The sequence below is a fragment of the Drosophila innubila genome (genome assembly GCF_004354385.1).
Source record: "Drosophila innubila isolate TH190305 chromosome 2R unlocalized genomic scaffold, UK_Dinn_1.0 1_C_2R, whole genome shotgun sequence".
NCBI lineage: Eukaryota > Metazoa > Arthropoda > Insecta > Diptera > Drosophilidae > Drosophila > Drosophila innubila.
In genome coordinates this window covers 2249535-2451814 of record NW_022995374.1, presented here as the reverse complement: position 1 = coordinate 2451814, position 202280 = coordinate 2249535, and the positions used below count along the sequence as shown (strand labels likewise).

General features: G+C 33.0%; 38 protein-coding genes across 41 annotated transcripts; 15 read left to right on the top strand and 23 right to left on the bottom strand.

Annotated features, from left to right (window-relative positions):
* Positions 1-14219: 14219 nt before the first annotated feature.
* LOC117784549 (RING1 and YY1-binding protein A) lies at positions 14220-17971 on the bottom strand. Its single transcript, XM_034622305.1, has 2 exons — positions 17562-17971; positions 14220-15152 (listed from the first exon to the last, which is right to left on the bottom strand). Exons 1-2 carry the CDS (start codon positions 17698-17700, stop codon positions 14839-14841), a joined length of 453 nt encoding a protein of 150 aa, XP_034478196.1. The 5' UTR covers positions 17701-17971; the 3' UTR covers positions 14220-14838.
* A 718-nt stretch (positions 17972-18689) lies between these two features.
* On the bottom strand, positions 18690-20289 carry LOC117785212 (transcription initiation factor TFIID subunit 7). Its single transcript, XM_034623126.1, has 2 exons — positions 20100-20289; positions 18690-20028 (listed from the first exon to the last, which is right to left on the bottom strand). Exons 1-2 carry the CDS (start codon positions 20184-20186, stop codon positions 18763-18765), a joined length of 1353 nt encoding a protein of 450 aa, XP_034479017.1. The 5' UTR covers positions 20187-20289; the 3' UTR covers positions 18690-18762.
* Positions 20290-20714: 425 nt separating this feature from the next.
* Positions 20715-22247, bottom strand: LOC117784963 (lipopolysaccharide-induced tumor necrosis factor-alpha factor). Its single transcript, XM_034622825.1, has 3 exons — positions 21744-22247; positions 21549-21678; positions 20715-21005 (listed from the first exon to the last, which is right to left on the bottom strand). Exons 1-3 carry the CDS (start codon positions 22018-22020, stop codon positions 20888-20890), a joined length of 525 nt encoding a protein of 174 aa, XP_034478716.1. The 5' UTR covers positions 22021-22247; the 3' UTR covers positions 20715-20887.
* A 648-nt stretch (positions 22248-22895) lies between these two features.
* LOC117784964 (lipopolysaccharide-induced tumor necrosis factor-alpha factor homolog) lies at positions 22896-24078 on the bottom strand. The gene is made up of 2 exons (XM_034622826.1): positions 23624-24078; positions 22896-23219 (listed from the first exon to the last, which is right to left on the bottom strand). Exons 1-2 carry the CDS (start codon positions 23974-23976, stop codon positions 23114-23116), a joined length of 459 nt encoding a protein of 152 aa, XP_034478717.1. The 5' UTR covers positions 23977-24078; the 3' UTR covers positions 22896-23113.
* A 1784-nt stretch (positions 24079-25862) lies between these two features.
* Positions 25863-26718, bottom strand: LOC117784965 (lipopolysaccharide-induced tumor necrosis factor-alpha factor homolog). Its single transcript, XM_034622827.1, has 3 exons — positions 26463-26718; positions 26194-26329; positions 25863-26097 (listed from the first exon to the last, which is right to left on the bottom strand). The coding sequence occupies exons 1-3, from the start codon at positions 26656-26658 to the stop codon at positions 25992-25994; spliced, it is 438 nt and encodes a 145-aa protein (XP_034478718.1). The 5' UTR covers positions 26659-26718; the 3' UTR covers positions 25863-25991.
* Positions 26719-30672: 3954 nt separating this feature from the next.
* LOC117783179 (lipopolysaccharide-induced tumor necrosis factor-alpha factor homolog) lies at positions 30673-39119 on the bottom strand. Of its 3 annotated transcripts, none has more exons than XM_034620444.1 (3): positions 38873-39119; positions 38655-38793; positions 30673-30790 (listed from the first exon to the last, which is right to left on the bottom strand). In XM_034620444.1, the coding sequence occupies exons 1-3, from the start codon at positions 39015-39017 to the stop codon at positions 30688-30690; spliced, it is 387 nt and encodes a 128-aa protein (XP_034476335.1). In that variant the 5' UTR covers positions 39018-39119; the 3' UTR covers positions 30673-30687. The 3 variants fall into 3 exon arrangements, with proteins under 3 accessions (XP_034476335.1, XP_034476334.1, XP_034476336.1); XM_034620443.1 differs by lacking the exon at positions 30673-30790 and adding an exon at positions 38284-38577 and having other exon boundaries at positions 38873-39110; XM_034620445.1 differs by lacking the exon at positions 30673-30790 and adding an exon at positions 38284-38577 and having other exon boundaries at positions 39002-39084.
* LOC117783180 lies at positions 32345-33098 on the bottom strand. Its single transcript, XM_034620446.1, has 4 exons — positions 33017-33098; positions 32814-32952; positions 32668-32757; positions 32345-32594 (listed from the first exon to the last, which is right to left on the bottom strand). Exons 1-4 carry the CDS (start codon positions 33048-33050, stop codon positions 32492-32494), a joined length of 366 nt encoding a protein of 121 aa, XP_034476337.1. The 5' UTR covers positions 33051-33098; the 3' UTR covers positions 32345-32491.
* Positions 33760-34143, bottom strand: LOC117783183 (lipopolysaccharide-induced tumor necrosis factor-alpha factor-like). The gene is made up of 2 exons (XM_034620450.1): positions 33983-34143; positions 33760-33921 (listed from the first exon to the last, which is right to left on the bottom strand). Exons 1-2 carry the CDS (start codon positions 34111-34113, stop codon positions 33819-33821), a joined length of 234 nt encoding a protein of 77 aa, XP_034476341.1. The 5' UTR covers positions 34114-34143; the 3' UTR covers positions 33760-33818.
* LOC117783178 lies at positions 35349-36039 on the bottom strand. Its single transcript, XM_034620442.1, has 4 exons — positions 35968-36039; positions 35775-35913; positions 35628-35717; positions 35349-35559 (listed from the first exon to the last, which is right to left on the bottom strand). Exons 1-4 carry the CDS (start codon positions 36029-36031, stop codon positions 35460-35462), a joined length of 393 nt encoding a protein of 130 aa, XP_034476333.1. The 5' UTR covers positions 36032-36039; the 3' UTR covers positions 35349-35459.
* A 2112-nt stretch (positions 39120-41231) lies between the features above and the next one.
* On the bottom strand, positions 41232-44441 carry LOC117783182 (lipopolysaccharide-induced tumor necrosis factor-alpha factor homolog). Its single transcript, XM_034620448.1, has 3 exons — positions 44354-44441; positions 42523-42658; positions 41232-41577 (listed from the first exon to the last, which is right to left on the bottom strand). The coding sequence occupies exons 2-3, from the start codon at positions 42651-42653 to the stop codon at positions 41475-41477; spliced, it is 234 nt and encodes a 77-aa protein (XP_034476339.1). The 5' UTR covers positions 42654-42658; positions 44354-44441; the 3' UTR covers positions 41232-41474.
* Positions 44442-45086: 645 nt separating this feature from the next.
* On the bottom strand, positions 45087-46790 carry LOC117783177 (lipopolysaccharide-induced tumor necrosis factor-alpha factor homolog). Its single transcript, XM_034620440.1, has 3 exons — positions 46634-46790; positions 45966-46272; positions 45087-45472 (listed from the first exon to the last, which is right to left on the bottom strand). Exons 2-3 carry the CDS (start codon positions 46268-46270, stop codon positions 45376-45378), a joined length of 402 nt encoding a protein of 133 aa, XP_034476331.1. The 5' UTR covers positions 46271-46272; positions 46634-46790; the 3' UTR covers positions 45087-45375.
* A 645-nt stretch (positions 46791-47435) lies between these two features.
* LOC117783176 (lipopolysaccharide-induced tumor necrosis factor-alpha factor homolog) lies at positions 47436-49100 on the bottom strand. Its single transcript, XM_034620439.1, has 2 exons — positions 48671-49100; positions 47436-47721 (listed from the first exon to the last, which is right to left on the bottom strand). Exons 1-2 carry the CDS (start codon positions 49006-49008, stop codon positions 47619-47621), a joined length of 441 nt encoding a protein of 146 aa, XP_034476330.1. The 5' UTR covers positions 49009-49100; the 3' UTR covers positions 47436-47618.
* Positions 49101-49993: 893 nt separating this feature from the next.
* Positions 49994-50658, bottom strand: LOC117783181 (lipopolysaccharide-induced tumor necrosis factor-alpha factor homolog). Its single transcript, XM_034620447.1, has 2 exons — positions 50378-50658; positions 49994-50205 (listed from the first exon to the last, which is right to left on the bottom strand). The coding sequence occupies exons 1-2, from the start codon at positions 50590-50592 to the stop codon at positions 50103-50105; spliced, it is 318 nt and encodes a 105-aa protein (XP_034476338.1). The 5' UTR covers positions 50593-50658; the 3' UTR covers positions 49994-50102.
* Positions 50659-52628: 1970 nt separating this feature from the next.
* On the bottom strand, positions 52629-53660 carry LOC117785373 (lipopolysaccharide-induced tumor necrosis factor-alpha factor homolog). Its single transcript, XM_034623339.1, has 2 exons — positions 53259-53660; positions 52629-52874 (listed from the first exon to the last, which is right to left on the bottom strand). The coding sequence occupies exons 1-2, from the start codon at positions 53588-53590 to the stop codon at positions 52775-52777; spliced, it is 432 nt and encodes a 143-aa protein (XP_034479230.1). The 5' UTR covers positions 53591-53660; the 3' UTR covers positions 52629-52774.
* Positions 53661-55782: 2122 nt separating this feature from the next.
* Positions 55783-57151, top strand: LOC117784565. Its single transcript, XM_034622325.1, has 2 exons — positions 55783-56350; positions 56925-57151. Exons 1-2 carry the CDS (start codon positions 55950-55952, stop codon positions 57034-57036), a joined length of 513 nt encoding a protein of 170 aa, XP_034478216.1. The 5' UTR covers positions 55783-55949; the 3' UTR covers positions 57037-57151.
* A 193-nt stretch (positions 57152-57344) lies between these two features.
* Positions 57345-58120, top strand: LOC117784425. The gene is made up of 2 exons (XM_034622161.1): positions 57345-57579; positions 57899-58120. Exons 1-2 carry the CDS (start codon positions 57350-57352, stop codon positions 58017-58019), a joined length of 351 nt encoding a protein of 116 aa, XP_034478052.1. The 5' UTR covers positions 57345-57349; the 3' UTR covers positions 58020-58120.
* A 169-nt stretch (positions 58121-58289) lies between these two features.
* LOC117784460 lies at positions 58290-60374 on the top strand. Its single transcript, XM_034622201.1, has 2 exons — positions 58290-58513; positions 60060-60374. The coding sequence occupies exons 1-2, from the start codon at positions 58311-58313 to the stop codon at positions 60286-60288; spliced, it is 432 nt and encodes a 143-aa protein (XP_034478092.1). The 5' UTR covers positions 58290-58310; the 3' UTR covers positions 60289-60374.
* An 871-nt stretch (positions 60375-61245) lies between these two features.
* LOC117784984 (probable cytochrome P450 6d2) lies at positions 61246-63680 on the top strand. Its single transcript, XM_034622851.1, has 4 exons — positions 61246-62004; positions 62537-62982; positions 63035-63283; positions 63454-63680. The coding sequence occupies exons 1-4, from the start codon at positions 61319-61321 to the stop codon at positions 63621-63623; spliced, it is 1551 nt and encodes a 516-aa protein (XP_034478742.1). The 5' UTR covers positions 61246-61318; the 3' UTR covers positions 63624-63680.
* An 831-nt stretch (positions 63681-64511) lies between these two features.
* LOC117784606 lies at positions 64512-65783 on the top strand. The gene is made up of 2 exons (XM_034622396.1): positions 64512-64852; positions 65563-65783. Exons 1-2 carry the CDS (start codon positions 64527-64529, stop codon positions 65687-65689), a joined length of 453 nt encoding a protein of 150 aa, XP_034478287.1. The 5' UTR covers positions 64512-64526; the 3' UTR covers positions 65690-65783.
* A 312-nt stretch (positions 65784-66095) lies between these two features.
* LOC117784423 lies at positions 66096-66648 on the top strand. Its single transcript, XM_034622159.1, has 2 exons — positions 66096-66357; positions 66421-66648. The coding sequence occupies exons 1-2, from the start codon at positions 66122-66124 to the stop codon at positions 66551-66553; spliced, it is 369 nt and encodes a 122-aa protein (XP_034478050.1). The 5' UTR covers positions 66096-66121; the 3' UTR covers positions 66554-66648.
* Positions 66649-67678: 1030 nt separating this feature from the next.
* LOC117784542 lies at positions 67679-68043 on the top strand. The gene has a single exon (XM_034622298.1). It carries the CDS (start codon positions 67765-67767, stop codon positions 67954-67956), a length of 192 nt encoding a protein of 63 aa, XP_034478189.1. The 5' UTR covers positions 67679-67764; the 3' UTR covers positions 67957-68043.
* A 1011-nt stretch (positions 68044-69054) lies between these two features.
* LOC117784898 lies at positions 69055-69308 on the top strand. The gene has a single exon (XM_034622751.1). It carries the CDS (start codon positions 69121-69123, stop codon positions 69304-69306), a length of 186 nt encoding a protein of 61 aa, XP_034478642.1. The 5' UTR covers positions 69055-69120; the 3' UTR covers positions 69307-69308.
* Positions 69309-70179: 871 nt separating this feature from the next.
* On the bottom strand, positions 70180-71007 carry LOC117784393. Its single transcript, XM_034622118.1, has 2 exons — positions 70674-71007; positions 70180-70612 (listed from the first exon to the last, which is right to left on the bottom strand). The coding sequence occupies exons 1-2, from the start codon at positions 70930-70932 to the stop codon at positions 70203-70205; spliced, it is 669 nt and encodes a 222-aa protein (XP_034478009.1). The 5' UTR covers positions 70933-71007; the 3' UTR covers positions 70180-70202.
* Positions 71008-72529: 1522 nt separating this feature from the next.
* On the top strand, positions 72530-73493 carry LOC117784766 (serine protease 3-like). The gene is made up of 2 exons (XM_034622578.1): positions 72530-72752; positions 72823-73493. The coding sequence occupies exons 1-2, from the start codon at positions 72586-72588 to the stop codon at positions 73316-73318; spliced, it is 663 nt and encodes a 220-aa protein (XP_034478469.1). The 5' UTR covers positions 72530-72585; the 3' UTR covers positions 73319-73493.
* A 1240-nt stretch (positions 73494-74733) lies between these two features.
* On the bottom strand, positions 74734-103846 carry LOC117783897 (cyclic nucleotide-gated cation channel subunit A). The gene is made up of 9 exons (XM_034621463.1): positions 103357-103846; positions 97720-97946; positions 95814-96327; positions 85232-85480; positions 84414-84576; positions 81542-82081; positions 78279-78944; positions 76705-76855; positions 74734-75987 (listed from the first exon to the last, which is right to left on the bottom strand). Exons 2-9 carry the CDS (start codon positions 97818-97820, stop codon positions 75831-75833), a joined length of 2541 nt encoding a protein of 846 aa, XP_034477354.1. The 5' UTR covers positions 97821-97946; positions 103357-103846; the 3' UTR covers positions 74734-75830.
* Positions 103847-108932: 5086 nt separating this feature from the next.
* LOC117784054 (proton-coupled folate transporter) lies at positions 108933-114743 on the top strand. The gene is made up of 8 exons (XM_034621652.1): positions 108933-109280; positions 109351-109611; positions 112316-112505; positions 112572-112879; positions 112932-113077; positions 113766-113955; positions 114014-114170; positions 114245-114743. Exons 1-8 carry the CDS (start codon positions 108941-108943, stop codon positions 114300-114302), a joined length of 1650 nt encoding a protein of 549 aa, XP_034477543.1. The 5' UTR covers positions 108933-108940; the 3' UTR covers positions 114303-114743.
* A 993-nt stretch (positions 114744-115736) lies between these two features.
* On the top strand, positions 115737-119827 carry LOC117784146. Its single transcript, XM_034621802.1, has 10 exons — positions 115737-116519; positions 116580-116689; positions 116753-116903; positions 117402-117585; positions 117645-118258; positions 118678-118814; positions 118870-119059; positions 119337-119384; positions 119457-119565; positions 119627-119827. The coding sequence occupies exons 1-10, from the start codon at positions 116393-116395 to the stop codon at positions 119682-119684; spliced, it is 1728 nt and encodes a 575-aa protein (XP_034477693.1). The 5' UTR covers positions 115737-116392; the 3' UTR covers positions 119685-119827.
* A 49-nt stretch (positions 119828-119876) lies between these two features.
* On the bottom strand, positions 119877-124472 carry LOC117784147 (proton-coupled folate transporter). Of its 2 annotated transcripts, XM_034621803.1 has the most exons (7): positions 123978-124472; positions 123804-123916; positions 122753-122903; positions 121901-122084; positions 121187-121836; positions 120323-120479; positions 119877-120253 (listed from the first exon to the last, which is right to left on the bottom strand). In XM_034621803.1, the coding sequence occupies exons 1-7, from the start codon at positions 124180-124182 to the stop codon at positions 120190-120192; spliced, it is 1524 nt and encodes a 507-aa protein (XP_034477694.1). In that variant the 5' UTR covers positions 124183-124472; the 3' UTR covers positions 119877-120189. The 2 variants fall into 2 exon arrangements, with proteins under 2 accessions (XP_034477694.1, XP_034477695.1); XM_034621804.1 differs by lacking the exon at positions 123978-124472 and having other exon boundaries at positions 120111-120253; positions 123800-123916.
* A 784-nt stretch (positions 124473-125256) lies between these two features.
* On the bottom strand, positions 125257-126365 carry LOC117783362 (pre-mRNA-splicing factor 38). Its single transcript, XM_034620740.1, has one exon. The coding sequence runs from the start codon at positions 126321-126323 to the stop codon at positions 125259-125261; it is 1065 nt and encodes a 354-aa protein (XP_034476631.1). The 5' UTR covers positions 126324-126365; the 3' UTR covers positions 125257-125258.
* Positions 126366-127200: 835 nt separating this feature from the next.
* LOC117783350 (charged multivesicular body protein 4b) lies at positions 127201-129888 on the top strand. Its single transcript, XM_034620727.1, has 4 exons — positions 127201-127530; positions 128996-129173; positions 129230-129519; positions 129586-129888. Exons 1-4 carry the CDS (start codon positions 127353-127355, stop codon positions 129624-129626), a joined length of 687 nt encoding a protein of 228 aa, XP_034476618.1. The 5' UTR covers positions 127201-127352; the 3' UTR covers positions 129627-129888.
* A 1829-nt stretch (positions 129889-131717) lies between these two features.
* LOC117783351 lies at positions 131718-133023 on the top strand. The gene is made up of 2 exons (XM_034620728.1): positions 131718-132178; positions 132542-133023. Exons 1-2 carry the CDS (start codon positions 132143-132145, stop codon positions 132926-132928), a joined length of 423 nt encoding a protein of 140 aa, XP_034476619.1. The 5' UTR covers positions 131718-132142; the 3' UTR covers positions 132929-133023.
* Positions 132947-133581, bottom strand: LOC117783352 (U6 snRNA-associated Sm-like protein LSm6). The gene is made up of 2 exons (XM_034620729.1): positions 133401-133581; positions 132947-133137 (listed from the first exon to the last, which is right to left on the bottom strand). Exons 1-2 carry the CDS (start codon positions 133489-133491, stop codon positions 132989-132991), a joined length of 240 nt encoding a protein of 79 aa, XP_034476620.1. The 5' UTR covers positions 133492-133581; the 3' UTR covers positions 132947-132988.
* A 94-nt stretch (positions 133582-133675) lies between these two features.
* On the bottom strand, positions 133676-135187 carry LOC117783353. Its single transcript, XM_034620730.1, has 3 exons — positions 135013-135187; positions 134068-134150; positions 133676-134000 (listed from the first exon to the last, which is right to left on the bottom strand). Exons 1-3 carry the CDS (start codon positions 135040-135042, stop codon positions 133883-133885), a joined length of 231 nt encoding a protein of 76 aa, XP_034476621.1. The 5' UTR covers positions 135043-135187; the 3' UTR covers positions 133676-133882.
* A 1514-nt stretch (positions 135188-136701) lies between these two features.
* On the top strand, positions 136702-138099 carry LOC117784635. The gene is made up of 4 exons (XM_034622430.1): positions 136702-136732; positions 136852-136995; positions 137618-137782; positions 137880-138099. Exons 2-4 carry the CDS (start codon positions 136963-136965, stop codon positions 138018-138020), a joined length of 339 nt encoding a protein of 112 aa, XP_034478321.1. The 5' UTR covers positions 136702-136732; positions 136852-136962; the 3' UTR covers positions 138021-138099.
* Positions 138100-147987: 9888 nt separating this feature from the next.
* LOC117784677 (protein toll-like) lies at positions 147988-148860 on the bottom strand. The gene is made up of 2 exons (XM_034622479.1): positions 148147-148860; positions 147988-148081 (listed from the first exon to the last, which is right to left on the bottom strand). The coding sequence occupies exon 1, from the start codon at positions 148853-148855 to the stop codon at positions 148160-148162; it is 696 nt and encodes a 231-aa protein (XP_034478370.1). The 5' UTR covers positions 148856-148860; the 3' UTR covers positions 147988-148081; positions 148147-148159.
* A 5854-nt stretch (positions 148861-154714) lies between these two features.
* Positions 154715-155605, bottom strand: LOC117784566 (protein toll-like). Its single transcript, XM_034622326.1, has 2 exons — positions 154906-155605; positions 154715-154840 (listed from the first exon to the last, which is right to left on the bottom strand). The coding sequence occupies exon 1, from the start codon at positions 155579-155581 to the stop codon at positions 154919-154921; it is 663 nt and encodes a 220-aa protein (XP_034478217.1). The 5' UTR covers positions 155582-155605; the 3' UTR covers positions 154715-154840; positions 154906-154918.
* An 18441-nt stretch (positions 155606-174046) lies between these two features.
* LOC117784422 (retinal homeobox protein Rx2) lies at positions 174047-183403 on the top strand. The gene is made up of 5 exons (XM_034622158.1): positions 174047-174530; positions 178078-178372; positions 178483-178612; positions 181657-181744; positions 182728-183403. The coding sequence occupies exons 1-5, from the start codon at positions 174377-174379 to the stop codon at positions 183273-183275; spliced, it is 1215 nt and encodes a 404-aa protein (XP_034478049.1). The 5' UTR covers positions 174047-174376; the 3' UTR covers positions 183276-183403.
* Positions 183404-193956: 10553 nt separating this feature from the next.
* Positions 193957-195030, bottom strand: LOC117784102. Its single transcript, XM_034621722.1, has 2 exons — positions 194887-195030; positions 193957-194276 (listed from the first exon to the last, which is right to left on the bottom strand). The coding sequence occupies exons 1-2, from the start codon at positions 194951-194953 to the stop codon at positions 194152-194154; spliced, it is 192 nt and encodes a 63-aa protein (XP_034477613.1). The 5' UTR covers positions 194954-195030; the 3' UTR covers positions 193957-194151.
* Between the last annotated feature and the right edge of the window lie 7250 nt (positions 195031-202280).

The following is a 202280-nucleotide window of genomic DNA, read 5'->3' as shown; positions in this document are numbered from 1 at the left end:
AGAAAAAGACAGGAAAAGGGGGAAAGGAGAGACGATCCCAGGTTGCCCCTTTTCAGTACATTAGCCAGAGTCAGAAAAGCGAATGCGAGCGCAAAGCAAACTGAAAGAATGCACAAAGAGCAGACGACGATCAGCCAAAAGCTGAGGAGCCAACAACAACAACAACAGCAACCATAGTAGCCACAACAACAACACACATTCCACGTTTGGTGGAATATGAGAACTTGCCATCCACAGCAGCAACAACAACAACAACAACATCTCTCAATGCTTATTGAAACAATATAGCAACTTGCCATCCACACCAGCATAAAGTCCATGCTTTGTGGAACATGATAACTTGACGTCCAAAACGGCCACAGCAAAAACAACTATTTTTACATTCCATGCTGTTTGGAATATATGAAATTGGCATCCACAACAGTAGCAACAACAACAACAACGACAGCATACAGTCTACGCTTGATGCAATATGAGAACTTGACATCCACAATAGTTAGCATAGAGTCCATTCACAACAACAAGAAACCTTACATTCAACTCTCGTTTAAGTTTGAGACCTTGACATCCACAATAAAAAACTTAACATTCTACTCTCGTTTAAGTTTGAGAATTTGTGGAATAAAATAATAAATTAAAATTTTTCATAATATTTACAATTTTACTATATATAACTTAATTTTAAAAACTCCCAGCTCTGTTGCCTTCATATAGAGAATCCACATTCCACAAGCCCAACCATAGATAAGGGTCAGACATCTAGCTGAGTGTGTGTGTGTGTGTGTGTGCGTTTGTGTGTGTGTGTGAGCAGTGTGTGCTTTTAAGCTTCGTCTATTGTCAGTTTCCTTGGAGTCGATGTCTGGCTTTTGAATTCTACACATTTGGATTGACGACCTCTCTGCGGGGGGCAACAACAACAACAACAACTCAACACTCACGGGGTCTCGACATGTGACATTGTTGTTGTTGTTGCTGCTGCTGCTTCTGCTGACGTTGGCAGCGAACGTGCGCTGCTTGATTAGAACTTCAATTTTTACTTTTAGTTTTCTTTTTATACCCTGAGCCCATTGAAAATGGGCAAAAAAGGGCGTGGCAGACCCCCAAAGTATATACTCTTGATCAGGATCAACAGCCGAGTCGATTGAGCCATGTCCGTCTGTCTGTCCGTTTGTCCGTCTTTCTGTCCGTCTGTCTGTTCGTCTGTTTGAACGTCGATCTCAGAAACCATAAAAGCTTGAGACTTCAAAATTGGTATGTTGGTTCCTGGATACCATAGGCAGATCAAGTGTGTTTTTATTTTTGGATCGGACCACTATATCATATAGCTGACATAGGAACGATACATCGAAAATGAAGTTTTAGTATGAACAAGTTTTTTGTCTGTTGAGATATCTTAACAAAACTGATAGTATATGTATCTGCGCTGGTATTATACATCCTGACCAAATTTGGTTAAAGTCGGTCCTCTATATCATATAGCTGCAATCTAGACGCTCAATCGAAAATTAAGTCTTAGTATGAAAAAGTTTTTTGTTTTTTGAGATTTCTTAACCAAACTTATAGAATAAGCATTTGACTTGATTTTGCTTATCCTGACTGAAGTTGGTTAAAATCGGTCCACTATATCATATAGCTGTCATAGGACCGTTTGGTCAAAAATCAACTTTTAGTGTGAAAAAGCTTTTTGTTTTTTGAGATATCTTAACCAAACTGATAGAATATGCATTTATGTAGGTCTTATACATCCTAAACAAATTTAGTTCAAATCGGTCTACTATATCATAAAGCTACCATAGGACCGATCAGTCGAAAATCAAGTTTTAGTATGAAAAACTTTTTTGTTTTATTAGATATCTTAACCAAACTTTTAGAATATGCATTTAAGCTGGTGTTGTACATACTGACCAAATTTGGTTTAATTCGGATCCATATATCATATAGCTCCCATAGAGTACCTGGGCACAGGGTATGCTACTGTCGAGCGCGCTCGACTGTAACCGCCCACTTGTTTGTATTGTGTTGGAATTTTATTTTTGAAAAATCGAAAGTTTTGCTTGGACATCCTTTTGTGCAAAAAGGTGGAAGTGGAAGTAGAAGCGGAAGTGCTTATTGTCGCCATTTGATGTGACAACGACTTCCGCTTTGGTCCTTGAAGCTGCACAGCTGCTGTCGCTGTCACAGTGCCTCAAAAGTGTGTTGGCCCATGCATATTAGCATTAGCATTAACATTAGCTTGAAAGCGGTTCAAGATGAGCAACAGCAGCAACAACAACATCAAAAGCAACAATAACAACAACAACTACAACAACACTATCGATTGCTTTTGAGCCATTGCGTGTTTGCTAAGCATATGTTGGTCTATAGCGGGTGGTTTTGTTGTTGTTATTGTAATTGTTGTTGTTGCTACTTTGTTGTTGTTGCTGCTGTTGTTGTTGTTGCTGCTGCTGCTGTTGCAAGTGCGGCAAGCACTGCTCATCAAAGGCTTCGTGAAAAGTTCTCTTGCATTTTGGCGGGTTCCCAGCAGTGTTGTCATTTTAGCATGTTTATAGCTAGACATAGTTATGCATTTTTTATTTTTTTATTTAAAAATTAAATAAGCTACAAATCAAACTTGTTTATAAAAATTATGTGTCTATTTTTTAGATTGCCTCTAAAATACTTAAAAAAAATTAGATATAAATATTATTATTATTATTATTATATTAATTTAGTGATGTAAAGGCACATCGAACTATAAGCCCAAATTTCAACTGCTTCAAATCTATACTAACCTTTTTTAATACTTTTCCCCTTTAGCGATATATCCAAAACTTCGAACCATCATAACTTTATCAAAAATAAACCGATTTTCAAGCGGAATATCATTTTGATCATGATTTGACCTCCAATTTGATTCTGCATTCAAATTTTTATCATCTAGAAAGTTTGATATTTTTTCGATTCCAAGTCATTTATCATCCACTTTTCCATACTTACCCCTTGACATTTTTTCAAAAACTTTGATCTCTCATAACTTTATCAAAAATAAACCGATTTTCAAGCGGAATGTCATTTTGATCATGATTTGGCCTCTAAATTGATTCTGCATTTAAGTTTTTATCATCTAGAAAATTTGATATTTTTTCGATTCCAAGTCATTTATCATCCAATTTTCCATACTTACCCCTTGACATTTTTTCAAAAACTTTGATCTCTCATAACTTTATCAAAAATAAACCGATTTTCAAGCGGAATGTCATTTTGATCATGATTTGGCCTCTAAATTGATTCTGCTTTTAAGTTTTTATCATCTAGAAAATTTGATATTTTTTCGATTCCAAGTCATTTATCATCCAATTTTCCATACTTACCCCTTGACATTTTTTCAAAAACTTTGATCTCTCATAACTTTATCAAAAATAAACCGATTTTCAAGCGGAATGCCATTTTGATCATGATTTGGCCTCTAAATTGATTCTGCATTTAAGTTTTTATCATCTAGAAAATTTGATATTTTTTCGATTCCAAGTCATTTATCATCCAATTTTCCATACTTACCCCTTGACATTTTTTCAAAAACTTTGATCTCTCATAACTTTATCAAAAATAAACCGATTTTCAAGCGGAATGTCATTTTATTCATGACTTGGCACCCAAATTAATTATACATTCAAATCTTATACATTTTTAAAATTTCATATTTTCTGACTATCAGACTATCATAGCTTATCATCAAAAACTTTGATCACTCATAACTTTATTAAAATTTAACAATTTAGCTAATTTGGCTCTTAAAAATGCTGGCAACACTGTTTTCCCGTCAAAGCGAAGGTCTCAAAGGCAAATTATTTGTTAGCCACAACAACAGCAACAACAATAACAATACAAAAGAGCTGGGAAAGACCTTTGCATATGCATGTCAAGTGCCACATTTTGTTGCACATTGTTGTTGCTGTTGCTGTTGCTGCCACAGTGTTGCCTGTTGCTGTTGCTGTTGCACTGTTGGCTTCTCGTCTGGTTTTCTGTGTCAGCTTCAACCGTCAGCCAAATCGTCAGCCACCTGCCCCGATCAACAAAAATGGCCTTAGGATCTCATGTCTCTTGTCTCAGACTCGTTTTTTTTGTCAGTATTTTTTCAACGTTTGCAAATACAAAGTTTGTTTTTTTTTTAAGCACAGGTTGCAATTGCACAGCAACAACCTAATTGCAATGCAGCATACGCCCCGCCCCTCCTTTTAAACTGCCCTCTCCTCCCTCCCTCTTTCACACCACTGAAAACTGCATATTATTCGCATTTTACAAAATTTGCGCAATAAATGCGAAAAATGCATAAATAAATAAATAACTTATATAAAATGCTCTCAACCGCAGCAACATGGCCTGCACTTCCGTTTGCCCACAAAATGGCGTCGCATTATAATGATAAACACAAAGGGATAACTAATAAATTAACTAAATCCGACAGATCAACTACTCTAAGTAAGCAAATCTGTACAGTTTCGGAAAATCTATAAAAAAAACTAAAAATCTTAAGAAATTAGCAAAATCAAGTTTTTCTCGAATATAATTTATCTTGTATTTTGAAAATATCACAAAATATCAAAGACCAAATAGTTAAGAAATCAAATTTTCGAATATTTTTATTTCAGGAACCGCAAATAAGTTATTTTTTTATTAAAAGAACATCCACTTAATATTACGATTCCTGGTTTATTTATAAACAGCTCTATGGCAATAAATATTGTTAAAATTTAGTGTAAATTTTCTAGGAATTTAATAAATATTTTAATATTGACATTATAAATATAATTTGACACAAGTTGATTTCTTGCGTTTATTAAACAGGTACAACCATTGTAAAGGGTATTTAAATGAAAAAAATATATAAAAAAAAACACTGGCAACAAAATCGAAAATAATCACAAAAATTATGTGCGTGCTGCAAAACTGCAGAATCATGTCATATATATTGTAGATTTTACATATATTGGGAGGCCAAATGGGAAATATATTATTGTATATGCTTAATGGTGGGTGGTGCGTGAAATGGGGGAGGGGATGTGGATTGTGGGTTGTGGGATGCGGGTTGCCGGACAGGAAGCTTGATAAGTTGGCAGCACAAAGGAAATGCATGAAATGTGCAACATGAAAAGCGGCGTGACAGCGGGGAAAGGGGAGGGTGGGGCAAATGAGTGTATTTATATGATAAATTGCATACGCATAGATAATTGCGACATTTGATAAACGCAGCAGCTTTAAGCGCTTTAAAGTAGGCAATACTATTTTTAGCTTATCAGCACAACAAATTTAAATGCGTGTGTGTGTGTGTGAGTGTGTTTTTAAATGTTGTTGCTTTTTTTATTTATTTGTAATTGTTGCTGCAGTTGGCATAACTTGCATTCCAATTGCAAATTAGCTGCAGCAGCAAAAGTCCGTTGTATTTGAAATGCGCACATTCAGCGCTCAATTTAATTCAGCGCGCTCTCACACACACACACACAAACGAACAAGAGAGCAACAGCCCACTGAGAGCGAGAGTGAGAGAGCGCGCGCTGCCTGCGTTGCCGACGCCACACCGCTGCCAACGCCAACGTCTCTACCCACCACTGGCAAGCGACGACGACGACGACGACGACAACGACGGCGACTGCGACGCGACGCACGGGGGTTGGGGACACTGCCAGCGTCGCGCCATCAAGTCGCAAGTTGCTCAGCACGCAGCGCTGCCAATCGTTAAACTTGATAACTGCTTGCACGCTGCGTGCCAGCAAGTTGTGAGTTTCTTTGCATTGTTTGAAATGCCAGCAACAACTTGAAACATTTTGGTGGCGTACGCGCCATAAAGTACTCGATTCTTTTATCTTGTTTTCAGCCGTACGATTTCTGTAGACTTGCTGGTGCGACGCGCCAGCAAGTATCGAGAAATGTCAAACGCTGTGCGCTGTGTTAACAAATGCGCTACTTGCTGGCTCCCTCAAATGGGCGCTGCCAGCGTCGCAGCCCCCGCGCTGCCCCTCAAGTTGCCCGTGCTGCTCCAGCTCGTCGTCGTCGTCGTCGTTGCCGTCGACGTCGTCGTAGCCATTGCTGTAGTTGTAGCTGGAGCTGGAGATGGAGAGTTGGAGCTGGAGAACTGGCTGCCTGGTCGCCTTGCCTTTGCCTTCTGCCTTCTGCCTCTGCCGCTGCCGCTGCCTCTGTCGCTGCCTTGCCTGTGCTGCCAGGGCTGCGTCATGGCAACTGGAAACTCACAATTGGCGACAGCTTAGAATAAATCGCGTCTGGGATTGCATTCCATATGCTATAGCTATTTCTTTTGCGGTTTTCTCTAGAAATAGGTAATACCTACAAGACTACTACTACATTATCTTAGCAACTACACTCAGAGAAATTAGTTGCAACTCAGTTGATAAATCAATTCTTTAGCAAAAATTTTATAAATAACTTATTAAAGTTACAAAAAGTGTAAGCTTATAAATTTGAATTGCTACTACAACTAAATAGCTTTCTAAACTTAAAAAAGTCTAAGCTTATAAAATTTAATTGTTTTTATTTGCAATTAGCTCAATTATTCCAAAATTGACGATCTACATAATTCTTAGAATTAATCTAGGAAAAATCATAATTATATACTTTATAACATTATTTAATCTTTTTAATTAGCTCATTTTATTAATTCTTCATGATTGATATGATCTCAAAATAAATTTCAATATTTTAACCTGTTTCTAAGGAGCTCTACTTTTATTTGCAGTGTACTGACAATGCTTATCAGCTTGTCAGCTGTACAAACTAAAAAATATCACTTAAGTTTTGTTTCTTGATAAGTAAGTTGACGTATTTCTTTTTAGCGGAATTTGAAACTGTGCCATCGTCTCAAAAGTCCAGCTAATTTTAGAAACAACTCGATAACTGTCCCATATCTGATCTAATAATAATTCATTAAACAACTCGAAACTCAAAACGCAACAAGTATACGCTAGATTTGAATCTTTAGTTGTTTTTGGCGGTGACTAAAAATACTTAAATATATGACATAATAATAATTAGTTATTATATTATTAAGCTTACATTCTTTTTATAACTATTTAAACATAAACATATTTTATTTCTTATTGATTTTTTAATAAAAGTTAACATTTAAAAATCAAAATAAATGCTTTTCAGTAACTAATGTAAAAATATAAATGTTGCTCTTATGTTATATTGTATTTTTAAGCTTTAGACAGCTTTTGAGCGACCTTTGTGTGTGCAGCCCTGGTCTTTGGGCTATGTTGTCGCATGGCAAGTATTTTTCTTTCTTGGACTTGGACATATAGCGTTCGTCCGTGAATTTTCCCGTATACAGGGCGTTACATTTGTACAGTTCTAGATAGGCAGCAGAATTCTACATTTCTTTATAGGCAAGAGAATTCTTCGGTGCTACGCTTAAGCTGAGTATTCTTGCAAGAGCTTTTTTCACTCTTTTAAGTATGAGAAACGACAGCAACAACAAGATTTTCTAAAAACAACTGAGACCCTGTATTCAAAAATTCATTGTGTGTGTGTGTGTGTGTGCAACTTTGTGTCGTTGTCTGTCTGTGTGAGTGAGTGTAAGTGTGTGAGTGAGTGTAAGTGTGTGTGTGTGTGTGTGTGTGTGTGAGTGAGTAAGTGTGCGAGAGTTTAAGCTTAAAGCTATTGTACACTTGGTGTCGTGTCTGTCCCTTCGCCTTGCTTCCTCTCTTCCGCTCGCCCCTCTCTGACTCCCCTCTCTCGCTCTCGTCCTTAAAGGCAGCAACAAAAGTGACGTTGCTTTTGCTGTCGTCGTCGACGCCAGCTGCCGTAGCCGCTGCTCCACTCAGTGTTGCCAACTCTTCAGTTTCTAAGAAAGCTATATCAACATTTAAAAATAGCTAGAAAAAGCTAGGAAATAAGCAAGAGATAAAATACTATGAAAGTTTCAATAATGATTTTATACCCTGCATTCATTGAATATAGAGTACTGGCGTATAATGGCTTTGTGTGAATATATGTAACAGGCATATAAAGGAAGCTTTGATCCAATTAAGCATATATTTGTCCTTCTTATTTTTATAAATAGTAAAGTTCGATAAAAACTACTTTGTCTTCTCTTAAAATTGTTCTAAGAAACTCAGACAAGAATAATTGAATAAAAGTCCATAAAAAGTATTTAATTTATGCAAGAAAAATTGAGTAAATTTTTGTTTGATTTTGTCAAAACACTTTCTTGAATTTTTGTATATTCTAGATTAATTTTTTTTAAGTCGATTCAATTTATAACTGACAAAAATCTTAGAGACTCTAAAAATTCAAAAATTTACTAAGTCATTCTCTTTTAAACTAATATTATTTTTATAAAATGAAAAATATAAAAAACATTTTTTACAACAATAGTAATTTATAAATAAATTTTTAGGAATATTTCCAGTAGTTTTTTTAAGCTTTCAAAATATTTTTTAAATTGTTTCCGCTTTTGACATTTCAAAACTCCATTTCTAGCGGAAAAACAGCTGAGTTGGCAACACTGGCTCCACTCTCTTCTCTCCCCACTCTTCCCTTTCTACACTCTCTTAACTCTCCCCACTCTGCCCTCTCTTGTCTTCTGCTCAGCCGCTTTGCCAACGCATTTTGTTTTGTTTAGAGCGCAAGTTGTGTCTCTCTGTGTGTGTGTGTTTGTGTGTGTGTGTGTGGGCGTCCAGGCAGCATGCCTCATGCGGCATGTGCCTTGTTCCTTGTGCCTTGTATCTTCTTGGTACCTGTATTTTTGGAGTGCAACCTCTTTAAAGGTGGCAAGTTTGCAGCTTGCTTTAAGGCTTCGCTGACATTACAGACATTACCTGGGACCTCATGTCAGCGACAACGACAACGACAACAACAACGACAAAGACAAGGACAGCACGCCGGAAGCAGCCTTGCAACCCCCACTGTAACACACACACACACACACGCACCTTAACACATTTTTCCACTTCCTTTTCATTTTCAGGCCAAATGAAAAATTGCACACGCGGGAATTTGATTTTAACATGAGAAATAAATACAATGACGTTGGCAGCGACGTCGACAGCGCAGCTCAAGAAGTTCGGCAAGAGCGGGCAAGGGGGAGGGAAGGGAAGGGGCTTGGAGCATTGATTGGCAACATTGCTGCGCTTTGAGGCAGCTTTCAAGGGAGGCATTAGACATAGTTTTGAATATTGCTCGTTTCGATAATGATTTAATTATGAAAAATTACAATCAACCTCCCCCCCCACCCCCCAATTCCACTGACACACCTGCATTCTGAACAAAAAGCCTAAGTAAAAATAAATAAGTCAAATTTTAAATATTAAATGCGTTTAAATAAAATAGAGAAAACTTCGGGTTTATTAAAAAGTAGCTTCAATGACAAATTTAATATGAATATAGTAAAACCAGACAAAAAAAAATTGGAATTGAAATTGCCATATCTAAATAACTAACTTGTATTCAAATTCAATATTTTTCATATTATTTTTTTAATATAAAACATATTTATATTCGATAAAAAATAATTGAGAACAAATTTCTTTAAATTATAGACTAGTTAAATATGTTTCATATTCTTTTTCTATTCAACACTTTTGTAAATCATTTAAATATTCAGTTTAAATACTTTAGTCCAATATTTTATTTATTTAAATTAAAATGATCAATCTGTTCTAGATTGCCTGCAATAATGAGCAGTTTCAAAAAACAAAAAAATCGAAAGACACTTGACAGGATCATTTCCTTTGTTATTTCAAGAAGATTTTATACTAGAATTTGGATTAAAGTCGATGAAGAAAAATTTAAAAATTATTTACCTAAATAGTTTTTGAATTCATTAATTTTAAATTTATTGAAGTCAACTATAATAATTTTTAATTTATAAATAAAGTTCACATTGTTTAGAGTAGCTCATTTAAAATCTTGAACGCAACATTATAAGATAACATAGTTAGTTAAATAAATGTTTAAATATTAAAATTTAATTTTACTACTACTCAATCCCTTAACAGTTGCCTGACACAGATAATTGATTTATGGTGCTGAATGATTGCAAATTTGTTGCTCATTTGTTGCAGCAACGCGCGACGTGCAACATTAGATAAGCGTGGCAGCTTCTCAAATTCTCAACCCTTTTTGGCTATACGACTAAGAGTACGAGTACGTTGCCCAACCCCTAATTTTGTAGTGCTCTCGCATTCCTAGCCCTAATGCCGGAATTTCAATTTAAAGCCTTAAACACTAAACTTGATTACACGCGATTCACTGAGCAGCAAAACTCAGTCTGCAAATGGGGGGATACAAAAAGGTGAAGGGTAGCTACCCCAACTCCCCTCGATTCCCGTTATCTACATTCTCCAATTTTCTCTCTTCTTGATGTCCTGTCTCCCATTGTCTTGCCGTATTCTCGCATGAACAGCAAAAGTTACTTGTGTCTCTGTAAACTGGGATCAAAGTGACATAAGTTCAGTCGGCATTCGGCTTCAATTTATTTAATGCCAAAAACTTTTAATGTAATTAAAACGGATAATGCCGAAAACGCGCTTAACTTTAAAACTCCAGCTTAAAGTGAGCGAGAGAGCAAAAGAATGCAAAAGAAAGAGAGAGAGAGAGCGCTGCAGAACACAACAATTTTCATAAGGTATAATTTAGATTTTTGTAAAAAAATTAAAATTTGCAATCATTCAATTGAAAGGTGAAATAATATTTTTGTCTCTTTTATTGCATATTATTTAAATTATATTTATTTTAAATACTGAATTGTAAGTTTGTTGACTGTTATTATTGGACATTAAGTTTTATTTTAACTTATTATATTATTCAAATTTTTAAATTGCAAAACTTTCATCATTTCCATTAAAATATAATTGACATAATTTTTTTTTAAAACTTAACTTTATTTAAAACTTTTCTTTATTTAAAATATTATATTTAAATTTGATTTTAAATTGAACATCTTTTTTTGGAGACTGTTTTTAGTTGACGTTAATTAATTTAAAAGTGTACATTATTTTAATTATAATTTAATATTTTAAGTAAAATAATAAGGTTCATTTCTTATGACATAAATAAAATTGATATTATAATAAAATATAAATTCAAAACGCCTTTTTAATCTAATCTTTAGTTTGATTTGAAACGAAAATAATTCTTTATTTACTCTTATATATTGAAAATATTTAACTATTAATAAAAAATGTCAATTTTACTTTGTAAATTAAATTTTAAATAACATCTTTAAAGTTTATTTTTAATGTTAAATGCATTTCTTTGTCGACTGCTTTTAGTTGACGTTAAATATAAAAATAAAGTTGCTGGCGGTAATTAAAAATGCCCCTTATTCCCCTCTCCAACTTTTACACACTATAAAGAATGAAAAATTAACTAAAGGCAATGTCCAGTGTGCAGATTTGACGATCGCATTGGGTTTTTGTTGCAAATGAGCAATGGACAGGCGGGCAATGCGGCGTATGCGTAATGTAAAACTTTAAAGCAGTCCAGCTGGCAAAAGGCGACTCTCTAGCATTTTCCAAATGCTGCACATTTTTGTTGCTGACTACGACACAAATACACACACACACACACTTAGGCATGTGTGTAGAGGGAGCGGCAAGTGTAACAAAAGCAACAAAAGGAGGAGACTGAAGATAAAAGGGAGAAAGGGAGTCAGTTTTTGGGGTGGAGCAGGATGTGCGGACGGTCGCACAGACGAGTCGGAAGCACGGACAAACAAACGGATAAGATGGCAGCAAATAGGGGAAGGACGAAGGACGAAGGACGCACAAATGAACGAAACGAAACGAAAGGAAAGGAAAGCAACGAATAGAACGTACAACGTACATGAAAAAGATAAGCGCACAGAGTGTCGCTGATAACGCAAGTTGTGCTAGCCGGCAACAGGAGTTGCCACCGCCTCCCCTCCCCCCTCTCTCCCCTCCCTTACACACACACACACATATATATATATATATACATGCCACCCTGAGGCAAGTCAGCAATAGACAGACAGACAGACAAACAGACACAACGCCATGGAGAACTTGTGAATTTTAACATTTTAGAGAAAAGCGAACGAAAATTTTCGAATGTCAGCGTCGACTGAAACGAATTGTTGGGGCAAGCAGCTGTAGAATGCGGGGTTGTTACAAGGGGGGGTGAGAGGTGGCAGCAACACAGTTTGTAAGCAGCAGGGATGCCCTTAGAAGCACGACAAGTCTACCAGAAAAACTCTGAAAAAAGTATAACATTTATCTTAAAATATATATATAGATTCTATATTAGAGAATATGGTATTTTTTTAAGTGTTGCCTTTTGAAAGACGTGAAATAAATTGATTGTAAGATAAGTCGTCGTTTTGAAAAATTCGAACGGCAAGTGCGTTGAATTCGAGTTTAAGGATCACATTTACATTTGCATTTTAACATATAAAACAGCTTTGATAACAGAAAACGAACTTAACATAAAAATTTAACAGAAGCTCAAATAGAAATTGTCTTCTTATTTTAGTTAAATTTTTAAAATATAAAAAATTAAATTGATATATAATTTGAATTTAAAATCAAGCTCAGGATAAGATTAAAAAAGCTCAAATATTATCAAAATTTTAGTTATGGCTTGAAATTTTGCTTAGCCTATAAATATTTTTAATCGGTTTTCATTAATTTTAAAATTTTAAAAATGAATAGATTTCCAGCATCGTTTGACAATTTTTAAGGATGAGGCAGTTTTAAAAAGCTCAGATTCCAACCGAAAAAAGGCTAAATCGACAACACTGGTTAGAAGTAGCGATGTTGCTGGAACGAAACAATTTGTAATTTATTTGCGAAGCGTGCGAAAGTTGAGGCAGCTGCCAAAGGCGTAGCTATGTGGAGATGTAGAGATGCAGAGATGGAGCTGGCGATGTGGCACAACTGTGCCAGGCCATGCCACATGCCACACGCGTAAGCAGCAGCAGCAGCAGGAGCAGATACACAAGAGAGGCAACAACAAAATGGGAGGCAAAGAAGATACCGACTACGATAGCAATTGTTTTTTTTATTTTCTTACTTTAAAGACACTTTTTTCTAAAGTTGAATTTTGGTAATTTTATTTAAAACTTTATGCTTTACACAATTTCAAATTATTAGTTTAAATTTGTTATTTTATTTTTATAATTTTTTGTGTGTGTGCTTTTAATTAATTTTGTTTTGTTACTATAATTGATTTGTTCACTTTGTATATTGTTTTTGCTAAGTATATAATCTATGAACTTTAAATACTTATTTCAAAAATTGTAAGCTGCCATTTTCTGTTCATTTTTGTTTTTATTTTTAGTTTATTTGGAAGTTGTTGTTGATGTTTTTTGACTATGTTACTCAGTCCGGCAGTTTTGAATGAGCTTTTGTGTGTGTGTGTGTGTGTGTGTGCGAAAGCTTTTAGCAACTTAAGGACTGACTAAAAGAAATCTTTTTTAAATATTACATGCATATCTAATTCATTTATCTCTGCACTACAAAAAGTATTTCAAAATCTTTTGATTCATCTAAATACACACACAGATTTATGTATGAGTGTGTGTGTGTGGGTAAGTCAAAGCTTTAAAGCTTTGCTAAGTATAAAATTGTAACTATTGTTGGGCCTGACTTTGTTATTGTTTATTTATCGGGGCAAAACGGATATAGTATGTCTTAACAATTGTTTTGACAAAGTATAAAATTAGAATATTCGTTTTTTTAATTTTTTAAAATATTTAAAAACAATATAACTCTTAATATACTTATTTAATTTGTTCTTGAAAACCGTAATCAACTAAAAAAAAGTTTGTCTAAATAAAAATCTGTAATTTTTTTCTTTGTCAAAACAATTACTTGACATGCTGTGTATTGTTTAAAAATCGTCTATCGGCTCTGCTTTTGTTGTGGTATTTGCTTAATCAGTCTTTGTATACAAAATTAATAAAATTAGCAAATTTATTATGTTTTATTATTCACATGCGTGCGCTTTAATTCGTTGTCATGCAGCAATTAACTAGTCAAAAATCAAATAAACCAAGTTAGTTCATTAATAATATATCAATTAACAATTATAGAAAAAAAGGAAACACAAACCATTTAATGGGGGGAGTTGGGAAAACACACTTGAACTTGGTTATCTGATCGAATCGAATCGTATTGGATCTGTTGCATAAACATATACATAAACAGCGCCGTCAATAAGTCTGCCCATTGAATGAGCTGGATGTGAGCATTGAACATTGAACATTTGCTTGCAATTTTACAAATTATACTTTAATTTGACACTTATAAACAATAGACGTGCATAACATGTAAGTTTACAATTGCGCTTACAATTCAATAAATTAGGAATCAAATATTACAATACGAGACAGTAATTATTTCTTTTTGTTTTTCTTTTTTTTGAAAATATAATATATACAATGTAATCGATTTCACATTCGAAATTGTTTGTTATTTTTGCAGATCCACAGCGTCTTTTAAATGCAGTTAAATCAGCTACAAAAGCGTGCAATCTTCTGGAAGAATTCTTCTGTTAAATTGAAAATCAACTCATTAATGCTGTGGAACGCGGGCGAGGAACGTGAAGATCGCTTAATACTTGCTAAACTTAAGAACAGGCTATTTAGATTTACAATTGTACTTAGGCCTAATATTAGAATTTACAATTTTTAGTTGTACACTTAGACGACATTGGATTTGGAGGGGGGGCGGGAAGGAATTATTATTTTAGGACTTGGGCTTTGCTGAGAATAAGTAATATCTATATATGTATCCATATACATATATATAAAAATAAGAGATGACATTGAGAACACAAATTGCCCGCTTAATGTATATGTATATGTATATACAGTTAATATTAGACCTAACTCCGACTATCATTGCTCTCGCTGAAGCTCTGTTCGCTGGACTCGCGTCGGCTGCTCACCGGCTTCGCCTTGTATTCTGTGATGAAAACTGTGACCGAGTTCACGGTCACTTCACGTGTCTGCGCCGTCGAGCGATCCACGTTCTTCAAACGCGCCGGATAACGTTTGTGCCGCTGTCTGTCGTGTCCGCTCCCATGTCGCGAACTGGACGCCGGCTTCCCGTTCGGCATGTTGCCACTGGCGCCGGGCAGCGTCGCCGCCTGCTGAGCGACTAGCGCCGAGTTCAGGCGCGGCTTGCGCGTCGATGTACCTGACGAATCCAGAGAGAAAGGGAGAGAGAGAGTATGTAAGAAAGCGACAATAAATCAATAAAAATAATCTAAATATCTACTACTGTGTCCAAAAAATAAGGTGACATTTGATTTTAAACTGCGCGCTTTGAAGGATTAGGAGAATTCTTTTTGTTTTTAGGTTGGTAGTACTGTGAGTGACATCTATGTCAAATTTCATGAAAATATTCATCTGTTGTCAAATTTCATGAAAATATTCATTACTGTTTGAGATACGCGTCGTTTTGTGAGCTGCTAAAGTGAGTTTCTCGTTTTTTGCAATGTCGAAATTTGTTGAGCAAAGAATTTGCATTAAATTTTGTTTGCGGAATCAATTTTCTGCTGCGGATACGTTGAGGATGGTGCAGAAAGCCTTTGGTGATGAGGCTATGTCTAAAAAAAATGTTTACAAGTGGTATAGTGAGTTCAAAGCCGGTCGTGAACGTGTCGAAGACGAAGAGCGTCCTGGGCGACCATCAACCTCAACTGACGAAGCTCACGTCCAACAAATCAAAGATTTGGTGTTGAAAACCGTCGATTAACGATTAGAGACCTTGCTGATGATGTTGGCATATCAAAGGCTCAGTCAATACCATTTTGAAGGATGTTTTGGGCCTCAAGCGCGTCAAATCTCGACTGGTACCGAAAACATTGAATTTTTTGGAAAAAGGGCGTCGCGTTGAAGTGTGTGAAACGATGCTTTCCGACTACCAGGATGTCATGAAACGGATTATAACTGGCGATGAGACTTGGATCTATGCTTACGACCCCGAAACAACCGATCAATCGAGCGAATATCGTGCCAAAGGAGAGCCGAGACCAAAAAAATCGCGCCAAAGTCGCTCCAAAATCAAGGTCATGTTGACTGTTTTCTTCGATTATCGTGGTGTTGTGCATTATGAGTTCCTTCCACCGGGTCAAACAGTCAACAAGGAATATTATCTGAGCGTTATGTGTCGTTTGCGTAACAGTATCTGTCAAAAGGCCAGATTTGTGGAGAGACAACTCTTGGTTTCTGCACCACGATAATGCACCATCCCATACTGCACTCGTAATTCGTGATCATTTCATCAAAAACTCAACCCATATCGTTCCGCAACCACCGTATTCACCTGATCTGGCACCGTGCGACTTCTGGCTGTTCAGCAGGCTCAAAAGACCGCTCCGGGGACACCGTTTTGACACGATAGAGGAGATTCAAGCCGCAACGAAGACGGAACTAAAGGCCATCCCGGAAAGTGACTACAACCAGTGTTTCGAAAATTGGAAAAAACGTTGGCAGAAGTGCATTGTGTCGGGAGGGGATTACTTTGAAGGGGATGAAATTGATTTGGAAGAATAAATAAAGAATTTTCAAAATAAATACAATGTCACCTTATTTTTTGGACACAGTAGTATAACTGTTTGTCCTGACTGACTGACTGACTGATATTCGTGGAGCCCAAACGGTAAGGCCGAGGAGGATGAAATTTGGGCACAACATATCTAAGAAAATCTTATCGCGGGATCAAATTTCGTGGTTAAATGTCACACACCCACACAGTCACAATCAAATGGATAGATTTTATCAGGTGTGTTCCACAAATCTCTAAAACCAAGTGTTTATACTATAAATAAATCAATTTCACCTGTTTCTTACCATTTTATATTACATTGTATTAGGCATTTTGTTTAATTCAACAATTTAAAAATGTTTTTTAATTTTTGCCACAAATTTCTAGAGATTTTTATGACAATTTAAAAGTCAAATTTTATTTTTCGGACTTATTTATTTTAATAAAACCTTTTTTGGCCTATTTTATACTATAAAAAATTCCTTTAAACTGTTACTTTCTTTTTATAACAATTTTAGTATTAATTTTACTTAGTTCAATAAATTTTAAATTTTTTGATATCTTTCCACAAATGTTCAGGAATGTTCCACAAATTTTCAGAGATTCTTATGACAATTCAGATGTGATATTTCATTCCCGCACTTATTTTCGAAGTTGAAAAATTGGCTGTTCTAAATGTATTTTGATTGATACAAAATTACTTATAATAATAAATAAATGCATCTAATTTCATTTTATAAACCTTATCAAATGTGTCAACAAATATTTCAGAATTTGATAACAAAGTCGCTTTCAGCAACACCGACAATTGTTTTTGCATTGCGCTTTGGTTCGTTAGAGTATTGTGTACACAAGGTTGTGTGTGTGTGTGTGAGTGACTAAATTAAATGAGTAATTGAGTACTCAGTGTCGATCCATTTGCGTTTGTCCTTCAACGCAATTCATATGTGACGCTGACGTCGCAGTCCCTGTCACAGTCGCCGTATCAGTCGCAGTCTCCGTCTCTGTCTGCGTCTCAGTCACAATCAAATGGAAATCAAAATCGAGGTCACTCACCTTTTCTCACGTCACACATGCGACACTTGAACGCCTCCGCCGAGTTCCTGTACGTGCAGACACTGCAGTCCCAGAAGTTCTCCTCAATTACTTTCGCTTGGCGCTTTTGTCGTCGCACGGGCGATGATTTCTTGTCCATAATATTATTAAACGCCTCAGCAAAAAAAATTAGATGTAAAATGCAGCTGGCCGAAATTTTTTTGCAATTGTTTTTGTTGCTGCTGCTGCTGCGCTGCTGCTGCTATTGTTGTTGTGGCTGCTCTGCCTCGCAACGCTCTCTGCAGCGTCCTGGCTTAAAATTTGTTAACACTTTTACGTTTATCACTCCATTAATGTTCAATTTGGCAATATATAATAGCGTATTTCTTGTGAAAACCCTCTGCAATTTCTTTAGGCTATAGAAAATTGTTGCGGAGTTGCCGTACACTGTTGCCAACTTAGCTATTTAATAGCGAGATCTGGCTATTTTCAGAATTTGTTTGCTTGGAAATTTTAAAATTGGTATTAGCTGGAAATCTGGCTTTTTTAAATATATATTCAACAAATGTTGCTATTAATATTTTTCGTAACACTGTGCAAAAGTTCCACAATAACAAATTTAATAAAATTTAACAGAAACAGCTAAAAGCCCCAAAACTTGCCAGCACTTGTGAGGAAGAGTGCCACCCGGTCCAAAGGGTGCCACCCTGCAGAATTTACCGATCTGGCAAATTTTACCACTTAAATCAAATTTATTAATTTAATATAATTTCGAACTTTAAATTTCGACAAACTATTAATTTATTTCAAAGTTATTGCAAATTGAATTTTAGATTCACCTACAATTAAATTTTTCAGTGTGGCCGCACGCGACCAATAACGCGTTCTAATTAATACTGATTCAGTATTTTTTGATTACCAGTTTATAAATCAGAACAGTTAGTTTTGAATTTAATATTTTTAGTTTTCTTAATATTATAAATTATAATAATAATGTAAATATAATAATAGGCAACAGCCTGTTTAAATTTAAATATAAGTATAAGTGTGAATTTAGTAGCAAACCAAAGCGAAACGGAAAACGATACTAATTGGTTAATATCGGTTAAAGGTTACGGGTTCGATAAGGGTTTTAGTTCCAGATATTTAGTTTATGATTTTTTTTACACATGTATGAATTCTAGACTTATTTAAGGCTTATTTATATTTTTTTGTTAATCCTTTACTGCTCAAGCATGTTTTCGAAATCCTTAAGCTCCAATTCCCGTTCGATAACCTGAGTGTAGAGATTATCAAGTGTTTCCTGCATTCGCTGTTTGAGTGTGGCATTCTGAATAGAGGCAATTTCGGTGGATTTCTGAGATTGCTGAGCCTTCAGTTCGCCAATTTGCCGTGTCAGTTGGCTGATCTTCTCGTGAATCTGCTGCTGTGTGTACTGTGGTTGTGGTTCATCCATAAACTCTAAGTTCTCAAACTCCTCACGCTTCGTCAGCATTGCGTTGTCATAGAATCCGCTGGGAGCAGCCAGATTTGAGCTGGAACCGGCTGCACTGAGCTTGGGACTGCTGGTCTCTCGCTGTTCCCGTCCAAACATGGATTTGCTGAACTCATTGTGCTCCATCTTGATGCCACTACCACTGGGATTGACTCCACCACTGCTGCTGGCGCCAAAGAAGTCTGACATGCGTGAATCATCGGCGGACAGGCGTGAGGATTCCTCCAGCTCGTGACGCTGCTGTCGTGATTGATTTCCCGCCATGGCGGGCTCATCCTCGTCATCCGTTGTGGACACTTCTTCGCCGAATATATCGTGGGCAGCCACGCCCATATTGGGGGCACGATGTGTCTCAAAGTTGCTCGTCTCATCGTCATCGGACTCCACATTAATCTCACGCTGTGAGGCGCTCTCATTGTTAATCTTATCACTTGGATGCATGGTATCATCCTGCAAATCGTCATCGGCTTCGTTATATGGCTTTATATCTGATTGATCCAGCTCATCATGGGGCTTATCCTCCTCGTTGATGATCTCGTACTCCACGCGCACCGCTTCGTTGTCAATGCGCAGCAGATGCTTCACTTCCTTCTCAATTTCCGGCGTCTCCACATTCTTTTTTTTCAGTGTCTTGCGAAATCTTCGCTTGCGTACATTTTTACAGGGTGGAGTGATGCCATGTGGCCACAAATACTTCTTGTCCACCTTGTTGGGATCCTTTTTCTTGTTCTTGTTGGGTGACTCCTTCTCCGTCTCATCCTCCGGCTCCTCCTTGCATATTAAGATCTGGCAAATATCCGCCGATTTGTAGAAACTCTTGTTATCGATGGTTTTATAACTTTCCACCACTGTCGGCAAGTCAACAATTTTCGCATAGAGCAACTGATCATCCAAACGCACTTCTCCATAACGCAAATCCTGATCCAATTGTATATTTAATCTATCCTTTATATTCCCAGCTTGTATGGATTCATGCACCACAGTGGCAAGGTGCTAAAATAGATAAGGGGAAAATAAATTAATGACTCTTTTCTCCAAGTGTAAACAAACGCGTCAAAGCCTACTTTGGGAAAACGCATTATGAATTGATTCTCCAGTTCAACGCCATCATCCCGGGGCTTGTGCTCAGCCTGCTTCTTCTTTTCAAACATTTCGCACTTGTTTATTTAATTATTTTATTGCAAAACTTAATAAATATTATCAACAAATTGCTGCGCAGCTTTGCCGGACCTGTTGTAGAAATATTGTGGCGGTCGGGCGATTATTAGTTTCGATATATTATATATGCAAAGCAGTGCTGTAAAGCGACATGTTTGCAGATCTGGCAACGCTGAACAACAGAACTGTTAAAAAGTGAAAATTTTGATGCTTTTTGAAATTTTATCACATTCTGAAAATAAGCTTAAGTCCGCGAATCAAGCCTGCCCGTTTGTTGATGCGACATGCCTATGAAAACAAGTTGGCAGCACTGCTTCTACAGTAGTAAATCAGCTGTGCAAAGAGCGCGCTTTTAAGTGCAGTGATTAAGTTTATTTTTTGTTTTGTGTCTACTCATTATCTTACTTCTGGCTTGAATGCTTTTGGCTTATAACCCATCACTCTAGGTGCCGCATTGTGCCTACGCAATAAGCCAAAATGGAGCGCAAAGGCCGCCAAGAGAATAACTTGTTTGCTTCTTTATATGTATGTTTGCATGTGTGTTATTATTTAGTTATTTATAATAGGCAGACTTAAACAAATACGTACATAATTAAAACAATAAACAGCTGTTGCGATCTGCAGTTGCTTATGTCAACAGTTTAAATTTAGCTTATCTTATCTTAGTTTAATCTCGTGCGCATCTGTACGTATCTCATTTAATACCCTGTGGATTGTAAACACCCAGGAAGGTGTTGCACTTGCGACAGTAATGATTTCCAGTGCGGCAACTGTTCATGCAGTACGGCACAAAACAGGCACAGAAACACCACCTGAAAAGAGTCATAATGTTAATTCACTTTTAAATGATTTATATCTTTATACACATAAAAAATACTCTTTGTCTTTACTAACTAACTGACTGACCTATCATTATATAAATTTAATTTTAATTTAAATTTAAATTTATTTTTAATATTTTAATATATTCGAATATTTAACATTTTCCTAATTGATATTTTCTAGTTTTGTGTTACAAAACTGTTGTTTCCCAAACTTTGGTATTCATTGCTTTGTTTTTTTAAATTTTTATAGCAACATGATATCAATTAATTTTTTTTTTATTTCGAATTTGCTAATATTTGACTTTTTCATAGTTTCTTTTTGATTCCGGATTACGTAAAATTCCTAAAATTTTACTTTTTCTTAAGTTTTAAAATTCGATTCATTATAATTACTTATTATTTTGATATTTTTACTATTATAATTTTTATTTTATATGATTCTCACGTTACAAGTATCTAGTTTTTTGTTTTCATGGAATATTTAGTATTTTTTTGTGTGAATTGTATTATAGAATCGATATTTAGACATACCCCACTAGGCAGATGAGGGCTGCAGCGAGGTGAGTCCGTGCATTTGGCGTGTGCGTCATTCGCGTCGTTTTCTGGACGCCACAAGCCGGACACAGCACGCGGCAGGGATTGGGGCCCAAATTGGATGGAGCTGCATTAAAAGTTTTAGCCAAGAATTTGGCAATTGCTATGTAGACAAAATCAACAACACTTTACCTGCTGACACAATTGTCGGCTCGAGTTGTTGTTGATGTTGTTGTTGTGGTTGGTGTATTGGTAACGGTTGTGCATTCACAATGATCACTGGAGCGGGGGGAGAAGCATCAGGTGTGGCATGATGGTGAGCTGCGATTGCCACATCATATGATGGCGGTGCTTCAATAGGTCCAGTTATTCCGGTTGCAGGTTCTTCTCCGATTAACGGTGTCGGCAGTGGAGCGCTCGGCATTTGTAAATCCACTGGGGGATAAAGCATGGCACGCTTTTGATCCATGGCTCCAAAGTACGTAGTTCAGTATGAATCAGGGTCTATATACAAATTAAAAACAAAAAGAAAAAGCTTTGTTTGCTTGGCTAATTCGCAAGTTGCTTTAAGCTGCTACAGTGGCTCAACTATCTCGCTCTCCCTCTCCCACTCAATAGATATATATATATATATATATCTCTCTTTTTTTACTATCTCCGTCGCCGTCTGTCACGTTTCACTTTCAACACGCGACTGAAGGCGAGTTCTACACCGAATAACCAAATGAGTTGTCAGTTTTGAGAGAGAGTCTGAAAGAGAGAGAGAGCTTAAAAGCTTGCTTGAAAACTTTGGCAATCTTTTGCGGTAATTGCAAAACTTGCAAGAAACACGAAATTTTGATATTTACTAAGTACAATGTATTTGAACAATTTATCTAAGGTATACAAACGCTTAAACTCTACATGAAGCAAGTACAGTTGAACTAGGCTATAGTGAGCTCTTGCATAGATCTTGATAATAAAAACATTGATAAAATGTTGTATTTATTGTATTATCTGTTTTGGTATCCTATTTTATGTGAGGAAAATTTTACTATTTTTTAAGAAACATTTTAACAACTATCTTTTTTTAACGCCAATAAAAAATTGACTAAATAAATATTTAACACTTTAATTTAGTCGTCAGTGAATAAAAAAAATATTAGAAAATCAAAATCTTTAAAATAGCATTATCTATTTGATTTTTAATTACCAATTAAAAAAATTGTATTGTTTGCATATTGAATTATAAACTTTTTTAATTTAAAATATAATATAATACAGTTTTTAGTTGACTTTAAAATAATAATGATAAATAAGTAAACGAATTGTTTATATTAATTAAATAAATTGTCAGCAAATTTGTGTAAAAAAATTTCCATAAAGTATTTTGATTTTTTGATGCAAACGTATTTACCATAGCCAGGTTTCACTGTATTTGTCATAAGCAGCATTTTTGTATATCTATCTACAATTATTTTGTATTTCTTTCTCGTTCGAATTTTAGTTAAAGCTCCGTCAGATAAACGTACTTCCTTTGGTAGCCTCGATATGTGACTTTTAATGCAGAGTTATCTGCGACTTTATCTGCGGGCATATGTGCCCAGGTAGCGATCACACATGCCACAGTAATGATTGGTGTTCATGCAACTGGAAATGCAGTAGGGCAGACAGACACAGCAGTAGAGTCTAAAAAATTGTTTACGATATCAGTATTATTATTTTCACTATCAGTAATAGATTGATAAACAGTGTTGTCAGTTTAGCTAGATCTAAAAGGTTTTAAAGTTTTTTTAAATTTAAAAAAAAAAATTGTGAAATATCAAGAACTTTTTTATATTGGTTGTATATTAGATTAAGCTTATTTTGTGATAGTTAATTTTAATAAAATAAAATTAAAATAATAATGTATTATTTTTTGTATTATCAATTTCTTGAAATCTAGATTAAATTAAAAAATACCTATAAATTCACAAATTTTTTTATTTACATTTAAGCAAACGTTATTTCTTTAATTTTTAAATTAATTTTTTTCAAACCTAACTTTTTTTTTGTAAGTGTAAATCATGCTGACAACACTGTTGATTACTCACTGGAAAAGGCAGAGCAGCAGTGCAATTAGATGTGTCCGTGAATTGGGTTTATACATGACACGAGTGCGTGCATAATTATGACAATATGGACACTGTATATCCTGGGGTTCAGGACCGTAGGGAGTGCCCGGCACAATAATCACCGTGTGTTGTGCTGTACCCGTTCCGGGTCCCGTTGTCACAGCGGGAATTGCCGTTGCTCCCGGTCCCGTTGTCTGTGCGGGAATTGAGGTTGCCTGATCATAACTGGGCGGTGCTGGTGTTGCATGCAACAAGTGCTGTTGCTCCGGCAACTCGTGCACCTGTCCGGCCAACTCAATGGGCTGTTCTGTTTTTGGGTATACGGGTTCCATTATCTGATTATGACTGTGTGCTATGACGAGTTCTGCACTTGGAATGGCCAAGAAAAGCACGAAAAGCGAACAAATACAACGAACAAGAGAACGCACCCAATTCTTTCTTATCAATAAAAGCCGTTTACGCAGTAAGCTTTGTGGTAGGTTTCTGCTTCTTCTTCCTACCTCCCACACCCTCCTTCTGCTGCCGATAGCTGAAAGCTTTTCAGCTGATTGTGCGATTATTTGTTTACCTTATGGTCAATACATTTCTATGTCTAACAAGTAATAACCTCTTTCCACTACAACGTTTATTTGCATATTATTTTTATTTTTTTATAACAGTGTTGTCAACTTTTTAAACGAAAAAAGCAGCTTTCATTGGTGAAAATATTGAAAAAATGCTACATTTTCCAGTAAAAAATAAAAATCTGATAGGCCAATAAACTAATTCCCTGAAGATCTCGATTTCGGCTTACTTTTAACCAACTCCTTATATCGTAATTAGTATAAAACACCGCCCCCAAATTGATTCATTCAAAGTTTATACACTTAAAAAATTTCATATTTTTCGACTGTAAACCAAATATCATCCAAATTTTCCTTACCAACCCCTTGCCATTTTTTCAAAAACTTTGCTGACTGATAACTTTATCAAAACCCAACCGATTTTCAAGCGGAATGTCATTTTGTTTATGATTTGGCCCCCAAATTGATTCTGCATTCAAAGTTTTTACACTTAAAAAATTTAATTTTTTTCGACGATAAACCAAATATTATCCAAATTTTCTTACCCACCCCTTGACATTTTTTCAAAAACTTTGATCACTCATAACTTTATCAAAACTCAACCGATTTTCAAGCGGAATGACATTTTGTTCATGATTTGGCCCCCAAATTGATTCTGCATTCAAAGTTTATACACTTAAAAAATTTCATATTTTTCGAGTATAAGCCAGCTCTTATCAAAATTTCCTTACCAACCCCTTGACATTTTTTCAAAAACTTTGATGACTCATAACTTTATCAAAACTCAACCGATTTTCAAGCGGAATGTCACTTTGTTCATGATTTGGCCCCTAAATTGATTCTGCATTCAAAGTTTATACACTTAAAAAATTTCATATTTTTCGACTGTAAACCATATATCATCCAAATTTTCCTTACCAACCCCTTGACATATTTTCAAAAACTTTGATCACTCATAACTTTATCAAAACTCAACCGATTTTCAAGCGGAATGACATTTTGTTCATGATTTGGCCCCCAAATTGATTCTGCATTCAAAGTTTATACACTTAAAAAATTTCATATTTTCAGTATAAACCAGCTCTTATCAAAATTTCCTTACCAACCCTTGACATTTTTCAAAAAACTTTGATGACTCATAACTTTATCAAAACTCAACCGATTTTCAAGCGGAATGTCATTTTGTTCATAATTTGGCCCCTAAATTTATTCTGCATTCAAAGTTTATACACTTAAAAAATTTCATATTTTTCGAGTATAAACCAGCTATTATCAAATTTTCCTTACCAACCCCTTGCCATTTTTTCAAAAACTTTGATGACTCATAACTTTATCAAAACTCAACCGATTTTCAAGCGGAATGTCATTTTGTTTATGATTTGGCCCCCAAATTGATTCTGCATTCAAAGTTTATACTCTTAAAAAATTTCATATTTTTCGACTGTAAACCAAATATCATCCAATTTTCCCTACCAACCCCTTGACATTTTTTCAAAAACTTTGATGACTCATAACTTTATCAAAACTTAACCGATTTTCATGCGGAATGTCATTTTGTTCATAATTTGGCCCTTAAATTGATTCTGCATTCAAAGTTTATACACTTAAAAAATTTCATATTTTTCGACTATAAACCAAATATCATAAAAATTTCCTTTGTATCTTGGCTTCGATTTTATTCTTTTATTTTTTTAATAACAAAGTATTTATATCACTGTGTCTTTAAACAGCTTGGAAGATTGCAGATAATTTTGGTAAATTGTCTATGTTTATTTATCTGAGCATTAATCGCTGCTATAAGCACCCACAAATTTGTTGCAATTGCCACAGAAATGATTCGCAGTCATGCAGCTTGTGGCACAGTAGGGCAAACAGGCGAAACACCATAACCTTTTTAGCCCAGTTTGCAGCATCAATGGAAAGATAAGATATCAGTTGTGAGATTAGAGTTGAACTGATAACAGATAACAGATACACAGATCTTACCCCACAATGCATAACAAGGCGGCCATACAGTGTGTTCTCGTACTGGGCGCATATTCAACACGCGTCAACTTTTGCACCTGACAGTGGGGGCAACTGATGAGGCAAGGATCTGGACCAACTGCGGGTAGAGGTTGCTCTGAAAATTTATTTTTAAATTTAATTATTAAAAATATTATTCAAAATGTATAGTAAAATTAGAAAAATAAATAAAAAAAGCTTTAAATATGTATAAATTTAAGTTTAAAAATCTGTTATATTTTGATACTTACGTTGTATGACAATTACTTGTGTTGCCGGCGGTATTGTGTGCACATGTGTTGCAACATTTGTTGCCTGCTCATAACTCGGCGGCTCTGACAACATCGGTATCTGCCTCATTTCAAATATCCCAGTTTGTGGATCTTCCTGGCACTGCCGTGTTGAATGCATGCCAGGTTGATTGTTTATGTCCAACGTCTTTTCCATGTTGAATTTATCCGCTCACAGGTCTGTTGATAACTAGCTTTAACTTCGTACTCACACTCTGTTCGCTGTGTGTGCAAGCAACAATGTTTTTAACAGCCATGTTGCAGCAGCATTTTTGTTAAAGCTCTCCCAATGTTGCCAACGCTCAAAAATTCACTAGATGCAAAAAATGTTGCCAACTGTCATTTCTGAAAAAGATCTGTGATTCAATGTGAATACTCTTAACGTACGAAATTAAATAGTAATGCTTTTTTAATTTATCCGTTTCTAATTCTGTTGATAAAGTTTTTAATCATTTTTTTTAATTTATTCACTTATAAGCCAGTTATTTTAGCCTGTTTTCTTTTTGCACAAGCAACATTGCTGACATGTTGCAGCAGCATTTCTAAATGTAGCCAACTTTTGCAGTTTCGTTATTTTTGTTCGCTGTATTTATTTGTAATGTGTTGTAACAGTCATGTGAATGCTGTTAATCAGATTTATCACGTTCCAAATAATTAATATTATTATAATTACTTATAGTACATAAATGAATGACTTTTTTTTATCAGATTTATATAAGCAAAGAGTTATAGTTCGAATTTTAATGACTTTTAACAAATTATTTAGAACAGAAAAAAAGAATTAAATCTTTGGATCGTTAAGTTTACTATTTCGTTCTTACCTGCCCAATTCTTGTTTATCAATATTTTTTAAGTTCTTTGTTCTAGACCAAAGTTATTGTATCTTATAGCTATTAGTTTATTATGAAGTTGCCTTTATGATTTGATTTGTTTTCAATTAAAAGAAGTGGGAAAGGCTTGAGTCGAGAACCCGACCATAGGATAGTCGTTACTTATTTCAGTATGTATAAAAGTACTTTAAAGAAATTACTACCTAATAAAAACTACTGCATACTTTTAGGCAATTGTATTGAAATAATAACTTTATTAATTACTTTGGTTAGCTATTTCTACCGTTCTACTTGTCCGATCTTGCTGCAGTTAAGTGAGATTACACAATATACCCTTTTACTTATTTTTTAAGTAGCGGGTATAATTATTGATTATGTCACAATTAATTTTTTGATTTGTTTATCTGTCTATTTTGTAGATGCCGATGAAGAAGTTGCAAGCGGAGCAGGTATGTGTGAATTGTTCACTGGAGTCCACTTGGTAGGGAATACAACAGCAGCAGATGCCACTGCAACGAAAGAAGAGGAGAGGAGAATAGAAAAGAGACTCTATATATAGACAGCTGAAATTACTTAACAATTTACCGCGTCTTGTTGCTGGGCTCATGAGTCACGTTGGTCAGGCGACGTCTGTGGCATGAGGGGCAAGTGGCCCTGACTGACATTGGACCCAAAATATTTTTGGGAACTGCCGCTATTAAAATGCACACATATTTGTACTTTTGTTAACTTGTTGCATAGTATATAAACTAACGTTGCACTAAGATTCTATCTTCTTGATCGTTATATAGGCGTGAATAAGTCCCCGTTCGCTTTCTTGAATGTCGCGGAGGCGCCTCCTCTCTAGGTGGATACAAATTTGATTCCGATTTCATTGTTTACACTCAACTCTTGCTTTTTTCCAACTTCCACATTGAGTTCTTCTCCATTCGCAGGTCGACACCAAACTGTAAGTTTTTTAGTTAATCCCGCTTAAGCGGTCCTATCGTCTTATACTTGAATATTCACAAATGCTGATAAACATTTATGTGTATGAAAATATGGGTGTTAATATGGTGGCTGTTTTTTATCGACTTGATATTTGAGAGTACAACACAAGAAAAAGTATTTTAAAACCCCTTAAAATATTATAATATAAATAAATCATAAATAATATAAATCACAAAAGAATAGTATGTTGGTAAATGTGTTCAAAAATAATTATTTAAATTTACTAAATGCAACTTTTTCAATTTATTTTTAATAATGTTATATGTATTTATTTTAACAGCTTGAATGCTTAGATTCAAGGAAGAACACATTTATCTTATGGTTTAAGTAGTTTTAAGATCGACTAGCAAGGAATCTCATAAAAGAATGCTTTGCTTGGAAATAGTCAGAATTACTTGACTGGTTTTTAACTCATATTATTTGGTTTGCTCAGTTCTCAGTTCTTAAAGGTGCCGATGAAGGCATGGCAGGCAGGGCAGGAATGTATGACACTTTCACTGGAGTTTAAAAAGTACGGAATGCAACCAGAGATGCCACTGCAACAAGAGAAGAGAAGATTCTAATTATTTAGTTAAATTTTTTGATTTGTTAACTCACCCCACGAGGGAAATGATCAATGCCAACAAATAAGTTTTGGTGCTGGGCTCACGAATCACAAAGTAGGGAATGCAACCACTTACGATGCTACTGTGACCAGAGAAAAGAATAGAGAATATTCTTCAATTTTCCGAGTAGTTAACTCACCCAAATAGAGAAGTTCCCAAGGCCATTAAGTGAGTCTTTTTGCTGTGTTTATATTTCACTTTGGTCTGATGACGTGTGTCGCATGAGCGACAAGTGGCCATGACCGACTTAGGACCCAGGATGTTATTTTCAACTCGATCTGTGAATATATATTGCAATATTGGGAATATAATTAATTGATGTAGAAGAAAAGTGTACACTGATGGAAAAAGCGAATAAAACTATATACAGCTGTAATTGATTTTTTTATGCTAGCTTTACGTTGTGGTTTCCAGAAACTTACTACGCCAAAGGACTCCTTCTCCGCCACCAGCGTCTCTTCCTCCTCCTCCTCCTCCCCCTCCTCCTCCTCCTCCTCCTCCTCTACTGAATGGGCTGTTGTCTAAAATGGGACGTGCATATAAGCGATTCCTAGTCTGCCCAAATACCAATCGTGATGCCATTGCTGCTGGTAAATGGTTGCTGTTGTTGTGATTGTTGTTGCCACTTGGCTATTGAATGGAGGTCTTTCCTATTTGCTGGAAATAAACAACAAATAAATACAGCCAACTTTTTGATATCATTTTATAGTACGGTCTACTGTCAGCCTCAAAATATGTTACTTTTTTGGACATTTCTTCATCTTTGGTGGTAAGGTTTATGTCTTTGGACACGACAAGAATTAGTAGCTGGTGAGTACAGAGATTAGGAAGCACTTTTACTTATCAGCTTACCAATTGTCAATATTTTATATTGGTAGCACCCTGTTTAAGAAACGATACGAACATTTCAGCCGGTCTGTTTTTACTTAATGTATTTTTTGTTTTTTAGGTCGCTCAAGTGCTTGTGCGCCTCCTTGGCGCCACTTTCCAGCCAAATTTTGTACAGCTAATTTAGCACATTTTAATAACTTGTCACAATTTATTTATTAACCTTATCGCTTGCCATGCACTTTGTTCATGATTAAGTAAACAAAAAGAAGTTGATCACTGAAGTGATCAAGTGAACTTGTTTCTTCCAAGTTGTTCATTCTTAATCAGCTGTTCCGTCTTGCTTAATTTTGCGCTTTTTGCTCGAGATTCGTTAGAGCATCTTGCGTTTTTGCTCATCTTTGCGTTTGTTTTATTTGAAAATAAACGGTTCTTAAAAACTAAATATTCCTAACACTCGAATATTCAGCATGTTGCTTATTAGAAATATAGCGAAAATAATTTGTAATGCATTAAACTTTAATGATTAAAGAAGACTTGTTAGATCCCATCAAGTAAATATATTCTTTATTAATAGGTATATATTTTTTTAATTTATATTTATATATATGTATATATTTTTTATATTTATATTTATATATATATAAATATTCTTTATTAATAGGTATATATTAATATTTTTACTTTTAGTCATCTCTTTAAAAGTTGAAAAAATGAACAATTATCTTACTCATGTTTATTTATATATTTTATTATAATTTAAATATTTTTTTCGTAATAATTTTTAGGTGCTTAAATGATTCAATTCGGTACAAAAAATATATTTTTGTGGTTGTTAGATTGTTTCAAGTTTGTATAAAAATTAAAATTTAAAATAAAGTTGCCATAACAACTTTGATTATGTGACGATTAATTCCCTGGTTTGTTCAATTCTTAGTTTTTAAAGATGCCGACAATTTCGCCACAGAGACGACAGGTGTGTATGACATTTTGACAGGAGCCACGATAGTAGGGAATGCACCAGCAACAGATGCCACTGAAAAAGTAGAGAACTTTTTTATAGGCAGTTAAAATTAACAGAGTTGTCAACTTACCCCAAGAGGCAAATGAGCAATGCCAACAAATGTGTCCTTATGCTGTGCTGATGTTGCACGATGGTCTGATGACGTATGTGGCATGAGGGGCAAGTGGCCATGCAAGGCGTAGGACCCAAAATATTATGCATATTTAACTGCCCTGTAAACATATGTAGATATATATAAACTTTATTGTTGTTAACCACTTAATAGATGTCTGTAACTAACGTGGCACATTGATTCTTTGCCTTATATTATGTTGGTCGTTGACATCGGTTTCTTGTGAATATATATTTGATTTTGAATCCATTGCTCTTCTTGTCACTTAGTTTCCCCTTTTTCAAACGGAGCTCTTCTCTTTTTGCAACCCAAAACGAAACTGAGAATCGATCCTGTCCTTATACATAAATATACACAAGTAAATATATATAGTTGCTGATAAATATATCTGGAAATACGAATATGGGTGTCACTATGGTGGTCATTTTGTGACTCGAATTCATTTTTGAAATAAAGGAATTTATAGGAATATTATGATTAGTATTATTGGTTATTGATTTGTTTCACAAAAATAACATGCGTGCAAGATCCCACATTTTATATATGTTATATGTTACGTAATGTTTTTTTATATTTTTATAATTAAGCGTCACAATGGATTTAAAAAATTAAATAAAAACTAAGTTAATTACAATTAAAATAAATAAAGCCATTTTATTTCATTTTCTATAACTTTTTTAAGAGAAAAAATATTTATTTTACGGTTATAAGCAGGGACAGTAACGATTATTTTGCTCTAAAAATAATTCACTTCTACTAATTGTAAAAAATCGTGAAATATACCAAAATTTTTCTTTAAGGGTAATGCAATTTCACAATGATCTTAAGATTTATGATTTGTATTATTTTACTCATGAAATAATCATCAAAACTTATTCAATACTCATTATTTTTGAGCAAAAAAAAATAAAACTCATAGAATAATGATTATTTCTTGAGTTTTATTTTTGATTCAAAAAAATAAAACTTAAGGTGTTATTTTGACTTTTCTATAAGGAATATATGGACAAAAGTTATATACCATATATTCCAGTGAAACATTTTTAAATTTAAAAATAAAATCAAACAAAATTTTAAAATTCTATTTTCAAAAATGTAATTATTTTATTTAAATTTTTGTTTTTTATAATAACACCTTGTGCTTAATTTTTTATTCAAAAAAAATAAAACTCAAATAATAATCATTATTCTAGGTGTTATATTGACTTTTTTATAGGGAATATATAGACAATATTTATATACCAAATATTCCAGTGAACCATTTTTAAATTTAAAAATAAAACTTCCAAAAATATAATAATTTTATTTAAATTTTGGTTTTTTTTAACAACAAAATTAACCTCAAGAAATAATCATTTTTATTTTTTTTTGCTCAAAAATAATGATTACTCCTGCGTTTTATTTTTTGCTCAAAAGTAATCATAAATAAAATAATAAAGCTTATAGAATCATAATTATTTTTTGAGATTTTTAATAAAACTTATAATTATAACAGTCCCTGGCTATAAGATTTCTTTAAGATTGTCTGTTAAAAAAATTGGCATTACGAATTGACTTGTATAAAACTTAAGAAGTTAATTAATTCTTGGTTTGTTTAATTTTCAGTTTATATAGGTGCCGATGAAGGCGCCACAAGCAGGACAGTAATGTGTGACACTTTCACTGGAGTTCAAATAGTAGGGAATGCAACAGCTACAGAAGGCACTGCAATTTGAGAAGAGAAGAAAAGAGAAGAGAAAAGAAGAGAATCTTCCAATTTGCTCAGCTGTTAACTTACCCTATGATGTAAATGATCAATGCCAACAAATGAGTTATGGTTCCTGCCTCAAGATTCAGATAGTATGGAATTGAAAAGCTAAAGATGCCACTGCAACAAGAGAAAAGGAGTGAGAAAAGAAAAAAAGAGATGTGTTGTTAACTTACCTCAATAGACAAATTCCCAATGCCATTAAATGCGTCTTTTTAGTGTGTTTATATTTCACTTTGGTCTGATGACGCGTGATACATGAGCGACAAGTGGCCATGACCGACTTAGGACCCAAGATGTTACTATCTCTCTGGCCTGTGAATATACATATACTTGTACCTTCGTTAAGTTTAATTATCAGTGGATGCCGCAAACTAACGTTGCCAAAGGAGAGGTGACATCGTCGGTTCCATTTCCACTGCATCTGTCACTACAGGGTATTTTAGCTTTCGGATACGTTTTATCCATTTTATCGATTCCATTGCTGACTCCATTCAACTGTTGCTTTCCTTTTATTGATGGAGGTCTTCTCTATTTGCAACACAACACGAAACTGAGCAGCAAATAACTCTCAACCGATCCTGTCGTTATATATACATACATACATAAACTTGTTTATAGATGCTGATAAGCACTTCTGAATATACACATATGAGTGTTAATATGCTGGTCATTATGTGGCTTGAATTTATATTTGAGCATTAAGAAAATAAAAATTACTTTCATTCAAACGTAAGAAATAAGTACACTTAAACAGTTCTTGTAATAAAAATACCAAACAAATTCAAAACGTTTTTAACAATCAAAAAAGAAAAATCTAGCCAAGTTTCCGCTTAAAAAAGTCAGTTTATAGTATGGAATGTAGTTTTATTTAATTATTTAATAATTATTTAATGTAAGTGCAATTAATTAGAATATGTCCCAGCTTAGCAGGAGCTGTTAACTTCTGAAAAATCGTGCTTAACACAAATTTTTCTTTAAATATAAATAAAGATTTATAAAAAAAATTGATTCCTTATTTGGAGACAACACTCTTTATTTTAAAACTTTATTAAGAACACTTATTGTTGTACTTTTCTATAAAAATCTGCCATTTATAAATATAATAAAAATGTAGACGAATAATGTTGATGTTAGAGAACATTTATTTTGAACAGTGCACGCGAGATCGAGTTAATAAATTATCGCTCATAGGTGCCAATATAGTTGTGGCACTCGGGGCAAGTGTGCTCGACATTCCGTGCACAATCCGTGCAGTATAAAAATGGTACACATGGCCAACAACTGCAACAGTTAACACACAATTAATACTCTTTCATATAAATTTAAATCGAGTATTATTTACGCTAAGGCACAGAGAAGCAACGCTATCAGATGTGTCCTCGTTGATGACTTTCCCTCCGTGCTGGACATCACCTCCAGGTTGCAAGTGGGACAGATCACTCGACTCGACTCGGGACCGACGACTACCGACATGTTGCAGCTATATTGCGACTATTCCCCGAACTGAACTCAGCTTTAACTTAACTCGACTCTTTATATAACATATTTATAACATTTATATAACCTTGAGTGCCCGCACTTAAGATCTAAATGCTGTGGTTAATTTCTTAAAATAAAATAATCAATATATAACTATAACTATACACGTCATTTTAACTACTACTAATAAAATACAATTTCTTAAAAAAAAATAATCAATATATAACTATAACTATACACGTCATTTTAACTACTATTAATTAAATACAATTTCTTAAAATAAAATAACCAATATATAACTATAACTATACACGTCATTTTAACTACTACTAATAAAATACATAATTAAAGAGTATATATATATATATATATAAAAACTCACATCTTGCGAAATTTTCTTCTAGAAACATTTTCAAGTTATTTATTTAAACAATTTACACATGAATTAATTCACTTGGATCAATATATCGTCAGCATCTTTGACTTAATTCAGCTTTTCTATATTTTTGACAGAATTCATAAAAAAATTATGTGTTATAACGAATATTTAATGAAAATTTGGGGAATATTTTTGTTTTCTATCTTTTTTTTATTCACTATAAAATCTTTAAGAACTGTAAATTAAATTTTTTTTAAAATTCAATACGTAAATAAAACTACAGGGTATCTTGATCAGCTGATCGTGTTAACCTTCTTGCGGTTTGCATTATTAACATAATGTGGGTCATTTGCACAATTAAAAATGCCTGCATACTGTGTTGAGGTGAAAAGGTTCACAGCAGTCAAAATATAAAAAATTTATCAAAACCTCACATCTTGCGAAATATTCTTCTAGAAACATTTGCCGGTTATTTACCGGTTGAACATACCGGCAACATTTTTAAATAAATTAAGTTTTTCAATATTTTTGTTCGTTTTCTCTAAAAAATATGGTGTTTATTCGAATACTAAAGTTCTGGCAATAGCTTAAAAATATGAATTTATTGGGCATGGTTTTTATCAATTACAAAAAGGCAGTGGGACCAAAGCAATAAATAAATAATTAATCAGTAGAAATAATAAAGTAATACAATTTTTGTTAAGCAAAAACATCAGTAGGCAGAAAATTTAAATTATTGCGATTCAAAGTTATTTTAGTTTGGGTTTTTTATTAACAATCGATTACTTAATAAAATGCAAATAAAAGTCTAGAGACGAAAGTCTTTCCATGCCTAAAAATTTCTAATTATTAAAAAAAATTGGCAGGATCTTTTTGCGCAATGCCAATCATTTTTTGTTGTTGCAAGAAATCATATTAAAATATAACTTTTATGAACAATAATTTTTCAGTTTGCTCAGCTCTAAGTTCGATAGGTGCCGATAAAAGTGCCGCAGGCGGGGCAGGAATGTGTGACACTTTCACTGGAGCTGAAAAAGTAGGGAATGCAACCAGAGATGCCACTGCAACAAGGGAAGAGAAGAGAAGATTCTAATTATTTTGTTTAATTATATTAAAATGTTTAGCTTACCCCGCGAGGGAAATGATCAATGCCAAGAAATAAGTTTTGGTGCTGGGCTCACGAATCACAAAGTAGGGAATGCAACCACTTATGATGCCACTGCAACCAGAGAAAAGAATAGACAATATTCTTCAATTTTCAGAGTTGTTAACTCACCCAAATATAGAAGTTCCCAAGGCCATTAAATGTGTCTTTTTACTGTGTTTATGTTTCACTTTGGTCTGATGACGCGTGTCACATGAGCGACAAGTGGCCATGACCGACCTAGGACCCAGGATGTTATTTTCAATTCGATCTGGGAATATACATTTGTTCATTTTAGCTTTAACCATTTGCTGTGCTCACTCACTTCGCCAAGGAATAGAACTTGCACTCCCCTCAAATTCGAGTATGGGATGCGCACGTTTAATCATCACTGTTTCGAATTCATTTTGCACTTGGTCCGATTCCGAATCCGTTGTCTCTTCTGCTGATTCCGATTCCATTATGACACTCAATTGTTGTTTTTACTAAACTGTTCCTGGTCTTGTTAATTTGTTTCCGTCTTACTGATCGAGATCTTCTCCATTTGCAGTCAGAGTCAAAACTGACTGCGTTCCAGAAATGCCGGCTTAATGAAACCTGTCGACAGCAAAACATATTTTCTCAGTTAAAAAAAAAAATTGCTTTCTGAACCGGCCTAATCGTTAACTATATCATAAAGTTAGCTGCCAGGGAAACGATCGAATGAAAATCAATTCTTGCTATGATAAACATTGTTGTTTCTTATGACCTCTCAGCCAAACTGACAAATTCTTTATTCTGTGTTGTTTTATACATACAGATACATTTTTTTTTAAATAGTTCTATTTATATAGTTCACATAGCAGCGAGCAGACGAAAATCATATGTACAAAAGTGTATGAAATATTCGACATGCCGAAGATAACCTTTTTTTTAACTGATTCTGGATTCTTTTTTTTTAATTTTACAATCACATCAATATGGTTCAAGCGAACAGCTGATAAAAAACGGGGTTTGGCAAAAAAAATAACAAATTCAATTTGAATAAAATTTTCGATTTTTTGTACAACAGCTGATCAATATTTATTTATTTAGCATGATTCTTATCATTGTAAAACAGCGATGGGCACGAAATTTGATTCATCAATAAGAAAAAAACCCGAATTGAGAGTCATAGGTCAAAGCAAATATGCGATAAATAAATAATATTAAATAATACAAATTTTGAATTGGAAAAATATAAATATTAAAGTATTAAAACTGAAAGTGATGAAAAGTCTTATCGAACGAAAGTAAAAACTAACAAAAATAAAACATATGCAATAGAAATCAATCTGAAGAATTGCCAACAATGCCATAATAAAATTGCGAAGTAAATATTTTGCTTTGCAAAAATATCAGTCTTATGAAAATTCAATACAATTTTTGTTAAAAAATCGAATTGAATTTATTTCTTAAAATCTTAGTCTTACGTAGCCAACATGCTTGAAAAACCATTTGCTGAAAAACCATTTGCGTTTAATTTATTTATTTAAGATTGCTGAGCACTCAGTGTTCATTGAAAAATAAAATCGAAAAAAGCAGAGGTGGCAGTTATATTAAATAGAACTCAATATATTGACTTGGAAAATGAATATTATTCCACAGCTTAATTAACTTACCTGCGATTGTTTTCCATTTTGCACAAGTAAATATGATTAAAAACTATTTTTTTTTATTTGGCTATTAATTGAAATAGAATTCCCTGTTTGAGCTTATAAATATCATAACACTCGGGCATGTAATGAATTAAGTAAATAAAAAAAATAATTTCGTAGATAAGCTTCTATTTTAAAGATTCTATATTTTTAATTTTGTCAACAAATTTTTATTTGAACACAAAAATAATGTGTTCTCAGTCGTTTGTTGAAATGCTTTCAAGAGCTTATCAATAATAGTTCAAATGCCATGGTCCTTATCAATTTAGAGCAGGTTCACGACATATTTATTTCCTAGCATCTAAGCACCATCTAAAAAAAAACCCTAAGTAAAAATTATGAGTCAATTCAAATGTGCTGACGTCTCTAGAAAAAACATAACAAAAAGAGCTCTGGGAGACAAAATGAGTCGCTACTTGCCCATTTCCTTTAAATTATTTAATATTTCTACATTTAAATCAATATTTTCAAAAGTTGGCGCACAGCAAAAATTTCTAATACTGAAAATTAACACACGAAAAAAGCAAATAAATAATTAAAATTTTTCAATTCAAATCAATCAAATGTAGAACTAAAAATATACAAACAAAACTTGCAGAAGCACAATTGTGTTTTTAAAAAACATCTGGTCAGCTATCTCAATTAAATTTCGAGTACATTTAAATGAGCAGAAATTGTGCCTGTCAAATAAAATATATAAAATTTTTAAATTATCTATTGTTATTTGCACTTGCTTAAAACGTATTTGGATTTCTTTATGTATTAATGTTTTAAGTGACATCAGTTCAAGTTTTTATAAACAAATTATTACTTATATATTTATGTAAAATATGGAATAAAAAAATGCATATAATTTTTGTTTCGTTTATTGTTTAATTCGCGCTTTATTTTATTGAATAAAAGGTAAATGTGCAAATTTGAACATGTTTTACATAGACATTATTTTGAATTTATTTCAGTTTTTTTTTTTTTGGTTTAATTTGGGAGTTTAAATATTTATTTATTTATATATTGTGTTTATTAAATTGTTTCAATGTCTCTTGGCAAGAAATCGAATTAAAAGAGCACTTTAATAAGAATTTGCCACAACGACACGTTTTGAACTTTAACATTTGATAATTAGACGATTAAATTGTTGGTTTTTTTTTCATTTAACTCAGTTTTGATAGGTGCCGACAAAGGCGCCACAGGCGGGGCAAGTGTGTGTGGCACTTTGACAGGAGTCCACGCAGTAGGGAATGCAGCAGCAACAGATGCCACTGCAACCAGAGAAAAAGAGAGAGAGAGAGGGAAAGATAAGAGATAATATTTTTTATATTGACAGTTGAAAACTTACCCCACGAGGCAAATAAGTAAAGCAAGCAAATGTGTCTTGGTGCTGGGCTCGTGATTCACGTTCGTCCGCTGACGTGTGTGGCACGAGGGGCAAGTGACCGTTACCGGCATACGCCCCAAATTATTATTTTGAATTGGTGCTGCGAATAAACACATAAATATAAATATATAAAATATATTTTGTAAATTTGTTAACTTTGAACACTTGTTGAAACTAACGTTGCACATAGACATTTGGTTGTTGCACGGTTATAACGGATGGTTGAGGCGCAGTCTCTGCTGGAATCATCGCTGGGGCATTATAGTCGCCATATTGTGGCGGTGCATCATGGACATGGGGATACATGTTTGATTTCGAATCCATTGCTGACACTCAACTGTTGCTATCACTAAACACTTGTTGTTGTTGCTGTTGCTGTCTTCCGGACAGAGGTCTTTTCCGTTTGCGAGCCGAAACGATACTGAAAGCGTCTAAAAAATTACGCCTAGTCGATGCTCGTCGTCATATGTATTTGTATATATATATATATATATATATATATATGTAAGTGACTGCTGATATACATTTCTGTATCCGTTGTGTGTGTGTGTGTGTGTGTGTGTGTGTATTGGCTGATGTACGGGTGTTGAAATGGTCGCCATTTTGTGACTCCAATTAATGTTTGAGCGTGAGAAGCATACAAATCACTCACAATTTTTTCCTATTGGAAAAATTAGGTATAGACAACAAGCGAAAATTTCAAAATGATTTTTATTTTCGAAAAAAAAAGTTTTCCCATACTTTACAAATTATATTTCTTAATAAAACACTTTTTAGGGTAATTTTTATTCATAATTAAGAAAAATAATAACTTTTCTAACTATTATGGCGATATATAAACAAAGACGAATTTCTGAAACGAGGGCAATATTATTTTCTAAGTGTAGATAAGTAGATAATTTATTTTACACACTTGTATACAAAAGAAAGAACTAAATTAAAACGATTATTTTACAGTACAAGGGAAAACGCATACACATATTCAAGAAAACTCATCTTGAGTAGTTTCCATATTTTTTAATCTACCAAAAACTAAGTAGTATACTAAAGCACGGCTTGTAGAAATTCTACAAATGAATTATTTCCTAGATAAGCCCGGAAATGAACTGTTTTAATCTGTTTATTTCAAAAATCCCCAAAGCATCTAAATTAAATATAATTCATTCAGTACAAGCATTCAAATAAAAATCATGATAACAAAAAATAATAAGTTATTTCTTTTGTACAGAGTATTAATTTAATTTTATATGTATATAAAATAAATAGTTTACTAAAGTATTCAACAAGCTACACATTGAAAGTGATTCATTTTTCTTTTGCACATTTTTTATGTGTTCAATCGTTTATTTTTAAACAATGAAATGTTATTTATTGTTTACAGTGTAAATAGATTTTGCAATATAGGGAACATTAGTGTTGCTTAAGAATTCGAACAAATTCTCAAACCAAACAAAAAAAAATGAGTACATTTTCAGATAAGCCCATTTGAACGATTATTAAAAACAAATATGCAAGAGTTGCTTTATCTAATATCAATAAAATGAATCACGTGAATATATTCAAGAATTATTGACTTTTCTCTTGGAATAATTATGCGGAGTGTTGCTATTTATGTGAACAGCGCTGTAAGGAAACGTGCTCAAATACTGTTAACAATTCGCACATAATTTAAATAGTTTTCTTCTTGTTCTTGTAATTTATTCCTGAATATTCTACTAAAAATTAACTTAGAGATAATCCAAATATTTTAGTGAAATCAAATAGCTAACAATCTTGCTGATTTAATTTAAAACAGCTTTTGTGGCAACACGAGAGTGGGAAGCAACAAATTAGGCTGTAAAATAAAGGTAAATGAGGCAAGGCTGTGGAATGGAATGGAAGTGTGATTCCAATAGTTTAATTGGCTGTCACAAAAAAAAATTTTTTTGGTAAATTTTACCCATAAAAGTAACTACAAGTATTTACAAAATTTACCCATAAAAGTAACTACAAGTATTTACAAAATTTACCAGGAGATAAAGTGAAACTTGCCAAAAAAAATATTTAAATGTTAAAATTAAAGTTGAGAACATACAATACTTTTTTAATTATCGTTTTCGTTGATGGTTACATTTTAATATTTAATGTCTTTAAAAATGCATTTTAATTTTTGATTTTTCATAACAATTCACATGTCGTTTTCATATCGAAATATTACATCACTTGGTATCGTTTGAGTTGAAGAAGTCTGGGAAGAAACTGGAGAATGAGAAACTTAGATAGGAATAATATAAAAATAGTTACGCTGCTTAAGATCTGTGTCCATATTGAAAATAAACAAAGTCAGTCAAGTGCGAATAGAAATTGTATAAACACGACTATATTGCGTAAATGCAGTTATTAAAATTAAGTATACGCACATTAAAACTAATGTTGCTTACGCATTTTTGTTCCTATAACTCTCGGAAGCTAAAGTTTAATAGTGTGTTATAACTATGAGGCAATGTACAGTGGACCGCAGCTATAAATATACCATTTATTGTTTATAAACATAGAAACTTTTAGAATATCTCACAGTTGAGCACACTCAACTGTAGCTTTTTTATTTGTATTTTCATTATTGAAATGCATTACAATTTCTTTAGCAACATTAAAGTAATTACATGCGGTTAACAATAATGGCATAATCGAATAGCAATTAATTGTAGTGAGGTATATAAGATACGAAGTGTACAACGAGAGAAGGCAGTGAGGTGCAGTGAAGCCTCCGGGTGTGTGAACCCAAAGCAAAAGTTGTACTTCTTAACGCTCATAGCTGCCCACAAAGGCGTTGCAGGAGGGACAATAGTGCTCGGTGTTTCGTGCACAGTCCGTGCAGTACATGGCACAAGCGCAGGGCCAGCAGCTGCGAGAAAAAAAGAGAAAGAGAGAGTTTGCAGAGAGCAGGTAAAAGATAAAGGTTAATCATTAAGAAATACTCGAATACGTGAAAAAAATGTCAGATATACAATTTTTAAATGTGGTTACATGGAAACAGAATATGCCTTAAATATACAGTGGTCGGCATATATATTTTAACAAAACCCATTTTTGAATGGGATGATCTCAGAAAAATTTTGTATGAAAAGGAAGAAAAAGTGGCTAAAATAGACATTTTCAAAAAATCATAAAAAATATAATCAAAGAGATTTTGGAAACTGAAGAAACTTTTTGCATTAAAACATTTTTTGTTTAAGCCCGAGAAAAAAAGTTTTAAAATTTGACTCAATTCTACGTCGACATAAATTCAAAATTTTCAATGGGTACTTAATGGGTTAGGGAAAATTTTGTATCATTCAAACAGGATTTAAATTACCTTTTCATTGATGCTCAAATCTTCATAAAGTTAGTTAGAATTATGAGTAGATTTAACTATACATTTTGTCAAAATAAATATGCCGACCACTGTACATTAGTTTTATAGAAATTAATTTCGACTTTTATGAAATAGTTCTAAAATACTAATTATTAAATTCTTATATTTTAATTTATTGTCGTGAAATTTGTTATTAAAAGTTATTTTTCCAAATCGATAGTAAAAACTAAAATTAAATTTGCATACCAATGTTATAAAACAAAATATTGAAAATACAGTAATATATATCTAATAATTTGTAATATTTTTTCATTAATTTTTGTTAATAAGTTTAAACATAAAAATTACTTTGTTTAATTAAATTCCAAAATGTTTAACATAAATTTGATAATAAATAATAATTATAATAAATATGAATTTTCTTATAGAAATCCAGAAAGTCAATTGTTAATTTAATTTTTGAAATTTTAAATGTATAATCGTTGAGTTGCTTACCCAAACAAGCACAAGATTAGGGCTAAAAGATGCGTTTTGGTTGATGCCTTTGGCTCCGTGTTGGTTGTCACCTGTTGCCGGCATTGGGGACAGACCACAGAGACGGGAGCGGGGCCTACGGGTGTGGACATTTTACCTGTGATACGTAATGGAGAAATTGTGCTATGGTTAGAGTTATCGATTGACCTTGGAATATGAAGTTTGCATGTCGATTAGGCATCTTATCAGTGCAATGTCATCTTAAAATGCAGTGTTATTATTATTTTTTCAGTTTAAATTCAACCCTTTTGCATGTCACAATTGCTAATTGCATTGCTGATAAGCACACATTGACATTAAGGGTGCAGATACTGAGTGGAGTGTGTCGTTAATTGCTTGGCATGTGGCACGTAAATTAAATTCAATAATTTCAGTAGCTCTGTCAATTTTCAAGCAACTCTGACATCATCCATCCAAATGTTCTCAACATTTCGGAAGCTCCCGTCTGTCTGTCTGTCTGTCAGTCTGTTAGTCGATTGTAGTGGTGAGTTAAAGTGTTTATCATTTGCCACATGCCACATGCCGCATTCCTGCTGCCAGCGATGATGTCATTAATTTCAGTTTTGCCCACAAATGTCCATCCAAAATCTTTACGCACCCCAGCAATACTTACTATATAAACAAACAAACATGATAACTACTTGGAACTATACATAGTTCTGTTTCTACGCAGGGAGTGTCTATGAAAATCTAGGCGCCACTCTTGCTCCCTTCCCACCTTTTCCCCCCTTTCGGACACTGTTGCGCCCAAATTACGAACTTATTGTCGGCTTTTGGGCGTTGTCTTTATTCAAATACGTGTGTCTAGATGATTAACGTTACTTCGCTTAATTGGGTAAGTTATTGGCGACAACTGACCTAAATTTGAATATGAATAGAAATACAGTAGTCCCTAGATATGTGGTCTACTGTTAATTTGAAATGAAAAACTTAAAACCCTGACAGTAACTATATTTGTTTTTTTTTCCCCTTTGGAGCTTAAAACTATAAATTCCATGTATTTTAATATTATTTATATTTAAATAACAATTTTCTATTGATCCACGTAAAATAAATAAATATTCGTTAAAATAAACAATTATTGAAAGACCAACAAATAATATTATTATTGATATTTTCTTATATACTCGTAAATGTTCCGGTTTGCTCTTAATATTTGATAACATATAAAAAGTGTAAATTTTTACGTTCAATTCAGTCTACAAATTTAAAGTTAATTGTTTTTTTTACCAAGTTAAACAACTTAAATAAAATCAATACGCAAAATTTTGCCAAAACGAAATTAGAACGGGTTGTTCATTGGCCAAAAGTAAATAACCTGAACACTCCTGAATATTAAAATATGTACAGAATTTTTTATTAATAACTATCTATAAAAAGAATCTATACATTAATTTGAAATCACTTTTATTAAATATAGCACTTTCGAGTATAACAGTTTACCGAGTTTATTGTAGAAAGTCTTATGCGTATTCAACAATTTATTCTACAATATTACAAACAATAGAAATAATAAGAAAAATAAACAATTTCCCGCCACTTTCTGAAACCTAGTCAACGAAATTACTATTATAATTTTTTGGTATTGCTTTAATAATTTCTTTGAAATTAACTATCTATAAAAGGGCGGATATTCTAAACTTGAAATAAATTTTTTTTTGTTTAGTTAAATTGTAGTTTGTTTAGTTTTTCAATGCCAAGATTTCATCGCTATCAATGTTCACCACACTTTTTTAAATAATATTATATATGTATGTAGCTATAAATAAGAGAATATTTGTAATCAACTCACGCGGAGAATTCTAATTCTTATATCCAAAGAAAGCGACACGACTTGTTGCTCGTTGTGCTGACGAATGTGTTGTGAATTTCGTTTCAGCCAAACCATGAAGACAAACACTGCCAACATACACGAGTTTACATACTTTGATGCTAGGCACGCACATTGGTTCCATGTCTTATTGAAATCTTATTTTTATGTCATGTAAATAATTTAGAATGTATTTAAAGCTTTTACAGAAAATACATTTTTAAATTAGTTGCACAAGCAAGAAACAAGGATTCTTGTATTAAACATCAAAAAAAGTTACAATTTAAGCAATAAGATTCAGATTCTAATTAAGAACTTTGGAAGTAAAATAAAAATTTCAACTAGTTTTTTTTGTTTTAATATTTATATATTTAAAATACTTATATGCTAATAGTTGAACACTGTGCAAAGTTTATGAAATTCGCATTAGCAACACAAACAATTAATTCGACACGGAGCGAATGCTTAGCAACAATGTTGCTAACATGTTGCCAAGCTATTGATTCTTGGCGACAATTTTTAATAGGCACATAAGGGTTCATCATGTTTTTTATCGATCCACTTAATAATACAGCTATCATTGATTACACACAAGCTGTTGTTACATTACTAATATTATAAACAAAATAAGATTTGTTATATATTGTTAAGAAATGCAATTGCAAGCAATGCCATTTAATGTTTATCTTTTTCAAATACATAGAAAATGTAATAGTAAATTTATTATGGTATATATGTATTTTAGGAGTTACATATACGATCTGGCATGTGTTTATTTGAAATGCTGACGATGTGATTTAAAGCGAATCGTTGCTCACTTCAAAAGAACCTTGAAACTTGGTTTCCGTTTTCAGCTTTAGTTTTTGTTATCGCTTCGAAGTCGAGAGAAAATATTTCGACAATGTTGATCTGTAGGCTGTGTGTGTGTGTGTGTGTGTGTATATGTTTGTAATTTTGGAAGTGTTATTTGTTTATGCAGCTACTCAAGTTCTCGGGAATGTCATTTAGAAGCTGCCCAGGCAGGCATTGCAATTGGGGCAGAACTGACTGGTCTTGTAGCAGCAGTTGCAGCAACAGGGCACGCAAACGCACGGCCAGCACCTATTCAAGTGGAGAGTGGAGATTGGAGAGAAAGAGAGAAGAATAACATTAGCTATGCTCTTATTATGTGTATACAGTGTGTCAAGTAATTGTCTTGGCAAAAAACAAACTCACATATTAGTTTTTTTAATGACAAAAATAAATTTGTAGTAATATACAAAAAAAAAAAAAAAATTAAAAAGATATGTTTCTGTTCTTTTTTGCTAAACTAAGTATGAGAATTTGTGTCTTTGTTAAAATAATCACTGGACACACTGTTCATTCTGTCAAATCAGCAAGAATTTGACACTTATTGACGAAGAATTGGTTCATTTATTTTTAGCAATGAAATCTCACTACATAAATTTTTAAAATAAATAGTAAACAAAAAAAAATTTAAAGAAAAAAGTTTTTTTTTAAAAGGTTAATAATAAACATTTTTCGAAAATTTGTCAAAATAATTACTTGACATACTGTATAATGTGTCAAATTGTTTACAGTTGTGCGCACTTACAAGAAGAGGCAGAGCAGCGCTGCCAGCAGATAGGTCTTTCCAGTTGCATGATGCTCGACGCGCATCTTGACGCGGGCGCGACACTGGGGGCAGGTCATTCCCGGCCCGCCTTGTCCTTGACTCTCAATGATGATCGTGTTCTGGTGCACAACATTTACCGGATCAACAGTCGGACGTTGTGGATAAATGGGAGTTGGAGCTGCATGGATCAGTTCGGTGGGTGGAGCGCTCGCAGCAGCATTCCAAGTTCCATGATTCTGTGGAGAGTACGCCGGCGGCTGAGGGGGAAGTTTGCTGTATTCCATGCCTGGAAGACAAAATTGAAGTACAGTTAGGAGAGTGTTTTGACAAAATTAATAAATGTATACAATACTCTTGTGGAAATATATTTTTGAGGATATTATTATAAATATTTAATGTTATTATTATTTATTTATTTATTATTATAACTATGTTTTTTAGAAAAGGTTAAGAAACCGAACTTAAATATTTTCAAAACAAAAAACTTTTTTGACCCACTGTATACACAATGAACACAAGCACGTTTTGTTTTATTCAGGGAAAGTCCCGTTTTCTATTGCAATTGACAATTGTCTACACTCTTGAACTTGTTAATAGAAATAGTATATAGCATAAGCACATTTATTTATAAATATAATGTTTTGTACTTGTGTTTAGATAATTTCTGCAATCTCTGTTGGATTTTTATTTCCAGAGCTAACGAAAAGAGCGACGACGACTTCTGTCAAGAACACAAATGAACTGAGGAGTTTGCAAAGAAATTGGGTGACTAAAAGAAGAAGCAGCTGTTTGTTAAGCTCTTTGCTGCAGTTTGGGTGAGTGCGAGCGAGATAACTAGATGCGCAATCAGCTTAGCCATGTCGCATGCACAAAGCGAACGAAGATAGGGACAATTGCGAATTGCAGAAATGGCAAAAATACTTACATACATATGTAAAAGCAGATAACAAGTGAAACTTTTTGTTGCAAATGTGCATGTGTGTTAGTTATTTATACATGTAAAAGAAAAACAAAAAGTGTACAATTTATTAAGAATTGCATTAACAAATATCACATTATCGCAAATGCAATATTTGATCAGCTGAGACAGTTGAGCGGAGACACAAACCAATCGAGAGTTGGCTGAAGTGTGCAAAAGTTCGCTACATTCAAATACAGCTTATTTTACATACTAATATTTTTAAGTTATTTATTTATTTAATTACAAGAAGTGTTAAATGAAATGTAAACTGATTTATTAATCAATTTTAAAACTTAAGCAACATATTTTCATATTATTTCTTATATACATATACATAAAACATAACTTAAAATGTAGTGGGTCAAATAAGCTGTGGGCCACTGTATACAGCCTGCGAGTTACTAAAAACTGCAACTCTACACGACAGCTAAGCGTAGACACAAACCAATTTGGAGTCCGTTAAATTCAAAATAATATATCAGGCGAGCTTTTTTTTTTTTTAACTTTATAAGTAAATTTCCAATTTAATAACATTGATACTATAAGTATATTAAATAAATTGTTTAAACTGTTTTCGTTCCAGTTTATAATGCTCGTAACTTAATAGGCTTTTTATTGTACACATAACGCGATATCTTGAGTTCAGTTAAAGTTGTTGATTGATGACTGGATTAATCCCTGCGGCTGCCAACAAATGCGTTACAGACGGGACAATAATGATCGGCCGATTTGCAGGAATCCATGCAATAAGGAATACAAACACAAGGCCAGCAGCTGTAAAGAAAAAATATTAGCAACAGATAAGATTAATAAGGGTAATCGACAGGTGTGGTTAAATGTGTGTGTGTGAGTCAGATTGCTAACTTAAATAGCATTGGTTATCATTGTCAAATATATGTACATACATTTCTAGATATCAATGATTGACGAGTTTTTGTTTTTAGATAGTGATGTTTGACAATAAAACTTGCCAACTGACTCAATGCTATTTCCAGTTAGGATAGGATATTTTTCTTTAGAAAATATAATTAGCAATTACATTTTATTGGTCTCTAGAAATTATCATTAGCAATAAAATATTATTTCTATAAAAAATAGGTTTGGCTCGGAAAAAAGTTACGTAAATGCCATGCTTTTCTATTGTATTGCGCAATTATTTGGGACTTTCAATACTATTTAGAAATTAATAAGTCATATTTAAATTATAAAATTAAGTAAGATTAAAAAAAAAATATTACAGGCTTAAAAGTCAAGATATTTAAACAATATAAATATTTGTATCTAGCAAATTGAGCACTAATTTTAATTTAATAAAATTTGAGCACTAAAAATATTCTTTTATATTAATTTAAACCTTAAAAAAATATTTTTTAAAAATTAAAGAAATAAAAAAAATATTTTCATTATATGGAAACTTACAATAAATAAAAAAAAAATATGTCAGTAGTAAAAATATTTTTTTAATCAAATTTAACGTCAAATTAAAATTGATTACTTTTAAACAAAAAAAATATTTTTTTGGATAAAATTCTTCCATATGTTGGAATTGAAAAAAATGTAAGCAAATAAATTTAGTTTATTGTATATTAAATTGATCTTTAAACTAAAATTGAAAATGAAGCAAATTAAATTTAAAAAATATACTTTTCAAATAAATTGAAAGTGAACTAATGATAAGTAAAATTGAAGCAAACTTTTATTACATAATTATTTTTGAACCTACCCAACTAGACACAGTCCCAATGCGATGAGATGAGTTCGTCCTGAGGGCGTGGTCTGCACAGTGGTCATCACGTCGTTTTGACAGGAAGGACAACGCACAAGAGTCGGATCCCTTCCAACTGGAATTGGTTGATGGTGTTGTGTACTTGAGTTGATGATCACACAGGCGCCTGTTGTGGTTGCTGGCTGTGGTGGTTGTGGTATATAGGGTGGATATAACGGTGGTTGGGTGGGTCCTCCCGGATACTGCTGATAGGTCTGTGCTGGGGTAAAATTACTGCTGGGCAACGGTTGCTCCGTGTACGCTGGAGGCAATTGTTTCTCCTCTTGTTTTTCCATAGTCGATAGATAATTTTTCGGTGAGTGTAAATGAACCGATTAGCTTAATGCTTGTGGTTCAACTGAGTTCAATATGGTAACTAAAGTTCGATAATGCCAACACGTCAAGTTATAAAGCGTTAATTACTACAGCTGATATCAAGCTTGAGCTTATCTCTTATCAGCTATGACACTGGCTGTTGATAAGCCCGGAGTTACAACCGGCAAATGGGGATTTTTTTTGTTAAGAAATACCAAATTTTATTGTAGTTTTAAGGTGTTATAAAATCACATACCTGTTTATTTTTGTTTTGTGAAATAAGAAAATATTTTTTTACGATTCTATTGAAATCAGTTTACATATTATTTATATATCACATAGTTATGTATAGATTATTATCCCAGAAACATAGCAACTTTGTTTATGCTCATATTTATTGTAGTTTATAGTAGAATATTTTCTATAGTATTTCTTATCAGCAAAATCGGCACGTTTCCTACGAATTTGTATTACATTTTCATTGAGCTGCAATAGATTAGATTATAAAGTCCAAAAAGGTGTATTCTATGTATCAAAATAAACGTTTTGTAACTTTTTGTTAAGTTTACACTCTTTTTTTTTATCAAGATCTGCTCAATTTTTGCAAACTGCTATCTCAGATTATAAAACATTTTTGATTAGAGTAAATAAGTATGGAAGAACTTAAATTTCCTGAAGCTGACAATATATAAAATATTTTAAAAGTGTATATTAAAATTGCAGAAATTTTTCTGATTTCAGTTCTAAGTTTAAAATAACAAAATGAAGCTATTAAGTACATATAAATCAAAGATTTTATCGTCTGTATAAACAACACTTTTTATTCAGAGAAATCAAGTCGATTTTCTTTCTAAGGAATGTAACAATTTGAGCATACAAATATACAAAATATATATATATAAAAAAATATTAATTTTGAGGTTATGTTAACTTTTAGGATAAGTTGTAAAAAATAAAATGCCATTGTTTTGTGATCGTTTGCTTTATTATAATAGTTTGTAATTTGGAAAAGTTAAGTTAATCGTTATAATATAATTCGCACTAATAAGTTAATTGATTTGTTAAGAGAGTTTAGTTAATTCTCGTAGGTGCCGATGTAACAACCGCAATTGGGACACGAGTGCTCGGCATTCTGACAAGAGTCCACACAATAGGGAACACACACACAGGGCCAGCAGCTGTTCGGGAGGGGAAAGAGGGGAATTGAGAAAGTTGATTAAAAAATGTTTCTTTTTTTTTTTGCTAGAAAAACTGTGTCAAATGATTGTGAATGATTCATAAGTGAGTAGACGAGTCTGTATTGTGAAACACTCATGAAGTTATTCCTATTCAACTGATTTTTTAACTTACAGGAATAGGCAAAGGATCAAGGCCCAGCAATGGGTGCGTCCTGTGGGAGTTCTCTTCACATTGGTCAGGATTTCGGCATGACAGGATGGACACTGGACACGGGATGGTTCACTGCCAATGGGCACCACATTTGTGGTTGTCGTTGTCTGTATTATCACCTGGGGAGGCATACTTCCCGGTTGATAGGTCTGTGCTGGTGTATATCCTTGACTCATGATTATTATTCTCAAAATGGAACTGCGACTTTTGGGTTCTGCTTTGATACGTTGCTGTTTTTTTACTGAGCAACCAATTCAACTAACAGCTAGATATGGCAGCGCGTTATCTGACAAGGTGGGGCCATAACTGATAACAAAAGCACATGCACTGAAAAAAACGGGGGCTCGCTTGTACCGAAGTGGTAATCAAGAATTTATTTTTTATTCTTTAAAATTATATAGTTTTTATTCGAGACATGCAAATGAGGTTATTAATTAATCGAGCTAGCAACCTCAAAAATTTCGGAATAGATTAGACACATGAACTCCCAAATACAAAGTTTTTATTCTAAAAAGAAAATGAATTTATTTTTGCAATTGTATCCCTTATTTTTAAATTGTTAAGCTTTTAAAATTGTTTGGAAAATAAATAGATAATTCAATCTTTATATCATTATTTAATATAATTTGTACAGCTTTTTAAAATTTAAATTAAATAAGGTTTCAGATTGTAAATTACATTTTAATATAAATTTGTTTATTAGTGAGTTTTTAACAATTTTTCATAGATTATCTCATGCTAAGAGATATCTTTGTGAGCCAGATAAGCATAATTTAATGTATGATTCATTTAAAATAACATTACTTAACTTTAAATGCAATTAAGTGTAGACACTTCAAGTACTACAATACTCTTTTGCTATTAACTTGACACTCTTGTATATACGAAAAGTTGAAGCCTATCACTAATGATGAATCACTCTTTGAATTACTCTATTAAAACTGAATATTGCGCACATATTGGTATTTACGACTTGCATTGACATAAAGCTGACTCACTTGATTGGAAATTTGCTGATAAGGCTTGGAAAATCTAGGGAAACCACACTTTTAAGTGGCTAAACGGATAATATATATACGCTGGTGCTGCAGTTATCTAGACAGATCCCCAAATACAAGTGTTTATTTGTGTTTTCGACATGTATAAACAAGTAATGCAAATTGATATCCAACTTCCAACTGTCATAACTTTTCAAATGGAATGTCATTTTGATCATGATTTGCCCTCTAAATTCATTCTGAATTCAATTTTTGTTCATTTAGAAAATTTAATCATTTTCAACCAAGATTCGATTTCGGTGGTAAGGGTCCCCCCTTTGAAATTTCGAAAACTCAAAATTTTAAATCTCAAGCTTTCACTTTTAATCAACTCCTTATATCGTTATTAGTATAAAACGACACTTTAGACTTGATCCAGAGACCTTTAATTTTTTTGTAAAAAATCATGTAAAATTAATCAAAAATTTTGACATGTAAAGTGGTTAAATCCGAAGTCTGACCAACTTCAAACTGTCATAACTTGATCAAAACTTAACCGATTTTTAAGCGGAATGTCATTTTGATCATTATTTAACTTCTAAATACATTCTGCATTCAAATATTTTTAAATTCGTTCAAAAAAATATTATATATCTAAGTATTATCAAATTGATAAACAAGTAATGCAAATTGACAATCAGTAGATAGTTAAAATCTTTATTTTATAGTCTTTTGATTTGTTTTAAAAATACCACAGCTAAAAGTTGTTAATCTGTCTTAACAGACGCTGGTTCCTAAAGTGGCTTCTCTTGATAATTACTGAATGATTACTAATGATAACATATAGCCTAAGGTATTCTATGAAAATTCCTCAAATCTGAAACTGAATTGCCTTGGTTAAATCTTAATGCCCAGATTATAATGGTTATTCTGTTATTCTATAAATATGTAAAAAAAAGGTTCATTAGATACAACTTATTCTGAGAATTTTAATTAGCATACTAATGAAGATTACTCTGTTAATTAAGTAAACAGCAAAATATAATTATAATAAATAAAAGTGAAAATAAATTGATTTTGTTTAGTTTGAAATTAACACAAATTTCTTAAAAGGCAGCTACTAGTATATTCAAAATTATATAGTATATCACATTATATTATATTACAGTTTTTTCACTACTATATAGTATAGGAATATGCCCTTATATTGAGACTACCCATATAAAAACCAGAAATACGTATACGTAATAATTTATTGTTGCATATATTTACAGTTCGTTTTCAGAGCGATTAATTAACAATCGCCGGGCTAAATACAATTTTACAAAGCAGAATTAATAACTAGTGGTAAGTACATATATATAGAATATATATGTGAGTATTAGTTCTGAAAGGTGCCGATGTAGGAGTTACAACGGGGACAATAATGATCGGAATTCTGACAGGAGTCCATGCAATAGGGCAGACAAACGCAGGGCCAGCTGTTTAAAATATAAAAAGGTAGAGAAATATGGTTAATGATTGCAGTACTAATCATTTTATATATGCTATTTTTTTTGCTTTGTATTTTGACAATATTTATAATACGTTATTTCAGTGGAAATTTGGCATTGTGAGAGTTGAACGCAGTTGTTATTTCACCTTATCTGGCTGAACTCAACTGCCAGTTGAGATAACAATGCTAAGCACACATATATAAGGTATATATGTACACTCCATATTTATATGTGTACTCGCATATAAGTAATAGTACTCTCAGACAGAAACTCCGATAACTGATTGTTACGTACTCTGAGCGACTGTCAGTTTTGTTCAGTGGCTTTTTGTTATTCATGTGATTCACGAATACGAAAACGAGTACTTACAACAACAGGCATATGATTAGAGCCCAGCAATGTGTGCGTCCAGATGGACTACTGTTCACAGTGGTCACCACATCGGCGTGACACGAGGGACATCGGATACGAGACGGTTCACTTCCAAGTGCCAAATTGTGGGTTGCTGTCTGTATAATCACTGTTTGCTGTGGTGGTGGCGGTGCATAGGTTTGTGCCTGTGCCTGTGGCTGTGGCATCGGTGGATATAGCGGTGGCTGTGTGGGTCCACCCGGATAAGCCTGATAAGTCTGTGCCGGCGTATAGCCACCATGTGGTGCTGCTGGCATTGCACTGTACGGCGGAGGCTGCTTGCTGTCCATAGTACTACTGGTTTTTAATTTGTGGCTCGCTTCACTGAACTGCACCGCTCGGTGTTTTTCGATCAACTGAACTGAACTGAGAGTTGCCAACGATGTTTCAACCTCAGTCTCAGTACCTGTTCAGTCTGTGCACTTAGAAAAATGATTGGGCTCACTTGAAAAATTCGACGAAAAAACACTAATATGAAAAATGTCTAATTGTCAGAAATTTATTATTTCGTAACATAGAAATATAATTTCTTAAAATAGACTTAGTCAGCCAATTTTTACTTTAAATTTTACAAAATATTACGGCGAAATTAAACACTTATTTATATAATTTGTTATTAAAATATTTTTTAAAAAAGTCAGCTTCTTAATAATAAAGAAATATGTCAACTTTTATATCTGCATTTAGAAAAAGTTTCTGATATATTTAAATCATATATTGCCTTTCAAAAAAAATTTTTTTTAATTATTAGAAAAACACTTTTAAAATTAAAAATTATTTTAATATTTGTATGCGTAATTGTCATATAACGAATGAAATATTTCTAATATTTAGAAAAATAATTTTTCTCTTGTCAAAAAATGTTTTTTATTTAAAATTTATATAACATTTGATAATATTAATTTTGTCGCTGCGCTTAAGAAAAATATTACTGGCTTTTAGTAAATACTTTTCAATCTTTATGAGCTTTTTTTCTAAGTGTGCCTTGCTCTCCTGCTTGCACTCATATCTTATCGGCAAACAATTTTCAACAATTTGTGGGTTATTCGGAGCTTAGTTTTTGGCAGCTTGCTAACTCGTTTCCGTTCGTCATTAGTTTTGATGTATAATACGAGTATATGCGTACATTGTACATATAAAAAAAAATTAGCACACAGCGCTTATTTAAATAGCGATCAATGCGGTTTCTTTACAAACTAAAACATGATTCACCAGTCTATGACGTCTGTTGATTTAATTGTTAAGGCGTTGTTTACACTCGCTTGGAGGTCGTTGTTAGGCTGAGCTCTAGTTATTTCATCATAATATTTTACTGAAATATCTGTACATCTATACAACTAAAAATATATCATATTACAATGCTTAACCATTGGGTTTTTTTTTACGATTTGCCCATTAAATTACTTGTGGTTGAGATAAACTACTACACGGTAGTCCAATGTACGTAAAAATATATCTATTTATTTAAGTCTATGCAAATATAGTACAGCTGTATATGACAGTACTTCCGATGCCCTCTGTTCTACAAAATCAACAATGGCTTATCGCATAACTTCTGTGTTTGCTATGCCATTATTATGAAATTTTGGAAATATGTAAGCCAGATGCCAAATAACTATTGTAGCAAAAATTATAACTGTATCTTAAAAAAATGTTTTAATATTTCAATTTCAACATATAAAAGATAAGCTTAAAAACTCAGATAAGTAGGTAAAACGAATTCGAAGATATTGCCTGAAAATATCCTCGTACCAAACTTTAAATGTACCACTTAAATAGGATTATTTATTAAATTTTCCCATTTTAAAGATAAGCTTGTCAAAGATAAGGAAATACAATAGTAAGTTAAATAAGAACAGATTATTCAAAAATATTTTCCCTTATAAGTTTATTAAAATTATCCGCCTATCATGCCCCTATATATTTCATTTGATACAGGGTATAAATATCTATTTAATTACTTGTATACCTTTCAACACGCTCCATTAAAAGCTTTCTGATAATTGTCGCTTGAACTAATTAACACAATTTTCTAAGCACCCGAGCAAAAACTTTTTTTAATGTATAGGGAGCTTTTAGCAGTGAGGAGCTAACAGCGTATTTAGTGGCGAGTGAACAGTCTTAACAGAGAGGAGTTTACAGAGCAATGTTAACAGAGTTAACAAATTACAGTTAACAGTAGAAAAAATTATGGTTTAACAGGAAAGAATATAACAGCGGTCAATGAACTCGTGGGCTAAAAGTGCTGAGAGCTTCTGTTTGTGCTTAGTAATTTTGAGCTTAAGAGTTAACAGTGACTTTCCGTTGCAGTAGAGAGCTTACTACATTGACAGCGTTAACAGTGGAGTGACATTTACAGTGCAGTGATGAGTTAACGCGCAAATGGAGTTAACAGCTCAGCCATGAAAACATGTTAAGCAAATATGCATACGGATAACAGATCGAATGAAACAATATATGACAACAATAACAACGGCAACAGAAAAAATAAACTAAAAAAAAAATAACGACAACTGGTTTTCAAAATACAAACGAAGGCAGCCGCTTGACAAACATTTGGATAATGTTTTGCTTTCAATTGTACAATAACCTATATTAAAATTGGATAAAACTAAAATAAGAAAATAGAGCTGCCATTAGTTGTTAGACATGAGCCGGCAATTGAGGTTCAGCATTCAAGCGCCGCCGCCAGATAACGATGATTGTCAATCGGATCTGGTGGAGATCAATCTAAATGGAGGCTGCAACCAAGTGAAGCAACAATCTGCGCATGCGCTGGATGAATTGTTGCAAGCCCAAACAGCGGCAACTCTGCCCATGCATCGCGGTTATCCGTACGGCTATGCGGATGCGGATAACGCGGATACGGACACGGATACAGAGTTTTATTTTTGCAAAAAATCAAATTCAACGGGTCAGCTGGCGGAGAAGGTGTCGCCACCGCCGCCATCTGCCACAAACATCAGTTGCCTGCGGCAAATGTATTGCCCCGAGTGCCACGAGCGTCTCCACGAGCAGGGCGTGCGTCTGGAGCGTCTGTTGCAGCTGTGGTGAGTATGGGTATTCCCAAGTAATAGTTTTGACAATGAAAAATTCACAATTTTTTGTTTAAAAAAAAACTATTTTTATATAAAATAAACAACAAATATGTGAACTCTTTCGCAAAATAAAGGTTGAGTGGAAAATCATTGATATAGTATTTATAAATGGGTATTCCTGAAAAATCCAAAACCTTTTATTTTAGATTTGTATCATAAAAATGAAATTTAAATTAAATTAATAATATTATAAATAATTGAAAATAATTTTTTAGCTTACATTTTATTGAAAAATAGATAGAGATAAAATAAATGCTGAAAGCAAACTACAGTAAATAGCAAAAGTATTGTATTTCATTTTTTGGTTTTTTTTTTTATTTCCATTAAGCTTTTATTCTTGTATGAGAAATAAAAACTAAAATTAAAAGTAAAATTTTGATATTTAAGTAAATTTTGAAACCTATTTAGATATTTATTTCCTAACTATTTTTTATTGATATAAAATAAATAGCTATTGTTTTTTTAAGTCTGATATTTTTAATTTTTATTTTTTAAATTTTCTAACTCTTTTCAACACTTGTTGCAGCTGCTTTGCCTTGTTGCCAATTTATCCGTGTTGCATGCGACGCTCCAAAGACGATTGCAAGGTGATTTGTGGCAAGTGCGGATACTTGCTAGGCGCCTGGAAGCGTCAATGAAGCGCCACTTTTAAGTCATAATTTTAAGATATTTTTAAATTTTTTTTGTTTTATTTGTTTTTTGTTTCGTTTTAAGCATCAATTGACCTTGTATTGCAAACCAAAAACAAAAACCGATTGTTTATTTTATTTTTATTTTAATTGAAGATGCGTACAGCGAGAAAAAAGAGAGAGCAGCGTCACTTGCACTCTGGCTATCTCTCTATTACTCTCCACTCGATCTGCACCTCTCTCTCTCTCTCTGGGTTGATTTGTTTGGCTCTCTTTGAAGTGTTTTTTTAATTTCGTCTGTCTCAAATGCGGCCCAGTCGCAATGTTGGATGATTTGGAGCTAGACAACGGCTCGGCGGCAACAGCGACGCTCGAACTCGATGCCGAGCTGGAGGAGAAGCCGCCACTCAAACCTCAAGTCCGCTTCTATAGTGTGGGACCGAGCACCTATCGTGTCCAGTGTCCACTTTGCCGGCAGATGGCCAGAACGGAGACGGTGCAAATGGCCGGTGCTTTGGGCCAACTCAGCTGTTTGTTGTCTGCCTTGTCCTGGTAGGTGGAATTAGTCTTTATTTTAATTTTTAAAAATTATTATAATTGAAAATTACAATTTTGAATATTTTTATTTAAATATTAATTCACTTAACTTGCAATATTTTTAATTTTGTTTATTTAAATTAATTTCAATAAAAATAATTTAATATTTTATAGTATTTAACTTTAAATTTTAAACTTAATAATCTCGTATTCTTCCTCGAAATTAAAATTCTTTTTTAGTATATAAAAAAAAAAGTATTTATTTAAAACATTTTAAAAATATTAAGCCAACTAATCAACACTCTTTCTCCCACTCTTTTTGTCTCTTTCTCAGCTGTTTTCCCATCTTTGCACTGACCTGCGTCTATTCCTGCCTGCAGAGTCGTCTCAAGAGCAAACGCGTCTTCTGCAGCAGCTGTGGTGGCCACTTGGGTTTCCATTGGCGTCCCATTTAATAATTATATTATTCTAATTCCATGTTCCACAAAATTTGTTAAAGCTATTTATAAATAAATCGCAATTTGCAGCTGTTGCCAATTTTCATAAGCACTTGAAATATCTTGAATATCTATCGACGCCTCGTGTTCTCACACTCTCTGCTCTCAGATACAGATACAAATACAGATACCTATGCAGATACAGATACATATGCAGATACGCGTACTTACTTGCTTTTTTGGCATTTGCCTTGTCTGCTCTTTTGGTTACTTTTTATTTAGTTTTGTTGCGTCTGTCGTTGTCATCAAATGGCCAGCGTTGAGAGTCTGGACGGCAGCGCCTGCGATGATGACGGCATCATCTCCGAGGTGCCACAGGTGGGTCATCTGCCCACCGTGCCACTTGAGCTCGTCTGCCCCGCCTGCCACACGCTGCAAACGAGCAATGTGGAGCTCGAGGCGGTCACGAATCTACAGAAGATTGTCTGCTCCCTGAATTGGCTGCTCTGCTGGTAGGTGACCAATGTTATTATAATAATATGTGATTTATCATTTTTAAAAATATAAACTAGAATAAATTTTTTGTTAAGTCTTATTAAATAATTAAAGTTAATTCTGATGTTTAGAACCAAATAATAAAAATTATTAAATAAATATATTGAAACATCTATTTGAAAAATCTTAGAAATCTCTATTATTATTATAAAATTTAACATATAAATTCAACAAAACCTTAAATTTTTTCAAAAACTTTGATCTCTCATAACTTCATCAAAAATTAACCGGTTTTTAAGCGGAATGTCATTTTGAGCATGATTTGGTCTCTTCATTGATTCTGCATTCAAATTTTTATCATCTATAAATATTGATATTTTTTCGATTCTAAGCCATCTATCATCGACTTTTCCATACCTACCCCTTGACATTTTTTCAAAAACTTTGATCTCTCATAACTTCATGAAAAATTAACCGATTTTTAAACGGAATGTCATTTTGATTATGATTTGGTCTCTTCATTGATTCTGCATTTAAATTATTATCATCTAGAAAATTTGATATTTTTTCGAATCTAACCCATCTATCATCCAATTTTCCATACCTACCCCTTGACATTTTTTCAAAAACTTTGATCTCTCATAACTTCATCAAAAATTAACCGATTTTCAAGCGGAATGCCATTTTGATCATTAATTTTCCTCATCATTAATTCTGCGTTTACATTTTTATCATCTAGAAAATTTGATATTTTTTCAATTCTAAGCCATCTATCATCCAATTTTCCACACCTACCCCTTGACATTTTTTCAAAAACTTTGATCTCTTATAACTTCATCAAAAATTAACCGATTTTCAAGCGGAATGTCATTTTGATCATGATTTGGCCTCTAAATTGATTCTGCATTTAAATTTTTATCATCTAGAAAATTTGATATTTTTTCGATTCTAAGCCATCTATCACCCAATTTTCCATACCTACCCCTTGACATTTTTTCAAAAACTTTGATCTCTCATAACTTCATCAAAAATTAACCGATTTTCAAGCGGAATGTCATTTTGATCATGATTTGGCCTCTTTATTGATTCTGCATTTAAATTTTCATCATCTAGAAAATTTGATATTTTTTCGGTTCTAAGCCATCTATCATCCAATTTTCCATACCTACCCCTTGACATTTTGTCAAAAACTTTGATCTCTCATAACTTCATCAAAAATTGACCGATTTTCAAGTGAAATGTCATTTTGATCATGATTTGGCCTCTAAATTGATTCGGCATTTAAATTTTTATCATTTAGAAAATTTTATATTTTTTCGAATCTAACCCATCTATCATCCAATTTTCCATACCTACCCCTTGACATTTTTTCAAAAACTTAGATCTCTCATAACTTCATCAAAAATTAACCGATTTTCCGATTCACAAACAAATTATTTAATTTTTATTTCATAAAAATTAATTATTATTTCATAAAAATTAATTATTATTTCATCTATGATTTTTACATTCCTCCACATAACTATTTTCAAGTTAAATAACGCACTTTCCATTTCTTCTCAGCAATCCCATTCGCTGGAGTGGCAGGCATGATATTAATCACTATTGCAGCTCCTGTGGCTGCTTCATTGGGCGCCACATCTCCTTAAGTTGGTATAAACGCGCCTTGTTCCGCATACAACGCTCCGAGGTGGAGGACAATGGACGCTGGCAACGTTTCCGCAAGGTGGAGAAGGAGCAGCTGGACGAGAGGAAACTCGGCAAACAACGTGCAGCCATCGAACAAAATTAATTGCAATTAAACAATTGTAAATTGTTGTATCATAAATTGTTTTTAATTTAATCATAATAAAAGCATCTATTTAAACAATGACATAATGCAGTTAATAATTTATTAGGAATTTGAAGCTGTTCTTCGGTTTAATAAATATATATGATCTAATGAATTTTTTGAAAAAAGGCTGGAATCTAATTATACAATTACCGTTACTTTTTCAGCTTTAATGCTTGCTTAAAGTATTTGAACTTTTAATTTAGAGGATTTTTTTTAATAATACAGCTATTAAGTATGCAGATTTGATCAATTTATGAGATATATATGAATTAATATTACTTTTAATTACGTTAAAAGCTTAACCATTAAATATGCTTTAAACATTCCACATAACTATGAAAAATTGATCTACGACAACATTGGAATAAATAGCTAAGTGAGTAAATACCGTTAAAGCTCATTTAAACAGTGATAAATTAACTAGAGTAGCATTTCACTAAAAAGCTTCAATATACGGCAAAGCTTTTCAGTTAAAGAACGTCAAAGCTCTCTCATTGTCGTTAATTGCGCTGTTATGACGTCACTAGCAATACAAACGTGATAGTAATAAAAATTCTGATAGTAAACAAATAAAAACCGGGTGTCCCAGCTGGCTACAGTATGTCAAATAATTATATAGACAAACAAAAAAAATGAGGATTTTAAGTTTTTCAAAGTAAACTGGTTTCTTATCATTTTTTTTATACAATTATTAATAGTATAAAAATAAAATAGAAAAATAAAATTTAGAGCCTAATCTATTTAAAATAATGAAAACTAAATTTTCAAAAATTTTTTCTATGTCAATACAGTTATTTGACATACTGTAAGTGTTATCTCAAACACTTGTTGAGTATGAAAGTTTTTCGAGAGCACACTTTATAGATTAATTTCTACGTTTCGGTTTTCAGCTGATGAAAGCTTTTGTTCAGTTTGCGTAAGAATTTTGTGCAAGGCGGTTATATGTAATTATAGAGTTCCATTAAAATAACTAAAGAAATTATACAAAATGTTTATATTAGTTTTACTGTCAATATCGTTGATGTTGCTAGTGCAGTTTATAAGGCGGCATTACAGTTATTGGGAGCGCGAGGGCGTGGCCGTGGAAACAGCCAAGTTTCCCTTCGGAGTCTTGGATACAGTTGTGAAGAGGAAGCAGGGTTTTGGCCTGGCCCTAAGCGATGTCTACGAGAAACACGATACCAATATTGTGGGCATCTATATGATGAATAAGCCAACTTTATTGGTAAGAGATGCCCAATTGGCTCGTCAGCTGATGACCAGCGATTTCAACAGCTTTCACGATCGTGGTGTTTATGTGGATGAGAAATACGATCCATTGTCGGCACATTTATTCAATCTTCAAGGCGCCTCTTGGCGAAATCTACGCAATAAACTAACACCCTCATTTTCCTCGGGGAAAATCAAGGGTATGTTTGGCACCATCGATGATGTGGGTGAAAAACTAGTGCAACATTTGCTGGGAGTAATTGAAAAGTCGCCCAATGATCAAATCGAAATAAAGGAGAAACTTACCACTTATGCTATCGATATTATCGGTTCGGTGATCTTTGGTCTGGATATCGATAGCTTCTCCAATCCAAACAATGAGTTTCGTGCTATCAGCGATTTGCTGCAAACTCAGGGAGGATTTCTGCAGAAAGTTCACAACCTGTCGTCGATTACATTCCCTCCGTAAGTAACAATCATTCGTAGAGTACGAAATTTGCTTGTGCGTCTCGGTGGCGCCGGCATTGTATGTATTTTGTGATTGTAAGCTCACACGAGATCGGCAAAACACAACGGAAAAAGCTCTGAAGAAGAACTAAAGTTGAAATGTCGTCTTGGACTATAATATTTTTGAGCAGTTTTAGAAAAAACCCTATGTTAAAGGTAACTTTTTTATTTTAGAAATAAAAAGTTAAACTGAAATGCTTAGGAAATAAATAAATAACATAAATAATTTATTGTAAATATTAAGAAAAGAATGGAATGCCAAATCATAATGTTTTTTTTTTTAAAGTTTATATATTTATGAGCTTAGATTTTTTTTTAAATTAAATATGATATTTTTTTATTTGTATTTAACAATTTTTTTTTTGATAGCTGAAACTTCTTTAAATATTTATCATAACTATTTGGAAACAGCCTATTATTTTAAATTATAATTATTTTTAAATTAGAATAAAATATGTTTCTGATCAATCTATTATGATCTTCTCAACAGTCTTGCCAAGCTCATGAATCGTCTTGGCTTTGAGCAACAAGTATTGCTCAAACTTCGGGAAATTCTACGGCACACGATCGAGTTTCGGGAGAAACATAATGTTGTACGAAAGGATCTGTTGCAGCTACTCATTCGTTTGCGTAATACTGGAAAGATTGGCGACGATGACGATGAGAATTGGGACATTGAATCGGTGCAGGAGGAGCTCAAGGCCATGTCCATTGATAAGATTGTCGCCCAGGCATTTGTTTTTTATATTGCCGGCTCGGAAACCACAGCTGCTGCCGCAGCCTTTACTCTCTATGAGCTGGCCATGTGTCCGGAATTGTTGAAGGAAGTACGAGACGAGTTGGATGCAGTAATGGAAAGACATCAGCTCAAACGAGGGGACAAATTCACCTATGAGGCAGTGCAGGATCTGAAGATCTTGGATCTGTGTATTTTGGGTAAATTTTTAAAGAACTTATCGAGCTATTCTTTATCGATTTCTACTCACAGAAACTGTACGAAAGTATCCCAGTTTGCCGTTCCTGAATCGTGAGTGTACTCAGGATTTCTTGTTGCCGGACAAAAGCTATACTATTAAGAAGGGTACTCCCATTTTGATCTCCCTCTTTGGCATACACCGTGATCCGAACTACTTCCCCAATCCCGAGGATTATGATCCTCATCGATATGATGCCGATAACATGAACTACGATCAGGCGGCTTTAATGCCCTTTGGTGAAGGACCCCGACACTGCATAGGTAAGTGGATTATCTATATATATATAAAGCTGTTCGTCCTGTACTTTCACTCACTCACTCACTCATGTATCATTGTACAGATCAAACTGAAATTTTGGGACTACAGAGTTAATTTTGTATAAATTAAATAAGAATATTTATTATTTATTTATTTATTCGTTTATTTGTAGCTATGCGCATGGGTAAAGTTAACTCCAAGGTGGCTGTGGCCAAAATATTGGCCAATTTTGATCTGATCGAGGCACCGCGCAAGGAACTTAAATTTCGCTTTGATCCTGCTCCTGTTCTATTCCCAGAAGGAGGTCTAAATGTGAAACTCAGGAAGCGAATGAGCAAATAGTTCAAAAAATAACTATTGTGGAAGAAAAAAAATTGATTATATATAAAGTTTATTATACGAAAATGTTTTTAATTTTTTACAATCATTGTTGTTTGTTTATTTATAAAAAATAAATTATATAGATATTTTATATAAATTATTTCGGGTATTTTCAAATAAGAAGAAAAAATATATATTAACTTTGGTGAATTTAAATATGTGAAAAGCGTTTGATAATTATTAAACTTTAATAATTTCTTTCAATTATATGTTCGTAGTTAATCTAATTTTGTTTCCCAAATATTATTTATTAATAAGGTGTTAAGCGAAATACCGCAGGATTTTCTTTATTATAACATATGATATCTTATTTTTCCAATTTTGTTCAAAATTTGTTATTAGTTAAAAAAAAATAACTGCATGGAAATTCGCTACAAGAAGATCATAAAACACGAAAAGTGGTACTTGAAATTAATTAATAATATGAAATATTTCTCTATATTAAATGGCAAATTCATAAAATTTAAAAGTCTTTCTGACAGTCCAAGTGGTTGTGGTTCTCTCGCTGCTGTTTCGACATCTGTGACGTTTTGATGTTTCACATTTGTTAAGTAAATAAACAATAAGCAATTTGTTTGTTGCTCTGCTGTTGATTCGAAATTCATAGTCGTATTCAGATACAGATACAGATTCGGGTTCTGTTGCTGTTTCTGGTTCTGCTTGGCAGGTCAAACATACACACACACAATAAAAATACAGCTCCAGTTGTTGTAGATGATGTTGATGATGCCGATGACATCATAGAATGCTATGCGTACAGAATAGAGAAAATATTGCGCATACGCCCAGTGTGTTCGCTCTCTGTTCTCTGTTCTCACTCAACTCAATTGCTCTGTCTTATAGCTTTGATTCTGTTCAGTTACAATGGAAACGCAGACGCTGCAGATCAAATTGGTGCCGGCACAGACGGCGGAGGAGCGTGCTCGGAATATTATAGCCAATGTGATTGTGGAGGGAAATCATGCCTCGCTGGTGCCCTATATCGATGATCATGATCCCATCGAGAAGGTAACACTGCTCAGCCAGACGGATGCAGCTGCTCCTCCAGCTGCGCCACGTTTAAGATACTATACACCTGGTCCCTCCACCTACAAGCTGCTCTGTCCGCTGTGCCGCGAGAGAAGCGAGGCGGCTGTGATGCGTGCCGCAGGTTGCAAGGATGCCAGCTGCTGTCTCAGTCTGCTCTCCTGGTGAGGATCACTCAAAAACACTCTTTAACTATTTACCAAATATTTAAATATTTATTTTTTTAACAATTTTATTTTTTGAATAACAAAAAAAGAAAAGAAAATAAAGAAAAAAGGCCTGTTCCGGTTTTCAATTCCACTTTCATTGAATTTCCTTAAATTTTTGAAATTTTTTAATTGTTTTTTACTTTATCAGACTTAAATTCTATTCGGATAACATATCAGGAGTAAAATTTGAACAGGTTAAAGATTTTTGTTTTCGATGAATCTTGGCGTAAGTTAAAACCGGAACTGGCTTAATAATTTATTATTTGCAACATAAAAATAATTTTGTTTCTCACAGAAAATTTTTACTTCTAAAAAAGTTTTAAATATGCGCCGAGAAACTAGCTTAAATTAGAATTAAACACCTTGATTATAAGATTGTATTTTGCTATTTTTCTCCTAAAGTTGTCTTGTTTTGTAACAAACAATTTGTTGGGTAATATTCTTGATTGTAAAAAGCCAGTTTATTTTTTCGTAATTTTTTGAGAACTTTATTTAAATTTTTTTTCAACACATATGAATATTCAGAATGTTTAATCAGTACTAAAAAGCAATTTTGATGCAATTAATATTGATATTAGTATACTACACACAAATATATTATTTTAAATTTTTTTAGTTTTATAATAATAATAATTTAGTGTACATTATTTTTTTTTCCATAACAGCATTTTTCCCATTTTCTGGATCTGTTGCATCTGCACCTGGTGTGGCTGCAACCGTGAGTGGACCTCCAAGGGAGTTTACTGTAGTCACTGTGGTGGCAAAGTTGGCATCCAAAGCAAGTCCGACTAGGTCAAACTATAAGTGCCAAAATTTGACTTGTTTTAAATTATTTCTTTAATTTTTTTATGCATCTAACTCAATAAAACGAACGTCAAAAAAATAATATAGTTTATGACTGAAAAATACAAAGTTATATTCCCATTTTTTACTGAACTTCGGAATCCGGAGCAAGTCCGATTAGGTCAATTAATTATTAGTGCAATAAATGCCAGAAATTCTTTAGTTATTTTATTCTATTACGCATCTAACTCAATTAAAGACGCACGCCAAATCAACACAAGTCTCTCTTGATCTCTCTCTCTCTCTCTCACTCGCTCTCCCACTCAGTCTCTTTCTCTCTCAGTTAGATTGTCTCTCTTTTTGCTATAGAAACCGGCTGCCACTTGGCTTTAAATAAATTTCGCTTTCAGTTTGGCAGCAACAATTAAAACGATCACGACGATGACGACGCCTGGAGAGGATCAGCAAACGTCAATTGCAGAATTGCAGAAGGCGAAAAAGGAGCAAAATATTTATCAAAATTTTGCCACACCTTTAGCTGGCACATTTCTCAACCTGCCACACGAGGCGGTGGTATTGAAATGCCCCTCCTGTGGCAACAACTCAGAGAGCGTAGTACAAAACGATCTCAAGTGGTGGGCAACGGAAATCAATCGCATTGTGGGCTGTCTCTTTGTGTAGGTGGATCACAGGTGGTGCAACTGGCAAGCAATTCAACCACAATTTTAATTCCTTTACAGCTCGTTTTGCTGCTGCTGCTGCTTCAACTATATTATACCCTGTAAGCAAACTGATCGCAGTCACTATTGTGGCAACTGCGGCTGCTACTTTGGACGTGCCATGAAGCGACGTGCACCACTCAAGATCAAGTAAATGGATCCCAGCATTATAATTGTTTATTTCTCTCTCTCACAAGATTTTTCGAATATTTCACACGCTGAAAATAAACAAATTGAATGCAAAAAAAACAAGATGAAAATGTTTTCTTTGGCATTAAGAATATTTAATACTCTTTTAAAGTTATAAAAAAGTTGTAATACAAAAATTAAACAATTATAAGTATTAATTTTAATAAATTTGAAAAAGTTATTCAGACCTTTTCCGGTTTTCAATTCCCATTTTATCGGATTTCAAAAAAAAGTGATTTTTCACGTTGTATTTCAGCTAAACATTTTTAAGTTTTTAAAGTTTAAAAAAGTTGTAATACAAAAATTAAACAATTAATTAATTATTATTATTCATTTTATTAAATTTGAAAAAATTATTCAGGCCTTTTTCGGTTTTCAATACCCATTTTATCGGATTTCAAAAAAAGTAACCGTTGCATTTGAGCTAAAAATTTTAAAATTATATTTTATTACTTTTTTGAACTTAAATTCACAAACTCAAAGTGAATTCTATATACAAAATATATTCAGATTACTACTAGACAGACTAAAGATTTTAATTTCCGACAATTCTTGCCGAAAGTGAAAACCGGAACAGGCTTGATTATGATATATTATTTAACAATCTATTTTTATTATTTTCTTTTTTTCTATATTTATAACAAAAAAATATGAAAAAAATAAATGTATATTAATGTATATTATTATTTAACAATCTATTTTTATTATTTTCTTTTTTTCTATATTTATAACAGAAAAATATGAAAAAAATAAATGTATATTTTTTTTTATTATTATAGATATCTTTTCAGGCTTGAAGTTTTTTAGTTCTTGCCTATGATTTTGATAAAAGTAGAAAATAAAATTTATATTTCTAGCAAAAAAAAATCTCAACAGCAGACAGCAAATTTTCTGCTTCGAGTCGAAACGCTGAACACAGCTAATTATTAAAGCTCTACGCTGCAATTAAAAAAACTAAAATTGCGGATCTTGGAGCGTTAAAAATTTCATGATGAACTTGAAATACTCTGTAGAAGAGCATAAAAGTAAAACTGTTCTCACTTTATTTTCTATCGCATCGATCTCTCGCTCTCCAGTTGCTTAGCTTGTTTAGTCTTTATTGGCACGCGTTGGAAAGCAGACGACTCTGCGTCTGTCTGTCTCTCATTTTGATATCGTAGATATACACTAGTCAACATGGCTGAGGAACACTCTCCTGCAGCGCTCTACTTTGCCGTCGGTCCTCAGGCCCGTGAGATCACCTGTCCCTACTGCAAGGTGTTGGCCAAGACGCGAGTTGTTCGCTCCTGGCTGCGTTGTTGCACGAAGCGGCATCATTGCGGCGCCTGTGGCGAGTATCTCGGTGTCTATAGACGCCCCCAGCTATGAGAACAACATTGACACATATCTAGAAAATAATAAAAAAATTATAAAAATATCCTCGACAATGATATAATAAATAGAAATGCTAACAAATTTGAAAAACTGTCAAAAATTGTTGTGTGTGTTTTAATTACTTGCGTTTTTAATCAGAGGCTGAGTTGGGAAGACAGGAGGAGAGAGAAGGGGAAGCATAAGTGTAGGGACAGGGAATGAAATAAGAAATTTCCGAAGCGGATTTTTAATATTTTGGTCATTTTTTTTATTTTTAATTGTAAGATTTTTGTTGGTTCAGTGAATTTTGTTTTTTTCATTTTGTTTTTTAGAATTACTCATTTTAATCTCTTGCAATGTATTTTTATTATCGCTATAAATTTCAAATATAAATTTAAAAACTATAATTTTGCGTTCAAATTGAGACATTAAAAAAGTATAAAAGCGATAATTTAATGAGTTTTTGAGAAATTTCAATGTATTGGGTAATTAAGTGCATTGTTGAATATGTTTTGACAAGTTCAAAAAACAAAGATAAAAACTTTAGAAATAAAGAAATTAATTCATGATTTAATTGTAGCAACTAATGAAATAATTTATATGAGATTATGAACTTGTAGCATATGCAATTCATATAAATACTTATGTACATTGTACATATTTAACAAATATGGAATATTACAAATTTATGGCATCATAAAATAAAAAGAATTTAGCTTTAAAATGTAAAAACATTTATTAATATATAAATATATATATATATTATTTAATATATAGACATTTTTAAAAAATGAAACATTTTTCCAGAAAATTTTGAACCATATATTTTAATAAATTAGCAAATTGGGAGTAGAGCGATTGTTAGAGAGAGTTGAGAGAGGAAGCACAGTTCTTTATGCTCCCAAAAAAATGCTCGCTCTAAAATCTTACACTGTGTATATATATATTTGATCTACCGTCTCTCTCTCTCTCTCTCTTCTCTGCCTCAGCAGTCTATGCTCTTACTGTTTCATCTCAACTCACTCAATTGGCCCGTTATTATTTTTGCTAGCTGATCTCAATTCTCTCTCTCGTTCTGCTCTCGTGATCACTCTCAGAATTTCACTCTCTGACTTTTTTCTAGCTGTTTGGGCGTGTTTTAGTTTTCAGTTACTCGCCAATTGTCAGAGTGTGCACAACATGGCCATCGATGAGCCGCAAGTGATAGCGATAAGCATCTCGAGTACTAAGCCACAGGTGGGTCACCTGCAGCCACAGTCCACCATGGTCAATTGTCCCGCCTGTGAGCACTTTGAGTGGAGTGTGGTGCAAGTGGAAGCTGTCACCTGTCTACAGCGATTTCTCAGTCTCACAAAATTGTGGTAAATTTGGCAATTTCGGATTAATTTTGACTTGATTGCAGTGGCATGACCATTAGCAACACATGATTAAATGAACGCTACAGCTCGAAAGGCAGCTGTGTTGCTGACATTTGTGCGTGCAAGAAAGCTTTAAGAGAGCTTTAGAGGTTCACAGTTTAAAAATATATGTACACTGAGAATAAACTAATATAGTCATTTTCAAAAGTCTCCTTTGTTTAATAATAGCCGTATTTTATTAAATTTATATAAAAAATATCTAAAAATTGTTTTGGTATAGCATTTTATTAACATTAAAATGAATCAAAAAATATTTTTTTTTATATGGGTTTCAGTTTTCTCAAAATTTTATTGCATTATCAAAACTTGGTATTTACGTTTTTTTCTACAATTTGTAAAAAGCTTTTTCCATATTTAAAACAAATAAAAAAACTAAATTTACTTACGTATTATAAGTGACAAAATTTCTGCTTTAAAAAAATTATTGCAATAAAAATGAGAAGATTACTATATATTTTTTTAAGTGCTTATTCCTCCAAAAAGTTGAAAAAGTTTTAAAAGATAAGTGACATAATTTCTAGAATATAAAGAACAATTTTTAACTTTTAAGAAATATTGCATTTCAAATTAGAACACTATATATTTTGTGCTTTTCAACTTTTAAGAAATATTGTAAATAAAATTAGAACACTATATATTTTTCAAAGTGCTTTTTAACTTTTAAGAAATATTGTAATTAAAATTAGAACACGATATATTTTTCAAAGTGCTTGTTCCTGAAAATATTTGTGATTCAATAGATATAGCAAATCGACTAAAGCAAAACAAAGGCAATATTCTCAAATTATTAACGAATAAGGGCTCTCTTTTTTTTAGTGTATACGGTACATGTATTCAAATGATTTATTTGGGTGGCACAAATTCACGATTGGGTCGAATGCAATTGTTTTCACGATCGTAGATACCTAAAAAACTCTTGCAATTGGCACAGTGCAAATATTCGCGATTGTCGGCCGAGTTTAAACAGGGCAAAAAGCAAAAAGGCCAACAATTTGCGACACAGGCAGCCGAGCAACCGGTGCTGGAATAGAACTCGGAACTGCTCTTTAACAAAGGACGACGATTGCAGCCACAACTGGGACAATAAATGCAGCCATCGGTGGGCATCCAACGTTCAATGGAACTGCGATAATATTGACGTTTATTTATGTCCTTGGAGTCGTTTATCTTCGGCTCCTGCCAATTCTCTTGAACTCTGGGGCTCGCACTTTTAGAAGGTTGACTGCCGCTTTGATGTTTACGCTTGGCGAGATCTAAAGAGGGCAGAATTTAAAAGAAGTTTCTCTAGAAAATATATGAATTTAAAATACTGACAACGCTCTGCTTCGTCTGCCATTTCCGCCTCCGACATGCCCGTCATCTTGCTAATCTCCGAGAGACGCTCCTCACTAATGCCATGCTCCGCCGCCAGTTTGTGCAGATTTCTCACTTTGTCACTGGCATTCTCAATGATCTCCGGATGATGATTCTGCACATGACGCACCAGGCATCCAGTATCATAACGTGAGCACTTGATGGTCTTGAGACACTTTAAACATCGCAAATACTGCACATCATTCGTTTGTTTGGACATAATTAAATAGCAATATCTTGTATAGATATGTGAGTTACTTTCTTTTCAAAATAAACGCTTAATTTATGGTTGTATGTATTATTTATATTGTTGTAGTGCCTTGTGTTTCAGAAGCCTAAAATTGATAGAGCTCAGAAAATTCGACAGCAAATGCTCGAATCACTTGAACGAATAAATATTATAAACTTTAAATATACTACGAATATATATTTGTCCGGAATAGCGCAAATTTGCTTGGAAAACATAGAGATTTGTCGTGGAAAAGCACCAATCTGTGAGTATCGCTAAGATATCTAAAAAGCCTGTCTTAGCTATGTTGTCTGAAAATTTCAGCCTTCTGTGTCTTACGGTTAAGACTTTGGCATCAATAGTTGTTGTGACTAAATAATGCTAATGAACATCACATTTAACTAGAAGGGAAAATATTAATTTTAATGAAATGACATCTCAATAGCATTGAAGAACATTTTTGATAACATTGTTAATTATGTATATTTTGTAGAAAGTTTCAATAATTAAATTTTAGTTATTAGAAAGTCAGGCCAGACAGGCCTCTCCACAATCTTAGTCTTAATCTACGTCTAATTGACCATGAATAACCTCAGTTGATAGCAATCAAAATGGTTACCATTTCAGTTGTTAATAGGTGCATTTAATTTTTGGCTTATCACTAAAGCATTGTTAGATATGAAATCGGGTCGAAGAGTCAAATTGATGACTTTGCTACGCTTTGTTATACCCGTTACTTAAAAAATCAGTAAAAAGGTATATTGTGTTTGTTGGAATGTATGTAACAGGTAGGAGGAGGCATCTCCGACCCTATAACGTATGTATATTCTTGATCAGCATCAACAGGCGAGTCGATTCTGTCTGTTTGTCCGTCTGTCTGTTTGTCCGTCTGTCTGTCTGTCCGTTCGTGTGAGCGCCTGTATCTCAGAGACTAAAAGAGACAGAGATACCAAACTTTCACCCACAGACTCCAAATGCGTTGGAGCTGGTCAAGTTTGTGTTAAATTTTTGACACTCCCCCCTCCGTTCCTGCAAACCGCGAAAAGCCACCACACTCACAGTTTTTAAGATAATAGAGTTTTTATGGTAATTTACGTTATCTATTAATATTATATATAATCTGAGTTCATCGCAGCAAGATCGGACAAGTAGAACGGGAGTAATAGCTAACCAAAGTTATTAGTAAAGGTATTATGTATTTCAATACAAACACCTAAAAGTATGCAGTCGTTTTTATTAGGTAGTAATTTCTTTAAAGTACTTTAATTTATATGGAAATAAGTAACGGGTATCCTATGGTCGGGATCTCGACTATAACTTTTCCCACTTGTTCTTTGTATCAAACATTTTTATATCAACACTGTTATAAACATCTTATAATTATCGCTGATATAAAATTAATAATATTAAAATAATGGAGCTATAAATTTCACTTTAATCTGTTTTTTTTTTTATATTTATTTTGCAAGTGATAAGAACTTTTTGGGCAGCATATAAAAAGGCGTGTTGGTAAGTGAAAAATCATTCGTTCTACGAAATACAATCAACATGCAAGTCTTTGTTATTTTGGCTCTGGCTTTTGCCCTTGTGTCCGCTGAAGTCGTGCCACAGGATGATCCAGTGCATTCTCGTGATGTGGCAGAAATGCCTTCAATTGAAGGTCGCATCGGCGACACCAATGCAGCCCCAGGACAATTTCCATTCGTGGTGGAACTAGTGTTCACCAGCATTCTGGGTATCACATCCTGGTCTTGCATGGGCTCTATCATTTCCCCAAAAACCGTTGTGACAAATGGGCTTTGTACTTTGGGGTAAGCAAGCAAACTTTTATCATTTTTTTTTTTTTTACCATCTGATCGAATAACTTTGTTAATTTTACAGTGCGACACAGGTGAAAATGTACTATGGCTCCACTCAACGTGGCGTCGGCGAATTGGTTCAGACTGTAAATTCCAATAATTTCAAGCGACCCTTGTTGCCTCTCCCCTTGGGAATGAGTATGGCTGCGATTATGACACCCGCTGTGCAGTTTTCTTCATATTCTTATATCGATGAGATTAAGTTTCCCGAGGGGGAGGACGAGCCTCCATATGAAGGTGAGGTGGCTATTGCAGTGAAAATGATTGGGAATATTCTGAAGTACTCGTCCAATACCATTGTATCAGCTAATGCTTGCTTAACTGGCTATAACATTCTATCCCCGGTGTGTACTACTCCCTCTGGCAGTTGCATTAGTACTCCCGGCAGTCCACTGACCTTAAATAATCAACTGATTGGTGTGGGCGCTTCCCTTAATTTTCAAAATTGTGTTGGTCTTCAAGACATCTTTGTCACATCCGTAAGATTCAGAGGGTGGATCGTAAATGTTTCTTCTTAATATACCCCGGCTTTTTCGGCATTTTAAACAAAAAAAATTGAAAAAAAGTCAAATTTCGATAATAATTTAAATTTATTTGAAGATTTAAATAGGACTTAGTTTTTTATGCGAAGTCTTAAAAAATTGTATAATATTCAAAACCAATAAAATGTATGTTATAACTTTTTTATCCGAATCAAACGGCTTGGCTTAGTTTTGGGTTCGCGGAATAAATAATTTTAAGGGTTATGATTCGGTTCAGGCCGCTTAAAACCCGAACCCGAGGTTCTGGCTTGAAAAAATTGTTATTTCAATAATATTTCAATTACAAAACATTTAAGAAACGCTGTATTTTTCAAAAGAAAAGAATAGAAAAGAAATAAAAAAGTCTTGTTATCTTAAGTCCTTAAATCCTTCTATCAATAAATTTGCATAGTAATTTATTATATGACAAATATAAAATCTACAGTCGATAGATACTATATAACTTGTTTTCGGGCGATATAACCGTATACTCACCTATTTAATTATAAAGTTCGCATTTCCCAATTCTAAAAACAAGTTTTCTGGAATTATCATAATATATAAATAAGTGCAGACAATTTACAAAAATATCCTGAACATAAGTATTGATAATATTAATTATTTCTTGTCAAAGTATGTTAAGAATGCACTCAGCATTCTGGCTTATTAAGTAAAGACTTGAGATTTGTTAAATATTTAATATGTCTATTGTCTAAAATCCGTTGATTTATATAATACAAATGTTTCCTTTAAGCGAAGACGGAAACGAATCATTCAAAGACCTGCAAGTCAGCCGGTCTAAGTATTTGAATTTGTACTTGAATATGGTAAGAAGATACTTTCACTAACATATATGCATGTTTGAGTATATATGGTATGTGCTTGTGTGTGTATTCATAATGCGATGGGAAGCGTCTAAATTTTATTGTCTGTCATGTCCCCAAGCAGCTTCATTCACGTGTCCTGGCAACAAATAAAGCCTGTCCCGCAATCCACATATGTTCCATGCATATTGAACAGGGGATTGGTAGCGGGAAAAGCGGCAAACGGAAACGTCAAGTTACTCAAGTTGATAGAACATTTTCTTTATATAAATTTCAACATTTCTACATCTTGTTTTATTTTGCCTCGTCAAAATTGATTTTTTACTGCATTTGAGACAGAATGAGGTTGTGTTTGCGTAGCTTTCACTTTTACTTTGACTTTGGCACGATTCGCAACGCTTGTGATTACGTACGTTACTCATACGCAATGTGGTACGCTTAAAAAAAATTAGTAAAAAAGCCAAGGCGTCTGCATTTCGTGACGTACTTCACGTAATTGCCGCCTTTGTCTGTGTTGTCATTAGAGCTGCGAAGCATTATTGGTTTCACACTGCTGCCCAATTAAATAGGTACAATTTTTGAATTTTCTTTTTTTTTTACAATTTATTTATAGTTATGCTTACATATACAATTCTCGTACATTTATTAGGCTAATATAAAAATACAGTTTTCAACTTGTGTGTGTGTGTGTGTGTGTGTTTACAATTTGTTCTTCAATTTTGGCTTTGGAAGCGTTTTGCTCTTAACACTGAAATTACAATTACAATTCGCTGACTTGAAAAAATGTTAACATGATTTTTTATTACTATCTCCCCCTATGCACATATATCCACAAATATATATATATGTATTTATTTTTATGGTTAGAAATAAAACTAAGATTAGCGAGGAACTCACTTTTCTGTTATTTTCTGCATTTGCAGCACAAAATCAAACGAGTTGCATTCATGTATGACAAATAGGAATTTTTTTTTTTCATTTATTTTTTTATATATAGTTTTTTCCATTTCTATTTCAGCAAATGTCTCTTGGTGGCTGCTTTAGTTGTTTTTAGATTTTCTAAGTGCTTTGCTTATATAATTAAGTTGTAGTTGGACCTTAGCTGTGCTGTAAGTTTATCAAACGTTTTTTTTATTTTAGAAAAATAAAATGGTTTTCTTTAGCTTATAAAATTGGACTATGGCCGAGTTTTTTGCATTCACAATGTTTTACACTCAGCTTATTTACAACTTTTTATATTTACGGGCTGAAATTTGGCCAGTTTTCTATCTCCCCCCAAGCCCTTCATTTTTTCCTCGATTTTTTAATCTACTTTTACACACTTTGAGGCACATTCAGTTTTGAATCATTTTATAAATTTATAAAGTTGCGCTTACAAAAAAACTGAAAATAAAATGAAAAGTCGCACAAACATTTTACTTGCTTGCTAAAAACTAATTGTAAAAAATTAAAAATTGATTTACATGCGCGTCTAACTGGCGCCCAACCGAGTTCCCCCGCTGCATACCCTGGAAATTTTTATTTTTTTTAAACTCCCTCAAGTTGTTTGCATTTATCACTAGTTTTTTTTTTTTTTTTTTTTTGTTAGCAACAATATGTTTGGAATGTCGCCATGTGCTGTCTCTGTCTCTGTCTCTCTGTCCCTGACTCTGCTTGGGCGCCTTCTCTCCCCTCTCTTTCCCCCCTTAAAGCGTATGCTGCTTGGCGGCCTCGCCGCTTTTGGACGCCGCTTCGAGACGCGCACGTGGGCGCCTTTTGGTCTGCAGCGAATAGAGGCGACCGCTGCGTGCACGCATCTGGGGTTCATCCTCTCTGCCCCCCGCGCCACCTTGACCTCCGCCACTGAAATTAAAAATGTTGTAGGATTTGTATAAAATAAAGACGGCAGCTTAAATTCGGCACGCCGAAGATTTAATACTCTCCAGAAATTTGTATTTTAATTAAAATGTTTTTTTTTTTAACTAAATTTTTTGTATTTAGAGGACTTTATTTTACAGGAACCGCTAAAATTAAGATTAAATCATACATTTTATTTAAGAAAATAAAAAATAAAACTTAATTACAATTTTTATTATGGTTATATGCGTCTTTTGAGAACATAGTATGTATGAATTTTTTTAGATTTTGAAATACATGAATTAATTAAACAGATTTTTACATTCAATTTTAATTTTAAAGTTATTTTTAATTTTTATTACAAAAATTTAAAAGTAATTTTAATTTAAAGAATTTAAACTAATAGTATAATAATGAGTTTTAAGTAAAAATTGAAATTTAATTATTTTTAAAAAATTTTATCGAAAGAGATTTGAAATAAATTGTTATAACTAAAATAATTATTATTTGCGGTCCCTGGTATTTTATTATTTTTAATTAATCATTTTATTTTTGTTATTTATTTTAATTGTTTTCCTACAAAAATAAAGCTATGTAAAGCCATTTAATCAAAACTAATTTTAATCAGTACTTTGTTGTGTGACACATTTAATAAAAAAAAAAAAAATTGCAGCCGCTACAAGAATATAATTATAATTAGAGGATAAATATAGAGATACTCACTTGAGCTCCAGCTTGGCCAGACGCTGCTTGATTTTGGCCTGGCTGGCCGTGTACTCGGCCAAAAGGCGCGCCAGTCGCATGTTGAGGTTCTCCACGGACACCTCCAGTTTCTCAATGCCACCCTCAATGCTATCATGCACGCGCTGCGAATCTGCAAAGTGTAGAAGGCACAAAAAGTAGATGAAATTGATGCGGAAGTGTCATTAGTGCTGCCGGAAGTGGCCTGAATTGAGATTGATGCACACAGGAGGAAAAATGTGGTACTCAAATTAAGTTCAAATGACCTCAAATTAAGTTTTTTTTTTTAGATAATTAAGTCTCTTACATTGTATACACAAGTACTAATTGCAGAAAATGATATTAAAAGTTCTTTGAGCAAGAAAAAGATAAATGATTAAAAAAAAAATAAATTATAATAAATAAATTAAAATAAAATAAATATAATAATTTATAATAAAAAATCTATTTATAATTAAGTTTTAATAAAAATTAGTCCAAAAAATTGCTAAAATGTTAAAGCATGAAAAATCTTATATCATGATTTTAATTATAATTATCTCTCAGTTCTTGTTTCAGTGCTTATTCCAAGTGCACTGATAGAAAACTAATGGTTCCTTTCGTCTTATTTTTTTATTGGTAAATTCTTAGATCAAAAAATATTTATTTTTTTATTTAGATTTTTGAACTTTTTAACAAAGAGTTTTTATACACTTAAAAATCGGATATTTCAGTGTACTGTTTAAACTAGGTTTAAAAAATTTAATATTCTTTATATAAAAAACATGTTTTTTCAGTTTACTTTTTGAACTAAGTTGAAGTTTAAAAATATGACTTAATTTTCATACTTAATATTGTATAACATAGTAAAAAATCAAGTTTGAAATGCAGAATTTTAGGTATGAAGTACTGGAATTTTTCGTGCTGTGTAGGAACTGAGCTTACCCGCAAAAATCTGGTAATTTTTTAGATCAAAAAAATATTAATTTTTTTTTTATTAAGATTTTTGGACTTCTTAACAAAGAGTTTTTATACACTAAAAAATATTTCAGTGTACTGTTTGAGCTAACTTTTAAAAATTAATATTCTTTATATTAGATACTAGCTTTCTCAGCTTACTTTTTGAACTAGGTTTAAAGTTTAAAAATAAGACTTAATTTGCATACTTAATAAAGTACAACTTAGTAAAAAATCAAGTTTGAAATGTAGAGTTTTAGGTATGAAGTACTGGATTATTTCGCTCTGTGTAGGAACTAAGCTTACCCGCAAAAATCTGGTAAATTTTTAGATCAAAAAAATATTTATTTTTTTTTAATTAAGATTTTTGGACTTTTTTACAAAGAGGTTTTATACACTAAAAACGGGATATTTCAGTGTACTGTTTGAGCTAGGTTTTAAAAATTAATATTCTTTATATTAGAAACTTGTTTTTTTCAGTTTACTTTTTAAACTAGGTTTAAAGTTTGAAAATATGACTTAATTTGCATACTTAATAATGTATAATTTAGTAAAAAATCAAGTAGAATTTTAGGTATGAAGTACTGGATTATTTCGCTCTGTGTAGTAACTGAGCTTACCCGCAAATATCTGCTCGTCGAGCAGTCCGTCCTTACGGAGCAGCTGGCAACCGCGTTGTGTGAGCGTGGAACGCGCCTCGGGATAATCGGAGAGGGTCTCCCACAGATCCCGCTTGGCCAGACAGAAGAGATCCGAGTAGCCGAGGGAACGCACATTGGCCGTACGTCGATTTCCCGTGCGATTGCCGGCAATTTCCAGCACTGAAACCTCACCGAAAACCGAGCCAGCTCCGAGGGTGGCCAAGACGGTGATGCCATCATCCCCGACGACAGACAACTTGCCCCGCTTCACAATGTACATCTCCTTGCCGACGTCGCCCTTGCGGCAAATGTAATCACCAGGGCTGAACACTTGCAGCTTTAGCTTTAACACCAGCGCCTCGAGCAGACCCGGCTCCGTGTCATGGAAGATGCGCACCTGCTTCAACGTATCCATGTGCACCTGTATGGCAATCTCCGCCTTCAGCTTATCCGGCAAGGCGGCCAGCACACGCTCCTCATCCAGGGCGCCACTCTGGGACCAGGTGTAGGCGAACCAGCGAATCACCCGCGCCTCCAGCTCGTGGCCCACTCGTCGGAAGGCCATGTACTGCTTGACGCCATCCATGCGGTTCTGGAACTCCACGCGGGCCACATTCATGTTCGAAATCATCGAGCCAATGTTACCTAAAGAGAGGCGAACAAAAATAGACGAAATTTATAAATATAAATAAAATGAATCCCATAGGAATTATCTGTATTTAATAATAGGTCTGCACAACATATCCTGTAAGGGGTTAAATAAATTATTAGCTAAAATATAAATTCAATTTAATATTTCTTTGTATTGAAGAAATTGAAAATTTAATAGAATAGAAAAAATATATATTAAATATAATTAAAAATTTGTGTGTAAAATAAAAGCTAAAATAAAATTTGAAATGACCTTTCGAAAAACTCCTTTTTACTATGTGCATTTTATTTTTTTTACCGTCGACTAAAAACCAGTCGGCAGATGGATAAAATTAAGTAATAATTAAAGCAACATTTTATATATAAGAATTAAATTAGTAAATTGAACAATAAAAGTAAAAAACTTATGCTCGATTGAATTTAATGTAAATAGAAAAAGTTAAATTAAGTTTAGTTATGTTCCATTTTTATTTTGACTTTAAAAATAAAAAAATTCCGCTTCATTTCTTAAAAAAAAAAACAAATAAGAGTTTAAGAGTTGAAAAAAAAAAAGTAATTTTTATTGGTAAACATAAAAAATGTTATAAGAATAAAATTTCAACTTTTAAAACATTTTTTTTGATTATTATCAATAAAAATCAATAAAACGGAAAATTATTCACAAATTAAAGTAAAAGCTAAATGAAAATTACCTTTGAAAATATTTTGTACACACCTTCTACAAGGACTTCTTAACTCAAACTATTTTTAATATACAAATTTAAACAGCTAGTTTCTTTATAAGTATTTTTAAAATAGGAAATCTATTTCATTGTAAAAGCAGCAATTTATTTATAATTTCATAAATTTTTTTTGTCAAAAAATTCTGCAAATTTATTTATATTTTGAAAAATATATTATCTTCTTTTTATATGAAATACTCTGATCATTACGGACCTTGGCAAGAAACAAAAGGGGTAAGGTGAGGAGTAGGCCAACTTTGTTGGCGACTCATTTTAATTTCGACAGCCATTTCCTGTAGCTGAAGCTGTAGCTGGAGCTGCTGCCACTCGTGAGTCGTAAATTCTTCAAGGGCCCATGCGGCGTATGCGTAACGTATGTCACAAAAGGCGACTAATGGCGGCACTTCCGGTGCACAGACGCGGACAGAAAGAGACAGATAGACAAACAGACAGACTGACTGACTGACAGACTGACGAACTTTGCATTCATCATTGTAAGTAAATTTGTTTGCCCCGATGTCAGAGCAGCTTCTTCACCTCCTTCCCCTTTCTGCCACACACGGTAATGGCGGCGATAAGAAGGACGACAAAAATGATAAAAAGGCACGTTTGCCAAAAAGCGAAGCGAATGTGAATGCGAAGGCGTCGACAGCAACAAATCAACCCCACATACAAAACAACTACAATGACAACAAGACAACAATAAAGCACACAAATAAACGAGTGTGCTCGACCTTGACATACCTAAAACATATGCGCATAAAATATATTATTAACTGAAGTAAATCAAAACAGAATAAATATTTTAAGACGATAGTTTAAAAATTTAATTACGAATTTTTAGTAAACAGAGTGACGCAGAAATGAGTTTAGATTTGTCGATTAAAACTCAAGACTAAAAATCTTTAAAATTCCAGATTTAAGATACCAGTTCTTAAGTTGAAATTAAAAAATAATAAGAAATAAATTAAATTTTAAACTTATTAAAAAATTGCACAAATATTTTACAATAAATTGTATTCTAAAAAAATTGCTTATATTGAAATATATAATAAATAATATATTGAAAGCTTAATGAGTAAAGCAAACATGGGTTCAGTTAAGTTTATTAATTTCCCTGGCTATATATATAAAATTGTTTTTAATATGAAACAAAATTTGTAATGAGAAAAAACGGTTTAATATTTTATTTTGTCATTTTTAATTTGCAATGAAAACAGACTATTAAAATTTTTTAAATTAACTAACTAACTTTTGTTATTTCTGAGAAAGGCGGCAGCAATATAATTAAGATTGACTTTTAATATTGATACTGAATTTAATTCCTTCTGTGATAGAAAAATAAAAGTGAAGATGGAAATCTTCAAATAATTCTAATATTACAGTTGTGATTTAATAAAATAACTATAAACGTTATGGTTCCTGTATTTATCTATAAAATATAGTTGCACAAGGTGCTTATACCCTTTTGTGTACTATTTTTAGGGTATAAGAAAAAGAAATAAGAAAACAAAACAAAGTAGAAAGTAATGAATAATGTGGGTCGACATGAAGAACATGTACAATGTGTATACAGATGGACTCGGGTCGGAAAAATAGACAAAGATGGGAGAAGGAAGACTGAGTGGGGAGAGGCGGAGGGGAAGGGGGTAGACAGTACGTGGACGTGCGTGGGGCTGTAAATTAATACCCATTGATGTCACAGATGTCACTCTGCAACCAATTAAACGATCAGACGAAATATTTGCGTAAACAATGCGGACCCCAAAAAGCAAACAAGCGAGACCCAAAAAGAAGTGTAAGGAATGGGAAAAAGGGAGTAAAAGGAAAGGGACAAATGGGTATAGAGATGGGAGACTGGAGACTCACCCACAATGGTGGCAAAGATGAGAACGCCGGCGAGAAAGTCGGCAACCACAAATAGATATTCCACATCATTCTCTGGCGTCGGCGTCTCGCCAATTGTCGTCAACGTCAGCGTGGACCAATAGAAGCTATAGATATATTGGCGTTGCAACGTATTGTTGCGCGTTCCATTTAAATTGTAGACCCACGAATCGGAGCTGAAACCAATCTCATAGCTGATGGCAAAATACATGCAGGCATTCCAATGGATCAGCACCAGAATTGCCAGCACCACTTTGCAGATACGAAAGGCATTCGGGTATCCAGTTGCTGTCTCCGTCCGATCGAACCATTCCCACAGACGTGGCAGACGCAGCAGGCGATTCAGACGGACAATCACCGGACAGGGCAGATATAAACTGGAGCAGGTTTCCGGTGGCCACCAGATGTAGGCCAGATCTGTGGGCAGCATCGACAGCACGTCCAGATACCAGCCCTTGGTGTGGAAATAATGACGACGCAACCGAAATGCATCTCGCACCAACAGACCCTGGTCCAAGAAACCTACAAAGAAATAGAGAAACAAAGGATAACATTACACTGCAAAAAATAAGACTAGATATCTCGGTTCAGTATTAAATTCAAACTTATATATGTAGCTAAAATGTATTTTAATTGTTTAATCAATTTAAATCTGCTTATTTAATATTAATTTTAAATTTTTTACGATCAGTTGCTTTAAGTTGACATAAAATAAGTAATTAAAAATATATAGCATTTTAATATCAAATTAATTTAACTATTTTTTTTATTTATTTTTTTTCATTTTTTTTAAATAACATTTTTATGTTCTCTTGGTCAGCTACAATAAGTTGAAGTTAAATATCTATGAAATTAATGAAATTATGTATCATTTTACTATCAAACTAATTAAAATACAAGTTTTTTACTCTATTTGTAATTTTTCGCATTTCTGCGTAGAATTTCACTTACATTTCAAAATTTTTCTTATTAAATTAAGTTAATATATAGTAAAAAAACTCTAAATTAAATTAAAAAAATACATTTTAATAATTTTTACTAATATTAAAATTAACCATAAAAATCGCTGACTTAAAGTTGAATAAATAGTAAAAAAAAATTTTATTTAGATTTAATTTGAATTAAATGCAAAAAACTTTTGCGAATTAAATAAAAAAAAGTTTAATATTGGAAACCATTCAAATAGTTGCCAAATAACAAAATAAAGAAAATTGGGGATATATTATTTTAAGTGCTTATCACTTTCATTAAATTATTTAAAAATGCTCTTCCACACTTAAATATGATTTTAGTTAAGTCATTGTTTTATATTTGACTTTGATAATATTTTAATTATATTCATAAATTAAGTATATATTGTGTATCACATATATTTTTTGTAACAGTGTACTTTTCGTTGTTCCTTTAGTTATTGTTATGCCTGGTGCATGCCACATACGAGTCCTACATACCACATACCACATGCAGCAAGACATTTCACAGTTCGCGATGATTCTGTTGTTTTACTTTGCTGTATGAAAAAGGCATCACAATGCACTACTAAAAGTTTGATACCCTTCCCTTTTCCCCCCACCGAACTGTGTAATCCCCTAAGTCGAGTTTACAGAACTGCGTAGGATTTGTGTAGGAAATTGTTTCAACTGCAGCTGCCAAGTCGTAAATAGTTAATAACTTTGATTATCTTGGGAATTTTGTTACGTTTATAGAATTATTTATTATTTTATTTTTATCCAGGCAGTAAAATTCATTGAAAATCAGCTTAATCTTCATTTAAATAAAACAGAAATAATATTCATACTAGGTATTACAGATTATTGCAGATTACAGCGATATTCCAGCTATATTTAGAGCCAGCTGAGTGCAATAAATTATTAATAAATTAATTACTTTCATTTAATTTCTGGGAACAATTCTTGATAATAAGTTTGAAAGTAAAAACGATTTTTTCTAAAATGAGATGAATATTTTATAAAATCACTTAACAAAAAAAGGAAACTCGTGCACTCAGTTATCTTAAGGAATTTTATATTTAGAGATAAATTTAATATACAAAAAATTAAATAAAATCTGTTTTTAAGCGATTTATTGTCTTTGATTTAAAATGATAATTTTGCAAGTAAAATTATCTCTTCTTATTTTGTTATTTATTAAGTTTAAGCAAAACTTTTAATATTGCTCAATATTCTTAACCTCTATTATCTTGTCCTCAACAAGAGCATTAAGGAATGTCATTACTGATCGGATATGTAAGGGAAATTGATAAATAAATATCTATAATATATTGAAATAAAGAAATTAGTTTTGTGTTATTATTTATTGAATTTAAATATTATTATTGAAGCTATTTTATTTTGCTTATTAGTTTGATTAGTTTTCTTTGATTAAGAAAAAGGATTATTTCTATCAAAATTATGTCTTGTATAAATTTATTGAGTTTAAATATTTTTATAAATACTTTTCTCTTCATATTTTATAATCTACAATTAATTTCTCTATTTTGTTGCCCTCTGCTGTCTTAGTTAATTTTTACTACCAAGCAGATACGCTGTAATCAAGAGTATTTCAAAGCGTTTATGCTTGCCTTCTCAAATGTCAAGGCTGGCTTATCCCTGCATTTGGCAACTCAGAAACACACACACACACTAACACACACACTAACACACACCCTCACACACATATGTGGCACTGTGGCATGCTTATTATATAGAGCAAATAGCTTTGCCATTGTCTGTGGCAGCTTAGTTAGGCCAAAAGTCTTGAATCTCATTTGCATAAGTAACGTTCTCTCTCTCTCTTTTTCACTCTCCTTCTCTCTCGCTCGCACCTGTACAGTTGTCACTGTGTTGCAACTTACCCTCATGCATGTGCACCAGCGTATCCAGCAGATAAATGAAATCGCATAGATAATCCAGGGTATACCAAACAGCGGGAGCATTCTTGTTAATCTCCCAGAAAACAGAGCGACCCACCACGAAGATGATGTTGTAAAGCACCGCCAAAGATACCACAGCAAGCCACTGTTGTGAAAATAATAAATATTAGCCAAGGCAATAATCCAAACACTCGGAAAAAAAATTACTCTCATTTGAGAAATAATTCTTTGTTTAAAAAAAAAAAAAATTAGATGTAGATAGAATGTTTAATTATAAGAAATAATTTTTTGATTTAAAAAAAAAGGGAGACAAAGCTTAGCTTCAGAAATTTTAGTTCAGAAAATATGAAAAAGTCGTATTTTTGTAATAGTTGCGTTGTAGTCTTTCCTTAATGTTTAGATGAAATTAACCAGATTTAGTTGGGTTTATAAATTATAAGAGAAACAACATTAAAATTATTTTTTTGATGTATCTGTCAAACCGGTTATAAATTTAAAAAATTTGTTTACAACAAAAAAAAAACTTGAAAGTTAAAAAAAGATTTTATACTTTTAAAAAATAATAACCATCAGTTGGCAAATTATTTTCCATTTTTTTCGAAGTTGTTATAGTACATTTTTGTAACTGTTATACAAAATTTTTGTGGATAGAGTATAACACTTAATGAAATTTTAGAGCAGAAAAAGTCTGGACTTTTAAGAAATTTTTCTAAATAAAACGGAAAACCGTAGAAAGCAAAACAAAGTTAAATTTCTGCTATTCAGTAATAAATACAATTTGTTTCTTTGAGTGTACCTACCCTGTAATGGGATTGCAGTGTTGGGTCAACGGAGAGACGGTTGCAAAGGACGCTTGTGCCACGTATTTCGCTTGATAATGCCGCATCATCCATGCCAGGAGATTTGCCAATCTTATCCGTGTTGGTCGTGTTGGAGAACTTCTCGAGGAACCAATCGGGTGGCTTGGCCCGATTCCGTTTCGTCAGACGTTGTCGCAATGCCTGAAGAGTTCTACTCAATGCCGAAGGTTTGCTCCTTTTATTGGGCTCCTGCAAGGATAAAAAAAAGAAAAGACAAAAGTTAAAGAAAGTCCTGAATCAAGTTGAAGCAACTCCATTTGAAATGTGCCACACAAATGTGGCACGCGCTCTAATTGAATCGTTTTAATGGTCCTCCTGCCACTGTATACTGTACAGTGAGCACTGTCTCTGCTCAGAACGTAACCGCATTAAAACTTGGTCAGCATTCTGCGAGTTTGCCGATTAAGTTTGTTACGAGTCTGTGTGTAAGTCTGCAGCTGCAGTGAGGCGACTTGGAGTGTGATGATGAGTTGTAAGGGAAACTATAGTAGGTGCACAGTGGTTTACATTGTATTTGTCTAGCTTAAAATATCTTGTAATAAAAATACTTTTATAATAGGGGAGAAAACTAATAGGAGCAGTTTTAATAAAGATACGACCGTTTAAAGTTGGTCAGACCTTGGATCTTGCCACTTTAAAGGCAAAATTTTGTCCAATTTTATACTTATTACAATAAAGGAGTTAATTTAGGGTAAAACCATGAGATTTAAAATTTTGAATGTTTAAAATAAGCATTGAAACCAATATCTGGACCCAGAAGGCAAAAATTTTCTTAGCGAAATTAATTTAAATTCAAAAGCAGAATCAATATAGAGGCCAAATCATGATCAAAATGACATTCCGCTTGAAAATCGGTTAAGTTTTGATGAAGTTATGAGAGATCAAAGTTTTTGAAAAAATGTCAAGGGGTAAGTATGGAAAAATGAATAATAAATGGCTTAGAGTCGAAAAATATCAAATTTTCTAGATGATAAAAATTTAAATGCAGAGTCAATTTAGAGGCCAAATCATGATCAAAATGACATTCCGCTTGAAAATCGGTTAAGTTTTAATGAAGTTATGAACGATCAAAGATTTTGAAAAAATGTCAAGGGGTAAGTATGGAAAAATGAATAATAAATGGCTTAGAGTCGAAAAATATCAAATTTTCTAGATGATAAAAATTTAAATGCAGAGTCAATTTAGAGGCCAAATCATGATCAAAATGACATTCCGCTTGAAAATCGGTTAATTTTTGATGAAGTTATGAACGATCAAACTTTTTGAAAAAGTGTCAAGGGGTAAGTATGGAAAATCGGATGATAGATGGCTTAGAATCGAAAAAATACCAAATTTTCTAGCTGCTTAAAATTTAAATGCAGAATCAATTTGGAGGCCAAATCATGATCAAAATGGCATTCTGCTTGAAAATCGGTTAAGTTTTATTGAAGTTATGAGAGATCAAAGATTTTGAAAAAATGTCAAGGGGTAAGTATGGAAAATTGAATAATAAATGGCTTAGAGTCGAAAAATATCAAATTTTCTAGATGATAAAAATTTAAATGCAGGATCAATTAAGAGGCCAAATCATGATCAAAATGACATTCCGCTTGAAAATCGGTTAATTTTTGATAAAGTTATGAACGATCAAAGTTTTTGAAAAAATGTCAAGGGGTAAGTATGCAAAATCGGATGATAGATGGCTTAGAATCGAAAAAATATCAAATTTTCTAGATGATAAAAATTTAAATGCAGGATCAATTTAGAGGTCAAAATGACATTCCGCTTGAAAATCGGATAATTTTTAATGAAGTTATGACTGTTTGAAGTTGGTCAGATCTTGGATGTAGCCACTTTACAATTCAACCATACCAGATTCAGTTTTCGGTTCTTGCAAACGAATTTAATCTGATTCAATATCTACAGAATCTGTGCTTGCTTCACACTGTGCACTGTGGGGTTAAAAGGAGCGAACATTTAACTTTGTGGCAAGTAAGTTTCAGCGTTTGTTCTCGGAGATTCAATGCACTACACAACATAGATACACAAACACATGTATATGTTGATATATAAATATATATGTATCTGTAGTAAGCTTATGGTTAACACAAGCACACACACACACACACACACGCACAGACACACACGTGATGCTTTTTCCGCGGTCTCAGTGTGCACATCCTGAGATTAGGGGCGTGTGTGCTTGACAGTCCAATAAACGCGTATCACTCGCTGCCAGCGGTTAATCCATTAAGCCATCTATGTAACTGTGTGTGTGTGTGTATCTATGTGTGTGACAGTTGTTATGAACTTGACTCAATGTGACGCATTATTGTGGCCCTTTAAGAATAATGCTAATGTTAATGCAATGCAATATTTTCCTGCTGCGCCCAAAGTCAAGTTTGATGAAGGTCACACACACACAAACACACACAGACACACACACACACTTGTCATATTATTTGTTATTTATTTATATGCTTTACCGTATCATTTTGCTGTTGTTGTTGTTGTTGTTGTCCCGCTATGGCTGCTATATCCAAAGATTGCACCATGGCTTTGACTTTGAAATGTCGCATGCAAAAGAGCAACGTATTGTTGTGTGTCTCACTCTCTCTCTATTTCTGTCTCTCTCAGTCTACTTTAATTGCACCTACAATATAATGACAATGTTGTTGTTGATAACCGTTAGCTTTGCAGCTGCGCATGCGCGTCGACGTCGAGTTGCCCGTTAACACTGAAAATTCATTGCGCGCTTTTTGCAATTGCCATTGAAGGTGTCGCCGGCAGAGACGCCAGCAGCGACTGCAGCAGCGACAGCAGCAGCAGCATCGACGTCGAAGTCACGAACTGGACACGACAGCAGTGTTGCCATTTTAGAGAATTTATAGCTAGAATTAGCTATTATGTAATTTTCAAAGGCAAACAAAATTTTAACAAAATTGTTTCCCTAGAATACTATTTTTAAAAATTAATTTGACTACTTTTGTTTTATTTTCTGATAACATTAATATGCCTTGAAAATTTTATATTGTAAATAAACATAAATTAAATATCGGAATATTGTTATTGAAGAAAATTTTTGTTGCGGAATTTGTGCAGAGATTTTAGATTAAAAAAAGTAACTGGAAATCTAAAAATCTGTAAAATTATATGGCATGGGAATATTATAATTTTTAGGCCCAATCTTGTCTGAGAGATTTTTTGGAATTTAATATAAATTTTATCTGAATTTAAATTTTATTTAAGTGACATTTTTCAATTTAAATTTTATTTTCATTCGTTTTAAGTATTGTCTGTAAATGTTAGTAAATTAATATTAGGAGCTTAAGCAGATATTGATGAAATTCGACTTCAGATTTGTTTTTTATAGTAAAGGTTGCACAAAATATTTTTTAAAAAGATTTCTGAATCAAACAAGAGTGTTCTATCGATAATGTTGTTGATATTCTTTTAAACTGCATTTTCTTAATTATTAGCTTTGTACAAGATGTTAAAATAAATATATTACAAATTTTGTAAGCACATTTAATCTTTTTTTTTAACGATTTTTAGCTACTTTTATTGAAAATTAGCTATTTTAGCCCTTGAATTGCTGGCAACACTGTGCGTATACACAATGACCATATGTAGCTAAATGTTGCTGCTGTCGTTGTTGCTGTTGTTATTGCTGCTGCTGTTGTCAATTCAAAATGTTGTTTTATGGCCATTGTTGTTGCTGTATTTTGCAATTTTCTTAATTTGCATGTTGTCGTCGTCGTCGTCGTCGTCGTTTAATTAATTAACCTGCAAAGTCTCAAGTGACTTTGGTCCTTCATTGTCAGCAGCCAGAGGACAAAAGGCGTATAGTTGTTGTAATTGTTGTTGTGCTTGTAATTGTTGTTGTCGCTATTGTTGTGGGTGTGGAGTGGATTCTTTGGTCATTGATGGCAATTTGACAAGATTGATGACACTTTCCGTTGAACTCGCCAGAACTCGCGTTCTGTAAACGCTTTTTAATTGTTCTTGCGGCGAACGTTTAATTAATTAAGCTGAAAGCTGCCTTGAGAGAGACAACTGAGCGATAGCTCGCTGTTATCGATAACTAAACACTTGTGCGTGCGATATGTTGCATATTAATTAATTGCATTGACAGGCAACTTGCAACCAGTTGCAATTGTTGCTGTTGATGGATAACCAGCAATGTTAATAAACATGTTGTTCAAATGATGATGATGTTTATGATGATAATGATGATGATGATGAGCTCATCGTTGGCAATTGCACGGCAGCAACGGTTTATTATTTTGCAAGGTTGCAGCCCAAAAAAAAAACTTGTAAAAATGCTTTAGTCGCTTAGCCGACTAAGAGATACCCGGTAATCAATTAAAGCATTTAATAAGTTTTTAGTAAACAACTTGTTGCATATATTTTGGCTGATTACAACTTAAAACAGCCGTAACCAGCGTTAGTTTTGTACGATCTTGATACGATTAAGGTGTCTGTATAGATAATGATAAAAGAAAATGTTTATGACAGCAGAGAATATGCTGTCCTAAAATTTGTGGAGGTAACGTAGCTTTCGCTATCAAAAATTAACAAATAACTCAGAATCACGTGGAAAAAATATGAGAAAAAGCAAAAACCATAAAAACTTTTTACATTTTAATTTATATTTTAAACTTTGATTTTAATTGTTTATTTACAATTTTATTTTCATTTTTCAGTTAAAAATAATTAATTTTATCTGCTACTTATAAGTTAAAAATAACTAAAAAAAAAATAAAGAAAACAAATTAAATCAGAAAATTAAAAATTTAATGCGTATACTTAATACTTATATTACAAGAAGTTAAACAACTGTTTATAATTTATAGTATCTGTCAATAATTTGCAATAAATACAATCTACTCTATTACCCTTAAAGCAATGGGTATATTAAACTGATTCGGATTCGCAGCTCTTGTACTTGAAAATGAAATCGAAAACTTCCCTGGCAACCGCTTACCTCCCTTCCAACACACCTTCCCCTCTCTTTCTCTCTGTCTCGCTCTTTCTGTCTCTGTCTCTCTCTAGTATTATCACTGCCACTGACACTCGGCCAGTTTGCCTGATTGGCATTCAGTGCGTTGCGGCGTGAGGTGCACAATAAATTTCCATAATTGCCCGGCGTCCGTTAGGTGTTGACACAGGTGGCAATTGGTGGATGACAGAGGGGAGCGTGGTTTGCGAGGGGTGGTTTGTGGGGCATTATGCTAAGCAAATCAAGCGCCGCTTTTGAATTTAATGGCATGCGTGTGCTTTATGCTCAAATAAAATTACTTTAAGCGACTCTAAAGTCTCTCTCTACACACCCCACCCTATCAAAGGTCTTTTAAGAAATGACCAATGGGTCAGAAATTGAAATGCCTGGCAAGCTGTGAGCCCAAAAAAATAAATATGAGAAGGCCAACAAAGCACGTGGCACTGATTGGAGTCTTAAACGTTGAATGGAAATTGACTTTAGCCAAAAGAGCAAAACATAATAGAAACTGAGTGTGTGTAAATCTATTTGTATCTGTTATTTCCGTTGTAGACATGAACAAACCCAAAAGATTGAAAGTCAAGTGCTAAACGGAAAGATTTACTAGTTCTTTTATGTGTTAAAGTACACTCTGTAATAGAGGTTCATATCCCCCTGCAATGATTGTTGTATTCAGTATTAAACCGATACTTGAATTGACCTGTCTTGTCATGTAATTTCCTAATTTCCGGTGAGCCTAGAAAGTTCCTAAGAAAAGGAAGCTGCAGTTTAAGATTTCATTTTATTATTTAAAAAAATTCTTAAAACTCTAAAGAAGTTAAAATGTCAGCAAAGTTGTTTGAAAGTGAGTTAAGTGTTTAATTTTAGTGTCTTATTTAAGGCATAGACAGTTTGACCTTGGTTCAAAGCACATTAAAGCTTAAAAGATAATGAAAAAAATTGTACTTAGGTTTAGCACATTAAATCTTTAAATTTAAGTCATAGTTTATTTAATGTTTACAGAAAGCTGAGTAAAAAAGCTTCTAAGCTTTAGATTTTGATTTGCTTAAGAAATATAAACAAAGCTATTTTATTAATAGCAATTAAATTTTCAGAAAGACAGTACTGTAAATTTTAAAAAATGTTCATTTGATAAGCTCTTTTAAAGCATGTTCCACAACAATTACAAAAGCTTCGAAAGCACATTAAAGCTTTAAACTGGAATAACAGCATAATTTACTGTAGCTACCTCAGTTTCGTAAGCACATTACAGCTTTGAACTTGACTTAAAGCTTATTGTATTATACATAAAATATTTACATTTGACTAGTTTTGTTTTAAGCAAGCTTCGAAAGCACGTGAAAGCTTTAAAATGAAACTATTGCTAATTGGTAAAAGCTTCATTTATAAATATTAAATCAGCTTTATTAAATTAAAGACTATTAAATCGGTAAAAGCTTTGTAAGCTCCTTAAAGCTTGAACTGTAGTAAAAATTGTCTAAAAGCTGAAATTTCAACTACTGTTTACGCGCTCTAACAAGTTGTCAGTCAGCATTATTACTCAAAGAACTTAAATGGAGAACAACAGCAAAGTTAAATAGCTTTAATTTAAAGCCTCGTCACAGTGCTGTTGGCAAGTTTGTTTCCACTGTTTCAAACCACACTCATTAAAATGCTGGTTTGTTGGTCTAATTAGCACTCGAAAACCACTCCGAGTACTAACCCCATTTTGATATAATTCACAGCTGTTGTTGTGTGATTGTGATAAGCACTTTTAGCCTTGTTTTTTATTTTTGTTTTGGCCATTTGTAGCACTTGCATTTTTGTGTGAAATTCAAGCTAAATGTTATTTATTTGTTATTGATATCACAGTGTTTTTATCAGCAACAATTCGTTGTTATTTCCACATTATTTGTGATGATTGTGGTATTGAGAATTTGTTTGGCTAAAACCACTGAAAGTCGCGACGTGGGAAATTATGCAAATGTGGCGCAGATTGGATGACGATGACCATAAAACAACAAAACGCTTAACGACAACAGATAAACAACAACAGACATTGCTTATTTTAATACCCTGTCTAGTTTCAACCCGAAAACAAACCCAAAACTAAACCAAACTAGTGTCCTATGTGTTATTCTAAAATGAACCCTCATCAAATTGAAATCCAGTTCCTGACATTCGTTGTTTTGCTCTTGTTTTGTTATCTCTGGTGTTGGCTTAATCTTTAGGCCCAGTTAGCTTTGTTTACCGACGATTTTTGATTGAGTTAAACACGGCGAGTTCCTTTAAAAGTTACTTCCTTTTTTAACAAAAAACTCCTTATTTTAGCTTATTTATTTTTTGCTGCCGTTGGCGAACGCGTTTTTTGCACAACTGAAATTTGTAGAAAATTGACTGAGCGCACAAAAAATAGAACCCCGAAGTGTCCTGTCGATGAGTCCTTTATTTGTTTGTTTGCTCGAGTGTCCTGCTGGCAGCTCAAATTGCACAGAAACAATAAGCAAAACAGACAGCCGAATGCCAATATCGAAAGGCCAACAAATAGCTAAAAGCCAAAGGTATGGCAGGCAAATAGGGCTCATTAATCGGTTTAATGGCCAACAGAACTTGACCAACTTGACGACTGTTCAACTCTCTCATACTCTATCTCTTTCACTCTCGTTTTCCTCTTTTTTTCTTTGTCAAAGTCTTGAGAACTTTAAGTTATCTACAAGCACTTTAATAAGTAAACTATAAATAAGATACAAAGTTATACACAAAGATCAAATTTAAATATATATGCAAATATCACAAATTACACATTAATATCTAATCTTGACTTAAAAATGTTGAATATTTAAATAACTATAATAATCGTTTGTGTTAAGTTAAAAAAAATAGATTTAAAATTTATATTTATATGAAAAAGATTTATTTTGAATAAAATTTTAAAAACTGTTGCTAATATAAAAAATAAATATGATTCAAATTGAGTTTGAAAATTATATATGACTTCAATATTTTCACCAAATATAATATTACCAAACAACTCTTTAATTTTAATTAATTTTGAGTTAAATAATAAAAAAAATTATATGAAACAACGTATGTTACTTACAAAATATTTTATGAATATTTAAATATCTTTGGGTTAAAAAAAAAATTAAAACATTATTTAAAATGAAAGATTTTAAACAAATGTTATTAACATTGGAAATATTACAAATTTTATTTAAGAATAAATAATAGAATAAAATTAAAAATGTTACAAATTTTATTTAATAATATATTTTTAAAACTATTTATATTTATAGGTTTTTTGCAATAATTTTTTAAGTTAGTCATTTCAATATTATATAGAACTCCGAATGTTATTTCACAAATATTAACCCGCACAACCGATTTCTTTTTAACAGTGTAGTTATGTTTATATCTATACGTGATGGGGAGGTTCTATTGTTGCCTGCGGTTTGGCTCTGTTGCGGTTTTGATGGCCAACAAACAGACAACACACCTCAAAAGCATTACAACAACCCGGCCAATATTTGGACTTCGTTATGCGGGCCAACAAAATACGGGAAGGGTGTAGATGGAGGGGAAAGAGGGTCAGTTGAGTGACTGTGGGGGAAGGTGAGGGTAACTGGGAACTGAGCGTTTTCCATTTGTATTTATTTCATTGCGTTTTCGTCTCCTCTTCTGACATTTATGAAATGGCATTGAAAATGTTTCAGTTTCTATGTCTGTGTCTGTGTCTGTGTCTGTGTCTGTTTCTGTGGTTGCTTTTCCTTCACTTTCACTTCACTTTGGACTTGGGACTCGACTCTTTGGCTCAATGCTCTTATCTATTAAATTGGTTGTCGGCCAAGTTACTTACAAGTCTGCTATACCCTCTAAATCGCCCCTCGCACCCTCTACATGACCAACAAACAGCAGCTGGCGAGTGTCCTTCCTTCACTTACTTATTTATAGCTCGAGGGTCAAATTAAGTTCTAAACAGACTTTTGTATCTATACTTTACTTTTTACTTCTTTTTTTTCATTTTATTATTATCAAGAAGAATAGGCCCAAAATAATGTAATTATTACAAGGTTGCATCAGATATGGGCACCTTCACGGAAAGTTCTTTCAAAAACGTATCAAACTTCTTCTCAGAAATATAATAGATTATTAAACTATACACATATATAAAGTGAGGGACACTTAGAGTAAATTTGGTATTTTCTCGATGATTAAGTGGAGTTTTTTTCACCAAATTTGGGAGGCTAGTATTTTGGTATAGCTAAAAAGAATTTCTTAGTATAAAAAAAATTTATTTAGTAAGTTTATTTTGAGCTTTTTGGTTGAGGTTTAAAGATAAAATTGAAAAGTAACAAATTTTTTACTAATTTATTTTATACTGAAAAATTTAGAACTATTTTGTTATATGTAATTTTTTAATAATAATTTTAATTTGGCAGAAATTTAATGTAGAATTAATTTGGTTTGGCATTGTTTAATAATATTTTAGTTTACATTTATGAAACTCAATTTTTAGGTTAACTAAAATTAAAGTTTGAAGTTAAGCTTAAATTTTGAAAATGAAAAATGTTTTTTTTTAAACAAAGAGGAATTTTCTATTATTGTTGTTTTTTTTTTTTAATTAGCGGTATTTCTTTAATTAATTGACTGTACGGCAATAAAAATTTTTTTAAAAGATTTTCTTTGGTTGATTTTTTATTGAATGTTATTGTTAGTAATAAAATTTTTAAATTTATTATAAATTTTCATTTATTAAATTAATATTATTTTAAAATCTCTTGTTTAACTTTCCAGTTTAGCAAAATAATTAATAAGTATATATATGATTAATTTATTTTAGAGTATAAAATCTTCGACTTTTTGTTTCACTCAGGTTATTTATTTTTTTGGAAGTAATTTGACACGTGCTAATAAAAATTGCTGCGGGCACAAAAATGGCAGTCAGCAGAAAAGGCAGATGGGCAGAAGGGAAGAAGCGAAGACGGGAAGAAGAGAGGATGGGAGCAGTGAGCATAAAACTTGGAGCATGGAAGCGTCGGACGACGCGTCGGCTACGTGACAATAGAGGAAGTAATTAAAACGCGATTTACGGCAAGGTCAAGTTTATGAAGGTCCGAAGTTCATTTGCATCCAGCCATACGGGGCATTGTGGCAAAGAAGGAAATGTGGAAATAAGCATAAATAAGTGCGAAATGTGTGGCAGATATATATACACAAATGTATATATATATATATATGTATATATGAGCCCGCAGCATAAGCTGTGCCATTGTTTCATTGTTGTTATTGTTGTCATTTTATATTGTCGATGGCGTCAATCAATTAGCGCAATTACTTAATTACAGCCCACATAATTGAATGGCTCTGGCGGCCTCGAGTTATGGCCAGGCCAAAACGAATTATTTAATTTCATGCAATTTATGCAACAAATTGGCAAAAGTGTCTGCATTTTATGTGCATATCTTTAGCTATTTATCTTGTTACTGACTCGTATTAAATTACGCATACGCCGTGTGATTTATGTGCGTTAAATGTTAAAGAAAAAAAGGTATCGATACCTACTTGTATCAGTTTTCTGCCATTCTCCAGATAGTTAACATCGTTGGCACGTGGTTGTTGTTGTTGTTGCTTTTCAGCTGGAGCAATTGCCTCTTCCTGACTGTTTTTACATTCATCATTATCATCAACATGATCATTAGCTGCCGCCTGCTGCTGCACATCATCATCATCATCATCATCAAAGTCGTCATCATCATCGTCTAGTTCTATGCGATGATTTCTACGCTGCCAGCTGCGTGGATAATGCAATTGATGCTCCTCCGGATCGGATAACATCGTCGTCTGGTTGGCAATTAAATGCTTGCGGGGAAGACAAACTCCCTCCGTGGAACTCATGGAAGTCGTTGGCTGGAACGGTGCATATAAGCCGCCGCTGATCTCCAGCTCCTCGTGTGGCATGGGCAACTGTTGAGCCGCTGTGTTGCAACTGGAACTGGAGCTGCTGCCCCCAAAGGGCAACGGGGCCGAGGCAGCGGCGCCAGCAAAGCGCGTGGTGCGGTACATGGGACGGGAAAGGCTAAATCAAACACAAAAAACAGATTTTAGCTGAATTTAATGAATACCAAATTGATTTCTTTATTTATTTATTAATACAAACAAATTTAGATATTCAAAATTAATATGCAATAATGTTCTACAAATCTCTAGCAAGCCAAAAGCATATTTCGGTAGTTAGCTTTCAAATGTAAATGAAAATTTCCAAGCGTTGATAAATAAAATACAAATAAATTTATTACACTAAATTGTAAAATATATCAAATAAATTTATTTAGTTTTATTTTTTTATTATTTATGCACTGTATTTTTAAATATTAAAATTTGAAAAAAAGAAATATTATGGCAGCTGGGGAATAAAATCCTTGATATCTTAAAAATATCGACATTCTGTTTGATTGTTTAATCTAATTGTCAATAAACTCTATGAGTGAAGCTATAGTGATAGGATTATAATTTAATTTAATACAGCGTTTAAATTAAAAGACATACAAGACATTTAGAAGAATATAGTATTTATTTACTATTGAGATCTTAAATAAAAATATGGCTAAAATTGTAGACCATCTGCATATTTTTTAAAAGTACTTCAACATAGAAATCTCAAGAGATTTGTACAGAAAATTTGGAATAAATTAGTGACAGCCTCTGTTTGTGACTTTGAGTATAAATCAGGGACCGTAAATAATGATTATTTTATTTTTTTATACATAAAAAAATTACTCACTTCTAATGGACGTAGAAAAAAATTACTCCAAATTACACCAAATTTTTTAGTTTTGTACAATGTCTGCATCAACCATCGTTTATGACTTCTGTGTTAAACTTTTCACCAATATGATTAGATATTATTGATCTATGGCTTAATACCTTTCATATGATACATCACTTGTCCTTCAAGGACGAATTTTAAGAAGTCATAAACTATTGTTGAGTTTTATTTTGAGCGAAAAAAAATAAAAATCATTTTTAATCATTATTTTTTGAGTTTTATTTTTTTTTGATCAAAAATAATCATTATTGTAAAAATCATTATATAATCATTAAAGAGATATTTTTAAAATAAAACTCATAATGATTACGAATAATGAAATAACTAACATGCTATTTTTATTTAATTTTTAACGGTTATTTCCCAAAACAAGTGCGAGTCAAATTTTTACACCCTGAGGAAATTATCTGCCTTAATAATATTAATTAATTTTTAAATTGAATTTTAAAAAATTCAAAATAAATTTATTTATTTATTTATTACAGACATAAAATATGCGTTGAATAATAGCTTTGTTGATATTCAAACAAAATTGAAGATAGCTTTATATTGCAGATGTGTAAAATAACATCTCTGATAATTGAGTTCTTTTTACAAAAGAAATCTGAGAAATTAGTAAAACACAATTGATTTAAGACGTACTTGTAGCCGTATTTGGGGGACTCGGTTTCGGGGCGGCGTCTGTTCGACATCATTGTGTTGACCCGATCTCCGCGGGCGGCAGCCATCATATAGGTCCACATTGCGGGGCATCCACTGCCTGCTACGCTGAGCACATGACGCAAGCGGAATCGGTGGTTGTGGTTCTTGTTATTGTTGTTATTGTTGTTGTTGTACTCGTAGTCAGTTAATCTTCCCACAAGCAGAAGCTGCAAGAAAGTATAGAGAAAAGGTTTCGCATTAATGTCTCAACTTAAAGTTAAGCCTCGAGTCACTTGAGGGCAATTGCGGCTTCAAACGAAACGGCTTGTGGGGCAGTCATAAACGCCAGTTGTTAGTTCTCCATAAAACTGTTGAGCATTGCCCACTTGAGAGGTGGGCGTGGCAGGCACTACAGGCGTAATTAAGCAATTAAAACGGCTCATGAGCTGTACAAACTGAACGAACTGAACTGAGCGCCTGAAGGTATGCAACACAAATTGCACAGCGTGTCCCTGTGTCGCTGTGTCCTTGTGTCCTTGTGTCCATGGCTGCCTCTTGAATGGCAGCATCGCAATGGCCATAAAATCAGCATAGAACACAAACTTACTTTTATAGCTTTTTGCTGTGATTCGCTGTGATTCGCTAATACTGCGATTTTCGACTTTCTTTTATCAGCAATAAATTTCAAAAAAATTAATAAAACTCGAACTCAAGCTCAGCTGTTTTTAAGTTTTAAGTTTTAAGAAGTGCAGCAGCTTCAAGCTCAATTAAATAAGTTTATAATTGTAATTTTCGTTTAACTACTGAAATCTATAATTTTATGTTCTTTGTTAAATTTCATAATTTATATAGTAAGTATAGTGAAATCGACTTTCTTAACTTATTAAATCTTAACTTATTAAATCATATAAATTTATTTTTATATTTTTTTTTAAGAACTACATCAGCTTTAAGCTAAATTTAATAAAATGTATAATTTAAATTCTTTGTTTAATTTAAATTCTAAAATTATTAAATCAATTATGTACTTTTTTCTTCTATACTTCCTAATACAAACGATTTATCAATACAACATTTGTTTTTTTAATTCAGACTGCGTCATGTATTAGTTCTAAATTCGAAATATGATTATTAAATATATTTTGATTATTTTAATACCATATTTTTAAATAAAAATACCTTTTGTTATTTATTATTTAAAACATTTTTGTGTTATTATTTTAAGCTCTCTTGATGCCTGTCTTTATTTGACGTTTAATAAATAATTAAATAAATCATAGCAGACAGTTTAAAAATGCGATTGAGCTTGACATAAAAGTCACTTTAAAATTCAAATCATAATTTGCAAACATTTCTGGGTCACTTGTTAGTTTAGAGCACCCAAAAATGTTAATTTATTCATAAGAAATTTAAGCAAAATTTGTACACATGTTAAATGAAAGTAGAGCAGAGTTCATGACCCCCCAAAGACTATCCGTGTATAAATAATGCTCTTTAATATGCCACAAGCAGCATAGACACAAGCTAATGAGGCGCAAATGATAAATACAAGCTTCCAGCAAAGCAAAAAATAAATATAATAAAATAGATATAAATGCAGACAAACATAAGTACGCCAGGATAAGCAGCAAAAATGGAGGAGATAGGGAGAATATCAAGAAAATGTCCAGCTGCAAATGTGAGTCACCAAAAAGTAAAAAAAAATTAAGCAAATTGAGACAAAAATGCAAATTGTAAATTGCAGATAATCAGAATCAAAACGTGCACAAAAATTAAGTGCTATGCGAATTTTCTTTATGTAATTTCCAGTTCGAAAGGCAGCTGAAAATGGCAGGAAAAACAGGAGCTGCAAGTTAGCCAAGTTATCCTTTGTGTTCCTTCTATTTTTTTTTTTTTTTTGCCTTTGTCTGGCATTTTACTGTCGCGTGATTTTATATCATAGATTATATTTTCCACTTTCCACTTGTCTAACAAGTTTCTGCTCCATTGTAGCATTCAATTTAAAGTGCAATTTGGTTTACCCAAAAAAAAAAACAAAAAAAAAAAAATAGATAATGCGCCTTTTGCCGCAGCATTCGAATTTGTTCTAGTATTTCTGCAGTTTTGATGAGTCAGTGGCCAAAGTCTTTGACCGCATCAACAAAAAATAAATGAAATCGAAAAATGGAATGAGAAAATCAAAAAAAATAAAAATAAGAATGCAGAAAGACAAAAAGACAGAGAGCAGGTTTTTCGTGTGTAGGCGTGAGCGTGAGTGGGCGTGGCAAGGCACTCTGACATTCAAATGGGGGGCAAGGACTTCGCACAGTGGGAAAACTATAGAAAAACCGTTTTTAATACAAATTTTCAATATCGAATAGGTCTATATTTCTAATCTATTCGATGAGCAATACTATAAGCATCTTATACATCATATTTGTTTTAGAATTTTAATATGTATACTTTTTAGCAATGAGCTTTTGAAAGTCACAAATATTTTAACTTTTTACAATTACATAAATTAACCTTAAAATTATATGTCTAAAAAAATGATATACCTACTAAACAAATTCTATGATGTACACAAAATATTTCTTTTTAAATGTCCAGGGAAAAGTATGGAAAAATGGATGGTGAAGGAAAAAAAATTTAATTTTCCAATTTTGATGCAGAATTAAAAGAGAGATCGTATCATGATAAAATTGACATTTCGGAAGGAAATTGGTAAAGATTTCACAAAGTTATGACATTTTGAAGTTTGTCAAAAAATGTCAAAGGGATAGTATAATAAAATTGACAGTGAAGAACGAAAAATTGAGTCTTCCAATTTTGATGCAGAATTTAAATTAAGACGAAATAATGACCAATTTTACATTTAGCAAGGAAATCGGTTAAGATTTGACCTAGTTATGACTGCTTAAAGTTTTTGATATAATATTAAAGGAACAAATAATGAAAAAAATGGATTAAGATGGAAAAGAAAATTTATTTATTTAAAAATGATACTAAATCAAATTAGAGTAGAGTTGTTGATTTTTTTAGGAAAATCAATTTAAGTAACAAACTAATTTGCATAAAAGTAACAGGATAAAGGCGACATTTGTGCTACCTACAAAAAAATTATTAATTATTAATTAAAAGCAGCTATTCCAGCTCTTTTCCCCACTGTGCTGTGTAAAGACATCGATTGCATCGATTTTTAGCTATAAAATCAAAGTAAATCCATTTATCAACTTCAGCTGCAAACATTTTCGTGCAGATAACAGCAGCAACTTGACTTTGATAAAATGTGCCACATTGCAAGCAACAACACTTGACCAAGTTTTAAAGGCCAAGCTGGCAAAGTAGCTGGAAGCCATTAAGTACTCATATCACACACAGTTTAAGACAAATAAATTTCCTCTTTTTACATATTTGTATATGTATTCTTTATGGCCATCGACAAACACTAATCAAAGTGACTATTAAGACGCTGCTGGGCCAAAATCGTTTCAAATTGTGGCAATTAACGCCTGTGAAAAGCAACAACAACCACAACACTAAAGGACTTCAAAATATTATAAGCATACGAATTTAGCTTCAGTTCATTTCAGTTCTCTGCTGTTCTATTCAATTCTGGCCAAATCGTTTGACTCAACTTGGAATTGCTAACGAGCTATAAATGCTGTCTGTGTGTGTGTGTGTGTGTGTGTGTGTGTGGTGTAAATGTGTGTGCCTCATTTGTAATGATTAAGTGGCGCAGCGAGTCGAGCTTGTGGTGTTTATGGCCCAAAGGAATCGTTTACACACATTTCACTTGTGCAGCATTATGAGAGTAGATAAACTGAAAGATGAAAAAAAATGAAACAAATCACATTTCTCTCTCTCTCTCTTGCTTTCCTTTTCTCACTTAATTTTCCCTTTATCAATTGCAGACTTAAATAAATAAACACTTGTATGAAATGTGAACGTAAATAGAATTCGAATTCAATTGATTTGCTCAAATCAAAAATTAAGTATTATTATACACATAATATTATTATTATTATGGCACAAATATGGTTGACAAAGTGACTGGGCCGCTTAAAAGGCGCTTGCTGACGCGCAATGCCATATCACGTATACGCCATGTGTGAGCCACATGAAATTCTCAATCAAAACAGAAAAAATAAAGAAACATACGCCTGTCGCTAGCAAACGCTTTTAAGAAGCAGATATTTAGCGACAAGCAGCAGCACAGATAAAGGACATGGAGCAGGAGAAAACAGGATGTGCAGGAATAAAGCATAAAATATGCTAATGTCAATTATTTTGTGCGTAATTTGCTTTCATGCTTTCGAGCACACATCAAAATTCGTGTACTTATGACTCCTCCTTTAGTTTTCAGCTTCCCTATGTTCCCTATTGTTACACCTTAAAAAAAATATTTTTTAATTGTATTTAAAATTATACTACTAAATATTTTACATTCAACATAAATACGAAAAATGTCTTTAACTTTCAGAAAACTACAAAAAATACAATCATACAATAAACAAGTTCTATTTAAATTTATTTTATTTGATTTTAAAATATTGGTTATCAGAGCATTCTTTAAACAAATAGTCTAGACATTAATATTATTCTATCAAAACTATGAAGTTTTTAGTATAATAGCTATTTTTTATCTTAATTTATATAAAGCAGTTGACCTACTGTTATTTAAAACTTTAAATAAAAAAAGACAAATAAAATCTTTAAATTCAAAAATTAAAATAAAAGTATAAGATATTTAAAACCAAAACTGAAAATATAAAACAAATGAAATTAAATATTAAATATAAATAAAGTCTAGGGATATGCAATAAATTATTTAATGATCTATATATCTGCATTATTAAAATTTAAATACATTTTATTTAAACAAGATAAAATGTTAAAATATTTAAATAAAATATTTAAACTTTTGATACTGAATTTAATTCTAAATTAAAGAACGTTGTAAAATGTAGCTGTTAAAATAAAATGTTCTTCAAATGTTTATTTGAACTGACTTACATATATTTAAATAGTAATATTTATAATAAAATCAATTTTGTCTGCACTTATTTTGATTCTGACTTTTTTTCTGCGTGCATAAATATTAAAATGAATATTCATTATTCGCGCTAATAATTTCATGAGCTGCTTCAATCGACATAGAAACCACTCTAGTGACTTATCTAATCTGTATTTTATACACAAGTACGAGTACTCGCTGTATCTTTCTCCCTTTCAATGCCGTTGACTACCACCTGAAACTGACTACCCCTACTGTGGGGTAAGGTGTACTGACTTCAATTAACATTCGTGCACGTAAACGCAATAACGCAAATGGATTTGGGGTTTTGGTTTAATAAAATGCGATATTTATGGAGTTTATTCGCTCGCAGATAGTGAATGTCAATTAATATGGTACCAAGTTAGATATTAAATATTATATTATATACATTTTCGATATGTGTATAGGTGTATAGTTAACAATTACGAGTGTCTGCTGCATATGGCTGAATTGTTACTGAGAATGGCATTCAAATCACGCTCTTTACGCCTCGCTGACTCTTTGTTAAAGGACACTTGAATGCCTTTCGCCTGTTGCAGCCTACAGAAAGAGACAGCGACTTGCCACATGCCACATGCCACAGGATGCGGCAGGTTTACCTTTGCCGTTTCCTATTTGAGTTGTTCGTTGTTGTTAATCCGGCAACTGTCAGACGGCGTCGTAATCCTATTAGATGTGCCAGTTTCTTTCTTTTTATTTATCTTTTTCTTTTATTGATATTCTTTTTTCTTTGTATTCAGTAAATTTTCACGTTTTTACACTTGTGCGCGCTTTGCAATTATTTAAATGCGTGCAGTAATTTCAAATGAAATTTGAATATTAAACTGTATGCGGCGCATATTTTATTTTTATTTTATACACACACACACACACACACGCACACACACGTACACTCACGCATTAAAAAACGGCGTTGATTTTTGCACTTTTATTGTAGAAAAATTCAAATGTTGCTGCTTCAACACAAAACGCGCGCCATATAAAACCAAAATGGCGTAAACTCGTAAGGATAACTCGCACGTATAACAGAGTGAAAAAGAACGCGTGAAAGAGAGAGAGAGAGATTTTAAAGCGCGCCTTGCGTACGTTCGCTTGGCTGGCTAGCGGCGCAATGAGCGCCCACAGGGAGAACCAAGCACACAGAACCCACAAGGCAAATGCAAATCGCAAGCAGCGACGCCAGCTGCAGCAGCGGCAGCGACGTCAGCAGCCGAGCAGAGCCGATAACGAGACGCTTGGGAGAGCAATTTACTTATGCGTGCTTTTTTCATTCATGACTTGGAGCTTTTCTTTTACTAACAGAGCTTTTAACCTGTTGCTTTGTCTTTATATGTATTTTCTTTTTTTGGGATGCTGTCGTTTGCTGCCAGTGTTGCCAGACTTTGGTGCAGTCTGTTGCCAGGCGTTTTGGGGGATCACAAATGACAACATAAATTAATTAAATTGCTGTTTAAATGTGTTTTTTTTTTTTTGTATCGCTTGCGGCTGGTTTATTAACCCGCCTAGTGGCGACACATTGACAAATTACGAAAATCAATTGGAAATGCCAAAATAAAGTACACAACAGATAGAGAAGTGTGCCTGCAATTGATTAATATTTGTCGACAGACATGTCTAGATGCTGTCCTAAACAGCCGTTGCTTTTGAGCTTGATTGAGTTTGATTTAAAAATTATTTGAGATATATTAATATTTAACAGAGTTATCATATGCGTTTTACGAAAACCAAATCTTAAATAATCAGCTGGTTGTGTTAGAAAATTTATGATTTTGAAGACAGATCAAGTTAAAGCTTTCTTGGAGAAATATAAATTTTTGTTTCTAACTTCTGTGTAATAAATTGAATACATATTAACTTAATTAATTTTCCATGACTTTTATTTAAAAATTAACACTTTTTTTAATTTTAATCAAATTTTTTTGATCAGTCTGTTTTAAATTTAATTGTTTTTACTTTAAAATTAAATCCAACTTTCTCAAACTATGTTAAATTTTAAATGATTTTTAATCAACTGCCTTAGTTTATGTTAAATAATTTAATCAAAACATTAAAATTAAATAAGTGGTAAGAGATTTTTTTAAATTTTTTCTATTTTTGATTTTTTTAATAAAATTTTTTCATTAGAAATAAGGAAAATTAACCCACATCACTAAAAAATAGCAACTATTTACTAATTTAATAATAAAATTCAGCAGTTTTATTTAATTTTAGCAATAGAGCTACAATATTTTGTACTAAAATTCTTTGTTACCTCTACGTTTACTACAACTATCTCGGAGTTCATGCTTATCTATTCCTTGAGCATTACTTTTAGTGCTAATGTTTTGTGTTTATGGTCTTCAATTGCTGTGTGCTACGTGTGTGATTATATTTATGTATGTGTGTGACGATTATTGCTTTCTCATCTTCATATTTTGGGGCAGCCCACAAAGACAGAGAACGTTAAGCCAAAACGCTCATATGTTCATTGTACCAGAGTTCAATAGTTCACGACAAAAGTTCAGTAACCAAAGCCAGAAGTCAATGCCAACAAGTGGTTAGTTACACTCTGCCAGTCACGAACGGACAGACGACAGTTGGCAGACAGACGGACAAACAGACGGTTAGTCTGTTTCTTGTTTCGAGTGAACGTGCCGCAAAAAATGGAGGCAATGAAATCTGTTTGGTGGCATCTGCAAGCTGTGCATAAATTTAATTTCTACGACGCGCCTAAAAGCTTGCAATATAAATGAGAACTTCACAATTGCGACCGTGTGTGTGTGTGTGTGTGTGAGTGTTTGAGTTACAATGGCTTTTGCATTCACAATTTCAGTAATTTGTTATTCAAACACATTTCGAATCGATTATACGCTTGGCATGCTCCCTCCAATCGAGCAAATATGTTGATTGACTTTTGTCAAGGCTTATGCTATTGTCTGTGTGTGTAGGTGTGTATGTGTGTGTGTGTGTGTGCAAGCTTTTGTGCTGTGCCGTGCAAAATAGCAAATTTGCTTGTGTGTGCGTGCACGCATGTCTAAAATGCCAAAGCAAATATAAATGAGGAAGCGCGATCTGCCTTTCCCTTTCAATTCACTCCCTCTTTCACTGCTCCTTTCACCCTGAACAAAGTCATGAAACTTCCCCGTGCGTATGTGTAATGCCTGACTGCCTTTATGAGCCTGTGTGTGTGTGTATGTTTGTGTGTGATAACGCAGAACGAAACCTTTGCTGCTCATTGAAAAGCTCACTATCACACTTTAGCACACACTTGCACATACGCGTGTGTACAGTCTGTCATGTAATAGATTTGACAAAGAAAAAAATGCAAATATTAGATATATTCAAAAAAAATATTGTTTTTATTTTTTAAATGCGAATTCAAAGTAATTTAAAGTGTAATTTAACATTTGGAAAACTATTTTTATAAAAGGTGTCATAGAAAATTAGTAAAGGAAACATTGAGATCTTTTTAAAAAATTGTATATTTTCTTTACTGTACTATATATCGATCACCTAAAAAAAACAAAAGAATTAAAAAATCTATTTATTTACTTTTTAAAATTTTTTTTGTATTTTATAATAATTGCTTATGCTTTTTTAATTACAAGGAGCATTTTTTAAAATAAAAGACTTAAATGAGAATTAACTGCTTTGTCAATACAATTATTTGACACACTGTACGTGCTGTGTGCTTAAAGGCACTCCCCCAAGGTTAAATATTTGTCATATGTATGCTAAAAAAAAAATGTCATCAAACTGGGTTAAGGTTCAGCTGGCCACAATAAACAACAGACAGATAGAGAGACAGACAGGAAGACAGACAAAGAGGGAGACAGTCGTGGCAAGGTCTCAATGTCAAGCTACCTTCGCAGCTGTCCGGCCAAAGCCAAAGCCAAAGCCAAGTCAGGGACCAACTTGTTGAATTGAATTGATTGCCGCATTGAAATTTAATTGCAATTGCTCAGTTCGCAGTTTGCAGTTTGCAGTTGGAATGCTAAGATGCAAGGACATTAATTAACAGGCAGCTGATGCCACACTGAAGTGGCTCTGATTGCGATTGCAACTGGCAACTGGCAACAGGCGCCGTCATTCAACTGTGACTAAACCGCCTGCATATTAATTAGTTGAAGCGCTAGAAAAGGGGTAGGAATTAGGGGCTGCAATTGCGTCATTGCCCCTCATTGCGAATATGCAAATTTTTTGCGTATGGCAGATGCTTTATCTTCAACCATGAATATAAACTGCAGTTGCTGCAACACGAAGCACTGACAGTTATTCCATAAATACACACACACACACACACATTAAAAGAAACGCAGTGTGTGAAATATGATTCTCTTCCACTTTCAATCTCTCTCTCTCTCTCTCTCTCTCCCATTTTTTTTGCTTCCCTTTCTTTCCATTTGTTGTGCGCTGCCGAAAGGTTAAAGTTAAGCTTGACAAATGTGCTGCAATGGGGCGAATACTTGATATTGACATCCTTGGCACTACATTTGTCATGGCTCAGCTAACAACAAATTCCCATAATTGCTGCTCCTGCCAACTAAATCAGCTTAAACCACAGCAATACCAATTACGCCCAACTAATTGATTCCCCCATTCTCTACGAAATTCATTTGCAAGCAATTTAAAAGCCATTAGAATAAGTATTATTATTAACTTAAATTTAATTACTAAAAAATTATTTAATTAATTATAATTCTAATTAAATAGTTAATAATACTTTCTAATTTCAATCACATTTTTTTACTTTAAATCAAATTTCTATTAAATAACATTGCCTGTTTATTTCAATGCTTCTGTTATTTCCGGTTGAGATTTCTGCCAACATCTTTATACAATAATTAAATGGCTTAACTCTATAAACGCCGGCTAACTAATATTATTCCAAACAATAATTAACATAAATAAAATTCAATTTGATTAACTTACATAAATTAACTTCATTAAATTCAATAAGTGTTATTAAAAAATGTTTTTCATTTAATTTTATTGCTTAAAGTCTTATTAATATGATATGACCTTGCATATTTTTTATTTCTAGCTTATTTCCGGCTGATATTTCTTATTTGGGAGCGTGTTAACTATTTCTATAATCGCCGTCTGACTAACATTAATCCAAATGTTAATTAACATAAATGAAATGAAATACGCTTAACATACATAATTTAAATGCAATAAATTAAGTTGTCGATAAGACACGTTTTACATATAAAATACATATAAATGTAGCTGTGACTTGAGAAGTGCAAAACTGACTGATGCTGACTCATCAATTGGATCAAACAAAGATACTATCGTTTGTTTGCCTACATGCATACATATATGCTTAAACATACATATATACAGACAGCACAAGAGTTAATCGTACACTTGTAATTTGTTATTATTTATCATCATAAATACATATTATAAAAAAAATATATTACCCGTGGTTAAGAAATATTTTTTAAGCAAATTCTAATAAAAGAAATTTCAAAGATTGTAATTTGAAAATCTTATATTTGCTTTAATTATATGTTAACCATAACCACAAATTGCAACTTGGGCTGCTTAAGCAGGTTGAATCAGCCTGATCGTATGAATAATGCAGACTGAAGAAATGCAATTCATTCCAGTCCGGAGCTCAGATAAGGGCACAATCTGTTGTGCCCTTCCAGAAAAGCTATATTTAAATTTAGAGCCTCGATAAAAATTTTAAGAACCTACACCATATCGTTAAGATGTATGTATGTAAGACCTCGCATAAACTCAAGTGGTGCATGAAAAAAAAAAGAAAAGGAAACCAAATTAAGTCAGAAAGTTAATATATTTAAAAAAAAATTAAAAATAACTAATATAGATAGAAATTAAATAAAGTAAATATTTCATAATTAAAATTTTATAAAAAAAGAAGAATAGTAAATAAAAGGATTAGAGAAGTTTTAAATTAAGTATACGCATAGTTTTTTTTCGATTTCCATGCTATGATTTTTGTATATTTAACTAAATTAGAAAAACTGACCTACAATAGTTAGTTGATTTAATTTAGACAGTGTACAAATAAATGTTGGTCTGACTGTAAGTATACACTCGGTTGTGTAGTCATAATGGAAACCCCCTCAGTCGGTACTTTATCTCTAAGTTTCGTTTCTTTGGGCTCTCGATCGGAATGGAAAGCGGTCGACAGAGTGTTTCAGTTTGAGTTTCAGTCGCAGTTCAAAGATGGACGAGGAACCGCACGCACATGAGAGGTTGGTCGCCAAACCGAGGCGACCATCTGAAAAGAGTTCCAGTGGAAGTGAAGGCAGCCTGACTGCAAGCTCCTCGCAAATTCCAGTGTTGAGTAGAGAAGAAATTCCAGGCGACAAATCAAGGCGACAAACTGGAAGCAGTTTCAATGGAAGCAGCGGCAATCTAACTGGAACTGGCTCGCAAATTCCAGCACTGAACAATCAAGAAATTCCAGGCTCAGTGGAAACCACTGAGAATTTAAGCGCTCCAGCGAGTAGCTTTCTGTTGGAACCCATGATATTGATACTGCTCTTTGCATACAATTTCTCATGTAAGATAAGAAACTCAAGTTCATGTACGACGACGAAATCTTTATGTATATATTTATTTATATGTTCCAGCTACCATATTAAAATTCCAAATAACTTACCAAAGCTGCACGGTCGGATTTGGTTATCCGGATGAGGTCTGCAAGCTTCTGGGCACCAAGAATCCTTCAAATGAAACCAAGAGAATTGATAAAGAAGTGCAGCCCTATGCAGCTCAGGTTACACTAGTCATCAAACTTGTGGAATGCATCATTCCAGCATTTACCGGTTTGTTCGTCGGCGCCTGGGCGGATCGCTATGGCAGAAAGCCGCTTTTGATGGTCTCCTTTTTGGGTAAGCTTAAAGCTCCTCTTGTGGATTGCTGTGTACATTCGAAAACACTAAGTACTTTCTTAAAACCAAAGTTTGACCAACTTTCAACTGTTATAACTTTGTCAAAACTCAACCGATTTTCAAGCGGATTACCATTTTGATTTGGCCTCTAAAACTTTGATCTCTCATAACTTCATCAAAAATTAACCGATTTTCAAGCAGAATGTCATTTTAATCATAATTTGGCCTTTTAATTGATTCTGCATTTAAATTTGTATCATCTAGAAAATTTCATATTTTTTCGATTCTAAGCCATCTAACATCCAATTTTCCATACCTACCCCTTGACATTTTTTCAAAAACTTTGATCTCTCATAACTTCATCAGGAATTAACCGATTTTCAAGCGGAATGTCATTTTGATCATGATTTGGCCTCTAAATTAATTCTGCATTTAAATTTTAATCAGCTAGAAAATTTCATATTTTTTGATTCTAAGCACTCTAACATCCAATTTTCCATACTTACCCCTTGACATTCTTTCAAAAACTTTGATCTCTCATAACTTCATCAAAACTTAACCGATTTTCAAGCGGAATGTCGTTTTGATCATGATTTGGCCTCTAAATTGATTCTGCATTTAAATTTTAATCAGCTAGAAAAATTGATATTTTTTCGACTCTAAGCCATCTATCATCCAATTTTCCATACTTACCCCTTGACATTCTTTCAAAAACTTTGATCTCTCATAACTTCATTAAAACTTAACCGATTTTCAAGCGGAATGTCATTTTGATCATGATTTGGCCCCTAAATTAATTCTGCATTTAAATTTAAATCAGCTAGAAAAATTGATATTTTTTCGACTCTAAGCCATCTATCATCTAATTTTCCATACCTACCCCTTGACATTTTTTCAAAAACTTTGATCTCTCATAACTTCATCAAAACTTAACCGATTTTCAAGCGGAATGTCATTTTGATCATGATTTGGCCTCTTAATTGATCCTGCATTTAAATTTTTATCATCTAGAAAATTTGATATTTTTTCGATTTTAAGCCATCTAACATCCAATTTTCCATACTTACCCCTTGACACTTTTTTCAAAAACTTTGATCGTTCATAACTTCATCAAAAATTAACCGATTTTCAAGCGGAATGTCATTTTGATCATGATTTGGGCTCTAAATTAATTCTGCATTTAAATTTTAATCAGCTAGAAAAATTGATATTTTTTCGACTCTAAGCCATCTATCATCCAATTTTCCATACTTACCCCTTGACATTTTTTCAAATACTTTGATCTCTCATAACTTCATCAAAACTTAACCTATTTTCAAGTGGAATGTCATTTTGATCATGATTTGGCCTCCAAATTGATTCTGTATTTAAATTTTTATCATCTAGAAAATTTGATATTTTTTCGATTTTAAGCCATCATCCAATTTTCCATACCTACCCCTTGACATTTTTTCAAAAACTTTGATCGTTCATAACTTCATCAAAAATTAACCGATTTTCAAGCGGAATGTCATTTTGATCATGATTTGGGCTCTAAATTGATCCTGCATTTAAATTTTTATCATCTAGAAAATTTGATATTTTTTCGACTCTAAGCCATCTATCATCCAATTTTCCATACTTACCCCTTGACATTTTTTCAAATACTTTGATCTCTCATAACTTCATTAAAACTTAACCGATTTTCAAGCGGAATGTCATTTTGATCATAATTTGGCCTCTTAATTGATTCTGCATTTAAATTTTTATCATCTAGAAAATTTAATATTTTTTAGATTCTAAGCCATCTATCATCTAATTTTCCATACCTACCCCTTGACATTTTTTCAAAAACTTTAATCTCTCATAACTTCATCAAAACTTAACCGATTTTCAAGCGGAATGTCATTTTGATCATGATTTGGCCTCTTAATTGATCCTGCATTTAAATTTTTATCATCTAGAAAATTTGATATTTTTTCGATTTTAAGCCATCTAACATCCAATTTTCCATACTTACCCCTTGACACTTTTTTCAAAAACTTTGATCGTTCATAACTTCATCAAAAATTAACCGATTTTCAAGCGGAATGTCATTTTGATCATGATTTGGGCTCTAAATTAATTCTGCATTTAAATTTTAATCATCTAGAAAATTGATATTTTTTCGACTCTAATCCATCTATCATCCAATTTTCCATACTTACCCCTTGACATTTTTTCAAATACTTTGATCTCTCATAACTTCATCAAAACTTAACCTATTTTCAAGTGGAATGTCATTTTGATCATGATTTGGCCTCTAAATTGATTCTGTATTTAAATTTTTATCATCTAGAAAATTTGATATTTTTCGATTTTAAGCCATCATCAAATTTTCCATACCTACCCCTTGACATTTTTTCCAAAACTTTGATCGTTCATAACTTCATCAAAAATTAACCGATTTTCAAGCGGAATGTCATTTTGATCATGATTTGGGCTCTAAATTGATCCTGCATTTAAATTTTTATCATCTAGAAAATTTAATATTTTTTAGATTCTAAGCCATCTATCATCTAATTTTCCATACCTACCCCTTGACATTTTTTCAAAAACTTTAATCTCTCATAACTTCATCAAAACTTAACCGATTTTCAATTAAATTTTAAATTAATTCCAAATTGATTCTGCATTTAATTTTTTTTCCAATTAATTGAATACGAGATTGGTAATTTTACTACAGGCTATGGACTGCAGTATCTGCTTTCGGCTCTTATTGCTTATATAACAATGCAGACCGGTGGCATGGTGAGTCCGTGGTTTTATATACTGACTATAATTCCACTCTCGTTGTTCGGAAGTAGTGTAACATATTCCGTGGCTGCTTTGTGCTATATTGGCGATGTGTCCACTGGCAAGCTCAGATCCTACAGGTGAGTACCAATCTTAGCATATATAATAAATGATATATTATAATTATCATTAATTGTAACATCTAGAATGATTGCCTATGAATTGTGCATCTATGTGGGTTTAATGCTGGGCAGCTTAGCCTCCGGTTATGTTTATGAGGCAACTAATTCCTACATTATCTTTGTCATCTCTGCCGGATGCATATTTGTTGCTCTCTTCACCATGGCTGTCTTCCTACCCGAGAGTCTCCGCACTCGGCCAACGAATGTGGCAGCCCGTCCAGAATTTATGCTCAAGGATTTGTGGCGCACTTGTACCAAGAGGCGTGAATTCACCGATCGCTCCATACTCATAATGCTGATGTGGGTGCTGTTGTTAACGGCTTTTGCGACGGGTAAGCCAATCTATGGAATACTTTAAGCCTTGACTAAGTGCTGTTATTTCAGAGGGCAGCAGCTACGTTTTCTACTGGTTTATGCGCACCAAGTTCAATTGGACGGTAATTGATTTCACCAGCTATGAGACGTTCAGCATATTTGTACCAGCTGTGGCAGGCTCTGGAGGCATGTTCTTTCTCTGGTCACTGCGGCAGGTAAACGTATACATATATTTATATAAAGATCAGAAATACAAAAGGGCTTCAAGTCAAAAATTATACGCTCACAACTAAAAAGATTTTTCTACATTTTAAAAACTTTTTTTCTATTATAAAAGATAAATGTGATTTTGTTACCTGTACAATTTGCAACCAATTTACATTTGTAGTAATGAAAAAATGTGTAAGAATAGTGAAATATAAACATCGTTGTGGAAAAATAGAAAAACATTAAGCAAACATTTCCCAATAAAAATATTTCTTTTCTTTATTAAGTTAATATAAACGAAAAAAAAAAATTAAAAGAAATGGTGTATGCAGATGATAGAGATAATAAAGATTAAGTAGCTTGATCTAAGCCAAATTTTATCAGAAAACTTTTTAACAAACAAAAATTTTGTTGAAAACTTTAATCAAAAAAAAAAAAAAAAAAATTTAAAACCTTACTTTTATGTAAATAAAAAAATCATAAAATAATAATAAAGTGATAAAACTATACATCATGTGAAAATAAATTTAGTATAAATAAATATTCATAAATATCATAAAATTAAAATTAAAATTAAAATATTATTATAAATTTTTACAGATAAGAAGATATGGAAGATTTATATTTCTTAATTTTGTTATTTATAAAAGTGTGTACAAATAACGCATTATTTCCGATTCTAATTTATATTTACAGTGTACGAATTCATCGATGATTTGGCTGGCTTTAATCTCGCTAGTGAGTCATTTATCCAGCAGTTTGATGAAAGCATTTGCCACTGTAGATTGGCAGATCTATTTGGCAATTGGATTCGGTATATTCAAGTCTCTGGTGAATCCCATGTGTCGCACCATGATAACCAATCTGTTGCCTTCCGATGAGCGTGGTTCGTTGGGGCATTTGAAATAAATTTAAGCTGTTTGTTAACATGTTTTGTATTTTAGGTAAGGTCTTTGCCATGATCAGTGTGCTGCAGACTCTGTTGCCCTTTGGCTCCACCTCATTGTATGCTCTCATCTATACGCTGACCATAAACAATAGTCCCAGTTTATTTAATATGATCAGCGCCGATGTGTATGGAGTTGCCCTGTTTCTATTGCTGTACGTAACCTATTTAACAATTACTTATATTAATGTTCATTAATTTTTTTCTGCATTTTTCTGCTTTTTTTTAGAATGGTTTTAAAGAAAAAATGTGAAAATCATGAGCACTACGATCCGGTTTTTAAGTGAGATAATTAAATATTTTGTAATTGAAAAATAGCATATAAGTATTATTGCAAACCAAAAAAAAAAGAACACTAAATTGTGCCAGTCATTCGAAAATTCGCACGTTGATTATAAAAAGTGTTCCTGAACCACAGAGATTGTGCCTATTTACATAAAAAAAGCAATGTGTTAACTTTAGATATCCATCTAGTTGCTACAGGGGATTTTTTTGACAATTCCTGAAAGCCATAAACAATGAAATGACTTAACAAATAATTGTTTATGTGTTGCTTTACAGACGCTTTCTATACTCATTTGATTATATTTGGAATTCGATTAAATTGTTTCATTTGTTTATATGGGTTAACATAGCTATATATGCGAAGATTGTTGCTAATTTCTGAACAATGGCGTGTGCGCGGTCACGTGGCCATATTATGAATATCAAATAAACAATAAATATATTAAAATATAAGAAGAAGAAAAACAAAATTCAACCATATGATTGGTGTTAACTTCATGCTAAATTTATTGCTAATTTTGCTTGCTAATTTTAAGTTTTTTTAGGATGCCAAATTTGTTAATTGCCTTGACTTAATATTGATTTATTGACTTTTAATAATAAACTTTTGGAAGTTGAAATATTTAAGGAATTTGTTTACAAAAATAAAACAAATATACTCATAGAAAATAATTTATTTTGATACAATTAATGTGATTGAATATGATACAAAATTGGTTTTTGTCAAAATAAATGAAAGTTTTAAAGATAAAAAAAAAAACAAATTCTAATTCATTAAATTTAGTTTTGAGGCGATTATTGTGAAAATAAAATATATAAATAAAAATGAAATATGATCAATTTACCCTTATAAGTATTTTTTATGTACATTAATTTGGTGCGCTAAATGTAATTAAAATAACAATGTATACAAATATTTGTATAAAAATAAACAAAACCATTCATAAATAAAAATAGAACAGTACGGGTATACAATCATATTAATTGTTTTATTTAATCGGTTGCTTAAAATATATATTGTTTGAATCAACTGTTCTTTTATAAATTTATTTTTTCAATATTTTATTCAACTAAGCAATTCAAATCACTAAATATTGAAATTATTAATACCAAATGATCATAATACTCGCCTTAAATAAAGTGTAAGCTGACTCTCCCTTTCTCTATCTGTCTCTCTTCACCCCTTTCTCTGTCTATCTCCCCCTTATTCTCACACTCTCTAAATGCTGCATTGAGAACATTAGCAATGCAATAACAATAACATGAGCGATAAAACAACAAACAGAAACTGAAGCTTGAGAAGACTTTGTATACCTGCTGTATAGGATTGGGAACAGCGAGGGGAAGTGGCGACAGGTGGGGACCGGGGAGAGGGTTGACTGAAACTTATTTAAGCCCGCAACGCAACGAAAACTGATTCAAACGAATTGAAAACGTTGCCGCTGCCAATTCCGTTGGCTTTGGAGCTGTTAATAAAACTCGACTTGGAATAAACGGGAATGGAATTTACAGAGTATCATCTGATATACTAATACTTTGTATATAATATATTTAGTACCTATATGCAATGGACTTTTGATGAACAAGTGTTGTGGCTGCACATTATTGTTGTTGTTTTTGTCGCCAACAGATTTTGTGAATCTTACTTTAATTGTGAATAACTGTCGCAGTCGGTGTAAAAATAGCTAAAGCGTGTGTTTCAAGTAGTCTGTAAAGTTAATGTAAAATATAAAATCTAAATAACATTATATAATACACATAGCAAGATAAACAATTGCTTAGATCAAAATATTACGTATACGTAATGTGATTTGAACCGTGAAGTGCAGCATGTGTTTATAATAACTTAAATAATTGGCATTGTTTTACGGCTGATAAGCATATAATGTAACTACCTGATTTGAATAGTGATTAGTAATAATTAAATTGCCGAAATTAGCTTGAAATTATTGCACTTGAACCTTGACGAGAAATCAAATTTAAAATAATATTGAATAAAATCATATAAAAATACTACGTTTATAAATTAAATAATTGCCAACTGTCAGCTGACTTGTTGACCAAAAAATAAACATATAGTAAAGCAGTCCAAATGGTTGAGAAGGTCACACACGCCTTTAGTCTGCAGCGACTTAAAACATTGCCATGGAATCGAATTTTCCACATGTTCTACATCGAACCGGTTGTGTTTATGCTGCTCTTCTCGCTAACCTTGTCCAGTGAGTGTCACTCATACTAATTTTGGTCAAAATCGGATACAATTTTCAACTATTTTGCAGATACAATTATGAGAAATCAAGTGATTTATCAAACATGCACTGTGATTTTTCATTACAATGTCAGCGATTGCAAATTGTTGGATGATAAAAATGCCAGCGCCGAAATAAAGGTATTTCAGATTATATAGATTATAAAATATGAAGTATTGTTAAATATTCTTTTCTAATTTTAGGCCATTGAAACGGAACTGCAGCCCTATGTGGCAAATCTATTTCTATCTCGCACTCTACTTGAGAGTATTGTTCCGGCCTTTTGTGGTTTGTTTATTGGTTCCTGGTCGGATCATTATGGACGCAAGCCGTTGCTGGTTGTATCCATGATAGGTAAGGGATATTAGTCAACTCATAAGTTATTTAATAATCAAATAAATTACAGGGTGTCAGCCAATCGGTTTCTCAAGACACTAACGATTTCCACTAATTTTTGGTAAATGATTAATTTGCTTGTGAGGTCGTTAAGTGAATTTTTTTATACATACAATCTCTTGTTAAAGTATTTATTGATTACATTTTTTTGGTAATTTTAAAATTCTAACTGTAGCCTTTATTTTATTCTAACGTTATTATTTTGAATATGTGGTGTCTAGTTTAAATTTTTCAATTTATATGACTTATTTTATTTATTTATGCTAAACAATTTTCTACTTTTATTTTTTTTTATATTTCAATGTTTTAGTTTACAAAATAATCTATGCGTTGTCTATTTTATTATTTAAATAACATATTTTATTTATTTATGATAACAATTTGTACAATTTATTTTATTTACATTCAAATTTTAATTTAGAATATATTTTTATTTATCATTAACTTTAACTACAGGCTTTGCTGCTTCATTTCTGGTCACGGCCACCATTTGTGAGTTGTCCACTTATTATGTGATCAATCCCTGGTGGTATATTGTGGCTGCAGTGCCTCATTCGCTGCTCGGTGGGAATTGTGTGTTCTCCGTGGCCGCCTTATGCTTTATATCGGATATAACAGACACCAAGACACGTCCCTATCGGTGAGTAAAAGAATTTAAGTAGTAATCAATAATTACTAATTATGAAATATTATTTGCAGAATGATCTTTATGGAATCCCTGTTCTTTATTGGCTTAACTAGTGGCTCCTTGTTGTCCAGCTTTGTTTATGCCGCCACAAATGCAGCAATTACCATTGGCATCTCCGGTTGTATTACCACAATGGGCACACTCTTTGTCATCTTCTGTGTGCCAGAGAGTCTGCACATACGGCAGGAACAGGAGGCGAAGGATGCCAAGGACTTAAAGGATGCCAAGGGGGAAAAGGGGGAAAAACAAATGCCCATCACAGCTGCTGATTTGCAATTGGAATGCGTTGCCATCGATTGTCCGCCACATTTGATGAGCAACGATGATGCCGAGTCCATGAAAAAGAAGCCACCATGTCAACTGCCCACACCTGCCACGCCCGCCATGACCATCGAAGAGGATCTGTTGGCCAAATATGTCGAAAGATTGCCAAAAGTATTGGCCCAAGCCAAAGCCCAAGAGCAGGAGGCGTGTAACGCCAAGCCGGATGAAAAGCGAGCCGGATTATTCAGTTTTGTGCACATACGCGATATGGTTAGCACCTGCACCAAGAGACGGGAGAATCACGCACGTGCAATTATTTGGCTGGTCACATGTGCCATGTGTCTGTCCATCTTTGTTTTCGGTGAGTTTATCTCAAAGAATTATGAATTTAGGCAAGGATAATCCGCACATTACTAAAATTCAACTATCGACCGATCGTTCCTAAGGCAGCTATAGGATATAGTGCACCGACTTTAACCAAATTTGGTCAGAATATATAAAATCAACTGTTTTACATATTCTGTTGAATTGGTTGCAATAACTCTAAAAACAAAAAAGACTTTTCGTACTAAAACTGGATTTTTGACCGATCGTTCATATGACAGCTATATGATATAGTGGTTCGATTCGAAAATAAAAAAAAAATAACTTGATATAAATATTTTAACTTGAAAACTACATACCAACTTTAAAGTCTCTAGCTCTTATAATCTCTGAGATCTCTTAGCTTGAAATTTAAATGTTAAGAATTATAATCCTTAAATCTCTCTCTCTCTGTAGATGGTGTCATGACTGTCATGTATCTGTTTGTGCGTGAAAAGTTCCATTGGTCTGTGCGGGATTACACTTTCTATGAAACTGTGGCTCATCTGGTTCCCATGATAGGTGCTCTCATTGGTTTCCTTATACTACGCAAGGTGAGCAGATTCTAGAGAATTACTTTAACTATTTTTAACTCCTGCTTTCTTGCAGATCTTTCGCCTCTCTGTGGTTACCTTGGCGCTGTTGGCCTTCTTCTCGGACATAATTAATCATCTGGCCAGAGGTTTCGCCACACAGCCTTGGCACATGTATCTAGCCGTTATTTTGGGATTCTTCCGTTCCATTTCCGGTCCCATGTGTCGCACCATAGTCTCAAATATAGTTCCCGCTTCGGATTTGGGTAAGTTTCATTAGAAATTCACAACTAATAAATTTATAAAAACTTGCTAGTGGGATAGAGGGGATTATTACAATATAAATAATATATAATTTTTCCGTTTTAAAAATCATGATTTGTTATCATTAAAAAAATAATTTTTTCACAACTTCAAAATATCTTTTCGATTAAATTTTTTAAAAAGACAATTTTTTAAGCTAAAAATATAAAACTTTTATAGTGGAAAAAATGAAAATATCAAAAATAAGCTCGATTATAATTGCAAAATTTTATTTTTTAGGAAAAATATTCTCAATTAAAAATGTACTCCAGTCGTTTGCTCCATTCGGTGAGTTCTCACTCTTAACTATCATTACCTCTCTGTTAATTATCATTAATTGTTGTTAATTTTTTTATTTAGTCGCAGCTCCGCTTTACACGTTTATATACAAACGTACACTGTCCTACTATCCGGGTTTGTTTAATTTCGTCAGCTCGGGTCTTTATATTTTATCATTTGTGTTTATCGGGTAAGTTTTATATACAGTTCACTTAAAAATCGCTGCTAATTATTTCCACTTTTTTTTTTAGGTGTGTGCTTCGCATTAAATTTATGCATAAACAATATTATGCAAAGGTGTTAAAATAAGTTCGATTCATCGATTTTGTAATGCGTCCTTTGTAGTTCTATTAGTTTAAATTTAATAATTATTTATGACTAATTTTATGTAAATGTGATGCGTTCAACGCGCTAATTCTGTAATAAGTAATAAACATTACAAGTATTAAAATTTATCATCATTTTATTTGCGGAATCATCATTTCTATTTATTACAGTTTATTTTAATTTAAATTAATTGACATACACAATTTATTGGTCTCAGCATTAAGGGTTCTAATATTGTCAGTTATCAACGGCAGTTACACTTTTGATACAATCACAATTACGAGTTTAATTACACAAATAATTACAAAACAAGGTTGTGTTCAACAAATACCATGGTAATATACTTTTACACACTTATATTAAGATATAAAATATGAATAACTTCATTCAAAACAGTGTCAAAATCATCACATCAACAAGTGGAGTTCATTAATTGTCTTTAAGTTAGATAGAATTGAACTATACAAAAAGAAGATTCACTATAAGGTTAGCTTCCAATCTGCTTATAGACGCTGGCGCTGCCCATTGACTTTTGTATGCCAAAGATGATGCTGTAATTTAAATAAAATTTATTTAATATTCATTTAGTTACAGAGAATCGTTATCATTGCAATACTCACGCCATCATAATGTAACAGATGAATGCCGCGCCGGCACTAATAAAATTAAATGCGCCCGGATATGTGGCGACAGTCGCTTTATAAACAGCCGTATAAAGTGGAGCAGCTCCTAGTGGAGACACCATTTCCATAGATGTGGTCAGAGCAAAGATTTTACCTATTTATGGTAAATGAAATTAGACAAGAAAGTCAGTTTATCCATATATAAACATGTCATTTTTGAAAGTATATAAATATTGATCAACAAAAAAAATAAAGTTATCTTTGGCATTCCGAAGATTATATCTTAAAGAGTTTTAAAAGTTGTGTTATTTAATAAAAAAAAGATTAATGTAATGTGGTAGTAAAATTGTTAGTTAATTTGGAAAAATAAACTTAAATTTCAATAAGTTTTAAAGAGAAACAATTCGTTTTTTACATAACATAAATATTGATTTCCGAAAAGATTTCCGAAGATTTTCTCTTAAACAGTTTTTAAAGTGGTTTTCTATAATAAAAATACGCTAATTGTATTGGGGTAGTGAATTAGTTAATTAATTTGATATAATAAATTCAAATTTATAGCGATTTAGACATATATACACTATTTAAAGGATATTTAAGCGTAAAATGCATAGAAGTTAAAGTTAACTTTGAAAATATCCAATTAAAAACTGTTCTTGAAGGTTGCTTAAATATTTAACTAACAAAATAATAATTGTTTATTGCTCAGAAAAATTAATTTAGCTTAAAAGGTACTTGATTAATAAAATCAATCAGTATTCCCAGCTTTTATCTACCTAAAGGGATCTGTTTAATACTTTAAATATTTTCGGAGAGGGATAAAAAGAGTCCCACCAACAGATATTTCTTGTTGCAACTCACCAACATCTGTGGCAGGTGCCACATGAGAGAGAATGGCCCGACACATGGGTCCCAGGACGCCACGCATCATGCCCAGCGACATGCCGAGATACATTTCCCACCAATGTCTTGCGGTAGCACGCACCGTGCTCTCCAGGACACAGGCGGCAAGGGAGAGCAGAGCCATGCTGATGATGGAGACCTTCAAGAGGCGACGCAACACAATCATGCCGGCAACACTGCCCACAATTTGGATGACAATACGTGCGGCATTAAATTGACTGATGTCCTTGATGGTCCAATCGAACTGTTCCCGCATGAAGAGCACATTCACCGTGTTCTCACCCTCCATGTTGAAGATCGTAATGGTTAAGGCCACCATTGTCAGCCAGATAATGGCACGATCGTAGTTGGCACGTGGCAGGAAACAAGTGCGCACCAGATCCTTGACGAGGCTAAAGCGAAAGAATTCGCGCACACGAGAGCCTCGATGAATATTCTCGGGAGACAGACTCTCCGGCACCAGGAAATAAACGTAGAACAGCGCCATCATCATCAAGCCGCCAGCAATGCCAAAGAGCGTAACGGAACCAGTTGCCGCATAAATATAACCACTTGCCACATTGCCCACCATCATGCCGGTGCACAGTGAAGCCTCGTTAAGCACCATGCTAAAAATACATAAATGTTTCATTAGCATTCCATTCGATTCCACTCTCAATTGCATCAACTAACCGCAGTGCACGTTTGCGTTCCTTGGCCACATCCGAGATGTAGCAATAGATGCCGGTGATTAAGGCACAGGTGCCACCGCTTAAGATGGACGGCACCGACGGCAGCAGATACCACCAGGGACTGATGTTCTTGAACGTCGTTATCTCAGCGATGGCAATCAGTACCGTTGAGCTTACCACATAGCCTAGAAAGAAAACAAATTTTCAATATTCTTGTACGAAAATTAGAGGCATAAAAATCCAAGTATACAATTAAAACAAACAACTTATATTCAATAAAGGGAAGAAAAACGCTCAGACTAAACAAAAATAATAAAAATACAATTAGGTTCATTAGCATTAGGATTAAATATTTTATTTGTTCGATTTCTTTTTTTTTTTTTTTAATTTTCAACTATTATAAATAATTGGATGATAAAAACTGAAAATAAGAGCTATTCCATAATTTTTATAAAATAAGTTAAGTTTAATCATAATTCCTTATTTTTAAATAATTGTTTAATACTTTTTTATAATCTGATAAAAATTAATAAATATGGTTTTTATTACAATTTATATATTAGAAACTATAGTTTTTACGGTCCCGATTAATTTTAAATTCAAATAATCTTATACAGTTTTTATCCATTTCAATAAACTTCATTCATTTACTCCCGATAAACTACAAATTACTATATTTTTCAGCTGAGTCGTTTTTTAAAGTACTTTTTTAAGTTTAAGTATTTTTTTTTTTTTCTAATTTACGAGTTTTCAAGCCTTGTGTTTCTAATTTATTTCCCTTAATATTCTCTAAATTCGTATAGGGAAGGGAATCTAAAATACAATTCAGTTTAAAGTTAAGGGTTAAGCTTACCTGTAAACACCGTTAGCAGGATCGGTCTTCGACCAAACTTATCCGACCATGGTCCAATAAAGAGGCTTACAAATGCGGGAATTATACTCTCCAGTAGAGAAATTGCCATTGTTATATTGGCCGAATATTCCTGTACTTTGACTTCTAGTTTCTGTAAATCGCATTTTATTGTTCATTAATAATTTTATCAAAGAGTGGAACAACTGTTTTGAATTGTTATTATTATTTTAGACATGCACACACAATGATTCATCAATTTTCATTAAGTACTTGTAAACTTGAAATTCCCTTGATCGATATTTGTGATAAGTTCATTAGTCATAAAAATATTTGCATTACTTTTTGGACTGATAAGAAAAGCGCGTACAATGGAAGTGTGCTACTTTTAAATTATACTACACAGCCCCCTAATGTTTGATTATTCTTATCTACCAACTAAGACAATACTTAGTTAAATACGTAGTTTTGTTGCTTTGATTAGCAGTACTACTTTAATTTAATCGCTTACAAAAATTTAATTACACATTAAAATAAGGCTATATACATACAGTAAGTCAAGTAATTCTTGTACTTAGGAATAAATTCACAAACTCTTCATATCATTTATTTTACTTTGTCTAAGAACAATAAGCAATAGATATATTTGTATTTTGCAAAATTAAATGCAGTAAGTCAAGTTCGTTTTTTAACTACGAAATCTTTTGAGATTTTGTTATTAATTTGCAAAATATTTAAACCCAAAGGATCCAAGATTCTTTTTTTAACATGTTCTAAAACAGTGGTGTCCAAAGTAGACAATAAAATACTTATTTCTATCACAATCACAAACATGTGATTTTAATACTTTGTCAAAAGAATTACTTGACACACTGTAGCTGGAGGAATAGTAAGATAAGTTTGAATTTAGTGCAGAATTCGAATTCGATATGAATGAAAAGCGTTTGGCATTATGAACGCCCTTCGCAGTGATTTAACATCATATATATAACACTAAAGCATGCAATAAACTTAAGTATGAATATATAGTATATATCTGTATAATTATACTCACTTTTGTAGCTTCCGAACCACGATCGTTGCCCAGCAACGGTTCACAGTCTGTCTCATTGTAGTGCATGATAGTGACGCAGGTCTGATACAGTATTTGATTTTGTAATACCGCCCCTAAAAAATTGGATAAAAATAATTTAATGATTAAATAATTTAATAATTAATTTTTATTCACCGATTAAACTGCGGGCCATGAATATAAGGAAAACTGCAGGCTCCAGTATGAACCACTTTGCAGCGCCTAAACCCGATTCGTTATCTTCCAAAGGAGCCTCGATATCCGAGTCCGTGTGGGCGGCATCGCGTAGGCGTGGCCCAGCCTCCTCCTCCTGTGTCTCGCTCACCAAACGCTCTTGATCCGATCGCCTCAGCAATGTCATCGTTATTGTTTTTTAAATATTAGAACAGTTTGACAAAGAAACTAGCAACTCATTATGCGTTGTATATAACTCAACAAATCGACAAACGATTCTAATTCTTTTTATCGCATAGTCTGTGCGCGTCGAGCTCAACACAGTCACTAAAAACAAAAATTTCACGCTCTCTTTATAGAATTTTTAACGCTGACGCGTTTACTTTTTATATGCACTGTATGTGTGTGCGAGAGTGAGTGCGTGCGTGTGTGTTGGTGCAATGAAGCTTATTAATACTTGTGCACTGTATTGTGTTTATACTCTGGTTAGTTAATAACAATTGGCTCACGAGTGCACATTAACTTTTCAGCGCTTTTTTTATTACACTTTCTAAACATCAAAGCTTTGCAACGCAGCAACAGCTGTTTTTGTTTACCATGCCATTTTGAGCATAACATTGCTCTCTCTCACTGTTGTGTTAACAAATGTTAACTAACATTTATGTTAGCCAGTAAATTGAGCGCCAATGTTTTCTTCATTTATCGCTTGATTTTACCGGTCTATCTACAGTTGTTTTATCATAATTTTTTTTGTTTTTTAATTGTTATCATTAATGTTTGTCAAGATTGCACTCAAATTTAATCCAAATTTATGCACTGAAGCAACTGTTGCTTTTGTTTACAATGCCATTTTGAGTACAATATTGCTATCTGTTTGTTAATTTACATTCATGTTAAAGAGTGAGCAGCGTTGTTAATTAATTTTAAATCATGTATCGCTTGTTTTTTCGCTCTTTTTATAGTATACAGTTTATTTTTAAAATTGTTACATTGTTGGCAAAGAATCAACTCTAATTTAATACAAATATTAACACTGAAGCAACAGATGTTTTTGTTTATCATGCAATTTTGAGAAAAGCAGCAACTGTAATGTGAAACAGACAGTAACATTGTGTTAGTATACATGTCTGTTAAATTAGATATTTTAATTAAACGCCCGCTATTGATTTTGAATTGTTTATTATTGTTGTGTCTACGTTTTCTTTCATTAAAATTGTAAAAATGTTACTTTAGGTTTACAAAAATTCAACTAAAAGTAAATTTTTAGTAACGTCGGCGTTCACGCTCAGAGCGTGAATCTCGCTCCCGGTTCTCATAGCGGCTGCCACGATCTCGTTCCCGTTCCTTTTCCCGCTCACGTTCTCGTTCACGCTCTCTGTCACCATGTCGCTCACGTTCCCGTTCCCTTTCACGATCCCGTTCCCGATCACGTCGATCGCGTTCTCGTTCCTGTCGGTTCTCATTGCGTCCAGATTGCCGTCGATCGTGTTCATCATTATAGTTATTGCTGTGATTTTGGGTGTCCCTGTTGCGCACCCGATTCCGCTGTCTGTCGTACTCCTCCAGGTCATCATAGTAATCCCGGGAGCGTGCATTACCACTGGCTGCAGTGCGTCGATCTCTGTCCCGCTCTCGACTATGTGACTTGGACTTGGAGCGTCCGCGTCGTGGTCTTCTCACTGCCCCCGTTGAGTTGTTCTTCTGGCGATTGGAGTCCTGGTCTTCCGCATCCTTAGCTTCATCCTCGCTGGGCACCTCATCGTCCAGATCTTCGTCAAGCACCGACACTTTCGGCTCCAGCTCGTTATTTTCCTCCAGAATAGCGCGTTTTTGTATGCGCGGTAAAATGATATCGCACACACGATCATTGCGCAACAATTCATCTATATACTCATCCATATAGACGATCTCGAACTGTCCCGCCCGATTCTGGCGACGCAACTTGCGATTGTCTATATAGAGCGGTTCCAGATATTTATAGCAATCGATGGCAGCTCCAGTGAGTCTCAAATAGAATGCTCCCAACGCACGCACATACTTGAACTCCTCGTTCTTGATGAACTCCACCACAATGTCCTTCTCCGGCTGAATCTGCAGCATCTTCAATGTGAGACACAGAAATTGTGTCGGTCGAATATTTCCGCCGTAGACGCCGCCGACAAAACGCAGCTCCATCGCCTTGTCCACGAGCAGCTCGGCGGTGAGGGCGAAGCACTGTTCCTTCCAGTATTTGGAGTCATAGATGCGAGAGCGAATGATCTTCTCAATCAGATATTGCGGATTCGTTCCATGCACGTTTTTCGCCTCTTTCACTGTGCGATTTGCCATTTTTTATGTTTTGTTTTTAATTCGGCATTTGGCAAACAGTGCAGGGCTGGCGAGACATTAATCGTACGTCAGGGCTGCATGTATATCGCTTGTTTTTATTCACCCTGCAGCCTGTAGGGCTGACAATGAATGCTGTCAACCTTTTGAACGAAAAATAGCTGTTTCTGGCTGGAAAGAATCCGAAAAATAGCTAAAATTGTGATTCAAACTACAAAATGGCAGCCATGAACTCAACATCGGTGCGGTAGCCTTAAAAACCTTTCTGGTAACCTTTCCTTAATAAAAAACGGCAGCGCGCGAGCAATTCAAAAATTAAATTTAAATATTTTAATTACATTTTTATTTAATTCACCCTATTTTTATACCCGTTACTTAATAAATAAATAAAAGCGTGTATTGTGTTCGTTTAAATGTACATATGTAACAGGGAGAAGGAGGCATCTACGAAATTGAATCCGAATTAATAATTAATTGCGAAAGCTGAGAAGTTTTATTTGTTTTTAATTCTTGTTAAAGTGGACTTATGTATATTAAACATTTTGCAGACTTCTGATTGTTTTTTGCCATCTTGCAATTCGTTTAAGTTTAATAATTTTGTTTTCGCAGAAATTGGTTTTCTGCTTTTCTCTCCAATTTTATGGACAAACGGAATTAAAATTAAAAAAATAATACTAGTTACTTGCATAGAAAATTTGAAATCAAAAAAGTGGCTAATGCAGAGGCTGCTACAATAGAATGTTGATTTTGTAAAGGTGGGTTCTTAACTATTTTGCATTGCAATTTCAGCTATTTTCCGATGCTTTCCAGCCTAAACCATCTATTTTTTTCTCAAAAAAGTTGGCAGCACTAGTTGCTCAACCCGATTATTGATTGGTTGCAAACGATACTTTTTCGATAACACGATGACGCACTCTCGGCAGACAAAACACCAGACTTCGCTGTGAAAAGAAAAACGCAATTAGTAGAACTTTAATTAATTATAATTTGCGTTAATAGAGGGAAGGAAAAGCGTAAAAGCAAGTAAACAAAATGAGTTTCTTTGGCAAAATGTTTGGTGGCAAGAAGGAGGTGGCGCCGACGACGGGAGAGGCGATACAAAAGTTGCGAGAGACGGAAAATATGCTGATAAAGAAACAAGAATTTCTCGAGTCCAAAATTGAGGAGGAGTTAAATACAGCACGAAAGAATGCATCCAAAAACAAAAGAGGTATGTGGTGAGTCTGTCTGTCTGTCAGTCTGTCCACTAACAACACTATCAAGTCCGGGGGTTGATTGAAAAATTATGACTCATTTCTTCTGTTGCTTTGTTATTGTTTTTGTTGTCATAAAATAAATAGATGGAAAAAAAGTATTAACCCTTTGCTAGAGTTAAAGAACATCCAGTAAATATATGATATGTATGTATATTTCTTCGCCTTTCTTACGCCTTACCATTACGGATCTTCCGGAACACGCTACAACATAATCGTATAATAAGAACGTAATATAAACAATTCATTACAATCTTCAAATCTTTAAATCTTGCAATAATATCATAGCACAAACTATATATAATTGTTATAATTTAATTGTTATCTATTAACATGAAATGTAAACTATCAATTCTTAATCTTCGTTAAACTAAAATTTATGATTTATTTAATTTTGTAGAATTTTTACTTTACGCCTTTATTTTATAAATAAATATATGAATAATCATAATTGAATTGTCAACAAAAATTTGAAAAAAATCAAAGCTTTATCTATTTGTTAATTTATTATTTAATTAACAAATTTAAGTATGAAAGTTATGCTATTAATTCTAAAACTTTTTAAACTCCAATTTTTGATTTATTTTAACATTTTTAGTTAACTCTTTTATTTTATGTATTATTTAATGGACGAAATGACAAAATTTGTAATAAAATCTTGTAATTAAATAAACAAATCAGTTTAACTATAATTTTTAATCAATTTATTTTTAAATTAAAGAATTATTTATTTTTTATTATATTTTTATTTTTCTCTTTCTATTACAAATAGATAATTTAAATTAAATTGGTCATTAATACAAAATGTGTCATCAAATCTTGCAAACATAGCTCAATCTAAATTTTGATCTAATTTTATACATGAAATTTAAATTAACAATTTTAACCTTTTCTTAATTAATATTTACGATTAATTTTATAATTTTTAGTTCGTTTGTACGAATTCACAATTAAGCGAACAATCATAATTCAATTGACGAAAAAAGAAAACTAGTCATTAATCATTTTTAAAAAAATCATAGCGAAATCTATTTTTAAATTTATTATTTAGTTAATATAAAACCTTAATATTTTCTGACTACTTTTAATCAAGCTAAAAATTGAAACTAATGATTTATACACTTCTTTTTATATTTTTTTCTGTATTTTTACTCTAAGAATTAAATAATCTTAGCTGAATTGGACGATAAAACAAAATTCGTCATTAAATCTTAAAAAATCAAAGCGTAATCTTAAACAGTCAATTTTTAATCTAATTTAAAGTTAAAATATATGGTTTATTAATTTTTTTTTAGACTAAATAAACAATCATTGTTGAATTGGGCGAGATAACAAAATTAGTCATCACATTTTCGAATCGTTTTGTTTACTTTAATTTTATCTTGAATAAAAATTTGCTAATTTTGTGGCTTCTTTTTTCAGTGGCTTTGCAAGCGTTAAAAAAGAAGAAGCGACTGGAGAAGCAGCTGCAACAAATCGATGGCACACTCTCCACAATCGAGATGCAACGTGAGGCATTGGAGAGCGCCAATACGAACACTGCCGTCTTGACCACAATGAAGAATGCAGCCGATGCACTGAAACATGCTCATCAACACATGTGAGTTAACAGCTACCCTAACCATATATTATATATACTAACGAATCACTTTATAGGGATGTGGACAAGGTGCATGACATGATGGATGACATTGCCGAGCAACAAGATGTGGCCAAGGAAATTTCCGATGCCATTTCGAATCCGGTTGCCTTTGGCGCCGATCTTGATGATGAGGATCTGGAGCGGGAACTCGATGAACTGGAGCAGGAGAACTTTGATAAGGAAATTATTGGTATACCGGAGCCAACGCCAACGTTGCCAGAGGCACCTTCCGAAGATTTGCCCGAAAAGGCTAAGGAAAAGAAAAAGGCGCCACCTGCAACGACAGCTGCCATGGCAGACGATGGTGAATACTCTACAATTTATACACTATCATTTCCCATCTAACTCAATTTACTGTCTCCCTTTTCAGATGATCCAGATGTCAAGCAATTGCTGCAGTGGGCCAATTAAAAATAAGCCTTTTGAAATCTCCCCTTATTTGTTTTCCAAGTTGTAATCCAACAGTTTCTTTTGTTGCAATTGAATATTCGGTATATTAATTAAGAGCAAATTCAAGTTGGCATAAATTCACTTTTGCACATTATCATGCATATTATAAAAAAAATAGCAATGTGATTTTATATATAATAAAATAGTCAGGCCACACACAACGTCACACACTCCCCAAAAAAAAAAGCAGTACACAAAACACTCTATGATTAAAGCAACATTATAAACATTCTATTTTTTTAAATTATGTTACGCGCTTTATTTGAAATTTAGCTTAAAGTTTGAAATCGCAACGAAAAATTTATTTTAAATAAATTAAATACATGGAAATATGCAGACACTTTTTTGTTGCAGACTGAAACAAAGAAGATATTTTAGGAGAAGCCAGCAAAGTAAGCGCAAGTTTTGATACTCTTACAGAAAAACATCTTGAGATATTTTGAAGAAATGAAATTATATATTTACCTTTTTTAAATTAAATTAACTTTGGGTTTTGAATATTAATTTAAAAATCATAGTATAAAAAATGGAAATTAAGTTATTTATCAATTTTTACAATTAAATTAACTTAATTTCGAATCTTACACATGTTTTCAAATATTATAGAAAACATATGGAAACTGTTTATTTTTCAATTTTTAAACTTTTAAAAATATTTAAAATAGCAGTTAAACTATGATTTTTAAATAAAAATGTGTTTAAATTAAACAAGGTAGATTCATTAGGACAAGCAAGTAAGGTTTGATTACCTTACAAAATAAAAGTATTAAGATGTTTTGTAGAATATAAAAATTTATGTTTTAAATGAAATTAATTTCTGAAAATCATAAAATATTAAATAATTTTTTATTTTCTTCAATTTTTACAATCAAATATAAATGCAATTACCAAAGTATCAAGAAATAAATATGTAAATATTGTTGATATTTTTGTAAGTGCATTTATTTTTTATAAAAAAAAAAATAATAGTCCAATAATTTTAAGCAGGGAATAGCACCGGAACCAGTACCGGAACCGTTAACCGATACTAACCGTTTCATTTAAAGTACCGGAACTGAATCCATTACCGAATGAAAATTCTCTGTCAAGAACCAAATACCAAAATGTTTGTAACGGTACGGTTGTGGTAAAGTTGCTAGGTCAAAGAGTTGTCCAACTTCCAACTGTCATAACTTGATCAAAACTGACTAGATTTTCAAACGGAATGTCATTTTGATCATGATTTGGCCTCTAAATTCATTCTGTATTCAATTTTTGTTCAATTAGAAAATTTAATTATTTTCGACCAAGATTCGATTCCGATGGTAAGGGTCCCCCCTTTGAAATTTCGAAAACTCAAAATTTTAAATCTTAAGTTTTCACTTTTAAGCAACTCCTTATATCGTAATTAGTATAAAACAACACTTTAAACTTGATTCTGAGACTTTTCATTTTTTTGTAAAAAATCATGCCAAATTGGATACAAATTTTGACTTGTAAAGTGGTTAAATCCGAAGTCTGACCAACTTCAAACTGTCATAACTTGATCACAACTGAACCGATTTTCAAGCGGAATGCCAATTTGATCATGACTTGCCCTCTAAATAAAATACATTCTGCATTCAAATATTTTTAAATTAGTGTCCGCAGGTCTGTTTATTTCGATGTCATATTTTTTATAAAACGACATCTTACAATTTTTGCTGTACCGTTACGTACCGGTACTGATACCGGAACCGAGAGAAAAAAACTGAAATAGAACCTTTTACCGAAACAGTTATTTCGGGCCGCACCGGAACCGAAACCGTAACCTATATTTGTTTCGGTTTGATTCCCTGTTTTTAAGTAAATTTTTAATGGTCAGCTAATAATTTTTTCAATGAGCTGTTAAAGTATTGTTTAATAATTGTATGTAAGAAAATATTAACTAATAATTTTAATTTGATATTTATATTTTTTATAGCTTAATTGTTACAAACAAGGTGACAAAACTCAAATACCTGTTGCCTGGAGTACACAAATGAGATTATCGACACAAAGCGAGTCTCCACTTGGGTAAGTGGGCGGGGAGGGGGTGGGGACGGAAGTTGTCACAGCAGCGTAGCGTCGCGTCGCACAGTGGGACTTTTGATTGAGTTTCGGGCACCCGATGCGACATGCATAACAATTAATTAGTCGGGTGTATTGTGTGCGTGTTACATTTGGTTGCTTGGTCGGACCGACAGACAGACAGCGGGAAGATTGAGTAATTTAAGCAATGATTACAACAAAATACAAGAGTGGAAAACAGAAAACAGAAGACAGATTGCAAATCCGTTGGACAGTGTCCATTTATTTTTTTTATTTTATTTGTTTGTTGACTTTGTCATCATGCAGTTTGGCCGAATTTATTCAAATCAGTTGAATTTCGTGTGAGGAAGCGTGAGGTGCTTTTTTTTAGCCAGTGTAAAGTCGAAAATCGGAGTGGACAACAATTAACTTAAATCGCAGCAGTTGCAATGGGCAAATACGTCTTAATTGCAGTCGCTTTAGTGGTAAGTGTGCAATTAACGCACCATTTACCATCCACAATCCACTGTTTAAAATTCGGAATTAGTTGAATGTTATTCACCATTCACATCTGACAGTTGACAGTGATTCACCATTCACAATCCACCTTGCACTAGTCCCCAATCCCAAACTTCTACAATCCAAGTTTTACAATCCACAGTTAATTAACAGTGATCTACCATCCACAAACCATCTGATACTATCCACATTTTACAATTCACAATTTCTTAACAGTGATCCACCATCCCCCATCCACTTTTTACATTTCCAACTTTCACAATACACCATTTAGAATTTACAACATACAATCCACTTAAGCTCCACGGTGACATCCCACCTATTTTCAGTGTCTGCAGCTGCCGGCGATGCAAGCGACGCTTTACGAGGCCTTCGATTTTTCCAACGTCGATTTGGTGAATTTTGAATACTTTAAGAATCTGGCATCTCAGGATCCACGCACCGCAGCTCAAGCAAATCCCCTACTGGAACACTTTCAGAAAAAGAAAGCCGTTTTGGATTATATAGAGCGTTTGTTCTTTGGAAATTCTCCTTTCCAGCAACCCAGCGAAATTCCCTTCGATCCACATTTTGGACGCGCCTGGCGGCCAACATATGAACGAAAATTTGGACGGCGGGGCGAGCGTTTAATTGCGGCTCTAGGCTCTGGTGGAGCCGCCATTCGAGAAGTTTTGGTACCACAAATTCGATACCATCGATATTACAAGCCTAGTTAAATAATTTAACAATATTTATAATAAGGTGGAGTTTGTGTATTTATGGAATAAACTTAAGTACTAAACTCGACGTTTTTGGGTGGATATGTAGAGCACATTGTTGCCGCGTATAAATGCATCGCCATATTTGTTTTTCAGCTGTCCATTAACATATTCTTCTGTCTGATCCAGCGCGATATTCATATAACCATCCAAACAGGCTAAAACACCTATAAAAATAAAATTAAAATGATATCAAAATTGTATTTGTTGCATTGCCGGCAAACTTACAGTGTGTTATGTAATTTTGTTGACAAAGAAACAAGCTCACATATTTGTGTAATATTTTAAAAATATAATTAAATTCAATGAATATCATTACTATTATCATAAATAGCTTTAAACCCAAGTTAAACTTTTATTATCTAGCCAAATCAAATACGTGCATTTATTGGTTTGTCTCATAAATTATTTGACTCACTGTTATGCTTACCTCGATAATCCACGCCGTTATTCAGCTTTACGGCAACTGGACGACCGTGTATTTGATTGATAAACTGTGACAGCGCTTCCTTACGTGACATTTTATAAACTAATATAAATTAAATTTTTTGATTTTGCAGCTAAAATTGTAAAAACTGCAAAAAATGCTTTGCGTCTGTCTGCTCAGCTTCTTCTTCTTCTATTACTTTGCCAACTGCCATTCACAATTAACACAAGCAGTCACGTAGAAAAACAACATGGCTACTGCAGCGCCATCTGTCGACATTTATTAGTATTAAACGTGCCGCTTGGCGCGCATTTATTTTATTTGAAAAATGCATTCAGCTATAAGATGTTTGTAATTAGTATTATTTGATATAGGTAACTAGTAATTCAACTTAAAAATAGCACTGGCCACTTTGTTCATTTTACCCAGGTCAACATAAAATACATAAATTAAAAAACATAATTTAATTAACATGTAAACTTAGATTAATGTATGCCTTCCAGCGGAGTGTAGGTTTTGTATTGATATAATTCAGGTCCGCCATAGCCATAAAGCAGTTTTCCTTTGCCATTTTCATCATAGTATGGATAACGATATTTGGGCCTGTTTAAGAAATAATATTTTATTACAATAAGATGCGAGATATTTATTTAAAATTAAAAAAAATTACCTCTCAAAATATTGGAAATTGGGTGCTTTTGGCTGAACTGTGCTTGATGTGTGTGCGACAAACGCAAAAATTAGCAGAATGAGCTGAAAAAATTAAAATTTTATTAAATTAATGAAAAAAAAATTATTTAAGGAAAACTAAAACTTAAAATTAAAAAAATGTAATGATGTAAACTAGTTTTTGAAAAGCTTAAAAACTATTTATTGTATGCACAAAAATATATAAAAAGTTGTTGTTAATTTAAAAAAAATGGAAAAATGCATGGAAAGAAAAATCCAAAATAAAATCGGCTCATTAGTTCAGTGTGTCAAAACTAAAATAAGCATTCAAATAAATGAACAACTTGAAGTCTTGCAAAAGTTTAAGCCAAGTAAAAGCAATAGCAACAATTACAACAACAACAACAACAACAACAACGGTTATTGCCATCGTTATGCAAGAGCAAAAACAGCAGAAACAACAACAACAATTACCACAACAAGTGCTTTGCTTAAAGATTATGACACATTTGGTTGACTCTTAAATTGCTCAACTAACAGCAAAGAGAGTAAGCGCCAGAGAGAGCGGGAGAGCGCGTGAAGCGGAAAAGCTGCTGTGATCAAAGATCAATTCAAAATTGGGCAACGAGCACAATTTCAAGGTCTCTCAAAGAGAGCAAACAGATAAAAAGACAAACAAACAAAAGAAGTTTACAAATTTGGCACGACATCGTTTTAAAATGTGTCGATAAGTCGAACAGACAGACAGAGAGAGGGAGAGAATTTAAAGAGAATTCCCGTCATTGATAATTCCAGTCACGCCGTTGGACACTTTTCTTTTTGGTGCGACTTTCGCGCCACACGGAAATTGTGTCAGCGTGCGACTTTTGCTTTGGCCATGTTAATTGAGCGGGTCAACAAAAACCGTCAAGTGAAATGCACAATTTTCAGTTATTTTCAAACTTACGTTCAACAGCAGCGCATTCCAATTTGCCATGGCTTCTCACAAAATAACAGTAACGTTTGATTTTCAAATTCAAATAATTGAAATCTACTAACGGTAAATATATATAAATATATATATATATACATATACAATGCACACAGCCGCTTTGTTGTTCACCGCACGCGTTTTGTTTGGCCACTGAATTCCGGCTGAGCCAAGCAGCTGCTGAAAGCGCAAAGCTGCATGTGAAAGCTTTGTCGCTCTCTGAGAGCGCAGTATGTAAGCTGGGCTTGATTTGCAGCATAACTAACAGCTGTTGTGCCAGAATTATGTTACACTTAACAGCGAGCTAAAGGAAAGTGAAAGTCCTGTCGGTTAAGCAACAGCTGAGCTGTTAAGGCAACATTAACATTTATTTAACAGCGCTTCCTGACTCAACTGCCGGTCAGTTTTTAATGCCGGAAATTTTGAAAAACGCTGTTGTGGAATTTGTTGTTCCTTTTTGCGACTTGATTGCAAACTGACGTGAGTCAAAGCACGTAGCTCTAAGCGCTGAAGAGAGCGTGGGAGAGAGAGAGAGAGAGCGGCAGAGTGGGAGTTTAAGAGCAGCTGTTGAAACTTGCTTTACAGCGCAAAAATAAATCGGAATTGAGGCCAAATTACTAAAGTGGATGATAGCTGTTGTTGTGGATGCCGTTGTTGTTGTTTCTGGTTTCGCCTCAAGTGCTTGATGATGATGTTGTGGATGTTGATGATGATGATCAAATACATTATGTAACTTCTGCAACAATAATACGCCCAACCAGTTTTTTTCTTTTCTTCGTGTTGTTGCCCTCTCTTTCTTTTCTCTTCTCTTCAGCTTGTGCCATTTTCAATGGATCGTCTTGCACACTTTCTTTACGGCCCGGCTTAAATACTCATGAATCGTATTTGATATGTTTTTTTAAGAGTCACAGGTGGCAGCAACCTTTTGGTAACTAATGTGCACTTAGTTCCGTCTGTGATTCACACAACTTTGGCATTGTCATTAAAATATGACATTAAAATAATACGTATACGCAAATAACACTGGGCAACAAAATTGCATTTTGTTAACTTTTATCAAATAAATAAACTGAATCCATTTATCTTTTTTTCTGAGACCCTTATAAAAAGTAACTTAAAATATTTTTCTATTTTTCTAACAATTTTAATAAAAAAGTACTGAAAACATTTTTCAAAGTGCCTTTAGAAATAACAACTTAAATTTTTATATTTTTCAAAGATGTCTTTTAAGATATAAAAAAGAAAAGCAGCTATGCTCTTTTTAATAATAATTTTTCAATGAACAAAGGGTATAAAAATGGGTGTTAAAAATGTAACAATGTGACTGTTATCTAGTGTAATAAGTAAGTGATGCACAGTGTAGATAAGTGTGCACTTGAAGACTGAAGAAGACCGCAAGGTCGAAAGCTTAAGCCTCGAATTCAATGCGGCTAAAATTAATTTAAATGGCTTTAATCTAAATTGGGCCAAATTGTTAAAATGCTTGCAACACTTTCAATCTGCCAATCTGATAATCTATGAAGGTCTTTTGTTGTATGCTGATATTCAATATTTCTTTAACTGCAACTCTCTCTCTCTCTCTCTCTCTCTCTTTATTTAACTTTGTCTCTCTCTCTATCCATCTCTCTTCTCTGCGTGTTTGTTATTCGCATAGTTTTGTAACTTCTCATTGTTTGTTTTGTTTGCTAAACAAGAAGTACGAGTATTTCTTTTATGTTTCTTTTATATATGTATTTCTTTATTTTTTAAATATCTGTTTTTTTTCTGCTGTTGGCGCTTGGCTGCGTTTTATGCAACGTCGCGATTTGAGTTTAGTGATCAATGGTCCAGTGACTTGTGCGGGTTGCGGGCTCTAAAAAAATATAGAAAAAACAACAACAACAGCAGCAACAACTACAACATTAACCACAACAAGAAGTGTAGAAAATGTTGCAAATGAGATTCGTGTATTTGTTTATCGTAAGTGTGAAAGTTCAAGTAATTTGCGAATACACAGAAAAATAAGTATCTTAAATGGTTTTTAAGTGTATGCACTACAATGAATATTTAACCCATGAGTCAATGAATATCACAAAGTCACCTAAAGAGTTGAGCAATAGCTGAAAATAAGTTTTAAAGTGGTTAAAAAATACAGCAGATATTTAAAGAATTAAATAATACATGCCATATAAAACATATAAAAATATTAGAAATAATATAATTTAAAATGTGTTTACAATATTGATAAAAATTAAAAGAAATCAACAGAAATGAATGCAAATAAAATCTGCAAAATCCGTAATAATTAAATACCATAACCTTAATAATGTTATTAGGATGTTATAAATTTCTCAATATATAGGCACATTAAATCATTTAATAATAATACAAACTAACAAGCAATAATAAATGTTATTTTTTTGTTTTTACCAATTTTTGGCCGACATATTAATTATGTTGCATACTTTTAGGATTCGATGAAATTATGTGCATTTAATAAAATGACGCATCTAAAAGTATGCTACACTATTGATCAGATTAGAATCTAAAAAGCAAATTAGAAACATTTAAATTGAATTATCTTTCTCACTTTCTGTTGTAGTGCACCTTTCTGCTTTTGGGCAGCCAAAAAACAGATGGATTTATAATCCGACTAATTACTGAAACACTGCAAAATAATGTGGCAGGTGAACCTGTAACTCATGAGCGCACAAATTGGGACTTTGATCCGGAGGCGGCAAAGAGAGCACGTGCCATATACTACGAGGTGAGAACGATAAGTTGAGACAGTTGAAGAAATTGTGAATAATATATAATTATTAATTTTTCTTAATTTATGTTTAATAAATTATTGTAACTTACAGAAAAATGGCTTTCGTTCGGCGAAATTCATAGAGCGTCTGGGAATCGGACTCGATGGGCAACATGAGCAGCGTCGTCTGGAGCAGCAGGAACGGGATGTGGGACGTCTGAATGGGGAACACTTTATCAACTATCCAGCTTAGTTTCTACATATTCTCATAAAGGAGTGGGTAGGATAAATCCTAGTTGCATATCTAGCGCATTGTCATCATTTTAATTTGCTGCGATTAATTGTCATTAATGTGCTTCACAAGGATTTACATAATTTGCCAACGTTACACATATGCACGATATTTATGCCAGGCTTATTGTTAATGGCACTTGAGTCGAAAAGGGATAAAGGGTGGTAGGGGGGGAATAAGGTAGCTAGTAGCTACATGTTGTTGTGGTTTTAATAAACGTTATTAGCGACTGCCAACTGCAACTGCAAATTGCGGCAATTACATTTCGCCAAAGCGAATGCAAAAGCAGCTACTTTTATAATTTCATAATGCTGCGCATAATTGAAGCCAATTTTACAGGCAGCTGCCAGGCGCTCTCTCTCTTCTTCTCTCTTCTGCTGTCTCTCTTTCTGACTGTCATCGGCAAATTGCAAGCGAGCGACGAGGACAACAAAAGATTGACATCGCCGATAAGTAGGCTACAATAAATTGCACACAATTTGCAGGTGATTTAAACGCATTCCAAATTTCGCTTGCATTTAACATTTCGCCAGCATTTTAATCAGCAAAAATTAATGTAATTGATTCAAGATAAAATGTTAAATTCATACGTCACATTTTAACGCAGTTAAATATCAATTTAAAATAATTGATACTCTTTTCATTATCGCATACATTTTTTTTTAAATTTTGTTTGCTTTTAAATTTAGGCGAAATATGAAAAAGGTACACATTTTTTGAGACATAAGTATTTGTTGAGAGATTTAATAAAGCTTATAATTTATTGAATTAACTATTAAATTCATTTTTATATTGATAAAAATGCCATAAACATACTTAATTGAATAAATTTATTGATGGAATCAAATATATTTCTATATAATTACGTTAGAATGTTAAACAAATTTATTTCGAATATTTTGTATATATTTCCAGAAATTAGATATCTGACATTTTGGATATTTTCAGTGTAAATTGTCCTCTAAACCTTTAGGGCCTTGTAAAATACGACTGATTGAATTAAATTTAATTAATTTTATATTTAAAATTAATATGCTTGAAATATAAAATATATCAATATTAAATAATTTTGCTAAAGCTTGAAAATTAAATTATTTTAACCGACTTTAGGTCACTAAAGTTAAAGATATTTACTTATATAAAGATTAAGGATATTTATTTATTTTACTTGAGTTCTTAGCACTACAAGAATAATATATAAAATTTTTGTGCTAGTCATGACTTAAGTGACTTTGAAATATTTCCCAAAAATTAACTCTGAATTTTGTTTGGTTGTTTTAATAGCAATTTCCAACAAAATCTCCATAAATTTTATTGTTTCCGAAATGCAGTTGAATTGGAAAATGGGAACAGGTCGAAAAAAGGCGAAATTAACCCAACAATGGGCAATGAGAAGCTGCAAACGGAAATTAACTGGCGTGCATGTTGACAAACTGCATCAAATAAACGAAATTACGCACAATTTGGCAATGCATTGAGATGGATAAAAGAAAGGGGAAAAAGGGGGAGAACGGATGGTGTACGGAAATGCATAAATGACCAGTGTAAATGAGGTATAATATGGCAGGAGGAAAGGAGTGTAGAAAAGAAGAAACCAACTGTCAGAAATGGCGACGTATGCATAAAAACCATAAAATTGTTTAATAAGAGGTTAATAACACATTGTAAACAATTTGGCCAATAAAGCCGTGAGAATTATGGGAAGCATCAACAGTTGTTGTTGTTTGTAGTTTATGACACTAATTGAATACACGACAAGAAATCAAACAGGCAAACAGATAATAGATAATAGCGAATAGCGAATAGATAACAGATAAGACAACCCAATAATACACTACGAGTATTTTTATTAAAGTCAAATATGTGTAATACAATCATAATGATATGGGGAACTGGGAACTGGGAATTGCTAATGATCAGTCTTATCAACAGCAACATCAAATAAAATATTTAATAAAAAGGAGAAAAAAAAATAGAAATTGAATTGATGTTGAGCTATCACAAATTCATTGGACTTATCAACATTGGGCTTCAATCAATTGGCCCGTTGTTGGGTATTAACTTTCATTCTCTGCCGATTTCATTCTGACATCAATTGCTGTGAAAGCGGATTATTTGTTGTCATAAAAAAATGAAACAGCACAAATTTATTGTATACAACCCATTTTGAGGGGAATGAGGCGATTGTGGAACTGGGAATTTCGAATTCGAAATGCGTATGTGATGGAATTAATTCTCTGATATCATTAGCTAGTTAAACTTACATATGAATTGATTATGTGCTTCATTATGCGACAATTATATTGCAGTTTTTTTTATTTATATTTACTCAGATAATGTAAACAGGCATTTTTCAGTTTCGTTTTCAACTGAGATTCACAACAAAAGCTGGTAGATTTTCTAATTATACCCTGAGCTCATTGAAAAAACAGATATTTCTTAAAGCGTTGGAAAATGAACTACTTAAATGAGAAAAGAATATAATAATGCTAGAAAACTAAAGAAAAAATATTATAGACAACGAAAAATATATTAACATTCAAGTCACATTGATTCAATATAGTTTAGATTAAATTTTACTTAAAAATTATAATTAGGAATGCATATTTTTTAACTTTGGACTCTGTAACAAGATACAAAACAAAAAAAATTGACACTGGAAACCATATTCTTAGAAACTTTTAGACAAGTAAAATAAATATAATAAAAAGACAAGTTAACAAGTCAAAATTAATTAATAATAAATAGAACTTCTTCAAAATGAACTCTATCTCTTTTAAATTAAGACAAGACAACTAAGGCTGACTACATTTCGAAATAATAAATTAAATAATAAATAAGAAATTTCTCATAATTAACAATTTTTTTAAATTAAGACAGTATAATTAAAAGTTACTATAAAATGAGTTAAATTATAAAAAAAATATCTCTCAAAATTAACTTTTCGTCATGATATATTAGGGTTAATTTTTTTTGGTTTTTTATACTCTATGAAAAACATTTTGGTTTGTTGAGATATCTCGACCAATATGACACAATAAACATCTGGGCTGTTATTATACATCCTGACCAAATTTGGTTAAAATCGGACCACTATATCATATAGTTGCCATAGAGACGATCAGTCGAAAAGCAAATTTTAGTATGAAAATGTTTTTTGTTCTTTGAGATATCTTAACCAAACTGATAGAATAAGCATTTAAATTGGTGTTATTTATCCTGGCCAAATTTGGTACAAATCGGTTTCCTATACCATATAGCTGCCATAGGAACAATCGGTCGAAAATCAACTTTTAGTACAGAGTACCTGGGTACAGGGTATCCTACTGTCGAGCGTGTCCGACTGTAGCCGCTCACTTGTTTTTACTTTTCGATTTAATGCTTGGCGAATTTTTGGCAAAGTTCCAAAAGCGCCTCGATGTTTCCTCAATGACTGCGGAATGTTCCTCAACTTTTCCCTGAGGTCTGGTTCTGCTGGGGAAGCTTCTACGCAGTGCACACACACACGTAATTATTTGCGTGTATTGGCATTTTGTATGCTTGGTTCCGTGCATGTATACGAGCTAAGAAAAGTTTGTTATCAATATTTTAAAAACAAGACAAATTGAAATACAGTGCATAAAAATGTTTTTAATATTAAACTTTGCTCTTCGTTAAAGGAAACTATTTAAAAATTATGAATTTATTAAAAATTAATTAAAAATGTGAACTCAGAATTATTGTCATTTAAATTGAGAAAGATTATTTTTGTTACCAAAAATGATTTTACGTTATGATTTATAGTTTTCTTTCGTTATGTTCTGTAACCTTGATGTTGATATAAAGTTGCAATTAGAAATAAGAAAGTCTCATTTTGATGGACGCAGAGTGCCAGAGTGTTCTGAAAATATAATAAGTTCAAATAATTAGCAACATTTCAGTATTAAAGTAACTATTTATATTCACCAATCGTAGATATTTAAAGTTGGATTTCCCCAATTGCTGGACGTTCTGTTGGTTCAGGTTGATCACAATCAACATCAACATGTGAAAATGCCAGAAATGCGTCAATTTGTAGGACAGTGTCTTCTTTGGGTTCCGGGCGGGAAATCCATTTGAAACAGAGATTCCGCTCATAAAGCCACATTAATAGTGTTTTTTTAATACACACAAGTATGATAATCACGACAGCCAATCCAAGAAGGGATCCAAGAATATAATATAGCGAGTTAGATTTGCAAATGTCGGCTTTATACGAAATCATCGTTTTAATAAACGGTTTCTCATTGCATTGTAAATAATCCCGGTCAATAATATTATTAGATATATTGATGACGAATTCCAACATATCAATGGCATCACAATTACATATCCATGGATTTCCCGATAGCTTCATTTTCAATTTTCTTGCTCGTTCTGAGAGAAATTTGATTACTTTGTGGTCAAGAAATTCAAGATTGTTGTTACTTAAAACCAAAAGAGTTAAATTGAGAGGCAATTGTTCAACGGATATTCTTGTCAGCTTGTTATTAGACAGATAAAGGTGTTGTATATACGAATAACCATATAAAGTTGTGTTCGGCAATTGCGTTAAATTATTGTTACGAAAGTAAAGCGATGGAATCCCAGTTATTGGAATAGGCAGCTCTGGAACCTCTTTAACATTTCTACAATGTAATATAAATTCATTATCTGAAAAGTCAAGAAAGCATAAGCAACCCTTGGGACATGGTTTCTTATGTTTATCAACATTCATTTCGCATCCATACGGATAATTGCAAATAAGTGCTGTCATATTGCTTTTTGGAAGCTGTACACCAGAATCTACTTTCAAAAATGTTAAGTTATCTTGAATTATTGAGGAACTGAAATAGATCGAAATGAACCATTAAAATGTAATCTAATATTTCTTAATTATTATTTATGAACTTACTTTAGCCAGTCAAAATCATTAATCGGTCCTCCCTTTATCGTCAAATTCCTTAAATTGACTAATCCTTGAAAATGATCCTTGGTGAGTTTTGTGATGTTGGCGTTAATAAATCTTATCGTAGTTAAATTCGTTAATCCTCGAAACAATTGTTGCGAAATTTCAACTTCAGCTTCATTATTTGACATACTTAATTCAAATATTTTTAAATTATTCAATCCTCTCAGAAGTGTTTCATTGATGTATGTGGTTCTTTCAAACAGTGCTAAAAAATAACGCATTTCTTCAATCTGAGTAAGATTAGTAAAATGGAAATCTTCGCATGCCGATAACTCTGAGCAAATACCCAATTCAAGTGTGTTGAGGTGTTGAAACTTTCGTATAAACTGATTAAAAGGCAAACAATCATTACACTGAAACCACGTTATGTGCTTTACGTTGGGGAAATTCGATGATAGAAAACTAAGATGTTGACTGTAGTTATAGTTTTCGGGAAACTCATCAACATAAATTGTAGATACGTCTGTCTTATTGCATTTTTTGAAGATTCGCCTTTGAAAGTCTTCCGCGGTCAAGTTGTATTTAGGTGTTTGAGTGTTAATTGAAACTTCTTGTGGATTTGCAAGACAGTGGAAAATTTCCATCTCTTCTTGATCCAACTCCAAATGTCCCTCAATTAAAGGAGTAACACATTCTAGATCATCTTTTAACATTTTACAATATTCAGTTTTCCGTTTCCAGACACAAGAGAAGTGCAAAATATTGCCCTTTAAATGAGAAGTACAGTTTGGTATTATTGTTATGTTTTGACATGCCGATTCAAGAATGGATTCACAAATAATTTGGTAACTTGAATTGAGAGTTAATTCAATAGAATTCACATTTTCTATTGCAAAATACAAGTAAGTCCACAAAATTGTAAGTGTTTTTATCCACATTTTAAATATTTGAGCATTAATTCCGACTTCGTGGTTGCCAAATCAAATTCAAACTGAGAAACGTATGGATCTGCTCACTTCTCCATGGTAGAAAAATATTGCTCTAATCAAGAAAGGTCCAAAAGGCGACAGCCAAAATACCCTAAATTATATCTGAAATACATGACTCATAATGTTTTTGATCGTTCAGATAGTTTATAGCGTATCTGAAGTAAGACTTAGGTGTATTCAGAACTATTTTATTTTCGCAAATATTCAGTTTAACATTTATATTATTTAATACAGTGTGTTATATATACCTATATACCCAAAAAAGAGTATTCTCGCATAGCACTGATTAAATAATTTGGTATTTTAGAGCCATGTGCCAATTCCCAAAGGGATTTGAAACTGGAACAACGTCTTTACCTTAAGCAACATAACAATAAATTTGCGCTAATTTCAAGCTTACAATTGTGATTGGCGTATATATATATATGTACAAGTGTACATGTGTATATATGGATATACATAACATATGTATATAAATATATGCAAATTCAGAGGCGTGCAATATATGTATGTGTGCACACAATATCGGGAAGAATCTAAAGCCAAGAATTGAATAACTCGACAAATGTTTGTTACTAAGCTAATATGCGTGATAAACCGGCAGAATATCCGGAATTATAGCAGAAGCTATATAATTTGACTCTAAAAGAAACAAGTGGGAAATGCTATCCCGACCATAGGATACCCGTTATATATTTCTATATTTATAAAAGTACTTAAAGAAAATACTTGTATTACTTTGGAAACATTAAGTCGCCAAAACTGCCGTTCTACTTGTCCGATCTTGTTGCGATTCAGTGGAATAATAGATAATACTAATAGATAGCGTTAATTACCACAAATTTGGTTACTCTATCTCTTAAATCGCTTATAGTCCCCTTTTGTTCATACGGACAGACAGACAGACGGACAGACTGACAGACGTACATGGTAATATATTCTCGCCTGTTGCTGATCAAGATTATATATACTTTATAGGGTCGGAGATACCTTCTTCTCCCTGCTACATACATTCCAACAAACGCAATATACCCTTTTATTTATTTTTGAAGTAACGGGTATAAATATATTTAGAAGCTTTCCCAAAAAAACAAACAAATACCTCAAAGTTAAGTTTTTGTATTGATAGTTTTTTTTTTGGTTTCTTAACACAGCTTAAAATTTTTTTGGAAAAATGATTAAATTTCTAAAAAAAAATGGTCAAGCTCAAATTTTGTTTTTGTTGTGATATAGTAACGAAAACAAAAGCCAGAACAGATATTGTAATGTGATATGTTTATAGTTATTTTTGTATGATTTGCAAGATTTGCATATGAATGGATAATGTGTATAAATAAATTCCCTGGCTAGACATTGCATTAGGCCACGTTCCAATGCAAAATAAATGTTGGCTCTAATGTCAAAGCAACGGCAATAAAATACCGCGTTCCCAATTCCCTCCCAACCATTTATTGTCCAGTTTTGCAAACTTACAACAAACCCGTAACTTATTTCAATATATATTAAAGTGCTTTATAGAAATTACTACCTAATAAAACTACTGCATACTTTTGGGTGCTTACATTGTCTAAATTTTTAACAACTTTGGTTAGCTATTACTGTCATTCTAATTGTCCGATCTTGCTGCGGTTAAGTGAGGTATTAGATAATATTAATAGATAAAGTTTATTTGCCATATAAAACGTATTATCTTAAAAACTTAGATCTAGGCGCCCACCCAGACGGACAGACACTTATATAATACTTTATAGCTGATAGCTGATTCATTCTCCACTATTGACGCCATCCGGAAGGTGACGGAGATCGCTTCCAAAGCAAAGGAAGGTACCAGATGGAGAGGCGGATCCAAGCAATATTGCCTGATTGCTACCCTGGATGTCAAGAATGCATTCAACACGGCGGACTGGAGAAGCCTTCTGGACGCGCTAAGATCCTTTGGCCACCCATAAGACAGAGGTCGTGCTCGTCAGCAGCCGAAAGAGGGTGGAAACGGCTCGCATCAGAATTGGAGACAGCTTTGTTACATCGAAAAGAGCCATCCGGTACCTGGGTGTTATAATTGACACTCGCTTAAGCTTCCGGGAACACCTAGCATCCGTGCAGGAAAAAGCAGCACACTCGAGTCGCGCACTGGCCAGAATTATGCTCAATACCAGGGGACCCAAGCAGGAGAGACGCATGTTGTTAATGAGCGTCGTCCGCTCCATCACGTTCTATGCTGCGCCGATTTGGGCAGACGCTATGAAGGTGAAGAGCTATGCCAGAGGTATAAAAGCGACATACCGGCTCTGTGCATTGCGTGTATACAGTGCATTCCGAACTGTGTCAGACGATGCGGCCCTGGTCATTTCTGGCATGGTACCGATTGACTTGCTGGCCGCCGAGGAAAAAGCCGTAGATGCTGATGTATTAGCTGGACAGACCAGAAGCAGTTCACGCCTGGAGGCAAGGGATGCGACCTTGTCAACCTGGCAGGCTCGATGGGACGCATCGTCCAAGAGCCGCTGGACGCACCGCCTCATACCCAACATCAGGCGATGGACCGAGCGGAGACACGGAAGGGTCAACTTTTATCTGAAGCAGGTTTGGCCACGAGGCTTCTGCCTGCTGTACCTGGTGCGAGGACGAAGTCAGCGAAGACGCCGCGCATGTCACGTTCTACTGTGGACGTTTTAGCGGTCAGAGGCAGCGACTATCTGTGCTGGCTGGCACAGAGATAACCCCCAAAAACTTGGTGGAGCTGATGATAGCACGCTTCGAAGTCTGGGAGGAAGCCTGTAGCTTCGCGGCTACCATCATGCAGGAGCTACGCAGAGTCGAGAGAGATTGAAACAGACGGGAGTAGAAGTAGTCTAAGAATGCATATTTTTTAGCTTTGGACTCTGAAACAAAATACAAAACAAAAATAATTGAGACTGGAAACCATATACTTAAAAACTTTTAGACAAGTAAAATAAATATAAGAAAAAGACAAGTTAACAAGTCAAAATTAAATAATAATGAACTCAAAATGAACTCTATCTCTTTTAAATTAAGACAAGACAACTAAGGCTGACTACATTTCGAAATAATAAATTAAATAATAAATGAAAAATTTCTCATAATTAACAATTTTTTTAAATTAAGACAGTATAATTAAAAGTTACTATAAAATGAGTTAAATTATAAAAAAAATATCTCTCAAAATTAACTTTTCGTCAGGATATATTAGGGTTAATTTTTTTTGGTTTTTTATACTCTATGAAAAACATTTTGGTTTGTTGAGATATCTCGACCAATATGACACAATAAACATCTGGGCTGTTATTATACATCCTGACCAAATTTGGTTAAAATCGGACCACTATATCATATAGTTGCCATAGAGACGATCAGTCGAAAAGCAAATTTTAGTATGAAAATGAATTTTTTGTTCTTTGAGATATCTTAACCAAACTGATAGAATAAGCATTTAAATTGGTGTTATTTATCCTGGCCAAATTTGGTACAAATCGGTTTCCTATAATATATAGCTGCCATAGGAACAATCGGTCGAAAATCAACTTTTAGTACAGAGTACCTGGGTACAGGGTATCCTACTGTCGAGCATGTCCGACTGTAGCCGCTCACTTGTTTTTACTTTTCGATTTAATGCTTGGCGAATATTTGGCAAAGTTCCAAAAGCGCCTCGATGTTTCCTCAATGACTGCGGAATGTTCCTCAACTTTTCCCTGAGGTCTGGTTCTGCTGGGGAAGCTTCTACGCAGTGCACACACACACGTAATTATTTGCGTGTATTGGCATTTTGTATGCTTGGTTCCGTGCATGTATACGAGCTAAGAAAAGTTTGTTATCAATATTTTAAAAACAAGACAAGTTGAAATACAGTGAATAAAAATGTTTTTAATATTAAACTTTGCTCTTCGTTAAAGGAAACTATTTAAAAATTATGAATTTATTAAAAATTAATTAAAAATGTGAACTTAAAATTATTGTCATTTAAATTGAGAAAGATTATTTTTGTTACCAAAAATGATTTCACATTATGATTTATAGTTTTCTTTCGTTATGTTCTGTAACCTTGATGTTGATATAAAGTTGCAATTAGAAATAAGAAAGTCTCATTTTGATGGACGCAGAGTGTTCTGAAAATATAATAAGTTCAAATAATTAGCAACATTTCAGTATTAAAGTAACTATTTATATTCACCAATCGTAGATATTTAAAGTTGGATTTCCCCAATTGCTGGACGTTCTGTTGGTTCAGGTTGTTCACCATGGACCTCTTTATGGGGCATCGCAAACATCAGCTTCCTCCAGAATTGGGGATCATCTCGCCTCAGATACGTGTTGTACGTCAAGTACCGCTTCAGTTCGGGCTCTAGATTATCCAAGTTAGCATCTGGATACATAATGACAAGCAGTCGCTTGTTCGGGTCCATCGAGGTGGCCCTAATGGCCGATCGGAATTCAAAGACAGCCCAAGGAGAATTGATAAAGTTGTTGGTCAGCAAGATGATGATTCTCCTGGAATCCTGAATTGATTGCAATATGCAGTCTGGAATGGATGCGCCTATCTGCCAGTCCCGTTGATAGAAGCAGAGTCTGTACTCGCGAGGTCCCCTTTCCAGGTTATCCAAATACTCCTTTATCAGATCAACATCAACATGTGAAAATGCCAGAAATGCGTCAATTTGTAGGACAGTGTCTTCTTTGGGTTCCGGGCGGGAAATCCATTTGAAACAGAGATTTCGCTCATAAAGCCACATTAATATTGTTTTCTTAATACACAAAAGTATGATAATCACGACAGCCAATCCAAGAAGGGATCCAAGAATATAATATAGCGAGTTAGATTTGCAAATGTCGGCTTTATACGAAATCATCGAATGTATAAAAAGGTTTCCATTGCATTTCATTTCATTCCGATCAATAATAATATTAGACATATTGGTGACGAAGTCAAACATATCGATGGCGTCGCAATTACATATCCACGGATTTCCCGATAGCTTCATTTTCAATTTTCTTGCTCGTTCTGAGAGAAATTTGATTACTTTGTGGTCAAGAAATTGAAGATTGTTTTTACTTAAAACCAAAAGAGTTAAGTTGTGTGGCAATTGTTCAACGGATATTCTTGTCAGCTTGTTATTAGACAGATAAAGGTGTTGTATATACGAATAACCATATAAAGTTGTGTTCGGCAATTGCCTTAAATTATTGTTACGAAAGAAAAGCGATGGAATCCCAGTTATTGGAATAGGCAGCTCAGGAATCTTCTTCATACGATTATCACAATCTATTAAAAATTCATTATCTGAAAAGTCAAGATAGCATTCGCAACCCTTGGGACATGGTTTCTTATGTTTATCAACATTCATTTTGCATACATTCGTATAATTGCAAACAAGTGCTGTCATATTGCTTTTTGGAAGCTGTACACCAGAATCTACTCTCAAAAATGTTAAGTTATCTTGAATTATTGAGGAACTGAAATAGATCGAAATGAACCATTAAAATGTAATCTAATATTTCTTAATTAATATTTATGAACTTACTTTAGCCAGTCAAAATCATTAATCGGTCCTCCCTTTATCGTCAAATTCCTTAAATTGACTAATCCTTGAAAATGATCCTTGGTGAGTTTTGTGATGTTGCCGTTAATAAATCTTATCGTAGTTAAATTCGTTAATCCTCGAAACAATTGTTGCGAAATTTCAACTTCAGCTTCATTACTTGACATACCCAATTCAAATATTTTTAAATTATTCAATCCTCTCAGAAGTGTTTCATTGATGTATGTGGAAGTGTAATTCTCATCGGCTCTATCAAACAGTCTTAGAAAATAACGCATTTCTTCAATCTGAGTTAGATTAGTAAAATGGAAATCTTCGCATGCCAATAAATTGAAGCAAAATTTCAATTGAAGTCTGTTGAGGTATTGAAACTTTCGTATAAACTGATTAAAAGGCAAACAATCATGACACTGAGCCCACGTTATGTGCTTTACGTTGGGGAAATTCGATGATAGAAAATTGAGATGTTGACTGTAATTATAGTTTTCGGGAAAGTCATCAACAAAAATTGTAGATACGTCTGTCTTATTGCATTTTTTGAAGATTCGCCTTTGAAAGTCTTCCGCGGTCAAGTTGTATTTAAGTGTTTGAGTGTTAATTGAAACTTCTTGTGAATTTGCAAGACAGTGGAAAATTTCCATCTCTTCTTGATCCAACTCCAAATGTCCCTCAATTAAAGGAGTAACACATTCTCGATCATATTTTAACATTTTACAATATTCAGGTTTCCATTTCCAGACACAAGAGAAGTGCAAAGTATTGCCCTTTAAATGAGAAGTACATTTTAGTTTTGTTTTTATGTTTTGACATGCCGATTCAAGAATGGATTCACAAATAATATGGTAACTTGAATTGAAAGTTAATTCAATAGAATTCACATTTTCTATTGTAAAATACAAGTATATCCACAAAATTTTAAGTGTTTTTATCCACATTTTAAATATTTGAGCATTAGTTCCGACTTCGTGGTTGCCAAATCAAATTCAAACTGAGAAACGTATAAATCTGCTCACTTCTCCATGGTAGAAAAATATTGCTCTAATCAAGAAAGGTCCAAAAGGCGACAGCCAAAATACCCTAAATTATATCTGAAATACATGACTCATAATGTTTTTGATCGTTCAGATAGTTAATAGCGTATCTGAACTAAGACTTTGGTATATTCAGAACTATTTTATTTTCGCAAATATTCAGCTTAACATTTATATTATTTAATACAGTGTGTTATATATACACCTATATACCCAAAAAAGAGTATTCTCGCATAGCACTGATTAAATACTTTGGTATTTTAGAGCCATGTGCCAATTCCCAAAGGGATTTGAAACTGGCACAACGTCTTTACCTTAAGCAACATAACAATAAATTTGCGCTAATTTCAAGCTTACAATTGTGATTGGCGTATATATATATATGTACAAGTGTACATGTGTATATATGGATATACATAACATATGTATATAAATATATGTAAATTCAGAGGCGTGCAATAAATGTATGTGTGCACACAATATCGGGAAGAATCTAAAGCCAAGAATTGAATAACTCGACAAATGTTTGTTAATAAGCTAATATGCGTGATAAACTGGCAGAATATTCAATTGTAAATTAAAATGCTAGTACTGTTTTTATTTCAGTTTGTAAAATCGTTTGCTAATTCGGGTTTGTTTTATTATTCAGATAAAATAAAAGTGCTGACTTTAATGAAGGTTTAAAGTTCGTCACATCTCGGAGAAAGAAGCTATATAATTTGACTCTAAAAGAAACAAGTGGGAAATGATATCCCAACCATAGGATACCCGTTATATATTTCTATATTTATAAAAGTACCTTAAAGAAAATACTTGTATTACTTTGGAAACATTTAGTCGCCAAAACTGCCGTTCTACTTGTCCGATCTTGTTGCGATTCAGTGGAATAATAGATAATACTAATAGATAGCGGTAATTACCACAAATTTGGTTACTCTATCTGTTATATCGCTTATAGTCCCCTTTTGTTCATACGGACAGACGGACAGACTGACAGACGTACACGGCTATATGTTCTCGCCTGTTGCTGTTCAAGATTATATATACTTTATAGGGTCGGAGATACCTTCTTCTCCCTGCTACATACATTCCAACAAACGCAATATACCCTTTTATTTATTTTTGAAGTAACGGGTATAAATATACTTAGAAGCTTTCCCAAAAAAACAAACAAATACCTCAAAGTTAAGTTTTTGTATTGATATATAGGGGTTAGTTTTTTTTTTTTGTTTCTTAACACAGATTAAAATTTTTTTGGAGAAATGATTACATTTGTAAAAAAAATGGTCAAGCTAAAATAAATAAGTTTTTGTTGTGATATAGTAACGAAAACAAAAGCCAGAACAGATAACCTATTGATCTTTGTAATAATATTGTAATGTGATATGTTTATAGTTATTTTTGTATGATTTGCAAGATTTGCATATGAATGGATAATGTGTATAAATAAATTCCCTGGCTAGACATTGCATTAGGCCACGTTCCAATGCAAAATAAATGTTGGCTCTAATGTCAAAGCAACGGCAATAAAATACCGCGTTCCCAATTCCCTCCCAACCATTTATTGTCCAGTTTTGCAAACTTACAACAAACCCGTAACTTATTTCAATATATATTAAAGTGCTTTATAGAAATTACTACCTAATAAAAACTACTGCATACTTTTGGGTGCTTACATTGTCTAAATTTTTAACAACTTTGGTTAGCTATTACTGTCATTCTAATTGTCCGATCTTGCTGCGGTTAAGTGAGGTATTAGATAATATTAATAGATAAAGTTTATTTGCCATATAAAACGTATTATCTTAAAAACTAAGATCTAGGCGCCCACCCATACGGAGAGACACTTATATAATACTTTATAGCTGATAGCTGATTCATTCTCCACTATTGACGCCATCCGGAAGGTGACGGAGATCGCTTCCAAAGCAAAGGAAGGTACCAGATGAAGAGGCGGATCCAAGCAATATTGCCTGATTGCTACCCTAGATGTCAAGAATGCATTCAACACGGCGCACTGGAGAAGCCTTCTGGACGCGCTAAGATCCTTTGGCCACCTTTTGCCACCCATAAGACAGAGGTCGTGCTCGTCAGCAGCCGAAAGAGGGTGGAGACGGCTCGCATCAGAATTGGAGACAGCTTTGTTACATCGAAAAGAGCCATCCGGTACCTGGGTATTATAATTGACACTCGCTTAAGCTTCCGGGAACACCTAGCATCCGTGCAGGAAAAAGCAGCACACTCGAGTCGCGCACTGGCCAGAATTATGCTCAATACCAGGGGACCCAAGCAGGAGAGACGCATGTTGTTAATGAGCGTCGTCCGCTCCATCACGTTCTATGCTGCGCCGATTTGGGCAGACGCTATGAAGGTGAAGAGCTATGCCAGAGGTATAAAAGCGACATACCGGCTCTGTGCATTGCGTTTATGCAGTGTATTCAGAACTGTGTCAGACGATGCGGCCCTGGTCATTTCTGGCATGGTACCGATTGACTTGCTGGCCGCCGAGGAAAAAGACGTAGATGCTGATGTATTAGCTGGACAGACCAGAAGCAGTTCACGCCTGGAGGCAAGGGATGCGACCTTGTCAACCTGGCAGGCTCGATGGGACGCATCGTCCAAGAGCCGCTGGACGCACCGCCTCATACCCAACATCAGGCGATGGACCGAGCGGAGACACAGAAGGGTCAACTTTTATCTGAAGCAGCTTCTGAGTTGATATGGATGCTTCAGACAGTATCTCCACAGGTTTGGCCACGACGCTTCTGCCTGCTGTACCTGGTGCGAGGACGAAGTCAGCGAAGACGCCGCGCATGTCACGTTCTACTGTGGACGTTTTAGCGGTCAGAGGCAGCGACTATCTGTGCTGGCTGGCACAGAGATAACCCCCAAAAACTTGGTGGAGCTGATGATAGCACGCTTCGAAGTCTGGGAGGAAGCCTGTAGCTTCGCGGCTACCATCATGCAGGAGCTACGCAGAGTCGAGAGAGATTGAAACAGACGGGAGTAGAAGTAGTCTAAGAATGCATATTTTTTAGCTTTGGACTCTGAAACAAAATACAAAACAAAAATAATTGAGACTGGAAACCATATACTTAAAAACTTTTAGACAAGTAAAATAAATATAAGAAAAAGACAAGTTAACAAGTCAAAATTAAATAATAATGAACTCAAAATGAACTCTATCTCTTTTAAATTAAGACAAGACAACTAAGGCTGACTACATTTCGAAATAATAAATTAAATAATAAATGAAAAATTTCTCATAATTAACAATTTTTTTAAATTAAGACAGTATAATTAAAAGTTACTATAAAATGAGTTAAATTATAAAAAAAATATCTCTCAAAATTAACTTTTCGTCAGGATATATTAGGGTTAATTTTTTTTGGTTTTTTATACTCTATGAAAAACATTTTGGTTTGTTGAGATATCTCGACCAATATGACACAATAAACATCTGGGCTGTTATTATACATCCTGACCAAATTTGGTTAAAATCGGACCACTATATCATATAGTTGCCATAGAGACGATCAGTCGAAAAGCAAATTTTAGTATGAAAATGAATTTTTTGTTCTTTGAGATATCTTAACCAAACTGATAGAATAAGCATTTAAATTGGTGTTATTTATCCTGGCCAAATTTGGTACAAATCGGTTTCCTATAATATATAGCTGCCATAGGAACAATCGGTCGAAAATCAACTTTTAGTACAGAGTACCTGGGTACAGGGTATCCTACTGTCGAGCATGTCCGACTGTAGCCGCTCACTTGTTTTTACTTTTCGATTTAATGCTTGGCGAATATTTGGCAAAGTTCCAAAAGCGCCTCGATGTTTCCTCAATGACTGCGGAATGTTCCTCAACTTTTCCCTGAGGTCTGGTTCTGCTGGGGAAGCTTCTACGCAGTGCACACACACACGTAATTATTTGCGTGTATTGGCATTTTGTATGCTTGGTTCCGTGCATGTATACGAGCTAAGAAAAGTTTGTTATCAATATTTTAAAAACAAGACAAGTTGAAATACAGTGAATAAAAATGTTTTTAATATTAAACTTTGCTCTTCGTTAAAGGAAACTATTTAAAAATTATGAATTTATTAAAAATTAATTAAAAATGTGAACTTAAAATTATTGTCATTTAAATTGAGAAAGATTATTTTTGTTACCAAAAATCATTTTACGTTATGATTTATAGTTTTCTTTCGTTATGTTCTGTAACCTTGATGTTGATATAAAGTTGCAATTAGAAATAAGAAAGTCTCATTTTGATGGACGCAGAGTGCCAGAGTGTTCTGAAAATATAATAAGTTCAAATAATTAGCAACATTTCAGTATTAAAGTAACTATTTATATTCACCAATCGTAGATATTTAAAGTTGGATTTCCCCAATTGCTGGACGTTCTGTTGGTTCAGGTTGTTCACCATGGACCTCTTTATGGGGCATCGCAAACATCAGCTTCCTCCAGAATTGGGGATCATCTCGCCTCAGATACGTGTTGTACGTCAAGTACCGCTTCAGTTCGGGCTCTAGATTATCCAAGTTAGCATCTGGATACATAATGACAAGCAGTCGCTTGTTCGGGTCCATCGAGGTGGCCCTAATGGCCGATCGGAATTCAAAGACAGCCCAAGGAGAATTGATAAAGTTGTTGGTCAGCAAGATGATGATTCTCCTGGAATCCTGAATTGATTGCAATATGCAGTCTGGAATGGATGCGCCTATCTGCCAGTCCCGTTGATAGAAGCAGAGTCTGTACTCGCGAGGTCCCCTTTCCAGGTTATCCAAATACTCCTTTATCAGATCAACATCAACATGTGAAAATGCCAGAAATGCGTCAATTTGTAGGACAGTGTCTTCTTTGGGTTCCGGGCGGGAAATCCATTTGAAACAGAGATTTCGCTCATAAAGCCACATTAATATTGTTTTCTTAATACACAAAAGTATGATAATCACGACAGCCAATCCAAGAAGGGATCCAAGAATATAATATAGCGTGTTAGATTTGCAAATATTTGCATTATACGTAATCATCGAATGTATAAAAGGGTTTCCATTGCATTTCATTTCATTCCGATCAATAATAATATTAGACATATTGGTGACGAAGTCAAACATATCGATGGCGTCGCAATTACATATCCACGGATTTCCCGATAGCCTCATTTTCAATTTTCCTGCTCGTTCTGAGAGAAATTTGATTACATTGTGGTCAAGAAATTGAAGATTGTTGTTACTTAAAACCAAAAGAGTTAAATTGAGAGGCAATTGTTCAACGGATATTCTTGTCAGATTGTTATCAGAAAGATAAAGGTGTTGTATATTCGAATAACCATATAAAGTTGTGTTCGGCAATTGCCTTAAATTATTGTTACGAAAGTAAAGCGATGGAATCCCAGTTATTGGAATAGGCAGCTCTGAAATCTTCTTCATACGATTATCACAATCTATTAAAAATTCATTATCAGAAAGACGAAGATTGCATTCAAAACCCTCGGGACATTGTTTTTTATGTTTCCATAAATCTGCTTTATACAAACTCATCGAATGCATAAAAGGGCTTCCATTGCATTTCATTTCATTCCGATCAATAATAATATTAGACATATTGGTGACGAAGTCAAACATATCGATGGCGTCGCAATTACATATCCACGGATTTCCCGATAGCCTCATTTTCAATTTTCCTGCTCGTTCTGAGAGAAATTTGATTACTTTGTGGTCAAGAAATTGAAGATTGTTGTTACATAAATCCAAAATTGTTAAGTTGTGTGGCAATTGTTCAACGGATATTCTTGTCAGATTGTTATCAGAAAGATAAAGGTGTTGTATATACGAATAACCATATAAAGTTGTGTTCGGCAATTGCCTTAAATTATTGTTAAGAAAGTAAAGCGATGGAATCCCAGTTATTGGAATAGGCAGCTCAGGAATCTTCTTCATACGATTATCACAAACTATTAAAAATTCATTATCTGATATGTCAAGAAAGCATTCGCAACCCTTGGGACATGGTTTCTTATGTTTATCAACATTCATTTCGCATGCATTCGTATAATTGCAAATAAGTGCTGTCATATTGCTTTTTGGAAGCTGTACACCAGAATCTACTTTTAAAAATGTTAAGTTATCTTGAATTATTGAGGAACTGAAATAGATCGAAATGAACCATTAATATGTAATCTAATATTTCTTAATTATTATTTATGAACTTACTTTAGCCAGTCAAAATCATTAATCGGTCCTCCCGTTATCGACAAATTCCTTAAATTGAATAATCCTTGAAAATGATCCTTGGTGAGTTTTGAGATGTTGGCGTTAAAAAGTCTTATCGTAGTTAAATTCGTTAATCTTTGAAACAATTGTTGCGAAATTTCAACTTCAGCATCATTATTTGTCATAAGCAATTCAAATATTTTTAAATTATTCAATCCTCTCAGAAGTGTTTCATTGATGTATGTGGAAGTGTAATTCTCATCGGTTCTTTCAAACAGTCTTAACAAATAACGCATTTCTTCAATCTGAGTTAGATTAGTAAAATGGAAATCTTCGCATGCCGATAACTTTGAGCAAATATCAAATTGAAGGGTGTTGAGGTATTGAAAATTTCGTATAAACTGATTAAAAGGCAAACAATCATGACACTGAGCCCACGTAATGTGCTTTACGTTGGGGAAATTCGATGATAGAAAATTGAGATGTTGACTGTAATTATAGTTTTCGGGAAAGTCATCAACAAAAATTGTAGATACGTCTGTCTTATTGCATTTTTTGAAGATTCGCCTTTGAAAGTCTTCCGCGGTCAAGTTGTATTTAAGTGTTTGAGTGTTAATTGAAACTTCTTGTGGATTTGCATGACAGTGGAAAATTTCCATCTCTTCTTGATCCAACTCCAAATGTCCCTCAATTAAAGGAGTAACACATTCTCGATCATATTTAAACATTTCACAATATTCAGGTTGCAATTTCCAGACACAAGAGAAGTGCAAAATATTGCCCTTTAAATGAGAAGTACATTTTGGTTTTGTTGTTATGTTTTGACATGCCGATTCAAGAATGGATTCACAAATAATTTGGTAACTTGAATTGAGAGTTAATTCAATAGAATTCACATTTTCTATTGCAAAACACAAGTAAATCCACAAAATTGTAAGTGTTTTAATCCACATTTTAAATATTTGAGCATTAATTCCGACTTCGTGGTTGCCAAATCAAATTCAAACTGAGAAACGTATGGATCTGCTCACTTCTCCATGGTAGAAAAATATTGCTCTAAGCAAGAAAGGTCCAAAAGGCGACAGCCAAAATACCCTAAATTATATCTGAAATACATGACTCATAATGTTTTTGATCGTTCAGATAGTTAATAGCGTATCTGAACTAAGACTTTGGTATATTCAGAACTATTTTATTTTCGCAAATATTCAGCTTAACATTTATATTATTTAATACAGTGTGTTATATATACACCTATATACCCAAAAAAGAGTATTCTCGCATAGCACTGATTAAATAATTTGGTATTTTAGAACCATGTGCCAATTCCCAAAGGGATTTGAATCTGGAACAACGTCTTTACCTTAAGCAACATAACAATAAATTTGCGCTAATTTCAAGCCTACAATTGTGATTGGCGTATATATATATATGTACAAGTGTACATGTGTATATATGGATATACATAACATATGTATAAATATATAAATATCATGTACAATATATGTATGTGTGCACACAATATCGGGAAGAATCTAAAGCCAAGAATTGAATAACTCGACAAATGTTTGTTAATAAGCTAATATGCGTGATAAACCAGCAGAATATTCGGAATTAAAGCAGATTCAATTGTAAATTAAAATGCTTCTACTGTTTTTATTTCAATTTGACTTTAATGTAGGTTTAAAGTCCGTCACATCTCGGAGAAAGAAGCTATATAATTTGACTCTAAAAGAAACATGTGGGAAATGCTATCCCGACCATAGGATACCCGTTATATATTTCTATATTTATAAAAGTACTTAAAGAAAATACTTGTATTACTTTGGAAACATTAAGTCGCCAAAACTGCCGTTCTACTTGTCCGATCTTGTTGCGATTCAGTGGAATAATAGATAATACTAATAGATAGCGTTAATTACCACAAATTTGGTTACTCTATCTCTAAAATCGCTTATAGTCCCCTTTTGTTCATACGGACAGACAGACAGACGGACAGACTGACAGACGTACATGGCTATATGTTCTCGCCTGTTGCTGATCAAGATTATATATACTTTATAGGGTCGGAGATACCTTCTTCTCCCTGCTACATACATTCCAACAAACGCAATTTACCCTTTTATTTATTTTTGAAGTAACGGGTATAAATATACTTAGAAGCTTTCAGAAAAAAACAAACAAATACCTCAAAGTTAAGTTTTTGTTTTGATATATAGGTGTTAGTTTTTTTTTAGTTTCTTAACACAGATTAAAATTTTTTTGGAGAAATGATTAAATTTCTAAAAAAAATGGTCAAGCTCAAATAAATATGTTTTTGTTGTGATATAGTAACGAAAACAAAAGCCAGAACAGATAACCTATTAATCTGTGTTATAATATTGTAATGTGATATGCTTATAGTTATTTTTGTATGATTTGCAAGATTTGCATATGAATGGATAATGGATAATATATAAATTCCCTGGCTAGACATTGCATTAGGCCACGTTCCAATGCAAAATAAATGTTTGCTCCAATGTCAAAGCAACGGCAATAAAATACCGCGTTCCCAATTCCCTCCCAACCATTTATTGTCCAGTTTTGCAAATCACTTAAAATAAACCACAATATGAAATATGAAGGGGAAGAGTGTAAGGGAAAGGGAAAGGTAGAGTATTGGCATTATGCAAGTGCCTATTAAAAGCATTCTCAGCATTTTGTTGCACCGACTGCTGAGATTGGCGCAAGTGAGGAAGGGAGAGGTTCAGGGGTACAAAGTTGAATTTCTTAATGCATTTCCGCAGCGCAATTGAAGTCAAACTCGAGCCAAGGATTCACTGCAGGCGACGGCTAATGTACAACAACAACAACAACAGCAACAACAACAAGTTTCCACAATAAATGTCAGACTTGGTGCTGCATGTGGCATGCAACTAAAAAGGCAACTTGAGTTGGGCAACAACAACAACAAGAACAACAACAAAAAACAAGTCCAGATCCCGACCAAAGAATACCCGTAACTTATTTCAATATATATTAAAGTGCTTTATAGAAATTACTACCTAATAAAAGCAACTGCATAATTTTGGGTGCTCACACTGTCTAAATTCTTAATAACTTTGGTTAGCTATTACTGTCATTCTAATTGTCCGATCTTGCTGCGGTTAAGTGAGATATTAGATAATATTAATAGATAAAGTTAATTACCATATAAAACGTATTATCTTAAAAACTTAGATCTAGGCGCTCACCCAGACGGACAGACACATGTATAATACTTTATGGGTTCGGAGTTGCCTCCTTCTAGCTGTTACATACATTCCAACAAACACAATATACCCTTTTACTCATTTTTTAGTAACGGGTATAATAAGGCGAAAGCCAATGTTGGCCTTTTTCACATTTTTGCATTAGCTCTGCGCATAAAATGTAATTTATAAAATGTAATATAATATCAACAGCATAAACACACACACACACAGACACACACACACACACTCACACACACAGTTGGCACACAAACAATGCCATAAACATAGCCATAATGTCAACTGGCTTTTGTCCTTGTGGCTGATGCCGGCGACCTGCTGCTCTTACTTACCCCTCACCCCTCTATCCCCTCCCCCAGCCTTACCCTCTTCCCCCTGTCCATCCCTTGCACCTTCTTCTTCCCTTTATCCACCTCAAGTTGCTTCTGTTCGCAGCATTTATTTTATTTCATTAAAATGAGCTAAAATTCAACTCGCTCTCTCTTTCTTCCATTTCGGCCATCTCTTTCGCTCGCTGCGGGCTCATATCCTTGTGCCTCTTTATTCTGCATCATGATTTGAGGATAATTACAATCCTTGCAGTCCAATTTTAATTCTATCATTGCGCCCGCATCTGTCACTGACATTTAGTTGAGTTTACTCTCTGTTTAATTTTTATTTTTATTTTTATGCATTTTGTATTATGATTCATGTTCCAGTCAGCTACTCATCTCATACAGTAACTCAAGTAATTGTTTTGCTAAAATTACAAATTCCCATATTTTGTTGTGAAAAAATAATAATAAAATCACATATTTTTATTTTTTTTTGAAAAATCTGTAGCATTTTTTTTCTTTTTTTCTTTAGCTTTCAGATATTATTAAAATAAATACCAAATTTATACATATTTTTACTATATTCAAAAATCTTTATAAAAAAAAATGAATTTCAATATGTATTTATTTTTAATACAATCTATTTTGCTTTTTAAAATAAGACACAAATAATTATGAGATTTATCGGCTTATGTATTTTTTAAAATAACAAAATAAAATGAATTGATTTTGTCTAAGTCAAAATCATTACTCGCCAACTGTATTTAAATGTGCAAGTTCTCTCAAGTCCTTGCATGTCCTTGCAAGCCTGCCAGCCAGCTCAATGACTAAATTTATTCGATAACTTGACTCCTTAGATGCTTCTAAGCCAAATATCGTAAATATGCCATCGTCTTGGACTAATACATAATGTAAACTATTGTTGTTGTCGATTTTATTGTTACTGTTGTTGTTGTTGCTGGAGATTTCTTGGCTTTGTTAAGCGTATTAGCCGTTGCATGACAAATTTAAGTTAAAGGGCTACAATATGGTATTGATTTTGATAATCGATAAATCTAGGAGTGGTTTAGTAAAAGTAGAATTTGAATACTATTAATATTATAAAAAACTTCTAACAATTATTAATTGTAATCACTATAATCTTCGATATTGATCGATAAATTGTGCCTAAACTTGTTACAACAAAAATGTATCAATTTATTAAAGGTTAACTAACTAAAATTGTTCATTCAACATTCAATTTTCATTACCAACCTTGAAATTTTTTCAAAATCTTTGATCTCTCATAGCTTCATCAAAAATTAAACGATTTTTAAACGGAATGTCATGATTTGGAATCCTTATTAATTCTGCATTTAAATTTGTACCATATAAAAAATTTATATTTTTGAAATTCTAAGCCATCTATCATCCAATTTTCAATACTTACCCCTTCACACTTTTTCAAAAACTTTGATCTCTCATAACTTCATTAAAACTTAACCGTTTTTCAAGCGGAATGTCATTTTGATCATGATTTGGCCTCCAAATTGATTCTGTATTAAAATTTTTATCATCTAGAAAATTCTATATTTTTTCGATTCTAAGCCATCTATCATCCAATTTTGCATACCTACCCCTTGACATTTTTTCAAAAACTTTGATCTCTCATAACTTCATTAAAAATGATCCGATTTTCAAGCGGAATATCATTTTGATCATGATTTGGCCTCAAAATGGATTCTGCATTTAAATTTTGTTCAATTACTATATTTCATATTTTTCGAACGTAAACCTGTTTATTATACAATTTTCCATAACAGACGGTTGAATCTTTCGAAATTTTAAAAATTGAAAATTTAATATCCCATTTAATACTTAAAATATTTATAGATAATAATGATATTATTTCAATTATTTTTAATAATTCTTCTTACAACTTCAGATGATTGCTATAATTTCCAAGTTGTTTTGACATCATTGTCTATATGTTAAGTTCTGATATCCTTGAATTGATTTGTCTTCCGATTTTGCATAGCACAAGGGAAATAAATATATTCGTGATATCCTTAACAAAATTTAAATTCGCATTTATTACCATCTTCGGTTGTATTTGTCTCTCTCATTTTATTTAGCTTTCTCCTTTTGACTAACTGCTGCAAATTATAGTCATCGTTTGAAAAGTCATTGCAACATTTCCGTATCTCTTTCCTCTCACTTCACTTTGCCTGCTTCGCACTCGAATTCACTTGATTACAAAGTAATTTATTGGAAAAACAGGCGACCAAGCAAAGAAATAGATAGAGAGAGGAAAAGAGACAGTAATAGAAAGAGAGAGATTCGTCTGGCCCTTCAGCTTATCCGCTGTGCATACGAAATGCGGCAAATCCCAAAAATCAACAAACAAATGAAAAGAAAATTCAATAAAATACGTTAAGGCAAGAAGAAGAGCGCAAACTCTCTCCAAAGTAGCGTGTATACAGTAAGGGAAAAAAGAAAAAGAAGGTTAAGAAGCAGTTGAAGAAAAAATAGAAGAAAACTTGAGGCGCAAACTAATTACAACTCTGCCTGAAACTGCGACTTCCAAGTGGGCGTGTTGCGTATACGCCCCGTTTATCCAAAGTGTTGCCACTTTTATTCTATTGCCACATCTTTTTCGTATTTTTTTTTACACGCTGCGTAAGGCGCATTTAATTGCGTATGCAATGCGTGTCCTTTTCAAAGCAAATGCGGAAACTCCCACACAGATCTTACACAGGAAAAAAAAATTTTGTTTTAAATTACTATACATTGTTTTCCTAATGATTGCATTTAATTGCTGAATTAAAACTCTATGCGAATGAAATGGGACCTAATTATTATTTAAATTGGCAAACAAATTATTATTAAATTAATGTAAATTAAATTAACTTATTCTGATATTTATGCTTTGGGCATTTGCCAAATTAAAACCATACTCGACTGAAATAGGATTAATAAATTATTAAAATTTGCAACAAAAATATATAATTTTATTCTTAAATTCAAGAAAATATTCTTTTGATTTTTTTTATTTATTTGATATAGTTAAATTTTTTTGAAAGGTTATTAAAATACTAGCTGTACTTAAATAAAATTGAAATACACTGTCATTTAATGCCAGTACTTCAGATTTTTTTTTCAGTGTAGCTCCTTTTTGCTCTGCTTTTCCTCCCACGTCGAAGCATTTATCAACAGCTCCTGCTTTTCTACTCTCTAAATAGAACTCGAATAAAATTAATTATTTTGTCAGTTGATATGGCAACGCTGCCCCCCACATTTCACATTTCTTTTTATGCTGTTAACTTATTTTTATTTATTTTTTTTTTTTGGTATTTGTGGCACCCGCAAAAGCCGCAGCCACAAGGCCGCCACCTGCCAAGCCAAAATTGGCATGTTGTGTCAATATAGACGACAGACCGAGAGGCGGATGCCAGACGATGACATCCATTGAGCAACCAGGCAAGAGGGTGACTCTAAGCCCAACTGCAGCCAGCACAGATATAAGCCAAGAATAAAAAGGAGGAGGCGAAAAAGAAAAAGCAAAAAAAAAAGGAGAAAAAAGAGGAGGAAAATATCCAACGAAGCTTTGGCATCCGTTGCCTGCGGTCATGTTATTTTTTGTCATTTCAACGTTTTGGTTTGTGGATGGATATGTCAACCGGGATGGACTACGACTCGAACTCTGAATTTTTTTCTGACTTTGACTGCCCACACACACTTTGAGCAACGCCTTTGAAAAGGACACTTACTTAACCCGCCAGTAAGGGGGAAATATTACGAAAAGCTCTGTAAATAACAAGGCAAAACTTTCCTATAATTTGATACATCAATTTGTTATTAGATATGCCTCTACTCATCACTTGAGTTTCAATATATAAATACAAAGGGGTTTTTTTTAATAAAAAATTTGATTATATTTTTATTTATTTAACAAGCTGAAATTAAAAAAATATTGTTGACTATTTAGTAAGTTAATAATTAAGATGGCTATTAAAATAATTTTTTTGTACCTTTTACAAAATCGGAAAATCAATTGAAATTAATTTTAAAAAAATTTGATCAAAATATTAAATCAATTTTTAGCCATTTAAAAGCAACACAGATGAATTCTTTTGAATTTTAAAACTTAAGACAATTAACTTAACAATTAACTAAAGTTTGCTATGAAAATATGCTACCTATAATGAAGAACTCAAATTTTTCTTCTTGCTCTAAGATGAATTTTTACTTTTAAGATTAATTATTACTTCTGATAAATCACTTGCTATGAGGTAAATGAAAAACTGCCGTCCACGCTGGTGACGAAAGCAGTTGGCTAACAAAAGGAAATGCACGTATTCGTTTTACATAGAAAACCTTAATTACGACTCCAAAGCGATTGGTAATAAAATCAAAACAAACAGCACTTGCCACCCTAAAGATAAGAGCTGCACACATTGATATGCATATGTGCATGAGTGTAAGTGTGTGTCTGTGTGTGTGTGTGTAGGTTGCCAATGGCACAACAAACCAACCACAGTTTTCCAAACAATTACAGACAAATTGCGTTGAAATGAAATTTTGCAAACGTTCCGCTGTTCGATTTTTTGCCATTTGCTTGTCAAATTTTTATGACTACTTTTTTGGACACAAAAAACCCAAAAAAAAAATGTTTCATTACAATTGCGCAGCAGTGTGCAGAGTGCACGGTGGAGAGTGGGAAATAAAAAGCGACGCACAAAAGTATGCAACGCAAAATTGCGGCGCTGCTAAATGCAGAACAAAGCAAAAGCGACAGTCAAATAAAAAAGCGTAGAGAACAAAAAAAAAAAAAAAATAAAGGAAGAGCGACAACTGCAGCAGACAAAGATTAAATGAACGCTAAACTGCCAAGAAAATAAAAAATGAAAACGTTACAGAGAGAACACACACACGCACATATGTACACTTAACAAAAATTGTTATCATCATTTAAAAATAAGCCTTTGTGCTAAAATTCCTAATTATCAAGAACATTTTATATAATTAATAATATATAATTTAAGAATTTCGGAACATCTTTTTTGTTTCGTTTTAAACTGGTAATTTTCTGACTATCAAAAATATTTTTCTAAATTCAGAAACAATACCCTAATATTTAATTTTAAATTACAAATATTGGCCTAACATTTTAAAAAATATGTTTGTGTTTAGATAATTGTTTTTAAATATATATATCTACGAAAAATAAAGTACATTTCAGAAGAAGAACACATTCTCAAGACTATAATTTCTAATTATATTCAAATTGAAAGTTACTGATTTGTAGTTAAAAATAATGTTCGCATATGTTTTTCTGAGTGTATGGATCGCATGTGTGGATGCTGTCTTGCATATGTGCTAATCTCTGACGTTGATTTTTTGTTGCAGCTTTTAGGCGCAAACGTTTATTGCATTTAGTTTTCATTTTCGTGGCAGAAGAGAGGGCCACAAACTCAAACAGACCCAAAAAACTGAAAAACAGCTAAACGAGAAATTGCACTTGCTGTTGGTTTGAGATAAAATGGTGGGAGTTGAGGGGGTTGTGCGGGAATCATTGCATAAATGAATAAAAATGCCGACTTATTTGCACATGCTGAAAATTTAAGCGGTTTTAAACGCAATTGTTATAAATAAACACAACAAAAAAGTAACAAATTTCATTTCTGCAACGTTTTTGTTTGAGTTAAATTGTGTGCAAGTTTATCATCTTTTTGCTTTTTATTTTATTATTTTGTGGCATTTTTTGTTTTGTTTTCTTTTGCGGCGCAAATAAGGAAATTTACAGCACTTGTGCAAACTCCCACACACACACACACACACACACTCACATATGCACAGACAGACGCAATTGAATGCAATTTTGCATGGTATATTAAAAATTTTTTGCTTTTGCCAAGTTTTTTCTTTGCTTCAGCTCATTTTTTTATGCTTATTTTTTTTTTTTTTGGGTGCCAATTGTGTGTTACATTTCCTGCTTGTAAGGAAGGGGAAAAGAGAGGAGGGGGGGGTGTCTGTGGGTTGCTGGGTGTCTGTGGTGCACTTTTTATTTTATTATGCGCACATTATGCTGCACAGCAACAATAACAATGAAAACCGTTTTTAATGAAATTTTTGAACAAGTTTTCCGAATGCAAAAATTCCACATGTGAGTGTGTGTGTGTGTGTACGGGTGTGTATGGGTGTGTATGGTTTGCAATATGAGCTGAAAACAAAACGTTTATGATGAGTCCTGATGAGTCCTCATCAACAGAAATTCATTTGGCACTTTTGGCCATGTGTGTGTGTGAATTGATTTCTCAATTGTCCAGTTGCCAATCTGGCAATCTGGCAATACTGGCCCTCAACTACTATATAATTTTCACAGAAAATTTCTTATGCTCAACTGAGATAGAGTGAGAGAAAGAAAGAGTGTTTTTTTTTCCTGAGGCACGCTTCACACGCGGGCCACAAAAGGTGTGTGATTACAATTGTTGTTTGTTCGCAAGGAGGCGTGCCACGCCCACACACACACACACACACACACACACACACACATATGCACACAGAGGGAAAGAAAGAAACTCTCATATGTTGAAAGAACGCCATCAAAGGGCAAAAGGGCGAGTCTCAAGCGCCTTATTGTCCTGTTTGTTTGTTTGGCTACACTTTTGCATATTTCTCAAGTCCTTTTGTTACTGCAAAAAAAAAAAAAAAACAAAAAACCGGTAGCCATTTGGCCATTTGACCATTTGAGCATTTTGACCATTGTTCGGGTGGACAATTTTTATGTAATTCAAGTGCACAACAATGGCACAGGTAATTCCCTTGAATTCCTTTCACATGCTCAGTCTGTCTGTCTCACATGTGCCGACAGGACACGTTAGTCCCGTGTGTGTGTGTGCCTGACTCCTGTCTTGGACCACAAAGCTGACCAATCTGGCCATAATTACCAAGAACTATTTGTCGGCAAGGCTTTCAACTGAGCTACAACAACTAACAGCTCATGTGGCCTATTTAGCGCTTATCTTGACCAGAATCCGTCGAACTGCATTCATATGTGTTTTAATTTGCCCATCAAGAGGTGTCAATTTGCAGCATATGGGAATATAGCTTACTATTTACTACGAAATGAGCAGTAGCCAAATCTGTATCTCGTTTCTCTCAATTGTATCTTGATCTTGCAAGTGTGTCAAACTGTACAACATCCGCTCTACACTTCATCCTTTTGTCTGCAAATATTCCCTATAAATATATTGGATAAAGATATAAATTATTATAATTTTTTTATAATTTATTATTGAGATATATATATATATATATATATATTGTTCAATTTATATTAGCATTTAATTTTCTATAAGTAAATATTTCATTTATATATTTTTATTGCTTATATAATTATATTTATTTTTTAGATATACTTTATTTGAACCTAAGTTCATTATAAATTTTAATATTGTTGCATTTTTTGATTGCATATTTTTGTCTTAGCTAATTTATTGCTTAGCAACTTTATTTATATAAAAATTCAATATAAATTACAAAATAAAATCTCAATTGTATTTTTAATATCAGAAAATCAAAAATAATGAATAATAATAAAGAAAGAAAGATTTAAGAAATTAGTGATTTCTTAATCTTTTATATTTTTGGCAGATTTTTATACCAAATCCTTGGGGTATTTAGATTTTTAATTAAAACATACTCATAATTTTTTTTTTTTTACATAGTTTATGCATCTGAAGATTCTTTATATTATTTTATTATATAAATAAATATAGGAGTTGGTAAACATATTGAAAGTCTCCCCTGGAAAAGATACAATATATGTTATATAATAAAAAAAAAAATAATTCATTTTCCATTTTTATTATAGTAGAAAGCTATATTTTTATTATTTTATTTTAAAATGTTATATGTCAGAATTTTCTATAATTTGGCTATATTTAAGTGTAATTAAATATATTAACTTAAAGATAATTTCAGTGTGTTTTAAGTATAATTTAATTTATCCATTTTATTTTTACTATTATCATTTATTTTTTACAAAAATTTTTAATTGCTGGGTCTGGAAATTAAATTTGTTAAAGAGATATTTAATATAGAGTTTAAGATATTTTAATTTTATTGCAGAACTGCATATGTGTATTTAAATTTACATATGAAAAGGTGTCAATTTGCAGCATATGAGAGCTGTTTACTCAGAAATAAGATGTGTGTCTAAATCTCACTTCCTTATAATTGTATCTTGATCTTGCAAGTGTGTCAAGCGCGTCTCGTTGTCTGGTCTCTTCTAGCCAGGACTGGCTGTACCTTATCCGCTCTATACTCTATCCTTTTGACCCGCCTTTGGGCATAATAAACGTTTCAATATTGTCAAACCGAAAGATGGCAAGACACAACTTGACGAGGATATTTATATGCGGTCTGTGGTAAGACTGGTCCCCCTTTCCGTTTTGGCCAACGGAAGCTTTCATTTAGTGTGTGTTCCTCCCCTCCCACAACCTTTTAGCTCCCCCCTTTCCAGCCTGTCTCTCTGTCCATTCCTGCTGAGCCTTGACTGAATATTAAATTATGAAACTAAATGTCAAACAAGCGCTTGGTTTCACTCAACTCACAGTTTGCAGCCAAGTCCTGCCTCTTGTGTTTGATTACGGCCACAAGCAGCAGAAGGATATTGAATAATTTCATCTCCCACTCTACCTACACATCGCTTTCTCTCTCTCTCTCACTCTCTTTGGGTTGCTGGCCAGGCCAAGAGCTGCTACTTTATTGGTACATATTAAATTCTCCTGCCTATAAATGGCAGCTGCTTGGCCAAAACTATTTGTGATTAGCATTTGAAGTTGCCCCAAACTCTATACCTTAACATACACGTACATAAATACAGGGTGTTCCTGAATTTGATTCATATACATAATATATTTAGGCAGTTTTAGTATTATTTATTATTTTTCAAAGTTATTTTTAAATTCAATTAATTGTCATTTCTAATTTATATCTTTAGCTATCTCAGCTATGTTGTGTGAAAATTTCAGCTTCCTGGTTCATACGGTTTGGGCTGCACAAAGATCAGTTAGTCAGTCAGGACAAAGCGTCTTACATATATAAATTGATATAGATTTGTATAATATTTTATTAGTTTTATTTTGAATATTTTACTGTAGTTTATTTCATATTCTAAATTGAAACTTTTCTTAGTCATTTATTGTTTAACTTTGTAATTAAGAAGTCAATTGCAAGTCTCATAACAATGTCAGCGACAGCTTCACTTTAAACCCCTCAAAAGTCAAAGGCAAAAAATCAAAATTGAAAACCCCATGCGCCCTGTAATGAACCCTCTAAACTCCAGTAACAACAACAACAACAGCAACAACAAAGAACAACAACAACAACAATTGCAACACCAAGCGCCCAAGAAAGAAGCTCTGGGATTTCAACTCAACATCCGGCAGACAATAGAAGGCAGACATTAAGTAGACGAAAAGTTTTTAGTTGGATTATATTTTAGGGGAAGAAGCGTGGGGGTGGTGTACACACAGATACACACACACACACACACACACACACACACACACACACACACTCGCACACTGTGAGTGAAATTCGTTTTATTACTTTGATATATTAGATTTAATGGTTAAGAAAAATGTTGCCAGCAGCAGCATCTCACACACACACACACACACATAGAGACTTAGAAGCCAGCCCCACCCCCACAAAGACACCCTTAGCTATTGTTGTAGTGGGTGTTGTGGGTCGTCGTCGTCGCAGTTAACCTTATTAAAAGGTGAACACAGTCATGGCACCAGAGAGAATTGCCACAATGTGTTTACACGCAGCTCAGCGGCTTGGAGAAGGGGTTGGGGTTAGGGGTTAGGGGTTGGGGTTGGAGAAGGTGGCCAACACGATAATGACCTCGTTGCTCAGAGACTGTGTGTGTGTGTGTGTGTGTGAGTGTGCACAACAACTGGCAACAACCAATGACAGCTCAACTAAAAAGCGCATGTCTAAAGAGAGAGAGAGCGAGATTTCACTTTGAAAGAGAGCAGACTTGGGGTTGAGTTACAGCTTCCCCCACGCAGCCCTGAGAGAGTGAAAGAGAGAGGTTAGAGGGGGAGAGCAAGTGCTGCACATTGATGTGCTAATTTAGAAATTACATTGAAGTGCAGCCTTCAATGAGTTTGAGTTTGACTTTGATTCAATTTGTCATTTCACACTTGCGATAAATGGCTTTTGGGTTGCCATGCCACAAAAGTGGCAACTGAAGTGCTTCTAGCCAAGTTTGCAGATTTTTCTATGTAACTTGCTTAACAACTTATTAATTATTTTGTTTATTTATTAATTTATTTAAAACTTTGAAAAGTCAACGCATTAAATTTGAATATAATACAAGTTTTTGATTACTATAAATCATTAAATAAGAGTTTGAAATGTGATAAAAATTTGGGAACTTTTATTAATTATTAATTATAATTATTTTAAAATGAATATATATTTTTTGTGCTCACAATTGACCAATAATGAATTTAATTTATTAATTAATTATAAATTATAAATATTAATTCAAAATAAATTGAGATATCAAAATATCTCTGATTTTGTTATCAAACTACTTAAATAGACTTTGAAAATTCAGCCTTTAAAATTAATATAAGCATACTATTATTTGATTAACTTTTAAAATCAGTTAAAAATAATATAATTAATTTAATCATTAATAAAATTAAAAATTTGTCATCTTAGTTTAATATTTAAAAATACGAATACATTTACTTGATTTAATTAAATATTTAATAATATTTAATGTATTTAAATACAAGTATTTCATTTCTATATTTTATGCCAACTTAAAATAGTCGTATTAGTATAAATGTTAATTTAAATTTAAAAGACGAAAATAAAATGAGACTGAGCTAAAAATGTACAATTTAATATGTAATATTAAAAATTGTAATTTTGATTAAAATTGAGATAGCAGACTTTAGCTCAATTAGCAGGCAAGTTGACCAAGGTCTTGTTATCCGTTTTGATAAGGGATAAATACAAAGGATAATGGATAACAGTTTCTTGGTTAGTTAAGTGCGTTGCATGATGCGGCATAAAAATAGATTACGTCTAGATCACAGATTAGGCTGGGTCGAAACGGGTCCAGGTAGGCGCTGACGGGGCCAGCAACTAAGTGCCTAAGGATCACATCAAATCTTCCAGTTGCCGCTCTCTCTTTCTCAATTCTACAGCTCTAAATTAAACGAATGTGCAATCGGATTTCTGAATGAAATCGCGTCCTATGAAAATATGATTAAGCGCCTCGGTTTATGCTAATCACGCACACGGCTTAAGCTCGTCCTTGCACAGTGTCCCTGCACAGTGTCCCTGCACAGTGTGTGTGAAGTGTGGCGTCACACATCTGGCAACTTAATGAGTTTGGTCAACGCTACTTGTTCACAGTTATCGGGAAAGTCCACTTTATGAGTATGTATATCCAGTGTGTAAGGTGTCCTGCGAGGTGCCGCATTGTCCTGTTTTTGGCTTTGGCTTTCTTTACCTTTGTTTGGGTGCAGCTCACAAAGGAATTGTGCAAGTTTCAACAAATTAAAGATCGCGAACTGTAGCCGGCGTTTCAGCATACAAATTTGAACAAAAGTGCCAGAGAAATATCGAAATATCCATTGTGCGTTTTCTGGAATCACTCAAATCTGTAAGTATGCCACTTTTCGGCTGTTGTTCTTTGTTATTATGCAACCTGTTGTTGTACTTATTTTTGTTGTTGCCATTGTTAAGATTGCATAAGGCCAAAGCTTGCCAGGACCAGACTTGCTCTAAGCCAGGCTCACTGCAATCCCTGTAGGCTGCGAGGCGAATGGAGAGGCTGAGACTCTGCTTAAACTAATGCCTAAGATTGAGATACTTTGATGAGCAACTAAGATTTAATATATACTTATTAATAAATCTAGCATTTTATTTTTTAAATTAAATTTTATTTATTTGTTTAATGCCAATTAAAATATAAATTAAATTTGGAAATTGATTTAAGCTAAGAATTAAAGTAAGAATTTAATAAACTTAAATAAAAACCGTGCAACTAAAATAGATTAAAAATTAATAGAAAAGTAAGAAACTTATTTGCACTAAATATTATATTAAAAATTAAAAAAAAATACTGAAAAGATAAAAGAAAAACTAATTAAATATTGGAAGATATAAAATTTGCTTGTATTTAAGTATTTAAAAATTAATTCAATGGTTTCAATAAAACAATTAATAAAATTTGTATCCGCTTTTGATATTTGTTTTCAAATATTTTCAATGAACTGTTAAAAAAATAAATTTTTATTGTTATTAATATATTTAATTATAAAAATACTTTTAGTTTGTACAGTTATAAAAATTATAAGGTACAAAAATAGAATTTAAGAGGTATATTAAAAGTACACAAGTTAATTTAATTTTTAATACTAATTTTAATGTCATAACACTATTCTTTTATATCAATATATTAGGTTAAATAATGTACAATTTCTTTAAAATACTCTGTATAATTTTAGTTCAAAATTATATTTTAAAAATTTTATATAATTGTTTATTAAAAGTTGTCATAAATATTTTTGTTTTTATCTGCACGAAGTTAAATGTTATCCAATAATTATTATTTAATATATTTAAAAATAATATATTTATATATTTTTTTGACTACATTTATAATTAATGATTTGTCTATTTTAAAAATAATTTTTTTAAGTAACAAATAATATATTTTGACACCTTTTTAACAAATGCAATATTTTTACTCAATTCAATATCTGATATTATAGTTTTAATATATTTGTTTGATAAACAGCTCATTTACTTTAATTATTTAGGTAGAAATACTTGTTCATGTTGTTTTAAAAATCCCTTGGCTTAAGTATAGGGATATATCTTCAGTTTCAATCCGCGGCAGATCCGTTTAATCAATGAATCCGTGTAGTTGGTAGTTGGTAGGTAAAACCGTTGTTAACTGCGTTCAGTTGGCTAAGTAAAGGGGATTGCTCATTGAGCATTTGGATTGTTCAATGAAAACTGGAATTCTGGGCTCAATTCTTGAACCGAGTAGATCATAAAATTGGTGGCCCAAAAGGTAGAAGACAGAGATAAAAAAGCGGAAATCATAAATGCGTTATAAATGGCCGACAAGGTAGGAGCCAGGTAAGAGATAAAGCTGTTTTGTGATTTGTTGAAGCGTTGACAGAGGCAGAGAGAGGCAGAGAGAGAGAGAAAAAGAGAGGGAGGCAGAGTGTAAAAGAGTGAGATAGCTCTATTTTAATGACTGAAATTTATGAAATAAATAAAATTAATCAGCAAACATAGTTATAGAAATAAGTAGACAGAAAAGTGGACTTAAGAAAGGGAAACAGAAAGCGAGAGAGAGAGAGAGAGAGCTGAAGTGCAAAAGTGTGCGAAAGAGAGCGCTAGAGTGAGAGTGAGAGAGAGAGAGACTACCTGCACACATACACACACACAGCACAAGCAAGCCAAATGACTGAAGAAAACTACCCTTGTGCAAGCGAGATGGCAAGTGGAGAGACAGGATATGCGGCAAGGATAAGAGGCAACAACAACAGCAACAACTACAACATTTGCCTCTCGCCTCGCCCATTTCACTTGCCTCACCAGGGAAAGAGCTGGGGAAAAAATAGAACGCCTCTCCGACGTATTTAATGCGAATGTCGAGCAGTTACCGAGCTCAGTCAGTCGGTGGTTGTTGATCGCAAACGAGTCACGAGTACGTGTCAATTTCCATATTGAGTTCTTCTACTGCAATTTATAGCCGTGAAATCTATAAACCGTAACCAAAAATAAATTGCCAAAAAAATAGTCAACAATTTTGTGCGTGCGCGTTGCAGTTTTTCAGTGTTTACAATCAATTCAAAAGCACAGCTTTACAACAATAATTGAAATAAATTATAACTTATTATTTACTACCTGTTCACACATAATTAATAATCTATAGTGCTAACGGGTCATGCACATTGCCAACTTGTGGTTAGAGTCAAGCTATACTTAAAAGCCAACTTGTTGTTGCTTAAATGATGATGAGCACAACGACAACAACACCACATGCAACAATAATGCCACCAGCCATGCGTCCAGTTCCAGTTCAAGAAAGTCCCGTCTCAAGACCACGTGCCGTCTACAGCATCGATCAGATCCTCGGCAATCAACATCAATCAAAACGCAGCGGTAAGTCAAAGTTTATAATATTTAATCATTTAGTCAGTTGCTTAGTACTTAAAAAAATTGCCGTCGGCTTTTATAAATAAACTAAGCTGATATTAATAAATTGTAAAATGAGTAATTTATGATTAAAATATTAACAATTATTTTAGATATTGTAAGCTTAATATTAGCTGACTTTACTTAAATGCAAAAGTTCTTCAGAATCTTCAAATTTCTTATAAAGTTACGAGTTTTTTGAGTTATTTTTCTATAATTATGAAAAATACTTGTAGAATGTAATATTATATCTTTTATTATTAAAAACTCAGCTTCACAAAAAATACATATAAAATATTAAGTCTAGACTAGATATTTTTGCCGTAAAATGCATAGAAAATAATGTCAAAGCTGAAAATATCTCTATGATATAATTTAACTGAACTTTGAAAACATAAGTGTTATCGAATTCATTTCATTCAAAATAAAAAGAACGGAAAAAAATTACAAAGTATTCCGAAGTCTTACAAAAAAAACCTTTGATCTAAGTCATAACTAATGAGTTGACTTTTAATAATAGTATCGTACTAAATCTTAATAAAGATATTCAGCAGAGAGGCATCTTAGAAATAAAAAAAGTAACTAGAATTTCAACAAATTTAATTTACCACATTATTTTATTTTAATGAAAATAATAATAATAATAATAATAATAATAATAAATAATAAATAATGTCTGCGATATTTTAAACATTTTCATAAAAGAAAGCCACTTAAGGGATTTGTAGAGATGAACAAAAAGTTAGTATGATTTTGTTAGTTGTCCCATCAAACGTAGAAATTTGAAAATAATTGAGAGCTTTACATTAATTTCTATAAATTCTACAACAAAATTGGTATCATATATATTGAGTTATCGAAGATCATAGTTAAAAATGTTGAAATTAGTCCTGAAAATTTCTAAATTACTTACTTAAAATGCAGTATACTAAGGACTTATTTATTTTATTTTTTTAAAAAGAGCTGTATAAAAAATGAGAGTTATTTTTATATTTGATATTAAAATTGTACATTTAAAGTTAAAATATTTTGCAGCTATTTAATTGAGATTTTAAAACGACTTTAGATCTTTAATATGTAAATATACATAAATTTGGGTGCACAAAACTCTACAGAATTTTCAGTAGAATTTTCTGCAGTATGCAAATTGTGCAACTGAGTAGAAAATATTATTGGACCTTTAATATGTCAATATACTTAAATTTGGATGCAGAAAACTGTACAGAGTTTTCAGTAGAACTTTCTGCAGTATTCAAATTGTACTTTTAGTCAATAGAAAATATTTAGAAATCCAAAATCAAGTTCAATAAAGACCTTTAAAAACATACACTTGAATTGAGGTAGACTTGATGCAATGCCGAAAACCACATCAAAGGTGCAGCTTCAACAAAATGGTGGCATGGGGCATGTGGCATGTGGCATGTGGCAAGAGGAAGTGTCTTGGGCATATGCAAATGAGAACGAAAACATGTTCATAGTTTTTGGAGTATCTACAGAAACTGTCCATGCCACACTCTGTGCCCCATTCCCCTTCAGTTCCCTTTTCAGTTGCCCAAAGGGGGCGTTGCGTTGTGTTGGGCATCATGTTGTGGGCGTGGCCGATGGCCCGCTGCGTGAGCGCGTCCTTAATGCCCACCCAGAGCTAAAAAAAAAAAAGGACTCGAAAGAAATAAAGAAAAATAAAATATATAAATACAATAAATATCAGCAAAGTAGCTGCAGCAAATCAAAACATAACTGGATACGCGATACGATATCCTGATGACGGCAGGATAATGAGACGCTTGGCATCATTAGACCCGTAATTAGATTGAGATTGACATTCATGGGGTAAATCGTTAGGCACCCATAAATCATAAATATGTGTAACTGTTGGCTGTGTTGCCAAATTGTGACAACGTGCGCACCGCAGGACATTTCAGCTGAAGGATACGTATATCGCACAACGTAAGCAGCAATTTCATGCTCAATCGTATCCTGCGTAATTTGATGCTTTTGGAAATTACCTTTTTCGCCACAACGAAATGTTACGAAACTACGAGAATACACACACAAAACGATAAGGATAACAACAGGCTGGATCCTTGTTCCTTCTGACGATATCACGCTGTGAGCTGCACATTGTGAATATTATTAATTTGAGGTTCATTAAAATTTGATTACATGTTTAGCTAGAAAAAGTTGCTCACACACACACACACACACACACAAAGGGTGTGTGAAAAAACCTGAAGCTGAAATCCTTTTCAAGTCCACAACAAAGGGTTGCTCCAATACTTATTATCGAGACTGTAGCTTTCTAAAAGTCGACTGCAATTTAAAGTTACAAATTTCTGCTGCTTATAATTTATTTGTTATTGATTGCCAAATCAAATTGCGTGGCACTTACATACACACACTCACACACACACACACACACACATATATATTAAAAGTGCACTTGAAAGCTTTAAAACGTTTAAAAATGAGGGTTAGATGGCATTCAATCAGGATATTACTACTTCAGTTACAATTGAATGGATTTGATTTTTCGCAGCTGCCGAAACACTTTTCACTTTTAGCGCTACTTTATTTTTGATTTTGATTTTGATTTTCATTCGCTTTTCGATTTTTGTTTGCAAATTTTTCTTTCTTCAGTTTTGATTTTTATTTAACTTCATTCGATTTTTGTTTTCAACTTTTTTTCGCTCGTTTTGCAAACTTTGAAGCATTTAAAGTGTATTGAACGGCATGTTGACTTTTATATTAGACTGGCTACCTTTGTATTTGTCTTGTAGTAAATAATCCTGCAAAAATACTATTTTTATTTTCATATATATATTTTCATTGTTTATTTTACACAAGAAAGAATAAGTTTTTTTTCGGTTCTATAATTTTTTTTTTCATATTTTATTATAGTTGCTTATGATTCTTTCCCGCCCTCTCTCTATCTTTGAACAAGCTATATAATATGAAATGAGATTTATTAAGTTGAGCTATTTTTTAAACAAAAATCAAAAATTATACCAATTATGGCAATTAAATATTTTTATTGCATTAATTTTTAGTTGTTTGCAGTTCCAACGCGAAATTTTATTAAATTTTTATTATTTTGCCGTTTAAAAATTTAGTTCAAAAAATATATTAAGCAGAACATAAATAAATATTATTTATTATAGTATATATGAAATTTAAACAAATTTATTTTCAAAATTTGAACATTTTTCCATCTATTTTTTTTATTATGAAGTTGTATTCCTCAAATCTCTAAAGATTTTAATGACAAAAGCATTTTAGGAAAAATCGAAAAAAATTGTGGAATTCCAGATATGTAAAAAATCTTATTTTACGGAAATGTTTTCGGAGTCACAACAAAAGGTTGCAATAAATAAAATTTATAGTTTCAACAGCGTTATTAATACATTCCATATTGCTTAAAAAAATGAAATCAATTGAAAACTCTCAACAAATATGTAAATCATTAAAAGCAAAGAAAAATCTGTAGTTAATTAATTGGCTTTACTTTATTTTATAGATACTCCCAATGAGGTGCTTATTACGCATTCGCATCACATTCATCACCTGCACGGCGGCAACAACAGCTTGCTGCAACATCAGCAACACCAACAGCAGCAGCAACAACAACAACAACAACACCAGCAACAACTGCAACAACAACAACAGCAACAACAACAAATGATTGCCAAACGTGAAGATTCACCCACGAATACAGAAAGCGGTCTGGATGTCGATAATGATGATGAACTCTCCTCAAGTCTGAATAATGGACATGATCTGGGGGATATGGAAAGGCCTCGTAAAGTTCGTAGGTAAGTTGAATTGTTACACAATCCGCTTAACAGATAAAATCGTATTAATCGCATTGTTCGAACACATTAAAAAACAGCATAAATCTTACCCTCTCAATTGTATCTGACAGATCGCGCACAACTTTTACAACATTTCAATTGCATCAATTGGAGCGAGCATTTGAAAAGACACAATATCCGGATGTTTTCACAAGGGAGGATCTGGCAATGCGTTTGGATTTGAGTGAAGCACGCGTGCAGGTAATTTCCCAGCTACATACAACCAGTAAAAGATACACAGATACATTTGTAATCAGCAAGCAATTAAATTGTGTTAGGCCGTTGATTATGCAATTATTTAGGACTTAAGGCGGCAGGTGAGCGTGCAAAGTTAAGCGGCTTAAAATACTGCAATATATAAGCTACTAGGGGGCTCAAACCCCCTGCTCGATTCACTCGCCTTACCACCTTCCAGTGCGAATTTCGCAAAAAGCCGTCTTATTGCACCATCAAATTTTCTCAGCTATGTTATGCCAAAATTTCATCCTCCTCAGCCTAACCGTTTGGGCTGCACAATTATCAGTTAGTTAGTCAGTCCGTCAGGACAAACAGTTTTATATATGTAGATATAAAAAAAATGCTTATTGTTTAAATCTTATTGAGTTTTCATATAAAAATTTTACAGCAAAATGTAAAAATTGCTCTAACAATCAAAGTACTTAATTTGTAAATAGTCTTTTAAACACTTAGAGTGCTGTTTGTATACCAAAAGAAGGGACAACTATCTAGTGGGGGTTGTTATAGGGCATTAAGGGTGGCAAAAGGACATTAGATATTGTGATTTTCCAAATGATTTAATTGCCCGCTGTCAGAGGGGAGTTCATAAAATACACGCTTAACATTTTGGTATTGGTGTTGGTATTTTTATTAACTCTCTACTTTCTGGGTAAACAATTAAAGTGGCTTTTGGGTGGTGCATGAATGCTTAACACACGACTACACATGTAATTGGGCGTCCTTTCGTCCTGCGATCCTTGCACAATTCGATTTCAGTTGAAATGCTTTCAAGCACTTGAGTTTCTTTCTATTTTGTTGTTGTTGTTGTTGTTGTTGATTGTTGACAGATACAGATACAAATACAATGACAACAAAATGTAAAACAACTTGACCTAAGCGCTCTTGCACTCACTGAGGGATTACGACTCATCCTGCTCGTCCTGCGTCCCGCGTCCTGTATCCTCCCTTTTTGATGCCCTGTCTTCCCTCCACTTCATTCCCAATTGCCCGTTTCACGGTTCTCCGTATCCGTTGGCAGATTAAGCGTAATTGGTCATTGATTCACATACGTTATGTGCCATACACTCAGACTACTTCAATAGTAACAGATTTAGAACGTTGCTTTTTTTTTTTTTTTTGAGTATCTATCAGATACATTTTGTATCCGTCTCGCCAAAGGGGTTGATGATGAACGTGCAATTATTTATGGATTTGCATGGAGCAAAAACAAACAACCAAACACATCGATTCAAAAATTGAGCGGTACCCAAAAAAAAATATATAAACGAATATCACTCGAAAACAATTTTTTGCTATTGAAAATACTCGTTGGCTTTTTTAAGCTCATTTCGCATAACAAATCAGTTTGATAGCTCTTTTAAGCCTTTTTTTTTGCGAGTTGCTTAGCGAATTTCGCGGATTTTTGAGTAAAAAGTATCCTACAAGTCTAAAATATTTAAATAATATGTACAGGCTTTTTCTGAAAATCTTTAACAACCCATAATCAAAGCAAAAACATTTGTCGTTGTTCGATAAACTAAAGTTGCTTTTTAAATATTAAAATATTTGTTGAGAGACTTATAATATTAAATATTTATATAATTAATTTAAAAAATTTTTTAATTGTATAAAAAAGCAGAAGAAAAATTGTAAATTTATTTACTTCTTATGTGAAGTAGATAAGAATTTATTTGTTGTGTTGAAATGTGAAATTTAATTAATGGTGGTCAATTTTTTAAAATTACAAAAAATTCCAAAAATAAATTTAGTCATTAAATTAATTTTTTTTTTGTTTATTTTTTTTGAATTAAACTACTGTCAAAAATGTTTATATTGTGAGAAAAAATAAATTAATATAAATAACAATGAATATAAATAATTATAAACATTTACGATATACGAAAAAAATTATAGTTTTGAAGTATAAATATTTAATGGAAAATAATTTATGCAAAAATAATTTTTAACAATTAGAACCAAAAATTCAATTAGTTAAAAGTATTTTTAAATATAAAAATTAATTTCTTTCCTTGCAATATTTTTTATCAGTCAAAAAATTAAGTTTATCTTATTTAGCGACTCGAATTCAAATGATTTGAAATTTGAGCTGGATGTTGCGACAGTTTGTGGCAATGCCTTTGTGTCATACAATTTGATCGCACATGTGTGATAAAATGTTGTGCGGATATCCGTAAATTCAACTTTTACGTTCCGGCCATGAATAAAAGATGGAGGAGGAGAATGATTTAAGTTGTTGGCCAAAGCCGCATTATAATTGCGCTACTAACAATTAAAATGCTCACAAAATCACAAGGGTTGCCATAGTCAGAAAGGGGAGTAGTGCGGAGGGCGGAGGGCGGAGGGGCGTGGCACACACACATAGGACAATAATTGGCAGCAATTATAGCAAGGAAATCGTTGCTAATTTACGACTCGCTCCGTTGCACGCATTGTTGTTGCAATGTGGGGAAAATGTGGAATTGAGGGGCATAATACAGGGTGTCTATAATTGCAGAACTCTTCTTTCGACTGCACAGTTGTCAAGTGATTTCAATTTACAAACAATTAATTTTCTTAATATATGAAGAAGACGAGACACACACAGAGAACTTTGGCTCGTCAATTTTCCGGCCGAGTCTTCAGGACGGAAGTGCTTTGGCCCACGCCCACTTGCCCACTTGCCCAGAGTTGCCACAGCTGTGCACAGTTGCAGCAACCCCCATTTTAAGGGGAGCCGGGGGTGTCAAAAAATGCATAAGACACCACCAACCAGCAACAATTCAATTCAACTCTGCCTCACTCTGTGGCAAATCAGAGTTGCACACTTCCGATTGGATGCCATTGTGTTCTCTACGACTCCGACTCCGACTTCAAGTTGATAGATTGACGACCTCAGAGTAGGGTGGGCAATTAGTCAGGTCCTTAGAACTGACTCCATTTGCATACGCAACTCAAACTCACAGCTCAATTCAAAACTCTAACTCATTCTCTAACTTTTCTATCTCTTCTTCTTCTTGCTACTATTGCAGGTCTGGTTCCAGAATCGACGCGCCAAATGGCGTAAACGTGAGAAGTTTATGAATCAGGACAAGGCGGGTTATCTGCTGCCCGATCAAGGTGAGTCCAAGTCCAAGTTGTCCAAATTAGCGAATTACGTGTGCCACATAATTGTATTCATGTATGACACGGTGTGTCACAGTGGGCAAAAACAATCAAATCTTGCTGGTAAAAATTAATTAAATTCGAAAATAACAAAGATATATTTGACTTATTTTTGAGACAAGAAACTACATTTTAAAACTTTTGTTTGAAAAATTCATCATTTTTTCTACTCAAAGTAACTTAAGCAATATTTAAAAGGAACTTTTAGAAAATATCAATTCATACCAATAAGTCAATATAAAAAAATATTTAACATAAAATTAAAAAAAAGAGCGCAAACTTTTTGATTGTAGAATCAGATATTTTGGTCTATTGCTTGATTTAGTTCTTTTAGATCAAAAACGAGATCACTGAACTTAAGATTTCGAATAAAAATCGAAATGTAATGATTTTGGAAATCGATATCGATTATCGATTACAATAAAGATAGATAATTATTTTTTTTAAAAATTGTAAATAATATAAGCTAAAGTTGGCTATTTTTCCTACTATTCAGTGTTAAGTGTTGTTCTCTAAAAAATTAGCTCATTTATTTTAAATTAATAACGAAAATTCTTGATGATAAAATCATACAACTTACCTAATTTTTGTTTTAAAATATTTTTGATTTAAAAACAGTTAATTTGTGTCAGTTTATGTAGATTACAGAAAATTAATTTGATTTCAGTAACATAAATTTGAGTTAATATTAGCTTGATTTAACTATTTTTCCCATTGTGCAGAGTGTTGTTTGCTATAAAATGAGATAATCTAAATTAAATTTACAAATTAAAACAGTTCATTTTTATTATTGAAGATTACAATTTTCAATTTTAAAGGTCTTTAATTTTAATAAGCTAGTTATCTCATATTTTATCCACTGTGCAGCGTGTGGCATTGAATCGAGTCAAAGTTGGAGTTCGTTTAATCAATAATTATTCTCTTTCTATTCGCTGTAGGTCTGCCCGAGTTTCCGCTCGGCATTCCGCTGCCTCCCCACGCACTTCCGGGACATCCGGCGGCACTGCCCGCTGAGTTTTGGCCACCGCACTTCGCGTTGCATCAACACTTCAATCCGGGCCTGTTGCAACAGCAGCTGATGCCGCCGCACTACAAGTTGCCCAACTTTCATACGCTGCTCTCGCAGTACATGGGCCTGAGTAATCTGAATGGCATCTTTGGCGCCGGCGCCGCAGCAGCAGCGGCCGCTGCCTCGGCTGGCTATCCGCAGAATCTGTCGCTGCATCCCTCGTCCGCCCAGGTGAGCCCGCCCTGCAGCAACAGCAGTCCTCGCGAGAGTCCCAATTCCCTGGCTCCTGCTCCACATCATTCGCTGCACTCGACGCCACTGGGAGTGGGAGTGGGAGTGGCAGTGGGAGGCGGCACCACATTGATCTCTGGCGATCTGACGCTCACCTCGACGGCGGCGCAGTCGCCGCGCAGCGCCAACGGCGGCAGCAGCAACGCCTCCACGCCCGTCTCCGTGGTCACCAAGGGCGAAGACTGAAGCATCCCCGAGATTGTCCAACTCCAGAGTGGACACAATGTGGTGATACATTGGACAAGCAAACCGATTGTGTATATATATCAAATTAAAAAATTATTATAAAAAGTACAGTTAGTGCTGCAAGTATATTCATACACATTGCAAATATATGATATATATTTAATAATTATCTAATAATTAAGTATAATTGTAATTAATCTGTAAATGAAATACGACCTAAGTTAAAAAATAAATCAAGTCAAAGAAAGTGCAACGTTTTTTTAATGGTACTTGGGAAAAGAATTATAATACTACATATATAGGCAAGATATACAGAATATTCAATCTTAGGTTTCCATTTTAATTTTAGCCAGATTTCCAGTGATAAAAAAATAATAATAAATAATAAATACGACCTAAATTAAGAAATTAATGAAGTCAAAGAAATTTCATGGTTTTTTTATGGGACTTGGGAAAAGAATTATTATACTACATATAGGCAAGATATACAGAATATTCAATCTTAAGTTTCCATTTTAATTTTAGTCAAATCTCCAGTGATTAAAAAAATATAATAAATAATACCTAAGTTAAAAAATAAACTAAGTCAAAGAAATTGCAAGGTTTTTTTAATGGTACTTGGGAAAAGAATTATAATACTACATATATATGCAAGGTATACAGAATATTCAATCTTAGGTTTCCATTTTAATTTTAGCCAAATTTCCAGTGATAATAAAATAATAATTAATATATAATGAATACGACCTAAATTAAAAAATTAGTGAAGTCAAAGAAATTGCAACGTTTTTTTAATGGTACTTGGGAAAAGAATTATAATACTATATATAGGCAAGATATACAGAATATTCAATCTTAGGTGTACATTTTAATTTTAGTCAAATTTCCAGTGACAAAAAAATAAATAATGAATACGATCTAAATTAAGAAATTAATGAAGTTAAAGAAAATGCATGGTTTTTTAATGGTACTTGGGAGGAGAAATAAAATACCAAATACAGGTTTTCATTTTAAGCCAAATTTCTAGTGATGAAAAAATAATGATCAAAGCCGAAACCAAAATTTAATAAAAATGTAATGTTTCCGAAACAAAAATATTTAGAGCAATTGTTAGATATGATCATTGTCTAATTCTTAAATTTTTTACCGAAATTCAGGTGTTAAAATGAAAGAATTCTAAGAAAATAATTGCCTCTAATGGATTTTGTGGTAGATTCTCAAAAACAACAGATATTTAATAAATTTTTGCAATCTTAACAACTTTTTTCTTACTAACAAAAATAATAGAAAATTTCTGATCTTCAACCTTGTAAAATAATGAAAATTTTTTACTGATGATTCGTTTGATTTAATGAGATTAAATAATTATAATAATGAGAACTTTTTAAAGAAACAATAGTCGTAAATAAATGTTGGGAGCGAGCTTGGAAAAAACAGAATAATCCTTTTGTTTTTTGCGTTTCAAATATCTTTTTTTAATAATATCAATTAGAATTGGTAACTTTGGATTTTCAGATTCAATAAGCAAAGTAAAAACATGCAGAATAAGTATCAATTAACATCTCCAAACTTTCTTGAAACTTGACTACTAAATTGAGTTAAATAACTAGCTGGGAAAAAGTATATTTAAAGAAAATTTATATAAAAGCGAAAAGAAAAATGGAAACAGGCGTAAATATATCATTTATTAATCTAAATTATTTAATTAATTATATTTTATTATTTAAATTTAATGTGAGTACACAGTTATGATAAAAATATATATATATACATTTAAAAGCTGTTAACAGACGCTGTTAGAACAGTGCAATAGAGACAGAAAAGATTCAGTTAATTTCTTTCAAGGATCAACATATTTCAAAGGTGCCTTTTTTGCCGACAAACAATTACAAATGATGCGAGAAATTAACAATTCATGAATAGTAACTCGTAATCTTAGGGAACTTCTCAGTTATTGTATGTTTATATGAGCTGTCGACCTTTTATTTGATTCTGGATGCACAACGAGTCAATGGGAATGATCTTCGGCATCAAAGTGAAGGTGAAGTGGCCATAAGAGTGCCGAGGGGGAATGCGCCTCAATGCCTTCTCATTAAGTACAAGAGAGAGAGAGAGAAGTTCAAATCGAATAATAATCTTGATATTATGTCAAAATTGCAAGGCTGAAATAAATAAGGAAATGTTGCACAACATGCAGCACACACTGTGCAGAGAAGTTGAAGTACAGAAAAATGGAGGGGAATGAGGTGAATGAGAAGAAGAAGAGTCGGAAAGAAGAAATCGCATTGTGTGCCGCAGACAGCAGAGGAAACAGCAGCTCTGAAGGATGTAAGCCAAAGGATTTTGCACAATTTTCAAGTGCCGAACGCAACGGTGCACAGTGGGAAAAAACAGTATTTTTTTCTTTGTATTTTATGTAAGTCAGATAATTTTGTCAGGGTGTATAATTACTATAATGATTGTTTATTACTTATTTTTTTTTTTCTAAATAGTATTTATATTATTTTCTCAATAAAATTAAATATATTTTAGTTTTAAAACCTCATAGCTGCTTAGATATTGATATTAAAATTAAACAAAATATGTCGATAACTTGCTTGAAGTATTTTATATCGAAAAGATACAAAATTTTATAAATAAAACTTGAACATTCTATAATAAGAATTAAATGCAGCTATTCTGAAGATTTTTCCCACTGTGCGGTGGTGCAAAAAAGGACCTATGTACCTCGCTCGTCACATTATCGTATCGTATCGCAAGGATCCGCCTTTTGTAGTCCTTGCTGTGTCCTGGCCGCATGCAGAGCTAAATGCTGTATTGATATCTCGTAATTTGTGCCATAATTACTTTTTAATAATTCCCGTTTGCGCCACAGGACATCGCTTTGTGTGCGTGTGTGTGTGTGTGTGTGTCTGCAGCGGCCTTAAATTTAATAATAATAAAAAATATACTCAGCTTCTGGGTAACAATTTGATTACACTTAACATTTGCCAACAGTTCGTGGATCAAAATTGAATTCCTTGCACAAATACGAAAACAACATAATCATCAACATCAACGACATCATTATGTTCACAATGTACAAATGCGCGACTTAACGGATTTGTCACTGAAAGTCAAGTTGCATCATATATATACATATATATATATATAGACTTACATACATTCCCACTCCGATATTCGCATAAAAGTCAGCGTTGTCAAAGAAGCTTTCATAAAACTCATATGGAAAAGCCTTTCGCGGGTGGGCAGCAAAAGACATCCAATCTGCCTAGATGGATGCTCTTTCCAGTTGGAGTATAATGGCTATTTAATACAGTATTAATACAGTATTAATACAGTATTAATACAGTATTAATACAGTATTAATACAGTATTAATACAGTATTAATACAGTAAATGAAACGGGTTTTAACCGACATTGCAGCAAGTTTTCTAGTATTTCTGACAATTTTATAGCAATTTATTAGTCATTATAATTGTTTCATCCTCAACAGTCTAACATATTCTAAAAGTAGTTTACTTAAAATTAGTACTCTTATTTAGTAATTCCCGGGATACGTGTATTTTTATTCGTTACATTTTCAATTTATCAGACAGCATATATACATTATTCTATAAGTTATTTATATATTTTTGTCATTTTCATAGCAATTCTTTTGATAAAAAATTTTGCATCTTATTTCTAAAATTACGACTATTATTAGGTTTTCTTTTTTAAATTTATTAGTCAGTGTAATATTTTTAATATACCAAGTAGCAAATTAAATGCAACAAAATAGTTTAGTATTAGTGGAACATTAGCTCCGCTTAATAAGTGGCCATGATTTTGAACATTTTTTAACCATATTTTAGCCAATTGTGGTAGAATTCACAAATTGGGAAAAATTTTAGCATTATCTTATTATAACCAAAAAAAAAAAAGACGTAAAGAAAATCGGAGAACTAAGTCAGATAAAATGGGTTTAAAATAAAATTGTGATGGGGTTTTTAATGAAATGCAGGCATAATTATTTAAATTTTACTTATCCAAAAAAATGACTAAATAATTTTTGAGAATAACCTTTTTAAATAAAAAAAAAATTATATTAAATGTTTACAACTTCTTATCAAAGTGTATTCAGTTGTCGTTGTTTCTTGCACAGATTTCATCTTGTTTCTATTGACGAAAATTCAATAAGTTGAAGTAGATCTTTTATTTGTGCAAGTGTTTGGCCAAGCGCAATGGGGGAGGGGCAAGAAGGAGCAGGACTGAGGGATGTCCCCCTCCCCTTCTCACTGCCGAATGTCCTTGTATGTGTGTGTGTGTGTGTGTGTGTGTGTGTGTGCAAGGAATTTCATTCAGTGTGCAAATGCAGCGCCACTCTGCGGGCTATAAATATATGAAATTTATCAAGTGGCCTTTTGAGTTTCGTATTTTGTGGCTCTATGAAATTGAGTGTCGAGTGCCACTGTGTGTGTGTGTATCTGTGTGAGAGAGTATTTGCATTCAGCTCACCTTGTAAATGTATCTCAGACTCTGACTGTGTGTGTGTATGTGTGTGTATCTCAAACATAATCAAGCACATTGCCATTTTTGCTTGCAGTCTTATGAAGCTCTTCACAAGTTGCGAACAATGAAATGAAAATCAATTTTGGGCTCGACACTTGAATCTCAAGCGCATTAAAATGGCAACAGTTACAGTTACGCAAAACAACTCAAAGGGGGGGATTTTTTTTTTTTTTTTTGGAAGGGAGCACACTTGAAAGACTGCCAACATTTATATTTTTATATATATAACAATTTTTTTTGTATGTGTATAACGAGCGCAACTGTTGACGACGACAGCAAAAAAAGATGTATCTGTATCTGCAGCTGCAGCTGAATACAGCGGTAATTAAACAAGTTAAATCCGCTCAACAGATGCTCAAGTCAGATTTCATTTCAACTGTTTTATCTGTCATTGCGTCCTGTTTTTCGTCCTGTCATCATTCTGTCAACGTCATCATGATGTTGCACTTAAAAAATTATTTAATTCATCAAAAAGTTGTCAGCAGAAAATAATTATGGCAGCTTGTCTCGCGGTTCTTGCTGAAGATGTCGCCTAATGAGCGCCATTTTGCAATTTGGCGCCAAAGGACGAAGGACGAACGCTAATTACGGTAATTTGTGCCGACTTGAGAAACAATTTGCCGCATTTATCGCTCGAAAGTCTCAAGTATCGTATGACATGACCATTTATGATCAACAAACATTCGTTGATCGTCAACACACCACAACATGCAATTGCAACAATTTCCGACAGGATATACAAGGACTCGGGCAACTAGTTCTACTCCTACTCCTTAAGCATCCTGGCGACAGTCGCACAACACGAAACGCGATACTTTTTGTGTCGATCGCTGCGATCATTTCAAAGTAAGCCGACAATTCTTTGAGCTGAGATTGAGACTTGAACTGAGACTCTGAAAGAGACTTCGACTTATCCTTGCACTGTGGGCTAAGCGGCCGAGTTAGCAGAGTTTATTTCAAACTTTGAAGTCTTCAAATTTCATAAAAGCTTGTTTATATATTACTAACAATATCACGAATTGATAAATTCGTTATAAATATAATTTTAAGTTATCATTTAATTGAAAAAAGTATTTTTTTAAATTTATTTCAAGGTTTAATTTGTACAGTTTGGAATTTATTTTGAACTATCATTTAACTTCAAAGTGTTTTTTTTTCTTATCCGAAGATTAGAATTTAATTAAAATTTTAATGTTCACGTTTTCTTTGAAAATGCAGCCTTATTCAATATAACATGAAGAAAAACGTGCAATTATTGAATCATATAAGTTCGATTCAGACTGTAGTAGCACTTCTTAATATAAAAGTTAAATAAAATTTAGTTAATAATTTTTTTTCTAAAACAAAAAAAATTTATTTATAAATTACAATTATAACGAATTTTTTGCTAGAGTTTAGATTATGATAAATTGAATTGTAAGGTGTTAAAGTTACTGATTTTTATGTGCATATATAAATTCTTGAAGGTACTTTGATGTAGATAAATTGGATTATAAGGTGTTAAAGTAACTGATTTTTATGCGCATATATAAATTCTTGAAGGTACATTTATTTATTTAATTTTTACTTGTATTGCAATGAATCATCAATATGAATCGATTATAATTTTCTCTGCATGCTCATATCTATCGCAGAAATCAAATCAAAGACTTTTAAGCTTAATATTTTATGTTTTTTGTTTTTCTCGAAAATTTATCATCTTCATGAAGTATTTAAAATTTTTTTTAAGTTATTGGAATTTCACAAACTCAGCGCATTTGCCCCACTGTGCCTAGTCGGCGAGAGAGAAAGTGAAATAAGGTGAAGTGAAGTTTTCGTTTCCTTTTTGTAGCTGACTTCAATGAGCTAAGCTGTGCCTTATTTATCGTTTCACAGATCCAAAGCAGCTGACTGATCTCAACTGATGTTTGTCCTTAAGTGATCGCTAGGAGTCCTTCTCCCTCTTCCTTGTTGTGATTAAAGAATGAGCAGTAGCCCCGTTGCTTTTGTTTACGATTTATGCCAAAATGGTTTCATGCCTCAGTTCATTCGTTTTGCTAACGACTTTTCTGGTCAGCTTCCAATGTCCAGGTAGCTACAGCTGCTCCCACAGCTTCTGCCCCTTACCTTTTCCCTTCCCTTTTCCGCATGCTGCTGCTGTGCAATTGTGCAGTTAATTGTGTCTTCATTAGCCAATGGTCGCCTCTGGTGGTTCCCCGTCTCACAATAGACACCAGACACATTCTCGTATTACTCCTTAATTGACGACATTTTCTATTTTCTTTTCATTTCCTTTTGTTTCCGCAGCCTGAAGAGATCACCTTAAATGATCACCCATAAGCATTAAGATAGCCATTTTTGTTCTATTTGATATTGATACTCTGGTTAAAATATTAACAGATGAAGAAGGTGCTTCATATATGAAAATAAAAGTAAATTAAAGAATGCGGTGGAAATTGTATTGCAAAATGGCTGATGCGCGAAATTAAATTATTTTTATAAGAAATAATTTCGAAGTAAAATGATATTCCGCTTGAAAATCGGTTGAGTTTTGGTAAGGAAAAATTGGATGATAGATGGCTTAGAATTGAAAAAATATAAAATTTTCGAGATGATAAAAACTTAAATGCAGAATCAATTAAGAGGCCAAATCATGATCAAAATGACATTCCGCTTGAAAATCGGATCATTTTTGATGAAGTTATGAGAGATCAAAGTTTTTGAAAAAATGTCAAGGGGTAGGTATGGAAAATTGGATGATATATGGCTTAGAATCGAAAAAATATCAAATTTTCTGGATGATAAAAATTTAAATGCAGAATGAATTTAGAGGCCAAATCATGATCAAAATGACATTCCGCTTGAAGATCGGTTAAGTTTTGACAAAGTTATGAAAGATCAAAGTTTTTGAAAAAATGTCAAGGGGTAATTATGGAAAATTGGATGATAGATGGCTTAGAATCGAAAACATATCAAATTTTCTGGACGATAAAAATTTAAATGCAGAATCAATTAAGAGTCCAAATCATGATCAAAATGACATTCCGCTTGAAGATCGATTAAGTTTTGACAAAGTTATGAAAGATCAAAGTTTTTGAAAAAATGTCAAGGGGTAGGTATGGAAAATTGGATAATATATAGCTTAGAATCGAAAAAATATCAAATTTTCTAGATGCTACAAATTTAAATGCAGAATCAATTTAGAGTCCAAATCATGATCAAAATGACATTCCGCTTGAAGATCGGTTAAGTTTTGACAAAGTTATGAAAGATCAAAGTTTTTGAAAAAATGTCAAGGGGTAATTATGGAAAATTGGATGATAGATGGCTTAGAATCGAAAACATATCAAATTTTCTGGACGATAAAAATTTAAATGCAGAATCAATTAAGAGTCCAAATCATGATCAAAATGACATTCCGCTTGAAGATCGATTAAGTTTTGACAAAGTTATGAAAGATCAAAGTTTTTGAAAAAATGTCAAGGGGTAGGTATGGAAAATTGGATGATAGATGGCTTAGAATCGAAAAAATATCAAATTTTCTGGATGATACAAATTTAAATGCAGAATGAATTTAGAGGCCAAATCATGATCAAAATGACATTCCGCTTGAAGATCGATTAAGTTTTGACAAAGTTATGAAAGATCAAAGTTTTTGAAAAAATGTCAAGGGGTAGGTATGGAAAATTGGATATATATGCTTAGAATCGAAAAATATCAAATTTTCTAGATGCTACAAATTTAAATGCAGAATCAATTTAGAGTCCAAATCATGATCAAAATGACATTCCGCTTGAAGATCGGTTAAGTTTTGACAAAGTTATGAAAGATCAAAGTTTTTGAAAAAATGTCAAGGGGTATTTATGGAAAATTGGATGATAGATGGCTTAGAATCGAAAAAATATCAAATTTTCTGGATGATACAAATTTAAATGCAGAATGAATTTAGAGGCCAAATCATGATCAAAATGACATTCCGCTTGAAGATCGATTAAGTTTTGACAACGTTATGAAAGATCAAAGTTTTTGAAAAAATGTCAAGGGGTAGGTATGGAAAATTGGATAATATATAGCTTAGAATCGAAAAAATATCAAATTTTCTAGATGCTACAAATTTAAATGCAGAATCAATTTAGAGTCCAAATCATGATCAAAATGACATTCCGCTTGAAGATCGGTTAAGTTTTGACAAAGTTATGAAAGATCAAAGTTTTTGAAAAAATGTCAAGGGGTAGGTATGGAAAATTGGATGATAGATGGCTTAGAATCGAAAAAATATCAAATTTTCTGGATGATAAAAATTTAAATGCAGAATCAATTAAGAGTCCAAATCATGATCAAAATGACATTCCGCTTGAAGATCGATTAAGTTTTGACAAAGTTATGAAAGATCAAAGTTTTTGAAAAAATGTCAAGGGGTAGGTATGGAAAATTGGATAATATATAGCTTAGAATCGAAAAAATATCAAATTTTCTAGATGCTACAAATTTAAATGCAGAATCAATTTAGAGTCCAAATCATGATCAAAATGACATTCTGCTTGAAAATCGGTGAAGTTTTGATGAAGTTATGAAAGATCAAAGTTTTTGAAAAAATGTCAAGGGGTAGGTATGGAAAATTGGATGATAGATGGCTTAGAATCGAAAAAATATCAAATTTTCTAGATGATAACAATTTAAATGCAGAATGAATTTAGAGTCCAAATCATGATCAAAATGACATTCCGATTGAAGATCGGTTAAGTTTTAGCAAAGTTATGAAAGATCAAAGTTTTTGAAAAAATGTCAAGGGGTAAGTATGGAAAATTGGATGATATATGGCTTAGAATCGAAAAAATATCAAACTTTCTAGATGATAAAAATTTAAATGCAGAATCAATTAAGAGGCCAAATCATGATCAAAATGACATTCCGCTTGAAAATCGGATCATTTTTGATGAAGTTATGAGAGATCAAAGTTTTTGAAAAAATGTCAAGGGGTAAGTATGGAAAATTGGATGATAGATGGCTGATGATCGAAAAAATATCAAATTTTCTAGATGATAAAAATTGAAATGCAGAATGAATTAAGAGTCCAAATCATGATCAAAATGACATTCCGCTTGAAAATCGGATCATTTTTGATGAAGTTATGAGAGATCAAAGTTGTTGAAAAAATGTCAAGGGGTAAGTATGGAAAATTGGATGATAGATAACTTAGAATCGAAAAAATATCATAATCAAAATGACATTCCGTTTTTAAATCGGTTGATTTTTCACAAAGTTAGAAAATAAAGAAATCCAAGACCATTTATTAAGGATCTATAATTATACTTTACTATGGAAATACCATCGCTAAAGCACTTAGAATACAACCATGTGTAGAATAGCCATGGTTAGCCTTGGCTTTGGGCCTGATTTGAATGTGAACGAGCCATGCTTATTTATAATGATAATAAATTAAATAAACAAACAAATATATCAACACACGCCAAAGTATTAAATAGAGCAAAAAATACTATTAAATTAAGTTAATCAAATGTATGCGCTGTGAAATTGAGCAGCTGTCTGTCCCAGTGGATGGCTGGAAGAATGAATGGATGGATGGATGGATGGATTCATGGTTAGATATTTGGTATTCACCTTGCTGCGGGCATTCGACGAAAAAAAAAAAAAAAACAACAACCACAGGCTCATAAATAATATTAATAAAAGGCAAATGCAACAACAACAAAGGACTCGAGTGCAGGGAAAGGAGAGGGGGGAACCATATGAGTGTGTGTGTGTGTGTGTGTGTGTGTGTCATTGCTGTTAAACTTTGTTTACATTTTGTTTATTAAACGACGCGGAAAACTAGTGAGAGAACACACACATGAGTAAAAGGAAAGGGTAGAAGAAGGGAGAAGGGAGAGGGTGAGGGGAAGAGAGCGTGTTATAAACTATCAAGTCACACCTGACTGAGAATTTGCTACCCCTTTTGTTAGTTAGTTGCTGTGTTGGGGGTGTTGGCCAAAAGCGCGTTGGCAATGAGAGAGTATTTGATTTTAATTAAATTTCCGTAACTTTGTCACAAATTTGTGTTTGCACCCCTCTCCACCCCTTTGCTACCCCCTCCCCCACCCTCTGCTACCCCTCTGGCAACCCTTTGCATAGCGTGTGAGTTGCTGTCGCTTTTAGTTTTGTTTGTTTTTATTATTACTATTTATTTTCCAAGGAGTATTTTGGTAACAGTTTCCATGATTAATTTGCCAGGTGAAAAAAACGGCTCGACAGGTGTTGCTTACGACTTAACCTCACTTTTTTTTTGCTTCAGCCTTTTGTCTTTTTATTTTGATTTGGATATTAGTATTCTTGCCCACTTAGATCCTATAGATCCACATTCAATTGGTGCTTTAGACGTACACCTTCGGCTTGGCCCAATTCATTCCAGGATTCAGTTATGGAATTCAATTCCTGCAGCACCTGCGGTGACCTTGCCAGGTGAGTGCGTTCTGTGTGAAAATATAAATCATATTAGGGATCAGAAAGATGTTTTAAATAAAGATAAGTAAATATAAAAATACAAGTTATTTTTCTATAATTTAAATTTATGGAGCAACAGTTAAATTAAACTTGTTAAATTTATAATATAAAAATTAAGAATAAAAGTAAGAAGATATTATTAAAAGGTAATTATAAATATAAAAAATAATGATTTTTTCAAATTTAAATAATAATATTGCTTGTATATTATTATTTGAAATAGTAATACAATTTTAATTTTTCTTTAAAAATTCAAAAAAACTATTAGCAAAAAATTTCGATGAAAAATACAAAATAATTGTAGTTGTAAATTAACGCACACAATTATAAACAAATTAATTTAGCAACTGGAAGAAAAATGGTCTTATAATTATATAATTTATATATCTTTGTAAGACATCGAATCTTATATTTACGTAAAAATAAGAAATTATAAAATAATTCCAATGTACAGGATACATTATCCAAAAATAGTACAACTCAGATTTACTGAGTCACACAGATATTATTTTTCAATTTATATTTGCAATCCCTACTTTATATAGACCTGGATTATATGTAAATTTTTATAATACTTACCCAGTTCATTGGATATATAATTGATGGTGGGACACATGGGCCAATCGTCATTAGGTGTGAAGGGCATCTTGAGAAATCCAAAATCAAAATTTAATTTCTCGTCACGAAAGGAACTGTTTGAATTTGTTTAGCCAAATGATGAATTTTAATTTACAAAATGGCTTAGAAAACAAGGCCAACTCAATTCAATGTGGAGTCAGATTTTCAAGTCAATGTGAAATTCAGTTAGCTGATTTGGCCCAATTATTCCGCCTGATTTAAGTAACTGAATGAGACTCTTAACTTTGCTAAGTGGCAACTAATCGCTCTCTCTTCCTTTCTCTCTCTCACTCTATCTCTAGAGACAGGCAATTGTTATGCGAGCGCGAAAAAAGCACATCAAACAAAATTGATGACAATTCCAATTTTCTTCCCCCATTTTTGTCAGCCTTCTTTTTTTATTCTGTTGCTCCTCATTCACGCTAACAGCGGAAACCGGAAACGCGCCACAAATTGCAAAGTTTGAGCACTGTGAATGTAGCTTTCTTCTTCTTCTTCTTCTCCATCATCTTTTTGTGCTTATTGCTATTGTTGTTGTTGCTGCTGTCTTCATCTTTGGCAATTTAATTTTATTTTATTCAATTTTCTCTATTGCTCTATTGGAAATTGACAGCAATTTTCCTTTTTCACTTTTCACTTTTCGCATTTCCCATGATTATACGACGATTATAATAAATGCGAATTTCCTTGTCCATTTCCTTTGCTGTGGCGAACAATTTAGCATTTCTCTCTTTGCACTTTCAACAATATTTAAAAGTTCAGTGAAGTTTTATACAAGAAGGCGTGGATAGTTACCTTTTAAGTGGGAGAGGGTAGCGTGGGGTATACACGGCCGATGGGTGACTAAGACTTCTTACATAGAAAGCATAGAACAAGTCTATAAGAATAATAATTATTAACTTTATGACCTCATCTAGACCTCAAGTCAGATAACATATTCAAATTAATAATAAATTATTTTTTTTAGAATAAGTCCATGGTCAATTTAAAATGTAAGTACATTAGTTAAAATATTTATGTAATTTAACTAAATACATATATATTTGCATATTCAGTTTTAACTAAAATATAATTTAAAAATAAAATTAATGTACAAAGCTTAAAGCTATTTTAACTTTAAAACTTATATTTTATTAAAATACAATTTTATTAAAAAAACAGCTGACATTTTTATAGTCTTATTTAGCTTCTTATTTATTTTTCATTTTATATATATTTTGCTAAGATTTATAGTGTCAATATTATTTCAAAATGATATGATAGTTATATTTAATCATACATTTATTAAATAGTGTTTAGGAAAAAATAATAAATTTCGAAATTAAACAATAAAAGTTCGTTCGTTTCCTGAATAAAACATAGAAAAAAGAATTTTGAATTTTTTTTTTCATTTTTTGTGTAAGCCCAATGAATTTTAGAGACTAGTGTAAAAGATAATTTTAATTAACTAAAATTTTAAATTTTTCAAGTAAAAACAATTTTAAAATAAAATTTCTTTATTCTTTTTATTATTACATAAAATTTCTTTCTGCAGTCTTATTTAATGCATGTAAGGTATATTTTAGTCAATCACTTTATAAATTATTTAATTCCTTATCGAGTTGTCGACTGTCAACACACATGAACTCATATTTCAATGAGTGAAGCCATTTTCTGAGCAGATTTTCTGCTTGGCTGCGGCATTTTTTGAAAGGTATGAAAAGATTTTTTTTAACCAATGCAAATGTCAAACATGCTGCCATAATGATTGTCCTTGCAAGGACACAAGAATGGCAAAAAAAAGAAAGGAAAAACAACCGTAAAATTCAAGTGCGAAACACTTGAAAAAACACATGCAGAAAGAATTAAGAGGGGGAGAGAGAGTGTGAAATGTATTTGGCATTTGTGAGAAATTAGCAGGAATTTACAGTTAAATCAGGCGCATAATTATTTTCCCATTTTCATTGCTGTGAAAATGTCTCTCAATTTTGCCAGGTATTAGGACGCATCATGTGTGAGTGTGTGTGTGTGTGTGTGTGTGTGAGAAAGGACAAAGGATAAAGGCCAAAGGATATGGTGGGATTTTGAGCTTGGGTTTGCAATTGTCGCGTCGTCTCGTCTCGTCTCTCGGCTTATTTAAATAACAAATAGCTGTTAAATAGACACATTATGAACACTAATTTGTGGGCAATTTTCCATTTATTCATTTTTATTTTTATTTTTGAGCTAAGACAAATGAGCGACTTAACAAACACACACACACACACACCTCGCACATACTCGAAACTGAAGTGTTCTTAAGTGTCATTTATTCGAACTATTCGCATTCAAGTGCCTAAAGAATTGAGCTCAAGTCTGAGCCAAAAGTTGGCCATAAGATAAATGTACACTGTTAAAAATACATTTGTATGTTGTTGATGAATTTCTTTGAAGAATATTTTTAGACATTATAAAAATTCAGCAGACAGAAATAAATTATTTTGAACTTAAAATAAGATTATAAAATTAATTAATCAAATTATAATTTTTATTTATATTAAAAATTAAAAAAAAAAAACTTTTTTGCTACAATTCAAGAGACAAAAATTTTAAAAATTGCAAGATATAGCTTAATTAGATTAAGGTGTGTACACTGTTAAAAACAGGTTAGTTTCCAAAGAAATAACTAATTTTTTAACATACAATTTAAAATTTTTTTTTAATTTAACATCGTTTGAAATAAAACAAATTTGTTTTAGTTAAAAAAATAATGCTAATATAAAAAAAAAAAATTTTAATTAAAACTTGTGTATTAAAATTAAATTATAAATAATCACATCAGACCAAAATCATATTTATTGACTTGAAAATGCGTAAAAATAAATATAGATTTTAGGACTGCTTGTCCTTAATGTATTATTTAATATATAAATATATTATTTTACACTTTTCCTCTTGTATTTTTCTAACAGAGCGTGTTCTTAAATGTTGCCAACATTCAAGTGATAAAACCCATTTCATGGCTCGATTCGGTTTGGGTTGAAGGTTAAACAACCCCAAAATGCTGAAGAACAAGTCGATTAGAGTCAATTAGCGCGCGATTATAATGGCATTTTCAATGACTGAATAATGCTCGTAGCCCCCTCTCATATCGCCTTTTCCCCCCCTGTAGGCATTGCTTTAAAGTCATTGAAGAAATTTGCACATAAATTGCGTAAAGTGCAATTTTTTTTCAGCCCTAACACGTTTACGCAGCATGAAGTCCAGGACGAGAACATGGACAGAGGACAACGCACTGACTGCATGTGTGTAGGTTGTGCCACACACACACACACACACACACACACACACACACAGGCACACACACACACACACTTAAATGGCAATCACCCCCGTTGAATGCACCCCTTTTGATAGACTCAAATATTCTCAGTTGAATGGATTTTTATGTTCCTCTTCATGCCTATCGCCTTTTTATTTGGTCAGCGAACATTGTCAGCCCAATTTCACACAAAAAATGCAATCAAATGTGACGCATTTATTACGAGTATTCTTTCGCTTATGTGAATATATGTGAATATATTCAGCGAGTACTCGTATTCATATTCGTTTCTGGGGAGTGGGCAACAAATTGAAATCAATCAAATTAAATCGCCTTGTTCAAACAATTTTCATTCTGTCTGCACTTTTTCTCAAAGTTCACATCCTGACATTTTTGGTCCTGTTCCTGCAATTTTCAATGCTATAATCCTTACATCAATTTTTGCAGTTTATTATTATAGCATTAGCTGTGAGCTGCATACTAGCATTGGGTATGAGTTTTCAATTGTAAAGTCCTTATAAATACAAAATTGATGTGTTGAAATTTTGGCAGTGATTATGAACTGCAAACCAGCTCTTTATAATTAGGGATGAATTTTAATATTTGATTTTAAGGTATTAAACAAGTTTCATTTATGAGCTGCAAGCTATTTTTGGAAATTGGTTTGATTTATATAATTTTCATTAATATAAATAAGTTAATTTATAAGTGATATTTATTGATTTTAGTATTTCTTAGGAATGGGTTTTATTTGAGTAATATTTATTGCAATTTTATTGAATCATTTTTGTAATGAAAATTGTAATGTTTGCTTTTACTTATTTTAGTAAATAGTACATGGCAATATACTTTTTTAAGTTTATTTTAAATTTGTATGAATAGGCTTTAAATATTGTTTTTAAAATACTTTGTAATTTACTGAATTTGCTTTAATATATTTATAATATAATTCTATGAGTATAAGTATGAAATAAAATTTGCTTTGATATGAATATTTTAAAACTTGAATTCTAAATCAATATTAATTAATTTCTTCTACTATGGGAAAGCAATTTAGACCCAATTCATTATGATTTGATATATATTATCTTTTGTGATAATTTACTAAAAAATTCAATAGATTTTTGAGTCTGTCTACATATAATACAAAGTAGAAATACTATTTATTTTCACATCTTCACAAATATCAATCGCTAGTTAATTCTCTGATTAACTTGCGTGTTTCACTAAATTTGACATGTTTTTAAGCAACTTCTCCAAAGCTCTCACAAAGCTGCTTGTTTGATTTTCGAAAAACTTTAAAAGTCTCAGGAGCACTTTTCATACGCTTGAATGCATTCAAGTTCGGGTTTTTCGTTGGCATCAATAATAATTGAAGTGAAAACAATGTGTGTGCTATGGTGTGTGTGTGTGTGTATGGGTGTGTGTGTGTTTATGAGGCGGTCGCAAAACTTCTTGAGGAACTTGCATTGTACTATACGTAATTGACCATATGGGACTTTCTGCATACATACATATTTATGAGTACTTGAAATCGTCAACTGAGTACTCGTATTTGTACTCTTTATTATGGATCAAATCAAATCGAATTTGTATGGAAATTAAAAATTGAAAATTGCATTATTTCGACGTGCTTATTCGTTTACTTTTGTATTGTGTGCGTGTTTATTTTTGTTTTTGTGCAAATTGATTAGTGGGCCGATCCTTTTAGGGTTGCAGACGACTTGGACTTGGATTTGGTTTTTTTTCTTGTTTTTTTCTTTTTTTTTGGTGGGCTGGTTCTTTGCCTTTCGACATGGCTTTAGTTTTGACTTAAGCTTGGGCATTGTTGTGCAGTGCTCTGTAAAGTGATTTGCTTGAGAAAAAGAAAATCGGAACGACAACTTCTGTGTTGGGAGATTTATTTATTTATTTTAATTTCTTAAATTTTACTTATTTTTTCAATTTTATTATATAAAAATATTTTATTAATTTATTTAAAACAGTGTTAGCAACAAGTATTTTAAACTAAGAACTAAAAAAACTCATGTACAATTTTATATTTAAGTGAAAATAAACAAAAAAAAAGTTTAAAAGAGTGAGATTAATTGATCCAACATTTGTTTTAAGAATTTCTTACATTAATGCTTAATATAACTTATATATATTTTACAATTTAACCAGTTAAAAAATTATTAATTATTACTAAATATAATTAATTCCATTTAAGTTACATTATCTATGTTTGCCATTTTATATTTATTTAAAATAGAATCAGCAGCTACTATTTTAACTCAACATTTAATATAAATTATATATAATTTTAGCTTTAACGGAAACTTGGAAAAAATAGTTTAAAAATCTTGGAATATTTAGAAAATATTTAATTGTTTCAGCATTTGCTGCAAGGATTTGTGGCATGCAACTTGCACTTGTTTTAGCAGTCATTCTTGTAGGCAACTTATTAGCCCACATATTTGGCTCGCTGCCAAAATTCGCACTCATTAATTACCCATCGTCTGCAGTTCCCAGTTCGCAGTTTACGGATCTTCAACCCCATCTGAATTTGGCGACCGCGAAAAATGCATTTCATTCATGAAGATCGAGTTCTAATTAAACGCCCCAACGAACCGCTGACTAATTGTCTGTCTGTCTGTCTGTCTGTCTGTCTGTCTGTCTGTCTGTCTGTCTGTCTGTTTGTCTGTCTGTCTGTCTGTCACTCTGTCTCTCTCCCTCTCTCTCTCTCACTCTCTCTTACATTTGTTGCATCCACATTCGTTGTACAAGATTGATCATAATGCCAACCAAGGGGCAGCAGCTAATTTGTCTGCATTGCATTTGTTGCATGAGATTGGCGCTAATTTTGGGTAATCTGTTGGCCATAATTGACGTTGGCAGTGTCGTTTTTATACCCTGCAATTTGTGTCTAAAGAGTATATCGACAATTCAGTCAATAGTTGTAATTTGAAGAATGGGATTTGTGGTCTGCAATCCTTTAATATTAACATTGGTTCATAGAGATACAATTGTGAATATACAGGGTATATTTCACAGCTAAGAGCCACCAAGTATCATTACCAATTTTATCGTAGCTGACTGAAAATATGTTCAGCTATTTATTAATTAATTTAATTTGAAATTTTATTAATTTTAGGACGAATTTAAATATTAAATAAATTGATATTAGATTTTAAAACAAAATTTAATATGGAACTGCTTTAGTTAAATATTGCAAAAATATTATAAGATTCTTTAGCACAAGTGACAAATAATATTTTCATGTATTTATTTTATTAATTAAGAACCAAATCAATTTCATAAAATTATTGTATATATGAGAAATAGTTTTGTGTTTTCAGTCTATATTACAGAGTATATATTCTAGTCGAAAAGCTAAGTATATGCAATTTTCTTTACATTTTACGCATTTTTAATTTAAGAATACCTAAGTTTACTGTTATTTTAGCACTGATTTAATTAAAGTACTTGAGTGTATTTTCTAGTAAAATATTATTCACTAAAGAAATATAGAAATACTCTAAATTATTTTTTAAATTCCTGTTAAATCTATGCAAAGCTTCACAACAAATTACAGGGTATTTTTCCCCTTCAATGAACCATAAGCCAATCATTTTCTTAAAAAAAAATGCATAGTGATTTGTCAAATGTCTTTGATCATCGCTAACTATTTGTTTTATCTTCTCTTTTGGTCTATGTTCTGTGTTCTATGTTCTGCGATCTGCGTCATCGCTTATCGAGTTACTTCTTATAAACAAATGTTATTAGTGTTTCTCTCTATGCTTTGGCTTTGGAATGCCTTAGACGCCAGCTAAAAATATCCAAAAAGATTTAAATATTTTTGAATACACACGCTGAAAAAAAAGCATTTCAAAAATATTTTTGGCTGGGCAGAGGAAAAAACAAATGAGGCGAAAGCTTTTGGGAAATTTGAAACGGGGTCTGGCTGGAGCTAAAAGTGGGAGGAGTAAAAAGAAAAAAGCTTTTGAGGTTGAGCTGAAAATAGAATATCCAAATCAAGGCAATCACTAAAAGCGTAGAAAACAGAGAAGCACAAGAAATATTTGAAATCATATTG

Excerpts from the sequence above, each read along its gene's own strand:
- LOC117784549 (XM_034622305.1), bottom strand. The coding sequence starts at position 17,700 with ATGGACAAGAAATCATCGCCCGTGCGACGACAAAAGCGCCAAGCGAAA. Across the intron at positions 15,153-17,561 it reads CATGTGTGACGTGAGAAAAG|GTACATCGACGCGCAAGCCG; the intron begins GTGAGTGACCTC and ends TGGATTCGTCAG.
- LOC117785212 (XM_034623126.1), bottom strand. The coding sequence starts at position 20,186 with ATGTTTGAAAAGAAGAAGCAGGCTGAGCACAAGCCCCGGGATGATGGC. Across the intron at positions 20,029-20,099 it reads TCATAATGCGTTTTCCCAAA|CACCTTGCCACTGTGGTGCA; the intron begins GTAGGCTTTGAC and ends TATCTATTTTAG.
- LOC117784963 (XM_034622825.1), bottom strand. The coding sequence starts at position 22,020 with ATGGATCAAAAGCGTGCCATGCTTTATCCCCCAGTGGATTTACAAATG. Across the intron at positions 21,679-21,743 it reads GCCGACAATTGTGTCAGCAG|CTCCATCCAATTTGGGCCCC; the intron begins GTAAAGTGTTGT and ends CTTTTAATGCAG. Across the intron at positions 21,006-21,548 it reads GCCCTCATCTGCCTAGTGGG|GTGGTGTTTCTGTGCCTGTT; the intron begins GTATGTCTAAAT and ends GACTCTTTTCAG.
- LOC117784964 (XM_034622826.1), bottom strand. The coding sequence starts at position 23,976 with ATGGAACCCGTATACCCAAAAACAGAACAGCCCATTGAGTTGGCCGGA. Across the intron at positions 23,220-23,623 it reads CTGCTGCTCTGCCTTTTCCA|ACTCTACTGCTGTGTCTGTC; the intron begins GTGAGTAATCAA and ends ACAATTTTTTAG.
- LOC117784965 (XM_034622827.1), bottom strand. The coding sequence starts at position 26,658 with ATGGAAAAGACGTTGGACATAAACAATCAACCTGGCATGCATTCAACA. Across the intron at positions 26,330-26,462 it reads ACAAGTAATTGTCATACAAC|AGCAACCTCTACCCGCAGTT; the intron begins GTAAGTATCAAA and ends ATAAATTTTCAG. Across the intron at positions 26,098-26,193 it reads GCCTTGTTATGCATTGTGGG|GTTATGGTGTTTCGCCTGTT; the intron begins GTAAGATCTGTG and ends TGGGCTAAAAAG.
- LOC117783180 (XM_034620446.1), bottom strand. The coding sequence starts at position 33,050 with ATGGAACCGACGATGTCACCTCTCCTTTGGCAAC. Across the intron at positions 32,758-32,813 it reads TTGGGAATTTGTCTATTGAG|TGGCATCTTTAGCTTTTCAA; the intron begins GTAAGTTAACAA and ends CTCTTGTTGCAG. Across the intron at positions 32,595-32,667 it reads TTGATCATTTACATCATAGG|TGCCTTCTGTAGCTGTTGCA; the intron begins GTAAGTTAACAG and ends CTCAAATTGCAG.
- LOC117783183 (XM_034620450.1), bottom strand. The coding sequence starts at position 34,113 with ATGTCGGTAGTCGTCGGTCCCGAGTCGAGTCGAGTGATCTGTCCCACT. Across the intron at positions 33,922-33,982 it reads TTGCTTCTCTGTGCCTTAGC|TTGTTGGCCATGTGTACCAT; the intron begins GTAAATAATACT and ends TAACTGTTGCAG.
- LOC117783178 (XM_034620442.1), bottom strand. The coding sequence starts at position 36,031 with ATGATTAAACGTGCGCATCCCATACTCGAATTTGAGGGGAGTGCAAGT. Across the intron at positions 35,914-35,967 it reads AAGTTCTATTCCTTGGCGAA|ATCGAATTGAAAATAACATC; the intron begins GTGAGTGAGCAC and ends GTATATTCCCAG. Across the intron at positions 35,718-35,774 it reads TTGGGAACTTCTATATTTGG|TGGCATCATAAGTGGTTGCA; the intron begins GTGAGTTAACAA and ends CTCTGGTTGCAG.
- LOC117783179 (XM_034620444.1), bottom strand. The coding sequence starts at position 39,017 with ATGGATTCGAAATCAAACATGTATCCCCATGTCCATGATGCACCGCCA. Across the intron at positions 38,794-38,872 it reads ACCAAATGTCTATGTGCAAC|CACCAATTCAAAATAATAAT; the intron begins GTTAGTTTCAAC and ends GTTTATTCGCAG. Across the intron at positions 30,791-38,654 it reads TTACTTATTTGCCTCGTGGG|TGGCATCTGTTGCTGGTGCA; the intron begins GTAAGTTTTCAA and ends CTACTTTTTCAG.
- LOC117783182 (XM_034620448.1), bottom strand. The coding sequence starts at position 42,653 with ATGTCCACACCCGTAGGCCCCGCTCCCGTCTCTGTGGTCTGTCCCCAA. Across the intron at positions 41,578-42,522 it reads CTAATCTTGTGCTTGTTTGG|CTGCTGGCCCTGCGCTTGTG; the intron begins GTAAGCAACTCA and ends TTTTTCTCGCAG.
- LOC117783177 (XM_034620440.1), bottom strand. The coding sequence starts at position 46,270 with ATGGAATACAGCAAACTTCCCCCTCAGCCGCCGGCGTACTCTCCACAG. Across the intron at positions 45,473-45,965 it reads GCGCTGCTCTGCCTCTTCTT|GTGCTGGCCGTGCGTTTGCG; the intron begins GTAAGTGCGCAC and ends CCACTTGAATAG.
- LOC117783176 (XM_034620439.1), bottom strand. The coding sequence starts at position 49,008 with ATGGAAAAACAAGAGGAGAAACAATTGCCTCCAGCGTACACGGAGCAA. Across the intron at positions 47,722-48,670 it reads TTGGGACTGTGTCTAGTTGG|CTGCTGGCCTTGTGTTTGTA; the intron begins GTAGGTTCAAAA and ends TTTTCTTTACAG.
- LOC117783181 (XM_034620447.1), bottom strand. The coding sequence starts at position 50,592 with ATGAGTCAAGGATATACACCAGCACAGACCTATCAACCGGGAAGTATG. Across the intron at positions 50,206-50,377 it reads TTGATCCTTTGCCTATTCCT|CTGCTGGCCCTGTGTGTGTG; the intron begins GTAAGTTAAAAA and ends CCTCCCGAACAG.
- LOC117785373 (XM_034623339.1), bottom strand. The coding sequence starts at position 53,590 with ATGGACAGCAAGCAGCCTCCGCCGTACAGTGCAATGCCAGCAGCACCA. Across the intron at positions 52,875-53,258 it reads CTAATCATATGCCTGTTGTT|CTGGCCCTGCGTTTGTCTGC; the intron begins GTAAGTACTCGT and ends TATTTTAAACAG.
- LOC117784565 (XM_034622325.1), top strand. The coding sequence starts at position 55,950 with ATGAGCCGGCAATTGAGGTTCAGCATTCAAGCGCCGCCGCCAGATAAC. Across the intron at positions 56,351-56,924 it reads GAGCGTCTGTTGCAGCTGTG|CTGCTTTGCCTTGTTGCCAA; the intron begins GTGAGTATGGGT and ends CACTTGTTGCAG.
- LOC117784425 (XM_034622161.1), top strand. The coding sequence starts at position 57,350 with ATGTTGGATGATTTGGAGCTAGACAACGGCTCGGCGGCAACAGCGACG. Across the intron at positions 57,580-57,898 it reads TTGTTGTCTGCCTTGTCCTG|CTGTTTTCCCATCTTTGCAC; the intron begins GTAGGTGGAATT and ends TCTCTTTCTCAG.
- LOC117784460 (XM_034622201.1), top strand. The coding sequence starts at position 58,311 with ATGGCCAGCGTTGAGAGTCTGGACGGCAGCGCCTGCGATGATGACGGC. Across the intron at positions 58,514-60,059 it reads CTGAATTGGCTGCTCTGCTG|CAATCCCATTCGCTGGAGTG; the intron begins GTAGGTGACCAA and ends ATTTCTTCTCAG.
- LOC117784984 (XM_034622851.1), top strand. The coding sequence starts at position 61,319 with ATGTTTATATTAGTTTTACTGTCAATATCGTTGATGTTGCTAGTGCAG. Across the intron at positions 62,005-62,536 it reads TCGTCGATTACATTCCCTCC|TCTTGCCAAGCTCATGAATC; the intron begins GTAAGTAACAAT and ends TCTTCTCAACAG. Across the intron at positions 63,284-63,453 it reads AGGACCCCGACACTGCATAG|CTATGCGCATGGGTAAAGTT; the intron begins GTAAGTGGATTA and ends GTTTATTTGTAG.
- LOC117784606 (XM_034622396.1), top strand. The coding sequence starts at position 64,527 with ATGGAAACGCAGACGCTGCAGATCAAATTGGTGCCGGCACAGACGGCG. Across the intron at positions 64,853-65,562 it reads TGTCTCAGTCTGCTCTCCTG|CATTTTTCCCATTTTCTGGA; the intron begins GTGAGGATCACT and ends TTTCCATAACAG.
- LOC117784423 (XM_034622159.1), top strand. The coding sequence starts at position 66,122 with ATGACGACGCCTGGAGAGGATCAGCAAACGTCAATTGCAGAATTGCAG. Across the intron at positions 66,358-66,420 it reads ATTGTGGGCTGTCTCTTTGT|CTCGTTTTGCTGCTGCTGCT; the intron begins GTAGGTGGATCA and ends ATTCCTTTACAG.
- LOC117784542 (XM_034622298.1), top strand. The coding sequence starts at position 67,765 with ATGGCTGAGGAACACTCTCCTGCAGCGCTCTACTTTGCCGTCGGTCCT.
- LOC117784898 (XM_034622751.1), top strand. The coding sequence starts at position 69,121 with ATGGCCATCGATGAGCCGCAAGTGATAGCGATAAGCATCTCGAGTACT.
- LOC117784393 (XM_034622118.1), bottom strand. The coding sequence starts at position 70,932 with ATGTCCAAACAAACGAATGATGTGCAGTATTTGCGATGTTTAAAGTGT. Across the intron at positions 70,613-70,673 it reads GGCAGACGAAGCAGAGCGTT|ATCTCGCCAAGCGTAAACAT; the intron begins GTCAGTATTTTA and ends TGCCCTCTTTAG.
- LOC117784766 (XM_034622578.1), top strand. The coding sequence starts at position 72,586 with ATGCCTTCAATTGAAGGTCGCATCGGCGACACCAATGCAGCCCCAGGA. Across the intron at positions 72,753-72,822 it reads AATGGGCTTTGTACTTTGGG|TGCGACACAGGTGAAAATGT; the intron begins GTAAGCAAGCAA and ends TTAATTTTACAG.
- LOC117783897 (XM_034621463.1), bottom strand. The coding sequence starts at position 97,820 with ATGTGGACCTATATGATGGCTGCCGCCCGCGGAGATCGGGTCAACACA. Across the intron at positions 82,082-84,413 it reads GCTGGTGCACATGCATGAGG|GTTTCTTGGACCAGGGTCTG; the intron begins GTAAGTTGCAAC and ends ATTTCTTTGTAG. Across the intron at positions 78,945-81,541 it reads CATCTTTGCCACCATTGTGG|GTAACATTGGCTCGATGATT; the intron begins GTGAGTCTCCAG and ends GCCTCTCTTTAG.
- LOC117784054 (XM_034621652.1), top strand. The coding sequence starts at position 108,941 with ATGGACGAGGAACCGCACGCACATGAGAGGTTGGTCGCCAAACCGAGG. Across the intron at positions 109,281-109,350 it reads CTTTGCATACAATTTCTCAT|CTACCATATTAAAATTCCAA; the intron begins GTAAGATAAGAA and ends TATATGTTCCAG. Across the intron at positions 112,506-112,571 it reads GGCAAGCTCAGATCCTACAG|AATGATTGCCTATGAATTGT; the intron begins GTGAGTACCAAT and ends TGTAACATCTAG.
- LOC117784146 (XM_034621802.1), top strand. The coding sequence starts at position 116,393 with ATGGTTGAGAAGGTCACACACGCCTTTAGTCTGCAGCGACTTAAAACA. Across the intron at positions 116,690-116,752 it reads ATGCCAGCGCCGAAATAAAG|GCCATTGAAACGGAACTGCA; the intron begins GTATTTCAGATT and ends TTCTAATTTTAG. Across the intron at positions 117,586-117,644 it reads ACCAAGACACGTCCCTATCG|AATGATCTTTATGGAATCCC; the intron begins GTGAGTAAAAGA and ends TATTATTTGCAG.
- LOC117784147 (XM_034621803.1), bottom strand. The coding sequence starts at position 124,182 with ATGACATTGCTGAGGCGATCGGATCAAGAGCGTTTGGTGAGCGAGACA. Across the intron at positions 122,904-123,803 it reads GTGGTTCGGAAGCTACAAAA|AAACTAGAAGTCAAAGTACA; the intron begins GTGAGTATAATT and ends TGCGATTTACAG. Across the intron at positions 121,837-121,900 it reads GAACGCAAACGTGCACTGCG|CATGGTGCTTAACGAGGCTT; the intron begins GTTAGTTGATGC and ends ATGTATTTTTAG.
- LOC117783362 (XM_034620740.1), bottom strand. The coding sequence starts at position 126,323 with ATGGCAAATCGCACAGTGAAAGAGGCGAAAAACGTGCATGGAACGAAT.
- LOC117783350 (XM_034620727.1), top strand. The coding sequence starts at position 127,353 with ATGAGTTTCTTTGGCAAAATGTTTGGTGGCAAGAAGGAGGTGGCGCCG. Across the intron at positions 127,531-128,995 it reads TGCATCCAAAAACAAAAGAG|TGGCTTTGCAAGCGTTAAAA; the intron begins GTATGTGGTGAG and ends TTCTTTTTTCAG. Across the intron at positions 129,174-129,229 it reads AAACATGCTCATCAACACAT|GGATGTGGACAAGGTGCATG; the intron begins GTGAGTTAACAG and ends ATCACTTTATAG.
- LOC117783351 (XM_034620728.1), top strand. The coding sequence starts at position 132,143 with ATGGGCAAATACGTCTTAATTGCAGTCGCTTTAGTG. Across the intron at positions 132,179-132,541 it reads TAATTGCAGTCGCTTTAGTG|TGTCTGCAGCTGCCGGCGAT; the intron begins GTAAGTGTGCAA and ends ACCTATTTTCAG.
- LOC117783352 (XM_034620729.1), bottom strand. The coding sequence starts at position 133,491 with ATGTCACGTAAGGAAGCGCTGTCACAGTTTATCAATCAAATACACGGT. Across the intron at positions 133,138-133,400 it reads TAACGGCGTGGATTATCGAG|GTGTTTTAGCCTGTTTGGAT; the intron begins GTAAGCATAACA and ends TTATTTTTATAG.
- LOC117783353 (XM_034620730.1), bottom strand. The coding sequence starts at position 135,042 with ATGGCAAATTGGAATGCGCTGCTGTTGAAC. Across the intron at positions 134,151-135,012 it reads GGAATGCGCTGCTGTTGAAC|CTCATTCTGCTAATTTTTGC; the intron begins GTAAGTTTGAAA and ends TAATTTTTTCAG. Across the intron at positions 134,001-134,067 it reads AATTTCCAATATTTTGAGAG|GCCCAAATATCGTTATCCAT; the intron begins GTAATTTTTTTT and ends TTTCTTAAACAG.
- LOC117784635 (XM_034622430.1), top strand. The coding sequence starts at position 136,963 with ATGTTGCAAATGAGATTCGTGTATTTGTTTATC. Across the intron at positions 136,996-137,617 it reads GATTCGTGTATTTGTTTATC|TGCACCTTTCTGCTTTTGGG; the intron begins GTAAGTGTGAAA and ends TTTCTGTTGTAG. Across the intron at positions 137,783-137,879 it reads CACGTGCCATATACTACGAG|AAAAATGGCTTTCGTTCGGC; the intron begins GTGAGAACGATA and ends TGTAACTTACAG.
- LOC117784677 (XM_034622479.1), bottom strand. The coding sequence starts at position 148,855 with ATGAAATGCAATGGAAACCTTTTTATACATTCGATGATTTCGTATAAA.
- LOC117784566 (XM_034622326.1), bottom strand. The coding sequence starts at position 155,581 with ATGATTACGTATAATGCAAATATTTGCAAATCTAACACGCTATATTAT.
- LOC117784422 (XM_034622158.1), top strand. The coding sequence starts at position 174,377 with ATGATGATGAGCACAACGACAACAACACCACATGCAACAATAATGCCA. Across the intron at positions 174,531-178,077 it reads ACATCAATCAAAACGCAGCG|ATACTCCCAATGAGGTGCTT; the intron begins GTAAGTCAAAGT and ends TTTATTTTATAG. Across the intron at positions 181,745-182,727 it reads TTATCTGCTGCCCGATCAAG|GTCTGCCCGAGTTTCCGCTC; the intron begins GTGAGTCCAAGT and ends TATTCGCTGTAG.
- LOC117784102 (XM_034621722.1), bottom strand. The coding sequence starts at position 194,953 with ATGCCCTTCACACCTAATGACGATTGGCCCATGTGTCCCACCATCAAT. Across the intron at positions 194,277-194,886 it reads TTATATATCCAATGAACTGG|AACGCACTCACCTGGCAAGG; the intron begins GTAAGTATTATA and ends ATTTTCACACAG.